The 227,578-nt window shown below is 50.0% G+C and overlaps 9 protein-coding genes and 1 pseudogene across 23 annotated transcripts; 6 read left to right on the plus strand and 4 right to left on the minus strand.

Annotated features, from left to right (window-relative positions):
- Positions 1 to 5,003: 5,003 nt before the first annotated feature.
- Positions 5,004 to 13,848, plus strand: SNU13 (small nuclear ribonucleoprotein 13). Its single transcript, XM_027540651.1, has 3 exons — positions 5,004 to 5,125; positions 11,603 to 11,723; positions 12,627 to 13,848. The coding sequence occupies exons 1-3, from the start codon at positions 5,123 to 5,125 to the stop codon at positions 12,887 to 12,889; spliced, it is 387 nt and encodes a 128-aa protein (XP_027396452.1). The 5' UTR covers positions 5,004 to 5,122; the 3' UTR covers positions 12,890 to 13,848.
- A 4,318-nt stretch (positions 13,849 to 18,166) lies between these two features.
- XRCC6 (X-ray repair cross complementing 6) lies at positions 18,167 to 41,430 on the minus strand. Of its 9 annotated transcripts, XM_027540656.1 has the most exons (14): positions 41,108 to 41,307; positions 40,615 to 40,704; positions 37,972 to 38,084; positions 33,096 to 33,234; positions 32,564 to 32,818; positions 31,722 to 31,902; positions 29,627 to 29,813; positions 25,938 to 26,106; positions 24,485 to 24,646; positions 22,416 to 22,545; positions 21,171 to 21,271; positions 19,327 to 19,440; positions 18,867 to 18,923; positions 18,642 to 18,760 (listed from the first exon to the last, which is right to left on the minus strand). In XM_027540656.1, coding segments are annotated over exons 1-13 (1,695 nt in total). In that variant the 5' UTR covers positions 41,109 to 41,307; the 3' UTR covers positions 18,642 to 18,760; positions 18,867 to 18,870. The 9 variants fall into 9 exon arrangements, with proteins under 9 accessions (XP_027396454.1, XP_027396455.1, XP_027396459.1 ...); XM_027540653.1 differs by lacking the exons at positions 18,642 to 18,760; positions 18,867 to 18,923; positions 41,108 to 41,307 and adding exons at positions 18,167 to 18,635; positions 41,333 to 41,430; XM_027540654.1 differs by lacking the exons at positions 18,642 to 18,760; positions 18,867 to 18,923 and adding an exon at positions 18,167 to 18,635 and having other exon boundaries at positions 41,295 to 41,362.
- A 160-nt stretch (positions 41,431 to 41,590) lies between these two features.
- On the plus strand, positions 41,591 to 63,277 carry DESI1 (desumoylating isopeptidase 1). The gene is made up of 6 exons (XM_027540662.1): positions 41,591 to 41,934; positions 54,813 to 54,834; positions 56,001 to 56,070; positions 58,311 to 58,420; positions 59,071 to 59,193; positions 60,713 to 63,277. The coding sequence occupies exons 1-6, from the start codon at positions 41,847 to 41,849 to the stop codon at positions 60,804 to 60,806; spliced, it is 507 nt and encodes a 168-aa protein (XP_027396463.1). The 5' UTR covers positions 41,591 to 41,846; the 3' UTR covers positions 60,807 to 63,277.
- A 19,779-nt stretch (positions 63,278 to 83,056) lies between these two features.
- PMM1 (phosphomannomutase 1) lies at positions 83,057 to 93,449 on the plus strand. Of its 2 annotated transcripts, none has more exons than XR_003510980.1 (8): positions 83,057 to 83,558; positions 86,071 to 86,188; positions 87,689 to 87,765; positions 87,895 to 87,986; positions 88,181 to 88,280; positions 91,699 to 92,308; positions 92,420 to 92,535; positions 92,906 to 93,449. XR_003510980.1 is itself a non-coding variant. In XM_027540663.1 (8 exons), exons 1-8 carry the CDS (start codon positions 83,472 to 83,474, stop codon positions 93,026 to 93,028), a joined length of 789 nt encoding a protein of 262 aa, XP_027396464.1. In that variant the 5' UTR covers positions 83,062 to 83,471; the 3' UTR covers positions 93,029 to 93,449. The 2 variants fall into 2 exon arrangements, 1 of the variants encoding a protein (XP_027396464.1); XM_027540663.1 differs by having other exon boundaries at positions 83,062 to 83,558; positions 91,699 to 91,774.
- Positions 93,450 to 93,670: 221 nt separating this feature from the next.
- CSDC2 (cold shock domain containing C2) lies at positions 93,671 to 107,759 on the minus strand. 2 transcript variants are annotated; one of them, XM_027540664.1, is made up of 4 exons: positions 107,445 to 107,759; positions 97,327 to 97,625; positions 96,316 to 96,438; positions 93,671 to 95,558 (listed from the first exon to the last, which is right to left on the minus strand). In XM_027540664.1, the coding sequence occupies exons 2-4, from the start codon at positions 97,500 to 97,502 to the stop codon at positions 95,396 to 95,398; spliced, it is 462 nt and encodes a 153-aa protein (XP_027396465.1). In that variant the 5' UTR covers positions 97,503 to 97,625; positions 107,445 to 107,759; the 3' UTR covers positions 93,671 to 95,395. The 2 variants fall into 2 exon arrangements, with proteins under 2 accessions (XP_027396465.1, XP_027396466.1); XM_027540665.1 differs by lacking the exon at positions 107,445 to 107,759 and adding an exon at positions 101,726 to 101,812.
- Positions 107,760 to 118,521: 10,762 nt separating this feature from the next.
- Positions 118,522 to 131,086, plus strand: POLR3H (RNA polymerase III subunit H). 5 transcript variants are annotated; one of them, XM_027540667.1, is made up of 6 exons: positions 118,533 to 118,986; positions 121,686 to 121,782; positions 126,644 to 126,730; positions 127,117 to 127,180; positions 128,494 to 128,695; positions 129,374 to 129,577. In XM_027540667.1, exons 1-6 carry the CDS (start codon positions 118,876 to 118,878, stop codon positions 129,545 to 129,547), a joined length of 735 nt encoding a protein of 244 aa, XP_027396468.1. In that variant the 5' UTR covers positions 118,533 to 118,875; the 3' UTR covers positions 129,548 to 129,577. The 5 variants fall into 5 exon arrangements, with proteins under 5 accessions (XP_027396470.1, XP_027396472.1, XP_027396468.1 ...); XM_027540670.1 differs by lacking the exon at positions 129,374 to 129,577 and adding an exon at positions 129,584 to 131,086 and having other exon boundaries at positions 118,538 to 118,986; XM_027540669.1 differs by lacking the exon at positions 126,644 to 126,730 and having other exon boundaries at positions 118,522 to 118,986.
- On the minus strand, positions 130,941 to 180,032 carry ACO2 (aconitase 2). The gene is made up of 18 exons (XM_027540666.1): positions 179,937 to 180,032; positions 154,542 to 154,678; positions 148,513 to 148,771; positions 145,290 to 145,382; positions 141,708 to 141,866; positions 141,327 to 141,477; positions 139,921 to 140,025; positions 138,919 to 139,010; positions 137,850 to 137,955; positions 136,556 to 136,713; positions 136,350 to 136,423; positions 135,629 to 135,740; positions 134,448 to 134,570; positions 134,095 to 134,250; positions 133,079 to 133,270; positions 132,572 to 132,704; positions 131,949 to 132,070; positions 130,941 to 131,469 (listed from the first exon to the last, which is right to left on the minus strand). The coding sequence occupies exons 1-18, from the start codon at positions 179,970 to 179,972 to the stop codon at positions 131,335 to 131,337; spliced, it is 2,343 nt and encodes a 780-aa protein (XP_027396467.1). The 5' UTR covers positions 179,973 to 180,032; the 3' UTR covers positions 130,941 to 131,334.
- On the minus strand, positions 158,665 to 158,781 carry LOC113893863 (annotated as a pseudogene).
- A 398-nt stretch (positions 180,033 to 180,430) lies between the features above and the next one.
- Positions 180,431 to 189,515, plus strand: PHF5A (PHD finger protein 5A). Its single transcript, XM_027540673.1, has 4 exons — positions 180,431 to 180,562; positions 180,994 to 181,017; positions 181,508 to 181,674; positions 188,856 to 189,515. Exons 1-4 carry the CDS (start codon positions 180,511 to 180,513, stop codon positions 188,943 to 188,945), a joined length of 333 nt encoding a protein of 110 aa, XP_027396474.1. The 5' UTR covers positions 180,431 to 180,510; the 3' UTR covers positions 188,946 to 189,515.
- An 8,365-nt stretch (positions 189,516 to 197,880) lies between these two features.
- TOB2 (transducer of ERBB2, 2) lies at positions 197,881 to 208,197 on the plus strand. Its single transcript, XM_027540674.1, has 2 exons — positions 197,881 to 198,603; positions 204,307 to 208,197. The coding sequence occupies exon 2, from the start codon at positions 204,403 to 204,405 to the stop codon at positions 205,438 to 205,440; it is 1,038 nt and encodes a 345-aa protein (XP_027396475.1). The 5' UTR covers positions 197,881 to 198,603; positions 204,307 to 204,402; the 3' UTR covers positions 205,441 to 208,197.
- The last annotated feature ends 19,381 nt before the right edge of the window (positions 208,198 to 227,578 follow it).

Below are 227,578 nucleotides of genomic sequence, written 5' to 3' on the forward strand. Positions count from 1 at the left end.
CCGCAGTCCAGGGCCTTACTCTCTGCCATGTCCTCCATCCCAAAGTTTATTGGCAGTTGCCTTCCAGATGCCTGAATTTCCCAAGCATTATCCCCTCTGCTCTCTCTCTGGTTCGCCCACCCTGGAGCCTGGGTCTGTCTACTAGCCTCTCTGCTTAATGTCTGGTTTTCTGTTCCTGGTGTGCAGGCCTCTTGTGGGAAGCCCCAGGATTTCCACGTGGGCATTCCCACTCGTTGGTTGGAAGGAACCGGTAGGAACTCTCTGGAACAAAACGGCAAGCTCTGGGCTGAAGGGAGGTTTGGGAGAGGGGTCATGGAGGTGGGGTGGCATCTCATGCTGACAATATGCTCCAGTGGTGCCAGTTCTTCCTGGGGATGGACCAACAGCTGCTCCATCCTTTGGCACCTGTCCAGGGCAGGGGGCTGTGGCTTGCAAATCAGGTGAGTCTGATCATCACTACAACACCAGGGTACCTGCCATGCTTCCCAAGAACAGTCCCGAGGTAGCATACTGGTGCTTGGAAAGGAGGTGGTGCAAAAGATGTGATCAGAAGAGGTGTAGGCATCCCACAGTAAATGGTGACATGGGTGCTGACAAGAGAGCAGATATTGGGTCCACGATTCCTCGAGGCTCCTCCAGTATTCCCTGCTCTTTCTTCGGGCCCATTGTTGGGCATGAGCATCCAGGCCCCTGAACTTGCCAGGACTGAGAAAGAATTCAGGGGTCAGCCTGATACAAGTGTCATGTCTCATGGAGGGCACTGCCCACTTCTGCAGTGGCACCTGTAGGTAAGAACAGAGAAGTAAAAATCTTTGCATTTACATTATCTCATCTAATCCTCACAGATTAGGGTTGTAATCCTCATTATCCAGATGAGGATGCTGAGGTTCAGGAAATGGGGAGTCACTCCTCTTAAGGAAAATATTCATTCAAGAAAATATTAATTTACACTTCCCTGGTGGTACAGTGGATAGGAATCTGCCTGCCAATGCAGAGGATGGGGGTTCCATCCCTGGTCTGGGAAGATCCCACATGCCGCAGGAACAGCTAAGCTGTTACGCTACAACTGCTGAGCCTGTGCTGTAGAGCCCACGAGCTGAAACTGAGCCTGGGCGCCACAACTTCTGAAGCCCGTGTGCCTAGAGCCTATGCTCTGAAACAAAACAAGCCACCACGATGAGAAGCCCACACAACACAACTAGAGAGTAATCCCCACTCTTAAATCCTCACGCAGCAGCCAAGACCCAGCACAGCAAAGTTAATTAATTAAACTTAAAGAAAAGAAAATACTCAAGAAAGAAAGATAAAGAGTTTATTCCAGGCCATGCACTGTTCTAGGTGCTGGATGTACCAGCATGCACAAGACAGAAAGTCTTTGTTGGGAGCTGTCTTCCAGACTTGGAAGACACAATAACCAAGTATACAACATGATGTTAGGTATCAAAAAGTGCTCTAACGGGAACAAAGGCAGGAGTAGGGATGGGGTTAGCTCCTTTTGTCAGAGAATCCTCTCAGAGGAGGTGATGTTTGACTGAAGACCTGAATGAAGCAAGGGACAAACCAAGCGACGTCTGAAGAAAGAAACTTGTAGGTGAGGAGACATTCATGCAGAGGCCCTGAGGATGGAACAGGGTCGTTTGTATAAGAACAGCTAGGAGGCCGTGTAGTCAGAATGGAAGGAGTGAGTGAGGAAGACAGCACGAAGAGATGAGGTCAGAGAGAAATGCAGAACAGATTATTCCAAGCCTTGGAGTTGTGGTTAGGAGTTAGATTTTGTTCTGAGTTTGACTGGAAGTATATCCATGAGTTGTTGCAAAGTCTTGAGTGGCAAAGTGTTATGATCTGTTTTTAAAAGTTTGTTCTTGCTCATGAACATAATGTTAGGCCTAAACCAGGTGCAAAGGAATATTTACTGCGTGATGCCATATGGGCAAAACCAGTCTAATGCTTTTAGAAATCAGCGGAGTGCTGCAAGCTTCTGAGCTGCTGGTCGTGGTCTGTTTTCTTAATCTAATGCTGCACCTGGATGTGTTCCGTTTGCAAAAATTCATTGATCTACACACTTATAATCTGGGACTTCCCTGGTGGTCCGTGGTTAGGAATCCACCTTCCAATGCAGGGGACTCAGGTTTGATCCCTGGTTGGGGGAACTATGCCACAGGGCAACTAAGCCTGCTTGTCACAACTACTGAGCCTGGGGGGCTCTTGAGCCCGGGCATCACAACTAGAGAGAAAACCAAGCACCACAATGCAGAGCCTGCACACCACAATCAAAGATCCCGCATGCCACAACTAAGACACAGTGCAGCCCAAAATAAATAAATATACAATATATGGACGTATAAGTATACAAAATATACATATATATGTTAAATAGTTAAGATGATAAACTTTTAAAATAAATAAAAATTTAAAAAATAAAAATACACACTTATAATCTGTATATATGTATTATCCTTGGATGAAAAATTTTAAAAAGAGACAGAAAGAAGTTCATTCTCTTGGCTGCATGGAGCACTGAGCTCCATGGTTGGGTGAGAGAGGAGGCAGGAACCAGGCAGAAGATGGTACCTATAGTGCAGAAGAATGTGGTGAGGGTTTGAGAAATGATCAGATTTGAGATATGGTTTGCAAGTAAAGCCCATAGGACTTGCAGGTGGATTGAACACGTGGCATGAGGGAGAGAGAAGTCCAGGGTGACTTCTGGCTTTGAGGCAAGACAATGCTCTTCCTGAGTTCATCAGAGTTCAGTCTGAATCCATCTCCGGTACACAGGGCATAGAACAGGGTCCCTAACAAATGACACACAATCATGGTGTGGAGGGAAAGAAGTGGGTGGGACCCCCTCACCTTGATGAACTTCCTCATGCTGCGGTGGGTCCTGGTGACCTGATGCCAGTAGTGCCGGACCTGCCAGATCAGAAAGAGGCAGAGGACAAGCAGGTTGCCACAGCACCGAGGGTCCCTGCAGCTGCGATCCTCAGAGAGCAGGCCCCGCACTGGCTCCCACTCAGGACCCCGGAACGGCCCCACGACAGCACAGGCGCCCAGGAGGGGCAGCAACATGACACGGTTTAGGTCAGGCAGGTGGTGTTCTGGAGTTGGAGGGCAGGGCTGATATGGCTGACCTGGCCACTGCGGGGCGGGGTAGCCCCTGCCTCATAGAACTGCTGTCACTAAGGCCACCTCATAAAGGCTTTTGATGCTGTGGCCTTAGCTGCAGCTGCTGCACGTGACATCAGAGCTGGCTAACACGGCCACAGTATAGATGAGGACAACACTGGGGAACGGCCCAAAAGGAATTAAGAGGAAGAAGAACTTAAACACCTTGCCCTCTGGAGTGAAGAGACTATGTTCCCCCCATGTTGATGGAGGGATGAACTGAAGTCTGTTGGATTTCTTTCTTCCTATGGGATACTTTCATCCATTTGTCCTTCAGGTATCCAATATCAAACACTTAATGAACACCCTATTGAACATGTGTGTTCTTGTTTAACCACCCAGCATATCCTGATTTTTTGTTGGGGGATTACTTTCCCAACTCAGGATCAGTGTTGATAGGAATATAAATGCTATCCTGAAGACTTTCACCCAAAGGTTATGAACAAAATACTGAATAACAGAGCAGGCAGGGTCTTCAGCCAATCAGAATGGGCCAGGCCTTAACTCCTTCATTTCTGGGTTGTAAGTGGTCCCTGGGGCTTCCCAGATGGTGCAGTGGTAAAGAATCTGCCTATCAATGCAAGAGACCCAGGAGATGAGGGTTTGATCCCTGGGTCGGGAAGATCCCCTGGAGGAGGAAATGGCAACCCACTCCAGAATCCTTGCCTGGAAAATCACATGGACAGAGGAACCTGATGGACTACAGTCCAAGGAGTCACAAAGAATCAGACATAACTGAGCATGTACACACAAAAGTGGTCCCTGGGGTTACAGTAGAAGGGTGTCACCTATTTACCAACCATTTGGAAAGTATCTCTCTATTCTAAGAGCCCAGGACTTCCCTCGTAGTCCAGTGGTTAGGAATCTGCCTGCCCAGGCAAGCGACACTGATTCCACAATCCATGGTCTGGGAAGATTTCACACGTCATGGGGCAACTAAGCTCTTGCACTGCAACTACTGAAGCCCACATGCCCCAGAGGACATGTTCTGCAACAAGAGAAGTCACTGCAATGAGAAGCCTGCACACTGCAACTAGAGAAAACCCAAGTGCAGTAATGAAGACCCGGCACAGCCATAAATAAACAAATGAAGTTAAAAAACACACAAGAAAACCCCAATATACCACACAATGCATCTTGGCTAAATGCTCAGTTCAGTCGCTCAGTCGTGTCCGACTCTGCGACCCCATGTATCGCAGCATGCCAGGCTTCCCTGTCCATCACCAACTCCCGGAGTTCACTCAAACTCATGTGCATCGAGTCGGTGATGTGATCAGCCATCTCATCCTCTGTCGTCTCCTTCTCCTCCTGTCCCCAGTCCCTCCCAGCATCAGGGTCTTTTCCAGTGAGTCAACTCTTCGCATGAGGTGGCCAAAGTATTGGAGTTTCAGCCTCAGCATCAGTCCTTCCAATGAACACCCAGGACTGGTCTCCTTTAGGATGGACTGGTTTGATCACCTTGCTGTCCAAAGGACTCTCAAGAGCCTTCTCCAACACCACAGTTCAAAAGCACTGATTCCTCGGGGCTCAGCTTTCTTTATGGTCCAACTCTCACATCCATACATGACTACTGGAGAAACCATAGCTTTGACTAGACAGACCTTTGTTGGCAAAGTAATGTTTAAATTTAAATGTGCTACAAAATAAACTAGCAATGGAATGACACCACTAAAATTCTTTGTTTTGGTGCATTATATTTTGGGTATCGAACTCACTGTTCCTGCCAATAACTGGTAATAAAACAACACTAAAACTACGGCAAAGGCGGTCCCTCCCCCCAGAACTGAAGTCGTTCCGCGCTGTTGCCCTTTAAGGGGAGAGCCGCCCTCTTTAACGTCATTTCCGCTTCCGGCCGCGAGCGGCCATTTCCACTTCTTCCCTGCGACTTTTTTCGGCGGAAAGTTCTTTTCTAACGTCGCCTGTGCTTCTTGAGGAGGGACGGTATCACTGAACCGCAGCTATGGTGAGTGCGTGCGCCTGGTTGAAGAGCCAGGAAGTGGGAGACTCGGGGTTCTGTTCTCTCACTAGCTTGTCGGCTTAGAACATGCGCGGTGTCGCCGTCTCGGCGAGGGGTTCGAGCTCGGACGGCCGAGTAGCCCCAAGCACTGTCTTTTCTCCCGGTCCGAGGTTAGAACGCTAGAGATGGGTCCCGGATTCTGTGATGGAGCGTCTGTCAGCAGTTAGTGCTCCTGGCTGAATGCCTCCGGTGAGCGGAGAGGGCCTGAGAGAAAGGGACCGACCCACGTGGGACAGAGTAGAAAGTCGGATGAGAAAATTTGATTTTATTGGTTTTATATTTCTTTTGGAGGGGTCGCTAGAGAATGATGTGGAACCCTGGGTTTGGATCATCCTCCCCAGCTCCACTTTCCCATTGCTGGGGTTCAGGAGAAGGATATCTCCATGGGTCTACGCCTAGTGCCTGTCGCAAGTTACGTGTGCCAGGGATTAAAGGGGCCTTTCGCGTTTGGAGGTTTCCCTGGTGGCTCAGAGGTTAAAGCGTCTGCCTGCAATGCGGGAGACCCCGGTTCGATCCCTGGGTCGGGAAGATCCCCTGGAGAAGGAAATGGCAACCCACTCCAGTATTCTTGCCTGGAGAATCCCATGGAGGAAGGATCCTGGTAGGCTACAGTCCACGGGGTCGCAGAGAGTCGGACACGACTGAGCTACTTCACTTTCACTTGGCGTTTGGAGCCTGCGTTTGGAAGGAACCCCAGCCTGGAATGCAGGAAAGATTCCTCCTGCGAGGCGGTAACCTCGGAAATCAGAAGTCCTGGTAGCACCACGTGCGGGGCTCATCTAAAACTCTTGATGGTCTCTAACTTTTTAATCAGATCGTGTGCCTTGGTACCTAGTTTTGGTCGGCACTTAGTGAGGAGGGAAGAGTTTGCAAAAACATTTCGACTTTCATAATGAGGTTTAATCCTTTTAACGGTTCTTGGATCCCAAAGCATATCTTCCCTGCTGCCCCACCCCCATTTTGAGGTTGGTATGTTGCTGAGTCTAGAACTTGAACCTTCTAAACTGGTGTTCGTTTTTCGGAGTTCCTTGAGAAGTTTTGGAATCAGGTGGTCTCAGTTTAATAATGCATTTAATTGCCTTTGCGCCTGGTATGGAGAGAGTGAGCATGCACTATTTGTTGTCAAATCAAAACTTGCAGGTTTTTGCTGTCTGGTGTATGAGGAGAACAAAGACATCAAGCTACGGGTTAAAGTTGTCTAGCAGTAAGATTTCATTCATTCACTCATTTAATTAACCCTTGGAAAAATTAAAAGGTGGATAAATACACCCTAAGCAACTTTCAGTTGCTACTTATAAGGTCGGTGGTTTGGCTTTAAAATTGAGTGGAACTTTTGTTGTCGTTTTGACTTTTATTAAACCACTAAAGTGACTCCTCTTTCAGTTCAGTTCAGTCGCTTAGTCGTATCCAGCTCTTTGCTACCCCATGGACTTGCAACAGGCCAGGCTTTCCTGTCCATCACCAACTTCCAGAGCTTGCTCAAACTCTTATCCATCCAGTTGGTGATGCCATCCAACCATCTCATCCTCTGTCATCCCCTTCTCCTCCTGCCTTCAATCTTTCCCAGCACAGAGTCTTTTCCAATGAGTCAGTTCTTCTCATCAGGTGGCCAAGGTGTTGGAGCTTCAGCATCAGTCCTTCCAATGAATATTCAGGACTGATTTCCTTTAGGATTGACTGGTTGGATCTCCTTGCAGTCCAAGGGACTCTCAAGAGCCTTCTCCAACACCACAGTTCAAAAGCATTGATTCCTTGGGGCTCAGCTTTCTTTATGGTCCAACTCTCACACATGACTACTGGAGAAACCATAGCTTTGACTAGACAGACCTTTGTTGGCAAAGTAATGTCTCTGCTTTTTAATATGCTGTCTAGGTTGGTCATAGCTTTTCAGAATCTGCCTGCAATGCGGGAGACCTGGGTTGGGAAGATTCCCTGGAGAGGGAAAAGACTACCCACTCAAGTATTCTGGCCTAGAGAATTCCATGGACTGTACGGGATCACATAGAGTTGAACACAACTGAGTGACTTGCACTTCACTTTCTTCCAAGGAGCAAGCGTCTTTTAATTTGATGGCTGCAGTCACCATCTGCAGTGATTTTGGAGCATAAGAAAATAAATTCTGTCACTGTTTCCATTGTTTCCCCACTTGTTTGCCATGAAGTGTTGGGACTGGATGATCATAGTGGATCTCCTGAAGTCTCCCCCTTTTATGCCTTTGATGTTTATTAAGAGATGAGAATCCTAGTTCCCAGAGATGGGTGATTGGAAGCTACAGTAAAAATATCTGGCATTTTAAAAAGTATATTTATGAGGAGTGATAGGAATTAAAGTGTTCCTGGGAACTTAACTGTTTAAGAGGAGGTTCTGAATTGTGACATTATTGGTGAGCATTAGATTTTGATGAGTTAAAAACATAAGTTGTGATTTCTTAGTAGCCATCAAAAAAATAAAAATAACTCCAAACCACTAGAGTAGAAAATGGTGGCGGGTGGGGGCGGGAGACACTTGAAGGAAAGAAAGTACAAGTAAAATGAGGATGACATAATTACAAGAAGAAATAGATGTGCAGTTATGTAGCGTTTAATTGATTGTGAAGCCAAAACATCAGTGTGAATAACACTATGAATAAACTTGATCTAGTGGTGGTAGTGAAACCAGTGAATACTGCACCCATCAGTTATAGAAGATAAAGATTGATAATAATACAGACCATATTCTCTCAACTAAAATGCAAATGACTTAGAAACAAAGTGTAAAGAAAATATAAAGAACTCATGGGTCAAATTGAAAATAACAAGGGAAATTTGAAAACAGAACTGAACAATAATGGAAATACCAAATATCAGAATATGTAGGGTACAACTAAAGTATTGGAACCTAAGATGGGGGGGCACTAAAAAGCTAGGAAAAGATCAAAAGGACAAAGTAATGTGAAAGAAAAAGCAGAAATTACTGAAATAGAAAATATATCTTGTTGTAAGGTGGACAGAATCAGAAGAATATTTGAAAAGTCTCCTCTGATGAGATTAATCTAGAAAATATGAGCAATGTGATATTTATAAATATAGGAACTTAGAGGAACAAATACCTGAAAACAATAGAATCAAAATGAATTAAAGTAGAAGTAGGAGGGCTGAATAATAGTAAAGAAACAAAGTTAATATTGTATGTTAATTATAATTCAGTAAGAAAAACTAAAGTTTTGTTTTTCTTTTTTTAACTAAAGTTTTTTAACATGGAAAAACTTTAAGTGTTAGTTGCTGAGTCCTGTCTGACTCTTTGCAACTCCATGGACTGTGGTCCACCAGCCTCCTCTGTCCATGGAAGTCTCCAGGCAAGAAAACTAGAAAACCATCCCATTCTCCACGCAATCTTGCTGACCCAGGGATTGAACCCTGGCCTCCTGCTTTGTGGCATCTGAGCCACTACACCTACTTTAAACAATAGCTTTATTGAGATAATTTCATACCATAAAGTTCTTCTCTTTAAAGTGTGTAAGTCAGTGGTGATCATTTTGTATAGAAATATCAAATAATGGTGTTGTGCACCTGGAACTAACATAATATCATAGGTCAGTTATGCATCAATTTTAAAAACAAGTGTGTAGTAGAAAAAAAATAAGTGTATAATTCAGTGGGTGTTCTATTTACAACCTTGTGCAACCAACACTAGAAAAACTTATAAAGGAGAAAAGTCTTGACTCATCCATCTCGTACAAAAAATATGATGGAATTCAGTGCCAATTCATTTATAAAAGAAGTTCTTAAAATATTAAGGAATAGTGTGAATTTTCTTAAGCTGAAATATCTGAGTAAATCTAAAAGATACTAAGGCTTTTGGAGAAATTATAAAGCTTTATTTAAAAGCACTAAAAAGTTAAGTAAATATGTATGCTTAACTGATTTGACAGATTCTGTATCTTAAAGGTGTTTTATCCTAATTGGGATTACTTTAAATCTACAAATCAATGCTGTCCCAGCAGGCTTTTTCTTTTTCTTTTCTATTTTTCTTGGTAGAATTTGAAAAAGCTGATTCTAGAATATATGTGCTTGCTCAGTCGCTGTTAGTTGCTTGGCCATGTCGGACTCTTTGTTACCCCATGAAGTATATAGCCCACCAGGCTCCTCTGTCCATGGGATTTTCCAGGCAAGAATACTAGAGTGGCTTGCCATTTCCTCCTCCAGGGGATCTTCCTGACCCAGGGATTGAACCCACATCTCTTGAGTCTCCTGCATTGCAGGCGGATTCTTCACCACTGAGCCACCTGGCTGTATGAAGAAGAGCAAATAATTAGAGATCTTTCCCACTTCGTGAAACATCTTGAACTTCCCCTAATTTCTCATCACCCTGGGACCATGACAGACTGACCCAGTGCGTTGTGTTGGTGTGTGGGACCAGGCTTCCGGGTACGAGCTGGTTCTCGAAGTCACTTCCAGTTCCTCTGCAGTGGGGGCGGGAGCGGGGGGGTGCTTCTAAGCTCTTGGGGGATCAGGCAGGAGACGATCAAGGTGAACTCAATATGGTGAGTATATCCACTGGGCCATTGCCCATGGGTCACCACCTGGAACCGCGGTGCCACCTGCCGTAAGCTGCGTGCCACGGTCCAGCTTCCAAACCCAGGGTTAGACCGCATCACTGCGGGCAAACTGCTTGGTGCTCAGGAATGGTAATGTGGGCTGCACCCAGGTTATGTATATAATAAAATACATATTTGTAAAAAGAATCACAGGGAAAGCAAGTGAGAAATTTATAAAAAAAGTTAAAGTCAAGAGGTGAAAATAGGGTAGGAGAAATGGAATAGGCGAGGCACCACCGAATTTGTTTTCTGTGTGTTGTTTTGCAATGGATCCAATGGGGTTGCATTTTATCTATAGGTATTACAGCATGCATCTGTAAAATGAGAAATTTCAACAACTTCAATGCCACTACAATACCCCCAAATTTAATAATTCGTTAATATCAAATATATAGTATTGTTCTCCCCTGGTTGCCGCTGCTGCTAAGTCGCTTCAGTCATGTCCAACTCTGAGCGACCCCATGGACTGCAGCCTACAAGGCTCCTCGGTCCATGGGATTTTCCAGGCAAGAGTACTGGAGTGGGTTGCCATTGCCTTTTCTGCCTAGTTGCCGCAGGCCTCCAAAATAAAGCAACCTTTCCTTTCCTCCCAGCACTTGTCTCTGGAGAATTGGCTTTCGAGCAGCCAGACCTGGGTTCCGGACCTGGATTTGGTAGCAGTATTAGAATCAAAGGCTGGGACTTCTCCAGTGGTCCGGGCTAAGACTCTGCGCTTCTACTGCAGGGGGCGCAGGTTCCGTCCCTGGTCGGGAAACTAGGATCTCCGCAAGCACTGTGGGCAAAAAAAGTGGGATGGAAGGCTTGATCAGCTTTTCTCCTAGCTTTCCTCTTTTCCCCCCAAGACTGCTTGATCATTGATGGTTTGTTCTTTAAGAGAGGCAGTGTGCCTAGTCGTTCAGTCGTGTCCGACTCTTTGCGACCCGATGAACTGTAGCCTGCCAGGCTCCCTAGTCTAGGGATTCTCCAGGCAAGAATACTGGAGTGGGTTGCTGTGCCCTCCTTGAGGGGATCTTCCCAGCCCAGGGATCGAACCCAGGTCTCCAGCATTGCAGGTGGATTCTTTACCTTTGAGCCACCAGGGAAGCCCAGAGAGGCAATGGTCACATGGTATTTTTTTTGTGTGATGTTGGTAGCTATTAAAATCAATACCTGGATCCATTAATTTGTTTGGATTAATTAACTAATTAGTATGGCTTGCAGGATGGTGCTGTTTAATTGTATCATTCTTTAGGTGGAATACAGAAGATGTTTACCTGCTGCTTGCTTACCTATCAGTCTACATAGGAAAGGCTCTACAGTTTACTAGTTTTCAAAACAATGACTTTGGAACCACATAAATGTTTTATATATTTTTAAGAATTTTTAAGCAAACTAAATACAAAGGAACCTTAATTGTATATCAGATTGATAGCCACAAGGTAACATATAGTTTGAATAACTTTTGAATATAGTACTCTGACTGGATGGTTTTAGTTGGATGTATTGTAAGATTAAAAGGAAATTTTGACCTTGGTGGGTTTATAGTTGATGGAGGTAGTATTGGTATAGCAACTCTGAAACCATTTTATGTGAATTGCAGGGTAGAATAAATGAGAAAATACTTGGATGTTTTGGAAACCAGGATTCTTACTGAAAACTGAAGATTAAAATATAAAGGAAATAGAACTTTGTGCTGGGTTTCTATAAATTATACTTGTTTAGATTTAGTAAATTAAATGTGTATGTTTGGGGGAGGGAAGTAGGGAAGCTCCCTATTGTCCCTCTCAGTTTTTGGTTGGAGTACTTTGTGACTCGTCTGGAACAACTTCCGGTTCAGTTTGACTCATGCTTTGATATACCCCCAACAGACTGAGGCTGACGTCAATCCGAAGGCCTACCCTCTTGCAGATGCTCACCTCACCAAGAAACTATTGGATCTCGTTCAGCAGTCATGTAACTACAAGCAGCTTCGAAAAGGAGCCAATGAGGGTAAGGCAACCAGAGGATGGTCCAAGAAGAGTGTTACCAGCACGGTCCCCGTCTGGGGTCTGGACTAGATTTCCAAGGTGGAAAGAGGGCTGGATGCTTTTGACTAGGCCCACCATGGAGACTTGAGAGCAGCAGCGTGTGTGGCCTGTGGGCTAGCACTGGGTCACAGAGATAAGCAGTCAGGAATAAGCATTTGAGGGGGTTTCACTGGTAGCTCAGTGGTAAAGAACCCACTCACCAATGCAGGAGATACAATTAGAACCCAGATCTGGGAAGATCCCACACGCAGCTGAGCATCTAAGCCTGTGTGCCACGACTACTGAGGCTGTGCTGCACAAGAGAAGGCACTGCAGTGAGAAGCCCGCACACCGCCACTGAGAGAGTAGCCCTGCTCACAACACCTAGAGAAAAGCCCAAGCAGCAGGGAAGACCCGGAACAGCCAGAAACAAAAATATAAACTAAATAAAATGATAAGATTTGAACAATGCTGTGGGATGTTGAACTTGCTTGGTGAGTTAACGTGTAGTGTGAACTTTCCAAAGTATTGATGATGGCAGATTGGGATGGAAACTCCTGATCCTTGGTCACAGGGCTGGAGAAGTGCTACATTGCACTGCTTCCTGCTGGTGAAGCTTGGGGAGTGTGGTAGCAGAGGACAGGAAAAGAAGGGCTCTTTTTAGGATTTAGAGTGCGTTTTGACAGAACTGATGGGTTTGATGTAGAGTTTGAGGAAGGCATTGGGGATTTGATGCTTGGCTCCCTATCTCTTCCAGGAATATCCTAGTCCTGGACATTTTTGCCCATTTTTCTTGCACCTGTTTCTTTTCCTTGGAAATTGCTTTGTTGTGGCTTCCCTGCCCCAGCCCCCATCACCTGTTGACTTCATGTCCTTCTCTCCACAGCCACCAAAACCCTCAACAGAGGCATCTCTGAGTTCATTGTGATGGCCGCAGATGCGGAGCCCTTGGAGATCATCCTGCACCTCCCGCTGCTGTGTGAGGACAAGAACGTGCCCTATGTGTTCGTGCGCTCCAAGCAGGCTCTGGGGCGAGCCTGCGGGGTCTCCAGGCCTGTCATCGCCTGCTCCGTCACCATCAAAGAGGGCTCACAACTGAAGCAGCAGATCCAGTCCATCCAGCAGTCCATTGAAAGGCTCTTAGTCTAAACTGGTGGCCTCAGCCACACTCCCAGCTGACTCCTCTCCACCCCCCCGCCCCCGCAGAGTTATGTATCATATTGTCTGTTAGCATGTAGTGTTTCCAGCTACCTTCTATTGTTATAAAATATTTTAATGCTCAATCTGATTTTTGCATTTTTGTACTGTTGTCTTGTTTTATAGGTTGTCAGCCCCTCCCCTAATCTCCCCTTCCTCTCTGCCATCTTATCCTCCCTTTTAGAAAAATGAACTAACGCCAAGAACAGGTGGAACAGGCTGGATGACACCACTTAAAGGCAGGGAAGAGCCGAGAGAGTAGAGAATTGGTTCCAGCTTTCAGGGGCCTGCTTCCTACTGTGCAGGGCATGATGGCATAACTGTCTGCTTGTACCCCTCATTCCCATGTACAGGATCGTTGCACGTGTGTCTGAATCATCGAGGGGTTTCCTTTGCTCTGCAGGGCATAATGTATCATTTGGGGAGGAAGCATGTGTTCTGTGAGGTTGTTGGGTGTATGCCCGAAGTGTCGGTTGCTGATGTACCCCTGCTATTTGCTTTTGGTAATGTTGTATTCCCCCCCAACTCCCACCTTTGCCCCCTGAGGGTGGCGGGGCAGCAGCATACCAAAGAGACGTGCTGCCAAATTCCAGAGGCGCCTGGGTGAATGAGACATGGGCCAGTTGACCTAGGTCTTGAAGGCATGGTAGGAGGTTCTGGAATGGAGGATTCTGGGGCCATCATGGAGGACTGACTGGAAGCTGCAGCAGAGATGATGGAATCCAAGGAAGCATCCTCGCTTTGCTGAATGGCAATTTCTTCAGTGGACCCTTGTACCAGCTCTGAGAGCCGTTACCCGGGCCTGTCTCCTTCTATGATGTGGGTCAGATGTGTATTCTCTGTCCCACCAGAAGGACAGTGCTAATGTGTCATTCTTGTGAGCATCCTAATAAAGCATACATACATTCATATCCCAGTTTAAAGAAAGTGTGATTCTTGGTAGGTGTCCAGCTGATACTTGATTGAAGCATTAGAGTGGTTAATAGTTTCTTGTAGTTTCTCCGTTTTCACCAGGAAGCTGTGCAAAAGCCGTCACTTCCAAATGATTTCTGGTGGTTCAGAATATTCAGACTTAATCATTGAGGTGTTGCTGCCACTCTGGAAGAGGATTTCTCAACTTCAGCACTGTTGATATCTTTGCTTGGATAATCTTTTCCTATAGGAGCCTGCCCTGTATGCTGTAGAAAGTTTAGCAGCAAACCTGGCCTTTACCCACTAGAATGTAACCACTCCAGCAGTGGGTTCCTAGGGAGGCTAAAGCTACCCTGTCCTGCTAAAGCCTGTTCTGTTCCTACTGGGCTAGTAATCTCCTTTGGCTCACTCCAGCATATGTATCTTCATGTATCATACTGTAAAAGACTGAAATTGGGGGTGAAGGGAGATCAAGTAATCCAACCTCTGGAATTTCCTGGCGATCCAGTGGTTAAGACTCTACCTGCCAATGCAGGGGATGCAAGTTCGATCTCTGATCCACTAGGGGTCCCACATTCCACGAGGCAGGTGGCGGTGGTGGTGGTTTAGTCACTGTCATGTCCGACTCTGCAACCCTGTGGACTGTAGCCTGCCAGGCTCCTCTGTCCATGGGATTCTCCAGGCAAGAGTACTGGAGTGGGTTGCCATTTCCTTCACCATGAGGCAAGGGGGAGGACTAAACCCTTGCACAACTACTGAGCCTGTGTGTTCTAAAGCCTGTGCCGGGCAACAAGAGAAGCCAGCACAATGAGAAGCCTGTGCACCATAATTAGAGAGTAGGCCCCCAGCGTGGCCACTAGAGAAAGCCCTTAAGCAGCAACAAAGACCCAGCGCAGCCAAAAAATAAAAAATAGCAATATGACCATGTCAGAATTGCTCTAGTGATGAAGAATGCTGAAGTGCTGGCAGGGCCTACAGATGATAAGGTCCCAGCTGCATGAGTGTCCAGAGTAAACCTCAGGCAGGACTGGCTTTTATGTGTGATACAGTTACAATGAAGATTACACATTCAGGGATAGTTTGGGGTCAAACTGGAAAGGCTGGATAGTTGTCATAGCTCCCGGTCCATTATAATAGGTGTGTTTCCCTCTTAAATGGACTTGAGGCTGGAATTTGTTTGAAGGCAACGGAGAGGAAGTGGATGACTAGGCTCTCCCAGATTTCATGGTCCTGCTTTACCCTTTTAATAAGACGTTAAAAGAGATGTCCCCTCTGCATTCGGCCTGGAGGCATATACACATGTGCACAGACGCGTGCAATTCTCTCCAGCAGCCCCGCCCCCACCTGCCTCTGACTGCCACTCGGGCAGAGGCACCTCCCTGTTCCTCCCATCCCGCACGCTCTCGGCGCCAGGTTTGCGGTGTGCACGCACAGGCCATTTCTGCTCAGTGGCTGTGTGCGTGCCATCACCGCCTGCTGGACTGAAGCGTGTTTGCAGTCTAAGAAATTGGGTAAGTTAGTGCTTTTTGAGCACTTTCTGTATTCACATGTTTTCTTATTTTCATTATTCCACGTTATTCTTCTTCTTAGTATGCAGGTCAGGAAGCAACAGTTAGAACTGGACATGGAACAACAGACTGGTTCCAAATAGGAAAAGGAGGACGTCAAGGCTGTATATTGTCACCCTGCTTATTTAACTTCTATGCAGACTATATCATGAGAAGCGCTGGGCTGGAAGACACACAAGCTGGAATCAAGATTGCCGGGAGAAACATCAATAACCTCAGATATGCAGATGACACCACCCTTATGGCAGAAAGTGAAGAGGAACTAAAAAGCCTCTTGATGAAAGTGAAAGAGGAGAGTGAAAAAGTTGGCTTGAAGCTCAACATTCAGAAAATTAAGATCATGGCATCTGGTCCCATCACTTCATGGGAAATAGATGGGGAAACAGTGGAAACAGTGTCAGTCTTTTATTTTTGGGGGCTCCAAAATCACTGCAGATGGTGACTGCAGCCATGAAATTAAAAGACGCTTACTCCTTGGAAGGAAAGTTATGACCAACCTAGATAGCATATTCAAAAGCAGAGACATTACTTTGCCAACAAAGGTCCATCTAGTCAAGGCTATGGTTTTTCCTGTGGTCATGTATGGATGTGAGAGTTGGACTGTGAAGAAGGCTGAGCGCCGCAGAATTGATGCTTTTGAACTGTGGTGTTGGAGAAGACTCTTGAGAGTCCCTTGGACTGCAAGGAGATCCATGCAGTCCATTCTGAAGATCAGCCCTGGGATTTCTTTGGAAGGAATGATGCTAAAGCTCAAACTCTGGTACTTTGGCCATCTTATGCGAAGAGTTGACTCATTGGAAAAGACTCTGATGCTGGGAGGGATTGGGGGCAGGAGGAGAAGGGGACGACAGAGGATGAGATGGCTGGATGGCATCACTGACTCAATGGACGTGAGTCTGAGTGAACTCCAGGAGTTGGTGATGGACAGGGAGGCCTGGCGTGCTGTGATTCATGGGGTCGCAAAGAGTCGGACACGACCGAGTGACTGAACTCAACTGAGGCTTGAAAATGCCAAGTAAATTGCCTACAGTCATTTGTATGTGTGTGATGGAGCCAAGATGTAAATCTACTAAATCTGACTTGTGAGCTTACAAGAGCCCAACCAAATTATGTTTGGACATAACGGTTTTTCTCCCAGGAGCTCCACAGCAGAGAAGGCAAGCATCATTAATCTACAGAGAAACAGAGATCACACAATTGCTCTTTATCACAGACCTCAGTGGTTATTTTTCTAACATCATTCACATTACCCATGTTTTGTTTGACCCTTGAACCCTTCTCTCCATTTTGTAAACCAAACGGAGGAAAAGGACCCTACGGGCCTGCAGGTGTGCATAGAAAAGCCTAGGACTCATTAAATTTCCTTCTCACCAGCTTGAAAGCAAAGGCCCAGCAAGCGGTGGCACTCATTCTTACCCTCCTACTTGAGATGACCAGCCTGATTTTGATCTACCTCTGTGGTATTAGTAACCTTCTCTAGAACCCAGAGTTTTCCAAGAATGTGTCATTTAACAGGGGTGGTCTTATTTCCCAGCAACAAGAATGAACACTTATGTTAAATGATTTCACATTATCTTGCTGTATCCTCAAAGGAATCTAATTGGGTAATTATTTTCCCTCTCCCCGAGATAAGGAAAGAAATCCAAACAAGAATATAACATCTCCTTTCCAAACAAACACAAGCAAAAAAAAGTTGAGAAAATCCATAAAACTTAGAGCAAAGAATCCAAAACTGAAAACGTCTTCCAAGAGTAACCTGACCCTTCCTACACTCACCTCATGAGATGCTCATTCTAGTCTCAAAGACACAGGACCTACAAGCCATCCTCAGAGGATAAAAACCCTTTCAGGTGCTTTCCTTCCTTCTCTCAGGCTAATTGTTCAAAAGCAGTAACTGCACAGAGAACAAGGAAAGGGGCAGGGAGGATAAAGGTGGGAAGGTACGAGGGACACGGAGAGATCCCTCCCCTCCTTTTCCCCTTTTCCTGATCCAAGGACCCCTGCTTTTTCCATTCTTCCATCAAACCTCTCCTTATCTTCTTGAACTTCCTACAGCTCCCCTGAAAAATTACAGGAATAACTCATTTCACTTACACTGCAACCCAAATTCTCAGGGCAACAGAAAATGCGTATCTCTCCTTCACATACTTGAATGTCATCTTAAGAAAATACAACAAGAGTAGGGGAGTTGGTATGTACTCGTGAAGCAAGTGGTACAAGAATTAGACAAGTTACCTTGTTATTACTCCTGAAATCTGATCTTTAGATCTTAATATGACACATGTAAAGGAAAACAAGTGGGAAAACAGAGGATCAAAATATAACCAACGATGACTAGGATCACCATTGGAGAAGGCAATGGCACCCCACTCCAGTACTCTTGCCTGGAAAATCCCACGGGCGGAGGAGCCTGGTGGGCTGCAGTCCATGGGGTCGCTAAGAGTCAGACACGACTGAGCGATGTCACTTTCACTTTCATGCATTGGAGAAGGAAATGGCAACCCACCCCAGTGTTCTTGCCTGGAGAATCCCAGGGACGGGGGAGCCTGGTGGGCTGCCGTCTGTGGGGTCGCACAGAGTCGGACACGACTAAAGTGACTTAGCAGCAGCAGCAGGATCATCATCCCTAAAGCATGTTCATGTGTCCATAACTGTCACACTCTTCCCTACCCTCACTGATATTTCTTGTTTCCGTTGTGAGGAAACGCATTCCCAGTGGGAGAGAAAGTAAAGCTCACAGCCAATGGCATCTTTGGATGCAAAGGAGACATCTTTTTTCTTTTATTCTATAGAACAATATATAGTACAAAGATAGGCTCTTTATTCAGACAGTAGAGTAAGACACAGCAAAGTGAGAAGGCGGGCTGTCTCCATGGCAACAGAAAGTCTCATAAACAAAGTCCTTGACTTCTGTCACACGGACTCGTCCTGGATCAGGAGACAAAAGGTTTTGACTTGACAAAAACAAAACTGGGCAGCCTGGCTGCACTGTGGAAGGCTGGCTGGCTGTGTGCTCTCCGGTCAGGCCTTCTGGAAGTGCTCGGTGAGGACATCGAGCAGCTCCTGCTTCTTCAGCCCGCCCTTCAGCCCGTACATCCTGCAGGCTTCCTTCAGGGCAGGCACGGTGAGTTTGCCCAGTGTGCCCTTGCTGACGTGGGCCTTCAGCTCCTCTTCGGACAACTCCACCTTGGGCCTTTTGCTTCCATAACTTTCATCATCTGAGGACAGAGGTCAGGTGGGAGTGACTGGAAAGGCTACCAGTGGGATCCCAGCTATACAGCACAGGGGCCCTCACGTCATCAGGGCAGCAGTTAACCATCTTCCATAAAGCTGTGATGCCCACCTAGCACACGTTGGGGAAGACGGGTGTCTTGATAAGGCAGCTTCAGTTATACACAAAATTTAGAAAGTATCACATCTAGGAGGGAGTTAAAGGTCACGAGTCTTACCAGTTCACTCCAAACTCCTGATCATTCTGGGTGAGCAAGTCATTCCTTCCTTCCTTCCTTTATTCAAAAAGCAATTATACTTTCAAACTATACTACAAAGCTACAGTAATCAAATATAGTACTGGCCCTGAAACAGACACATAAATCAGTGAAGCAGATAGAGTCCAGAAATGAACCTGCATTACACGGGCAATAAATATGACAAAGGAAGCAAGAATAGGGGGAAAAGACAGCCTCTTCAATACGTGGTGCTGGGGAAACTGGTCAACTATGCACAAAAGAATCAATTATTTTCTTACACCATACTTTAAAAAAAACTCAAAATGGATTAAAGGCTTAAATGTAAGACCTGAAACCATAAAACTTCTAGGTGAAAACACAGGCAGTCTGCTCTGTAAGCTGTGCGGTGCGGCCAAAAAAAAAAAAGAAACCCACTGAACATCCATGCCCAGCTCCTTACCTTTTTTTCGCTTGGTTACTTTTCCCTCAGGATTATAATCTGGTGGGTAGACAAGTTCCTTAAACTCATCCACGAGGGAGCCCAGTCTTTTATCCATTACTTCAGTCTTGGGCACTAGAAAATAAAAACACAAGAAGGGTGGCCTGGTGAGTCACAAGCCCAGCCTCGGCCCAGTCAAAATCTACAGGGACCAGAGAAGAAAATACAGCATTGCTGAGACGGGGAGGTGTATGAAGGCTCCAGGAGGCAGCTCACCTGGCCACGAAAATGTTCACTGAAAGTCTAACATTTACCAAGTAGCTTCTAACAATTGCACTTAATGAGCACAACAGCCAGGCACTCTCTTAAATGCTTTAAACTTACTATTATTTTTATTTACTCCTCCTAACAATCTCTGGGGTAGGGAAACCTCTCTCCTCATTTTACAGAAGTGGAAATTCGAGAGGTTAAATTACTTTGCTGAGGTCAAACAGCAGAGAAGGGGCAGACTTGAGAACAGGGCTAGAGCCAAGGGATTCAACAAGAGTCCCTGCCTTCGGGGCTTACAGGCCAGGTGGGAGGAGGAGGAGGTGAAGACACAAATGCAGCAGAGTCCGGCAGTGCCGTGAAGGAAGAGGCCATACAGGCATGCGGGAACACGGCGGGACAGTGGTCAGAAGGACTCTGTGCGGACAGTCTGGCAAGCTGAGTCCAGTCTCAGCAGAAGGCACGGGAATGAGAGACAGCAGGTGACACAGCTTGCAGGTGGAGTATGAGGAGGGCAGGACCAGCAAGGAGGCTAGAAAGGCAGCATGGCGAGGTCACGGAAGCCTCAGATGCCTGCCCAGGAACTAGGCCTCAGGCTAAGAGTGTTGGGGAGACTTTGAAGGGCTATGAACGGGGGAGCGACATGTTCAGACTGACATTTTGGATCTCCCTGCAGGCCAGCTGTGCAGAGTATGAACTGAAGGAGGGTGAGAGAGAAGCCTGAAGCGGTGGGGGTTCAGGGGCATGCCAGGCCCAGCTGATAGTCACCACCATGACCCAGGTCCAATAACGCTTATGCTTGTAAGGCTGGCTCCTATTGTCTAATATGAAAGAGAACATTAATAACTGGGAAGCCAAGAAGACCAAACTAATGGTTCTGATCTTTTCAACCGCTATCTAGAGTCTTTATTAAATCCAACCTGTTTTCCACTGGGGATTTACTGACATCGCTAAATGTCATGCATCCTCCTATGAAATACATCAGAGAGTCACAATCCAGACAGGGGCCAGCAGGGAGCTCAGAGGCCAGGCAGATCTCCATGCTGGGTAACGAGGTACATTTTCCGAAGGCAGAGCATGCCATCTGATGCAGCAGCAGTGGGCACAGCGGTTCAGAGCAAGGGCTCTGGGCCAGCTCACAGGATTCCGAACCTAGATCCACCCACCACTACTACTTGGTGCCTGGGGCAAGTCACTCCCGTCTCTGCAAACCAAGGATAGTAACAGCACCCACCTCACGGTCATCAGGAATAAATGAGTCAACACACTGGACAACAGTGCCCGGCACACGGCAAGCACTCAATAAATGGTACAGACTGTTGTTTTTAACTTTTACCAACACGGAGTCATGGGTGGCCTACTTCAGAGATGGGTCTCAGAAGCCTGGCACTTTCTCCACCTTTTACTGCAGAACTGGCCAGATCTGTTCCCAGGCAATCTAAGCTGGTCTAGAAAATCTCTCAAGCAGAGATGCCCTAGACAACAAGGTCAAGTACTCACAGGCTGCCAGGAAATGCATGCATAGCACTGGAGCAGGAAGAATTAACATGAAAGCCTCCCATGAAAAGAACTTCTCAGCTCGGTTATGGCCTCCTTACATGTCAGGTCCACTGCTTGCTCAGGCTCCATCAAATCCAGCGCCAAGGCTTCCATGTTCCTGAAGTGCTGCTGCAAGACTGGGTTCTCAAAGCTGTCACTTCTGTTAAAACAGTACCATGAATAAATTTTTAAAGTTAAGATGTAAATATTTAAAAAACAAAAATAAAAACTCAGCTGAGACAGTGCAGGCCCAAGGTCAGCTGAGAAATACACCCAGGGTAAAACAGCTGGGAGTTTTCTCTCTTGAATCAACCTCTTTCTTCCCAATTTTCAATTTATTGTCTGATGCTAAAGATACAAAAGTGAACTTAAAAGCAAAACAATACCCACCTATCTGTCTGACAATGGCAGCTGTGGGCAGAGACAGAAATAGAGGAGGCAGGGCCAGGGGAGGCAGGTACAGAGAAAAGATGAAGGACGGATGATAGGCGCTGAGGAGATAATGAACTTGACAGTTTCTTTTACCACATTCAAAAGCAACATGAGAGTAAAAAGAGAAAGAACCTAGAGGCATACAGTCCTAGACTTGAACCCTGGCTCCCGTTCCTTTTAGCTGGGTGAATCTGGACAAGTTGCCTCACTCCTCTAAGCCTCAGTTTCATCTGTAAAATGAGCAGGTTCTTATGAAAATGCCATTGAATTATATAAATGAGACACTGTAGGAACTGTATCTAGAACAGTGCCTGGCACGTGGTAGAATCTTAACACTGCTTCCATTTGCCCAATAAAGGACTATACCAGGTTTCCTTTGAAGGAGGAAGGTCAGTTTGCCCAGAAGTAGCCCAGAGACAAAAGATGGAATGGAGGGTTCTGCGAGATGGTCTACGTGCGTGTGACGGGGAGTAACTTGAATGATATAATCATCCTTTTAACCTTGCAACAGTTGACACTGGGTTTACTTACTTTTACTCGTTGTGTGACAACAATCAAGAAGAAGGCCATCCAAGAACCTTCTCCTTACTGCTGCTTTGTTGAGCAAACTCAACTAACTAACCTGGCTTTCTCAGCACAACAGGTCATAAACACTCATAAGGTCACAACAGCTATAAACACTTCGCACAATTCCGGAGTTTCAATATAAGACCTTTCACTCTCTGCATAGCTTCTAAAGAGTTATAAACCATCAGTTAATGGAAAATTAGAAAATCATATTCTCTTGGTCTGTGTTTAAGTTGAAACTCCAGTTAGACCTTCAACTCAAGAGGCAGTTCCAGAAGAAAGCCTGTGAATAATGCATCACTCGCCTGTACTTGAAGCGGAGCTTCTGAACAATAGCCTTCATCTTGTCTACCTGCTCTGGGTTGGCCATGACTTTTTCAGTGAAGGGCACCTTCCGTTTGTCATCAGCATAGGGCAAGAAGACGAGCTGGAAGCCTGAGGAAGAAAGGTACGTCTTCGGAGACTTGATCTAATAAAAGGCTTCAGTCACCGAGTCGTCGTTTTTCTCTCAGCCCTGATTCACCCTTTTGTGTCCTGTGCTGCTGGGGCTGACTTCCCTGGTGGCTCAGACAGTAAAGCATCTGCCTACAATGCGGGAGACCTGGGTTCAATCCCTGGGTCAGGAAGATCTCCTGGAGAAGGAAATGGCAACCCACTCAGTCCTCTTGCCTGGAAAATCCCATGGACGGAGGAGCCTGGTGGGCTACAGCCTACGGGGACGCAGAGTCGGACATGACTGAGCGACTTCACTTTCTTTTTTTCCTGCTGGGGCTGACACCCTGCAAACCCCATTTCTTCTTTATCAGCTGATTCCTGTGAGCATCTACCTAGCAGACTCCCTTCGGCGTCTTCAAAAGGGAGGCCTGAAAGCAGGAGAGTTCCTTCTCAGGTACTTCCTGTTCTGGCCAGTGTCACCTGAGCCACCATCCTTCTCAGGTACTTCCTGTTCCGGTCCATGTCCCCTCCAAGCCAGCTTCCAGCCTCCAGCTTTTTCCCTACACCCAGAGCCAGGTGGAAAGTGCCCCTCCCTGGAGGGCTACACCCCACCATCAGCCTCTCCTCTGAGCTTCAACCTCTCCCCTTTGTTCCCCCGCCTTCAACACATACTAAACAGGAAGAGGTAAGGGTTATCAGGCTGATCCCTCTCCTATTACTGATGGGTTTCAAAAAGACTGAAAAATCCAGAGACTGAAACCCAGGTGAAGAGCCCTTGCTGGCAATGCCAAGAGGTCCAAGCAAAAGGAAGGAGCAAGCCTCTTAGCTCTCCCCAGCACTAATGTCTCCCTCTAGCGCCCACTATTGACAGTCTCCCTGACAGCCTGCTGGCAATGGAGAAATGGGGCTTGAAGAGCCTCACCCCCTCAGGAGCACAGAGCTGAGACTACAGCTTAAGAACTGACATAAAAGCTGTTCCTGAGCATTCTGATGACCAGGGTTAGAAATATTAACACGTTTAAAGACTTCCTTTATCATTTTTATTAGCATAGCTAATGAAGAACAATGACTACCATCGACAGTAGTAGGCTGCCTTGGGCTAGGCACTTATATGTTTATTAACTTATTTCAAATGTGAAGCAACCTTGAGAGAAAAGTATTCCAGAATTCTCATCTTTGCAGAGAAGGAACATAAACAGGAAGGTTCAATTATTTGCCCAAGTTGGCAAGCTAACAGGTGGCAGAGAAGGACCTCAAAAAGACACTTATGTGTCTTACTTCAGACACTTAAGTATAAGATAAAATTTGACTTCAAAACCCAATCTTTCCTCTATACCTCACTGCCTTGTTCACAGGAGATAAATCGACTATTAAACATTACCAGGGTATCAAACAATGGTTTTTAGTAAAGAATGTGATATCTGTGAGACCCCATGAACTTATGACAATAACCCATGAATAGTCCCTATGTAGTTAATTCTCAACCCTGGCCGCAGAGCTGCCTTGTACAGTTGTACATGCTGTGTACTGCACAACCACATATGATAGCCTTCTCCAGCTGCTCTTCAAATTCACCTATGCAACCTTATAAAAGGGCTTCCCAGTTGGCTCACTGGGTAAAGAACCCACCTGAAATGCAGGAGATATGGGTTAGATCCCCGGGGTCAGGAAGATCCCCTGGAGGAGGGCATGGCAACCCACTCCAGTGTTCTTGCCTGGAGAGTCCCACGGACAGGGGACCCTGTCGGGCTACGGTCCATAGGGTTGAAAAAGAATCAGACATTACTTCGTGACTAACAACAACAGCAACCTTATAAATACAAAATTTCCAGGCTCCGTTCCTAGAGACTCTGCTTTGGCCAGTCTGAGTTGGTATCCCATGAGTGATTCCAAAGCCTAAGCCGAGTTCAAAAGCCCTGAAATCACCTCTTCCACCTACCTGGGGGAGCCACCTGAATTTTCTGGTCATCCAGCTCCTCTTCCTGTGGCACCAAGGCCACAAAACAAGGCGGGCTGTTCCGGCGCGGTGTGTATCTGCACACTGCCATAACCTCCTTCTCCAGGCACTTGGTGAGCAGAGCACTGAACAGGGTTGAGCTCCCTGGAAAACAAACATCCCAGGGTTCTACATCCTAAAGGTGTCTCCTCCTTTCTTCCCTCTTAGCCCAAGTTATAAGCCTACAGTTTCTCTTCCATTTTCTTAAAAGGACTTTTGACACTTAAATAGGTCAGGGGTGATGGACCCAGAGCAGAGAGAAAAGTTGGGGGAGCAGAGGCACAAAAAGGAAAGGAGTAAGAGATTGGGAGCATCAAATATTCCACTTAGGAATGTGAATTACTGATGTCAGTTCACTTTCACTGTCATTAGGCTAATGATCAGAGAAGCCAATGGCACCCCACTCCAGGACTCTTGCCTGCAAAGTCCCATGGACGGAGGAGCCTGTAAGGCTGCAGTCCATGGCGTCGCTGAGGGTCGGACACGACTGAGCGACTTCACTTTCACTTTTCACTTTCATGCATTGGAGAAGGAAATGGCAACCCACTCCAGTGTTCTTGCCTGGAGAATCCCAGGGACGGGGGAGCCTGGGGGGCTGCTGTCTATGGGATCGCACAGAGTTGGACACGACTGAAGTGACTTATCAGCAGCAGCAGGCTAATGATATAAGCCTGAGTTGCTAATGAATACCAGTCAGGTCCAGATCCAGGGGGTTCATTAGTTATAGCACAGAGGAATATAGGTCTGGACAGATAAACCCAGTGGCCAAGTTCAGTTCAGTTCAATTCAATTGCTCAGTCATGTCCGACTCTGCAACCCTATGGACTGCAGCATGCCAGGCCTCCCTGTCCATCACCAACTCCCGGAGCCTACTCAAACTCATGTCCATTGTATCAGTGATGCCATCCAACCATCTCATCCTCTGTCGTCCCCTTCTCCTCCCACCTTCAATCTTTCCCAGCATCAGGGTCTTTTCCAATGAGTCCACTCTTCGCGTCAGGTGGTCCAAGTATTGGAGTTTCAGCTTCAGCATCAGCCCAGAGGTCAAGTTCATGCATTTCTAATTGCAACACTAAAGAAGATGCCAGGTTTGTGTTTTGTTTTTCCCAAACTCCCTATCCAATGCCTCCAAGAAAGAATTTCAAAGCAAGTAAGTTTTAAATATGCTAATTTCATATCCCCTCCTGGATATTCACAATATGTGTCAGTGTACTGTAGGTCCTAAAGAAATCTTTCTTTAGTCCCATGTTTCTAAAATTTATTTGAGCATGAAACACTTTCAAAACACCCAGTAACGCCTCCTATACAGTTTCCAGCGGCAGCCATTTGGGAAATGCTGCTCGGTAAACTGCCTTCTACGTCACTTCTTCGTTTACCCGTGGCCCGTGCCCCTTACCATTTATCAGGGACTCCTCGGGGTACACGAACAGGGAGTGCCTCAGGTAATGGTGCTTCTTCAGCATCATCAAGGGCTTGAAACCGATGAGAATGAAACCTGGTTCATCAAACCGCTTAAGCTCTTCCGTTTCCTCTTTCTCTAATACAATCTGGCGATGACTATAGGTCTATAGAAAGGGAACGACGAGAGCCATGTAAAGAGGCTATGCAGAGACGCAAATGGTCGCTACGTGACACTAGCAAGTGAAAACCGGCGTTCTTCTAAGGGGCAGGAAGCACCTTCCTCCTGCCAATAGGAACGGACACTTATTGACGGCTGACCAGGCTGCACTTTTACCACCCAGTTTATCATCTGTAACAACTTCCTCGGCGGTAAATGTTTGTTTGTTTGTTTGTTTTTTAATTTTATTTTATTTTTAAACTTTACAATATTGTATTAGTTTTGCCAAATATCAAAATGAATCCGCCACAGGTATACCCGCATTCCCCATCCTGAACCCTCCTCCCTCCTCCCTCCCCTACCCTCCCTCTGGGTCGTCCCAGTGCACCAGCCCCAAGCATCCAGTACCGTGCATCGAACCTGGACTGGTGACTCGTTTCATACATGATATTATACATGTTTCAATGCTATTCTCCCAAATCTCCCCACCCTCTCCCTCTCCCACAGAGTCCATAAGACTGATCTATACATCGGTGTCTCTTTTGCAGTCTCGTACACAGGGTTATTGTTACCATCTTTCTAAATTCCATATATATGCGTTAGTATACTGTATTGGTGTTTTTCTTTCTGGCTTACTTCACTCTGTATAATAGGTTCCAGTTTCATCCATCTCATTAGAACTGATTCAAATGTATTCTGTTTAATGGCTGAGTAATACTCCATTGTGTATATGTACCATAGCTTTCTTAACCATTCATCTGCTGATGGGCATCTAGGTTGCTTCCATGTCCTGGCTATTATAAACAGTGCTGCAATGAACATTGGGGTACACGTGTCTCTTTCCCTTCTGGTTTCCTCAGTGTGTATGCCCAGCAGTGGGATTGCTGGATCATAAGGCAGTTCTATTTCCAGTTTTTTAAGGAATCTCCACACTGTTCTCCATAGTGGCTGTACTAGTTTGCATTCCCACCAACAGTGTAAGAGAGTTCCCTTTTCTCCACACCCTCTCCAGCATTTATTGCTTGTAGACTTTTGGACCGCAGCCATTCTGACTGGCGTGAAATGGTACTTCAGGCGGTAAATGTTAAAAACTCTGCTTTACAGATGAGTGTACTGACGCTCAATAGTTACTAACTTGCTCCAGGTTATACAAGTGAACTGGGCCTCAAACCAAACCACATCTGGCGCTAAAGGCCTGGCTCTTTCAGCATTTATGCTTTCCCTCATGTCATAATGTGTACTGAACTCTCAGTCCACGGGGTCGCAAAGAGTTGGACACGACTTAGTGAACAACAACAAACTCTCAGCACCACCCGCTGACACAAAAAGGATGCTCAAACCTTACCTATTCATTGAGAGGATCTATGTCAGGTACTGTGAGAGGTCTCAGTTAATATGGGAGGCAGACACACACACAGACAGACACACACACATCTCTTTCAAACATCTGTTACTACCTGTTACACTTTCAAATGTCAACATTTGCATTTGGATCCTAAATATGTGATTTGTAACAGAAATTAGTAACAATCAAATTTGAGTTTTATTTAAAAAACAAAACAAAACAAAACAGAGCTCTTAAAAGATTTTTCTTGTAGGCACAATGAATCAAGAAAGAAACTCAGAAACCAGAAGAGGTACTGCCTATCAATAAACCAATATGGAAAGCTAAGCTACCTGCAAAATAGAAGGGGAAATTTGTCATTTTCTCCTTCTGGAAAGTAGGGCAAGACACTTTGGCCTGAAATTTGTGCTCTAAAAAACATCTCAAGGGTTGAATCAAAATAATATCTAATTTTAGTCACTTAGTTGATCCTCCTATGTCTTGAACTTATGCAAAAGTGCTCTCCCACATTTTGCATAATTAAAAAGAAAGGATGACTCATTCAACTTTAATTTTAGATATTAAACCTTTCTACAGGGAAGTATTATATTCAACATGCTGAGATAAACCATAATGGAAAAGAATATATATATATTAAAAAATATATATATATATATATATATATATATGAAAGTGAGAGTTGCTCAGTTGTGTCTGACTCTTTGGAACCCCATAGACTGTAGCCTGCCAGGCTCCTCTGTCCATGAAATTCTCCAGGCCAGAATACTGACGTGGGTAGCCTTTCCCTTCTCCAGGGGATCTTCCCAAGCCAGGGACTGAACCCAGGTCTCCCACATTGCAGGCGAATTCTCTACCGACTAAGCCACCAGGGAATCCCAAGAATACTGGAATGGGAATTTCCTGACCCAGGAATCAAACCCGGGTCTCCTGCATTACCAGTGGATTCTCTACCACCTGAGCTACCAGGGAAGCCCTATATATAACTGAATCACTTTGCCACATAGCAGAAATTAACAGAATATTAGGACTTTCCTGGTGGTCCAGTGGCTAGGACCCTACAGTCCCAATGCAGGGGGCCTGGGTTCCATCCCTGGTCAGCAAACTAGATCCCACGCGCCACAACTAATAATAGTTTGAATGCTGCAACTAAATAATAAAGATCCTCCGTGCCACAACCAGAAGATCCTTCATGCCACAAGGAAGATCAAAGATCTGCAACTAAGACCCAGCATAGCCGAATAAATTAAAATCCTTCTCCAGATTAAACAAAGGTGAGAGGATGAGACATAATGTTCTACATTCTTAGTCTGTCTTTCAGATTAAGAAAGGCATGCACGTATCATTTCAAAGCACAGAAGAAACTGTGGTTAGTTTGGCAAAAAAAACAACAACCCTCTCCCTAAAAAAATGAGTACGCTTCACATCTAACACACTTCACACTTTCCCTAACTCATCTCCCTTGTTGCTGCTTAGTCACTAAGTTGTGTTCAATTCTTGTGATCCCATGGACTACAGCCACCCGGCTCCTCTATTCATGGGATTTCCCAGGCAAGAATACTGGAATGGGTTGCCATTTCCTTCTCCAGGGGATCTTCCCAACCCAGGAATCAAACCTGGTCTTCTGCATTGGCGGGCGGGTTCTTTACCACTTGAGCCACTAGGGAAGCCCTATAGCACAGTGGTAAAGAATCTGCCTGCCAATGCAAGAGATGCAAGAGACTTGGGTTTGATCCCTGGGTCGGGACGATTCCCTGGAGTAGGAAATGGCAACCCACTCCAGTAATCCTGCCTGGGAAATCCCATAGGCAGAGGAGCCATGGTGGGCTACAGTTTATGGGTTGCAAAGAGTTGGACATGACTGAGTACACACAACGCGCCTACCTAGTCAACTATAAAACCCTTTCTGCCATGGTACTGAGCAAGGAATTAGACTGTTAAGACTCAGAGCAGCACGTGCTGAGTGATAGAGGGCTGAAGTTTTCACTGACCTCTCTTTCAAATAACTGGTTCTAACTTTCTAGCCCCTAAGGTATTACTGATCCAGATGCCATATTCCAAAGGGTAATGACAACAACTTGGCTGGAAAGATGCACACGTGAAAGTTATTTAACTGGTTAGACTGATCCTGTCTCCCTCCTCAACAGTTCAACAGGACAAAATTCAGTTAAGAAGGAAGACCTACCTGGGACCTCTTGGTGTCACTAGGCAAAAGCAAACTGCCTGTATTTACATTAAATGTCCGGGTCTTAGTTTTCACTGGTTCATTGGTTTCACGATAAAGCCTCACTGGGGGAGGTCTGTAAGCCTTCTGGACCATATTATAAATGCCAACAGTGAGCGTGACATCTTTGTTGAGTTTAAGCTTCAACCTGAAGGAGAGAAAAATTTTTTAATTTGGACTTAAAGATTATACTTTCCTATCTAAAATACCTTCATGGCTCCCAAGCCCTGATTTGTTTCATCCCGTCCAACAATTCAAGCTCTTTGAATACAAACATAAAGCATTTTAATAATACAATGGAGTTTGCTGTAATACTTCTCAGGGTCTGTATCACAAAAAATTAGTTTCAGAACATATTATTAACTCCTTAAAATAATGATAAGAATGTATTGTAATGATTTTTTAAATTGAGTCTAGCCATTTACTAAATCAATTTACAGCTATTTTCTCATTTAATCATCATCATAACCCTGTAAGTACTATGTTATCTGTGCTTTCTGCTTGTCTGGTATATCTTCCCTCTTCTTTTAACCATGAAACCCCAATTTTTCTTTGAGAAATCTCCCTTTCCCTATTGCTCTGGGAAAATGTCCAGCAAAGTACCGTGCCCTACCCTGACCAAAGGATGGGCACATCTGGTCCAGGCTCAAGCCATCAGACTTGTTCCTGAGAGTCTGGAGACAAAGAGCTCAGGACGGTGCCTGGCACATAATAATCATGCAGTAAAATAATTACGTTATTTTATTATAGCAAGGGTAAGTGTAATAATTTTCTAAGCCTTAGGCAATTAGTTCTCAAATAGCTCCAATTTATTATTATTCATATCAGTATCCTATAATGACTCTTTCACAAAATAGTAAGACTAGCTATCGTTTATAATTACGTTATTCCTTTTCATCATCACAGCAGTCCTTTAAGGAGGAACCATTTTTGCTCCCATTTTACTGAGGCTCAGAGAAGCTACATGATTTACCCCAGGCCACACAGCAAAGGGGCCAGGACTAGAATTCAAGTCAATCTGACTCCATAACCTACCTTCAACCACTGTTTCATCCTCCCTGCCACTTCCACCAATATGTTAGATTTCCAAACTGTAGTAGTAACAATATTCCACTGTTTCAGGAAGAGGGGGAGGTGACAGGGTGCTTATTTGAGGAAAAAGAGAAACTTCCCCCCTCTTTTCTTGGAGGAAAAGAGAGACCAACGACAAAACTATAACTATAGCAAAGAGCTGCATCTTGGTTTCCTTAAAAAACTTCATGGGTTTTCTAGTAGAATTGTAATTTTTTGAAAACAGCTCCAAATCTACCAATGGTCTCATTCTTCTCTACTGAGGAAAGCATGTGAAGAAGTCTGATGCTCTTCAGTAAGAAACACTGAAGAGGCTTTAGGATTCTAATCCTAACTTCTCTAAAAGAAGATAATCCAACGCTCTGGTTCCCATGGCTCAGATGGTAAAGAATACGCCTGCAGTGCAGGAGACCGAGGTTCAATCCCTGGGTCTGGAAGATCCCCTGAAGAAAGGAATGGCAACCCACTCCAGTATTCTTGCCTGGAGAGTTCCATGGACAGAGGAACCTGGTGGGCTCCAGTCCACGGGATCCCAGAGAGTCAGACATGAGGGAGCAAATAACACTTTCCCTTTTTCATTTTTAATAAGAAACTAGAATACCACCACAACAATGATAATAATTAACATGCATTGGGTTTTTGTTCTATACGAGGTACGATTGTTATCCCCAATCTACAGAGGAGAAGAAACTGACAATGTTCTACAGAGTGCACCCAGGGACATCGTTAGGCCACAGTTGTTTACCCCAAAGGAGAGGTGTGTTACTTCGGACAAACAGCATACCTGCTCTGTCTAGAGAAAGAAAAGCAAATAGCTTGTGTCATCCTGAAATAAAGCACATTTCTCTAAGAGGAACACAGTGAGGCAGTGGTATAACCCAGAGCTGGTACAACCCAAAGCTAAGTTGCCAAGAAGGTCAAAGCCATGCATGGGCTTATGATTAGTTAGGGGCCTTGAAGGTGCTGACCCAGGCTTAATACCCACCTGGAGAGCACACGCTTCCTGGTCTCCTTGGCGCGAACCTTCCTCAACAGGTCTTCGAGCTTGCTAGACTCCTCAAAGTGAATCCCTATGTCCTCATTCTCTGCTATGATAACATCTCTGTAGAACAAGGATGTGTCGAAGCCTCCACGTTTCTTTAGGTGCATCAAGTCAAGGAAGATACCTGGGGCGAGGACAGACAAAAATGAGGGGAAACAATTTCCAACAAGGGAGAATTTTTTTCAGTTAAGTTCAAATATGCTAAACAAATGCTTCCAAAGACTAGAGTGAGAATAAACACTTTCAGGACTGAGAGAAAGTAGTTAAGGGGATCAGCTGCTCTAACGACTTCAGAAAAGTTATTCAAAGAACCAGCATTTGTGGTGGCACTGCAGTCAAGAAAAGCTCGCTCTGGTAGAGTCCTTCAGACAGCTAATGGCCTGGCCATTTTTACTGGGAATGTTACATAATGGTCTCCCCTAGCTTCACTTTATTTTTTCATTTTCCTCTGAAGGGTGAAAAGCAAATATTTGACATCAGCTATAAAGAAGCAATAAAACATGACTTGGCAATTAAACAATGACCAAAAAAAAAAAAAACAATGGAAGGGACTTCCCCGGTGGTCCAATGGTTAAGACTTCACGCTTCCATCGCAGGGGGCATGAGTTCAATCTCTGGTTGGGAAACTAAGATTCCCACAAGCCACACGGTGTGATCAAATAAATTAATTAAAGACTGGGGGCCTCTCCTTTGGGGAAAGGGTGTACTATCCTTTGTTTGATGAATAAAACTGAGCTGTAATGGAGCTGTTAAAAAAAAAACAAAAACAGAATGAGAATACCAACCTGTGTCCCGGAGATCCCCAGCTTTGGTCCTGGCCCGGCTGGCTTTGGCACTGTCATCGCCGTGGGGGTCATCTTCATTGGTGAAAAGCATGATCCTCTTATGGCTCATCTTGAACTGGACGTCGCTGAAGAGGTTGGCACAGACCCACAGCACTTCACTTAAGGAGTAATCAGATCCATGGCCAATTTGGTCTTCGAAATATTTCTTCCCCTCCTGCCCCTTAAACTTGTCAAGCTCCTGCACTCGTTTAACACCTGATCAGAGACAGGGAGTTAAATGGGCAGAAAAGTCAGAACGGTGTCAGTGGCCACACTTACAAAACTAACAGAAGGGCCTACGGTCTCTTTCTCACCCAGAGCTGATTAACCCATGCAACAAAGGTCCACATCCCAGGAAGAACCCCCTTGTGCAGGAAAGCGTACTCCCAGTCAAGATGTCATTGCTTCCTCCTCCACAGCCCTCCTTGTGCATGGCATGTCCCTTGTCCCTTCTCATGTAAAAGGGAAAAGTTGATCACAGAATACTATTGACCTGGATTATCCAATTCCTGTAAGACGTAAATATTTTTGAAATTCACTGAATTTTTGTCCTTCTTGGTACCATAGAACACCACTGCCAAGAGATCTCGATTACTGCTTATGATCTTATTGGTGTATACGCTCCGGATACACTGAAAAAAAAAAAAAGCAAAATTTCAATTAATATTATTTACCACTAAACTTAAGCTCCACAAGCGCCTGACACATAGTAGAGCACTGAATATGTGTTTGCTGAGTTTATACATGGCTTTAGAGCAAGGCGTGACTCCTATCTTCAGGCAACTCACAAACCAGTGAGAATGCTGGCCATTGACATTATAATAACAAAAGCAGATTGCGATAAACACAGAAGTATAAGCAGTTCCTACCATAATCAATCAGAGAATTGAAACCAGGTATATACCCAGGAAGGAAACTCTAGGGAAATAGAAATAAATAAATAAAAGCCCAGCACTAGAATTAGAAACAGAGAAGGCGATGGCATCCCACTCCAGGACTCTTGCCTGGAAAATCCCATGGATGGAGGAGCCTGGTGGGCTGCGAAGAGTCGGGCATGACTGAGCGACTTCACTTTCACTTTTCACTTTCATGCATTGGAGAAGGAAATGGCAACCCACTCCAGTGTTCTTGCCTGGAGAATCCCAGGGACAGGGGAGCCTGGTGGGCTGCCGTCTCTGCGGTCACACAGAGTCGGACACGACTAAAGTGACTTAGCAGCAGCAGCAGAATCAGAAAACCAGAATTTGAGTCCCAATGATGTCATTTACTTAATTGGCTGAGTCTAGACAGGCCATTTTATCATTTCTCTAGTAGCCTGATACCAAGAAACAAAATATACATGTATAAAATTTAAGCAAATGTTAAGTATATGTGAACTGGGGGCTTCCCTGGTGATCCAGCGGTTAATGACTTAGCGATTAAACCACCACCAGCACCAGTGGTTAAGAACCACCTACCAATGCACAGGACCCAGGTACCACCCCTGGTCCAAGAAGATCCCACATGCTGTGGGCAAGTAGGCCTGTGCCCCACAACTACTGAAGCCCACGCACCTAGACCCCACGCTCTGTAACAGAAGAATGAGAAGCCCAAGAACCCCAACTAGAGAGTAGCCCCCAATCTCTGCAACTAGAGAAAAGCCTGCAGGCAATGAAGACACAGAGAGCCAAAAATAAATAAATTTTAAAAATGTTAAAAAAAAAAAGTATATGTGACCTAAAATAAATCTGTAACTACCAACAGCATTTTTTGAAATAAAATTTGCTTAATCATACATTTAAAGACATCAGTATTCCAGGAAAGTTCTAGCCATCCATTTAAACTAAAGCCAGCATCTGATAAATCAGTGTCTTATAAGTGCGTTAGTCCTTGTGGCCTATAATTCTAGGGACGCTGACAAAATTAAGTTTCTGATTCTGCAAACGTGAGGAATAAACCAACCCTGGGAACCCCCCTCCATATCCTGCTTGAGACTCTACCTGGTCTTCCTCCTTAGTAACTCTCTCCTGGAATGCAGAACTTATATATGGCATATCTAGTCATTGACAGTAATCTTCACTGCAAGTAGTCATTTTTTAAATTTAAATTTTTTATTTATTAAGTCTAAAGACAATTAAAATCTTTAAGGTAATCATTTCTATAAATATTTTAATCTATTCTTTGCGCACTCTACAAACATCTACAAAAATCTGGTGAGGGTTTCTTCATGTTCTAAAATAAACCACATACACAGCACATACAAACTAAAATAGAATGTAAGTAAATGTTTTTTCATTGCTCCTTATCAAATACATTATGTTCATCTGTGAATGTTTCACTTATTCACTGCATAATATGGCAGTTCTTTCTGGGTTCTCTAGGTATTCCCATTTCACTGAGCCCTGTGAAATTACACATAGCAATCTTTTTACATACACTGTAAGTGTATCATTTTGGGGCAGAGGGTATATAGCCTTCATCACATCTCCAAAGAGGCCCGTGAACCAAAAAATGTTAAAGCAGTGTTCCTCAAGGAGTGATCTCCAAACACTGGCATCACCTTGGAACTTCGATGGACAAGCATTTTCTTTTCTTTTTGGTCTCTGTATGTGGGATCTAGTTCCCCAACCAGGGATCAAACATGAGCCCCCTGCAGTGGAACCATGACCACTGCCCCACCAGGGAAGGCCCTGGAAATGCAAATTCTTGGGCTCTGCTCTAGACCCACAGAAGCAGAAATTCTGACTGCAGGGTGAGGTCCTATAATCTGTGTCAACAAGCCCTGCATGATGTAGGTTAAAGACTGAAAACCACTGCTTTAAAGTTCAAAATTGTTTTTATTCTTTTTTTTTAGATGCAAGATATTCTGACTTGTCAACTGAAAGAACTATTTGTATAGAAATTAGAACATGAGAAACCTCTCTTTGATTCCCAACTGCAAAAATATGAGAAACAAGATATATAATAAATCCTTAGAAATTCCTCTCTGTGAAGGGATAGTAACATGTTTAATTGAGGTGAAATTCACATAACAAAACTAACTATTTTAAAGTGAACAATTCAGTGTTCAATTAATACTCACAATGTTGTACAGCCACCACCTCTATCTGTAACAGTTACCAAAAATTTTCATCATCCCAAAAGCAAACCCCATACCCATTAAGAAGTTGCTCCCCATTCTTCCCTCCCCCTCCAGCCTGGGGTAACTAGCCACCTGCATTCTCTGTGGATTATCTATTCTGTATTTCATATAAATGCAAACATACAGTATGTGACATTTTGCCTGGCTTCTTTCACTTAATGTTTTCAAGGCTCAATCACCTTGTATCTTGTATCAGTACGTCATTCTTTTTTATGGCTTCAGTCCATTTGGCTTCCCCAGTGGCTCAGTGGTAAAGAATCTGATTGCCAATGAAAGAGACTCAGATTTTATCCTTGGGTCAGGAAGATTCCCCGGAGAAGGAAATGGCAACCCACTCCAGTATTCTTGCCTACAAAATTCCATGGACAGAGGAGCCTGATGGGCTGCAATCCATGGGGTCACAAAAGAGCCAGAACGACTTAGTGACTAAATAACAACCATCATATTCCACCTATATATAAACTCCAATACTTTAGCCATCTGATGTGAAGAACTGACTCACTGGAAAAGACCCTGATGCTGGGAAAGATTGAAGGTGGGAGGAGAAGGGGATGACAGAGGATGAGATGGCTGGATGGCATCACTGACTCGATGGACATGAGTTTGAGTAAGCTCTGGGAGTTGGTGATAGACAGGGAAGCCTGGCGTGCTGCAGTCCATGGGGTTGCAAAGAGTACGACATAACTGAGCAACTGAACTGCCTATATATAAACATTTTGTTTATCCATTCAAAAAGTTTTAGAATGAGATAGGGAGTGGTGACATGAATGACTAAATACCTTAAAATTGTATACTTCAAAATGGTTATGAAATTACTTCCTAATTTTGTTATGTAAATTACATCTCAATCTAAAAAATGAAAATATTTAATTCTGATAATTTGACACAGCAGGTACTATTATTATTTCCATTTTACAGATGAGAAAATATATAAGAGCTTTAGCAACTCTCTTAATATCATACAGTTGGTAAGTGGCAGAATCAGGATTTGAGAAGCTGTTTTTTATTTAATTGGGTAAATACTCAGGAGGGGAACTCCTAGGTCAAATAATAAGTCTATGTTTAAGCTTCTGAGGAGCTGCCAAACTGTTTTCCACAGCAGCTGATCCATTTCATATTCCTACCTGCAACGTATGAGGGTTCCAATTTCTCCACATCCTCGCCAACACTTCCTATTGTTCTTTTTTTTTTCAATTATACCAGTTCTAGTGGGTATGATACCTCATTTTGGTTTTGGTTTGCACTTCTCTAATGTCTAAAGATGTCGAGCATCTTTTCATGTGCTTTTGGACATTTGAACATCTTTAAAGAAATGTATATTCAAGTCTTGTGCTCATTTCTAAATTAGGTTGTCCGGGGCTTCCCTGGTGGTACAGTGGATAAGAATCCTCCTGCCAGGGACTTCCCTGGTGGTCCAGTAGTTAAGAATTTGCCTTGCAATACAAAGGACATGGGTTCCATCCCTGGTAGGGGAACTAAGACCCCACATGCCATGGAGCAACTAAGTTCATGTGCACAACTAGAGAGCTCGAGTGCCACAACTAAGACCAACGCAGCCTAATAAATAAATAAATATTAAACAAACAAACAAAAGAATCCTCCTATCAATGCAGGTAACGTGAGTCCAGCTCCTGGTGGAGGAAGATCCCACATCCCGAGGATCGCCTAAGCCAGTGTACCATAACTACTGAGCCTGCATGACCTAGAGCCCGTGTGCTGCAACGAGAAGCCACCGCAGTGAGAAGCCCTCGCAACATAGAGAGGAGCCCTGCCTCGCTGCAACTACAGAAAGCCCACGTGCAGCAATGAAGATCCAGCACGACCAAAATAAAATGAATAAATAAAAATTAGGCTGTTTGTCCTCTTGTTGTCATAATCTTCCACAATCACAAGTAATACTCAGATTTCACATAATTACTTACAAAAGGGCTTATCTCACAGCATAACTGTTGGAAGTTGTTTCCTTCCTTTACACAAACATCTCTAGAGAAAAAGGAGCCCACTTCTACTACCAGAGCTAACACAGAAGGTGGGAGCAATGTATTCCCAGGGTCAGAAGTTCAAACCCAAAATAAAATGGGCCTGCTCTCCAACTCTTGGTATTCTTTTTCAGCTGCAAGTATAGGTAGCCATCCTAGGAGGCTAACCACCATTTATCAATCCAAACAAACTTTTCTAAGAGTGCACATTTTTTAAAGGGGTGTTAATACTTTTTTGTTTGTTTAATTTAATGAAAAGGTAGTCTCACCTGGATGCTCATGTCAAAAGGAGTCAATTCATCTTCATCCTGAGATTCAAACATGGCCCTGGAAGCATCAACCAAGAAAATCAAACTATCTCTTCCTGAATATGAATAATCTCCTATGGGGGGAAAAATTTTGAAGGAAATATTTGTGGTTGTTTCACATTTATCATGTTTATTATTCATACTAAAACAAATAGAAAAAAGCCCATTAAGCAAAACTATAACCTGATGAATTATTATAAGATGAACATCCCTAGGGAATTCCTTTGTGGTCCAGTGGTTAGGACTCCATGCTTTCACTGCTGAAGACACGGGTTCAATCCCTGGCCAGAGAACTAAGATTTGGCAAGCCATGCTCACGCAATGCAACCAAAAAAAAAAAAAGGCAAACATTCTTAAAATCAACACCACATCACGAAATTGAATCTTGCCAGTCACCCCTGAAGCCCTCTCCAGGTCCCCTTCCAATTTTAACACCCATCTTCCTCCCAAGAGTAACCACCATCCTGACTTTGGTAGTCATTTTTCATTATTTTTCTTTATAGTTTAATCATCCAAGCCAACATTCCTACACACTGGTTTTGACTTAAAAGCAAAAAACAAAAAAAAACACCAGTTTTTAAAGCCTCTTAATCCATGGACAGCCCCTCTGTCTTTTGTCTCTTATAATTTATTTACCAAAGAACCTAGATATTATGTCATATAGTTTTCCACCTTCTGGATTTTGCTTGACTACATTCTTTTGATGTAGATTAACATAGTTCTGTCTTTTCCACAAAGGACCTATAGAGACTTCATCGGATTTGGGTTTATTTCTTTCTTTTTTTCTGGCATAATTACATTATAGGTGATGTTGAGTTTTTCATAAAAAGACATATATCTGGTTGTCTCCCTTTTGACTATGCTGTTTCCTAATGCAATAAATTCATTTTCCCATCTTTGCTAAAGCAATATAGCAATATGTGTCAAGAACCTTAAAGAAAAATTCTACCTTGAGCCAATGAATTTTACTTCTCAGGAATCTATATTAAGAAAATACGATACGGAAAAACCCTATGCAAAAATTTCCACAATGTTGTTTATTAAAGTAAGAAACTGAAAACTTAAATGTCCAAAGGAAGGTAAACTGAAAAAAATCACAACACATTTAAAATGAGTCATAGAGGGTATATTTGCAGTTACATGGAAAGATATATCTATAGTACAGTAAAGAAAAAAGGCACACAGTTATGTTTAAAATTCTTTTTGAAAAACATAAATTTTGAAAGTATAAATTAAAGGGAAAAAATATAAGCACTATAATTACAATTATACAAAAATCAGATACAAATAAAAACAGACTATATATACTTAGGAAATATATAGTCTGAAAGATAAAGGAAGTAAATATGCTAACTGCCAAAATGCTAGTAATGGCTGTGTAAGGGTGATAGATTATGTAGATTACAGATCTTTCATTTTTATATTTCTTTTATTTCTCACTTTTAATAAAAATACTTTACCATTTTCTACCAAGGACTTAAATTAACCAGTATGTAGAGTACATGATTTCCTAAAAGAAATCAACCCTGAATATTCATTGGAAAAACTGATGCTGAAGCTCCAATACTTTGGCCACCTGCTGCAAAAAGCCAACTCACTGGAAAAGATCCTGACACTGGGAAAGACTGAAGGCAAAAGGAGAAGCGGGCAGCAGAGGATGAGATGGTTAGATAGCATACTGCCCCAGTGGACATGAATCTGAGCAAACTCTGAGAGGCAATGAAGACCAGGGGAGCCTGGCATACTGTAGTCCACGGGGTCGCAAAGAGTTGGATGCAACTTATTAACTGAACAACAGACATGCAACCCTTGTTTCTTTTCCTTTGGCCTATGTGTTACTGTGTTGCCTGAACATATTCCCAAAACACCAGGCTAAGGTGTTCTTGCCTGGAGAATCCCAGGGACGGGGGAGCCTGGCGAGCTGCCATCTATGGGGTCGCATAGAGTCGGACACGACTGAAGCGACTTAGCAGCAGCAAGGTGAGGGAATGACTCTTGTATCTGTGTTGCTAACATTTACTCTTTGGTTGCTGCAGTTATTGTAGGGTGAAAACATTTTTGCACTGAGGTCCAAGAATGAGAAAAACTTCTTTCCTGGGTTAGGAAAGGTCTTACCTGAGCCACCTAAGGTGACCCTTAATACCAATGTTTCAGTGTAATTTATTGGAGCTCAATCTATCAGTGCCCAGCAAAAGTTTAAGACAAGGAATGTACCATCGACTAGAGCAGGACCCGAATAAAAGTGCCTAGGGCTTCCCTGGTGGCTCAGCTGGTAAAGAATCGGCCTGCAATCTGGGAGACCTGGGTTCGATCCCTGGGTTGGGAAGATCCCCTGAAGAAGGGAACGGCTGCTTGCTCCAGTATTCTGGCCTGGAGAATTCCATGGGCTGTATAGTCCATGGGGGTCGCAAAGAGTCAGACATGACTGAGCAACTTTCATTTTCACTTTCAGAGCAGCTCTGCAAAGTTCAAAGGGAGGAAAGTACTGGAGATTCTGTGGGGAAAGAAGGGTGGGCCAGGAGGCAACAAGGGTCATCCAGCAGAGATAGGCAGGGAAAGTCTTTCACACACACACAATGGTACGTGTTAATGAAAGTCACTTACCACCTGCTTCAAGGCCCTCTTCTTGTTCTTCTTCCTCATCACCCTCATTTTTGTAGTAAGACTCCCACCCTGACATGTTGTTACTGCTCACTAGGTGAAAGAAAGCGAAGATCAGTAACAAAGTAAATTTAAACCTAAAAGTTATCCACTCCTAGGCTCCTTTGAGATCTGTCCTAAAGGCTACAGGTTACTTGTTAGAAATGGGGATGCTGGATCCTGCTGCCTGGAGTGCTTGGTAATTGAGATGCAAAGGTAAACGGGCATGGGGACCATTCCTGAAGCAGCCTCTCCTGAGCTATATCCCTTAAGGACGATTCAGGGGGGGTGGCCCGGGATAACGCCTCTAATGGGTGTGCTTGGGTAGCCTGACGCAGTGGTCCAGTCCCGCCTCCGGCATCATCCGGACTGGAGATTCCCAGTCCAGGGTACTCCGTCTTTTAGCAGACCCACTTATCCTCATCCCGCCCCCAACTCCTCAGCCAGCTATGCCCACTGAGGTCTCAAACGAAGCTGCCCTCCAAGGCCAGGTGCCGCCTTCTCTCCGGAGGAAGAAACGAAGATCAGAGGCTGTCTCCTCCACTCCCTCGGGTCTGCACACTTCTGGCTGACACCGCCCCACGGCGAGGCTACGGGGGACTCGCACGACTGAATAGGCAAAGTAGAATGAAATCAGCCCTGACCAGAAAGCAACAAACGAGAACAGCCACTTCCCGCCTACCTTGACCTCGAGGAAGATATTATTTTGGGCGGAAGGCGGGGCGCCGAGCACGCGCAAGCTCCTGTTCTTGCACCCAATCAACGCCGCTTACGTCATCACGCACAGCGCGCCCCGTTCCTGTCTAGCAAACACGCGCACTCCCATAAGGCGCTATCCACACCGGACGCGAACTACCACCACGCCGTCTGCGAAGCCCCGCCCCCGCCCGCCAAACCCCGCCCGCCAAACCCCGCCCCTCGTCATCCGTAAGGACACTACGCACATGCGCGAAAGTGCGTCCCCGCCCCCGCGCTGTCTTTCGCACTGACCGTGCCGTCCCCGCTCTGTCACCTCACAGTTGCCGGTGGCGGGTGCTGGGGCGCGAGCAGCCCGGGGCGGCCTCTCCCCGCCCCTCAGGCCGGGCCGGGGCTCGGTCTCCTGTTCCGTCCACTCCCCTCCCCCGTCGGGTACGGGAAGGTCCAAGCCGCTGCCGGGTGCCTGAGGGACTTCGTGGCCGCCGCCGCCACGGGTCCCGATGGAGCCGCCGAATCTCTATCCGGTGAAGCTCTACGTGTACGACCTGTCCAAGGGCCTGGCCCGGCGGCTCAGCCCCATCATGTTGGGTGAGGGGGGCTGTGGGGAGCGGGCGGGAACCGGGCAAGAGGGCTCCGGGACGGCCGGCCGAGGGGGGCAGGCCTGGGTCACGACTCAAGGGAAGGCCCAGAGGATGGAGAAATGCCCGAGGAGAGAAGGTGTGCGTCTGAGGTGGGGGCCCCCTAAGCCCCCCTTTGCAGTCATCACGTTTGAATCCCGGGAGAGGGCGGGGAGGAGTCACGCCCTCCCCAAGCCCTTCAGAGCCCCTCCAGCTCGGAGGAGGGATAAGCCGGCGCTGAGTCCCGGTGGGTGTCCTGACTCGCTCGTGGAGCCCCCTTACACTCCTCCTTCCTCGGAGGGGAGACGAGGTTCCTTTCCGCGCAGTGCCCCGCGTGGTGAAAGGGACACTGCGGAGGAGAGCCTTCGCTCCGCGCCAAAGGGAAACTTCCTGCAGTCTCTGGGATAGGTGGGGAGAGAAGGCTAGAGCGTGTTGCACAGGTGCCCCGCCAGTCGCCCCCAGAGAGAATAAAGTCGGGGTCTCCCGGCTTCCGAACTCGAGAATTCACCGAGTTCGGCCTGACTTCGTCTCGACAGTTCCTAAGTTAATTGCTTTTACCCACATGGTGAGAAAGCAGTTGGAGGATTGGGTGCTGTTGGGTCAGTAATGATTAGTGAAGGAAGTATTTTCGGTTGTGCTCCATTAAACTACTTAACTACCAGGAGAGAAAACCAGTCCCAGTTTAACGGAGACCAATCCTCTTTTATAACCCAAATACCAAAATGTCTTGTGTAACCTAGGAATAGTCCGGTTTGTGGTTTCAGGTGCTGTTGGGCAGGAAAGGATTATGGGAATAGAAAACTGAACAGTTTGGGAGCATCCATGTGAATGGCTAGTTTTTCTTGATTTCTGTGGAGATGTTAGAGAATGTTTTAATTCGTGTCCATGAGACAAGAGGGGAGAAGTCAAGTAAGAAAGGCTACCTTTGAGTTTGTGTGTCCTTGAGTTTCTAACATGTTTTAGTAGAGTGAACTTAAATCACTTAACTCTGGGCCAATGAGTGATTCCTGTTTGGCTTTCCATCAGAAATCACCTAGGATCCTTGTTAAAAATACAGATACCTTCCTTTCCAGCATATATTGTTAAATGGGAATATAAAAAGTGAAACTGAAATAGTTCTTTCTATATGCAGTTGGGTGTTTGAAGCAAAGGATACTTGTTGTTTAGGCAAATAGTTATCTGGAGAAATACATAAGAAAATTGCTAACAGTGTTAGCTTATGAAAAGGGCAACCTGAGGCTGGGAGACAGGAATTAAAGGGATATTTTGCTGTAAACTTTTTTGTATCTTTTGAATTGTGCACTATACATATATTGCAAAATAAGTATTGTTTTTGGCCACGCTGATTTGCGGGATCTTAGTTCGGCAACTAGGGATTGAACCCCTCTTCCTTCGCAGTTCTAGCACAGAGCCCTAACCACTGGACTGCCAGGGAATTCCCACAAAGTTTTAAATATATGGATTCTAGAGCCTTATTACACAAGTACTAAATAAGAATCTTTTGGAGTTTTGGTCCAGAAACCTGTCTTTTTAATAAGCTCCTCAGATAATTCTTACATAGCCAATCCATGTTTAGAAGTTTGGGCCTAGTTCTCCAGTTGTTAAAATGAGTAAGGCAAATCTGAAAGCAAAACTTATAGAGTCACTGTTTGAGGAAGGTGACAGTCACTAGTATATTACATCAGTCAAGTTCTGACTAAACCTCTTGGAATGGAGCCATTTAGTTAGCTTGATCATAGTGAGGTGTCACTTTGATACTTCCTAGGCCCATCCATAAAAGCCTCCACCTTTACACTGGATATTTTTTGTTCTATTATCTAATAGTTATTGATTTTAGCTGAAAGGGGCCTTACGGCCATTGATTCATAATTCATTCAACATATTGAGTGCCTACTATATGCTAGTCAATGTCAAGGTTAAGTGAAGATGATGTGATGAATAAAGATGTTCTCTGCCATCATGGAGCTATTTAGTGGGGAAGACAGTAAAAAATAAATAAGCATATGAAATAATTACAAATTGTGAAAAGTATTAGGCTGTGCAGGAAGCCAACTAGGTGCTGAGACGAAAAATATGAAGAGAGACCAATTTTAAATAAGAGAATCAGGAGTAGTGGCTTTTAAGTTGGAAATTTAAGGATGAGGAAGAAGTAGTCATAAGGTGGGTGGTGAGGTAGTTACAGGGTTCCAGGCAGAAGGGGAATTAGCCTGCCAAGGCCCTTACGCAAAAAGAGCCTGACCTGGCACTGGAAGAAGACCTTTGTGGAGTTCAGTGGGTGAAGAACAAAGTGCCTTAACTGAAGGTGGAATACTGGGACTCCTTCCCATCCCATCTGAAAGCTTTTTTAATAGATGTGAAATCCTAGAAGACCTCAGCCAAATTGGAACTTCATCAGTTGGGCACCTTTGATTGCAGTGGTATTTCTGAGAACACTACCTTGCCTGCAAATTTAATTCTCTGTTCTCTATCTGCTTTTCTCATATTGCTTCTCTACCTTTTGTAAAAGTAATGAAAAAAGGGTTATCAGAGCTGATAATTGTTACTTTCTAGAGTTAAAAACATGGAAAATGGGCATTGCTTTACTGGTTCATCCCATCCAAACATCACTAACCTTAAAGTTGAGTGTGTCCCAATTCTGTGAGTAGCCATCCATTGATTTCCCATTCCTAAATATTAATGTATTTGAATGTTTAAAAAATCAGTTTTTTCCTGTTTTTTTTTTTATGAATTTAGAAGCATATTAATAGCTAGAACTTACTGACTGCTTGCCATGTGCCAGACCCTTCTGTTTCCTGAGCATTTTCATGTGTTACATTCTTCACCACAGTTTTGTGAGAAACGTCCTGTTATTACCTCCATTTTTAGTTGAGATTCCTGAGATAAAGGGCATTAAGAAATTTGTCCCCAGGTCACATCTGGTAAGTAGCAGAGCTGGGCTGTGAGCACGGGCAGTCTTGACTTCCAGAGCTCATGTTCTCAGTTATTTTGCTGTACCACCTTTCCTGTGTAACCTGTTCCTTTATAACTGATGTAAAGTAGGGACCTCATTCAAGTTTATAAAGGCATTTTTTGGCCAGATGTTTCAAATCTGGATGAGGAAAATAGCTGAGTTCAATGTGTGTGCCAATCATAATCACAGATTTATGACCATCCCTCCTGGCCTTCATTGTCCCGAACTAGTATGACCTCATCAGCAGTGCCCTCTCAGTCTTTTTTTTTAAGGTGGGGTGGCCTGGCTCTTTAATTTAGTTGTTGTACTCTTGTGACAGTTCCTCATTATGAGACCCCATCTAGTCTATTACATTCATAACTAGACCAGATAAAGCCCAGTGTAATTCCGTTCTTCCCTGAAACAGTGTGGACTCCACAGTTTTACCCTGTCCCCTTTTCAGTCTTCTAGAATTGCTTCTCATGAAACTGTTCCTGTTCCACTCAACATGAACATGATCCCAGAAATATCCTTAGCTTTCTAATCGAGCAGATGGCCTGATTGTACTTTTTTTTCACGGTCACTATTTGCCTAAGATAATTAGCTATTATGATTGTCCTTCAGTTTGTCCTTTTAATAATTTTGGCTGCTCTTTAAATTCCTTGACCTCTTTTTGTGCGAAAGTATGTAAAAATAAATGTGGAGGTTTATGTATTTATTTAATTGTGCTAAGGGATTCTTGTATTTGTTGATTGTTTTCTGATCTGAAGTTTTGTGTGCATATACATGTTCCAAGATCACATTTATTTTCTCTTTACAAGCCTGTCTCAAAGTTGTTCTCAGATTTAAAGACTTAGGCATATACAATATATATAAATATATATTCCCGGCAGAATGCAATCTAATGAATATTTGAGATTTTACACTGCTCAGTTTCTTGCTTAATTCTATAGTACAAATATTAAGAAAATAAAACTGTCCTTGAGTGTCCAAGACTCTGTCCTTGAGGAGTTTATTTAGTTAAAAATAATGTTGTACATATACCACATTAGATAACAGCCCAAAAGAGATTAGGATTAGATGCCAAAAAGAAGTGAGTGGTGAAACAATTATTTTAGGCCTTGAAAGACGGGACAGGCCATTGTGGGCTGGATGTGTCAGAAAGACTTCAGCAAGAACCCTGAGCTCCTGAAAGGCAGGGACGCTGTCTCCCCTGCGTGTTCCCTAGCGGCCATTCAGAGCTGGTGGTCAGTAAATATTGACTATATTTACCCAGAGACAAGCTCAGGCTTAAAGATTAGACAGAATGTATTTAAATCTGAGGGGATTTATTTAATGTTTTAATGCCATCTATTGTGCTTTGTTTTAGATATTTATTCTTCATTGTGTGTGTTGTTTTATATCCATCCAATGAGTTAATTTAGTAATAACTGCCATTTCTTAATGGCAAAATGAAAAAACGAATGTGACTTACTAGGCCTTTCATGATCCTTCTGCTTTTCTCTCCACCTTCACCTGTCCCCACATCCTGAACAGTCTCTACTTAAGACTTTCTCAACTGGGTTCTACTGGAGAACTAAGCCCTGGGGAAAATGATCTGAGTAACTGTTTCTCCCAGTAGATCCTCAAGGCATCATGGCTTAATTGTCTTAACAGAACCCCAGGGTCTGAGAAGATGGTTGTGCATCTTAACAGGACTGAACTGTTCATTTCTTTTTCACCTCCAGGCTTTTCAAAGGCTGTGCCCTCTGCTAGGGATAGTTTCTCTCCCCATCTCTTAGCCTGGATAACTTCTGCTTATCTTTGAGGTCTCAACTGAAGTGTTACTTCCTCCAGGAAGCCTTCCCTATCCCCCTGCCTCTCAAATCTTGGTCATGTGTCTCTATAAAGTAGGGATAACATCCTGTGATCTCCTCTAATAGTATTTATTCTCTTATAATTGCGTGTTTTCTCATCTGTGTCCACTCCCCCAGCCCCACCTGGACTAGAAGCTCCACTGGGGACAAGAATCCCTGATTGTGCATGAGTGCTAAGTCACTTTAGTTGTGTCCAACTCTTTGTGACCCTATGGACTGTAGCCCGCCAGGCTCTTCTGTCCATGGGATTTCCCAGGCAAGAATACTGGAGTGGGTTGCCATTTCCTTCTCCAGGGGATCTTCCCCACTTAGGGATCGAACCCTCTTGTCTCCTGCACTGGCAGGCAGATTCTTTATCACTAGCACCACATGGGAAGCCCTGGAATTCAGTAAATATCATACAAACTGAGTAAGTGAAGCAGGTTGCAGATCTACCTCAAAGCATTGCTACAAGGCCTGACTCATAACACCAAGCAGTGATTAAGAGGGAACCCACTCAGTACTGAAAGAAAAGAACTCACAAATTAGTTATTTTTATCCTGAGAAAGAATCCTGTACTAGCTCCTAGAGCTAAAGTATTAAGTAGTTTTAAATCTATCCTTTTTTGAGGATTAAAATACCTCTCAGTTTTTAACAGTGTTTTGCATTTTGATTTTGTGATGACCTTTCCCTGCCTTAAGGAGGGGCAAGCCCCCTGCTAATAAGCTTTTTTTTTTTTTTTTTTTTACAAAATAGGTCCAGAGGTCCACTTATGATACACAGATGTTTCTTTTTACCTTTTCCCACATAGATTCAACATTTACCTAGTGGTTCTAGAGAATAGTGAAACTCGCTCAATCATGTCCGGCTCTTTGCAACCCCATGGACTATACAGTCCATGGAATTCTCCTGGCCAGAATACTGGAGTAGGTTGCCATTTCCTTTTTCAGGGGAATCTTCCCAACCCAGGAATCGAACCCAGGTCTCCCGCATTGTAGGCACTTCATTCTTTACCAGCTGAGGCACCAGGGAAGCCCTCATAGCTCAGTCAGTAAAGAATGTACCTGCAATGCAGGAGACCAGGGTTCAATCCCTGGGTCGGGAAGATCCCCTGGAGAAGGAAATGGCAACCCACTCCAGTACTCTTGCCTGGAGAATCCTATGAACAGAGATGCCTGGCAGGCTACAGTCCACAGGGTCACAAGAGTCAGACACAACTTAGTGACTAAACCACCATCTAGAGAATAAGCTGATTTTTTTTTTTTTTTTTTAAGTTAACCCCTTCACATTGCTGGTAATCTGGAAAATCAGATTAAAACATTTCCAGTTAAGAGCTCTTTGTCCTTGTGGAGAGACACCTAGGAGGTGAGCTAGTGTGCTCAATTGCTCAGTCATGTCCAACTCGTGCATGGACTGTAGCCTGCCAGGCTCCTCTGTCCCGGGGATTCTCCAGGCAAGAGTACTGGAGTGGGTTGCCATTTCCTTCTCCAGGGGATCTTCCTGACCCAGGGGTTGAACCCAGGTCTCCTGCATTGCAGTCAGACTCTTTACCGACTGAGCTACTAGAGAAGCCCAAGGTGAGCCTGGGCTACTTTCAGTTTACACCCACGAGCTAGTGCCGCCTGCCCCTGGAGTCCCATCCCTGCCACCCACTTTTTGTTTATTAGTAGACATTTATTTAGCACCAGTAGTATACAAGGTGAGCATGTCCCATTGCCAACTTGTGTGTCTATACACACAATCTCCACTACCTTAATTGGCGAGGGAGGTAGATGGAGTATTTTCTCCTTGGCTTTTATATACTGACTTTACTCTTATAATCAGGACCTCAGTCTACATTCTTTGTTGTTAATGATGAAAAACAGGGCTAATATCCACAGCTTCTATTTGTTTTCATGTGCATACCTCACAGGCTTCCAAATCAATGCAGTGGGTGTGCCAGCAAGCTTAGAGACATGCTGCCATCTGACCCATGCACTCTGCAGCTTGCTGAGGAAGTCCTAGTGGGAAAACAGTCTGCTTTTCTGTAATGTGCTTATAGCCACTGAGCCTAATTCACATCCCCCAATGGCCTTGTGCCCTGATTCAGTCTCAAACCCTCACCACCTACTCACCTACTGTGTCTCAGTCTGAACAAAAAAATTTAAAAATCACTCCAGTCCCACTTTACAATGCTGGTCACCCCCAGAGGAAGCCATGACCCTGGTTCTTGTCCTCATGAGAGCGCCATGAGGACAAGCTAATGTTACATTTACAGGACAGCTAACGTTACATTTCTACCTGAGCTGCTCTAACAAGTACATGGTCATACCCCCCCTTTTTTTTTCTCTTTACACTGGACAAATCATGAGTTTTATTTACCGGTTTGAATGATTTTAATAAATATTTGTCCCACTCTACTATGTAAAGATGTGAAAATAAGGATAACTATGAAGCACTTTAAGAAAGGATGTGAATCCACTCAATCCATTTCAAGTTGTTTCTAGGTGTTTGGTAGATGGATTGATAAATGACAGAAGGATAAATAAGAGGACCTTTTTTTCTGTAGTTTCTATCACCATTCTATGGGTGGATGGGATCTTAAGCATACCTTGATGTGGTTGAATAAAGAGGAAGTATAATGTCCAGGTTGGGGCTTCTCCGATGCCTCAGTGCACAGAATCTGCCTACCCTGCAGGAGCCGCAGGAGATGTGAGTTCGATCCTTGGGTTGGAAAGATCCCCTGGAAGAGGGCATGGCTGTCGCACTCCAGTATTCTAGCCTGGAGAAGCCCATGGACAGAGGAGCCTGGCACGCTATAGTCCACAGGATTGGCACTCACGCATGCATAATGTCCAGCTTACAGATAAGTTCAATGATCAGTACAGAGAATATCAAGGAGAATGAAGTAGGACTTGTTTCCCACAACTTTGCATTGTTTTTCAGGTGTAAAAATAAGCGGCAGGAAGGTCTCTGAGGCCTCACTCCAAAAACCCATTATTTTAGTAGGACTGGGTTTGAACCAGTGCATCTGGACCTGCCACCTGTCTTCCTGGGTCATTGAGCGTGGGCATCTGAGAAGGCAGAAGCAGGGTGCAATATGCCAGGGTTGCAAAGTCATTTGAATAACAAGCCAGGGCAGCCAAGATTGAGGCTCATTAGCCTCATTAGCACCATATGTCAGCCACCACAGCTGTGCATGTAATATCTCTGATCCAGGTTCTTTGCTCAGCCCTAGAATCACAAAGATGCATAAGCAACGGCCCTTGTCCTTGAGACCATTATAGTCTAACGAGGGGAAAAGACCTATAAGTAGGTAGTTTTTATACCAAGATGCTGTGAGCAGCCATAAAACTTTCAAATGGTAAAGCCTAAAAGAAAAAAGAGGTATTCTTTTTGTGGGGCACATATGTGCCAGGCACTGTGCTGGGCCTCCTTCATGTGTCATCTCTTAATCTTGGAAATGTTATGAGCTGGACACTATTACTATGCCTTTCGTTCCCTAACAGAATCAAAAACCAAGGTTCCCACAGTACCAACCAATAGAACTTCCTGCAGTGATGGAAACAATCTAGATCTGCACTGTCCCATGGCTAACTGCTAGCCACACGTGGCTGTTGAGAGTGCTTGAAATGCGGTACTGAATTTGTTCCTTTGATTTTAAAAGCCACTTGTGGTCAGTGACTACCATGCTGAACAGCTCAGGCTTAGAAAAGTTCTCAACTTCTCCAAGTTGATCTACATGACCTGCTTCTCCATTACTTCTGCTCACCTCCTGCTTTTCTCCTCACTCACCCGCTCTAGCCACAGTGGCCTCCTGAAGGTCCCTCGGATACACCTAGCATGTCCTGCCTCTGCACGGCTCCCTCCCTTGCCTCCTTCAGGCCTTTGCTCAAATGCCACCTTCTCAAATAGGCCACCCTGGCCGTCGCTGAAATGCCCAGTCTCCCTTATCCTGCTCTTATTTTTATCACTCATTGTTGTTAACCTACTGTGGTTTATTATGCTTATTAGTATTATTTATTGACTGTCCTATCTCCACACCCTGTGAATGCATTGAAGGAGTTTTGGTTTTTTTTTGTCTCCTTTGCATTCTGACGTATCCTTAATGCCAAGTACATCACCTGAAGTTTAATAGTCACTTAATAAACATTGATTCACTGACTTTTAAAAGTTTGTGAATTTTAAAAATGTTAGCCATACCATTCAGCTTGCAGGATCCTAGTTCCCCAACGAGGGACCAAACCCAGGCCCTGGGCAGTGAAAGCGCAGAGTCCTAACCATCAGACCACCAGGGAATTCTCAGAACCTGTGTTCTTCTTTACTACACTGTACTTCCTGTCTTATAAGTATAGTGTTCTTCCCAAAGTAGATGAGAGCAGGATCACCCAGGAGAAAGCAGGATTCCTTATCTGTCCAGTTTCGTGCATCATTGCATGTCTCCAAGGAAATAAACATCAGATTGATGCCATTTAGACAATAAGCTGCTTTTTATGTGTCCGTCCAGAAGAGCACACCAGCTCGATTTAAAAGGCAATGTTAGTCTCTCCACTTTACCATTATGAAAGGAAGAGTGTGGTCTTTTAGAGTCGGCTGGAAGAGATGAAGAGTCCAACTCAGTGCCTGTCCTAAATGGGTTATCACTTCCTTTTGGCATCCGTTTCTGTTTCTGATCCATCTCTGTAGAATTTCAGCTCGGTTTGGATCAAGGCAGAGCCTGCCCCACAGTCCCCAAAACCCCGGGCCAGAATCCCTCTGTCCCATTTGTGACTTTGTGGTCAAAGCAGCCGGTCTCCTAGTGAAAAGCAGACTGGTCTCTAGAGGCAGAAGAACTCTGCTACATTTTATTTTCCTTTGTTATTTCATTTAGCCTCGCAGCACTAACAGCAAAGTGTAAAATGATTACATGTAATTCAGGATTTCAGACTAATCTGATGGATACTGAAATCTGTTCTTAGATCTTACCTATCAACCCTGAAGTGGAATTTCTTTGATCTTTTTAAAAAATTATATCCAGTATCTCCATTTATCAGAATTCTGTGTCCCACACACTGTGCTGCTTTACACCAATAATCATTACTGATTATAACAACTTTGTATTGATGAAACTGAAGCTCATGTTGAATAAACTTGCCCAAGATCCACCTCTAGCAAAGGGAAAAGCTCAGATCTGAACTTACGCCATATTCCTTTTTTTTTTTAATATGGACTATTTTTAAAGTCTTTAATTTGTTACAATATTATTTGCATTTTTAATGTTTTTTTTTTGGCCACGAAGTATGTGGGATTTTAGCTCCCTGACCAGGGATTGAACCTGTACCTCATGCATTGGAAGGCAGAGTCTTAACCACTGGACTGCAGGGAAGTCCTATGCCATATTCTTAACTGCTTTTAATGACACTGTGCTGCATCATCAATAGATTGTCATGGAGGAGCCATGGTTTCTTTTGTCTCTTCCAAAAAAAGAAAATTAAGCCAAGGTTATCTGTTTTAAGTTTGCTTGAAAGGGCAAGATAGTGCAGGTTAGGCAGAGGGAAAAGTGTAATCATATCAGCTCCCCTTCTGTACAGGGCCTAGTTTCATCCTTTAGAAAGTCACAGGGCAAACACCGAAGCATTGAAGGCAAAAGTAAGCACTCTTTGCTTCAGATCAGATCAGTCACTTTGTCGTGTCCGACTCTTTGTGACCCCATGAATCGCAGCACGCCAGGCCTTCCTGTCCATCACCAACTCCCAGAGTTCACTGAGACTCACGTCCATTGAGTCAGTGATGCCATCCAGCCATCTCATCCTCTGTCGTCCCCTTCTCCTCTTTGCTTAGCACTCAGTAAACAGTTACCCTGAAGTGATAACCAGAGGTGGGTGAGTGATGTTCGATCACGCTCTCGTGTCCTTCACTGTGCTTCCTCTTTATCCTCCTGCACTCCTGCATCTCCCATGGCTGACTGCGCAGACCTCCTCACTCTATTCTCAGCTCTCTTCCCTCCAGTACATCTTCTGTTCCTACAGTTCTCTCTTGGAAGACACAGTTATCATTTGAAAACCTGGGTCTGGTCGCGGCCCTGTGCTGCCTCGCACCCCCATGGCCTGCATTGTGGGGCGGCCTTCTGCGCAGGTTTGCTCTCTCCTCGCACCCTGGCCTGCCACTTGTCCTCTTCCCGCCATCACTGCACCCTTTGCTGTACCCTGCCTTAGTCTTTTTCATAGCTCTGTGTCTGCATATGCTGTTGCCTCTGGCAGAAATGTCCACTCCTCTCCCTGTTTGTTCACTGGTTACATTGCAGCTTTGAAGTAGTTCAGAGCTTTACCTTTATTACGTTTATTTCTATTATGGAGCCTATCAGCATTCACAATAAACTGTGGAAAATTTTGAAAGAGATGGGAATACCAGACCACCTGATCTGCCTCTTGAGAAATTTGTATGCACGTCAGGAAGCAACAGTTAGAACTGGACATGGAACAACAGACTGGTTCCAAATAGGAAAAGGAGTTCGTCAAGGCTGTATATTGTCACCCTGCTTATTTAACTTCTATGCAGACTATATCATGAGAAGCGCTGGGCTGGAAGACACACAAGCTGGAATCAGATTGTCGGGAGAAATATCAATAACCTCAGATATGCAGATGACACCACCCTTATGGCAGAAAGTGAAGAGGAACTCAAAAGCCTCTTGATGAAAGTGAAAGAGGAGAGTGAAAAAGTTGGCTTAAAGCTCAACATTCAGAAAACGAAGATCATGGCATCCGGTCCCACCACTTCATGGGAAATAGATGGGGAAACAGTGGAAACAGTATCAGACTTTATTTTTCTGGGCTCCAAAATCACTGCAGATGGTGACTGCAGCCATGAAATTAAAAGACGCTTACTCCTTGGAAGGAAAGTTATGACCAACCTAGATAGCCTATTCAAAAGCAGAGACATTACTTTGCCGACAAAGGTCCATCTAGTCAAGGCTAAGGTTTTTCCTGTGGTCATGTATGGATGTGAGAGTTGGACTTTGAAGAAAGCTGAGCGCTGAAGAATTGATGCTTTTGAACTGTGGTGTTGGAGAAGACTCTTGAGAGTCCCTTGGACTGCAAGGAGATCCAACCGGTCCATTCTGAAGGAGATGAGCCCTGGGATTTCTTTGGAAGGAATGATGCTAAAGCTGAAACTCCAGTATTTTGGCCACCTCATGCGAAGAGTTGACTCATTGGAAAAGACTCTGATGCTGGGAGGGATTGGGGGCAAGAGGAGAAGGGGACAACAGAGGATGAGATGGCTGGATGGCATCACTGACTCAATGGACGTGAGTCTCAGTGAACTCCGGGAGTTGGTGATGGACAGGGAGGCCTGGCGTGCTGCGATTCATGGGGTCGCAAAGAGTCGGACACGACTGAGCGACTGATCTGATCTGATCAGCATTCTGTGTTAGTTGTGTATGGCTCTTTTTCCATTTGACTTTGGACTCCTTAAAGGCAGGACTTGGATTTCGTACTTGCATTTCCGTATCTCTTATCACTTCTGGCATATAGAGGTATAGAGGTACAGAATACACGTGCATTGGCTGGTCAAATGGATGGCATCTTCAGAGTTCATTCTTGTTTTCTAGAGGATTTCACCTCACACATGCTCAATGAAGAAGTGGATAATAGCTTTTCTATACTCTTGTTTTACTTTGTCTCTGTAGATGAGACAGAAATTAAAAAGATAGAGTTGAATTGACCCTAAAGGAGAAAGAAAAGCAGACATAAAATTGGGTACATCAGGACTTCCCTGGGGTCCAGTGGCTAAGACTCCACACTCCCAATGCAGCGGCTCTGAGTTCTGTCCTTCGTCAGGGCACTAGATCCCACATGCTGCAACTAAGACTTGGCACACACACACACAAAAGGGTACATCAATACCAGTGTTTCTGCTTGAATTCTGCTTAAGGATTCTGATTATTTTTCAACTTATTTAACACGACATATCATGTCACAACCTAAGGACCTTATCAGAGGTCCCCCAAGAGGTTTATAAGGGGTTCCTCTGATCTGAATTTCCTCTGGCTGGGAGGCAAAAGTCCCAAGTTAGTCTAGTCCCAAGTGACTAAATCTCTCTCTTTTTTTTTTTTCCTCTCCACAGGGAAACAACTGGAAGGCATCTGGTAAGTTGGGTGGGGCTCATTACATTGGCTGGTTTATGAAACCAAACAGCATCATGCGTTTCAGGTTCCAGTCTGTGGCTTCCAGTTTGAAACTTAGCCCTCTAAGCCACAAACCTTCACATTCTAATGCAGTGGTTCCCAGCCAGAAGTTACCAGCGTGTTGAGACGTTTAGGGTGGATGGGTGGAGGCCAGGGTTGCTGCTGTAAACATCCTGCAGTGCACAGGATGCCCTCCACAATGAAGACTCATCCAGCTGAAGATATCGGTGGCGCAGATATTTCACCTGTCCTAAGGAAAGGCGGAATGATGTATGCCCACCCCGACCAAGGTTTCTAACTACAGAAGTCATGAGGACCCCACGTGGTCTTAAAACACAACTTCATTGGGCTCTCAGACTCATCCCTGTCAGACACAGGATGATGGCTGGGCTCTGTTCCGTTTCTGAGGAAACCATAGGTCAGACTTCTGACTGGATCCTAGAGCCTACTGACATTTTGGTTGACCAGATGACCATTGCTTTGTTCGACCGGAACCAAGAAGTAATATGAGCACCTTTACTTGAAGTAGGTCCACACTGAATACCATCTGGTCTTTCCGTCAACGTGGTCCAGGTTAACTACTCCTGTTAGTTTGAAAAGTCTGGGAACAATCTATGGCCATACTACCCTGAACACACCTGATCTCATATGAAAGGTCTGAAAACACATCTTGGTCTGCAGAGCTTTATTTCAGTATTGTTTAGTTAATGTTGGGGTGACTCTCAGGACTCCCCTTCGCTCACGTGATCCACAACAATGGTTCTCAACAAGGGACATTTCTGCCACCAGGAGAACGTTGGCGGTGTCTGCAGACATGTTTAGTTATCACCACAGAGGGCATGAGGGATGCTAGTGCCATCTAGTGGGAACAGACCAGGATCTGCTAAACCTAGAATGCGCAGGCCAGCCCCCACAGCAAAGGATTAGCCAGCCCCAAATGTCACTAGTGCCAGTGCCGAGAAACTCTGATCTATGATGTTTATCTTACCTTTGTTTGGTTAGGATTATAAAGCTGTTGACCTTTAAGTCATGTCCTGAGGCAGAAATTACTCTTACAGCAGGGTGGTGGTTGCTTTTCCTCAGACCACAAGCCATCTGGCTCATTCTCCCTCTTCTCTGCGTTGCAGGCACACCTCCATAGTCGTGCACAAGGATGAGTTCTTCTTCGGCAGTGGCGGTATCTCCAGCTGTCCGCCAGTGAGTGTCCGCCCCCACCCCGTCCACTGTCCCAGGTTCCCGGGAGTTCCCATAGTCCAGGAACCTTGCTGTCCTCTGTAGTTCTGGCATCCAGCCAGTGTAGGTAGCCCTGTGGCCTAGTTCTTCATGATGACCTCAAGACTCAGTTCAAGAATACCCTTCACAGGTCCGCCAGGCAGCTGCCCCCTGTCTGTTCCCATGGCATTCGTGGTTCCTCTGTCACATTGGGCATGTGATGGTGAAACGGGCTGTTGCTGAGTCTCCACAGGGAGCCCGGTGTGTGCTCCTTATAAGCTGAGACTGTCTCGCTCTTCTGTCACCATCACCAGCTCAGGGCCTCTTTCCTGGTGTGAACTCAGTCAATGTGAAGCTGATGAGGGCTCTGACAGAGAAAGTGAGGTGCCCAAAGTTACGTAGCCAGTTGCAGCACTAGTACTAAAACTCAGGTTTTTCTGACTCCAAATCCTATGTCCTTTCCCAGAAAATGTCTGTCTGAGCTATCTAAGTGTTGTCTCAGGAGGTACTCAAGCAAAGACCCAAAAAACATTCATTTTGATACTCATAAATGGGATGTCATGTTTTATTTCTCCCTTCTACTGGTCCCCCACCTCCTATAACCAAGTCCTTCACTAAGACCAATTCAGTTCCACCTTGTAAGTGTGTCTCAAAGCAGTCTGTCCCTCTTCATCTCTTCTCATTTCTCCGGAGTTTTCACCTTAATCCAGTCACCCTCATTTCTAGCCTGGACCATAGCAGTGCATCTGCTCTTCCTTCTCAGTCGGTTCTCTGTACAGATGGCAAAGCAGTCTTTTCAAAATCCAACTCTGATCATAGCATTCCCCTGTTTAAATCAGAACTCTCCCCACTGCTCTCAGAATAAAAACCAGAAAGCTCAGCATAGCCTCCAAGGCCCCATCCGATCTGGGCTTGCTCCCTCTCTCTAGATAGCCCTTTTGCCCGTTGTGCCCTTCCCCACCCTTACCCCCCCTTCTCATTCCTTGAACATCTTGGACATTTAAACCTGTCCTCTGACATCCGTCCCTGATCCTTCACTGGGTTAATTCTCTCCATCCTTAAGGTGAGCTCACTGTCACTTTCTTAGACAAGTCTTCTCTTTTGGACTGGGAAGGTCCCCTGTTTTATGTACTAATGGCATTCTGTACTTTTTCCAACAAGACCCTTATCACAGCTCATAATTATACATTGGTTTGCCTTTATTGCTAGACTTTAAGCTCCACATGGACAAGAATCTCATCTGTTTTGTCCACATACCTCCAGTGCCTTGCATGAGGCCTGGCGTGTAGTAGGTTCTCAATAACATATTTGAGAGTGAAGAGTAGTGGGTCAACAGTGACCTTTTGGTCTCTTGCATCTCTGACTACAGTAATCTGCTCAGCACACTTTCCCCTCGAATCTCGTCAGGCACACAGTGGGTGCACAAGAGCTGTCGCATGGATTTGCGATCTCTTCAAGGAGCGCTGCTCTGAAGTGCGCTCCCTGCCCCCCAGTCTATTCCCAGCCCTCTCCCCCCCACTGATCCTGTTGCTCTCCCCTCGGCTGGTTCCCCCAGGGCCTCAGTCTCCTTGCATCTGCTACGCCAGTCTGTTAACCCGAGGCTGAGGGGTTTTGGTAGGCCTTTCAGGGGCCAGTAGCTCCCTTGCCAGGGGAACCCTATCACCTTGTTAAATTAGCCTCACAGATCAAAAAGGAACTGAATCGTGGAAATATCTGCCAGCTTTTTCACGGTTCTTCACGTTTTCCCAGTGTCACAGGGGGATCAACTGTGTCATATGAAAAGCTGGCTGCATCCATGGTGAATACGGGCATGGAACGATGGCCGCCAGGTGTGAGCCGTTTCTGGCCGTCCTGCTCGGCCCTCGTGACTAGGCCTGCTGGGAACAAAGAGAGACTGCAGTGCAGGTTCTGGGTTTCTGTGTCTGTCCACTGAAGGAGTGGACAGTATCAGGAGGCCCACCTGCAGAAGACTGAGCTTCCCAGGGCCTCACCAGAAACTGGACACCCAACTTCTCAGCCATGTTGTCAGCCCACGGCCACGGACAGTCTCCAGGAGCCTCTAAACTGTTGTAGCCTTGACACAAAGAGGAAATAAGTCTTCCTCTGCCCCAGGTGTTCTGAAAGTTAGAAGTTGTTGGAGCAGAGCATTTGTGGTCTTCCGTAGCAGGGGAAAAAATTCAGCAGAGGGAGTGACTTACTGGCTTTCTTTGGATTGGCTCTTGTAGGGAAGGACTTTGCTTGGGCCCCCAGATTCTGTGGTTGATGTTGGGAGCACAGAAGTCACAGAAGAAATCTTTCTGGAGTACCTGTCCTCCCTGGGGGAGTCTCTGTTCCGGTGAGTGGAGAACAGGGGAGACGGTAGTCGTGTCTGTCTCCCCAACTAGATAATTGGCCCCCAGATGGCAGCCACCAGGTCATTTCCCCCAGAGCACTCAGCCCAAGGTCTGGCCCAGTATTTGCTGAACTACTTAGGATGGGAAAGGAGCTACCATACCACAAAAAGAGCTCAGCACTGCCTCCAAGGCCGCTGTTCCATCCAGCACACCTACTGCTGAAACTTTGAGGGAAGGAAGAGCTATTTATTCCTTCTGATTAAAAGCAGCTGCTGCTATTTCAGCACATGCTGCTCTCAACCAAGTATTTTGTCCTGAAAATCAGAATCAGGGTTTGTAGAGAGGTTGGGATGAAATACACTGGAGCAGGTTTTCTCTTACTGAAGCTTGAGTCAATTTCAACCGTTAAAGTTCTAACCCCGGAGCTCGGCTTTTGTGAATGCAAAGATTCTCCTGAAATGGAGGAGCCATATGTTTTTATTTCATTCTTCCCTTTAAATACCCAGAGTGGCAAACCAAGCTCTGCTTGGGAGTTTAGGAAAGGAATTCCCTGTCCTCAGATTCAGCTGTGGTCACCCTCCCATTGCCTGACCTCAGTTTCATGTACACGCTTACTGACTCATATCTGTGTCCCAAACCTCATAATGTACAGAAGTGAAGCCTACAACATCTTTGAGAACAACTGTAACACCTTCAGCAACGAAGTGGCACAATTCCTAACTGGGCGGAAGATCCCTTCTTACATCACTGACCTTCCCTCTGAAATTCTTTCCACGTAAGTGGCCTCCGTCTCTGCCTCTGCCTTTGAAATCCCCACTCACAGACAAGGTCTCTCCTCTGGCCCACATCCGCCTCCTTCCCCATCACTGCCCCCCCGCCCAATCCTGCCAGGCTCGGTAGGGTGTCATGATGGCAGCTTCTACCTTGGAAGGCCACCAATTCTTTCCGCCCTCGGAGGCTCACCTGTGTTACCTTCACCCTCCTACTCTACCCTGTACCAACTCTACCCTGGCCTGGAGGGCAACTGCAGAACTTAGAAACCCACTTGATGCCGGCCCCAGTGTTTGTACAGAATCCTGGCATCTGTCTTTCCCATTGCACATGAAGCTTGCCACTCCCCAGAAGTGCCCGGTTAAAAGGCAGTTTAGATGGACAAGCAGAGTAAGTCGGAGAATTAGTCAGGGGACTTGTTTTGAAACTGTCAGTCTTTCTTCCCTTGGACCTTGAGGTCTTTGACATCCTCAAAGACAACCTCCCAGTCAACCTCGTACCTCGTAGCACACAGACAGCCCTCAGTAGATGTTTTCTTCAAAAACACCCTGTAGCCCCCAACCCTGATGTGGTCCAAGCTTTGTGGGCCACCATCCAGGCAGTGTCCTTTCCGGGGACACGCACACTCAGTGCCCTCGTACCCCTTCCTCCCCTTGCGTTCAGGCAGCCTCTGCCCGCTGCAGGACCAGGCCCATTTCCTGACTCTGACTCGGTTACTCTAAACTGAGGACCTGTCCAGCAGAGACCCTGACAGGTTTAGCAGGCTCAGCAAGGTGAGCTATCCTTCACACCTGGGTCAGAACCCCTCAGGAAACAAGGCTGATGTCAGTGTCCAGCCGGCGAGGAGAGCCCCATGTCCCTGGCCCTGCCTTCCTACTCCTTAGTGGGCGTGTTAAACCCCACGGCAGGATCTAGGTTATGGGCCCTGAGTAGCTGGAGTGTTCTCGCTGTTATTATTTGGTGCATGGAGTTCCTGAACTTGTCTGAATTAGGCTTACTATTTCTTGGTTTCCTCTGTTTATGCTTTAGAATTTTTCACTTCCTTTGAATTCAGGGACGGTTTTCAAAAATGGCAGCAGCCACTGAAGAAAAAGAAAGCCAATAACTGAGATATTTTGCAGGCAACCCAATTTAATGTTGTAGTAATCTTGGAAAGTCTCTCTTTTTTTTTTATTTTTGGCTGTGCCACACAGCATGTGGGATCTTAGTTCCCCAACCAGGGATCAAACCCACATCTCCTGCATTGGAAACAGGGGGTCTTAACCACTGGACCACCTGGGAAGTCCTGGAAAGTGTCTTAAGATTACAGTATCTGCAGTCTTTTTTCCAGCTAAGCTACTCTGAGAGCACACTGGGCAGTGGCATCAACACCTTCTGGCAGCCTTCACCTGTCACTTTTCCTGAGTACTGCCAATACCCCCAGAAGACCCCAGTCCCCCCAAAGTCCAACTGTGTGCCATCCTCATTTCTGACTTTCTCATTTCACGAGCCCACCCGAGCACCCGTGTCTCTTCTCTCCGCAGGCCCTTCGGACAGGCCCTGAGGCCCTTCCTGGACTCCATTGCAATCCAGCCTCCCGGAGGGAGCCCGGTGGGCCGACCCAACGGCCAGAGCTAACCGGACTGCATGGGACCGCCCTGCCTCACCAGGGCTTTTCCTTTTTAAACAAAACAAACCCTACCAGATTTCTATTTTATAATTTTACATCAGAGCTAACAACCAGGGGACGGCTTTTTAAATTTCCCAGGGAAGGAAATCATCAGGCTGCATGTAGGACACAGCTGCTAAGACACAGAACAAAATGCCATCCCTTCTAATAGTATTACACTAATTTATTAAGGCTCTCTTGTCTGTGAGTTCACTTTTGACGCTGCTTCCTAAGCGTCCTCCCCACTGGAGAAAGGGAGGGGCTTTGTTTAAGCAAGAGGCACTGTTTGGGGGAGCCCCAGCCCAGAACCTCTTTCTAGAGAATGCCCATACTCCACCCAGGTTGCCACCTGCTGTGGGACCCAGGTGAGTTTCACATTATCCGTGACCTGGAAGTGGTTACTCGCCGCCATGAAATGAACCAAAGGATTGGTGCACATGGGGCCAGTTTCAGGGACATTCACCCAGCCTGAGTGAACTCTTTAGCCACAATCTCTCTCACCTTCCCTCCCCTCCCCCAGCAAGGCCAGGGGGCCCGGACTGGAGCAACCAAAAGCCTCAGAATGCGGGGAGAGTAACAGCAAGTGCCAGTCCAGAGGAAACAGGATAAAGCCATGCCTCCTTCCACCTAGACTGATGGCCTGTCCTCTGACATCGCTCTAGGAGAGCCTGCCTTGCTGTCTGCAGTCTGCTCTCCCTCCGTGTAGCTGACCTGTCACAGTTAATGAAGGTCTGGAGCGGCAGAGACCCAGGCCTTTTGTCTGCAAGTAATAATGTAGGTTATTGACAGTCATTGTACCCACCCCACCCAGACCAATGTGCAGTATTCAGCTGGGGACCAAGAGGAAATGATTCCCTGCTCTTGGAAGATGTCCCTGATGTAGAAAGCATAATAATGCAGAATCAAGGTGGCAAGAAAATGTAGTTATTTCTGATAGGGATTTTTATAGTATCCTAAATGTGTTTTGAAGGCACATGTTATTTCTGGTGTCCTTCTGACTTGAAGGAAGCAAGATGGAGGGCATGAGTGGGCATTTTCATAAAGGGCTGTTGGCCAGGAGCTTCTAGGCAGGGAACAATCTGGAAGTTTCTAACCTGGAGAGGCTTTCAGATTCTTTTGCTTCCTGTGAGCCCGCCCTTAAGTTGGGAGAGTGGATGTGAAGAACTCAGAGCTCCCTGGTGCCTGAGCCCCAGCCCTGACCTCCATGGGCCCCTCCTGCCGCGGCTCTTGCCAGTTCTCAGACTTGAATTACCTTCTCTCTCCTGGGGTCTGGCCCGCAGCAGCTGCCTTTCCTCTCCAAAGAGCTGCTGCTCACCTCTGGCCTCATCTCCCATCTCTGCCGTTGTCATGGCAGCGGGCATCGTCGGGTCTCAGCTGGAGGAAAGGTGCTCCTCTGCCTTAGTGTTTGCCTGTGACCTGAGCAGGGCACGTCCCGGATGATGAGCTGTGCTATCAAGTGACTTTTAAGATTGGGAGCTAAACCAGTGAGCACTTGAATCCTTCTCAAGACCCACTGATTGGCCAGTGTACATGGTAATCATCTGTCAGAGCAGAAACCAGCAGGGCTGCTATTCAATGTGGACCGACTGGCAGAACTGGGCTGTGGAGAGCGCATTTCAGGCTGGGCTCCTCCTGGGAGGGCAGCTTGCTGGTGGAGGCCACGGCTCTGCTGCATAGCCAGGTGCTCTCCTTGTTTAGCTCGCCTTGCCCAGCCCTCTCTCTCCCCCAGGCGCCTGCTCCAGACCCCTCTGCCCAGGGCGCTGTGCTCTGGCCAGAGCGTGGTGGGCCTCACAAGCTCCTCCTCTTCTCTGTCCTCCCCCACACCTGGGCTCAGTTGATTTCTTTCCTCCTAGTAGTCACCTCCAGACCCAGGGCTGTACCACGAGGTCAGCCTGAGCTGCTCCCCTGAGAGACTTTGAGTCCCTTGGTTCACGGAAAGTCGCCCTTCATGCGTAACAGCCGTTTGTGCCAAAGCCCGTGCCTTAGGGCTTGTCGGGGACGAGGAGGGAGCGATAAGCCTTCCCCTCAGCTCTGCAGGAAGGCAAACTTTCCCTCCCCCACCCCAGTCCCACCGTCACTCACTGGAAGCTCAGGCTAGGACCCCCAACCCCATCTTCACATTTCCCTGTATCCTAGGACCTCAGGAGCCTGCTCATTGTGACCAGCTAGCTCCCCCGGGGCACGCACAGGCAAGTGGAATGAGAGAGGAGGCGTGTGTGATTGTCTCACAGTGGGACGCCCCCATCAAGGTCCACGGGTCTAAAGGGGCAAGGGAGGAGGAGAGGGCATGAACTGTCACCCCCCTCCCAGAAATAAAGTTTGTAACTTGGAAATTCCTTTCCGCCCTTGAAGTCAAGTTAATAATTGTGTCTAGTATGGAGGTGTTTGCTGGTTTTCTTTGGTATTTTTTCTAATGCAATAAACTCACTTCTGCCTGCTGCATTTGTGTGCTGCTTGAGGGTCTGAGTCTGAAGCCAACGTGAAGCAACTCCAGGCTGCTGCTGCTTCTGTCTCCCTCTGAGCTTAGCTTTGCTGAGTCTGGACATGCTGCCCGCGCTTGGCTGTACACCTCGTGGATAAAAAGTGACAAGAGCAGGGAAGAATGTATGACTTTCACTACCGGACTATAAAGGTGGAGAAGGCCCATAGAGAATTCGACTAGCCTAAGGTCACCTCGTGGTTGAGGGTGGAGAAAGACTCAGAAGCCTGGTTTGCTGGGCCCAGTTTCTGAGACCTCAGAGGACATTCACCTCACAAGAAGTGTCTACTTCTGGTTTCAGTTTGGCTGTAGGCTGGGTTTGTGGCCCCGGGGATCTCTCCCAATCTTGTTACCATCACCTTACTGAACAAGTGTTGGGTTGGATGGACAGCTCTCTGAATGACCCCTGATATGACCAGACACATCAGCTTGGTGGTGGGTGTTTGCGGGTTCAGTCAGGTCACTTGGAGTGAGCACCTTCCCCTCACGATGGATGTGAGGTGAGCACTGGTCCCGTTTTACAGATGGGCGAGTGGGTGCAGAGGTGGCAAGTGGCTGAGCTCTTGAGTCCAGCCCATGTTCTCACCACCACCCAGCTGAGACATCATCACTGAGGCACTGCCTCTTTCCAATGTGCTGGCTTAAAAATTAAGCAAGAAGGGATAGGAGGTGAGAGGGAGGGGACATATGTATACCTATGGCTGATTGATGTTGATGTATGGCAGAGGCCAACACAATATTGTAAAGCAATTATCCTTCAATTAAAAACATTAAAGAGTTTCTGTCTTTCTAGAAGACACAGAGGGCAGGGGGCTTTAGCTGACATATTTGCTTCCCAAGAGCTGGCATTTTTAGGGTCAGAAGTCCTTACGGGGAGCCTAGCAAGGGAGTTACCTGATTGGTCTAGTTCTCAGGATTTGGCGCGCTCACTGCCCTGGGCCGGGTTCTATCCCTGGTCAGGGAACTAGATCCTACGCACCACAAAGAAGATCCTATGTGTGGCAACTAAGACGCTTAATTAACTCAAAATACAAACAGTAAACAAGTCTGAGAACTAAATGACAAAACGCAGATCTGAGAGAAGAGCATTTCAGGCAGAGAGAGCAGTAGCAAGTGAGAAAATGTCAGAGGGACTGAATGGGACTAGAGCAGTTGGAACTTGAGCAGAGGGGGTGGTGGGAGATGTTGAAGCTGGAGAGTGGGTTGGCCCAGTAGGTCAAAGAATGATGTGACTGGTTTGCACTGTTGAGAACAGACTGGGGGCAGGGGAGTTGGGGTGGACAGATGGCAAGAGGAGCAACAGAAAATCAGGGAGGAGGATAGTATAGCTGTCAGGCAAGAGGTGAGGGGAACTGTACCTCTCCCGTGTCCGGAGCTGTGAAGAAGTCCTGGAGATTGGTTTGGTCCCTGTCCCCCCGGGCGCTTAGAATGTCAAGAAAAATGGAACAGCCCCTGTGAAACACGCAAAGGCAAGAGCTACCAGGACTGAGGGCTGCTGTCAGCTACATGGCCCGCTTCTGTAAGCTTTTAATGTACTATTCCAGCTTCATTTGGATGTGCTTAGATTTCTTTGTTTTTTCCAAAAGGAAAAAAGTTGGGGTTATGTGAGCTTCCCTGGTGGCTGAGACGGTAAAGAATCTGCCTGCAATGCAGGAGTTGCAGGAGACACAGTTTCAATCCCTGGGTCAGGAAGATCCCCTGGAGAAGAGAATGGCAGCCCACTCCAGTATTCTTGCCTGGGAAATCCCATGGACAGAGGAACCTGGCGGGCTCCAGTCCATGGGGTCACAAAGAGTCGGACACGACTGAGCGACTAAGCACTTTCATATGAGTATAAAGATAATGTATATTTAGAAGATGTAAGCAACCCATGAAAGTATGAAGATGAAAAAAAAGTCATCTAAAATTCCATCATCCTAAGATACGTTAACGTTTTGTGAACATCCTTGCAAGATGTTTCTGTTGATTCAAAGGTACACGTTAGACGTGCTGTGTCATCCCTGGCTTTGTTCTCTACCCAACATGTAGCAAAGATCTGAAGCCCCTAGCAAAGTGGAAGGAGAATCATGGAGGAGGGGGTGGGGGTGCTGGACTGAGGAAATTCCAAGGAGAAGTCATTCCAGCAATTTTCCCCAAAGCCTGAGGGAGCTAGTAGGAAAGAGTAAGATGCTCAGACTTTCCTCGTGGTCCAGTGGCTAAGAAGCCTGCTCCCAATGCAGGGGGCCCAGGTTCCATCACTGGTCAGAGAACTAAATCCCACATGCCACAGCTAAAGATCCTGGGTGCCTCAACTAAGACCCAGAACAGCCAAATAAATAAATTTAAAAAAAAAGAATAAGATGCTCATCACAGATGTGTGCCAGGAGGTGGGGAGGGGCATGATGGTGCAGGAGGATTCCTGCAGGCATGTTGAACCATGAGACCCATGTCTCCTTATGCACACATGGGGACCCTGGCCTGAAAGGACACATCACTGAATGTGAGCTCTTGCCCATGAAGACTGGCTGTTTTGGTAAGGGGCAGAGTTTCCCAGACCGGTCCTGGTCTACAAGCTTGCCTGGGAGCCGAGTCCTCTACCTTTTCCCTGGTTAGATAAAACCCAGTAAGGTCAAGTTGCAGTGAGGGAGATGAACACCAGGTGGCGCTGTGGACTCACGCGGCCCAGTTCACCCTGGAATGTCTTGGGTACCACACTGGTGAAGTGAAGTGAAATGAAAGTCTCAGTAGTGTCCGACTCTTTGTGACCTCATGGACTGTCCACGGAATTCTCCAGGCCATAATACTGGAGTGGGTAGCCTTTCCCTTCTCCAGGGGATCTTCCCCAGCCCAGGAATCGAACTAGGGTCTCCCGCATTGCGGGCAGATTCTTTATCAACTGAGCTACCGCTGGTCCAGGAGATCAAACCAGTCAATCCTAAAGGAAATCAGTCCTGAATACTTATAGGAAGGATTGATGATGAAGCTGAAGCTCAAATACTTTGGCCACCTGATGCGAAGAACTGACTCACTGGAAAAGACCCTGATGCTAGAAAAGATTGAAGGTAGGAGGAGAAGGGGATGATAGAGGATGAGATGGTTGGATGGCATCACTGACTCAATGGACATGAGTTTGAGCAAGCTCCAGGAGTTGGTGAAGGACAGGGAAGCCTGGTGTGGTTCAGTTCATGGGGTCAAAAAGAGTTGGACATGACTGAGAGACAACTGAACTGAACTGACCACTGGTCACCTGAGCTTACCCTGCTCCCCACACATCTCAACTTCTCCATGACTCCCATAGAGTCCAAGCAGCAACAGCCAAGCTTTGTTCTCATGGATCAAGGTTCTTCCCAGATTTGTCCCCAGACCTACATCCCACTCCCACCACCCCCACTGGCATGTGCAGGTCCCTACCACTGCAGATCCCCTGGAGGAGGGCATGGCAGTTCACTCCAGTACTCTCGCTTGGAGAATCCCATGGACAGATGAGCGTGGTGGGCTACAGTCCTTGGGGTCACAAAGAGTCAGACATGACTGAAGTGTTAGCATGCACATCACTGCAGAGGGTTTCCAGCCTCCACCTCCAGCCTTGATTTACCACCTGTCCTCAGAGCAACCCTTGCTGCTGCTGCTGCTACTGCTGCTAAGTCGCTTCAGTCGTGTCCGACTCTGTGCAACCCCATAGACGGCAGCCCACCAGGCTCCCCCGTCCCTGGGATTCTCCAGGCAAGAACACTGGAGTGGGTTGCCATTTCCTTCTTACTCAGCGCTAAAGGCCCAACTCCCGCATTTCCTCTGCAGACCCTTCCTATATGCATGCTAAGTCGCTTCAGTCTGTGTCCAACTCTTTGCAACCCTAAGGACTGTAGCCCACCAGGCTCCTGTGTTTATGAGATTCTCTAGGCAAGAATACAGGAGTGGGTTGCCCGCCTCCAGGGTATCTTCCCAACCCAGGGATTGAACCTGCGTCTCCCGCAACTCCTGCATTGCAAGCTGATTCTTTACTGCTGAGTCTCTGGGAAGCCCAGAGCCTTCCTGAGCCCTTCCTAATTTGGGGCAGACCTCTTCCTCCCGAGCCTCCCCGCACACTCCCACCAGCTGGGGCTCTCAAAGGGCAAGGTCTGGCTCTGATTACCTGATGCCCAGCACAGGGCCTGGCACAAAGCCAGCTCTGAATGAATCTGTTAGGTAGTTAGAATAGGAAAAAGGAGTCCAGAACGGCAGTGGATAAAAGACAAGGGAAAAGCCCGCAAAAACAAAACAAAGGAAGGTCCGAGGATGCTGGTGAGGACCTCAGGTGGAACAAACAGCACTCCTGGCTGGCCCAGTTTACATAGGGCAGGTCCAGGGGGAGGAGAAAAAACGTATAAAAAGAGGAGCCGAAGGCCCAGGGGTCTTTCTCTCCTGTGCGTGTGCTTTCTCGCTCTTTCTCTTTCTCTATCTCTCTCTCTCTATCTCTCTCTCTCTTCTCTTCACGTCTTTGTGTCGGCATGCCCTCAAGCCTCGAGGATGTATTTTCCTTTATTTTCTAAATAAAACTGATCCATCCAAGAACTGTAACACAGATTGTCTGAGACCTGTGAGGCGCCGAGGGCTTTTATGTCCGTCGCTTCAAATCTTTGCTGTGACAAAACAGAACCGAGGAGATTAGACTCCCCTAACAAATCAACCCACCAGTTCAGTCTTGGTAGGGCTGACATTTCAGGGGAGGGCAGGTCATAAAAACCTGAATTTGGGTGTAGACCAACCTGGATTGAACCTCAGAGACCTACCTCAGAGGCCTTGATCAAGGCCTTCCCTTCTCTGGGGCTTTCTGCATCTGATACTTCTGGATCAGATAACCTCTAACGCCCCTCTCAGGGGGACTCCTCACCACCACCGATTCCCCGCCACAACCCCCAGCTTCATCCCGCAAGTGAAGTTTGAAAGTTGAGGAGTGACTTGCCCAGGATCTCCCAGTTCTAGGGCTGCATTCTGATCTGCAAAGACCACTAACTCCACGTTAGGGGGACTGCTGCCCCATCCCCCAGCCCCAGGTAGGGCAGAGTCATCCCTGTCCCCACTGGCTTTGGCTAAGGGAGCCCCAAAGGGGCCTCTGACAACCTAGCAACAGCCTCCACCCCCTCCATAAACACCACCTTTGAGCATGTGCTGTTCAGCTTAAGCTCAAGGGACTTATTTACTGTGAAAACAATGTAAGCGCTGCTGGCATTTTGAAAAACGGAGAAGAGCAGTCAACTTCCCACTGGCCCTAAACTGAGATGGAATTAAAAACAGCAACCAGCCCTGACCTCTTCTGACCTGAGCCTCTTTAAGCCCTTCTCCTTCCCTGCAACCCTCATCTTCCTAACAGCCCAGGGGGGCTGGCAGCGGCAGCCTCATTAATAAACGTGGACCAGGCTTGGAGTGGGAGGGGGCTGTCCAAGGTCACCTGGCTGAGGCGGGGCAGCCCTGTGAACTCTCAATCTGACTGTACACCTACTACACCCAGGTTGCCTGTCTACGGGGCCGGGACTGCCTACCTTCGGAAAGCCACATTCCAGGGAGGGAAAAAGAGGGTCAACACCTCCTATATTCATTAACTCAGCGGCTAGTGACCTTCTACCAACAGTCAGGGTCAGGGGAAAATGTGAGATTTTAGGGGAACAGAACTGGATGAGAATCCTGCTCTGCTGTGATGCTGGGAGATCCTCTTCTCTGGTGTCAGCACCCACCTCTGGAGATTGAGTATAATAAGGGTACTGACCTCAGAGGGTTCTTACAAAAGTAACTGAAACACACAAGGTAGGAGCTACACTGCCCGGAGCAAACACAGAAGTCACTGACCTCCAAACCTCAGCCACTGTCTGGCCCTGAGGAGCCAAGAGCCTTCCTTCTGAGCAGGATCCAGCCAGGCCGGGGTCTCAGGCCCCCACTTTCAGGCACCTGCTTTCAGGCCTGGCTTCCTCTGTTGCTCTGAAAACATCCTTCTGGCCAGACCTCTCGGTCCCAGTTGCCCAACCCTGCTCCTGGCTCTCACTGGGGCCTCCCCTGGGCCCCCGCTTGAGCACCAGTTGCCAGCGATGAGCCTCCCTCTTAAAGGAACACAATGATGGCCATAAGGGTTACCCCACCTGCTATTCCTGCATTTGTGCCTCAGGACAATTCACTAGCCCCTTCTTGAGTCTCAAATCCTGAAAGATGATGCACTGAAAGTGCTGCACTCAATATGCCAGCAAATTTGGAAAACACACCAGTGGCCACAGGACTGGAAAAGGTCAGTTTTCATTCCAATCCCAAAGAAGGGCAATGCCAAAGAATGCTCAAACTACCACACAATTGCACTCATCTCACACGCTAATAAAGTCATGCTCAAAATTCTCCAAGCCAGGCTTCAGCAATACATCTGATGTTCAAGATGTTCAACATCTGATACTTCCAGATGTTCAAGCTGGTTTTAGAAAAGGCAGAGGAACCAGAGATCAAATTGCCAACATCCGCTGGATCATCAAAAAAGCAAGAGAGTTCCAGAAAACCATCTATTTCTGCTTTACTGACTATGCCAAAGCCTTTGACTGTGTGCATAACAATAAACTGTGCAAAATTCTTCAAGAGATGAGAATACCAAACCACCTGACCTGCCTCTTGAGAAACCTGTATGCAGGTCAGGAAGCAACAGTTAGAACTGGACATGGAACAACAGACTGGTTCCAAATAGGAAAAGGAGTACGTCAAGGCTGTATATTGTCACCCTGCTTATTTAACTTCTATGCAGAGTACATCATGAGAAACACTGGGCTGGAAGAAGCACAAGCTGGAATCAAGATTGCCGGGAGAAATATCAATAACCTCAGATATGCAGATGACACCACCCTTATGTCGACAGTGAAGAGGGAACTAAAAAGCCTCTTGATGACAGTGAAAGAGGAGAGTGAAAAAGTTGGCTTAAAGCTCAACATTCAGAAAACGAAGATCACGGCATCCAGTCCCATCACGTCATGGCAAATAGTTGGGGAAACAGTGGAAATAATGGCTGACTTTATTTGTTTTGGCTCCAAAATCACTGTAGATGGTGATTGTAGCCATGAAATAAAAAGACGCTTACTCCTTGGGAGGAAAGTTATGACCAACCGCATTCAGTTCAATTCAGTCGCTCAGTAGTGTCCGACTCTTTCCAACCCCATGAATTGCAGCACGCCAGGCCTCCCTGTCCATCACCAACTCCCGGAGTTCACTCAAACTCACATCCATCGAGTCAGTGATGCCATCCAGCCATCTCATCCTCTGTCGTCCCCTTTTCCTCCTGCCCCCAATCCCTCCCAGCATCAGAGTCTTTTCCAATGAGTCAACTCTTCGCATGAGGTGGCCAAAGTATTGGAGTTTCAGCTTTAGCATCATTTCTCCCAAAGAACACCCAGGACTGATCTCCTTTAGGATGGACTTGTTGGATCTCCTTGAAGTCCAAGGGACTCTCAAGAGTCTGCTCCAACATCACAGTTCAAAAGGATCAATTCTTCGGCGCTCAGCTTTCTTCACAGTCCAACTCTCACATCCATACATGACCACAGGAAAAGCCATAGCCTTGACTAGATGGACCTTTGTTGGCAAAGTAATGTCTCTGCTTTTGAATATGCTATCTAGGTTGGTCATAACTTTCCTTCCAAGGAGTAAGAGTCTTTTAATTTCATGGATTCAATCACCATCTACAGTGATTTTGGAGCCCAGAAAAATAAAGTCTGACACTGTTTCCACTGTTTCTCCATCTATTTCCCATGAAGTGATGGGACCAGATGCCATGATCTTCGTTTTCTGAATGTTGAGCTTTAAGCCAACTTTTTCACTCTCCTCTTTCACTGTCATCAAGAGGCTCTTTAGTTCCCTCTTCACTGTCGACATAAGGGTGGTGTCATCTGCATATCTGAGGTTATTGATATTTCTCCCGGCAGTCTTGATTCCAGCTTGTGTTTCTTCCAGCCCAGCGTTTCTCATGATGTACTCTGCATAGAAGTTAAATAAGCAGGGTGACAATATACAGCCTTGACGTACTCCTTTTCCTATTTGGAACCAGTCTGTTGTTCCATGTCCAGTTCTAACTGTTGCTTCCTGACCTGCATACAGGTTTCTCAAGAGGCAGGTCAGGTGGTCTGGTATTCCCATCTTTTGAAGAATTTTGCACAGTTTATTGTGATCCACACAGTCAAAGGCTTTGGCATAGTCAATAAAGCAGAAATAGATGGTTTTCTGGAACTCTCTTGCTTTTTTGATGATCCAGCGGATGTTGGCAATTTGATCTCTGGTTCCTCTGCCTTTTCTAAAACCAGCTTGAACATCTGGAAGTTCATGTATTGCTGAAGCCTGGCTTGGAGAATTTTGAGCATGACTTTACTAGCGTGTGAGATGAGTGCAATTGTGCCGTAGTTTGAGCATTCTTTGGCATTGCCTTTCTTTGGGATTGGAATGAAAACTGACTTTTTCCAGTCCTGTGGCCACTGCTGAGTCTTCCAAATTTGCTGGAATATTGAATGCAGCACTTTCACAGCATCATCTTCCAGGATTTGAAATAGCTCAACTGGAAACCCATCCCCTCCACTAGCTTTTTTCATAGTGATGCTTTCTAAGGCCCACTTGACTTCACATTCCAGGATGTCTGGCTCTAGGTCAGTGATCACACCATCGTGATTATCTGGATCGTGAAGATCTTTTTTGTACAGTTCTTCTGTGTATTCTTGCCACCTCTTCTTAATATCTTCTGCTTGTTAGGTCCATACCATTTCTGTCCTTTATTAAGCCCATCTTTGCATGAAATGTTCCCTTAGTATCTCTGATTTTCTTGAAGAGATCTTTAGTCTTTCCCATTCTGTTGTTTTCCTCTATTTCTTTGCATTAATCGCTGAAGAAGGCTTTCTTATCTCTTCTTGCTATTCTTTGGAACTCTGCATTTAAATGGGTATATCTTTTCTTTTCTTTTCTCCTGTGCTTTTCACTTCTCTTCTTTTCAGAACTATTTGCAAGGCCTCCCCAGACAGCCATTTGCTTTTTTGCATCTCTTTTCCATGGGGATGGTCTTGCTCCCTGTCTCCTGTACAATGTCACGAACCTCCGTCCATAGTTCATCAGGCACTCTATCTATCAGATCTAGTTCCTTAAATCTATTTCTCACTTCCACTGTATAATCATAAGGGATTTGATTTAGGTCATACCTGAATGGTCTAGTGGTTTCCCCTACTTTCTTCAATTTAAGTCTGAATTTGGCAATAAGGAGTTCATGATCTGAGCCACAGTCAGCTCCTGGTCTTGCTTTTGCTGACTGTATAGAGCTTCTCCATCTTTGGCTGCAAAGAATATAATCAATCTGATTTCAGTGTTGACCATCTGCTGATGTCCATGTGTAGAGTCTTCTCTTGTGTTGTTGGAAGAGGGTGTTTGTTATGACCAGTGCATTTTCTTGGCAAAACTCTATTAGCCTTTGCCCTGCTTCATTCCATATTCCAAGGCCAAATTTGCCTGTTATTCCAGGTGTTTCTTGACTTCCTACTTTTGCATTCCAGTCCCCTATAATGAAAAGGACATCTTTTTGGGGTGTTAGTTCTAAAAGGTCTTGTAGGTCTTCATAGAACCGTTCAACTTCAGCTTCTTCAGCGTTACTGGTTGGGGCATAGACTTGGATTACTGTGATATTGAATGGTTTGCCTTGGAAACGAACAGAGATCATTCTGTCATTTTTGAGATTGCATCCAAGTACTGCATTTCGGACTCTTTTGTTGACCATGATGGCTATTCCATTTCTTCTAAGGGATTCCTGCCCACAGTAGTAGATATAATGGTCATCTGACTTAAAGTCACCCATTCCAGTCCATTTCAGTTCGCTGATTCCTAGAATGTCGACATTCACTCTTGCCATCTCCTGTTTAACCACTTCTAATTTGCCTTGATTCATGGACCTGACATTCCAGGTTCCTATGCAATATTGCTCTTTACAGCATCGGACCTTGCTTCTATCACCAGTCCCATCCACAACTGGGTATTGTTTTTGCTTTGGCTCCATCCCTTCATTATTTCTGGAGTTCTTTCTCCACTGATCTCCAATAGCATATGGGCACCTACCGACCTGGTGAGTTCCTCTTTCAGTATCCTTTCATTTTGCCTTTTCATACTGTTCATGGGGTTCTCAAGGCAAGAATACTGAAGTGGTTTGCCATTCCCTTCTCCAGTGGACCACATTCTGTCAGACGTCTCCACCATGACCCGCCCGTCTTGGGTGGCCCCACACTGCATAGCTTAGTTTCATTGAGTTAGACAAGGCTGTGGTCCATGGGATTAGTATGACTAGTTTTCTGTATAATGGTTTCAGGGTGTCTGCCCTCTGATGCCCTCTCGCAACACCTTCTGTCTTACTTGGGTTTCTCTTACCTTGGACGTGGGGTATCTATTCATGGCTGCTCCAGCAAAGCGCAGCCACTGCTCCTTACCTTGGATGAGGGGTATCTCCTCACAGCCGCCCCTCCTGACCGTGAACGTGGAGTAGCTCCTCTTGGCCCTCCTGCACCCGACCTAGACAGCATATTAAAAAGCAGAAACATTACTTTGCCAACAAAGGTCCATCTAGTCAAGGCTATGGTTTTTCCAGTAGTCATGTATGGATGTGAGAGTTGGACTGTGAAAAAAGCTGAACGCCGAAGAATTGATCCTTTTAAACTGTGATGTTGGAGAAGACTCTTGAGAGTCCCTTGGACTGCAAGGAGATCCAACAAGTCCATCCTAAAGGAGATCAGTCCTGGGTGTTCATTGGAAGGACTGATGCTGAAGCTGAAACTCCAATACTTTGGCCACCTCATGCGAAGAGTTGACTTATTGGAAAAGACCCTGATGCTGGGAGGGATTGGGGGCAGGAGGAAAAGGGGATGACAGAGGATGAGATGGCTGGATGGCATCACTGACTCGATGAACATGAGTTTGGGTAAACTCTGGGAGTTGGTGATGGACAGGGAGGCCTGGCGTGCTGCAATTCATGGGGTCGCAAAGAGTTGGACATGACTGAGCGAGTGAACTGAACTGAACTGAACTGAATCTGTGAAAAGGATTGCGGTGAGACTGTGAAAGGTACTTGTAAGGAAACTCGGGTTCACTACAGATCTAAAGTACTGGTAGATTTTTGTTTGTCTTTGGAAAGGTGTATCCAACCCCTGAAGGGAAAAACCTGGGCCTCACCCTACATCTTCCAGATCCCAGAGCTGGGGGGGTAGCGGGGTGGAGGTATCTGTATTTCACCAGCTCCCTGGGGCTTCCCCGAGGGCTCAAACAATAAAGTATCTGCTTGCAATGCAGGCAGGCAGCAAAAACAAGACTGGGAGCTGACTGTGGCTCAGATCATGAACTCCTTATTGCCAAATTCAGACTTAAATTGAAGAAAGTAGGGAAAACCACTAGACCACTCAGGTATGACCTAAATCAAGTCCCTTATGATTATACAGTGGAAGTGAGAAATAGACTTAAGGGACTAGATCTGATAGACAGAATGCCTGATGAGCTACGGACAGAAGTTCATGATATTGTACAGGAGACAGGGATCAAAACCATCCCCAAAAAAAAGAAATGCAAAAAAGCAAAATGGCTGTCTGGGGAGGCCTTACAAATAGTTGTGAAAAGAAGAGAAGCAAAAAGCAAAGGAGAAAAGGAAAGATATACCCATTTGAATGCAGAGTTCCAAAGAATAGCAAGGAGAGATAGGAAAGCCTTCCTCAGTGATCAATGCAAATAAATAGAGGAAAACAATAGAATGGGAAAGACAAGAGATCTCTTCAAGAAAATCAGAGATACCAAAGGAACATTTCATGCAAAGATGGGCTTAATAAAGGACAGAAATGGTATGGACCTAACAGAAGCAGAAGATATTAAGAAGAGGTGGCAAGAATACACAGAAGAACTGTACAAAAAAGATCTTCACGACCCAGATAACCACGACGGCGTGATCACTCACCGAGAGCCAGACATCCTGGAATGTGAAGTCAAGTGGGCCTTAGAAAGCATCACTACAAACAAAGCTAGTGGAGGTGATGGGATTCCAGTTGAGCTATTTCAAATCCTGGAAGATGATGCTGTGAAAGTGCTGCATTCAATATGCCAGCAAATTTGGAAAACTCAGCAGTGGCCACAGGACTGGAAAAAGTCAGTTTTCATTCCAATCCCAAAGAAAGGCAATGCCAAAGAATGCTCAAACTACGGCACAATTGCACTCATCTCACACGCTAGTAAAGTCATGCTCAAAATTCTCCAAGCCAGGCTTCAGCAATACATGAACTTCCAGATGTTCAAGCTGGTTTTAGAAAAGGCAGAGGAACCAGAGATCAAATTGCCAACATCCGCTGGATCATCAAAAAAGCAAGAGAGTTCCAGAAAACCATCTATTTCTGCTTTATTGACTATGCCAAAGCCTTTGTGTGGATCACAATAAACTGTGCAAAATTCTTCAAGAGATGGGAATACCAGACCACCTGACCTGCCTCTTGAGAAACCTGTATGCAGGTCAGGAAGCAACAGTTAGAACTGGACATGGAACAACAGACTGGTTCCAAATAGGAAAAGGAGTACGTCAAGGCTGTATATTGTCACCCTGCTTATTTAACTTCTATGCAGAGTACATCATGAGAAACGCTGGGCTGGAAGAAACACAAGCTGGAATCAAGACTGCCGGGAGAAATATCAATAACCTCAGATATGCAGATGACACCACCCTTATGTCGACAGTGAAGAGGAACTAAAGAGCCTCTTGATGACAGTGAAAGAGGAGAGTGAAAAAGTTGGCTTAAAACTCAACATTCAGAAAACGAAGATCATGGCATCCAGTCCCGTCACTTCATGGCAAATAGTTGGGGAAACAGTGGAAATACTGGCTGACTTTATTTGTTTTGGCTCCAAAATCACTGTAGATGGTGATTGTAGCCATGAAATAAAAAGACGCTTACTCCTTGGGAAGAAAGTTATGACCAACCTAGACAACATATTAAAAAGTAGAGATATTACTTTGTCAACAAAGGTCTGTCTAGTCAAGGCTATGGTTTTTCCAGTAGTCATGTATGGATGTGAGAGTTGGACTATAAAGAAAGCTGAGTGCTGAAGAATTGATGCTTTTGAACTGTAGTGTTGGAGAAGACTCTTGAGAGTCCCTTGGACTGCAAGGAGATCCAACAAGTCCATCCTAAAGGAGATCAGTCCTGGGTGTTCATTGGAACGACTGATGCTGAAGCTGAAATTCCAATACTTTGGCCACATGATGTGAAGAGCTGACTCATTGGAAAAGACCGTGATGCTGGGAAAGATTGAGGGCAGGAGGAGAAGGGGACGACAGAGGATGAGATGGTTGGATTGCATCACCGACTCGATGTACATGAGTTTGGGTAAACTCTGGGAATTGGTGATGGACAGGGAGGCCTGGCATGCTGCGGTTCATGTGGTCACAAAGAGTCGGACTTAATTGTCCGACTCTTAATTGAACTTAATTGGACTGAACTAAACTGAACTAAAGTGAGGGACTTAATTGAACTGAACTGCCATGCAGGAGACTAGGCTTCAATCTCTGGGTGAGCGATATCCCCTGGAGAAGGAAATGGCAATGCACTTCAGTTTTCTTGCCTGGAAAATCCCATGGACAGAGGAGCCTGGCCATGAGGGTCATAAAGAGTCAGACATGACTGAGCATGTGATGGATATTATAGGAATTCTTTTTTTTTTTTTGCTCAACTTTATAGTTTTGAATTCTACGTAGCTGATACATGAGGGCTAATTCATTTCTTTTAATTGTTATTTTGTATAGTATTGTAGGCATATATCACAATTTATGCATTTCTCACTCCCATATGTCTTCATTTTTTTAACTGAAATCATATAGTACGTTTTACTTTATAACATGTTTTTAATTTATTTTATTTGGCTGCACTGGGTCTTAGTTGCAACATGTGGGATCTAGTCCCTGACCAGGAATAGAACCCAGTCCCCCTCCATGGGAGCATAGAGTCTTAGCCACTGGATCACCAGGGAAGTCCCTATAGGAATTCTTAAGCAAAGGAACAGGTATTGACTGTGAGATATTAGAGATAGATCTAGGTAGTTCCAGCCCCACCAACTGCCTGTAAACTAGGTAGATCCTGGGAGGGGTCTTGGGCCCTGAGAACACCCAGAGTCCCAGAGGCCAGATCTAGAAGGAACAGGAAGTGCAGAAAAAAAGAGTTCAGTCTTCACTTCCTCCGAGAGGGTTCCATTTGCTATCTGCATCCAACAGAAAAGAAAAGCTTCCTGGGACTTCCCCAGTGGTGCCGCCGAGGGTAAGCATCCTTGCTTCCAGGGGTCTCTGGTCAGGGAACTAAGATCCCACATGTTCCGAGCATGCTTAGTCACCTCAGTCAGAGTTCTGGTTTTGTTCCCTGCAGTGTGGCTGGGACCCATAATAGTGTCTGGCCCAACGTGTTGTTTAATGACTAAAACAAACTCTGCTGCAGGGCCTGGGAAGAAAGATTTTTCCTTTTGCCTCTCTAGTTATGGCCCCTTTGTTGTCATGTCTGGCTCTTGAGCGACCCCCATGGACTGGGCCCGCCAGGCTCCTCTGTCCATAGGATTTCCCAGGCAAGAATACTGGACTAGGTAGCCATTTCCTTCTCCAGGGGATCTTCCCAACCCAGGGATCGAACCTGCATCTCCTGCATTGGCAGCCAGGTTCTTGACCACTGAGCCAGCTGGGAAGCCTTTGGAAGGGATATGTTAATCTCTTCTTTTCACAGGTGAGCAGGGTCAGATAATCTCCCTGTGAGCTAAACAAAGGCACTTTAGTGTAACAGGACTTCCCTTGTGGCTCAGCTGGTAAAGAATCCGCCTGCAATGAGGGAGACCTGGGTTCCATCCCTGGGTTGGGAAGATCCCCTGGAGAAGGGAAAGGCTACCCACTCCAGTATTCTTTTTTTTTTTTCCACTCCAGTATTCTTGACTGGAAAATCCCATGGATGGAGGAGCCTGGCAGACTGAGCCACTTCACTTTGCTTTACTTTAGTTTAACAGTCAGGTAGAGGGGCAGGGTCCTCTGCGATGGGCCATTATGTATGATTATAGTAACAGCGGTGAAAAGCAAGTCAAAAGAAACAGTTCCAACACAGAGTCAGATACGGTATTCTCTGCAACAGGATGGCAGGCAACACTCCCTGGCCACCATGGTCTCACAGTCCTAACAGGCCAGGATTACATCCTCATTTATGTAGATGAAGAAATGGAGGCCCAGCAAAGGAAGGTGACCTGTCCAAGACCCTAAATTATCAGACACCTCACTGCAGTTCTCCGGACTCCGCCTCCAGGGATCTGCCCAGGGTACCACAGCTACCAAGACAGGAAAACAAACAGGCCTATCAAAAGCATTTACTCATAGGTATGTGGATGTGTTTCAGTAAGAAAGAAAAAAGAATGAGTTTTTCTCTTTCCCTTTCCTGAGAACGAAGAAGATAAAGAGAACAGTGAGCAGGCCCGAGCATTCCTAGTGTTTTTTTTCACTTTGTGTGCTCAGTCACTTCAGTCATGTCCCACTCTTTGCAACCCCATGGACTATAGCCATGGACTCTATCCATGGGATTCTCCAGGCAAGAATACTGGAGTGGATTGCCATTTCTCCCTCCAGGGGAGTCTTCCCCACCCAGGGATCGGACCCAAGTCTCCAGCGTCTCCTGCATTGCAAGCAGATTCTTTACTGTTTGAGCCATCAGGGAAGTCCTTTTTTTTTTTCAGTCAGTTCAGTCACTCAGTAGTGTCCGACTCTTTTTTTTTAACTGCTCCTAACTCTGCATGTCTATAACTAAGCTTGCTTTTCTGCTTCCTAACTCGTCCAAGGTAAGGAGCATTGGCTGCGCTTTGCTGGAGCAGCCGTGAAGAGATACCCCATGCCCAAGGTAAGAGAAACCCAAGTAAGACGGTAGGTGTTGCAAGAGGGCATCAGAGGGCAGACACATTGAAACCATACTCACAGAAAACTAGTCAATCCAATCACACTACAACCACAGCCTTGTCTAACTCAATGAAACTAAGCCATGCCTGTGGGGCAACCCAAGATGGGCGGGTCATGGTGGAGAGATCTGACAGAATGTGGTCCACTGGAGAAGGGAATGGCAAACCACTTCAGTATTCTTGCCTTGAGAACCCCATGAACAGTATGAAAAGGCAAAATGATAGGATACTGAAAGAGAAACTCCCCAGGTCAGTAGGTGCCCAATATGGTACTGGAGATCAGTGGAGAAATAATTCCAGAAAGAATGAACGGATGGAGCCAAAGCAAAAACAATACCCAGATGTGGATGTGACTGGTGATAGAAGCAAGGTCCGATGCTGTAAAGAGCAATATTGCATAGGAACCTGGAATGTCAGGTCCATGAATCAAGGTAAATTGGAAGTGGTCAAACAAGAGAGGGCAAGAGTGAATGTCGACATTCTAGGAATCAGCGAACTGAAATGGACTGGAATGGGTGAATTTAACTCAGATGACCATTATATCTACTACTGCGGGCAGGAATCCCTCAGAAGAAATGGAGTGGCCATCATGGTCAACAAAAGAGTCCGAAATGCAGTACTTGGATGCAATCTCAAGAACGACAGAATGATCTCTGTTCGTTTCCAAGGCAAACCATTCAATATCACAGTAATCCAAATCTATGCCCCAACCAGTAATGCTGAAGAAGCTGAAGTTGAACGGTTCTATGAAGACCTACAAGACCTTTTAGAACTAACACCCCCAAAAGATGTCCTTTTCATTATAGGGGACTGGAATGCAAAAGTAGGAAGTCAAGAAACACCTGGAGTAACAGGCAAATTTGGCCTTGGAATACGGAATGAAGCAGGGCAAAGGCTAATAGAGTTTTGCCAAGAAAATGCACTGGTCATAACAAACACCCTCTTCCAACAACACAAGAGAAGACTCAATACATGGACATGACCAGATGGTCAACACCAAAATCAGACTGATGATGTTCTTTGCAGCCAAAGATGGAGAAGCTCTATACAGTCAGCAAAAACAAGACCAGGAGCTGACTGTGGCTCAGACCATGAACTCCTTATTGCCAAATTCAGACTTAAATTGAAGAAAGTAGGGAAAACCACTAGACCACTCAGGTATGACCTAAATCAAGTCCCTTATGATTATACAGTGGAAGTGAGAAATAGATTTAAGGGACTAGATCTGATAGATAGAGTGCCTGATGAATTATGGAATGAGGTTCGTGACATTGTACAGGAGACAGGGATCAAGACCATTCCCATGGAAAAGAAATGCAAAAAAGCAAAATGGCTGTCTGGGGAGGCCTTACAAATAGCTGTGAAAAGAAAAGAAGTGAAAAGCAAAGGAGAAAAGGAAAGATATAAACATTTGAATGCAGAGTTCCAAAGAATAGCAAGAAGAGATAAGAAAGCCTTCTTCAGCGATTAATGCAAAGAAATAGAGGAAAACAACAGAATGGGAAAGACTAGGGATTTCTTCAAGAAAATCAGAGATACCAAGGGAACATTTCATGCAAAGATGGGCTCAATAAAGGACAGAAATGGTATGGACCTAACAGAAGCAGAAGATATTAAGAAGAGGTGGCAAGAATACACAGAAGAACTGTACAAAAAAGATCTTCACGACCCAGATAACCACGATGGTGTGATCACTCACCTACAGCCAGACATCCTGGAATGTGAAGTCAAGTGGGCCTTAGAAAGCATCACTACAAACAAAGCTAGTGGAGGTGATGGAATTCCAGTTGAGCCATTCCAAATCTTGAAAGACGATGCTGTGAAAGTGCTGCATTCAATATGCCAGCAAATTTGGAAAACTCAGCAGTGGCCACAGGACTGGAAAAAGTCAGTTTTCATTCCAGTCCCAAAGAAAGGCAATGCCAAAGAATGCTCAAATTACCGCACAATTGCATTCATCTCACACACTAGTAAAGTCATGCTCAAAATTCTCCAAGCCAGGCTTCAGCAATATGTGAACCGTGAACTTCCTGATGTTCAAGCTGGTTTTAGAAAAGGCAGAGGAACCAGAGATCAAATTGCCAACATCTGCTGGATCATGGAAAAAGCAAGAGAGTTCCAGAAAAACATCTATTTCTGCTTTATTGACTATGCCAAAGCCTTTGACTGTGTGCATCACAATAAACTGTGCAAAATTCTTCAAGAGATGGGAATACCAAACCACCTGTTCTGCCTCTTGAGAAATTTGTATGCAGGTCAGGAAGCAACAGTTAGAACTGGACATGGAACAACAGACTGGTTCCAAATAGGAAAAGGAGTTCGTCAAGGCTGTACACTGTCACCCTGTTTATTTAACTTCTATGCAGAGTACATCATGAGAAACGCTGGACTGGAAGAAACACAAGCTGGAATCAAGATTGCCGGGAGAAATATCAATAACCTCAGATATGCAGATGACACCACCCTTATGGCAGAAAGTGAAGAGGAACTAAAAAGCCTCTTGATGAAAGTGAGGGTGGAGAGTGAAAAAGTTGGCTTAAAGCTCAACATTCAGAAAACGATCATGGCATCCGGTCCCACCACTTCATGGGAAATAGATGGGGAAACAGTGGAAACAGTGTCAGACTTTATTTTTCTGGGCTCCAAAATCACTGCAGATGGTGACTGCAGCCATGAAATTAAAAGACCCTTACTCCTTGGAAGGAAAGTTATGACCAAACTAGATAGCATATTCAAAAGCAGAGACATTACTTTGCCAACAAAGGTTCGTCTAGTCAAGGCTATGGTTTTTCCTGTGGTCATGTATGGATGTGAGAGTTGGACTGTGAAGAAGGCTGAGCGCCGAAGAATTGATGCTTTTGAACTGTGGTGTTGGAGAAGACTCTTGAGAGTCCCTTGGACTGCAAGGAGATCCAACCAGTCCATTCTGAAGGAGATCAGCCCTGGGATTTCTTTGGAAGGAATGATGCTAAAGCTGAAACTCCAGTACTTTGGCACCTTGTGCGAAGAGTTGACTCATTGGAAAAGACTCTGATGCTGGGAGGGATTGGGGGCAAGAGGAGAAGGGGACGGCAGAGGATGAGATGGCTGGATGGCATCACTGACTCGATGGACGTGAATCTCAGTGAACTCCAGGAGTTGGTGATGGACAGGGAGGCCTGGCGTGCTGTGATTCATGGGGTCGCAAAGAGTCGGACACGACTGAGCGACTGATCTAATCTGATCTAATGGGGGGTGGACGGGATTCCCTAGTGGCTTCGACGGTAAAAGCATCTGTTTGCAATGCAGAAGACCCAGGTTCGATCCCTGGGTCGGGAAGATCCCCTGGAGAAGGAAATGGCAACCCACTCCAGTATTCTTGCCTAGAAAATTCCATGGTTGGAGGAACCTCGTAGGCCACAGTCCATCGGGTAGCAAAGAGTCGGACACAACTGAGCGATTTCATTTCACTTCACTTCATGAGGTGGGCAGAATGACAGCTAGAGAAGTAAGGGTCAGGGAAGGCCATTCAGCAAAGTACAGAACCTTGAGCAAAGGCCATCAGATTTCTTAAAGGTGGAGATCTGTAGGTCAAAGGCTTTAGGAGGGAGCGGGTGAGCCCTAGAGGTACTGATCGCCCGGGGGTGAGTGGCGGACTGGGCGGAGCGGGGCAGGACAGGGGTAGTGCTAGAGGGAGGGAGCGGGTCGCTGAGCCCCGCCTCGCCCGCGGACTCTGCACTGCGGGCTAGAGGCCCCGCCCCCGTCCCGCCCCTACTTGCCACCGGAACCATCCCGCCAAGGGCCAACGCTGGCCCCGCCCCTTCCTTCCGGGTTCCATCCCTCACTTCCGGGCCGAGCCCAGGCCCGCCTCCGGTTTGGCTTGGTAAAATCCGAGGGAAGCCTGCCGTGTTGCATTTCTTGGGGTCCGCAAAGAGTCGGACACGACAGAGCGACTGAACTAACTGAACTGACGGAACCTGCGAGCCTTTGCCCCTCCCGATGCCAGGGCCCTTCTCCGCCTGGTGCCATCAGAATCCTCGTCCCACGTCAGCGCAGGCCCTGTGTCGGCCGCATCCGGGCCACGCCCCTTCACCGAGGCCACGCTCCGGCCACGCCCCTTCCCAGTTTGGCGCTCTGCGACCTGCCTGCTGGCCCCGCCCCTTAGGCCCCGCCCCGTCAGTCCTCTATCCCAAGCGGCTCCGGCGGCCCTAGCCATCGTCTCAGCTGGGCGCCGGGAGCTGCAACCATGGCCGTCACCGCTGAGGGCGCCCGCAGGAAGGAGCGCGTCCTCTGCCTGTTTGACGTGGACGGGACCCTCACGCCGGCTCGCCAGGTAGGACCCCGCTCGTTCAGAAGCTCCCGTTGGGGGTGTCACGCGAACACCCAGAAGCCTAATGAGTGACTTGCAGCTGCGTGATCCCAGATCCCCCGGGACCGTGCGTGGGCTGCCGCAATACCTGGCCCCTGACACCCCGGGGCCGCACGCTGGGAATCATACGTCCCGATTCCCCACGTCACAGCCCCCCCGAGCATCGGCGCCCACTTTCTGTGCCTGGGTGCGAGGGGAATGGGTCGGATTCTGGAGGGAAGAAGCTGCGAGCAGGGGCCTAATTCCCTCCCCCGCCAGGCCTGCCTCGGGTCGCCACCCACCCCACCCCCGCCCCCGTCTCCCCAGCCTTGGTTCCCACCCCCAGTTCAGCCCTAGGTGACACCAGTAGCCCGGAGCTGTCGTCTGAACCTTGCGTTTCCATACAGGGCAGCACACCCAAGCGTTGAGAGTCCCTATCGGTGGGGCGCGAGGGCCATCGGTGGGCGTCTCGGAGCCATCCCTTTGCAAAATCGGGCTGGCCTGCATTTAGTTTCTCAAGCCCCTTCCCTACTTCCTCTCCCACCTCCATTCTCTTCCAGGGAGGGAGGGCTTCTGTACCATTCAGGCTGAGTTTGGGGGCTTCTTCCTCCTGGAGGTGAGGGGTGGGAGGCTGGTCTGGTCTCCGTGGGGATGTTGTGGTACAGGGTGGGTGGGAGTGCGGTTTTCTTTCTAAAAGCATCTCAATGGGTTGATGCTCCAACCTCTGCTCCACACCTAGTTTTTCTCCCATTCGATCTAACTCAGGATGAACCCCCCCCTCCACCACCACTGCTCCCGGCAGCTGGGTGCGTGGATAAGCAGGCCTCTTTCTTGCTCTCTGGTCTGGGTCCCCCAGGACCTACTGAGGAATCTCCTAGAGCAGGAGCCACTAGGTCTGGGTGGCAAGGCAGGGATAGGAACCCTGGTCTTAGCATCCCAACCCCTGAATGAATGAGGGCCCTGGGGGCACAGGAAGCAATCTGGCCACCTTGCCTTCCCACTGCTCCCAGGGCCTAAACAAGACTAGAGTGTCAGTGCTGTCTGTCCATCCACCTAAGATCTGTGCATAGTACATTTTAAGTTAATTTTCAATTGTACGCATATTCACAAACACATTCTCTTGTAAAGAATGAAAGCGTAACAGAGAAGGGTAAAAGTCCCTTTTGACTAGTCAGGATTGCGGCCCAGCCCCATCCCAAAGTTGTGAGTTTGTGTGTGTGTGTTTTTAGCAACTGGTATCATACTGTGTGTGCCCTTCTGCAACTTGCTTTTAAAAAAAATAGTCGATATCATAATTTTTTGTTAATAATTAATTTGGCTGCACCGGGTCTTAGTTGCGGCACATGGAATCTTCGATCTTCACTGCAGCATACGGAATCTGGTTCCCTGAACCCAGGATCAAACCCGGGCCCCCTGTACTGGGAGCTCGGTGTCTAACCCCTGGACCACCAGGGAAGTTCCTGCAACTTGCTTTTAACCATTCACAGCGTGTTTTGGTGCTCTCTCATATTGGAAACACAGTCCTGCCTTACTCTGTGCAAGCACAGTATAGAATTTCAGAGCAGCTGTGTGCCATTCTCCAATGGATTAGCTTATTTGCAGTTTTTCACTGTTATAAACCATCCCGGTGAACATATACACCTGGGCGATTCTGGGTGACAAGTCCTGGCGTGTAAAGTTTTGCTAGATCTTGCCAGATTGCCCTCCAAGTGGCTATACCAATTTACGCTCTGACCAGCAACATCTGAGTGCGTTTCTCCTCTGTCCACCCTAGACGGTGTCAGCTTGGAGTAACAAGGACTGAAACCCATTAGTTTACGTTTCCTTGGGGGGACGTCTTTTCAAGTGATTAGTCACTGGTTGTTTTTGTTTTGTTTTGCTTGTTTATTTAGTGTCACTGTGCTGGGTCTTCGTTGCTGTGAGTGAGGGCTTTCTCTAGTTGCAGAGAGCAGGGGCCACTCTGCTTGCAGGTGCTTGGGCTTCTCATCGCGGGGCCTTCTCTTGCTGTGGAGCACAGGCTCCTGGGCTTCAGTAGTTGCACTGGCCCTAGAGCACAGGCTCAGTAGTTGAGGCTCACGGGCTTAGTTGCTCCATGGCATGTAGGATATTCCTGGATCAAGGGATGAACCTGTCTCCTGAATCGGCAGGCAGATCCTCTGGCACTGAGCCACCAGGGAAGCCAGTTGCTAGTTGTTTTTCCAAGCACTGTCTCATTTAATCCTTAACAGTGACCCTCTCCAGGTTCTACTGTGATCCCCATTTTATAGATGGGACAACTGAGGCAAAGGCAAAGCCATTTGCTGAGGTCATCCTGCTGTTGAGGAATTTGAGCCAGAGTTTGAACCCAAGCGCTTCTAATTTGGAGATCTGGGTTCTGAACCCTGACTGGCCCCAGATCTGGGTGGAACATGGGTTCCCAGGACTCTGAGCCCTGAGTGAGGGCTGGGTGGAGGGCCCAGACATGCCAATGGAGCCTGTGCTTCCCTGCCCCCTGCAGAAAATCGACCCAGAGGTGGCTGCCTTCCTGCAGAAGTTGCGAAGTAGGGTGCAGATTGGTGTGGTGGGCGGCTCTGACTACTCGAAAATTGCCGAGCAGCTGGGAGAGGGGGATGAAGGTAAGAAGAGAGGCCAGAACCAATTCCACAGTTGGGTGGTGGGAGTGGAGGGTGTGGGGAGTTTGGGAGACGCCTGGAGCGATGTGCCTTCAAAGACCCAGTCCTGTTTCTGTGGGGCAGAGCAAGCAGAGTGAATAGGCGGGTGTTTGCTCCGGGGTTTAACAAACATTTGGTCAACACCTACCATGTGCCAGGCCTCCCTGGTGGCTCAGACGATAAAGAATGTGCCCGCAATGTGAGAGACCTGGGTTCAATCCCTGGGTCAGGAAGATTCCCTGGGGAAGGGAATGGTATTCTTGCCTGGAGAATTCCATGGACAGAGGAACCTGGCAGGCTACAGTCCATGGGGGTCACAAAAAGTCAGACACAACTGAGTGACTAACACCTCAACCCTTAGTATACGCCAGGCGCCGTGCTGACTTTGGAGAAACAGCAGGGAACCAAGCAGACAGAATCCAGCCCTTACATAGTCTCCTTTCTCAGTTCTCCCTGCTGAGTCTTGATTTCCTCATCTTTAAAATGGACCTAATCAATAACAGCTACCACAGGTTGAAAATGACCTTGTATTAACTTCCTTTCATTTAATCCTCACAACTGTCATGCTTTAGGTTGTGAATGATTATCTCTTTTAACAGAGGAGGGTTCTAAAGTCATCCTGGCAGTTCTGTGGATCTAGAGGCTTCCTTGACTTTTCCCCAGGGGTGAAAGTGTTAGTTGTTCAGTCGTGTCCGACTCTTTATGACCCCATGGATTGTAGCCCGCCTGACTCCTCTGTCCATGGAGTTCTTTAGGCGAACATACTGGAGTAGGTTGCCATTTCCTTCTTCAGGTCGTCTTCCTGAGCCAGGCATCGAACCTGGGTCTGCTGCATTACAGGTGAATTCTTTACCATCTGAGCCATCAGGAAAGCCCCCTTTCCCAACCCCTTGTCTATTTTATCTGCAAGTCCAAAAATGTCTCCGCGCGTCCAGGTCTCCTGTATCCATGTCTCCATCACCCCACCATCGTCCGGGTGCTCTCCCCCTACCTGACCCCGCAGCAGCCTCCTGGCTGTGCTCCAGCCGCTTCTTGGTGGCAGTGAGAGTCAAAAACTGTCCCTGTGCGGCCAGCCTCGGTGGCACAGTGATGGAAGTTGTAAAACAGAAAAGAAGTTCCTGTGCCGAGGGCCTGTGGGAGTGCAGGGCAGAAATGATGCCCTCTGCTGGGAAGCCCTGGGGGACTTCCAGAGGAGGGAACTGGAGCTTGGAGGAGAACCGAAGGGGGAGGGCATCCCAGGCAGAAGGAGCTGCAGGAGGGAAGGCCTAAGGCTGTGACGGGCTTGTGTGCATGTTTGGAAGAAAACCAAGTTGCGAAGGCGAGGAGGCTGGAAAAGCAGGTTGGGGATGGAACAAGGGTGCTTTGAATGCCAGACCAAGGAGTGTGGGTTTCACTTCTCTCCTTGGCTCTGGGTATCTCGTCTCACACTCTGTCTTTCCCTCTGGCCTCCACGTGGACCTGAAGTTATCGAGAAGTTTGATTATGTGTTTGCTGAGAACGGGACGGTGCAGTATAAGCATGGACGGCTGCTCTCCAAGCAGGTCAGTGCCCTGCCTCTCCCCCGGGTCTTGGGACACTTTTCCACAGTGGAACAGTCTCTGGGTGCCTTCTGTCCTGGGCGGGAGGGACGCTGTGCCCACCAGCCTCAGAGCCCTGTGTCCTTTGCCCAGACCATCCAGAACCACTTGGGGGAAGAGCTCCTGCAGGACTTGATCAACTTCTGCCTCCGCTACATGGCCCTGCTCAGGCTGCCCAAGAAGCGGTGAGATCCCGCCCCTCCTGGGCACCCTCCCCGGCGTGGGGGTGGTGGGCATGGAGTCTCACAGATGGGTTCTGACTTGTCCAGGGGTGGATGCGTGTCCCCCGTGAAGTCCCGGTGGGACTGGATTTGAATTCAGGGTCCCTCTTCTCTCTGGCCCCGCCTCCCTGCCCCTCCGCCCGTCCCCTCGCCCCCAGTGGGACCTTCATCGAGTTCCGGAACGGCATGCTGAACATCTCGCCCATCGGCCGGAGCTGCACCCTCGAGGAGCGAATCGAGTTCTCCGAGCTGGACAAGGTGCCGCCCACTGTCAGCCTTAGTCTCAGGGACCTCGGTCACTCGACCTCTCTGAGCCTTTATTTTCTCATCCGTGAAAGGGATCCGTGGTGGCAGGCTGTTCTGATTCAACCAGTACCCTTTCGGACACCTGCTCTGTGCCACGGTTGTCGGCACTTCTGTGTCTTCCCAGCACTGCTGGCTCGGTGACTGCCCTTGACGACCAGGACCACCAGCCGCCTGCTCACCTGAGCCAACACCTAGGGCATCTCTTCTACCTTCCCACCCCTATAGAGTCCAGCAGTAATTCCTGGGGTTTCAGCCCCCCCAGTTGGTCTCAAAAAAATTCCTTCACCCCTGTGTGTGCCTCTGCCCCCTGCCCACCTGTTCTCCAGCAGTGCCACTGAGAACCTTCTGAAGCACATCTGGCTGCCCTGCCTAACAGTCCTTCCATGGGCCCCCTGGCCAACCTCCCGTGGTCTCTGGGGGTCTGCCTGGCTCAGACACCTTCTCCCTGTGCGTCTGTCTTTGGAACACACCAAGATCCCTGTCACCTTTGGGTGTGCTGCCCCCGCTGACCTTGACTTGGATTTTGCTCATCACTCCCTGCCCTCAGCGCTCAGGGATGGAGGCCGTCCCCCAGGCCTTTTCATATCAGCCCATCTCTGACCTTCCCACTGGCTGCCCTTTTTAAACTCTATTTATTGGCTGCCTCGGGTCTTCCTTGCAACATGTGGGATCTAGTGCCCTGACCAGGGTGGCGCCCACGTCCCCTGCATTGCAAGGTGCATTCTCAGCCACTGGCCTGCCTGGGAGGTGCCCTGGCCTGCCCTTCTGCTCTCCCCTTTGCTGTTTCTGCCGCAGCCATGCCCTCCCTGCCAGTTCTAGAGACAGCAGACTATCTCCTGCTTCAGGGCTGTGTCTTCTCACTTCCATCACATCTGCTCAAGTGTCGCCTCTGTGTCACCTTCCAGTGTCACCTTCCCTAAGCATGACACTTAACCCAGCACCCTCTTGTACTTCCTCATCTTCAAAGTTTTCTTTCTTCCCAAGCAGCCTTCACCACCCACTAATCCAGTGCATCACCTATTTTTAAATCTTGATTATCTGTCTCATTCACTAAAGCTGTAAGCTCCTTAAGGGCTGGGATTTCTGTGGCTCTTGGCTGCTAGATCCATGGGCCCAGCATATGCCTGACAAAAGTGCTCGAGACATACTTTTTGAATGAAATAGATGATGTTATCCCCATTTTATGAATGAGAAAATTGAGGCTCAGAGAAAAGTGACTTGCCCAAGGTTATGTAGGGAATGAGTTGCAGCCCAAAGATTTGAACTTGGGCTTCTGCTTGCTTCCTTCTGATGTTTCCCAGAGGCTGTGTGGGACTTGGTGACAACTCCCAGCTTATCCAGCTCATCCCCATTCCCGCCCTGGGCCCTAAGGCCCACAGGCAATGCCTGCGAGCATGGAGACTTCCTTGTTAGAGTGTGTTATTGACCACTGGCCAAGAACCTCCTCCCACACACATATGGAGAGGTGGGCCTTTCTCAGGCCACCCAGGTTTCCCATCCCAGCTCCACCTCCCACTTGCCCAGCAACCTGGAAAAGGGGCTTCTCTGCTGTGTGCCTCGTTTTCTCACCTGTAAAGTGGTAATGATCACAGTTCCCATCTCATGAGGTGGAACACGCTGACTCTTCCCACAGCCCTCAGGGTCTTCTCTTATATTTTGGGTCTAGTTCTGCCCTATTCTGATACTGGAGAGGGACATGAACCTTCTGATCTGTGTGCACTTCACCAGCACAGATCTAATACTAATGTTTTACCTTCCTTCAGCCCCCTCAGACCCTGAGGACAGGGTCTAAGGACATTGAGGCCAGAAAGCATGTGAACCAGCCTGAGGACACCGTGCTGGTCTCTGCTCAGGCTGGACTTGGCATGTGGGGCTGTCTGGTGACCAGCCTGGTTCCCTGGAGATAGACAGTGCAGCTGCCCTGGACCGTTTATTCTGAGCCTGGGGCACCCTTAGCTCTAACACTGGACCCACAGAGTGGCCTCTGATAGAGGCTGGCCTCCCTGGGAAGCCAGGGCTTTCTGGGAAGGTTATATGCCTCATCTCTGTTCCCATGAGAGTATGTCAATGTTCATTCAATACACCTCTTATCTTTAAGCCCAGGAAATCGACTCAGAGTCATAGCCAGGAGGCACAGCGGCTGGGCCTGGGACCTAGGCAGCCTGCCTTTATCTCTCATGTGCTCCCTGGACCACATTTCCAGGCTCCAGACTGCTGGCCGCCACCTGCCTCTCTTCCATTTCTAGTCCTACCCATCACTGACTACAGTGGAGAACTGGGCGCCTTAACCCCCATGCTCTGAAATCCTCAGCGGCTCTTGGTCCCCTGGGATGTGTCCAAGCTCCCCAGCCTGGCTTCCAGGCCCTCTGTGTGCTGATCATCCTGCTGGTCTTTCAAGGTGGCCAGATGGGGGCTGCCACCTTGGTGCCTCGGCCACAGCGAGCCTGCCGTCCGCTCCCACAGCCGTGGCCCCCATCAGCTCAGCAGCTAAGATGCTCCCCTCCAGGCCCAGCATGGCTGTTCCCCTCTGTGGCTCCAGCAAGGCCAGGCTGGGGAATCCCTGGGCTGGTGAGTGAGTGTCCCCTTCTTGGTGTCTGTAGATACGCTGAGACTTCCAAGGTCCCGCCCAGAGGGGTAGGAGCCGGGAACATGTGGGAGGTGCTCAGTGAAGGCACGTTGCTGCGTGGTGGGTGCTGTGATTGTCCCCGCCTCCTGCTGACTTCTTTGCCCGCTGCCACTTCCCACATAGCCAAGTTGGTAGATTCTGCCTGCAGTGCGGGAGACCTAGGTTCGATTCATGGGTCAGGAAGATCCCCTGGAGAAGGGAATGGCAACCCACTCCAGTATTCTTGCCTGGAGGATCCCATGGACAGAGGAGCCTGGCAGGCTACAGCCCATGGGGTCGCAAAGAGTCGGACACGACTCAGCATCTAGACCACCAGTGCCACTTACTCACAGGTCTCTGCGTGCTCTTGGCTCTTCACACTCTGAGCCGTGGCTGGGCTGGGCAGAGCTGACAGGGCTGAGCCCCGCCCTGAGGTGGACACTGTGACTCAGGACTCAGACCGTCCCATCCCTTCAGCCTTCCTCCTCGAGTCTCTGCTCCAAGGCCTCCTTCAGGATACCTTGCCCGAATTCCGCTAGCACAGCTGGCACTGAATTTACTTTCAGGACTTCTGGCCCTGCCTCTGAGGCTGGGTGACCCTGAACAAGGCATCGGCCCTTTCTGAGCCTCAGCTTCCACATCTGTAAAGGGGGGGTCATGACCTCCACCTGGCAGGCTCAGTGAGCTCACAGGCACTGTCTGCCCAGCCCAGGGCCCGGCACACATGGCCCCCTAAACCTCAGTCTGCTCCCTCCCCTTCTGCAGAAGGAGAAGATCCGGGAGAAGTTCGTGGAAGCCCTGAAAACCGAGTTTGCCGGCAAAGGACTGCGATTCTCCCGTGGTACGTGCATCCCACGGAGGGCCTCACTGCCAAGGCCAGGCTGCACCCGAGCATCTTCAGAAACCCTTCCCAGTCCCCCAGGTGCATCAAGGGCAGGCTGAGCCAACACAGTCAGGGACCCCAGCCCCCAAAGCTTCCCCTAAACCCAGGCAACCCTCACCGCCACTTCCCCCTACAGTGGCCAGAGGGAGCCTTGTGGACAAACAGCCCCTGTCACACCCCTGCTTAGAGCCCTTCCGAGGCTCCCTCTGACTTTAATGAAACCCAGGCCCTGCACTCCCCTTCTCTGCCCTGAGGATCTTATGGCTCCCGGGCAGCTGCCACTCTGGCTGAGGTCTCAGCTCAGTGTCACCTTCTTGGAGAGCTGTCCCCAGACCACACCAGCTGGGGAGCTTCCCTACCCTTCCACCCCTGACCCCTGCCATTGACTTACATGAGCTGAGAGGTGGTCTGGTCGCTTCCCGGCCCTCCTCCCACCTGGATCGTAACCCCGTGAGGATCCTGAGCCTGTCGGTGCCCTGCGCCTGGTGTTCGGTAGGCACTTAGGCGTTGTTGAAATGAATGAACAAATGAAGGGCCTTGCCCAAGGCCCTGTGAGCCGCCCCTCTGCTCACCTCATCTGCCCGCCCCCCCAACACCCTGCAGGAGGCATGATCAGCTTTGACGTCTTCCCTGAGGGCTGGGACAAGCGCTACTGCCTGGACAGCCTGGACCAGGACTGCTTCGACACCATCCATTTCTTTGGGAATGAGACCAGCCCTGTAAGTGTGCCTCAGGCTCAGCCCAGGTCCCCCTAGCCCCCCAGATTAGGGCCAGGACACGGGATGATGGGACACACCTCCTGGGAAACTCCCAGAAAGCAGTCAGTGTTCAACAGCCCCATTATACAAATTGGAAGGCTGGGACCCAGAGCTGGGTGGACACTTGGCCCGTGTCACAGAGCAAGTCAGGGCCGATGTGGTGAAGGTGGGCCTCCTGGCGGTTCTGAGGGGGGCCAGAGGAGCAGCTGTATAGGATCCAGTGTGGGGAGGGGACCCCCAGGCCAGGGTGGGTTTTGGGCCCCAAACCTGGGAGCCTCCTCGAGGCACCACACGTGTACACATGCCTTCACTGCCCTTCCTCCATGTGTAGGGTGGGAACGACTTTGAGATCTACACCGACCCACGGACGGTCGGCCACAGCGTGGTGTCGCCGCAGGACACGGTGCAGCGATGCCGAGAGCTCTTCTTCCCAGAGACAGCCCACAAGGCGTGACCAGGGCCCACACCTGCCCCTCAGGACTTCCAGGGAGCTCTGCCCACGCCTGAGAGAGCCCCTGGCCCTGGCGCTGGGGGGTGCTGAGGCCCCTCCTCTGGCCCAGGACCCCTGCCTCATGTTACCTACTGAAGGCCCAGCTCTACGGGCCCAGGATCTGTGTGGACGGCCACCCACAGCCAGTCAGCTCCTGGTGGGCCTCGCGTCCGTCCTCCAGCCCAATCCGATGGCCCTGGCTGCAGCTGCTGCCCAGACTCTTGGCAGAACAGGTTTCTGTCTACTCGGGAAGCTTGTACGAATGTTGGTACGAGATAGAGCCCGCCCTGCCTGCCTGCCTGCCCTCCATGGGGTGCAGAGCAGTGGGGACCATGCACTTTCGTGAGAACTTTATCTCATGGATATTAAACCCTGTGGAGCGTGATATGGAGCCTGAGTGGCTGATTGGCCCCCGTCATAGACACTGTTCCGGCCCCCACTTTGTAGATGAGACTGACGCATGTGGCAGGGACTTGGCCCAGGTCACATAGCAGATGTGATACAGTCCAGGAGGGTGGGCCACTGAACCCCAAATGAGCTGTTTGGGGTGTCGTCCCCCAGCCCCCTCCCCCAGGACCCAGATAGACAGGCAGCTCTGGGCCAGGCTGAGTCACAGTTAAGGGTTTATTGCCAGTGTCAGGAAGGATGGGGGATCCAGGAGTCTGGTGGGGGTCTCAGGAGGTCTGACTGGATACTGTGGGGCCATGAGTGGGGCGGCCCAGGGTTGCTGTTAACACAGTCTGCCTCCTGGTTGGTGCCTAAAAGGGGGGAGCCTACTCCTGGTGGGGGTGCGGGTGTCTTGGGGGTTCCCAGGAGTTAACCTGCACCAGTAAACCTTCCTCCGAGGAAGCCAGGGAGCCTGTTCCTCAGGTGAAAGGCTTCAGGCCTTGCTTGAGTAGGCCCAGCTCAAACTGGGGCCATTCTGAGTTTTAGGGGGCTGGCCAGTGCATCCTAACAGCTCTGGTCTTCCAGCCTCCGGACAGGGGTGGGGTACACATAGCTACAGGGCCGGGATCCTCCTAGACAGTCACTGACCGCATATCGTGGGCATTTGGGCCCCTCTTTTACTCAGACTGGGTCTCCTGAGGGTGACCCCCTGGCAAGACCTCCTTTGAACCCCGTTTTTTCCCCCACCAGGTGATGTGTTCTCTGGAAGGGAGTGTCGGGGGTGGGGGGCCACTACCCAAGAGTGCACACAAACCCGTCCTGGTCAAAGGGGAGAGGGCTGCCACGCATTTAAGGGATGGACAAGATGGGGACCACACCTCGGCCACTGGCCTGTGGGGGGCCAGCGGGAGCCTCTACCGCATGGCTTTGGGAACAGGGTCCAGCAAGGGGCCTGCAGGGCTGGTGGTCTCCCAGGCTAAGGGCTTATTCTGGTGGGTGCCCCTGCCCGGCCCTGCCTGAGGGGTGTGTGTGTGTCCACTGCTGGGTCCTCGCAGCTGTGATGGGTGGGCACGGGCTGAGCATCAGTGGGGTTTGTGAGTCAGGGCAAAGGGGGTGGCTCCGTCCAGGCTTGGGGCGCTATGCCCCCACCCCACTGAAGACCCTTAGCTCCAAGGAGGGCGGAGGCGGAGAGGCTCAGCGCGGCCCAGGGTGGTGGACGTGGCCTCAGTTTGGGGTTCACAGCCATTGCCAGGCTGCGGAGGAAGGGCTGGCCTTGAGCTCCCCAAACTGCCTCCTGCCTCTCCAGTGTGCTGGGGGGAAAGGAGGAAGGAGCCGGGGCTGGGCCTTGGCAGTGGGGAAGAGGGGCTGTCTGCCTCCTGGTTTCACCCTCTTCCCCTGCAAGAGGCCAGGGGGTTCTCCCAAAGCACTCACTGGCCTGGCTTCTGGGGGAGAGAGATCCAGGTCCCAGGGGGAGACCCCAGCCCAGAGGGGAAGATGTGAGTGGCACAGGTAGAGTCGCCCCCAACAACCCCGCCGGCCAGGCCTGAGGCAGAGGCGAGGGGAGCAAGCTGGTAGGGCAGGGCCCACCAATGCCCTGACTCCCAGCCCCAGGCCTGACACGGGCCCGCAGAGGCTCAGTGGACCCTGGGACGGGTATTAGGAGGGCAAGGGGGTCCTGTGCATATGTGGCGGGGAGGGGCAGGAGGAGAACGCAGATAAGCAGAGAAGGCAGGTCTGGTGGCTTCCGCCTCGGTCCAGCTCACACGAGGGTCACGGGGTGGATGGAGGCCCACACTCATGTCCACAAGCACAGACACACATGTTCACACCGAGGCCGCCCGGGGGACTGGCGCAGCCGGCACGGTGGGGCGCAGGGCTGGCTGCGGCCCGTCTACCCTGTGTGGCTCCCTCCCTCCCTCGGCGGCTGGCACAGGGGCCCCCAGCCTAGGAGCCCACAACCTGGCCGGACCACGTCTCGTGGGGAGTGTGTGGGGCCAGCTGGGTGAGCACCACCTCCACGGCTTGGAACTTCTGGTTCTTGGGCGGGATCGGGCACACCTTGTAGGTCACCTCGTCGCCTTCCACGGGCACGTACTCCCCCTCGATGCTGGTGCGGGGAGAGGGGTGTCAGCCCGGGAGAGGCCTCGTCCCTGGACAGCCCCTGTGGTCTGGCCTGAGGGCAGCCTCACCCTGGGCCTCCCGAGGCTGCGGAGCCAGAGCCAGACTCGTAAAAGAGAAATCAAAACCTCCCCTCGCGATGCTATAAAGCAGGGGTCCCCAACCTCTGGGATCTGATGCCGGATGATCTGAGGCGAAGCTGATAATAATAGAAGCAAAGCCCACGGTAAACGCAGTGTGCTGGAATCATCCTGACATCATCCCTCTCCGGTCCATGGAAAAATTGTCTTCCACGAAACCGGTCCCTGGTGCCAGAAAGGTTGGGGACCACTGCTATAATGTTCAGAGTGTGAGAGGACTCGGGGAGGTCCCCAAGGCTCAGGGCTCAGGGACTCCACAGGCCACACCTGGCATGAGGGCTGGGGTCCAGACCAAGACCACCCCGCCTCTCCTAGCCCCCCTCTGGGCTGAAAGGCCCAGAGGCTGGCCCAGCCCTCTAAACTCCCATGGTGTGGGAATAGGATCCAGGACTCAGGTGGTGGCTCCCAGGGCTTCTGGGGTTCCCCCTTCTCCACCTGGCCCCAGCCCTCCTCCACCCCTGCCCCTGAAGGCCCTAGGAGCAAAAAAAGCTGCCAGGACCACAGACTTCAGCCAGTGAGGGCAGAGGCCTAGGGAGGCATTTTGGAGGCACTGCTGGGACCCTGTAGCAGGGCCCAGCCGAGAATGGGGAGCTGGGAGGGACTCACTCAGACACGTGCACGAAGATGTCTTCCGACCCGTTCTCAGGGGTGATGAAGCCGTGGCCCTGTGAGCGTGAGAACTGCTTACAGATGCCCTTGAACACCGGGCCAGCTGAGGCACGGGCTGTCCTAAAGATAGGGTAGGAGGCTTGGACATGTGACCTGAGCATGCCACCCCCTGCTTCCCTGGACCACCCCCTACCCCAGCCCTCCTGCGCCCTGCCTGCAGAGCCTGCCTAGAAAACCCTCCCTGGAGCAGAAACCACCTATCGTGCGACTAGTTCAGTCCTCTCATCACCCCACTGGACAATAAGGAGACAGGCCCAGAGAGGGAAAACTGACCCCTAGACTGTAGCCCACCGAGCTCCTCTGTCCCTGGAATTCTCCAAGCAAGAATACTGAGTGGGTAGCCATTCCCTTCTCCAGGGATCTTCCCGATCCAGGTCTCCCACACTGCAGGCAGATTCTTTACTGTTCAAGTCGCCAGGGAAGCCCAGGTGGCTGGCACAAATCTCCTCTTCAATTTGACTCCCCCCAGTGACCTAATTCTGAAGGCCCAGGGCTGGTCTCTATCCAGCCTGCCCACCTCTCTCCAGAGGTCAGCCACGTGCCACGGCTCTTGGCCAGGCAGTTTCATCCAGCAGGAGTACCCAGCTTCCCTCCTCTCCTGATACATCTTCCAAGGCCAGCTAGGACATCTTCCCTGAAGCCCGATGCTGGGTCCTCACCCCCAACCCTGCCAACTGTCGTGAACTGTGGACAAACTCCCCCTGAATTATAAGCAGTTTGTGGACTGAGGTGTTGCCTTTTTTATCACTGGATCCCCTGGGGAAGGAGCTCCATACAGCTTGGTAGACTGAATGAATGAATGCTCGTGGTTACTAGAAGGTCCTTACACAGCTCCCCTGCCCTCGGGTGAGGACAAAAGGGGATGGTGGAGGAAGAGGCCGGACAGCCCCACCTGGAGCCCTGTCTTGGGAAAGATCAGTGGAGCCTGGGCGAGGGGCAGGTACTCACGCTGAATACGTCCTGGTCCGTTTGGTGGGCAGGGGACTGGGCAGGTCCCGAGATGAGACACTGCCTCGCTCCCAGACCCTGCTGCCCTCCCGGTGGAAGGGGAAGGTGGGCCAGACAGGGGACTTGGGGGAGTGCAGCGGGGGCACGACCGCGGGCGGCGTAGGCTCCGAAGTCATGGCGGGGCCAGCGGGAGAGCCGGGCGGGCTCCCAGGCGCAGGGGCCGGAGAAGGGCTTGGGCGTCCTGACGGGCAGGGCCCGGCCTGGCCCTGCTCGGCGGCCTCACCAGCCACAGGCTCCGTCTGGAAGGGGGGAGAGAGAGGTACAGGTGAGTGTGGTCCAGGGTGGGCAGCTTCCGGACACCCGTCTGGAGGGCTGGGCCTGCCTGCTGCTCCCAACCGTGAGTTCAGGCCACTCACAGCCCCTCCCTGACACAGGGTCCTCACCAGAAAGACAAAAGGGTCTTAGAACCTTGCTGCAGCCTGAACTGTGTTCTCCTAAAATTCACCTATTGAAATCTGAAGCCCTCAATGTGATGGTATTTGGAGATGGGGGCGTTTGGGAGGTAACTGGGTTTAGATGAGGTAAGGAAAGGGACTTTCCTGGTGGTCTACTGGCTAAGACTCTTCGCTCCCAATGCAGGGGGCCCAAGTTTGATCCTCGGTCAGGGAAGTAGATCCCACGTGCAGCAATTAAGAGTTCGCATGCCACAACTAAAGATTCCCAAGTGCTGCAACTAAGACCCGGAGCAGCCAAATAAATAAAAAAGTATTTACATGAGGTCAGGAGGGTGGGGCCCTCGTTATGGGATTGGTGTCCTTAGAAGGAGATACCCTTCCCTCCTCATGCCTGCCCAAGAGCTTGCCTCCCCTCCTCTTGCCTTGTGAGGACACAGCCAGCAGGGGGCGTGCGTGCGTGCTAAGTCGCTTTATTACTTTTCCACTCTTGCGACCCCCCTGGACTGTAGCCCGCCAGGCTCCTCTGTCCATGGGATTCTCCAAGCAAGAATATTGAAGTGGGTTGTCAGTCATTTCCTTCTCCAGGGGATCTTCCTGACCCAGGGATCGAACCTGCATCTCTTGCATCTCCCGTGTTGGCAGGTGGGTTCTTTACTGCTGAGCCACCTGGGAAGCCCTAGCACAGGGTGGTCTACAAGTTAGGAAGAGAACATTCCCCGGAACCAGACCATGCTGCCACACGGAACTTGGACCGCTAGTCTCTAGAACCGGAATATCTCCATGGAGATATTCACTAAATATCTCCGTGGAGCCCCCCGTCTGTGGTGTTTTGTTAATGGTGGACCGAGCTGACTGAGACTAACCACAAAGTCCTTCTAGCTTGTAGTTCAATTCTTCAACTTGGAGGCCTAGGAGGCGGGATGCACAAAGTGGCCGATGACCTGGAACAGTTTGGCACAATTACCAGCAGTTTCCAATCTATAGACCTGGGTCTGAATCTCAGCTTTGTCACCTGTAACCTGGTGACCTCAAGCAAGCCACTCAACAGTTTCAACATAGTGGGTGGGAGTGTGGGCTCCAGACCCCAATGACCTGGGTTTGAATCCTTCTCTAACTATTGGCTGTGCAGCCTTGGTCAACACTCATAGCCTTTGACTTGGTTTCCTGTTCTGTAAAATGGGAAAAGCATTGGTTCTTATTTCATAGAGAGATCACTGAGAGGATTAGATGACATTCTACATACTTAGAAGTAGGACTGGGGTATGGTGAGCTCTTTGTAATGTTGGAGATTTTTCCTTAGCCCCAGTTTCTTCCTCTCTAAAAGGAAGTTGAGAATGCTTACCGTGCAAAGGGACTATGGCTTCAATGATTTAGTGTGTGTGTGAGTGATAGCATTTGACATCTTGTAGATACCCGATAAATTGCTATTATCAATGCTAATCCATAGAAGTTCCCCTGACAGCAGCTCAGTGCCTGGATAAACTTAAAAAAAAAATCATTCTTTTTATTTTGGGGGGGCTGCATCGGGTCTTAGTTGGGCACGCAGGATCTTTCGTTGAGCGGTCAGGGTTAGTTGCCCTGAGTGTGTGGGATTTTAGTTGCCAAATCAGGAATCAAACCTGCATCTCTTGCATTGGAAGGCTGATTCTTAACCACTCTACCACCAGGGAAGTCCTTCGTCCTGTATTTTTCTCTGCGAAGGAAGAGAATGTAGTTACCCCATCCATGCACCCATTCACCCTCTGGGTCCCCTGGGATGGAAAACTCTTGGCTCCAAGAGACGCTAGACTATTTGTTGAGCCTGGAGCGGGTGGCCTGCCACAGCGGGGCCAGCAGGACGCCTGGACCAGGAGAGCTCCAGTTTCGCTGCATGTTAGCTGTTGGCTTGGGTAGCACTTCTACCAGCCTCAGCTTCCTCTTGAGAGTCCCCTGGACTGCAAGATCAAACCAGCTAATCCTAAAGGAAATCAACCCTGAGTACTCTTGGGTAGGACTGATGCTGAAGCTGAAGCTCCAATACTTTGGCCACGTGATGCAAAGAGCCAACTCATTGGAAAAGATCCTGATGCTGGGAAAGATTGAGAGCAGGAGAAGGGGGCAGCAGAGGATGAGATGGTTGGGTGGCATCACCAACTCAATGGACATGAGTTTGAGCAAACTCTGGGAGATGGTGAAGGACTGGGAAGTCTGGTGTGCTGCAGTCCATGGGGTCGAAAAGAGCAGGACACGACTGAGTGACTGAACAACAGCTTCCTCACCTGTACAACGGAGCTGAGAAACCCTGCCTCACTCCCTCATGGGCTATGGTGAGGCTTGACTAAGCAGGGATATAAAGACTTGCCCACGGCCCATGACATACAGGAGTGAGGGTGACAGGCTCTCCACCTCCTCGCCCCCATTCCTTCACTCCCCCACCACCCTGGGGCCAGAGGTGAATCTCTGAGCTAAGTCTATTTCTGACCTCCATCTCTTCTCTGCCCCCTGCAAACCCATAGTTTCCAGGGAAGAGTTTAAGATGCCTTCGGACTCTAGAGCCCTGCATGGACTGGAATAGCTGAGGAGTCACCCCCACTCAACTCCCTGGCAGGTCTCCTGGCCACTGTTCAATGTCCTACAGCAGGTGGGACTTTTCTGGGTCAAGGTGATGAGCTGGCTCTGCCGTCCCTGGGGGTGGAGATTCAGTGTCCTTCCCCCTCAGCAGGCCCCCAACACATCCCATCCAGCCCGCAGAGATGCTGTGGGGGCATGGGGAGGCAGACAGAGGGTCAGAATTGCCCCTCAGGGTCCTTCATGCTGAGGTGCGGTTTTTCTCTCTGAGCCCACCTGAGGAGGCAGGCAGGGGCCAGGTTTAGCATTTTTATCCCCATTTAGTTAACTAATTGAATTAATTAAATCAACCCTGAATATTCATTGAAAGGACTGATGCTGAAGCGAAAGCTCCAATACTTTGGCCACCTGATGCAAAGAGCCATCTCATTGGAAAAGACCCTGATGCTGGAAAAGATTGAAGGCAGGAGAAGTAGGGGACGACAGAGGATGAGATGGTTGGATGGCATCACCAACTCGATGGACATGAGTTTGAGCAAGCTCCGGGAGAGGGTGACAGACAGGGGAGCCTGGCATCCTGTAGTCCGTGGGGTCGCAAAGAGTCTGACACGATTGAGCGACTGAACAACAACAAGCTAATCAATTAACTTTTAAAAGCCAAGTATTGAACCTGCCCCCTTGGCAGTGAAAGAGCAGAGTCCTAACCACAGGACCTCCAGGGAATTCCCTTGTCCCCATTTTAGCGTGAAGAAAACGGAGGCTTCAAGAAGAAAAGCGATCACACAAAACTTGCACATGAATGTCCACAGCAGCATTATTCATAAAAGCCCCAAAGTGGAAAGAACCCAAAGGCCCATCCCCAGATAAAGAGATGAACATGTGGTTTATGTCTTTATGTGGTTCACCACGAAACAGAACATGATTCAGCCATAAAAAGAAATGAAGTTTTGATAGAGCTATACGACAGCTGGACTTGAAACCTTGAACCTTGAAGTCATGCTGCTAGGTGGAAGAAGCCAGTCATAAAAGATGACATATTACCTGATTCCACGTATGTGAAATGTTCAGAAGTGGCAAACCCATGGAGATGGGAAGATTAGTGGTTCTAGGGGTTGGGAAGGGCGAAGGAAAATGAGGAATGACATCTAATGGGTACAGAGTTTCTTTTTGGGGGTGATGGAAATGTCCTCAAGTTGACTATCGTGATGTTGCACAGCTCTGTAAATACACTAAAAGCCACTGACTTGTCCATCATAAACAGATAAATTATATAGTGTGGGAACGATACCTCAATAACACCGTTAGGGAAAAGGAAGACAGGCAGCAAAGCTACCCAGGATGACAGCAGAAAAGCAGGAGATGCCCTGGGGTGCACTCCTGGGTGCCCCCTACCCTACCTGGGTGAGGGTGGCAGGTGGCAGGGAGAGAAACTCGGCCTCCCTTTCTCCAGGAAGCAAGGCAGTCCTGGGCGGCCCACTGCACAGTTTTCCCAGGCCTGGTACTGTGCTTGGCAGTGACAGCCTGTGCTGGGAGGTCGCCGGGGGTGGAGGGGAGGGAAGGAGGTAGGGGAGGGGCTGAGGCGGTCCACAGCTGTTGCCAGGGAGATGCAGCTGAGCTGGGCCCTGCTCCGGCCAGCCAGGCCTCCGGACCCAAGACTGAATGAGCCTGGCTCTCAGGTTCCATGCGACGTGGGCAGTGGGGAGGGGTAAGGGGCACTATCCAAGGTAGGGGTGGAGGGCAGCCTCCTCCTTCCCCTACCGCAGTGGGCCAGGCAGCAGAGGGGAAGGGGAAGGAGATGGAATAACAGCAGCGATAGACATGTATGCCTTCCCACTCCCCATCCATCACCCCACCCACCCTGGGAGAAGGTGGGGAGTTGGCCTTCGGGAAGGATTTGGGGCTGGCATCTCCCCTCTCTCCTTCCTCTGCTAGAAAATGAGGATTACGAGAGCACCTCCTCCAAGGGCATCAGTGAGGACGACACGGGATGGAGTGTGGGAGCACTGAGTAGGTGCTAGATGAGAGGGTGCTCCTCCCAGGCAGGGTGGCTAAGGTGGGCACGGGCTGCAGGGGGAGAGGGAGTGGGTGAAAGGAGAGACCCTGGAGCCAAACCCACTCTTTATTCTCACCTCTCCTGTTTCCCCAAGGACTCGCCCACCCACTAGGTCCCTGCCCTGCCCCTCATAGTTTCTCCTTTCATTTAGTCCCTGTGTCAGTACTGTAAGGCTCTTGCTATTATGACCCCATTTTGTAGACGAGAAAACTGAGGCTCAGGGAGGCTGTCACTCACTCGGGGCCACACAGCAATTAATGTCTGAACCAGAGCTTGAACCAGGGCAGTCTGACTCGAGCCCTGGAGTGGGGAGTCAGGAGTCCTGGGTTCAGTCCTTGTATTGCTACTGACTTGCTGTGTGACCTTGGACAGAGTCTTTGCCTCTCTGATCCATGCCAGAGCCCTGGACTTGAAGAAGCTGCACAGTGCAGGGTAGCCTGGGAAACTAGAGAGAGCCAAACAAGGGGATGCAGAGCAAGCCTCCAGCTCAGATTCTTTCTCCAGAATGTTGCTGCAGAAGGGGCGAGGGAAGACAGGGCTTTGATCGTCTGAATGCTATATACAGTCTTTACAAAAAAGTCCTTTTTAAGTCTTTATTGAACTTGTTACAATACTGCTTCTGTTTTATGTTTTGATTTTGTGGCCACCATTCATATGGGATTTTAGCTCACTGACCAGGAATAGAGCAGCACTCCCTGCAGTGAAAGGTGAAGTCGTAACCACTGGACTGCCAGGGAGTCTACAGAAATTATTTTCCATTTTTAAATCTCCCAGTTGCCGCAAAACGTTGAAATTACAATTGTGTCCATTTTACAAATGAGGAAGCTGAAGCTCAGAGAAGTGAAGTGACTTGCCCAAGGTCACACAGCAGGTAAGCAACAGAGGCCAGATTTGTCTGAAAGCAAATGGTGTCTTCCTCTGAGGATAAGTTCCCAGAAGAATTTTCCCTGAGAAAGCAAAGGGGAAATAACCGAGAGCAGAGAACTAGATGTGTTTGTAGAACATTTGGTTCAACTCAAACAGAGCTAGAGCCTGACCCCCAAGGGATTTGGTGTGCCTGCCTGGGGCCATCTCTGGCCTGGAATGATGCCCTTCAGAACTAGCAGCTGGAGGGCAAGAGGACAGCCTGAGTCCCAGATGACCCAGGATTGACTCCTGGCTCTAGAGTGTCCTAGCGGGGTGACCCTCCCTCAAAACAATATATTTATTTATTTAGATATTTGGCTGTACCAGATCTTAGTTGTGGTCTGTGGGATCTTTAATTGCAACATGTGGGATCCAGTTCCCTGATCAGGGGTCGAAGCCTTAGCACCCTGCATTGGGAGCTTGGTGTTTTAGCCACTGGACTATCAGGGAAGTCTCAACACTTCCTCTTTGAGACTCACTCTGGTGGTGGTTTACTAAGTCGTGTCCAACAGTCCATGGACTCTTGTGACTCCGTGGACTGTAACTTGCCAAGCTCCTCTGTCCATGGAATTCTCCAGGCAAGAATACTGGAGTGGGTTGCCATTTCCTTCTCCAGAGACTCAGTCTACCCATCTGTCAAATAGCGTGAATCATAGTCCCTGTCCAGGTTCCAAGAGGAGCCAAGGAGCTGTGTCAGTGGTGCCCCTGAGAGTATTTTGGTTCTGACCCTGCCAGCCAAGCTCCTCTTCATTTCCCTGCATGAAGATCAAGCCCCAGAAGTTCCGCAGACAAAAGGCCAGGGGAGGTAAAAATAAAACATCAGAGCTGTTCAGAGATAACCCTAGGCAAGGTCCTGATATAGCCTCATGGTGCTGTGAATGGTGATTCAGCCACATCAGCAGGTGACCATCAGCCTGGTGCTGGGGCTCCTCCAATTATCCACTCCCCCAAAAGAACTGGGCAGGAGATGGCTGTCAGAGTCTTCTGCTGACCCTGTGAATCCCTTTCCTTTTGGGCAGGTCAGGGAAATGAAGCTGGCTCAACCACCCGGTGCTGTGTGACCTAGGGCAAGCACCTGCCCTTCTCTGGGCCTCAATTTTCTCCTCGGCTACATGAATCATCATTGATCCAGATGACGCATGAGGGTCACTCCACCTCTCCTCTGAGGTTGTCAAAAACACATGCTTAACTGAGTGTGATTGCCAGGCACTGGGACAACAAACAGGAGAAGAGACAACCCTGCCTTGAGAGAGCCTGGGTCCGGTGGGGAACAGACAGACAAGCAGAACACAGGGTGGTTGGTCACGGCAAGATCATGGCCACCATCGATGGATTAGTAACCACGTGCCAAGAGGCGTGCAAGCGCTTTGCCCCCTTTCCTCATTTATTCCTCACAACAGCCCTACAAGGTAATTATCATTATAACCCCATTCTTCAGAGGAGTAAACTGAGGCCCAGAGAGGTGAAGAGTCTTGCTGGGGTCACACAGCCAGTTGGCGCACGCACTTTAGCACCCTAGGTGGGGGCAGGACAGAGGCCTCAGGCAGGAGGGAGGGAGGGAGGACCTGCCGGTCCCTGCAAACTCCCGCCGCCCCTGCAGAAGGAAGAACGGGGCTTGGGGTTCTATTCCTGGCTTTGTGCTGACTCAGACCGTGACCTTGGGTGAGTCACTTGCCAACTACGGCAAGCTTAAAAACAACTCCCTCCATAAAAGCATCCCAGCCCAAGCCCCCACTGAAAAGGAGCAGACAGTGGGAGGCGTGGGTCCGATGACTTAGGGGGAAAGACAGGGAACACAGGGTGATGGGGGAAGGGCTTTCTGGACTTTGAAGTCTTACCCAGGATGGGCCTGAGGAGGGCGAGGAGACAGCCTCAGGACCACCAGGCAGACGCCAACTCTTCCCCAGTGCCCCTGCCCTCTCCCAGCCTCTCAGACACTCCTTAAAATACATCAGTGCCAAAGCTGCTGGAGCAGCTGGAGGTGACCTAATTAAACCTGGTTCTTTCCCTCTCCCACAGCGTGTGTGTGTGTGTGTGTGTGTGTGCGTGTGCATATGTGTGTGTGCGTGTGTATGGGGTGGGGGGGCACTGCCCCAGCCAATACTCGAGCTTAATTGAGACCCTTTAACTCTCCTCCTTGTCATGTCCCCAGGTTGCCCTGGAGGGCTCCTATGATTAAGGCCTTTGGGCTTCGTGGGCATTAGTGAGGGTATGGATGCCAGGATGGGCACCACGAGACAGCCCTGCTCACATCCCAGCCCCGCCGGGCTGTATGACCCTGGGCAAGTTGCTTTCCCACTCTGAGCCCTCCTTGGAAAGAGGAATGGACTGGTCAAAGTCATACTTAAGAGTGGCTGAGCTTGAACTCAAATCAACGGGACCCATGGGATTTCCAGCATGCCAGGCCACTTATCCTGGTGCCCATCATTTCGCTGGCTTGGGGCAGGGGGAAGAGCCGCCCCATTGCTTCTTGCCTCCCATTGTAATGGTCTGCGTGGACAAAGGTCCGAATTGCCCCGAGCCCTCCTCTTCCCCCGAGTCTTCGGGTCCTGGCCGTGTTAGTTGTGACCAGTGTGATGAGCTCAGCCAGGCCCTGAGCGCCCTCTGCTGGTGCCACTCCGGGGGACTTGCCTCCAGGCCAGCCTGCGGGTTTCCTTCCCTCAACAGCCAGCAAAGTGGGACCCCCAAGTTCCTCCTAGGGCGGCTCCCTTCACGGCCAGCGGACTTCCGTGACCACTGCCCATCCCCTCTCGCCAGGCCTGGGAGAAAGCTCTGTGACCAAGATTGTCCTCTGGCCTCTCCCAGGCCCTTGTGAGCTGGTTCCTACTTACACCTGTCTTTTCTTTTTGGTTTTTTTTTGGAGGAGGGTCAGACAGACCCAGAGGGGTGGGGCAAATATGGGAAATAGATGTTTTTTGAAAAGACTTCAAGGAAATGCTGGGGGGAGGAGAGATCCAGAATTTGGAGGACTCAGAGGCTTCTGAGATAGTCATGTTTGCAGGACAGGCTCCCCATCCCCCAGGGGGCTGCAGACAGCCCCCTTCCCAGGGAGAGGCCTCCCCTGGAGCCCATCCAGGCAGGCATGCTGCCAGGCTCTCAGAAAGGTGGCCCACCCTCCACCCGGGTGCACTTCCTCCTCCCCTCCCCCAGCCCCAGCGGATGCAGCAGTTCACAGTCTGTATTTATTATTGTTCTCGCTCCCCGCGGCCCCCTCCCCTCTCCCTGAGAAGAGTCTGCAGGCTGGCAGATTGGCAGGAACCTGCTGTCTCCCTTGTGGGTGCCAGCATCACCCCTTATCTCCGCCTGGACTCCTTGTGCCAGGGTCAGGCCACTTGGGGACTTGGCACTACTACCCAAGGCTGCCTGAGTCCCTGAATGCCATGGCAGGGGACCCAGTGGACCCTGGCTGATCACCCCTGCCCTCCAGGGACTGCGCCTGGCAAGGGTGGAGGTCAGCGCGAGACCAGCCTGCCTGGGAGAGGAGTGGCCTTGGGAGAAGCGAAAGCTCCTGGTGGGGATGGCTCCCAGGCCACGGGGAAATAATAGCGTGGAGCCGCCTCTCCAAGCCAATTAGCCCAATTATCCCCAACACCTCACGGAAGAAACAGAGTCAGGATGAGACAGCTGCTCCAGGTCCAGCTGTCTGCCTGCCACCCCACCCCCGCCCCCGAAGGTCCCTCCCTGGCCCCAGCCCCAAATTCCAGGGGGAACGATCCATGTCGCTCCCTGCTGCACTCCGCTTTCAGTGTCTGGTAGGAACCCAATTATTTTCCAGTCATTCTCTCCCCCCTGGTTCCCAGACAGGAGGCTGCGGCTACGGCTTGGCAGGTGTCTGCTGTTCTCTGCCTCTTGAGCCAGACACAAGTCCCAGACACACACACACACAGACGCCCTTTCACAGGGAACCACGCAGCCTCAGCTTCCCTTGGGGGCCAGGCAGAGCGAGGGAGGGGGGCAGGATGGCCGGGTGGGCTCTTCCACACTCACACATGCCTGCCTCTCCTCTGTAAACTGGACTGGGCTGGGCCAGCCCAAGGGGAGGGGGCCCACCTTCCCAGAGCCTCCCCCTCTCACCATTGCACCTCCCTCTGCCCCCCATCGTTAAAGCCAGTTTCCAGGGCTGGAGCGCCCGACGTCCCAGGGTCCTAGCCCCTTACCTCTCCCTGGCGGCCGAGGTCCCACACAGCCTCCTGCAGCCGTTCAGACTCCGTCTCTCTCTGGCGTGCTTGGAGCTGATGAGCAGGGATGGGTCTGAGAGATGTGCTGTGTGTCTGACTCTGTGTGTGTGTGTGTGTGTGTGTGTGTGTGTGAGCATGCGGCACCTCAGGCCCCTCACTCACTCACACACGCCTTCCTCCTGACGTCAGGAAGAGCAGGAGGGAGGGACCGGGGTGGGAATTTGTACTCCCTGCTTAAAGGGACACCGGGCCCCTGAGTCAGACACGGGCAGTGTGAGAGAGTGAGCTGCGTCTCTCGGGGCCTCCGAAGCTTCTTTTTCTGGAAAGTGGCTTTTATTGCCAGGCCAGGGTATAATTTGCCCTGCCAGGTGGGAGTAGCTGCTGAGGAATGCAAGGGGGAAGAGCTTGGGGACAGCCTGCATTCCTGGCAGTTAGAGAGCAAGGAGGGTGGTGAGTGTGTGTGTGTGTGTGTGTGTGTGTGTCTGCCAGGAGGCCGTGGGGTGGAGGGTGAGTCTGGAAGAGTGGAGGCCGCATCAGGGCCCCAGGGACTTGCCATCCGCCCTCTCCCTTCTGTCCCCTCAGCAGAGTGGCCCCTGCCCTCCACTGCTGTCTCCCTCCCTTGGCTCTGGGCTCCTCCTCAGTGAACCCATGTGGGCAAGTCTAGTCGCAAGAACTCATGTCTTCCTCTGTCTAGCCCGTGGCAGACCCTGAGCTGTTTCTGCTGGGTTGAACTGAATTGAAGAGGCCCCTAAGGGAGTGAAAGGTGGCTACACACACAGACTCCACAGCCTGGGAAGCCCTGGGTGTGTCTCAGCCCTGGCGCTTCCAAGTTGGGTGACCTGGGCAAGCCTCTCACGACTCTGGAAAGCAGAGAAGGAGGCCCTTGCTGAGGGGGCTGTCGGAGGCTCCAGGGCAGCCAGTGTACAAGCCTGGCTGGAGACCCCCCCCAAAGACTGGCTCCTCGTCCCCCTACCCATCCCTTCTTCTCAGGAAAGAAGAAAGTCTGTCCTTCGTATATCTTTAGTATAGCTGACGCAGCCTGGCATTTTCAGAAGAAGTCTTATTAAAATAAAAAGGAGCAGAGAGTTTTAAGGGAGGCCAGAAAGATACAAATACCTAATAAAAATGGCTAGTAAGAGGCACTGAGGGCAACCCAATGAGTTGGGTGAGTGCACGAGTCAATGAACAAATGATGTGGTCAGAAGTGCAGGAAGAGATCTTCTCTGGCACAAGGGCAGTGAGTTTTTAAAAAATATTTTTTAAATATCTATTTATTTATTTAGTCGTGCTGGGTCTTAGTTTTGGCACGTGGGCTCTAGTTCCCTGACCAGGATTGATCCCCGGCCCCCCGCATGGGGAGCACAGAGTCCCAGCTACAGGACCACCGGGGAAGTCCCAAAGGTAGTACTTGAAGTAGAAAAGTCCGGAGTTGGTTCAGCCTTGAGTCTTGATGGCTGCACGGTGGATTATGGGCCAGCAGAGGGAAGTAGTCAGGGAGGACCTCTCTGGAGTGATGATGTTTAAGCTGAGCCCCTGGTGACAAGACGCAGCCAGTCTTGCCAGGGTCTAGAGAGAACCGTGGGAAGAGGGGGTGGTTTGTCCAAAGGCCCTCAGGTGGGTGTGAGTGCTGGCGTGCCAGAGCTCTGGGAAGAAGGCTGGTGTGGCTGGAGGGGGCGTGGGAGGGGAGAGGTAGGCTATGAGTCTGGAGGCCAAGAAGCAGGGCCTCAAAGGCCAGCTCTGAGGAGGCTGTGGTTTGGTCTGCTGTAGACCAGGGCCAAGGGCCTTACCCCTCCCTGCACATCCAGCCTCCCCTTCTCTGAGGCCCTCCCTGCCCCGCAGGCAGGCGGGCGAGCAAGTGCTGCGGCTGCCAGGCAGCCGGGAGCCGTGAATGAAGGAGGCTGGGCTGAGGTTTGAAGTAGTATTATGATTATTCTCCACGAAGACGGGAGGGCACAGCTGTTCATTCAGGAAATGAGCAGCCCAAGGCACCGCCCACCCACCCACCAGCAGCTGAGTAACAAAGAAATCAGCTGCTTAAAACCAGGGGCTCCGCCATGCAGGCTATTTCTGTGAAAACCCAAGAATTCAAAAGCTCACCCCCTAGAAATCCTTCCTCACTTTGGTGAGGCTGTAGAGGTGGGTCAGGAGAGAGAAGCCCCTTAGTCCTGTTGGTTCCAACTGAACTTTAAAATCCCCATTTCGTTACTGACCATCAGCCCACCCGTGGGGCCCCGTCCTGGCCTTCCAAGGCCTTGAATCCACAAAACCCTTTAAGGTACAGGCACTCCTCCTAAGTGTTGGTGCCACTTGACAGGTGCTGAAACTTTGGCACAGAGAGTTTAAGAAACTTACCCAGCACCACACGGCTGGTAACGGAGCTGGAATTAAAGCACGAGAATTCTGGCTTCGTTATTCTTGTTCTTTCTGCTGTATCACACTGCTCTGAAGTGTCTTCAGTTCCCTGGACACCCGTATCCTCTGCTGTGGGACTCATCTGCTGCCTGTACTAGCAATTTTATTTTTATTTATTTATTCATTTTAAATGTCACTGGTTTGTGCAGCCCTCCATAAGCATCCTATTTATTTATTTACTTTTCAGTTAATTCATTAACTCGGCCACACTGGATCTTTGTTGCAGCTCGTGGGCTCAGTAGTTGCCTTGTGTGAACTTAGTTGCCCTGAAGCACAGGGGATCTTGGTTCCCCCATCCGGGATTGAACCCTCATTTCCTGCATTGGAAAGTGGATTCTTTTTTTTTTTTAATTTTTGGCCTGGGTCTTTGTTGCTGCATGAGGAAGTTCTGCATGTCATGCCCTGCCACCAAAAAACAAAAAAAAACAAACACTGCATATTCAAGGAACTTAGGGTTTCTGATGTGGCTGGTGCAGAGAATAGCAGGGCAGAGGCCATGCTGTGTGGGGTCTGGGGGGGGTGCCTGACAAGAGGTCCGCTCCTCATCTGAAATGAGATGGTGTTGCTGGCAGCCTCACGGCTTGTCCAGGATAACGGTCAGGGCAGGCAAGATGTTGGGGGTGTGGGATACTCTCCTGGCCTTGCCTGGGGCTGGAGCCTGCCCTAAGGTGCATGGGTGAGCATCTCCTTGTGCTGTAGCTGCCTGGATCTCCTCAAGTCATTAGGAGGAGCTCTTTGTGATGAGAAGAGGGGGGTCCCTGACCCTCGGCCAGCCTCCCCTGCACCCTTCCCAGAGGATTGGGGAGGGTGACCTGGCCCTGGGATGGCTGTGAGGTGGGCCTCGATCAGCCATCTGCCCTCATGTCCTGAACACCTCCAGCCTTCCCAAACTGAGTGCTCCCTCCACGCTCACCATCCGAGCAAGGCCGTCCCTAACCGCCTTGGCCACAGGGGCAGTCGCCCCACCCTCACCATCAGATTTGCCTGTGAGCTTTCTCAGCAGCAGGGCCTGAGAGAGGACCTGCCTCTGTTTGTTTTCCTGTTTCCTGCAAGCCCTCCTTGCCGGAGCACAAGCCCCGCAGAGCAGGGCCTCCTGCACAGCAACCCTAACAAACATCTATTGACTTTTTCTACTTTGCTTTCTGGCTCAAACCAGGACAGAGAGTAACGTCCTGGGATGCTCTGTTTAGGTTCCTTCTAGGATCACCGTTCCCAGTGCTCCCCAGCTGTCCACGGCGGGGTCTGTGTCATTCTGGGCCTTTCCAGACAAAGTCAAGGGCATCATCCTGCTCCTCAGAGCCTCCATGCCTTGAGAACCTGGAGAAGGCCCTCCGAGAGCTCAGAATCAGGAAAATCCAGAAAATACCTGGTTAGTTTATATTTTATAATTGAAACGTTCCTAACCAATTAAAATTGGTTAGTTTCTATTTTGGGCTTCTCTTGTAGCTCGGAGAAGGCAATGGCAACCCACTCCAGTACTCTTGCCTGGAAAATCCCATGGACGGAGGAGCCTGGTAGGCTGCAGTCCATGGGGTTGCACAGAGTCAGACACGACTGAGGCGACTTAGCAGCAGTAGCAGCAGCTTGTAGCTCAGTTGGTAAAGAATCTGCCTGCAATACAGGAGACCCGTGTTCGATCCTTGGGTCAGGAAGATCCCCTGGAGAAGGGAATGGCTACCCACTCTAGTATTCTTCCCTGGAGAATCCCATAGACAGAGGAGCCTGGCAGGAGGTCCCAAGAGTTGGACACGACTTAGTGACTAAACCACCCACAGTTTCCACTTTATAATTGAGATGTTTTTCTCTTTGTTTTGACTGCTAGAAATCTTGGAGCCAAATTCTTCCTTTGTCAATAGCAAGTTCATTTACAGGGCCATGCGTAGCTCAGGGTTAATGCTTTCTTTTCCTGCTCTGATTTAATCATCCAATAAATATTTGTCCTGGGCTTATTGTGCACTTGACACTTTTCTAAGTGCTGTAGTGGGAAATCAACAGTGAACAAAACAGATACAAACCCCTGTCTTCGTGGCACTTACAGTCAGGAAGAAGGAGAGAGGCAGTAAAACAACCTAATAAATAACTATGTCACATGTCGGGAGACAGTAAATGCTTATAGAAAGCTATTACGCAAGGAGGTGAGGGAGGGAGTGGGGGTGGTGCTGGGTGCTTTGCAATTTAAAATGGGAGGGGTGGTGCCAGAGAAAGCATCATTGAGGTGACATTAAAGCGAGGACCTAGAGGAGGTGAGGAAGGAAGACATGAGGGTGCTGAGAGGGAGAATGTCCTAGGGAGAGGAGACAGTGTCAGGCAGAGGCCATGAGTGGGGAGGATGCCCAGGGTTTGAGAAACAGCCCTGGGTGCATGGGTGCACGCGGTCATAGGGATCACCGGTGCACCCTTCAGGGCTAAGAAGGCCATCCCAAGAACTGGCTCTTCCTCCAGTGAGATGGAGCATTGCCAGGTCAGGAAAGGAGGACTGAGAATTTCTGAGTGACATTTAATTTATTTTTTAAAATTAGTTGACTTATTTGGCTGTGCTGGGTCTTAGTTGCGACATGTGTGACCTTTAGTCGCAGCCTGCAAACTTAGGTGAAGCACGAGGGAATCTAATTCCCCAACCAGGGACTGAACCCCGGGCACCCTGTGTTGGAAGCATGGAATCTTCGCCACTGGACCACCAGGGAAGTCCCTGATGAAGTCCTTTTTGAAGATGGAAAGTCTAACAGGAGCAGGTTTGTGGGGGAAGAGATGACCATTTTGGCCCAGGTGAAATTTGAGTCTCCAAATGGGGATGTGAGCAGACAGGTGTATAGACTACTCAGAGGAGTCCTGAGGCCGCCCACGTCTAGAGGTGGGGAGAGGAGGTGGGAGGAGGACCCGGGTGTCGGGGAGGAGGGAGTGATAAATGCTGTCCTTGAGGACTGAGAATTGCCACGGGATTTGCCAGCGTGGATGCCATTGTTGACCTTGAGAAAGCAGCGTGGGTTGAGAGGTAGGGCCAAAACCCTGACCAGAGCAGGTTGAAGACAGACAAAAAGAGAGGATTTGGAAACAGAAAATGCAGATGACTTGGACACAATTGAGAAACTCAGGACAAGCCTGGTGATGGGAATTCCCCAGCAGTGAGGACTCCGGCTTCCCCATCTCCCAGCCAGAGATTTCAACAGGCTGCTCCTGAGATTCTGATTGGTGACCCTAAGGGGTCAAAGCCTGTGGACACTGTGCCCCATGATCCCACACATCACAGATTCTGAAGGGCATTTAAAACATTCTCCCTCCTACCCAGGCCCTCCCCCACATCCCTCAGGCATTCAGTTCCTTGCCCTGGAGACAGCCAGTGTGATCAGTGCACACATACCTGCATGAACACACAGACACACACACACAAACACACAGACACACACATACAAACACACAGAGACACACACACAGACAGACACAGACACACACAAACACACAGAGACACAAACACACACACAAACACACACATGGACACACACACGGAGATACACACACAGTCACAGAGACACACACAGAAACAGACCCCCCCACACACAAACACATAGATACACAAACACAGATACACAGACACACACAAACACACAGAGATACACACACACACAGACACACACATAGACACACAAACACAGATACACAGACACACAGAGATACACACACAGACACACACATAAACACACACAGACACACAAACACACACAGATACACAGACACACACAAAGATACACACACAGACAAACACACAGAGACACACAGAGACACACACACAAACACACAGAGACACACACACACAGACTCAGACACACACACACACAAACACACAGACACACATGCACAAACACAAACACACACACATACACAGACATACACAGAGGCACACACTAACACACACAGAGATACACACAGAGACACACAAACACAGACACACACAGAGACACACAAACACAAACAGACACACACACAGTATTATTTTTCTCCTTTTGACATGAATAGTAACATCCCATATAGACTGCTCTGTGCCTTGCATTTTTATATTAATAATATATTCTCAATATCATTCTCCATCCATACACAGAATACATTCTACCCTTTCATATGGCTTTGTATTATTTTCTCAGTGGTACACCATGTATCTTTTTCCATCCAGCCCTCCACTGATGGCCAGTCATCTGAGATGGATTCTATTATTATCTCCACTTTACAGGGAGGCCATGAGCCGCGAGAGCTTCACCGGCCGCCGCTGCTCAGCTAGTGCGCTGCGGCGTGGGAACTCCATGCCCTTAACCACCCGCCGGACTCTACTCCTGGGTTAGTTTCCAACTCGATTTCTCCCTCAGTCCTCTGTTCTTAGCAATTATTTTGGTATCCTTTTGTTCCTTCAAATAGCACGTATTTATAAGCCCTGCCCTTGTGCCAGGCACAGGGCTAGGCCGGGAGGATGGGGAGGGACACGACAGAAGAGTCCTGGGCCAGCAAGGAGCTGGCGGACCAAGTCTTTGTGCGTTTTTGTCAGCCACCTCAAAGCATCCATGGAACGATGCAGAGAATTAATAAGGAGGCCTGGTCCCTGTTTTCACTAATGAGGAAACCAATCGTGCCAACAAATCACTGTTACAACCCCGTAAGCTGAACACCAAAAAAGAAGCCTGGGAACCCAAAACAGCAAACTCCGTAGCCCTGGCCTCTTCGCCCCAACCTGGCTCTCCTCCATTTTCCCATCTCAGTGAAAGGCCTCAGGCCTGGACTCCTCCCACTTCCATCCCCAGGTCCTGCACCCTATCTGAGACCACCCCCTAAAGACCTCTGGACTCGGCCCAACTTCGCTCTCCATGGCTACCGACTTGCTCAGGCCTCCTCTTATAGGGGCCACCCAGTAATTTCCTCTCTGGTGTTCTTTTCTCCACCAGCCTCCTCCCACCCACTATTCCTCCAGCTCACATGTCCCAGTGTCATTTCCTGGTTCTAACCTTCCAAGGCTTCCCTCTGCTGCCCTTGGGCTAATGAGGTGGTGGCATAAGCCCAGTGGTTAGGAGGGCTCTGGAGTCTGAATTCCAGCTATGCCTCTTCTTAGCTGTGTGACCTTGAATGACCTGCTTAACTTCTCTTTGCCTTGTGCGCGAGTGCGTGCTAAGTTGCTTCAGTCATGTCCGACTCTTTGTGACCCTACGGACTGTAGCCTGCCAGGCTCCTCTGTCCATGGGATTATCCAGGCAAGAATTCTGGAGTGGGTTGCCATGCCCTCCTCCAAGGGATCTTCCGGACTCAGGAATCAAACCCAGTGTCTCTTCCATCTCCTGCATTGGCGGGTGGGTTCTTTACCACTAGCGCCACATGAGAAGCCCTTTGCCTTAGATGAGGCAAACTGAGATGAGATAAATGATAGTGAGATAAATTAGATAATGATGATGATGATAACCCCTACCTTATACAGCTGGCGTAAGAATTAAAAGTTAATGAACCTGGTGGTCCAGTGGTTAAGAAATCTCCTTGCAGTGCAGGGGATCTAGGTTCCATCCCTGGTCTGGGAACTGAGATTCCCACATGCAGTGGGGTCTGGCCAAAAAGTTAATGAATATAATAATAAGGACTTTGTGATCTGGACCCTACCTAGGGGTCTTCAGTCTTACCAGTTTTCATCTCCTCTATAAACCCACTGAAACACTTTTTGTTTTTCTCAAAGCCTCTGGCCCTGCCCTCCCTCTCCTTCTCCCAACCCCTCTGAGCTTAATCTGGGCCTAGAAACCAGTTCTTCTTCCCCACTGGATCTCTAACAGCTGTCACATAGTGTGTTGAATAAATGAATGAGAAAGTTATTACATTTGGGTTCTGATGGATGAGTAGGAGTTTTCAGGTAAAGAAGTGTTCAAGACTGGGCTATAAAAGGACTATCTCCATCCTTGGAGCTGGAAGCTCCCAGTGACTAGAGGACAGAAGGGAGGTTAGGCTGGAGAGGAAGGTTGGGCTTAGTCCAGAACTTTCTGTGTAGACAAAAGAAATCCATGAAGGGAAGGCTTTTGTGACAGTGGGTGGGTCACTTGCAAGAAAGACTGAGGCCAGGAGCTTGGATGTGTGGTGGCTAAGCTCTGGGGCAGCAATGAAAAGCCCTTCAGGGCAGTAAGTTGTGGGAATGAAATGAAGAAGGAAAACTTCGAGAGATTTGAGAGAAAGAATTAATATGATTTCCTAAACACTTTTACTGAAGACATCTTAGAAATGATGTTGGGCAATTGTGGGAATAAAGAGCTAAAGTCACATTTCCTCCCAACTTCAAGAAGCTCAAATCCTAGGAAAAGCAGACAGACCTATAAATAATATAGATGCAGAGAAGGCCAAATTTGGTCACTGCAGCCGGACTTACAGAGATATCCCTATATGTGTAAAATCAGCAAATCGAAGGACCATGCATTTCTGAGTGCCTCTGTCATGTACTCCAAGTCTCTTTTTGTTTGTTTAAAACATACTGCAGGGACTTCCTTGGTGGTCCAAGGGTGAAGAATTTGCCTTCCAGTGCAGGGGATGCAGGTTCAATCCCTGGTTGGAGAACTAAGATCCCAGAGACCTCAGAGCAGCTAAGCCTGCAGGTAGCAACTACTGACCCTTAGTGTTCCAGAGCCCACAGGCTACAACTGGAGAGTCTGTGCACCACAGTGAAAGATTCCCCATGACCCAACAGAGATCCTGAGTGCTACAACTAAGACCCAATGTAGCCAAATTAATAAATATTAAAAAAACCCACAAACAACACCCTGTAGTGTATTTCCATGACCCACCAACTTTTAGAGACTGTATAGTGTAGAGATTCCAGTGGGGCCCACTTCTGCCATTTAGCAACCCATGATCTTAAGTTACTAACTTCTCTTAGCCCAAGCCCACGTTAGCTACCATAGGAAGATGAATGAGATTGGAATGCCAGGAGAGAATAAAATGGGGCTGGAGGCCTGTGGGTAGTGTCAAGATCCTGCAAAGCCTTGTGAGCTACCAGAAAGGTTTTGGATTTTATTACTAGTTCAATGGGAAGCCATGATCTTCATCATTCAGAAAACTAAGATCATGGCATCCAGTCCCATCACTTCATGGCAAATAGATGGGGAAACAATGGAAACAGTGACAGAGTTTATTTTGGGGGGACTCCAAAATCACTGCAGATGGTGACTGCAGCCTTGAAATTAAAAGACGGTTCCTCCTTGAAAGAAAAGCTCTGGTAAACCTAGTCAGCATATTAAAGAGCAGAGACATTACTTTGCCAACCTAGGTCCATCTAGTCAAAGCTATGGTTTTTCCAGTAGTCATGTATGGATGTGAGAGTTGGACTATGAAGAAAGCTGAGAGCAGAAGAATTGATGCTTTTGCACTGTGGTGTTGGAGAAAACTCTTTTTTAAATTTATTTTTTAATTGATTTGGCTGCACTTTGTCTTAGTTGCTGCATATGGGATCTAGTTCCCTGACCAGGGATCGAACCTGGGCCCCCTGCATTATGAGTTCGGAGTCTTCACCACTGAACCACCAAGGAAATCCCATGGAGAAGACTCTTGAGAGTCCCTTGGACTGCAAGGAGATCCAAACAGTCATCTTGAAGGAAATCGGTCCTGAATAGCCATTGGAAGGACTGATGCTGAAGCTGAAACTCTAATACTTTGGCCACCTGATGCAAAGAACTGACTCATTGGAAAAGATCCTGATGCTGGGAAAGACTGAAGGCAGGAGGAAAAGGGGATGACAGAGGATGGGATGGTTGGATGGCATCACCGACTCAATGGACATGAGTTTGAGTAAGCTCCGGGAGTTGGTGATGGACAGGGAATCCTGGCATGCTGCAGTCCCTGGGGTCGCAAAGAGTCGGACACGACTGAGTGACTGAACTGAACTGAACTGAACTGAATGGGAAGCCTCTGGGCCTTCCCAGGTGGCGCTAGTGGTAAGTAAACCGCCTGCGGATGCAGGAAACATAAAAGATAGGGGTTCGATCTCTGGGTCAAGAAGATCCCCTGGAGGAGGACACAGCAACCCACTCCAGTATTCTTGCCTAGAGAATCCCATGGACAGAGGACCCTGGCGGGCTACAGTCTATAGGGTCGCAAAGAGTCGGACACGATTGAAATGACTTAGCACGCACGAGAAGCCACTGAGGGGTTGTTTTCTTTCTCTTTTTTTGGTCCCAATTTATTATTGCTTCTCAATTGAGATTTAATCTGCTTACAGTTAAATGCAAAGATCTTAAATGTTGAATTGGATGAGTTTTTACAATTACATACATCCGTGTAACCACCTGCTAAAAGGAGACACAGAACATTTCTATTGTCCGAAAAAGGTCCCGCTGCTCGGTTCCGGTTAATTCTCCCCGTTTCCAGAATCCGGTAGGGTCTAATTGTGTTTGCATTTGGAAAGGATCACTCGGGCAGTAGTGCTGAGGACTGTCTGAGACCAGCAAGGAGAGGACGTACAGGCTAGGCGAGAGCTGACTGGGTGGCACCGAGGTCGCCTAGCAACCTGAAAGCGTTGTCTGAGGGTTTTGACAGCTCCGCGCACACCGAAGGGGAGGCTCCGCCCCCGCCTCGCCCCGCCCCTCGCACGAGCCGGTAGGCAGCCCCGCCCCACGCCGGGGGCGGGCCGAAGCTTCTTATTGGTCAGCCCTCCGGAAGCCACTGGATTCGGAATCTCGCCCCAGGTCTCGCTGAAGCGGGCTGCGTCTGGGTGCGCGGTGTGTGGTGGCGGCGCGTGGTGAGGGGCTGCATGTGGCGGGCCGCACGCCGCTCCGGCTCAGCCAGGAGACCTCCCCGCCGCCGCTGAGCCTGTTTTCTTTCTCTGTCGGAGCGCGCCCCGCACGGGACACCCCGGGCCCTACGGCGCAGCCCGCCTTACCGGCCTGGGGACGGTTATCGCCTATTGGGACGCCACAGAGCCGGCTCGGGGATCCCCACCGCCGCAGGCCCCGGTGCGTGACTGATCCTCCGGCTCCCAGAGCCCCCTGCCCAGGCTGGGATGTTTGTCCTCGTGGAGATGGTGGACACCGTGCGGATCCCCCCGTGGCAGTTTGAGAGGAAGCTCAACGATTCCATCGCCGAAGAGTTGAACAAAAAGTTGGCCAACAAGGTACTGGGCCCCGCGGGGTGGCAGGCAGGCCTTGAGCACGGGAAGGGCCAGCACTGCGTACCCGCCCGCCGCCGGCCTGGCCGTGCCAAGTCTTGGCGTTTGGGCAAGGAGCTTAACGTCTCAGAACTCGGTTTCTTCACCTGTGCGTGGGATGAACTCATCCTTTACCCCACCAGGATGTTGGAGAGAATCAAAAATTGGGTTTGAAAAAGGCTCTTGTAATTGGGGAATATTTCCAGGGACGGCGGAGCCTGGTGGGCTGCCGTCTCTGGGGTCGCACAGAGTCGGACACGACTGAAGCGACTTAGCAGCAGCAGCGTCCCCACTTCCAAATTATTGATAATTTGCAATCTAAATCAAGTCATTTACCCTCTCTGGGCCTCGGTTTCCATTTGCAAAATGGAAATAATCATTGTTGTCCAACCATGCATTGTTGCTGTGAAGATGGGTGGTAGTTCAGCTGTCAGGAGGTTTAGCCATTCATTCCTTCAAAAGAAATGTTTGTGCACCGTTTACTTGCCAGGCCAGCACGCCTTAGTGCCAGTCAGAGGCCGTCCCTCTGTCTTTTCTGAAGCAGTTATTCTGTGCCACACCACTCCTTCCGTTTTAGCAGTCGCCACACTCTTTTCTTGCTTGTTTACTTGGTTACTGTTTTTCTTTTCCTCTACATGAGGGCAGTGACCTTTTTCTTCTCTGCAGGTAACCCCCATAGAGTCTGGGCACAGAGCAGATGTTCCATAATTGTTTGTTGAATGAATAAAACAGACACGCTTCTACTCTGTAGTGTGGTGGGGACAGCAGATATGAATAAGAGACTCTCACAGTTGAGTGTGTGTTGACCAACTGAGATAACTATTATGGGCTTCCCTGGTGGCTCAGAGGTTAAAGCGTCTACCCGCAATGCGGGAGACCCGGGTTGGATCCCTGGGTCGGGAAGATCCCCTGGAGAAGGAAATGGTAACTCACTCCAGTATTCTTGCCTGGAGAATCCCATGGAGGGAGGAGCCTGGTAGGCTACAGTCCGTGGAGTTGCAAAGAGTCGGACACGACTGAGCTACTTCACCTACTTACATTATGACAACAGGTGTTCTCACAAGCCTGTGGAATGAGGGAACTTTGCCTACAATGAGGGAGACAAGAGGCTTTGCTAGGAGGTGATACTTGAGCTGAGATCTGGTGATGAGGAAGAACTCATGTAGGGGATTCCGGGCAGAGTAGAGCTATGCAGGAAGCAGAAAGAGCATGTGCAAAGGCCCTGTGGCAGGAAGGAATATCAAACCTGTCATAGCTTGGAGGAGGTTGGTGTGGCCAGGGCAGAGGGAGAAAGGGGAGGGCAGGCTGGAGAGTGGTGGGAGCCAGCCCATACAGGGCCCGCAGGACCTCGCTGGAGTGATGGCCTTCATCTGTAGTAGGCTGAAAAAGAGCCAGCAGGAAGAAGACCGGCTGGCTAGAGACTGGAGGCAGGTCCCTGCCACAGAGGCTGAAGTCACAGAAGTTGGGTTGTACAGACCTGGGGCGTTGTTGGCGAGAACTCACAGAGTCCTTAGTGGATGGTGTCTGGTTACTTTGTAAGGTACAAGGAGAGGGGGCCTCTGAGGGGACAAAGAGAGAAGATATGAGAAGTCCAAGAAGGGAATGTAGTCCTTTTGTGGCCCAGGGCCTTCTCTGACATGTTCAGACAAGTATTTCCTTTTTTTTTTTGGTTGCTCCTTGAGTCTTGTGGGATCTTAGTCCCCCAACTAGGGGTTGAACCCAGGCCCTCAGCAGTGAAAGTGCAGCGTCCTCACCACTGGACTGCCAGGGAATTCCCAGACGAGTATTTCTGCATTTGAATTACTGAGTCATTTGAGAGGAGGCCTCGAGAAAGAGGTCCAAGGTGCAGTCAAGGGCGCCTGTCTCTTTGTGCTTCCCAAACCATCCAGACTCTGAGCCTCACTGCGTTGAGGTCTGGCCAGGACTCACTTCTCTGAGCTCCTTGCTAATCTGTAAACAGTCCTGCAAGGTCTCTGTTTGGGATGTGATGATGCTGGTGTCAGATAAGCAGACACCGAGCGGCTAGTCCTTTGGAGCATCGTGAGGTGGAAATGGGGTGTGGACGTCCTTGGCCTGTCTTGCCCAGTCTCAGGGCCTCCTGCGTGTCACTCTGCCAGCCTCAGTCCCTGTGGCCACGTCTGTGTGTCTGAGACTTTGTGAGCAGAACAGCGACTAGCTGTGGTTCTGACACTCTGAACTGTGAGCTCCAGGATAGACTTGGGACCTTGGAAAAGTGCAGTTTTAACTTGTGTTCCCCACCCCGGTCCTTGCTACTAATAGTAATGATCCTTTATTGGAGAGGGTTCCTTCTAGCAGGTGAGCTGGCTACTGAGCTAGGCGCTTCACATCTGTTCTCTTTGGATTTAACAGCCCCACAGCCTGGTATGTCCATTTTTGCAGATGGGGAAACCGAGGCTCAGAGAAGTGACCTTGCAGGCCACACAGGGAGTGGTGGGGCTGCTGTTGTGACTTGAATCTGTCTTGTCACCAAAGGCTTTGTTCTTTTTAGAGCTCATCTCCTACTGGAGTTCCTTACCTCAGGCGTTGCCTCAGTGCATTTAAAATGGGGATACCTGCCCCGTGGAGGGGGGAGGTGCGGATCTCGGGAGAGACTGCCCGGGCAGCTGGGCCTCGGAGTCACTGGGCATGTACATGGACGCACACAGGTCGTGTACAACGTGGGACTCTGCATCTGTCTGTTTGACATCACCAAGCTGGAGGACGCGTACGTGTTCCCAGGGGATGGTGCGTCACACACGAAAGGTGGGTGCCCTCTCCTCCTGGGCTTTTCGGGTTTCTTGGGGCTCAGTTTTCGTTGGGGGATCCTGGTCTGGGGTTGGGAGATCTGGGATCTAGTCCTGACCACTCTGCCAGAAATTTTCTGGGTGGTATGGGCAGAATCTTCCCATTTCTGGGCCTCGGTTTCCCGTCTATAAAAAAAGAGGCGGGGACTTCCCTGGTGGTCCAGGGCTTGAGACTTGGTGCTTCCGCTGCAGAGGGCACAGGTTCAGTCCCTGGTCGGGAACTGAGATCCCACGTGCAGTGCAACATGACCAATAAAAGGGGAGGTGGATGAGGTGATTCTCGAGGCCTGTCCAGCTCTGAGGCTGTGGCTCTGTCTGTGACGTGTCCCCTGTGGTCCTGTGTGTTGCTTGAGCCCCGCTCTGCCTGGCTGTCGGTGCGCTCAGGTAGGGGGAGTGGACAGTTAGTGGAGTCGGCATTGCTGAATCAAAGTGGGGAGAGTGAGGAAGGGCACAGGAGGCTGCTTGCGGGTGGGAGACCTCGAGGGACACCAGGGCATGATGGTTAAACTCGTGGCCTCTGAGTTCAAATACCAGCTCTGCTGCTTGTTTGCTCTGTGTCGTAAGTGGAATATGCAGCCTCTGTTTCCTCTTCAGTAAAAGGCAGTTAACAGTAGACTAAGTTACAGGACTGTCGAGGGTTACTGAGTTAATACACGCAAAGCTCTCAGGACAGGACCTTGGCTTATAGCGAGTCCTGATAGCTCATTGATTTGAATTGTTCCTCTGATTCTGTCGGTCAGCTCGGTGGTAGTCTTCTGGGCTGACTTGACCAGGGCTGGATGGTGTAGGGTGGTCTCATGTGTCTGGTGGTTAGCACACTGGTTGGGTTGGGGGGCCTCGGCTGGGCTGCTCATCTCTGCTCCACGTGGTCTCTTCTTTCAGGAGGCAGACAGACTGGGTACCAAAGCACCTCCGGGCTGAGCCTCTGCTCGGATCCCATTGGCCAGAGCAGGTCACATGGCCAAGGCCAGAGTCGAGGGCTGGAGAAGGACTCCCCCGATGGGAAGAGCTGCAGTCACTTTGCAAAGGGATGTGCAGCCCATGGGAGGAGGGCTCGGGGAGGAAGTGGGGCGTTGGTCCCTCTCCTGCCGGGACAAACCAAGTCAGGAGCAGAGGGCCAGGAGGCCATTGAGATGGTTTAGGGCCAGTGAGGGTGTAGACGTGCCACTCGCCATCAGCTGGGCGCTCGCCCGTCTGCCCCAGACCCTCTGAGTCAGAATCTCTGGGGAGGGCCCCGCAGTGATTCCCACTCATCCCTGACCCCCACTGGGGGCGTCAGCCTCGGCACAGGGATGTCCAAGCATTCCAGAACGTGCTGCGAGGCTGCCTGGTATGTGTGTCCAGGAATCCGGAGACAATTCATTCACGAGGATGCCGTGAAGCTCTGAGTTGTGTGTGGACTGGGACGGTCTCATGAGCAGAAAGGTCAGATGGTGATGTGGAGACGAGGACGCGCGGGCCCTGTTTACAGAGAAGGACGCCGTCTAGCTGAGCCAGTCTCTGCTGGGGAACAGGGGCCTTGCTGTCCAGAAGACAAGTGGTATGGGGGCCAGAACGTCAAGAGAGACTGGAGAGAAAAGCTAATAGGCAGAGATTCTGCCCGTTTGTTGGGTTGTTTCTGCTGTGGGGCGTCATTGCTGGTTTTCTGACTGACCCCCTGTGCCTGGGTCCCCGGTGTGCCCGGGAACAAGGTGCAGGGGTGGAGTCCACGTGGACCCGGGGTTGAATTCTGGCTCTGATCCCCCTGCAGGGGGACCCCGGGCAGGTGACTACCTGGCTCAGCCTCACTTTGCTCATCTGTAAACTGGGGTAACACGTGGCAGTCAAGCTCCTCGGGGCCCATGGAGCATCGTGCAGGGCGAGTTGTTGATCTGTGGTGGGGTAGTGGCCAGGCTTCGGGGCTGACCCTGGGCCCAGGCCCTCTTCCCCCACTGCCTCCCCAGGGCTGTGGCCGAGCGTGTGTTGAGGGGTGCTCAGCACTGGGCCTCCGCCTTTACTTAGAGGGTTATTCATTCGCCAGTTGCCTTCTACTTCTTCTAGTTTTACTTCTGCCTCGGCCAGGTTACTTTACCTATCTCTCTGAGACTCAGTTCTGGGAAAACAGTATGATACTCATAGTACCTGCCTCACATAATTACAAGGAGTCAAGGAGAAAAACCACAGGAAGCCTTTGGCCTGGCACCCGGCACATAGTAAGTGCTCGCGGGATGTCAGCCTTTTGATTTGTGACACTGGCCCCGCCCGACTGGCCAGCCTCATCCCGTGTCACCTAGGGTACTTTTACCTGGCACCAGCCCTGTGTGCCCCATGCCCTCCAAGCTGGGTAGACCCGCCCCCCAGGAAGTCCCTCCTGACCTGCCCACTGCCCCCGCCTCTGGCTGAGCTGGGGCCCCACTCATGGCCCCGGAGCAGCCTGTCTTGTGCCTGCCATTTGCTTTGTTCTTTTCCCTTTTACTTTTTCTTTAAGCTGTGATAGAACGTAACATTTTCCATGTTCAGCGTATAGTTCTGTGACAGTCGGTATGTGTACGTTGTTTGACTGTCACCACCATCCATCTCTAGCACTTTATTGTCTTCCAACACTGGATCTCTGTCTGCACTAAACACCAATTCCCCGCTCCCCTCTCCCTACCCACCCCCTATCCCTACCCCGCAACCACCGCTCTACTTTCTGTCTCTGTGAATTTGGCTCCTCCAGGCACCTTGAGTGCAGTCAAGGTATTTGTCCTTTGTAGACACTCACTGCGTCCTAAGGCAGCCCTGCTTATCCTCGGCCTACAACTAAGAACAGGTCTTCCTCTTCTTACTGGCTCTTCAGACCCATCCTTTTTGACTTTTTGGGTTTCCTACCTCAGGCTGAACATCCCTAGAACTTCAGGGGGGGCTCTTGGGAGGTGGCCCCCAACACAGCACTACCCACCTGGCCCTCCACCTGGGCTGTGGCCTCCTTTTGGTTTTTAAGTGAGGTATAATTCACATACCGTGAAATTCACCCTTTTAAGGCATACAATTCAGGAGCTTTCAGCATTGTATATTCACGGAGCTGTGTGACTGTCACCATTGTCTTAATTCTAGAATAATTTCGTCACCCACAAAAGAAATACCACGCCCATTAGCCATCACTCCCTGCCCTCCACCAGCCCCTGACAACCATGCATCAACTTTCTCTCTCTGAATTTGCCTCTTCTGGACATTTCCTGTGAATAAGATCCTACAGTGCTGGCCTTTGTGGTTGGCTTATTTCCTGCAGCATGATATCCTCAAGGTTCATCCGTGTGGCTCCCTGTGTTAGCCCTTTATTCCTTCCTGAGACTGAACAGTCTTCCATTGCATGGCTGTGTCACAGTGTGTTTATCCATCCATCTGTCCACGGACACCTGGGTTGCTCACCATGTGCTTTCGTTGTGGTCGTTCCAGACTTGAGCTCCCTGGGCGCAGGATCACGTGTTGTCCTGCCCCAGCGAGCCCTGTGCCCAAGCCCGGCCTGGCACAGCCCTGGCAGAGGCTCCGTGGGGACTTATTAAACTGAGCTGATGGAACTGGGTCACACGGGCAGAGGGATTTTTCCATTCTGTGCATTAGGGACATCGGCCCTCAGCTGCTCTCTCCGAGGTCAGCGTGCGGCTCTCCCGTCTCGACAAAGGCTCGGACAGCTGTGCTTGTCCCCTCACCGGGAGGGAGCCACACCAGCTGCCCCCTGTCCTCCCCCCACACTTTCCTGCATGGTGGAGTCGTGGGGAAGCAGCCTGCAGGGAGCTGCGGTGGGGAGCAGGTGGACCCCACTGTCCTTGGGGTGAGCCAGCAGACCAGGCAGCTGAGGGCGCCAAAAGCAGAAGCCTGTGTTTGGGGTTTGAACGGGGGAGGCAGATTCAACTCCATGGATCTGGGTGGTGGTTCAGAAAGGCTTGGAGTCTCCCGCTGGCAGAACAGCTATGTGGCTGTGGGCAGGTTACTTGACCTCCCGGAGCCGCTTGCTTCCAGTGGGGAACCATGACACTGACACGGGCGGATTCAGATGGGCCCTGGGCGGCTAGGCAGGGGCAGCCTCATGGTTATTATCTGGCCCTGGCGGAGTCAGGCCTTAGACACCATATGCCTTTAGGGCTCAGTGGGCACCCGCTTTGAGGCACTCTGCAAGGGGCAGCAGTGATCAAGGGATGGCTTCTGCCAGGCCGTGGAGTCAGCGTCTGTGATGTGGGCACAGACCCTACCTGATACTTTGCTTGGGCTCACGTGAATAGGGACCACCTAGGGCAGAACCGGAGAACCCACAGAGGCATTGTTGCTGGTTTATTGGCTCCACCCAACCTCCCCGCCCCCCCAAAATTTCAGGGCATTTTTAGCATCCTGTTCCAGGTCAGAGCTGCGCCTGGGGCAAACTTTGCCGGTCAGCGGGAGATGGGGAACTTGTTTCCAAACCTGGTTCTCTCTGCCAGTTGCTTCTGCCCTCGTTAGAGTTTCAAGGAGAGAGCCCAGAGGAAGGCTGAGGTTGATTTTGGCGTCACTGATGGCCAAGATGTGGGCTCAGGTGTGACTGACGGATTGGGAGCGGGCCTGTGTTTCAGGGCCAGTACTGCTGGCTTCTCGTGGGGGCCAAGCAGAGGCCTTGCAGGAGGTGGGGTTAGGGTCCCTCCGGCTCAGCTAACGGGTCTAGGCCCACGGGGAGGCCTGGCATGGACTGCTGGATGGGCTCTTGGTGTCACCATGGGGGTCAGCGTGCCAGTGAGTGAGGGTGGACACTGGCAAGCACAGGCCACCCCCAGCCGGAGTGGCCCTTGCTCACGGCCTGCTCATCACCGCCACGCCATCTCTGTTTCCAGTTCACTTTCGCTATGTGGTGTTCCATCCGTTCCTAGACGAGATTCTGATCGGAAAAATCAAAGGCTGCAGCCCGGAGGGAGTGCATGGTAACGTTGGCCCTGTGTCCTCACGCGAGACCTGGGAGCATGCCGGGGGCAGGCGCCGAGCCAGTGGCCTCTCCAGGTGGTCAGGGGAGCCGCCACCTAGATGAGCAGAACCTTCCTGAGGGGGTGCTCGGCTGTCCGTCCTGTAACATTGAGGACCCTGGCCAGCTCGGGGCCTTGGCCAGGAGGCTGAGACACCCTGAGGGAGGCACCGAAGCTGGCGGACGTGACCCGGGCTGCTGGCCCTGGTAGTGCGGGGTCCACCTTGGGTTTGGGTGGCTGCTCAGGCCGGGCAGAGGTGTGGGGCTCCGAGGTGGAGGAGGGGGCCCTGGGCAGCACAGACTCAGGGCTGGCCTGTCTACTCACGTTGTCACCTGCCTGTCTTCCAGTCTCCCTAGGGTTCTTCGATGACATTCTCATCCCTCCGGAGTCGCTGCAGCAGCCGGCCAAGTTGTATCCTCCCAGGGTGAGAGCTCGCGCCCCTCCACAGGAGGGTCCCCACTCCTCGGGGTGGCCCTGGGGCCTGTAACCTGATGCCAGCCTCTGTCCACCCCTTCTCTGGTTTGCTCCCAAAGCATGGACCTGCCAGTGCATCCCACACAGGCCGCGGGGCCTGCGCCTGCGTCGGGGCTGCCAGGCCTGGTTCCAGCTCGCCTCGCTCAGGTTGTCCCCTCAGGAAGCATCTCAGGCGCCTCCCTCTGAGGCCCCTGGCCGGCCCGCCGCCCCTCCTCAGTGCGCATCTGAGGGCCTGGCGCTGCAGGTCCTGGGCTGGTTGAGGAGTCTCTGCTGGCTGCCCCATTGTCCCCGTCCCGGCCCTCGCCTTGCTGCACTGGGGTGGCTGTTTCTGTGGATGCTCCCCTAGACTGCTCACCTGGAGAGACCCCATCTTGTCCTAGCTGTACCCAGAGTGCCCAGCAGGGGACCTGGCAGTGAGGAGAGGCAGGACCCACCTACGGGGCTGCCACTGGAGGGCAGTATGTCCCTTCAGTGTGGGATCTGCTGAGGGAGGGGCCCCGGTTTTGTGTGTGCAGGTGTGTGTGCATGCATGGTGTGTGTGTTTACATGTGTGTGCGTGTACGCATGCACAGGGCCTGGGGCAGGGTCTGTGTGTGACTCTGGAACTTGTCAGAAAACCTGCCACGTCCTGTTGGAAACCGGGAAGGTTCCTGGGCTGCCTGCCAGCAGAGAGCACTGTGAGACGTGCAGAGGCGTGCGGGATCGCACCGTATGGCCGGCACTCGGGCCGACCGTGGGGCCTGTGGAGGGCGCCCTCCACGCGTGCTGTTTCATTACCTCCCCACCGCAGCCCTGGAGGGCAGGCCTCCCTAGCGCCCCTGGTATACCGACGGGGGCCCTGAAGCACAGAGGTTGGGCCTGGCTCCCAGTGGGCGGTGAGCTGAGGTTTGAACTTGGCAGTCAGCCTCTGAGAGGGCACACAGGTGGAATCCAACCCCGGGCACTGAGGGGCCGTGATCATTCCTGGGTGGAGGTGCAGCTTGCGCTCTGCTCGACTCCTTCCGCTCTGATGTCCGTGTTCCCAGCCTGGGTCCTGGCACTCTGGTCACTCCATGGGCTCCAGGCCGGCCCGACCTCGCCTCTTGTATGTGGGGCTGAGCCCTCTCTTCCTGGGACTTCCCAGGTAAAACATGTCAGCCTGCAGTTGGCTCTTCCTGGGGGTGTGGGCACTATGGGAGGGACCCCCCCGCCCCCAAACCCAGGGCTTCCCCGCTGGCCTGGTTGTTGCCTTGACTGTGTGCCCCGCCCAGCGACGAGGCAGAGCAGGTGTGGGTGTGGGAGTACGAGACGGAGGAGGGCGCCCACGACCTGTACATGGACATCGGTGAGGAGGTCCGCTTCCGGGTGGTGGACGAGAGCTTCGTGGACACATCCCCCACGGGACCCAGCTCGGCCGAGGCCGCCTCTTCCAGTGAGGAGCTGCCCAAGAAGGAGGCTCCGTACACGCTCATGGTGAGCTGTCCTGATGGGACCCGGGGGCGGGAGGACCCAGCAGGTGGGGGTGCAGTCCCTGCCGTGGCGTCTTGGGTGGACCCTTCTTGGGGAGCCCAGTTGCTGCGTGCCAGGGCAGCAGTGGTCCTTGCGGCGGTGTCATAAAGCTGCCATGCTGTTGGGGAGGGCGGGCGAGTCAGGCCCCTGCCCATGAGAGGACAGCACCAGCTGGACAAGGCTGCTGATGAGCTGGCTGTATGAGGAAGAAACCGGGGGTTGGGGAGGTGGGGGGAGGGACAGGACCCTCAAGGCTGCTCCCACTGCAGACCCGAGTGGCCTGAGGGCCTGGGGAAGCTGAAACCCACCCGATCCACCTTGGGTCCCTTGTCTTTTGCCCTCACGAAGTCTGACACATGACCCAAGTGGGGTTTCAGGGCCTGCGGGTAGGGTTTTTTAGTGTAACGTGGGGCCCAGGTTGTTCACTTTCAGGGCAGCTGTCTTTGTCAGGAAGAGGGGTGGTGGTCCCCTCTGTGTGATTCGGAGGCTGGGGCTCAAGGTCACTAGGCTTTTCTGGCAGGACTAGACCACCAGCGGCTCAGGAGGGCAGGCCTAGGACTGGCACGCTGGTGCCCTTGTGGGCAGGCATACAGGTGAGGGGCTGGGGGCCGTGTCCTCGGTAAACCAGCACTTTCCTTACAGGCCTCAAAAAGGCTGGAGCGAGAGGGGAGTCCACCTCCCCTCTGGGGTGCTGGTGTGGCTCCCGGGTGTTCCCAGAGCCTCCTGGCTGGCTGTGCCCTACCCTCCCTGGAGCCTCACCTAGAAGAGAGGGCCTCCTTTGCTTCCTGTCCGAGTTGGCTCCAGGCTGAACGGTAGATGAAGCACGCCGGTTCCCTCTCCCCACCCTGGCAGGGATCCATCAGCGAGCCGGGCCTGGGCCTCCTCTCCTGGTGGACGAGCAGCTAGCCCTGCACTGTGACCACGGACCCTGCCCGGCCCTCGGGAAGGAGGCGCAGCTGGCCCTGAAGACCCCCACCGCTTGTGCAGACGGGGAGTGGCCTGCGCCCTGCCAGGCTGTCCCCTCCCCTGCCCCTCCCAGAGCTACGTGAGTGCCACGGTCCCCACGAACTTCTGCCCGTTGGTGACAGCAAAGACATTTAATAAATGAAGACAGCGTCACCCGGGAGCGCCGCCCTTGTCTCAGTGATCTACAGTCACCAAGTTGCCACGGCCGGGACAGCACACCCTTCCTGACCCCAGATCACGTCTAGAGATGACCCAGAGGTGGACTTGGGGGTGAGAGGTCCTGGCCGCCTCAGGCCAAGCTCTGGGCCAGCTGAGCCTGGTGACCCCACAAGCAACCCAGAGAGCAAGAGGCTGGCCCGGGGCAGCTGCCAGGCGCTCATCAGCCTGACCTTCAAGGGAAACGACCTTCCTTCCCACCGGCGTGTGGGGGGTGGGGGCCTGGTCTCAGCCAGGTGGCTCCTCGGCAAGTGGCGGCGGTGGGCTTCCCTGAGCCCGGGGGGAGGGCTGGCCGCCTGCTGTCGCTGTGTTCCCACCAGCAGTGCAGCAGGGAGCCTCGGGCTGGCTGTCGCTTCGCGACCTCGGCCGCACTGTGAGCACGCTGTGGGTCTGTCTGCTTATGATTTGAGATCCTGGAGGTGGGCCTCATCGTTTACTCAACAGAACGGCTTTGCCAGATTCCTCCTGCCCCTCCATTCATTTCTGCCAGAAACCTCTCTTGGGACCAGGACATGGTTTTATAGCCCCCACCGGACACCATGTTTCTGTCAGGCAAGTCTTGTCCTGATGAAGGGGTCGCCGTGGAGCCTGCCTCCCACCCCGGCCTTTCGGCTCACGTGGACACAGGGGTCTGGAGCTGTGGGTGGTGCCAGTGGATGGCGCTCCAGGGAGAGGAGCCGTGCCTGCTGCCACCCTGTGCCAGGGGGCTGGGGCAGGGCACACGGGGACTAGCTGTGACCTTGGATGTGGTGGCCAGTCTGTACGACAGACAGACACACACTGCGTGTCTGAAGGGCAACTCAAAGCCCAGGGGAAAGGAGAGGCTCCATATCAGGCCCAACCCCCTAGGCCCATCGGGGAAGCAACTGGAATGTGGGGATGGGGAGGGGAGGCTGCCCCGCAGGCAGTGGGGCTGAAAAACAAACGCAGTGGCGTGGCTCTCCGGGGTGTCCACTGAGCCTGGCTGTGAAGGACCCCCCTGCCCCTTGCTGGAGCTGATAGCAGCAGACACCACCACTCACACAGCAACAGTCACTGAACCTGAATTCTTATTTTCCTTGTAAGAGCAGAAGGATTTTTTTCAAATCCTTCAGCCACCAGTGAAATGAACAGGCAAGAGAGAAACTTTAGACGGGCGTCTATCATCAAAAATAAATAGTTGCATGAAGCTGCTCAAGATCTGAATCGGACTAAAAACAGGAAGGCGGGGGGTTGACACGCTGTTAAGAGCCTCCCCACCTCCGGCTCTGGGGCACTCCCTGGGCTGAGGGGAGGAGGGCAGGAGGCCCAGCCACCACATCTCCGAGTGGAGCCACGGCTGGATCAGATCAGGTCCGGTTCTGGTGACACGGAACTGCCCTTGTGACGCCGGAGCCGGGTCCGAGGAGCAGGCCGGCGGGCGGTGGCGGCTGAGCGGGCCCTCACTTCTGCAGCTCCTTCATCCTGTTGAGCGCGCTGCCGGCGCGGAACCACTCGATCTGGGTCTCGTTGAAGGTGTGGTTCAGGAGGATGGTCTCCTGGGTCCCGTTGGGGTGCTTGATGATGCATGTCAGCGGCTGTGAGGAAGGATGCGTGTGGGCAGGCGGGCCCTTGGGAACACGGCCCTCGGTTCCGCTAGAGGCTCAGGAGGGTGGGCCACCGCTCCGGGGCCTGGGGCCAGCAAGGTGAACCAGGTCCTAGGCCCAGTCTGGGCCTCGGCGGCTGGCCACGGGAAGACCCGGAGGCCCTGACTCCTGGGACCACAGGGCCCTGCAGGGTGTGGGCTGTGGCCGTGGAGTGCCAGGCCTGGGCCACTGACTGGATGGAATGGGGGCCTGAGCTGGCTTTATCTTCATCTCTGGGAAGGCATTTCCTTCCCTCTCAGGGGTTACCTGGAGAATTCAGGGGCCCTTCTAGCTAGAACAAAGGCTCACGGAAGGAGGTACAGGTGGGGCCAGGTGTAGGAGGGCAACCCTCCCCTCCCCTCCCCTCTCAGGACAGCTCTGGGAGAAACGCATGTGCTTGGCTGGCCCACCCTCCTTCCCTGCCCCCTGACCTTGCCGGGGGCAAAGTCCTTCAGGCCCTTGATGGTCAGCTTGTCCACAGGGTGAATCTTGTTGTAGTCAGCTGGGTCAGCAAAGGTGAGGGGCAGCAGGCCCTGCTTCTTCAGGTTGGTTTCTAGAAGGCAGAGGGCAGTAGTCCATAGTGGGCAGGTCCCGTCCCTCCCTTCTCTGTGAGGAACCTCACCAACCAAGCCCAGTTAGGGCTCTGGGAGGGTCACCCCGGGTCCTGCCACGTGAGGACAAACCTGGGTCCCTGACCGCGAGGGCCAGCTTGGTCGCTCTCCCAGTGACGTGGGACCCTAGGCGAGTGTGCTTGAGTGCCTGTGTTTCCCTGAGGCCTCTGACAATCAGAGACGGTCCTCCGACCACGTGGCCTGGATCTCAACTGCTCCAAGTGTGGAAGCGAGACCAGTATATGCCGGGGATGGGGAGCTGCGGTGTCAGAACCGACAAACCAGAAGGGGCAGAGGCTGGAGGCCGGGGAGCTGTGGGGTCTCTGTGGACACACCCTGGAGACCGGCCACGTGGCTCCAGCCCCACCAGGCTCTGCGGGCCGGGTGACCCTGGGCTGCCAGTGAGGGGAGGCGGGCGGGGCTGGGACCGGGCTCCTGCTCACCATGGATCCTGGCAAAGCTCTTGGTGATGATGGCCCGGCCCCCAAGGTGGCGAGGCTCCAGGGCTGCGTGCTCCCGGCTCGAGCCCTCACCATAGTTTTCATCTCCAATCACCACCCACCGGATGCCGTGTTTCTGTCAGGGGTGAGTAAGGAGTGAATTTATGAGGGAGAGGGTGGCACTGGCCCACCTCCTGCTCAGCCCTCAGGCCTCCTATGGCTCACAGGTCAAGAGGCCAGAGCCCCCCGCCTCACCTGCACCCCAAGGACAAGGGAAGTTAGAGCTGAATCCAGCCCCAGCCAGACCCTCAGAAGACAGGATGAGACAGGGCCTGGCTGTCCGCAGGGCCTGGGAAGGTGTGACCCACCCTTGTGTGACCCAGAGCTCAGGGCACATGGGGCCGCCTCGACACTGGGACCCCATTCCACTGCACAGCTGCAAGTGTGGACGCCCCGTTCCCCGAGCGGGAGTGCCGACCTGGCCACCAGCAAGCGCCAGCTCTGCCCCACCTTGTAGTAGCGGGCGGTGTCAGGGACAGGACCGAACTCCTGGGTGACGGCATTGCGCACGGAGTTGGCCTTGCCGTTTTCCACGTTGATGGCGCCAATGAGCAGGTTGTTGGAGATGTTGTCCAGGTGCCCACGGAACTTGAGCCAGGGACCAGCAGCCGAGATGTGGTCGGTGGTACACTTCCCTTTGACCTTGGGTGGGTGAGCAGAGAGAACAGAGGTCGGGGTGTGGGCTCTGAGTGGTGGACGGACAGGCCCTCTGGAGGTAGGCGGTGGGGACAGAAGAAGCAGGTCAGGCTCTGACACGGGTTGCAGTCTTGGCGTCACCACGCTCTGGCCAAGAGGGTTCAGGCAAGGCTGTCCCCCGCCCCTCAAGGGGCAGAGCCACGCACGGAGGACCCGTGTGATTGCTCACTCGCCCTTCAGCCCGAGGCCCCTAGGTAGGAGAGGCCCAGGTTGGGAAACCACCTGCAGATTCATGCCAGGGACAGACAAGCCCGAGGAGGTATCTGGGTTCTGCCTGGTGACTGATCAGTTTTGCCTACCATGTGGGCTTAACGGTGGCTATGTCACCGCCTGCAGACCCCGCAGTAAACAGTACAGTGCCTGTGTGGCATGGCTCCAAGGCCTCTGGCCGGTCAGCTCAGCTCCCAGGCACAGGCCCTACCCGATGCTCAACCACGGGACTAGGAATCGACGGGGCCAGAGCCTGTCCAGTCAAGCCCAGTGCACAGAGGCTTGCTGTGAGGGTCACGGTGCCCACCCTCCCTCCTAACGCTGCATTCACTGCCTACACCCGGAGGCCCGTGAGCAGCTGGCCTGGCACAGGGCAGCAGAATGGGGGACACAGATCCCCTCACTCCCCCACAGCCAAACCTCCCTTCCTGCCCCCGCCTGACTCCTGACCATGTCCTCCCCAGGGTCCGTGGGGGCTTGTGTGGTTTCCTGGGCCCTCCTGCCCATCAGGGAAGGGTGCCCTGGCAGCAGGGCTGTTCGCGCGTCCCCGAGCCGCTGACCTTGATGAGGATCTGCAGGTCCTCCAGGTCTCGGCCGTCCCACTTGTCGAAAGGCTCCAGGAGCTGCAGGCGCTGGCTGGTGGGACTCACGTCCACCTGCTGCCCACTGCTGTCCTTGGGGGGGTGCTGGTAGGTGTCCTGTCCGGGGTCGAACTCCTGTAGCAGGCGACAGGGCAGGCTGGGTGTCAAGCCCTCAGTCCCACGTGGACATGCTCCCGTGGCAGGCAAGCTCCCGGTGCGCCAAGCTCCCCGTCCCGGCGAGTGCCCCTCCTGGGCCGGAAGCATCTCAGTGGCCCTGAGCCCCAAGCCGCGGTGGGCCCGCAGGACGGGAGGCAGAGGCCGTGCCTGCTCACCGCTCGAGGAAGCTCATCTGCGTCTGGAGCCTCCAGCTTGAACTTCTTGCCGTCCTTGCCCGTCAGGAAGTCAGTCTCTGGGTTGAACTTGAGGGTGCCAGCAATGGCCAGGGCTGTGACAATCTGGAATGGAGGTGGCCAGTTTGTCATTCGCACCAAACTCCCTGCCCATCCCTTTACTTCAGCAGAAGTCTAAGGCGGAACTGAGGTGGAACCGGGAAATTCCAGATTCTCCCCTGGCAGGCAGGAGCTGCGGCAATGTCTCTGGGACCAGGGCCTGCAGAGGACTCACGCACCCACCTCTACTGCCCCCCGGGGCCTGGACTTCAGCGCCTCCTTGGGCAGGGCCAGTGCTGGACCCCGAGAGGCCCTGGCACAGAAATGCTCCCATGATGACGACATTCCTTCATGGGCATTGAAAACATGGAGGGGGCCATTTCTTCACTGAAGTATTTCTGGAATGCTCATTTAAAAAACCAAGTCATGGATTTCCCTAGTGGTTCACTAGTTAAGAATCCCCCTGCCAAAGGAGGTGACATGGGTTTGATCCCTGGTCCAAGAAGATTCCATGTGCCGTGGGGCAGCTAAGTCCATGTACCACAGTTACTGAGCCCTTGCACCCTGGAGCCCATGCTCTGCAGAAAAAGTCGCTGCGGTGAGAAACCCAACAAGCAACAAGAGTGACCCGTTTGCTGCAACTAGAGCAAAGCCTGCGTACCGCAACAAAGACCCAGCGCAGGAAAAACAAGTCACAGAAGACTGTGTGTGGACAAGCACTGAGTGCCCAGAGCATGCAGCTCTCGGACTGTTCCTCGTGACAGCACGGCCTCCCTCCTGGCTCGGGCAGTGCAGGTGCCTCCTGTGTTGTTCACGGGTCACCAACTGGACCCCGGGGCACTGAGGATCTGGCCCATGTGGCCGGGTGGAGGCAGGACTGCCTTCTGTCTCCGGTGGTGACTCTAACAAAACCTCACACTCCTGGGGCTGAGGGGAGCCAGGCAGGGCACACCCAGGGAGCTCGATGCCTGGGGTTGGCAAGGCCTGTGGCTCTTGGTTTCTGCTCTAACAACTCCTGGCCCTGTGATGCCAACCTTCCTTCAGCAGCCCTGCGGGGCCCCCACCCCCCTGACTGGCCAGGGCAGGGCCCCCAGAGGCCATCCTGGGTTAGGGCGGAGCCTCACCTCTGGGGACGTGACGAAGGCGTGGGTCTCAGGATTTGCGTCGTTGCGGCCTGTGAAGTTCCTGTTGTAGGAGGTGACGATGGTGTTCTTCTCCCCCTTCTTGATGTCCTTCCTGCCAGGTCAAAGGGGACACAGTTAGGGACATCTGGCCTTCTCAGCTGGCCTGACCTGCCGAGCTCATGGCAGAGGAGGGGGAAATGGAAAGACCTGGAAATGGTCACCTCCTCCTGGGACTCGACTCACACCCATGGAGCAGGAGGGAACCGCAGGCATCACTGAGGTTTGTTAGAAGCCACACGTTAAGACAAGAGGCCAGACCAAGGCCAGGGATCCCTGACCGGGGCTATGGCGTCCTTTCAGGAGGGTCCATCTAAGCCCCCCACCATGTGCGTTAGGATGAGGCCTCCCTGGCTTCTTCCCACTCCCCAGGCTTTGGGCAGGCAGCCACTCAGCACTGCGGGGGACTCTTCCTCTTTACCTCCAGCCCAACTTTCTAGTCCTGCCTGGAAAAGTCTTCTAATATCCTACAGCCCTGGAAGCTCCACCCCAAGGGCATCTCCCCTCAACATCCGGGGCTCTGTACCCCAGAACACAAGGGGCCATCCTACAAAACTGTGCTTCTTTGGCAGAAAACAACAAAATTCTGTAAAGCAATTATCCTTTGATTAAAAAAAAATTAATTTTAAAAAATACATTAAAAAAAAAACCCTGTGCTTCTCACCTGTCCCATTGGCCAATGCAGGGCCCGCAGGCATTGGCCAGGACGATGCCACCCACATCCCTCAGGATCTGTGCCTGCAGTGGGGACAGAGGACGGGGAGTGGTCAGGGGCAGGCTGGCGGGAACCCCAGGGCACCAGATCTGCCCTGCAGCCACGTTCCTCAGCAGAGGGGTGGGGGAGCTGGGGCGCAGCGCACGGGCACTCACATAGCCATCCCGCTCGATGGTGGCGCGGATCTGCTCCGAGCCTGGGGTGATGGTGAACTGGGATTTGCACTGGAGTCCGTGGGCCAGCGCCTGCTTGGCCACGGCTGCGGAGCGGCCCATGTCTTCATAGCTGGAGTTGGTACAGCTGCCAATCAGACCTGGTGCGTCATGGGTGGGGGATAGACCGTCAGGAGGAGAGTGACCAGAGCTCCGCCCGACTGCAAACGATCCAGATCCAGTCAAGGGTTCCCTGACCCTGCTCCCAACAGACAGAAGTTGGAAGCAACCTATCTCGCTGTCTATCCTCTCAACCCAGACACTTAAGAGAAACTGTGGCGACTGAGCACGACGCTGAACACCCTTGGCAGCGTATAACCCACTGTCTCAGAGTGAACAGAGTCTGTGTGTGGACACACACTGGACGGCCCCCACTACACTACGGACAGGGACCACTGCTGGGCAAGGACCTAGAGGCCCATTTTCTTTTATACTTTGTAGTGTTCTCTGGCTTTCTACTTGGTTTTATAATCAGGAAGAAAAGAATTCTTTTAAAGAAGTCTATCATAGTTATTCAAAAAGCCAATAAAGACTGGATGACATCACACTGTCTATAGAGAGAGATAGTCTGTCTTACCAGTTCAGTGATTTATTTTCTAATTATTAAGTTACCAAAAGACTTCTTTTTATTTACGTCAACTAGTAAGGCTGCACACACTGGGCAGCGCCTCATGCTAGGCGCCGTCGGAAGCTCTCGCCAGCCCTCAACACGTCCCCCCTCCCAGCAAGTTTAACCGTATCACCCCATTTCACAGCTGGGGAACCGAGGTACAGGGGGCGAAGCAGCAAGCCCACGGTCACCCAGCTATGAAGGGGCAGGGTCAGATTCACTCTCAGGCCACCGGGGTTCACGTGCTTCACGAAAAGATGACACCAGTGATACCGACATGCCAGTGTGTGTGTGTAAAGCACGTAAAGTCAAGTCAGGCATGGTGGTTCAAAGAGGAAATGTTCGTAAAACAAAATTTACACACATCAGTATGGGCATGTACAAAGAGCTGGTTCTGGCTGAGGGTGGAGATTGAGGGTGTTTTAAAATTCTTGTCAATAGTCTCTACACTGATACATATTTCTTTTATACCAAGAAAAAGTAATTTCTTTAAGAAGCTGTGGAGGGAAAAAAAACTATTTCAGAAAGTGCCTGAACCGTTCAGGAGGGCCCCACGGTAAGCACGGGCGATGGTCCACAGCCCTGGGCGGACCTGCTGGCTCTGGGATTGCGGGTGGGGGTACTCACCAACTCGGATGTCCAAGGGCCACCCCTCCTTCTCTGCCACACTGCCCACTTCTGCCACAGGGTGAGCCAGGTCAGGGGTAAAGGGCCCATTGATGTGCGGCTTCAGCTGAAGCAAAAGAGGTGGGGGCGGGAGTGGGGAGGAACTCAGCTTGGTGTGTGACACCTCTCTCCTTCGAGGTGGCCTGGCTTCTGCTCGCCCAATCATGGTGGGCCTGGGAGGCCAGCTCTCGTTCTACAGCTCACACCTCATCCCAGGAAGGGCCCGAACAGCGGGCACTGTCCATGCACCCGCTCCTGGAGCCCTCCAACCCCCAAGGTCATTATCTCCCGCCTGCAGATGGCAGAGCTGCCTGCCTTGCCCAAGGTCACGAGCTTGGAGACAGCAGAGGCATGGGATGAATCAAGGCTGCCGGCTCCCTCAGCCCGTTATCTCCAGTGAGTTGGTGCTTCTGGAATCTGGAGGCCAGACATTTTATACGTGATGCTACTTATCACCAACGTGAAGCACTGACTGAAGTGCCTGGCACCCAATTAGCCCTCAATAAATATCAGCAACAGTTGTTACATGAATTAGCTCATTCAGTTCCCATGACTGCCTCGGGTTTTACACATGATGAAGTGAGGCCCATAGTGACCTTAAGTAAGGTCACAAGCTTAAGTGGCAGAGTCAGAATTTGAACTTGTGCAGGTTGGCTTCAGGGCCCAAACCCTCGGCTGCTCTGTTCTGCTACTTTGGTTCCTCCAGCCCATCCTTCCTCTGGCCTTCCAAATGCTACCCTGATCTACAGGTCTCAGGGCACCAGGGTCGGGCTTGGAATCTTGGGCCCTGCCCTCTGAATTCTCACAACAAAGCAAGCTCAAGGGTAAAATCTTGGCTTCTCCGAGAGCTGAGGCAGGGGCAAACTGAATGTTTCTGAATGACCAGCTGGGGAACCAAAACTCAAGAGCCTTGCTGGGTGTGCAGCCAGGGACCTGCCCAAGCTCTCCCTGAGGCCCACCAGAAGTCTCCAGATGGCGCCTGAACAACCCCCACCCTCAGAAACTCCCTAGAACCAATGCCCTGCCTCACCTCACTGAGGTTAATTTCAATCAGTTGGTCATAATGGCAGCCAGAGTCAGGTACCAAGTGATCCTTGAATTCATCAGCAAGGTTGGCAATATCTGAAATCAACAAGGGAGGGAGACTGAAGCATGTAAGACAGAAATTGGTCACAAGACTCCATCCATCCATCCATCCATCCATCCCTCAGAACCAGTTACCCAGCATCTGCCACACACACCGGGCCCTGGGCACTGACTGGGCAAACAAAGGAACAAAACAACAGCAGAGGACACAGTCCCTGCCCTCGAGGAATTCACAGTCTAGTGAAGGCGCTCTCAGTGAGCCAGAAGTTACAACATAACACGAGAGAGGCACAGGAACGTGGGGACACTGAGGACGGGCACTGACTTGGGGTTCAGAGTCAGGGAGAGGAGAAGCACTGAATTTTAGAGGAGAAGTTACTTGATATCTAAAGGAAGAGTCTTCCAGGTAGGATTCTGTGTACAGAGAGCTTGGAAACAAAGTGACAAGCTCTCCCCAGGTCCCCCAGCCTCTGGCTCCACCAGTCGCCTCCCTTCAGAAGACCCAACAAGCTCTCCCCAGGCCCCATTTCCAACTCTGGGTTTCAAAGAAGCTAAGCTCAGGGAAGTTGTTGGGGGAGGCTGAGAAAGTGGTTCTTGCACCAAATGATTTTCCTCCTTCCCTGCTAGAGTAGGAATTACAAACAGAAGCAAATACATGTCATTTACAGAGCTTCCCATAGAGGGCGTCAGGGACCAGACCAAGAAGAACCGAATTCAGACGCCGTTTGCGGGGGAAACTAAATCCCAAGGATGCTCGTTCAGGGGAACTAAATCCCTGAGCCATGATGTTTCACGCTGAGAGGCCAGAGCCTCTGAGAAGCTGATGAGAGCTACAAAAGCCCACTCAGGAGCAGTCACACACATAAGCTCTCACAGACTTCCAGGGGCTTCTCAGAGCCCTGAAGTCAGTTCAGAGACGCGGGCATTAGAACCCCCACCGGCTCACCTGCCCGGCCTGTCTTGCTCAGGTATTTCTTCATCCTGTGGTTGTAAGGGAACACCGAAGTGGTGGCCCCGATTTCTGCACCCATGTTGCAGATGGTCGCCATGCCTGTAGAGAGAGAGCCCACAGGGCCGGCTGAGCAGCTGGGCAAGGCCCCCGCACCTGCTAGAGCTGCACACATATCTTTGCGCCAGGGAGCTGGCATCACTTCTTCCCTCGCTCTCACTGCCCTTGTGGTTCAGGATTAAAAGGAGGGCCAGGAAAGAGAGGCCATGGGGCCGGAGCCCAGTGTCCCGGCTGTCAGGGTGGCTGCTGGATACGGGGAGAAGAACACAAGATTCTAGCCCTACGAGCAGAGCTCCAATTCCGGGCCTGGCTGCCTGCTCAGCAGACTAGATGGCCACCATGTGATGAGAGCTGACCTGGCCAGACCGCCCAGCTGTTGCTGTGTCCATTTGCAGGTGAGGGAACCGACTCAGAGAGGTCCACGGTCATGCCATAAAGCAAATGCCAGCAAAGGCCTTCGGGACTGGGTCTGTCTGCCTGCTTGACGGGCAGGCCCACGTGCTTTCAGCCACACCACGGTGGAAATGTTTCTGGGCCTGGGGTTTTCCAGCTATAATACTGGAATGACGTCTACGGCCTGGACCACAGAGACGCCCACGGAACTGGGGAGGTTACAGACGTCCTGACTGCAACCAGCACTCCAGCCCCATGGTGTTGCTGGGACATGGGTCTGTGCTTGTTGCCAACTTCCTAACAGAACGTCCATCAGCAGTAAGGGCTACTTACAGGAGTGAGCCCTGCAGCACTGGAGGGATACAAGCGCCGGCTGAACTCCAGTTCTGTGGGGGTGCTGTGGAACTGAGGCAGGCAGGGAAGTCTGAACTGAACCATCTCTAAGGCTCATTCCAACTCTACTTGGATTTCTGAGGGCCCAGGCATTGAGGCCAGATCACCAGGAGTGATGAATAGGGAGGGGGCTGGCTCCCACCTGGTCTTAGAGACTAAGAGGTGATGGGCTCTAACCCAAAAGAAGAGAGTGAGGCTCTGACTCCAGGCAAGGGAGAGTGTGAGAATGGGGCTGCTCTGTGTCCCCGCCCACCACCTCCACCTTCTGTGGATTCTTCTGGATCAGTCAAGGCAGTCCATGGCCATGGCCACACTGGCTCAGCCCCTAACTCTGTGTGGCCACAGGGAAGGGACCCGCCATCCTCGAAGGGCCCCAGCGTCCCATTAAATGAAGGGCCTGGATTAGACAACCTCCCCTCTACCTCTAAGAGCCCATTGCAAGTTCCCAAACTGACTGGCCAGAGCCTCATGGGCAGGCCAGCCACTGCGTCTACAGCTCAGCCACAGGCCCATGGGCCCGCAAAGGCTGGGAGCACGCCCGCGGCCGCCGTCCTCACCGGTGCAGGAGATGGAGTCTACTCCAGGCCCGTGGTACTCCACGATGGCGCCTGTGCCACCTTTCACTGTGAGGATACCCGCCACCTTCAGGATCACATCTTTAGGTGAGGTCCAGCCAGAGAGGGAGCCTGTCAGCTTCACGCCAATCACCTGAGTAGGTGGGGCAAGAAAGCAGGCACAGGCCCTTGTGTCACACGCCACGTTCGAACCAGGAATCCACCTGCTGGAATTCTCACTCGGGCTTATTTCTCCCTGCCTCCTTCCCAGAGAGAGCTGAGCCTGACCTATGCTCTCAGCTCTTGGGGGTCCCACATCTCCTACTCGCCCCACCAACCACCCCTCTGCTGCCACCCCAACACAAGCCCCTCCCCACTTCTCACCTTGGGGCACTTCAACTCCCAGGGGATCCCAGCCATGACGTCCACGGCATCAGCACCCCCGACTCCAATGCAGATGCCTCCCAGGCCACCGCCATTAGGGGTGTGGGAATCAGTGCCAATCAGAAGAACCCCAGGGTATGCATAGTTTTCCAGAATGATCTGAAAAAGAATCCAAGGTCTTCTGTTTAAAAGCCCTTAGCAGAGAAAGGAGCTTAGCGCTCCAGTGGGGTCTGCAAGACTGCCCCCTGCCAACACTGGGCCACTGAGTTAGTCCTAGGCACGCCTCCTGCATGGGGCCTCTCCAGTGTAGCCTAGATGAGCCAGCAACCTGGGAGACTGGTAGCTTGGGCTCAGGAACAGCTCTGGAAGTTCCTGATTTTATGACTTGGACTAGTAACGGCCTCCCTGGACCTCAGTTTTCTCATCTGTTAGCACAGTATTAAGAATGGCTGCACCATCCCGACCCCAGGATGGTGGTGAGAACCAGATGACCTGGGATACAAGAGTGTGTCCTGAGACAAGCCCGGGGACAATGCTGACTGATCAAAGGTGCTTCCGATAACACTCTCTGCCTCACGTGGTGGATGTGTCGAGTGTGCTTATCTGGCTTCTCCAGAGAGCGGACAATCTTCCATGGCCTGGCTCCAGCACAGGGGAGGGAGGAGGTGGCAGTGAGCATTTCCCCCCAAGATACCTGATGCAGCCACAGGGGCAGCAATCCCAGAGCAGCCCCACCCACCACCTGAGGTGCTGGACACACTGAGGCTGCGGGGTTGCCCAAGGAGAGCTGCGGCCAAAGGGAACCATGTTTGGGCCTCAGTTCTGGCCCCACCACCCTGCTGTGGGCCCCAGGCAATGCACTTCTCTCCAAGCCTCTGCTTCCCATCTGTAGAGCAGCTGACAGTAGTGCAGTCCTCACTGGGTCACCGTGAGGATGTGATGGGAGCATGTCCCTCAAGCTGTAATCGGAGAAGGCGATGGCACCCCACTCCAGTACTCTTGCCTGGAAAATCCCATGGACAGAGGAGCCTGGTGGGCTGCAGTCCATGGGGTCGCAAAGAGTCGGAGACGACTCAGCGACTTCACTTTCACTTTTATGCATTGGAGAAGGAAATGGCAACCCACTCCAGTGTTCTTGCCTGGAGAATCCTAGGGATGGCGGAGCCTGGTGGGCTGCTGTCTATGGGGTCACACTGAGTTGGACACAGCTGAAGCGACTTAGCAGCAGCAGCAGCAAGCTGCAATAATGCCTGGGAGAGGCAGTCTTATTTTGCAGCCAAAAGCCTTCACCTGAGGTCCTGTGGCTCACCGTCATATGGACTTGTGTCTCAAAACACACATATTATGGATGTCGGGGACACTAAGTGAGATCAGAGCGGTGAAAGGCTCTTATGAATTGTCAAGACCAACTGAAAGGTGGGCAGGTTCCCTGGAATTTTACAGAAATCCCAGGGCCTCTGCCTCGGGCGAGGCATTTGCTCAGCAGACTGAGCAAGGTTTGAGGGGTCTCGCCTCTTGGGAATGCGGGAAGTTAGAAGACCTGGTTCCTTCCCCAGAAATGAGCCAGCTGGCTGGGAGAAGAGGCCAACAAGGAGGGAATCCCTAACAAAATCAACTGTTGCAGAGAACACTGTTTACCTGTTTCACTTCTCCAGTCCTCCTATCCTCAGCCAATACAAAGATTTAAAACTAGTTAGTTAATTTCCAAAACTCAAGGTTGTAAAAGCCTGCTCCATGAAGACCAGACACACAGAATTCATTATGACCACACAGTGTAGACTGTGAACATGGTCCACATCCAGAAAGGAGTGGTCGGCGCAGACCGGAGGACTGCAGAAAGCATCACAAAGAAGCTGGTTGTGACAGCGACCTCAGCGGTCAGCTGCATTCGGTTAGGCAGGTGGGGGTGTGGTGGGCAAGAAGTGTATTTTTAGGCTGGACTAACACTGAGAACATAAAACTGGAAATGCAGCATCTATCTGCAGGAGCCACACGCACTGAGGACCTATTCTGCACTGACCTGGCCGCGGGCCCAGAGCTGAGTGGAGTAAACAAGCCACAGGCCCGGTCCCCACAGGGCACGCGGCACACTCTGTGGTCGTAAAGCGAAGGGTCCCACAGGGTCACAGAGACCCCCAGTGCTGGGCACCGGAGGGCCAGGGCTGCACAGGGGGAACCAGGAAGCAGCACGGTGGAGGAGGGATCAGCCAGGGCATTCGAGGCAGAGGGAAAGGACTAAGGTTTGTTGTGGACATGGCGGATTGAAGCTGCCTAACATGGGGGAGGGGGGGAAGAAGAGGAAAGCTGTACAGAGATCGCACAGTCCCTAGGAACTTTCTTTTTAAAAACCTAGGCCCAAAAGCTCCCAAAAAGGCCTGGGCATCTGCACTCGGGGAATGCGGGACGCTTGGATTGGGGTCCCCTTGACAAAAAGCCAAGTTTGGGTCCACCAGACTCCCTTACCCTGCCGCTGAGAGAGGCCTTCTGGCCCCTGCAGACCAATGTGACCTGCCATTCGCGGGGAGCCCCTTCCTGGCAAGGGAGAGGGTTTGAAAGGGCAGAGCGGTGATCTGTGGGCTCTGGTTTCTGAGTGGGGCGGTGTGGGAGCCCAGGCAGGGTTGGGTTACAGCCTGACTCAGCGCATCTGGAAGTGAGGCCTAGGCTGGAGGTGGGGAGAAGGGTCACCTTGGGAAGGTACAAAGAGGCAGGTTTCACACACAGGATGGAGGGCAGATGAACACACACCAGCGCACACCCCGCACGCCATTCAGCAGTCCTGAACAGACACCTCTGATGAAAGCTAATCAACTATCTCTCCAGAAACACACACTCACACTCACACACACACACGATATTCTCCTATCAAGAGAATATTCACTCCTGGGGAGACCCAGAAGAGCTCCTGGCTGATGAGGCCACATGACCTGTGGTACCTCCCCCTCCAGAACTCCAGCAAGCGGCCACAGACTCTGAGGGGCACCCCCTGCACTGAGAGGGGATGAGCCCCTGGTGTGATAGGAGACCACAGAGCAGGCAGAGCACGGGCCCCAGGGCCAGGCTGCCCGGATGTTCGCAGGAGCCTGACTCCACAATCGGTGAGCCGGATGTCCCTGGGCAAGGAGATTAAATCTCCATTCCTCAGCTTCCTCATCTGTAAGGTGCGGACAATACAACCACCAGACTCACCGGGTCACGGCGAGCACTGCGTAAGTTACTATCTGCAGAGTGCCTTTCTCATCAAGTATTAGCAATCCACCCAAGGTACGACGCTTGTGGAGAAAAGCAAAACAAAAAACACTGCGATACGTACGAACGTTCAGAAGACGGTACAACACAAAACACGCCAATGTGAAAATGCTGGTCAGAAGGGACTGCTTTAAATTCCCACATGGACAGTGAGGATGTGTAACTTGACACAGAGAAAATTAATTTTAAAATGAAAGTGGAGTCTAAGGGTTGATGAAAACATCATCCAATTGCCCACTGAGGCCCCTACTCGTACAGACCCGGAGGTGCTGCCCAGGTCCAAAGGGCAGCGTGCTCCTCTGCCCACCCCCAAAGGCTGGCCAGGCCCTGCTTTACCTGGTGAATGATTCCAGAGCCAGGCCTCCAGAAGCCCACGCCGTACTTGGCACCTGCAGTGGCCAGGAAATTATACACTTCCTGGTTTATGTCCTATTGAGAGAAATCAATAACCAGGGCATTAGAAACAGTTTGCTCATGCCTCCCTCCCTCCACCTCCTCTCCCCTGTGACTGAAATGCTGGCACTGGAAAGGCAGGCCCTCTCCTGGAGGCCTTCTACAAATAATTCCCAAAGGGTTTGGATGCCGGCCCACAAGTCTCGGCCGGCAGGCCCAGGAGAAAGACCAGGAAACAGAGACGGAGCCCAGTTCTGTGACACATGGCCAGGGAGTAGGTCCAGAACAAATCCCTTCCCCGCCCTGGGTCTCCGCTTCCTTATTTGCAGAAGGGTCCTTCCGGCACTCAGGTCCCTGGTCAAGGCCAGCAGTGAGGGGGCAGCAAGACACCACAGGACTAAGTGGGACACAGTGGGGGGAGGGGAACTGCCAGAGGGAAGCAGTGGGACGGAGTGGACCACCCGGTCCCACCACGCCTCATGTTGGGTGTTGTTTCTCCTTTGGAGCCTCGGATGCCTTGTCTGTAATCCTGGCTAATGTTTACTGAATGCCCACTATGGAAATGGTACCACGCCAAAACAAACCCCATTTTACAGACGCAAAAACAGAAACTCAGAGGTCTTGCTCAAGACCCTACTTAAACAGACAAGTCAGAGTTTGAAACCAGGCCTGTCCAGCCAGAGCCCGTCACTACATTGTAATAGGAACAAAGCTACTGCCCTCACAGAAGCTACATCTCAGAACACCTAGACCACTGTCTAACGTGTGGTAGGTGCTCAACACTTGGTAATATGTTTCATGGGCCCCAAATGAAAGACTGTCAGATGGACCATGTTCTCAACTGTAGGTTTCAGCCAAACAGACAGCAGGACGGTAACCAGTACGCCTGTAATTCAAAGGCAACTTCCTCAGGGGGAAGGGAAGGCTACCCCAGCCGAAGGACATGAGGCCAACGTTTAACTGGACAACCAAGCATGTCCCTGGACAGGTGAGACCTCAGGGACAAAAGGGATGGGACCACAGGCAGAGGAGGGACTCACTGTGGGCTCCACTGGGCCCTCCAAGAAACACCCTCAAAGCATGCAGTCCCCTTCATTTAAACTCCAGACCAACTGGACTTTCCCAGTGGTCCAGCGTGGCTAGCACTCCACACTCCCGATGCAGGGGGCCTGGGTTCGACCCCTGGTCAGGGAATTAGATCCCACATACTGCATATAAGATCTGGTGCAGCCAAATAAATAAAGATTAGAAGTAATAACAATAAAAATAAACTGCAGACCAACCACACATCCTTCTGAGGGCACGTGTGGCTCCCCTAAGTGAAAGAGTGGCAGACAAAGAGCTTGGGTCCCCACAGCAGTCTCTTTCTGATTAATAATTAATCCGTTGGTCTCCTCATTTACAAATCAGTCACTGATATAACTGGTACCGAGGGCAGGAGCGGGTGGCTGTGGCTGCAGCTGCTCCTGTGTCCATGCGGGTGGCGGGGTGGGGGGCGGGGGAGACAGCCAGGTGGGCATGGAGCGTTCTGCTGTCTGCACCTGACTCAGCCTAGATGCCTCTCTGCTGGTCTCTGTGACCCTGGACACAGAGACCTGCCTCCCTGAGCTCCAACCAGAGGGGGCCTTTACAAACACATGGAAATCCGACCACTCTCCTGCCCGGAGGCCTCAAGGCCCTCCTACTCCTGCCCGGCCCACCTCAGAGCCCCAGGCCCACAGGCCCCCTTCCAGCTCCATAAAGGCATCAGGTTTCTTCCAGCCTCAAGGCCTTGAGGAACCCTGCTCTGTCTAGAATGTGCTTCCTCATCTGTTCTGGTCTCAGCTTACATGTTACATCCTCCCCGACCCACACACACTTTCCAGAGTCCCACACGCTTCCTTCAGAATACACGTACAGACTAGTAGTTACCAGTCTGCGTAACTGCTTAGCTGCTGTCTCTCTATTGGACTCTAAGATCCACGTTCATACTGAATCCCAGCACAGTGTCTGGCATAAAATTAACGTTCAATAAACATGGGTGAAGTAAAGCAGGAATTGGGTTCTGAGACCCCATGACTCTGTGAATCTCATCTCCAGAAGGTAGATTTTAATCCATAAAGTCAGGGGAGGGCCGACTTCCGAGGGGGATGGCCCTGCTGTGGGCAGTCATGCATCTCTCAGGCTGAAGAGGACCCAGTCCCCAGCACTGCAGGACCCCGTCATGTTACCAGGTGCCAAGACTGCTGCTAACATGGGAACCACGGGCCAGCCGGCTGGACTCTGCCAGCTGAGGGCAGTCGCTGTGAGCAGGTAGGCGGGGGGGCCTGAGGGGAAAGCCGCCCTGAGCCTCTCCCAAGGGCCTGAGAGGCTGGCTGAGCTGCCAACCCTGGGAGCCAAAGCACTTTCAACTGCGCGCCATGCTCTGCGCCCGTCAGGCGGCAGCCCTGCCAGCACTCAGCTCCTGCCGACGGCCCCCAAGAGCGGGGCCCACGTCCATGACTGGGTGGAGAGGGTGGAGGCCCAGAGCTGCGAGAGACCGCATGTTGCCAAGAGCGGGCACACACAAGGGTACCACAGCAGAGCCTGGAGGAAGGCGCGTGAATTAGGCTTCCTAAGGAAGAGAGGGTAATCCAAGGTGTTCAGTGTGGCAGCCAGCCCCTTCCACCTCATTAAGCAAAACTCACAGATGAAGAAAGCCCACAGCGGTTATCAGTCAGTGGGAGCTGGGAGAAGGGTCTGGCCCTAGCCTCACCCCCGTGCAGTTGTGGGACTGCACACAACTTGGACGCCTCAAGTTTACCAACAGTGACACTGTTCACCCACCTCCCTGCCAAGGTCCCCAGGGGCCTGGCAAGAACACGAGTGACGACTCTCCAGAGCAACTGGAGACAAGGATCAGAACCTGCTACCTGCACCATTCACCTCATACTCTGTTTTATTACAGAAAAAGGACCCGAAAAGAGTACCTTTAGTATGGTTAAGACTGGGGATGATTTTTGCTTTCTCTAGGTCTTCTCAGTATTTTCTAACATCTTCACAAAGAGCAAGTGGTGTTCTTAGAGGCAGAAGAGAAAAAGACTAAACCACAGTCCCTTAGAACTAGGGGGCGATGCCCTCGTTCAAGGGCGTTGCCTCTCGTCCCGCGTCACACCCACTGCCCACCTCCCCACCACCTCCAGCTCACCTTGGCCCGACGCAGGTCCTTCTCCCCGCCGAGCTGGGCCTCGATCAGATGGTCACAGTGGATGGTGGACGGCACGGCCACCTTGGGCAGGCCGCTGCTGATGAACTGCAGCATGGCCATCTGGGCCGTGGCATCCTGCATGGCCACGCGGTCAGGCCGCAGCCGCAGGTATGTCTTGCCCCGCTCGATCTCCTGGTTGGCCGGGTCATCCAGGTGTCCATACACGATCTTCTCTGAGAGGGTCAGAGGCCGGTTCAGCCTGGCGGGAGAAGGGGAGGCTTGCCTGGTTCCGGCTGCACGATCCTGTCTGCCCACAGCCAGGCCCTCTCAAGTACAAGGCAACCTCGACGGCAGCCAGGGAGGGCACACTGCGTCCAAGGTGGAGAACCGGTACCCCCAGCACACAGCACAGCGCCTGGCACTCACCGGGTCCAAAATCACTTGAGGAATGACACCACCACAAGAGGGGGAGGGTTTTCTGTTTCTCCCTAAAGGATATTTACTTTCCCACGCGTATTAAAGTTCTATTATCTGATGAGCCCTTTTTTTCATCTATGTCTCATCGTTTAATCCTTACTGTAGCCTCGTCATTTAGTAAAATGACCTAGAATTAACGGAGACTCAGAGGAGTGATGTTCAAAGCTCAGGTTCGCAGGAGTCTCACCCTGGATCCTCTACATCTCTTGGGCCACGGCCACCTCCCCCGTGCAGTCGGCCCACCGGGACAGAGAATCTGCCTGGCGACGCCCTCACCCCATCTCCCCGCCCTGCACCCACAACCCTCTACCTTAGGTGCTGGAGGCCTCATCACCCTATTATGCAAAAGCCTTCCCCATCAGCCTTGCTTGCTCTCACCCCACTAAGACGGGTGAGGCTGCCAGCTCTCAGAACGGAAACTGACGCCAGCCTCACGAGACCCTGTTCCTAGACCCTGTTTCCCTGTGGGGCCCACCCCTCCCTTCCCGTCAGGGCCCCTGGGGAGGTGCAGCTGCCTTCTCGTTACAGCCTCCACGCCACACACTGAGCTCCCTCTGTGGGGGCCACCTCTCACCACCCCTACCCCCTCTCAGCATAGTCCGTCTATGCCTCACACCCTGCCTTCCGCCACTCGCAAAGCTTAAGCCAAACCTGGTTCAGTTCAGTTGCTCAGTCGTGTCCGACTCTTTGTGACCCCATGAATCACAGCACGCCAGGCCTCCCTGTCCATCACCAACTACCGGAGTTCACTCAGACTCCTGTCCATCGAGTCAGTGATGCCATCCAGCCATCTCATCCTCTGTCGTCCCCTTCCCCTCCTGCCCCCAATCCCTCCCAGCATCAGAGTCTTTTCCAATGAGTCAACTCTTCGCATGAGGTGGCCAAAGTACTGGAGTTTCAGCCCCCCGATCGTTCCTTCCAAAGAAATCCCAGGGCTGATCTCCTTTAGAATGGACTGGTTGGATCTCCTTGCAGTCCACGGGACTCTCAAGAGCCTTCTCCAACACCACAGTTCAAAAGCATCAATTCTTCGGCGCTCAGCCTTCTTCACAGTCCAACTCTCACATCCATACATGACCACTGGAAAGCCAAACCCAAGGCCTCCTCAAAAGGGCAGAGTTCCACTCATACCCAACAAACCACACACACACACACACACACAATTGGACTCAGAGTCAGAGGCTCTGGGTTTAGACCTGACCCTATTACTAAACCCAATGTGTAACCAGATAAGCCAGGGAGCTCACCAGTCCATCTCTAAAGTCCAGGGCTGGTACTGGAAACAGATAACAGTGTTTATACAGCACACGTTTTTTAAACAGCCTCACTGACGTATAACTGGTATGGAACAGACTGCACATATTTAAAGCACACAACTGATCAATTCTGACATATGAATATACCCATGAGATCGTCACCACGTTGAGACAACGCACACATCCGCCACCCAAAAGTCTCCTCTTTTCCCTTTATAATCCCTCCCTCCTGCCCCCATCCCTCGGTAGCCACTCATCTGCTTTCTGTCATAGTTTTGTCCTGGCGCTTTTAGTGCTCAGGGCAGTGCTGGTCTATATACGTCTATACTTGGATGTACAGAAGTCACTTTATTCTCACCACACAGAGGAGCAAGCTGAGGCCCAGTGAGGTAAAGAACCTTGACCCTGGTCATGAGGTAGCGAGTGGACGAGCTGGAAGGCAAGGAGCCACTGTGGCCGTTCACTGTCTTCTCAATAACACCTGGAAACTCAGGGTCCAGCCCGGCCTGTAGCCAGTGCTCCATTCCTATCATCACTGCTACTGCTGTTACCAATTACGACTCTGCGGGGAAGCAAAGACAGGCCCTTCTGCTGGCCTGGGTTCCAGCCCCTCACCCCCAAGTTGACTTCACCCCTTGAGAGCAAGAGCTCCCTAGGCTGCTGGTTTTGTGGGCAACAGCAGAGCAACTGGCAATTCTGAAAGCCTCTCAGCTCTGCTGTCATGAGAACTTGAATAAAAATAGGCCTGGCCTGGAGTACAGCCTGCCCCCTTTAGTGGAGCGTCTCCCTGGCTGGTGAGCAGGCAGTGACTCACCGCGCGGAGCAGAGCCCCTCTTCCTGGGTCCCAGGGGCGATGAAAAATAGCACATGGGCTTTCAAACCAAAGACCTTGACAGCAAATGCCTGAAGCTGTATAAAAAAGCTAAGGACGAGTTCATCATCACATTTCTGTGGGGATTAAGTGAGGACGGCAAAATGGATCCTCAATGCCCATCTGTCACCCCGCTTCACTGAGGGACGGAGACTCGGTTCCCAGGAACAGAATCAGGCTCCTCTGTCACAGGGTGGAGGAGTTGCCCCCATGCAGGCCCCCTGGCCCTCCAAAACACCCTCACATCTATCCTAATCCTTCAGCATCTTCCTAGAATGGCTCCACTTCTGCCTTCTTTTTTCTATGGAAGGGTCTCTCAACTGTGCCACCACTGACAGTTTGGGCCAGATGATTCTTTATTGCGGGGGCTGTCTTCCATACTGCAGGGTATCTGACCATATTCTTGGCCTCTACCCACTAGGTAACAGTCAACCACCACCCCACCCTGTGCCGGGGTCCAGCCCCGGCTGATCCAGGGTATTCGAAGGGGAGACGGCTTTGGCGGCTACTTAAATATTCATCAAAGATATAAAGAATAATAGAATGAGGATAGCTCAGCAGGAAAATTCAGTGGAGAAAAGAGGCTGAGTAGCTTGGTTTACGCGGGAGACCAATAAAACTTCAACACAAGAAGCTTGCACCACTTACGTAGGCCGCAGGCGTCCTTCCGTTCTCCCGAAGGAGAGGAGACACTGAGGCCTCCCCAGTTGGATCTTAGAAGCCCAGGCAAAATCAGTAAGCTTGGTGGGTTCCGCGCTCCAGATTGAGACTCAGCCAGAGTGAGAGAGAGAGTGACATGGGGAGACCAGTATTTCAAGGAACTGATCCCAATTCTTTATTTTCCAGAGTCTGTTTTTATACACTGAGATGTTATACAAAAGTCACGTGGGGACAGCAGTCCTGACTTTTATTAAAGTCAGGTGCTTCATACAAATGTATACAGAGGTCTTAGGGGTGTTACATCATCTTCTGGCCAGGGGGGCCTGCTGACAATTTATGACCCTCTCCTTGTGACAGTGGGCAGTCAACCAGAACACTTTTTTCTCCAAGGGTGATTATTCTTAAAACAGACGTCACTCAAATAAAGTTACATTCCTATAGGGTGAGGGTGTAGTGGGTTTTAGTTAAGGAAAGAATTTACTTGGCCTAAGGTCTAAAGTGATTTATATCAAAGGTTAATACTTATTTCTTCTATATATTCATTAACGTGTGTAAGGGCAGGGGATATGAAGACTTAGCAGTAAACATTGGCTCAACAAATGAAAAACCCTTCACCAATACAATTTCTAATCAGCCCATTATACTTATACTAATAGTTTTCTAACTTCTCTAAAGAACCTGTTTTTAGAAGGTTTAAAGTGTCTCGTGCCTCTCAGGGTTGGGAGGCTGTGAGCAATCACATGTGGCCGGACAAGCCTGTCAGGGAGGCTAGAGAACCTTCAGAGGAGTTTGTAAGTTGAAACACTCCTGTCACGCCCAGGAATTATTATTAACTGGAGCTCTAAGTTAACTCCTTCTCCGAAAGAGGTGGTGGGGGACAGCCCCCCGTAAAGTCAGAGGTGTAGGTGAGAGCACAAAGTAGTAAAGTAGGCAGGCTCTGGTTATGGGGGTAGATGCTCGAGAATTTCCAGGGGGACTCCTGAGGCTCGATCCTGCCTTTGCGTATGTCGAGCCTCCTTCCTCATGACCTTTGCCACAGGCGGAGTACCTCACGCTGGCCCCCAACAACCCTGGATTAAGACAACCTACAATGTCTCCAGACATTGCTAAATTTCCCTGGGGGACAAAAATCAACCCCTCACCCCCACCCTCAGTGAGAACCACTTCTCTGTAACAACAATGAAAATGGAACATCCCTAGTCTGTACTAATCTGGAAAATGCCCAAAGTTATTGATTGGACTTTTCTGGTTGGTGCAGGGCTGGAATAAAAAGGCAGAGGAAAAATTTTAAGGGGAGAGTTAATTTTGCTGATAAAAATTAAAACCAAAAAAATTTAAACCAAAACCAAAAAAATTTAAAACCAAAATTTAAATCAAAGTTTTTTGATTAATTTTTTGAAGCAAAGACAAAATGGTAAAGACTCTTTTGTCAAGTTATGTGAAAGCAAGCTTCTGTGTTACTTCTCCCAAGCAGGGGGAGGTGTTTTTGCAGACTAAAGGAAAATCCATTCTTTTCCCACTGAGCTGTGATCTGAGAGCTCTAAGAATAAATAAAATAGTGTTTTCTGGGGAAAAAGTATTTGTACAAGGTCGCAGAGTGATGAGGACAGTGGTTTTAACCCTGGCTGCAACCAGGAAAGTGGCCAGCACTCCTCACAGTCTGGTGTCCACTCAGTCACCTGGGGCGCCTGTGAAAACTGCAGATTTTGATTCAGTGGGTCTGGGGCGGGGCCTGAGGTTCTCTGTGTCTAACAAGCCCCCAGGGCTGCTTGCTGATACCGACGCTGCTGATCCACGAGCCACATTTTGAGTAGTAAAGTTCATACCACCTGAATCAGATGAACACCCTTGATGGACAATAAGAGGTCCTTATTGTAATTAGGTGATGCTATGCTGGAGGCTGTTGGAGATAAAGACTAAGATAGTCCCTGACCCTTAAAACTGAGGTGAGGATACCAGTAAGGCAGAAGCAAAGTGGCAACGGGGAGCACATGTGGCGCAGTGGCCAGAGCACTGGGTGAGGTCCAGTCACCCCCTCACTGTGTGGCCCTGTCCACCTAAGCCCGCTTGTCAGCTCTAAGCGGGGCTTCTGCGTGTGCTCATATTGGTTCTCTCGCGCTGCCAGGGCCATGTCACCCGACAGGCAGGCGTGCAGCTCTGTCTGCAGTGGCTCAAGCTCCAGGAGCAGTGCTGCTTGATATGCAGGGCCAGCCTCCATCCCTCCTCTTGTGGGATCTCATCCACCCCTCTCCTGAGCCAGCATCCAGCCCAGAACCTGGCACTCGGAACAGCAGAGCAAGATGGCTGCCACTTCACCACATGGGCAAAGAGCGGTCCAGAAAAGAGGGATGCTCTAGTGCCCATCTGAGCTTCCCTCTGAGTCTCAAGGTTGAGCTCTCTCCCGGGCTGATGGACCAAAGAGGAAATATAGTAATTCTGAAGTTCCTGGACCTGGCAGATCCCAGAGGAATGGCCCATGGCCAGTTGTCTGTTCTGGAAAGAGGAGCTGGGACGTTCAAGCCACAGCACCAAAGAAGGCCTGAGATCTCTAGGGCCCACATCTCCAGGCTTCTCCTTGGCAGAGAGGGCAGAAGGCCCACCAGTGATCTGAAACACCCTTCCGCAGCAGGGACCATTATGCCTTCAACGCCTAGATCCTGCCACCATCCTCCTCCGCCAAGCACCTCCTACACTGTCTGAGGGGCAGGAAACACCAGAAACACCAACCCCTCTAACGGTCTCCACAGCTCACCCTGCAGCCTTACCGTTTGCGGACAATGTTAATGTTCTTCTCGAGCAGGTCATAGCGGATGTACTCATTGGGTTCAAAGTGGCTCATGGCCACCTTGGCCCGTTGGCACAGGACTGAGGCCACATGGTACTGCCGCGCACCCAGGGCTTTCTGCAAGAAAGACAACAGCGACTGTCAGCAGAGTATTTAGGGTGCTGCACCCCAAGGGACGGTGCAGAATGGTGAAAAAAAGCATGGAATTATAGTGTCAAGAGCTGTTCGGTGACTGCAGCCTCAGTTTCCTCGCATGAGCACAGGAATGATATAGCAGCCACCAGGAACACAGCCTGTGGTAGGAGAAAGTGCAAGGGATTTACAGTCACAGTGGCTATTTATAGTCACAAAGTCGAGTTCTAGCCACCTGAGAAAACCCTCCATCATCTGAGGGCCAGAAGAGATGGGCCATGAGGGCACAAGCAGCTGTAGTGATCACACAGCTTCCACTGGGAAGGCAGACGAGAATGTGTGTGGAGACTCTCATTGAGCTCTAAAGCACCACCCAAATTGTACCTGCTGTCCTACCTGCTCTGTAGGTCCCTTGAGGGACTTTATTTGTCTTACTTATCTCTATCTGGACTACCTGGCACATTAGAGATTGAAAAACAGCTGAAGTGATGGAAAAATTAGTGAGGAAAACCTGCACATGAGCTTCGGATGTCTCCTCCTCCCTTGAAAGGGTGGTGGCTAACCCTGGGACGCGCAGCAGACTTACAGCTGGCCAGAATGTGGCACAATGATGCTACGGGGCCTCTGAGACCTGGCCATAAAAAGGATAACTTCCACCTGGCTCTCTTTGATTGCTCTAGGGCAAGACACCACTGCAATGAAAACATTTAGGCAGTCCTGAGAGAGGCCCACCTAGAGAGGAACTAGACCACCTGCCAAAACCCAGCATGACCTTGCTAGGCAGGTAAGCACACCATACGTAAGCAGGTGAAGCGCTGCAGCCAAAGCACAAGCAGCAGATAACCAGGGGCTTGGCCAGCAATCTGGACTGCAATTTATTGAGTGAGTCAGAGCCAGAATAACCCGGCCAAGACGCTCCCAAATTCCCGGCCCACAGGAACTAGGAGTGAGAAATGTTTACTGTTGTTTTAATCCTCCAAATTTGGGAGAAACAACTTATTAATGCAGCAGCAGATGAATGACTGTTGAGTTCTCAGGTCTGTTAGTTCATTTTAAACCGGATGACACACTTCACAGGGTGCACTGTGACCAAGGGAATAAATGAACCCAATGAAGTGACGGAGGGAAGGAAGAGCAGGGCTCCGGGTCTAGCAGCTCACACCTTGGGCAAGGAAAAGGCAAGGCTCAGGCCACCGCCCCGGGTGCCCTTCTGTAAGTCACCCTCTGTAAGAAACCCTGCTGACCTCAGCATCTGAACCACTACGACTGCGTAGCGGCCACTCCCTGTTCAGGTCACCCAGTGAGGAGAGCAGACCCCATTAGGAAACAGCACCTCCCCCCACCCAGCACAGCAGGAGGGACCTCCCAATGCGGACTTCAGGTCCACTTGCCCTCCAGCTCAAAATCCACCAGGGACTCTACTCCCTGCCCTTCTTCTATTGGGTGAAGAACCCGCCAATCAAAGGGCTTTTTTTGGGCAGCGGGGAGGGGGTGGTGGTGGTGTGGGCAGTACATCATGTGGGATCTTGGTCCCCTGACCATGGAGCAAACCATGTCCCCTGCAGGGGAAGCATGGAGTCCTGACCACTGGACAGCCAGAGAAGTCCCAAAGGACTTTCAGCAGTCTGTGCCAAGGAGGAATGTGGGACCCCACAGGGGCAGGTAATAATGCCAATTGGAAAAAAAGGACAAAACAGTATGTTCATGTAGAATATAACTTTGGGATTAAAAAAAAGGAGTATTAGTGAGATGAGCCCTGTGCTAAGCACTCCACGCACATCATGTCCGTTGAGTCCTCACGGCCACCCGGTGAAGTGGCGCCGATAACGAGCCTGTTTCCAGTGAGGCGACTGAGGCCCTTGGGGAGTGACCGAGGCCACAGAGCAGCCACGAGGACCCAATCCAGCCTGACTGACCCACTTTTCGCTAATGCCCCAGGCCCTCCCCCGAAGATCTGCCCCTAAAATGGGGATCAACTCTACACTGTTAATAACAACTGAATCACCTACATGCTCCGTCCTTAATCATGATATGCTCTGCTTACCAACCACGTGCAAACGTCTGCTCCCAACTGCCAGCTGCCCAAGAGGACCTTCTGCTCTGAGGGACACGTCCTAGATCCTCACGGTCAAACATGGTAGCCGCCAACCACACGTGACTGAGGTGCGCCCAGTGTGGCTGGGGAGCGGAATTTTTTATCAACTTTAATTGCCACTCAGGTTTATATATTAATAAGGATGGAAAAAGTTTTTAGGAAGCCTGTTTATTAAGTCATTTCTTCTAAAAAGATATCTGCTGCTAAGTCGCTTCAGTCGTGTCTGACTCTGTGTGACACCATAGATGGCAGCCCACCAGGCTCCCCTGTCCCTGGGATTCTCCAGGCAAGAACACTGGAGCGGGTTGCCATTTCCTTCTCCAATGCATGAAAGTGAAAAGTGAAAGTGAAGTCGCTCAGTTGTGTCCGACCCTCAGTGACCCCATGCACTGCAGCCGACCAGGCTCCTCCGTCCATGGGATTTTCCAGGCAAGAGTACTGGAGTGGGGTGCCACTGCCTTCTCCGAAAAAGATATCTATGTATTTTAAAATCTGGACCCTTTCCAACACCAGGAATTCATCATCCCACACAACCACCAATCCATTGTTGAAAATTTTCAAAATATTCTCCCAAAATATTCAGCCAAACTCGTTTCCTTGCACAATCTACTTTTTCAGTTGGGGGTCTGCCCTCTCAGACCATATGAAATAAACCCAACCTCTCTTCCTCAGGACATTGCTTCCCAGGCCTCAGATCCAAGAGAATCTCCTGAGATTGTTAAAAATATATAATCTTGGGAATATCTTAGCAGTTAGGACTTTGGGGTTTTCACTGTGTGGGCCCCAGTTCAATTCCTAGTTGGGGGACTGAGATCCCCCAAGCCGTACGACATGGCCAACGACAACATAAACCCAAAGCTCAACCCAGATCAGCAACTCAGCTGAGGGTGGGGTCCTCCTCAGCTATGTAAAGACGGGATCTATCATATTGTCTGAATCTCCTCCTTGCTAGGCCAAAGGTAGCCCTGAGTGCTTCAACTCTTCCTTTACATGGTTCTGCAACAGCCTGACCATGCCCTGTGCTGAGGGCAAAAGGACAGTCACCTCCTTTGTTACGATGGTGACAGCCAACCTCACTGCTGACACACACGTCACTTCCTACCTCCTAACACCTCAGTGGACATCCTCCTAACTGACCACTCAAGCCACACTGTACTACTGACTTCGTTTTCTGTGCAGAGCTCTACCTTGATCTTTTTTTTTTTCCCCTTGAGGTTAATCTGTGCCCTTATTTGGCCGTACAATTTAACTACAGTAGCCTGCAAACTTTTTTGATCTAAAAGTACATTTTATATCACTGTCCAACAAATACACAAACATATATAATACATATATGTATATAACAGTGAAACAAAAGTTTTGACAAAACGTCTATCCTAAGTCATTTTAAGGTTTTTCCTTTTTAACCAAGGATGAACCGTATAACACATCAAGGCCCCAGTTCATCTGAGGGTCCACTTTAATGAAGTGAACAGTGTTGTACATTCTGTGCATCTGGACAAAAATATGAGACGTCCACCCGCCATTACACTGTCACACTAAGTACTTATATCCACCACTATGTTGTCATACCAAGTATTTTCACTGCTCATAAAACCTTTGTACTGTGCATTCATCTCCCTTCTGCCCCCACATTCCTAGCAACCACTGACCTTTTAATTGCCTCCAGTTTTGCCTTTTGCAGAATACCATACAGTTGGAATCTATTTTTCTTCTTTTCCTTGAAAAGGGAGGTTCAAAGTCTTTAACCTCTCAGGGCCCACCCATGCATGGACCGGACAGGCTCTAGGTGGCAACCAATCACTGGAGCTTTCTAAGCGATACTGAGCCTTGTCCCACAGGTCCTGTCAGCAGCCACATGGAGGTACAGGGGGACACGTGTTGGGTGTTTGTTTACAGGGAGGTCACAAGCTTTGTGCCCCTTGTCACAATAACCCAGATTCCTGTTTGGTGTGTTATAAATATATCTTAACCTTGACTTAATTTCAGCACCGGTTTCTGTCCACCTCCAGCACCTTGTGGTCTACAGGAGTTCGGGTCAGTCACCCCAGGTCTGATAGGCAGGCCTTCCCAGTGGACGTCAGCCACACCCAGTAGGCACAACTCTCAGGCTGTTCATTCAATCTCAGTGCAGTTGTGACCCATTCCAGGTCAGGCTCCCCAGGGTGGATGTTTGGTCAGGCCAACCTATTTAGTGACACTCCCCAGGTCTTCAACCCACAATAATAACCACCACCTGACTGAAATGTCACTAAGCCATCACTTATGTTTCGTGGTTAGGGACAGCCTGACTGACCTGTCAATTGTCCTACCGAAATCAACACTTACACTCACTGTTTTACTAATCTACTGACTGCAACAAAAAAGTAAAAGGATGTTATTAGCTTGGCTGTAAGATTGTAAGCAATTCACTCTGTTCCTCCAGGCCTTAGCTTTTCAAAGGGTGAAACCTCAGCCGTGCTCCCTGCTTCAGAGCTGAGCTGAGAGGTTTGAAGTGTATGAAGTGTCACGTGTAACTCTGAAGAGGCTGACCTCAAGGGCAAAGACACCATGTATCATTCATTCACAGACCACGTATCTCTCACATGTAAAATGAACACCAGGCTATGGGTGATCTTGGAATAAAAATAAGAACAGGGACATTCCTGGCAGTCCAGTGGCTAAGACTCCTAGCTCCCAATGAAGGAGACCTGGGTTTGATCCCTGGTCAGGGAACAAGATCTCCCTTGCAAGGATGATCAAAGATCCCACGTGCAGCAGCAAAGACTCAACACAGCCAAGTAAATAAAAAAATAAATATCAAAATAAATGAAAAAAAAAAAAAAAAAAGTCATTACTTATTTGGTACCTGCTCTATGCCACGAGGCATTTTCTGTCTCTGATTTTGTGCAAGATGATTGTTATTCCTGTCTTACAGATGTGGAAACTGAAGGTCAAAGAGGTTAAGTCACAAGTCCAACACGTGATAAGCAGTGAATCCAGGAGGCAAGCACCGGCCTGTTTAAGATGAGCCAATTCCCCTGGATTCTGCTGCCCTCTTGCCCCACAGAACCTATCCTTTCCCATTTGAAGGCAGCCTGGTGTGATGGTTCAGATAGAAGACCTATAGTCAGACCGCCCAATCCAGCACCACCAACCTGCTGTGACTCTGGATAAGTTACTCAGCCTCACCAAGCTTTAGCTTCCCCGTAAAGAAAATGGGAGATAAATGTTGGCATTAACATTAAATGAAACAATCTAAGCGCTTGGCACAGAGTGTGTTCATAGAATATGTGCTCATTATATTCTTTTCCTTCCTGGAGGAGACAGACACAAAATTAGATAAGGTTGTGCTCCTTTTCTGGATTCTGGTGGAAGAGGTATGCCTCTTATTTTGCTTACTGCAAACAGCTTTTGGTTGATCAGCATTTTTCAGAAGCCTTAGCTCATGTGGACCTTTGACATTCCTGACCCTCTTCTGTCTGTCTTAGTACTCCAGCTGTCTTAGTATTTCTCCTTAGTTATTTGCCCTCCTTCCAACTCTGGCCAAGACATTCTGAAAATCTAAGCTGAGGTCTATAGGTACATGTCTCTCCTTCAGACAACTTGCAATTTGTTAGAATTTGCCTTGGAAAGTCTCCCATCCTTCTGAAATCCCTTCTACTTATGGGGTCCTGGCAGTGAGACCTCATCGATTTGGTCTCTGAGAACTCAGAATTTGCTCTCCTCCAGGGCACTAAACACACTGAACCTCCTTACCCAGTACAAAGCCTAAAGGGCTCTGCCACTGGGCCTTTGCACATGTTGTTTCTTCTGCTCAGAAAGCTCTGTCCATCCCTTCCCAATCTGCCCTTCATGTAGGTAATTCCCATTCATCCTTCAAGTTCCAAACTAACTTCATTTTCTTAGGGAAACTTCTTGAACGCTCAGTTCAAGCAGAGCCTCCTCTCATACATGCCCATTTACTACTTTCTAACATTCATTTGTGAGACGCTATCTGTCTCCACTACTCTGTAAGATCCACTAAGGGACAGACTGTCTCTGTGTCTTCATAATAAAATTCCCCATATGACTGAACACCAGGTCTGAAACACAGGAGGTGTTACATAAACATTGGTTAATTAAACCAAAGGACTTCTTTTTTTTTTTTAACTTTACCAACCAGTTCTTCCTTATTGAACAAGGTTGAATACAGAGCAAGTTTGGTTACCTTGTAACAGCAAACAGTTAAGACAAATTAATAATTTACCAGTCTCAGATGCTTTTGGTTAGATTGTAAACAGGCTGAACATTTGTGAAAGACAATTAGGCACTACCTATTAAAATGTGAAATGTTTCTATTTTATGACTAACTTTTCTTCTTCTTCCAGGAAGCTATCTCATAAAAATACTCATTTAAAAGAGCACAGAGACTGGCAGGAACATTCTCTACATCACTGTTTCTAAAAGAACAACCTAATTGTACAAAAATAGGGCACTGACTGAATAAATTCTGTCTACCCATGAAGGAGAGCCATTCTACAGCTGTTTAAAAAGAACAAGGTGATGGTGGTGGTCTTACAACATTGTGGATGTAGTTAATGCCACTGGACACTTGAAAATGTCAAATTTTATATATATTTTACCATAATTTTAAAAAGGAAGGAAGTAGATCTACCTTTATTGGCAGGAAAAAAAATTCCATGACATGAGGTGAAAATAACTGGCAAAATAGTACTATGGTATGGGCCCATTTCTGTATAATAATAGTAATTAACAAATGTAAATATGCTCAGAAAAAAAAAAAAAAAAAACTGGTAAGATCTGCTTAGACTGTTCACAGCAATTATCTGTAGAGATTAGAATTATGGGCACTTTTATGTTCTAGGCTAAGTATTTCCAAATGCTACACATGTGAGCTCCTTTTGTAATCAGGGGGAAAAATGGACAAGACAAATCAATGCAGAAAAAGCATGTTTACTGTAGTAGAGCATACACAGCAAGATCAGTGAGGTGCATCTGGACAACAATCAAAAGCATGCTAGTTTTTTAAAACGTGCAAACCCTTTGTTTCAGCAAGTTAACTTACAGGAATTTATCATTACTAAGGAAAAGGGGGGAAAAAACGTACCTTCACGCTACAGGGACCTGGTCACCACCACCTTAACCAGAGGCCAAAGAGCGTCAGCAACAGCAAGACCGCCTCACGCATGTGCCTTCCGCTCAGACGGCACCACCTGGGAAGAGTCCCTGCCAACAAATATTCAACTGAACCGAAGACTACACCCAGAGTGTGGACAGTCTACAAGAAACTGGCCTGGTCTCCTCCCGAAGTCAATGTCATAGAGGAAAACGGGGTGCGTGTGTGGGGGTGGGCAGGAGTTGAGAGGGACTGTTCTAGGTTAAGAGAGACTACAAAAGCCACGTCAATACAGTGCAATTTTTTTTTTATTATTATTAGATTTTGATGTGGAAAGAGAAAGAAACCAAAGACACTTTTGGGAGAAGTAAAGAAAGCAAATAAGGCAAAATGTTGGTAACTTTTGACTCTGGACGGTAGGTATATGGGTATTCTTTGTACTATTTTCTATATTTCCTTATGTGTAAAAAGTCATGACAAAAAAAAATCTTTTAAATAAGGCATCAAGAACAGTTAAATCCATGTGCTAGATATAACGGCCTAAATTTCCTTCTTGGTTTTTCTGTATTTTCCAAGTTTTCCACAAAAGACTCATTTTATAATACTTCTTATAATTAGAAAGAATGTAGCCAGCATTAGTTTTTAATTAAATCAGAACCAAAGAAATACTCTTATAGACTGCTTGCAAGCAAACTATTGATAATTCAATCTTTTCATAAAGTAGTTTGTCAGTAAGATGCCCATGGGCTCATCTATACGTTTGACCCAATAATTCTGTAGCTGAGACTCAATCCTCAAGAAATAATTCTAAATATATAAAGGCAATGAACATTATAAAAAACTGTTTGGGTTAAGATGGAAAATTATTTTCTCCTATAATTCCCCAAATTTGTATCAAGGTGATACTGTTTTCAGACAGTGTAGAAAAAAACCAAAGTTCCCTAGTACCATTATACTTCTGTCCCTGAACCTCAATTCTGAAACCCAACATTTGGGGAAGGTACCAAGCTCAGAGTGCCCACCCCGTGGGTCACTTCCCTGTGTGTGGTCTGGTGGACAGTGCGATCCCCCAGGTGACAGGAGGCGGTGGGGACCAAGAAGGAACACTCGAGGGGTGGGAATCCAGAGATCTGGCCTCAGAGTGGGGTCACAATGTCCCCTTGGATAAAAAGCCCAGACTTTCTGTGCCTTCTTTTTTCCATTTCTATAAAATGGGAGAAGTAGATTATTCTGGATGCCTCAAAATCACCTGGGAGATTTCACAGACATGGTGCCGAGACCCTACGGGCTCCCAGACCGCTCAATCAGAGTCATCGGAGGCGGAACCTAAGCACCAGTAAGACAGCTGGGTCTTGGAACCACTGGACTAGATGCTCTCTAGAGTGCGTTCTCTATAGCTCAGAGAGTCTATAAATACTCTTCCCCAGCAAGCGGGCTCTCAGCTAAACCCAGTAATTCCCCAAAGGCCTAGGGGAAAGCATAGCAACGTCACAACAGATTTATCTGCATCAAGGAAGAAGACCCCCAGGGTTCAGGTCTTTCTGGAGCAGCCACAGCCTTCGCCCTTCGTTCACAGACATGCCATTGTGCACACATCAAATGCAACCCAGTATAGTGTCACAGAAAGCAAGCCAGATTCAGAACACGTCACTGATGACTAGTTCCCTGCCTGGTCAAACTATTTTAAAATAATTATTAAATAGGGAGAATAATCCTGTCATTTAACAATGAACATGTTCCTAGATGCCAAAAACTGTCTCTGAGTGGTTTCCAAACTTCAAGGCCCGCGAACAAAATTCTTTGTGGTAAACACACCAGGCTGTTGCTAGGAGGCAACTGGCAGCCTGTCGCTTGGGGTGGGGTGGGGTAGGGTCATTATCTCTGCACACCTGTACGCTGTTTGCTACAAACTCCTGAAGAGAACTTAGTTGTACCACACTGGACTCTAGAACACCACAATGCTCTCCCTCCAGACCAGAGGTTGGTGGGATACGACAGACATGGAAACAGTGTGGTGGTGTCAGAGTAGCTGTTGTACGCGTGAGGTACACGGGTCAGTGAAGTTAGGAAAATATGGACGGTGAAGTGAAAAGGATGCTGAGCCCTCCTCGGGGTCAAACAAGATCATGTTCGGTTTTAAATAAAAAACACTGGCTACAGATGCAAAAGCCAAACAGAGAGAATGAATGATTTGCTCCACATCAAATGCCATTCGTGGAGAGTCGTCAGGGAAGGAAGAAGTCATTCAAAGTCCGCTGTAGTATCCTAGCAACATCCAAATACTGGCCACAAGATGTTCTGGGCTAAAAGGACCCTTGCAGAGAGGACTTTCCAGTTCTGACTAAAAACACGCAGGCACACACAAAATACACTTTATGGTGTGATCCAGCAGCAGGTACTTGACAGCGCGTGTAACTCAAAAGTTTCACACCTGCCATGTGCAATGTATACTGATAATTTTTATTCTCTAATTATCTTCAATGTGGTAAAGTACACATGCACACGTAAGATTTACCACTGTAACTGTTAAATGTGCAACTCAGTGTGCAACCATCACCACGGTCTCGTTCCAGAACTTCTCCACCACCCAAAGCGAGCGGCTGCTCCTCTTTCCACCCTCCCTGTCCCAGCAGCTGGCAGTTACTGATCTGCTGTTTCTACGGATTTGTCTATTGCACATATTTCATACAAACAAAATCATACAATAGGTGGCCTTCTGGGTCAGGCTTTTTCCATTTAGCTTTCTGTATTATTTTTTTGAAAGTAACTTGCACCCCATTAATTTCATGATCCAGTAACAGGTCAATATAGGCAGTTTGAAAACACTTCCTTAATGCAGCCTTTTTGGCACCAGAGACAGGTTCGTGGAAGACAATTTTTCCACAGGATAGTTTAGGGATGACTCAAATGCATTACATTTATTGTGAACTTTATTTCTATTATTATTACATCAGTTCCACCTCAGATCATCAGGCATTAGATCTCTGAGGTTGGGGACCCCTTTCAATTAAAAATATCAAGTTATGCCGATGGATGTCAACGAGACTTACTACGGTCATCATTTTGCAATACACACATACCTATAATCATGTTGTATACATGAAACTATCAGAAACTATTAGAAAGTTGTATGCAAATGGTAACTCAAATTTTTAAAACGTTACTTACAAACATCAAAGCCAAACAACGAGGAGCTGCCACCACAGGCGTTTGCATCCCCAGGCTCTCTGCAGCATTGTACCTCCTGCACCAGTGGCCCCCACCTCAACCCACCCACTTGGTGCCTGTCCACACACAAACATCCACCAGGAAAATGGGATAAATGAAGACGACGGAGCAAGTTGTTTATTTTTTCAGTCAAATTTATTACACTTAAACACGTCCCTTGTTGACCCTTCCCGTATCTTTGATGTTAAAAAGGTCCTTTAAAGAAATAATGGCGACAGTAGAGGGTGATTTGATGGGCTTTTTGGTTTGGTTTGCTGTTGTTTTGGTGTCCTTACTTTAAAAAATTTAAAACCTGTAACCTTAGGTTGATCCCTTCAATTCCATGTATACACTTTGGTGCCCCCTATCATGCAACTTTCCCAGAACAAAACTGTCTTTGGGGGACACCGGAGAAGTAAGATACAAGGAGGAGGAAAAAGCTAGGTTTTAATATTACCCCTATTATCTCAGCAGCAGCCAGAAATTTGAGAAATGATAAACAGGGTTGACGCTGGTGAAAAACATCTATCTTCACTGTCATTCTCCCTGTCTCCCCTCCCTCCTACCACCAAAGCTTACCATCTGTTTACCCATTCTGCCCATCTGTCAAACCAGTTAGAGTGATTATGGGTGCCAGGCACTGTTCCAGGCACTGAGGATACAACAATGAATAAAATGTTTCAGTACTCCCTGCCCTCTTGGGACTGACATTCCGGGAGGTTAAGGGAGGAGGGGAGACAGTCAAGTAGAGACAGAGACACAAGTAAAATCTCAGTCATATATTAATAAGTATCATAAGAGAGAAGGAAGCAGAAGCAATGGGAGAGTGAACCAGGGAAGTGGGGAGAGGTGCAATTCAAAGGAGGATAGTTAGGAAGGGCTTCAGTGAGAAGGTGACATTCCAACGATAGGATCTGCTCACAAACTGGCCAAGAAAGCATGACAGCAAAGTCAATAATACCACTGAGGTTTTGGGCCTGAATAACTGGAAAAATGGAGCTGTTATACACTGAAATCGGGAAGGTAACAGGAAGAGCTGGCTTGGGGTGAGCCTGGGAGTCTGCCTGTCTGACCCCCAAGTGGAGAGGTCAAGTAGGCAGCTGGATTCTCATTTTGGGTCCCTTCCCTCTAGAACTAGGCCAATAAATGGTCCATGTGGAAGCAGATTATCAGAACCCAAGGTGACCCCAGATCACCAAGTATCTTTTATTCACTTGATAGATGAAGAGTGTCCCAGGTCACACATACCTAGTTTATAGCAGTTTGGGGATTTCCCTGGCAGTCCAGTAGTTAAGACTTCAACTTCTAATGTAGGAGGTGCAAGTCTGATCCCTGATTGGGGAATTAAGATCCTACGTACTGCATGGCACAGCAAAACAAACAAACAAAAACATCCAGCAGTTTGGAGCAGAACTCAAGTCACTTAATTCACAAGTTATTACTTTTTCTACCATACTACCTCCCTAATTAAAACTGAAGTAGTACTAATTCATTAAACACGTATATACAGCCTCAGACTTTGGGCTGGGCTTCCCTGGTGGCTCAAACAGTAAAGAAGACGCCTGCAATGCAGGAGACCTGCGTTTGATCCCTGGGTTGGGAAGATCCCCTGAAGAAGGGCATGGCAACCCACTCCAATATTCTTGCCTGGAGAATCCCCATGGACAGAGGAGCCCAGTGGGCTACAGTCCATGGCGTTGCAAAGAGTCAGACACGACTGAAGCGACTAAGCACAAGCACAAGACTTTGCTATGGTGCTTGGATTAATAAGATAAACAAGATAAGACATAGTCCCTCCCACTGGCGAGCTTACAGTTTGGTGGAGAAGACAGATACCAAGTCAGATACCACTCATGAGACCATGGAAGCAATGATCCAAGCACTGTGAAAGAAAGGTGATGCAGCTACAACACTCTAACAGCATAAAGCTGGAGAACCCAATCTAGGTGGGGGAAAGGCTTTTTCCAAGACAGTGATCTTTCATCTGAGAACTGAAACATGACTAGGAGCTAGTCAAGCAAACAAAGTGTGGTTTAGGAGAAGGAATTCGGGGAACCTGGCAGGCAGAGAGAACAGCAGGTGCAAATTCCCCTTGGCAGGGAAGCACTTGGTGGTTGAAAAAAGAGAAAGCCAGCTTGGCTGGAGCAAAGTGAGCAAAGGGCAGTGGAAATGTCAGAAAATAGAGCTAAGAGGTAAAGTGGAGCCAGGTACTGTAAAGGACCTTGGAGATCTATGAGAAAAGCCCCCAGCAACCCTGAACTAAAGCTTGTCTGTGTCTTGGTGGAATACCTGGTGAAACATCTCGGAACACCAGAGGACAGAAGGCTTCTAAAGGAGCTGTGAAGTCTTCTCCCACCTGACTCCTTACCTCCCTGGGAGGCAGTCATGAGACAGTTTCTCCTCGCCTCCCAGATTCTGATGAGGTATAGAGCTTTCTGCCCTGGACTCTTTGGACTAGAACTGCAGAATACAGAGCCGTTCAGTGGTGCCAGGGCCGCCACGACTGTCGGTTCAGTGCTCAGTTCCTTGCGTTCCAGTGCGGCCCTTTTCAGTGTATGCGACTAGAGCCCAGGGACCTGGCACCTTCAGCTTGTTCTTCTCCTCATTCTGTATCTTAAGTAATGAACTGTCTGAATATGAAAGGGGTTCACTGCACCTTTACTGATCAAGCAGCCAGGCCTTGATCTCTTCTTATAAGTATGTGTGGACTTTACAGTACAACATGTTAAACGTTTAACTTGATCCTAAAAGTAACGGGAAGCCACTGAAGCAGGATTATATCTGCCTTAAAAAAATAAAAAGTCATTGTGGCTGCCATGTAGATAATGCACTCAAGGGGGGCCAAAGCAGAACAGGTTGACAGTGGCTTATCATGTAACCTACCTACCTCCCATGAGCACATTTGTATTTTCACACTTGAGCATCTATCCTGTGCCAGTCAGTAGGACACAGATACCAAGAAGAGTAAGACAGTCCCTACACTTATGTAGCCTGGCCACAATCAGCATGTCAGTGCACCCACTGTGACCTGCAGGAAGGAGGAAACACACACAGGGGCAGGAGTATAGCAGAGGGAACAGTGAACTCTCCCCGGGCAAGCCTGCACTGAGCAGGGCCGTGGAGGATAAACAAGGGTTTGCAAGGCACTCGGAGGACAGTCAGTATGTACGATGATACAGAATCGTCAAGCGAAGCGAGGAGGAGCTAGAAACCACTCAGAATGGCGAGAGGCAAAAGACAAGCAGGAGGTGGCAGAAGGTCAGGCCAGACACCCAGCAGGGCCGAGGAGGCTCAATTAAGACCTGCGGCTTACTTACCCCGTGAAAAGAACTTAGATACAGCTCAAAGGCCCAGCTCCTCCATTTACTAGCTGTGCACTGTCAAGCCAAGGGTTCACCTTCGAACCCAGTTTTCTTTTTTGAAGTTTTTATTGGGGTAGCAGTCACGTACAGATGTGAGAGTTAGACCATGAAGAACTGATGCTTTCGAATTGTGGTGCTGGATAAGACTCTTAGGAGAGTCCCTTGGACAAGAGATCAAGCTAGTCAATCCTAAAGGAAATCAACCTTGAATATTCATTGGAAGGTCGACTGCAGAAGCTGAAGCTCCAATACTTGGCCACCTGATGTGATGAGCTGACTCACTGGAAAAGACCCTGACGCTGGGAGAGACGGAAGGCTATTTATTAAATAGCTTTTACTAGAGTTTTTCCTCCCATTTAAAAAAGTAGGACATGTTTCTTGGAAAAAATTTAGAAAATCTTATAACTCCTTGAAGATCATCCAGAAATACCTACCACCACCACCCCTCGACCAGACTCCCTGGCCTGATGCCAGGTACCCTGTGGAATTCAATACTCGGTGATTCCCAGAAGGGCACTAAACACCAGTCCACGCTGAATCCACATCTCCTCACAGCCCCTAGCACCAGGGTACCCACTGAACCCAAACTGAACAGGTGTCAGAGCTGAAATGTCTAAGCAAAGACAATGGCAACAATAATAATTACCAGTAGCAGCAGTAAGGGTTATGTGCATGAACAGCCCTAATGTATATGGGCCCCACTTAACAGACGAGGAACTTGAGGGCTGGAGGAGGACAGTAACTCACCCAAGGTCTTGCAGATACGCCAACATTCAAAGGCAGCCTGGCTCTAAGCCTAAACACTGAAACCTCCAAGTGCCAAGTGAACCCTGGCAACTTTAAGTACTGAGTTGGACACAAATGAATTAAAGAAATCAAATAACATCAAAATCCCTGGAGGGTGAAATTATGGACAGTTTTTTGTATTTAGGTAATCTGAACCTTTAACACCGTACATAAATTTTAGAATCAGAAGAAAGTCTAAAGAAATATAAATTATAAATACATTATTATTAAACATTTTTGATTACAAAACTTCAGAAACTTTACAAGGAAATCTATCAAAACGTTAACAGTAGTTATCTCTGGGTGGGGTGGGTTATCTCTGGGTATTATGAATAATTATAGGTAATTTTTACGGTATTCTTTATACTTCTGTATTTTCCAAGCTTCCTAAATAGGTATCTTTATAAATAAGGGGGAAAAAAGGTAAGAAATTAATTCTACCTTAAAAATAGCTATTACTGAGTCTTATTGTGGCTGGAGGATAAGTAGTCTAGATCAGTAGTATCATTTAAAGAAGGAAGATGACTTGGGCATATTAAAAACTTATTGGGGTTTTGTCTTTGTTTTCTCAATCCAAAAGTAAAACATAATGCTTGGTTCAACCTGGCCCCATGGTCATTCCAGTGATCATCCACTGGCCATCCACTCAGATGTCACAACAATTAGGAAATGGGAAAATTTTTTCCCCATACTTGGAGTCCAAGTCCCAGGCCATGTGAAATTCTCATGAGTAAGTACCAGGCCCTTATCTAGAACAGATACTTCTACTAAGCCCTCAGCCTCCATTTTCTCAGGAACTAGGAAGTCGAGGGCAGCCTCAAGGCAGAAAACCTCTTCAGCAACCTCTACAGAGCCTGGATTCAACATGATTATTCTAGGGAGCTCATATGCTTACAGAAAGCCTATTCCACTACTAGACAGCTGTTAACAACCAATGCTTCCCACGCTGAACTGAAACCCACCTCCTTCCTATCAGGCAACGGAAACCGGGGCTCAAATCCCAGCTCTGTCCCCGACAAGTGGCGTAAGGCTGCGTGGTTTTGTTGAACCCCTCTAACGCTGCAGGGGTTATTGAAGGAGAGCACCCATGTGAAAGCAGCCAGCCCAGTCACCGACACACTTCCTAGCCCTGTCCTTTGGAACCAGATCAAATGAGCTTAGTCACTCCTCCACGCTTCAGCCCTTCAAATCACTGAAAACCATGACTGTGTCTTCTCCATTCTAAGCACTCTAGTGTTTCCTTGCTACAAAACTCCATCCACTTGGGTGGGAGTCTCCCCTCAGGGTGACCATAAAGCCCTCAGATCTGTTTTGGAGTAAACAGCAACAGCTGACCCACTGCTCCAGGGCAGTGTCTCTTCTAACCCTTGCTGGACAGAGCTCAGCCTCCCTAAATGCCCTGAAGATGCAGAGGTTCAGTGACAGCAAGTGGCCTGCCCAAGGTCACATGGCTGGGAACCTGCTGAGCCGTGCCCTTCTCACCATGCTTACAGAGTGTCTCCCAACCTCTGCTCAGGCCCGGCAGCCAGGTGGGCTCAGTCCTCCATGGGGGCTCAGTGTCTCTGGTGGAATCTGGCTTCTTGGTCTGACCGTGCCCTCTCCTCTGCTGGCTGGGATATGAATCTCCAGGGCTCCCAGGGGCGAGGGAGGCTCTCCTGATCTTGTGCTTAACTGACACAGAACAAACTCTGAAGGAAGGACTATAACCAAAGTGGACCCGCCAGGGAATCAGGTAAGAAATAAAATGAAACAAAACCAACAGAACTGTGAGGCAGGACCACAAAGGTTATCTTAGGTCACCTTCCCAACAACTGGGCCAAGTAGGAGTGTCAGGTCATTGTGTCTTCTGTTTTAAAGAGAAAACAGACTCCGACAGGTGAGAAAGTAAACTGCACTAAAATGTAAGCTCTACAAGGGCAGAAGACTTGTCTCATTTGGTCACCACGACAGACTCAGAGTTTAGGACATAGAGTCCAGGACACCAGTGCTGGATGATGAGATGGATGAAGGCAGAACCATGATTTGAACACAGGCTCCTCATCTTGCTTTCCAATTCAAGTTGTGAGTGTCTCTGGCAGAGGCTGTGTTGAGCCTCCGTGCCTGTTCACAGAGCCAAAGCATGGGGCAGGCTGGCTGGGCCAGTCTGACCTCCGTCCACACTCTGAAGCACGCCACACACCAGCGCTGCCTCAGAGAACCATGTGTCAGAGGGCGCTACAGCTCAGAGCAAGCGGAGGAGAAGGTGGCTGAGCTGTCCAAACTGGCCGGGATCCTGGAGCAGCCTGGTCTCTGAAGGCAGCTGCTTCACCAAGAGACAGGGAAGTCGCCGGCCCCATTCTGGCCTGTCAAGTCTCACTGCAGCAACACTGCAGCCCGTGTCTAGCCACAGGGAAGGCATCCGCTCTAGAGCTGGAGGGGCCTGGCCCAGAACCTCAGCTCCCCCAGCTCTGGGACCTCAGACCAGAGTCTTCACTTCTCTGAGCCTCTGTTTCCTTTTCTGTAGAACTGGTGTAAAACAGTAGAGATTTTGTGAGGATTAGAAACAATGTGTGTGCTAAGTCGCTTCCCTCACGTCTGTCTCTTTGCAACCCTACGGACTGTAGCCCACCAGGCTCCGCTGTCCATGGGATTCTCCAGGAAAGAATACTGGAGTGGGTTGCCGTGCCCTCCTCCAGGGGATCTTCCTGACCCAGGAATTGAACCCACGTCTCTCATATCTCCTGCACTGACAGGCGGAGGCTTTACCACTAGCACCACCTGGTAAGCCCAGAAACAATGTATTGTTTGTAAACATAGAGGGGAAAAAAAAAGTGTGGAATGAAAATACAAAATTCCTATCAGTGGTTGCCTCTGTGAACAGGAACTGGGAGAAGGAAAGAGAGTTTTAAACGTAGTCTTCTTTAAGGAAAAAATATATGGAAAACACAGAGCTCGGCAGCTGGGTTCCTGGCAGGCATTCAATAAATGTAAGCTGCTGTTCATCATTTCTCCTGGGAGGAGATGCTGCCTCTCACATACCTCCTACCTACATGTTGAGAAAGAACCATGAGCTGCTGTTTCCGACCATGCCCTCTGCCCGCTCCCAGCTGTCAAAGCAGGTCCCTCCCAGCCCCAGAGCAGGTCCCAAGCACCAGGACAGCACATCTCAGAATTGAAAAGGTCTCATCTATCCACTCATTCTGCCCCTGAATGCCTGGGAGACCCTTTCTGGCAGTGGGGAACACACTACCGCGTGAGGCCACCCATTTCACCAGCAAGATGACCTCAAGGTCTCAGGAAGGGAAAGACTCCTGGTTCCTCTGACCATAACCCTCAATGGCTTTTAGCCTCACAGCTCTTAGCAACCAGCTCTTCCTGGCAGGGAAGCCTCAGGTGAGGCTCTGTCTAGGTGAGCAATGCAGGAATGCACGTCAGTCAGCACCTTCCTTAAGAAGCGTGATCTCTCCACATCTCTGCTTCCTCAAGAAGGGTGATCTCTCCACATCTCTCCTGCTTCTAAAAACTGTCTCCCACTCCTGGCAGAAGAATGTCTGGCAACCCTCCTAAGACTCCCAAGCTATAACAACTCCCTCCTGTCCCTAGGCAATCAGTGAGCTTGGTTGCTATGCAACAGGCAGGCACAAAAGTGATGCAGTCCTTTTCAGAGGCTTGGGAAGGGGGCAGGGAGCCATTCTATCCAAGACACAGCCTCTAAATGGGGTCCAAGGCAGTAGGGGTTCCTTTAAGAAGTCAGTTGATAGACTCACTCATCTGCCTAATTCTCCTTTGCTGGTGTCTGAAGCAGACTCCAGGCACACCATGAACTGCATATAAATTCTGAGCCCTGGTCTGGCCCCCACCGCCCATCCTGAGGCAATAGCTTCCTCCGAAAGCTCGACAGGCAGCCTGTGAGGCTGACCCACAGCTCTGGGCCCTCCCTCTCAAGCTCTGCTGGTATTTGGGGCAGAAGGCAACCATGGCCTCAAACATCTCCACATCCCAACAGGACATGGAGCCAACCGAACTGTGTCCCCTCCATCTAGCCTACTCTCCAGAGATCCAGTTTCTACTTGCTATACTCAGGGGAGTCCTCTAGGAAAACAGTTTGACCAAAGGGTAAAAACCCTGAGTTCTGCAGTCAAACAAGCCTGCAGTCAAAATCTGAGGCAGCTGCATACTAGTCGTGACCTTGGGCAGGCCATTTAACCAACTGGGGTCTGTTTAACTGTTTCACTTCTCCAGCCCTCCTTTCCTTGGCCACATACAAAGATTTAAAACTAGTTAATTTCTGAAACTCTGCAAGGCTAACGACACCTACATCTTAGGTTGTTGTGAAGGTCAAGTGAGGCAGCGCTTGTCCAACAAGACCTAGTTCAGTGACGAGTACAGCAGGGCTGACAGCTCAGTATGGGTATCTTCTGAACGCCAAGGGTGCGGTGGGGCAGACCGAGCATGCCATCACTCATGCAAGTAGGGCGGGCGGCCTGGACTTAGCTCCACCCAGCACACCCCCTCCCCTCCTCGCTTCAGCGCAATGTATTACAGTTACCAAGATGTGGTTTCTTCCTCACCAGCACAGAAGCTCTTTCACAGGCCGGGCCTTTTAAATAAGTTCTGTAGTTCTCTCAGTGAGCAGTGACAACAGTAACAGCAATGTCTAGCTGAAGGTGAAGTGCCCAGCAACAGAGCACTGAAGTGTAGGCTGAAGGAGCTCCTGAGGCCTCTCTGGTCCCCCCACAACCGGCCACAGAATTAAAGCTCCCACTGAGAAACTGTCTCAAGTACTGCAGGGTGAAAGCAGAAATGCTCCTAACTGGGCCTAAATTCCCCAAGGAACCTCGTATTTATTGATGGAAATACTGCAAATGTTATTCTAGAGCTTGCCTTCTCAATGCTGGCCTTCAACTTAGAAAATTAAAAAACAGGAAGCCATGGGTTCATTTGCTCCTCTTCTCCCAACTCTCTTAGAGCCGTACCCAAAAGGTATTCCTGCACTAGCACTACACACCCAGTATCCACGGCCATTACAGAAGGAACAAGCAGCTTCACTAGAGCCACTCTTTTTTATTTTTCAGGCGGTACCACACAGCGTGCAGGATCTTAGTTCCCGGACCAGGGATGGAACACGGGCCCAGAGCAGTGAAAGCACAGAGTCTTGACCACTGGACCGCCAAGGAAGTCCCAAGACTCTCTTTAAACATATGAGTTGAAGATAAACGCTGGGCAATGGAGGCTGTAGACCATCTGGAGGGGTGGAGACACAGACTAACTCTCACCAAGTGCCCATATATCCTGTGTCAGATTTCCCCCACTTTATACACACAGTCCCACCTAATACTCACAATCGTCCAGAGACAGAAGGTACAGTGTCCATTTTATAGATGAAGAAACTGAGGCTCCAGAACTTAGCTCTTTTTCCCAGGGCCACACAGCAACGTTGCTGCCTTTTCCTTTGACCCAAGCTTTGCACAATGAATCCAAGAAAAAATCATTCTCCCTGCCTTTTCGGATCCACTAAATAAAGAAGAGCTTCCACAGGTTCATTCTAGAATAGTTTAAGAAAAAAAAAAAAATCTGTCCTTTGTCTCAATATTAGAAAAGGTCTATTTTTAAAATAACATTAGAAACTATTCACACATTTTTATAGTCCATAGAGTTTAAAGAACCTTCCAAATGTTACCAGGTCTTCAGCACCATTCTAAAAATGGACTATAGTCTACCTGACTCCTCTGTCCACAGAATTCTCCAGGCAGGAATACAGGAGTGGGTTGCCATTTCCTTCTCCCGGGGATCATCCTGACCCAAGGATCGAACCTGGGTCTCTTGCATTGCAGGTGGATTCTTTACCATTTGAACCACCAGGGAAGACCATGTGTTTAAAGAGCTTTCCAAACATTACTAGGTCTTCAGGAGCCTTCTCAACTGGAAGGTAGCTATGAACTGTCCCATTCTGCAGATGTGTAACCAGAGCGCTAGAGGGCTGAGGCCTCGCTTGAAGCCACGTGGTGAGAAGGGCTTAGAGGAGCCTCCTGAGATTCCTGGTATCCCATGTGCTGCCTTTTCTCGTTTTATTTTTGTTTAAAAAATTGTTTTCTCTTGGTTTTATTGATATAATTGACATAGCTGTGTAGGTTTTAAGGTGTACAGCATAATGATTTTACTTACACGATGAAATAATTACCACATTAAGTTTAGTGAACATCCATCAACCTCATTTAGACACAAAATCAAATAAGTGGAAAAATATCTTTTTTCTTTGTGATGAGAACTCTTAGAATTTACTCTCTTGGCAACTTTCATATGTAACATACAGTAGTATTAATTATATTTACCAGGTACATTACATCCCTAGTACTTAGTCCTAACTATAAAACTTTGCACCTTTTGACAAATTTCATCCAATTCCCCCCTGCCCCCCTCACCCAATGCAGCTGCCCTGCAGTCCTTCCCCTTCTACATGCTGAGGGGCGCAGAGCCCACCACTGCCTTCCAAACTACATGCTGGGAAAACAAGGGGTGTCAAAGAACACCAGGGCTGATGAAGACACATACAGCCTGAATGATCCCTCTCAATTACAAATCAAATCCTATCACTTCACCATTTAAAATCTTCCAGTGGATTTTCATTACACTTGGAGTAAAACCCAATTTCCTTACCAGATCCAACAGGACCCTGGCTCCTGCCACTTGCTCAGCCCTCCCTCGCATCACCTCAGCCACACTGGCCTTATTTCTTATCCTCAGACCCATCTCAGGTGCTTTGCACATACTGCTCCTTCCCCTCCTACTTTGGGCCCTTCCCCAAATCCTGAAGGGTTGTCTTATCATTTAAGTACCAGTTCAAATGCTACCTCTTCTGAGAAGCCTTCCCCAACCACTCCAGTCAAAAGCTATGCCACATCCTCACCTCTACTCTCTCGACCACACTATCCTTATCTTCGTTGTCTTACTTCACAGCTAAATTTTCTTGTCCACTTGTTTGTCTCCCCAGAACTACAATACAAGCTCCACTATTCCTGTTGATTATTACTCTCTCAGTGTCTAGAAGAGAGATAGGGACATAGTTAAGCGTTCAATAAACGTTTTAGGAACAGGCTGTTCAAAAGGCAATGGTGTACTCCCCTCATCCTCATACTCACTCTGCCCAAATTTCAGATTGGAAGTTTACTCATCTGTTCATTCATTCACTTAATTCAAACCAACAACTAACTACTGGTCACCTGAGAAGGTACCACAGTGAATAGGGAACCAGAATGATCTATTTCCCAATTCAAAGCAAGATTTTTTTTTTAATGTGGCACTTTACAGAGGCACTTTTAACATTTGCAAATGTGTCTGATTTCTTTGTAGTTAACAGACTCTTCAGATTTATATGCAAGAAGTTACATAACTTCCGCAAGGTCACATGGTAAGAACTCAGCATCCCGGTATCTCAAGGCAAAACCAAAGACCTAAAATGTATCTGGAAGTGTCCAACCCCTTTTATTTTCTATCCATGGTCATTTACATGAAAGTTAATTTTATTTTATTTTTTAATATTTATTTATTTGGGTGTGCCGAATCTTAGTTGCAGTGTGGGATCTAGTTCCCAGACCAGGTATTGAACTCAGGGTCCCTGCATTGGGAGCATGGAGTCCCAGCCATTGGACCACCAAGGAAGTCCCTGAAAGTTCATTTTAAAAACTGGAGAGTAGATACGGTTTTTCAAAAACTTCACCTCCATTTTCTTCACTTTATTTCTATCTTCCTACCTGGTAGCAGGTATCAAATGACACAACACTTTGTGGAGCACTGTTCTCTGGTTATGGACCATTAATGGTGCCCTGGGTGACAGGCTGAGTGTTGATGGCAAAGGGAAGCAGTGGTATGGTGCAGGTGCTGGGACCTCAGGCTTGTGAGTCAGAAAGTACCAGATTCAAACCACATCCACTAACAACTAGTGATAAGGCCCTAGACAAGTTTATTTTAATTTAATGAACAAACACTTATATAGCTCTTTTAGATGGAAGCAGGGTTCTAAGTGGGCTTCCCTGGTGGCTCAGAGGTTAAAGTGTCCGCCTGGAATGCAGGAGACCTGGGTTTGATCCCTGGGTTGGGAAGATCCCCTGGAGAAGTAAATGACAACCCACTCCAGTACTATTGCCTGGAGAATCCCATGGAGGGAGGAGCCTGGTGGGCTACAGTCCATGGGGTCGCAAAGAGTCAGACACGACTGAGCGACTTCAGGACACGACGACAAGGGTTCTAAGTACTTTGCAACTACGATTACTAGATAAGTCAGATATACTATTATCCCTATCTTACAGGTGAGGAAACAGGCACAGAGAGGTGAAGTAACTTGCCCAAAGCCACAGCTAGTGCATATCAGAGTCAGCATTAAAGTAAGACATTGGATGCCAGAATCTATGCTCTCAGCCATTACACTGTGTTTCTGCTCTACTCCTATTTCTTCATCTATAAGACAGGGCTAATAAATCTGCAATATCTCACAGGGTCATGCGAGGCTACTGGCACACAGTTAAGTTCAATGTTAGCTGCTCTTAGTGGTAGTAGTAATTGCCATCACCTTTGGTCCAGTCAAGGTTCAATCAAGGTCTGCCCAAAATACTTCAGCTGAGAAAGATCTCCAAGATCCTCTGCAGCAGAATACGTTAGAATAAGTGGAAGTTCCATGAGAACAGAATTATCTGCTCTTTCTGCTTCTCGTTGTATCCAGAGGAAGCAGAGGGTACTCAGTTAATATGTGGTAAATAAACTGAGTGCATGGACAGGGTTCTGTCACACAACAACTAAGGTAGTACCATCACTTCTCAAATGTAGCTGAACATAAAAGAGGTAAATTTACAAAGTTTTTAGACAACAGTGGAAGCTGGCCATTACTTAAGACAGCCTGGCTATTAGCAGACAGTGTGGTATAATGCTGCTCATTCATCTTAGCTAAATGCAGTCTCAAGGTCTTGGAGTGTCTGTCTATAAAAGAGGAAGCTGGACGACATGATGATCATAAACAAATACATTCTTGCTCATTGCTTTGTAACAATTATTATAACAATATGAATGGAAGCTGATCACCAAGTACTCGATAAATGTTTTTCAATGAACACAATTTCCAAATGACAGATGAAGAAATTGGGATTCCGTTTCCAAGTTCAAGGTCACTTGGATGGGTTAGCATATGGGTTAACTTGGAAGAGTCCAGCTCTCTTCCTATGCATGTCTAATGCTCATGCTTTCCATGATTCTTTTTCGGTTAAAAAATACTGTGATATCAGTTGTCTCTTCCAAGCTCAATAAATCTAATAATTTACCTTATCAAATAACCTTGTATAACTTCACTAGATCATGTGACAGTAGGATCAAGAAGAAACAACTATTCCACATTGCTAACCTGGAGAATCAAAGCATCTAAAGAGAGAATTAATTAGGCCAAATCCCCTGTTTCTGCCAGAACTGAGACCCCATAAGTATAAATAAGATAAATGATGACTTCACTTTAAATGGTTTAAATTTAAGCAATATGACTTAATAAATAACTTCTGGTAACACAAAACTTTTTGAGGGTACAGTACCTTACCTTCTTCAAACCTGTAAGTATAGTTGGCTACTTGATCCAAAGTAGATGCACAGGTTAAATGTAAAAAGTTGCATAAATGTCCACAAATGCTTGCTTCCTTTATTTTTATTAAAATACACGCTTGACATTGAACCTTTGTGTGTAACACCACCTTCCTAGGATTGTCAAGTTAAGACTGAAAAAGCCATCTGGCAGTCACAGTCAATTTTCTAGATGGTTCATAACAGGATTGTCAAGGTCAAACTGTTGATTCTTTTACCTTCCCATCTAGTAATTGAAAAGCAACGAAAGTGGGCTCAATATACTTCGTTCTGGTACTCTCACAAATACAAACATCAGCTCCAGGATCACACTCTGGTTCAAAAAGTTCTGAGGGCAGGGTGACACGAACAGCGGGGTAGTAGGGCAGATGCTGAGGCCACAGCACTTGGGTAACACTCAAGAGAGAGCAGGAACTTTTACCTAGCAGTTTCATCACCTATCAAATGAGAATAATCATCCTACCAAATGATCATATAAATTAAGTGATATGACGAGGAATGGTCTTGCAATCTGTGCAAAGGTGAGAGACTACTGTTATCATTACTAATTACTACAGCTGGGGACGGAAGGTCCCCTAGAACTCTTGGCTGTTATGTTCTGCAGGATTCCCTCAAGATCGAATATAGTTTTTTTCCTCCAGACTTCGGGTTTGACAACGACTGATGCACTTGGCTAGCGAGTCTCCGCCGCTGAGAGATGAGAAGTGAGGCCTTCGGGTTCTGGGCCTAGCGAGCTCAACAACCACCGCGCCCCCCCAGTCACCTTGTCCTCACCTTGAGGAACAGAAAACGAAACTCTATGGGGTAGAAAGTGAGGTCCACGAAAACGAGAAAGAGGTGACTCCACTCTTCACCTAGATGCTGCTTCTAAGACCCAAGCTTCCAGCTGGGCGGGGACAGAGCAGAGAGAGCTGACAGAGCCAGGGACGCCTTGACCTCGGGCGCCGGAGGAGCGAGCGTGGGTGCTGGGCCCGCGACAGGGACAGGTACACGAAAAGCCGGCCGGAGGTCGGGCCTGCCTCGTCTTGCCTCGCCCACAGCCGCAAGCACAGGAGGAGGCACCCCGCCCCCGCGAACCCAGGGGGCCCTCAGTTCGCTCACCTGCAGCCGGGACACCAGTAGGCTGTAAGGCGCCATTTTGTGCACTGACAAAGATGAGGTCGCTTGAAAGTGACGTACCACTCAGAGTATTTAAAGCCTTCGGGATGTGGGCGTGGCCTGAAGAGAAACGCGACCTCGTGAAGGCTGGGCCTCCGTCGAGGCGCCTACTCCTGCGAGCGCCTTGGGCGGAGTTCCCGTGTGAGGACTCGAAAGGGGAGAGGAAAAAACTATATAAAAACACTTAAGGAAGTAAATACGGGGCACAGAGATGTCTTATCGAAGTGCACACTTCAACTTTGCACTTTGAAATTTGCTTCTTCCATTCAAGTCCTGGAAAGGTTGTGATTTTTTTTTTTTTTAATAACTTTTATGCACCTGCCAGGACCCGGCCCCCCGTTAGGACGGAAACTTGGCTTTGGAATTTGATCTCGCGAGAACCAGCGGGTTTTGGTGCAAAGAGTATAAATACTGATGGATGTCTAGAGAACCAATCACGGCGACCAAGAGGCGGGAGCAACGGAGGTTAAAGGTCGGACGGAAGTTCTGTAAGCTTCCGGTGGATTGAGAGGGCGCTATGGCTAAACATCACCCGGACTTGATCTTTTGCCGCAAGCAGGCTGGTGTTGGTGAGGCAGCCTTCTGCACCCGGCTCTCTGGGTGGGAATGGTATTAGGACCTGAGAGGCCCGGGGTTCCCGTCACTTGCTTAGGGTCTTGCCCGGGAGGCGCCACGTTCCCCGCCTCTAGGTTGAAAGTGTAGGAGCGCGCGGGTTTGCGGTCTCTTGATGAAAGGAGGGCGGGGGCTCGCGTGCTGGGAGCTGGAGGCAGGCTGCCGGAATGGGGTTGGGAGAAATTCTCAGTTTGCGCAGGACCTGTGAGGGGCTTCAGGAGGCTGTGGATTTGGTTCGGATTGAAGTTTAAGGGGATAAGATGGATAGATCCCCTCAGGGCTCACTGCAGTCCCTGCTCCTGTCCCCACCGCAAGCTCGAGGATGTTTGTCCCCTCTTCATCAAAACTTTAATCCTAATTGTGCTCTTTACCATCTTTTATTTTCCAGCCATTGGAAGACTGTGTGAAAAGTGTAAGTGGAACACGCCTCCCCAAATAGCCCACCTGGCCCACTCAGTTTCTGTAGAACAAGCAAACGGGCATTTTCAGCGGTGGCACTAAGAGGACTTTGAGTAGACGTGACCCAAAGAATGTCAACACAATGCCAGGCTACAACTAAAGGCCACCACCCTCACTCCAGCTTGCACGTTTTAGACACTAGGTTTTGAGAGAATCTTTAGCTTTGGACCGGAAGTAGCATGACCACATCCCACATGGTCTGCCAATTAATTTATATAGACGTGTCTACCAGGTGCTTCTCTAAGCTCTTTACCTAGTAGTTGATTAACTTTTCCTATGTGTTGTAGAGATTGAGATGGACACGAGGTAAGTCGGTTTTGTGATGCCAAAGTAGAGGGTCCTCAAGTCACTGTTAGGAGACTGGTGTAGTCCCCATAGCAGGAGGAGGGCAAAGGCCTCGAGGTACTTGCACGTGGTGTAACTCCATCCTCTTCTCCTCATAGGTGATGGCAAGTGTGTGATCTGTGACTCCTATGTGCGTCCTTGCACCCTGGTGCGCATATGCGACGAGTGTAACTATGGCTCTTACCAGGGCCGCTGTGTGATCTGTGGAGGCCCTGGAGTTTCAGATGCCTATTATTGTAAGGAATGCACCATCCAGGAGAAAGATGTGAGTACATATAGGAAGCTTTTCATCTGATTTTTCCTTGTGTTTAGTAACACTTTGCCATCCACAGCAAACTGTATGGTCCGTAGATGAGTATGTTCATTTAGTCATCTAGGTTATAATTTCTTCAACCTCTGTGAGCCAAACTGGGTGTAGCCCAACAAAAGGCAGTTATTTTGCATCAAGGAAAAAAGTGCAAGAGAAGCAAATTTTGGTCAACACTGGCAATTTGGAAAGCCCTCTATTCCTTTGATGTCTCTCTCATTTTTATTCATAAACAATATCCTTTTTTTTTTTTTTTAACTGTGCCACATAGCTTACAGGATCTTGAACCCTGGCCACGGCAGTGAAAACCCAGAATCCTAACCATTAGGCCATCAGGAAACTCCCAATATTCTGCATTTTTAAGTCCTAGCACAGTGCATGGTATACAATAGTCATTCAGTAATTCTCTCTATTATTATTAAGGACTGTTCAGGTGGATGTGTTGACTTCTGAATTTGGGACTATTCAAGTTGATTTCAGCTCTGAGTAGCTAGAGAATACTTTTGCTTTGATTTTTCAGAATTGCTTGGGATTCTGCTTGTGACATTTTTGCCCCTTAACATTGTATGCTGGCAATGGCAGTTATTCAACTCCTTAAGCCAGTTGCCAGGATACAATAGAGAACTATAGATCTGTACCAAAAACAGGTTTCTTGGAGGAGAGGAGGACAACCCATGAATCACCTTTTATTCTTTTTATGACAATAAAACAAAGTGTGATACAGTAACAATAGGCTAATATGAGGTATCTGGTTACCTAATCTAGGATGAGACATAAGGCAAAAAAGAAATAAAAAATTCTCTGGCCATGCTGGGCAGCTTTGGGGATCTTAGTTCCCCAACCAGGGGTGGAACCCAGGCCCCCTGCAGTGGAAATCCAGAATCCTAACCACTGAACTGCCAGTGAATTCCCAAAAGATAAATAATTTCTTATATTTCCTTTTACAAATAGTAGATAATTAAATATATATATAGGGCTTCCCAGTTTGCTCAGATGGTAAAGAATCTGCCTGCAATGTGAGAAACTCAAGTTCATCACAGGTTCAATCCCTGGGTCAGGAAGATCCCCCTTCTATATAGATCCTATCTCCCTTATTTTTCAATAGCTTTGTTAATTAGGGGTTATTATTATCCCCATTTTACAGCCCCTCTCCCAGCTAATAAGTGTCAAGTCCAAGCTTTCTGACTAAACCTCGTGGTGTCCTTTGATAAATCTGTGATGTGCCTGTGTTGAAGAGAGATGATTCAGCTACCTCAGAATCTTTGCAGTTAGATTTTGTCTACCTCTAATAAGTGGGACATATTAGAGCAGATAAACCTATTTCTTACACCAGGAAAGTCTTCTGTTATTTAGGGAAATGAGAACAGTCATAGATAAAGTACCAGAAACAATTTCAGTTGGTGATTTGAACATTCTCTCTCTTTTGGGGGGCTGCTCTAGGTCTTGTGGTGTGCAGGGTTAGTTGCTCCAAGGTATGTGGGGTCTTGGTTCCCTGACCAAGGATCAAACCCATGTCCCCTGCATTGCAAGGTAGATTTTTAAACACTGGGCTACCAGGGATGTCCCCGATTTGAACATTGTCTTACCCTAAACTCTGATTTGCATTTATCTTTGACTGTCGAATCATGCCCTGCTCATGTCCCCCTTTTTCTCTAGCTCTTGTATGCTGCTGCTGTTTAGTTCACTAAGTTGTGTCTAACTCTTCTGCAACCCTGTAGACTGTAGCCCCGCCACCAGGCTCCTCTGCCCATAGGATTTCCCAGGCAAGAATACTGGGGTGGTTGCCATTTCCTCCTCCAGAGGATCTCCCTGAGCCACCTGGGAAGCCCCGGCTCTTGGTGTCGTCCCGGCATATATTGTAAGTCTGGTGCACGTTTCTGTGCTACTCCTGTGAATCACCTGTAGGAGCTCCCGCTAGAGAGTGTCTGGTACACAGTAGGTGTCGGATGATTACAGTCTACACCATGGTGAGGCAATATCAGTGAACAAAAGTACAAGCAAGTCTTAAACTAGCTAAAACGAGCCAAAGATCTATTAAGGACAACATTTTCTTGAATTTTCCATGACTGTAGCTAGAGTTCTTATCTGATACGCTTACAACCAGAGTACTTAATAAAGGTTAATGACTGTCTGATTCGTCTGCATGTGGCGGGTGACCTGATCTCTCCGGATCCTTGTGCCTCATTCTAGATGTCACCACTTCCCTTACTTCACATTATACAGGAATGTTCTGAGGATATTTGAGATGGCATCTAGCTCGCATTAACTCAGCAATAGTTTCCAAGGAACACAAAACAGTCCAGTGACATGATCCAGCCTCTCAGCCTTACAGATCATGATGTAGATTAAGTGCCCAAGACTTTCCTACACACAAATCTTCCTACAGCCAAAGCAACCCCTCTTATTGTTCTCTTCCAGCAACTTCCATAATTTATGAGGGAATTAGCCCAGTAAGCTAGGTTAGGTGTTCTCCATAGTTTTTTCAAAGCCTTGAGAATACTCAGGGGTCAGGGACAATATCTGTGGGCACTTCTGCCAAAGTACCAGTTTGTAGTTTCTTATAATGTGGCATCTTATTGATCTCCCTTCACCCTTGACTCCTTTTACTTAACCATTTTCTTCAACTCTCCCAACCAGATAACAAGAAAAATAGCAACTAGTATTTTTGGAGCTCTTGCTGCATGCCAGGTACTGTGCTGGTCTTTCTTGTCTAAAAGTTGTGTATGATACAGATGAGGAAATGAATGGCTTAAAGGTAGGTTTGGCCCAAGGTCACATGATGAATAAATGGCAAATACGGGATTAGAACCCAGGTCTCTGTAATTCTTTCTCAGCCTTTTTTTTTGGTGGTGGTTTTTCATTATCGCCCCTCCACTAAAGGAGAAAGGTTAAAATCCAAATTAAATTTTCTTGGGAAGTCTTGGCGGTCCAGTGGTTAAGACTTACGCTTCCACTGTAGGGGACACAGATTTGATCCCTGGTTGAGGAACTAAGATCTCGAATGCCGAAAAACTATTTACATTTTCTCCACAACAAGAGGAATGAAAGTTGGATAAGATTTTGTTGGGTAAGGGTGAGCTTCAGATCACAAACCACTGTAATGTCAAAGGTGTTTTCACCCTTATTGAAGATGCATCAACTAACTCAAAGCACTTACCCTAAACACTCATCGTATTTCTCTTCTCAAGGTGGTTAAGGATGCACCTCTCTGTCTCATGCTACGTCTACCATTCTCTTCCTGTTTAAATAGCAGAGCAGTTAGATATATAGGAAAGATACTTGATAATTTTCAAAGGTAATTCACAAGTTTACCCTTCTCTGCAGCTTCCTAAACCTTGTGAAAGTTTTGAGGTTTGCCTCCAGGAACCTCTGTTACAAAAAACACCAGAGTAGGAGTTAGAAAGCCCAAGTTCAGGTCTTGGCTTTGCTAAGATACTGTGTGTGGCTTTGAGGAAGTCTCACCCTGACCCCCAGCCCCTGACCCCCAGCCCACAAAGGGTAGTAGCAGTCCCTTCTACCTCCTGGATACATTTACTGAGAGCTTAAAGTTTCAAATAGAAAATGTGATGCCCTTGTTAAGGTCTCAAACCAGTGTACAGTCTGGTTTTTACCTTGTAGGTATTCATTAAATAGTTGCTGGAAGAATCAGTGTTTTGTCTACTAGTTTCTGTTAATCAAGCAGGTCTTGCCTGCTGTTGGTAATTCTTTGCTACCGAATATAAGAAATGGACATGTGGACCCATTTTCTGTAATCCTGTTTTTCTGATCTCAAAATTTGTAAATTGCCTTTTCCTGCATTTTGGTTCTGTACACATTTCCCCATGGTATGTTATATTTTGGTATATGATCAGTGTTGGTTTTTTAAGTATTACTTTATAAAGTCCTGGATTCTCACCAGGTCCAGGGTAATTTTTGTAGCTTGCTTTTGCACCATAGAAATGGACTTGACGTTCAGCCCTCCTCAGGGAGGAAATCCATAGGCATTGACTTCTCTTTGGTGGTTGGTAATGGAGCCCACCTTAGGCTTCTCCTGGGGATGTTTTAGGGGCTTCCCTAAAGTGGTAAAGAACCTGCCTGCCTATGCAGGAGACATAAGAGACTCAGTTCAATCCATGGGTCAGAAAGATCCCCTGGAGGAGGGCCCAGCAACCCACTCCAGTATTCTTGCCTGGAGAATCCCATGGAGAGAGGAGCCTGGCAGGTTACAGTCCATGGGGTCACATAGAGTTGGACACAACTGAACTGACTTAGCATGCACACACGGGGATGTTTTAACAGACATACTTAGTATAATGGAAAGAAGCACTTGGCAGTCTAGTGTCTACTTTTTTGGGTGTGAAATTATAGAAGTTAAGTGGCCATGCAACATGTACATTCAACTCAAAAGCTGTAGCTGCCTAAAATAAAAGCTCCCTATGCTCAGAATGGGGAAATCTGTTACCCTCCGGGAGGACTGAAAAAGGCTGAAATTTGTCTTTAATACACTCCCTAGCGCAGCTCACAGATACTCTCTGTACCATCCTTGAGGTTTTCTTAAACATCTCCGTTTTCATGGTCTCCATTCACAGGCACGTTCACAAAAGCCAGCCAGTGCACACATCCTCACCTCTTCAGTACTGTTAGAATTTGGGAACAGCCACTAGACCCACAGGATATGTAGAAAATAAAAACAGGAGTTTAGGCAAGAAAATAGGAAATTTATAAATGCCATAAAAACCAAAGAGCTAATAATCTAAAACATTAGTTTTCCGGTGGTTTTTTCAACTTTTTAACACATGGAGTCCTATCTTCAAAAAGTGTCTTATACAAAAGCCATGGGTGTGTTAGGTTGGACCATTATGAAATTGCTGCTATTTGTTTTTGGCAATTTCTTACAATTTATTAAAGACTGGCTATATGCCAGGTGTTGTTCTAGGTACATTTATTGATTCTTAACTCTGTAAGGTAGGTTCTACCATTGTAGTAATTTAATAATATGACTAAAAAGAGATATAAAGAGGGTAATAACTTCTCAGAATTCAGGTGGCCCGTCTCCAGAGCCTACAGTCTTAATATGAGTGAGAACAGAGCTGCACAGAGCAGGGATGAGTCCTACAGTCACCTGGCACCTCTCAGGACTCTCGAGGGCTCTACAAACACAGTTTGTAAACATTGACCTGATCCAGTCATCTTATTTTATAGTTGGGTATGAATCCAGACAGAAGTGGCTTGCCCAGTCATGCAAGTCAGTGAGGCGTAGTAAAGCTGAACAGGCTGTCATCATACCACAAAATTTCACAGCATCCCTAAAGGGCTTCGAGCACTGTCGTGTCTAGTAGCAGGCTATCTTGGGTCAGGAGAGGCAGTTCTTCTGACGTGTGTACCAAGATTCCCAGTACAGATTACGTGGCTTACTTGAGTTCACCTAGCACCTAGCATTGGTGGGGCTGTGGTGCCACAGCCTGGCTCCCTCAGCACACTGAGCTTCACAGACGGTAGTTCTCAATATAATACGTTGTACTGGATTGATCAAAAAGTTCCTTCAGGTTTTTCCATTACTTTTTTGTGTTTTTTTTTTTAGTTTATTTTTGGCTGCTCTGGGTCTTCACTGCTGTGCACAGGCTTTCTCTCGTTGCAGCAAGTGGGGCCTACTTTTTGTTGTGGTGCATGGGCTTTTCATTGCGGTGGCTTCTCTCGTTGTAGAGCACAGGCTCTAGGTGCATGGGATCAGTAGTTGTGATACAGGGGCTTAGTTCCCACCCAGCATGTGGGTTCTTCCCGGATCAGGGATCAAACCAGTGTCCACTGCATTGCAAGGCGGGCTCTTAACCACTGGAAGAGCCACATAACCATGTGGCTTTTAACCACAAGGTGGGCACTTCCCTACCAGGGAAGCCCCTCAGTAACATCTTTCAGAAAAACCTGAAGGAACTTTTTGGCCAACCTATACATGTTTTCTAGAAAATAATGAAATGTTAGTGTTGGCTTTGTGTCTTTTCAGAGATTTTTTTAGTGTTGGTATCAGTCCCCCAAAAAAGAAAACAGCTGAATTAGAAATAAGTTGTCTGAGGACTGGACTCATTCATTCATTCATTCCATAGCCCAGCATCAAGCAACTACCTTTGACATGAACGTTTAATAAAATCATCAGATCGAGGAAGGCTTCTTCCAGTAGTAATTCCCCCAGTTTTCTTCTCATCATCCCAAATCAACTGATGGAACCATCATCCCTGCAAAACATAGTTTCCCAGGGGCTTCACTGAAACCACTCAAGCTCACAGAATGGCCAGGGGAGCCTGACATTACAAATCAGAGTATGGACTGTCAACAGCGATCTCTAGCACAGGAGCACTCTTCTCCCAAGACCATGTGTCAAATTAAGTGAATTAATAAGGACACATCAAACTCAGTATTCTCTTATGATACTTAAAATATAAGGTACTGTTTCCTAAAGTCTTCAGTTTTTTTCTCTTGGTATTATCTCCTTTCTTGGGATAGTGAAAGAAAGCTAAAGAGCTTGATCTGTAGATGATTATTACCATTTCCTACCTCTCACTTGGAGAAAATCCTTTGAACACCTTAAAGAGTTTTGTTTATTTTTTGGGGCCACACATCATGTGGGATCTTAATTCCCCAACCAGGGATCAAACCCATGCTCGATTCATTGGAAGCACAGTCTTAACCATTGGACTATCAGGGAAGTTCACCTTAAAGAGTTTCCGATTTTGCCTCCACTATATCATATTAGCAACAGAAGTGGGCTAAGAATCCAGCATTCTAAGTGCAGGCTACTGGATAGATGGCAAATTCTAAGTGCTTAGTAAATACCTGATGGATCAAATAGGATAACTGAACTGGTAAGATGAATGGCTAAACCATTAATCCAAAAGTTATTTTTTCTTAGTGTGAAAGTCACTCAGTCACATCTGACTCTTTGTGGCCCCATGGACTATACAGTCTCTGGAATTCTCCAGGCCAAAATATTGGAGTTGGAGCCTTGCCCTTTTCCAGAGGATCTTCCCAACCCAGGGATCAAACCCAGGCCTCCCGCATTGCAGGCAGATTCTTTACCAGCTGAGCCACAAGGGAAGCCCAAATTTTTATCTTAGATTCCTTTCAATTAAAGCTCAGAGACTTTTAACAACTTTTCTGTTTTCCAGAGAGATGGTTGCCCAAAGATTGTCAATTTGGGAAGCTCTAAGACAGATCTCTTCTATGAACGTAAAAAATATGGCTTCAAGAAGAGGTGATTGGTGGGCTGCCTCTTCCTCCCTCCATCAGACTGCTGCAGCTGCCAAAAGAAATGCCTACTACTGCCAGCAGAAAGGAGGCGGAGCACAGAGCATCACCTGAATTTGCCTGTTAGTACAGGCACCTTACCGGTTTCCTCTCACCTGGACCTGGTAGGAATGGAAGAAAGATTCTTCGCAGAGCACTCTGGCAGACTATATCAGAAAAATTGATAGATTAGTTCATGGTATTCCTTAAATTCTAGAAGCAAGGATGTGTTATCCACATCAAGAATTTCTTCATACCAAAACTTTCTAAAGCAGAAATAATATGTCATTTCCGTCTTCTATTTGAAGACCCGACTGTGAAGCTACCTGCAGTGAAAAGCATGTTCTTAGGGAATCTCTGATGGCAGTTGTCCTTGATGAAGTATCTGCGGTGGGGGGGGGCCAGCAGAGCAATAAATGTGGGCGTTTCATCCTGTAACCTTTACCAGGTGGTGCTGGTTCATGTTATTTTTCTTCTAAAAAATTGTAAACCCTTTCTCTTGTGTTATATTAATAAAGTAGGTGTTTATTTTCTGGTCATCAGCCCCTTCCCAATTTAATTTTAACTCGAGGACTTTTAGTCACCTAGAAATTTGTGATTCAAAATAGAGGTATTGGGATTAACTTAAGCACCTTGTTCTCTTATTACTATTGTAATTCAAAACCAGTCGTGCCTTTTATGATAAGTAAACCAAAGTTATTTTTAGAAACATTGCTTTTTCCTTCCTGCCCAACTTGAGTTTTGAACTGAAGAGGTGGCTTCCAATAACGGAGAAGGGAGTGAGACAAAATGTATTCAAATCAATGAGTTAGGAAAACTGAACTTGGTTGACTTTTTTTCATAAAGTACATATATATATTCACATTAAAGATACAAGGGAGGGACCACCCTGGTGGTCCAGTGTTTAAGCCTCTGCACTTCCAGTGCAGGGGGTGTGGGTTCAATTCCTAGTCAGGGAAATAAGATTCCACATGCCATGAGGTGCGGCCAAAAAAAATAATAGGATGTGAAGGGATGTGTGATTTAAGTAAAATCAACTTTAGATGTATCCTACCCTAACTTAACCATCTGTACTTTTTGTCTGCTAGAGGCAATAAGCAAGTTATCCAGAAGAGACATATTCATAACTGGAGACTTCCAGTCAAGTAAGCCTTTAAGACCATGAATTTGAAAGAGCTTCTGAGTCTTGGCAGGATCCAGGGATCTGGCCCAAGGTCACATTGCAACTTAGTGGCAGAGCTAAAGGAAGAGATGGGTCTTCTGACCTCTTGTCGGAGTTTTGTCTTGTTGAATGTATACTTGCTTATTTGTGATGTATTGAATGTCCAAAACAGAATTCAGATAATCTCTGCCTTCAAGGAATTTAGTGATTGAGCTTAACAGAAACAGCTCAGTGCAACTCAGGGGCTGCACAAAGCAAGGGCCTAGCGAGAGGCACCTCAGGAAGGCTAGAGGAAGATCATAGCCATAGGACTGCCATGAGGGCTCCTTTCAGTTCCTCAAACTGCTGCTTTCCCTCCTGCCTCTGTGCTTTTTACCTGTAAAGCTCTGTTCTGCTTCTGCTCAACTAACTCCTACTCACCTTCAGACCTTAGCTAAGTATTTCCTTAAAGATGCCTCATTCAACCCCCAAAGTCCCTCTTGTCATACTCCCACATAGCACCATGAGCATTTTGTTTTTCGCATTTGGTGATATTGACTATCATCTATAAGGCTGTGTTCCATGATGGCAGGAAATAAGTCTGTTGTGCCCAGCGTGTAGCAGGTACTCAGTGTTGAATGAATAACTAAAGTAATAGAAACCAGGTAATAAACTGGGCTTTGAAGGCCACATTGCAACCTCCCAGCAGAGGGGATGGGGTCTGCTGATAACGGACATTTTTGTGGGGGAAACAGTTTGGACAGGGTGATGTGTTTGGGGAGCTCTGAGCAGTTTTAAAGCATCAGGTAAGGGTTATGGTACATCAGAAGTTGTTCAGTCGCTCAGTCGTGTCCGACTGCAACCCCATGAATTGCAGCACGCCAGACCTCCCTGTCCATCACCAACTCCCGGAGTTCACTCAAACTCACGTCCATTGAGTCAGTGATGCCATCCAGCCATCTCATCCTCTGTCGTCCCCATCTCCTCCTGCCCCCAATCCCTCCCAGCATCAGAGTCTTCCAATGAGTCAACTCTTCGCATGAGGTGGCCAGAGTACTGGAGTTTCAGCTTTAGCATCATTCCTTCCAAAGAACACCCAGGGCTGATCTCCTTTAGAATGGACTGGTTGGATCTCCTTGCAGTCCATGGGACTCTCAAGAGTCCTCCAACACCACAGTTCAAAAGCATCAATTCGGTGCTCAGCTTTCTTCACAGTCCAACTCTCACATCCATACATGACCACCGGAAAAACCATAGCCTTGACTTAGATGGACCTTTGTTGGCAAAGTAATCAAAAGTTGTAGAGACCAGATAATCCATGTTATAACTAGAATCTGTCACTGATTCTAACTAAGTTTAGTTAGTAACTAGTTTTAATGTGTAATACTAAGTCATAATGTTTTGTTTTACTAAACAATTTCTGAAATTTGTTCATTGGGACTTCACTGGCAATCCAGCAGTAAAAACTCCAATGCAGGGGACTCTGGTTTGATCCCTGGTCAGAGAAAAAGATCTCACTTGCCTTGAGGTATGTCCCCCCTCCCCACAAAAATTTATTAACCACCTTGGTCCATGTAACATCTTGGATCTACAAGTGTTTGAAAAGCTACTGCTTAGTTTTAGCAAAACAACACCTTACTGTGTTCTATGAGCTTCAGTGTGTATGCCTCTAAAAGGTCTTGCAAGGGAGCTTAAAACTTAATGCCCGGTGAGATTTCCATACTGATCAGTGACAGGCAAGTTCAATCTCAGCCCAGTGAATTCTGCTGAACGCTGTTCCTCTGTCACCTAATTTCACAATCCCATTCTCCATTTGTTTGCTGTCTGAGGCCAAGAGAAGGATATGAGTAAGTTAAGAACTCTGTTGGCTTAAGACACTGTGTTTCCAATGCAAAGGGCCTGGGTTCGATCCCTGGTCAGAAAACTAGGGCCCAAATGCCCATGAAAATTGAAAGTCCTTCCTACTGCAACTAAGCGCTGGAACAGCCAAAAAAAAAAATTTTTTTTTTTTTTAAAGACCATATTAGATAAACGATGTTCAAATTCAAGTCCTTAATTATTGTCTACCTTGGACCTTAGGATAAGTCTTTTTCAGTTTTAAAAATTGGAATAATGACAGTATTCTCTGTTGAGAAAATATTGCTTACAAACTGAATTTTAACCTCTAACTGTATACAGTTCTTTGGAAAGTGAATAATAATCTCAGCCAACTGTGTGGCCACAAAAAAACAGAATGGTCTTAAAAATTACTGTTTTTCTTATTTGTTGAAGTAACCACTACTTACACAAGTCTAGTTAAAATAACTAAATTTATTATAGTTCAATCTAAGAAAGCCATTTCATTTCCCAGGTTTATGATTACTGTTAAGTATTCAGTGTTTTGATACATTCATTTCTAGGATCTAAAAAGGATGAGTGTCTTGCTTCTAGCTTCTCAAATATGCTCTGTACACATATGGTAATTTAATCTCCTTTAAACATCACACTTATTACATTGCTCTTGCTCAAAAAAAAAAAGTAATGAGAAATGCGTTGGCTTTATTATCCGTCCTGTATTTGAATTCTGATCTGCTACTGATCTTTAGTACTGGGAACATTTTTTTCTTATCTATTACATAAGGACATTAATGCCTCCCACTTTGGTTTGCAAGGATTAAATCTGACCTGGTAAATGCCTGACCCTTACTGGGAAGGCTTTACTTTTTTCAATGGTAGTTCTTGCAAAGGGCCTCTGCTGCTAAGTCACTTCAGTTGTGTCCGATTCTGTGCGACCCCATAGACGGCAGCCCACAAGGCTCCCCCATCCCTGGGATTCTCCAGGCAAGAACACTGGAGTGGGTTGCCATTTCCTTCTCCAATGCATGAAAGTGAAAAGTGAAAGTGAAGTCACTCAGTCGTGTCCGACTCTTAGCGACCCCATGGACTGCAGCCTACCAGGCTCCTCCGTCCATGGGATTTTCCACAAGAGTACTGGAGTGGGGTGCCATTGCCTCTACTTCACAGATAAACATTTAAGTCCTAGCACTGAAGGTCTTCCATATGGTTCCCTTTCTTCCCTACCCCTCAGGTTTTCCTCTATTCATGAAGGGAATTCCTCACACATACCCCATCTTTTTGGCTATTTCCTTTGTTTGAAATACCATTGTCACATTATCCAGCCAACTCTGTACCTTTTCTTTCTAAGCTCCCAACATGAATGCTGCCAGATGCACCATACCCTACAACAATCTCTCACTTGGACTGTTTTCACGCCTCATACATATGTATAAGAGAAACCCAAATTTCATGAAATATTTACTGTGTGTACAATATTTTCCAGTTTATTCTGTTCTAAAAAAAAAAAAAAAAAACATCTAGAAAAAGTACTCACAAATACAGGAGTCTGGGTGAGTAACATAAGTGATTAAAAGGGAGGGATGAGAGACTTTCTTTGTGGTCCAGTGGTTAATCAGCCTTCCAGTTCAGGGGACACAGGTTTGATCCCTGGTCAGAGAACTAAGAGCCCACATGCCTCGCGCCACAAGTACTGAGCCCTCACTTAGCCTGTGTGCCGCAACGAAAGATCCTGTGTGCTCCAACTAAGAACCAACACAGCCAAATTTTTTTTTTTTTAAAGGAGAGAGATGGGACTTCCCTGGTGGTCCAATGGTTAAGACTCCACCCTTCCATTGCTGGGGGCACAGTTCAATCCCCGCTTGGGGATCACCCTGCATGCCTCATAGTGCAGGAAAAAAAAAAACAAAAAAACGGGAGGGATGTAAGAAGAGCAGCCCAAACTTGATGGTTTCTGGTGTGTGGCACTGGGCCTCAGTGTCTGGGGGACAATAGGGAGTCTAGGAAACTTGGAACCAGAGAGCACAGGCCCTGTCTACAGGGAACAGTTGCTATTCAACTGAAACAATTGCCAGTTTGAATGCCCAGTGTTACCATATCTTTTGAATTTAGAACAAGTGACAAGACATTTTTGTACAACCTCTCAACTTTTAAGTGTTGTCTGTTAACTCATTTTAAAAATTGTAGGGGCTTCCCTGGTGGTCCAGTGGTTAAGAATCCACTTTGCAATGCATGGGAAACTGGTTCGATCCCTGGTCTGGGAAGACCCCACATGCCATGGAACAGCTAAGCCCATGTGTCACAACCACTAAGCCTGGGCTCTAGAGCAGGGGAGCCACAACTACTGAAGCCTAAGCACCTTGGAGCCCATGTCCTGCAACGTGAGAAGCCGCTGCAATGAGGAGTCGGAGTGCCCCCACTCAGCACAAATTGAGAAAGCCAGAGCACAGCCGGAGCACAGCCACGAAGACCCAGCGCAGCCAACAACAAAAATTTTTTTTAATGTGTCAGTATATGCCAAGGCAATAGAGCCACCAGATGTGGACCTTGGCCTGCAATTAGCAGCTTCTAAATGAAGAAAACTAACTTCCCAGGGAATCAAACTCAACTAAATCTCAAAGAGATTGTATGTCACTACATTTTGACCTGTAGTTCTTTAGAGTTTGAACCAAGGACATAAATGCGAAAGATTCTTTGCCTTGGAATTTTCCTGCCTTAAAAAAAAAAAAAGATTCCAGTTTCCATCTTTTGCCAGTTATTTAGTTCCTTATCAACTATATCCCCAAATGGCCTGCTTGCCATCACCAAGGCTAAAGTGATACTTCCTTTGGACACTCTAGTTTTAGTGTCTTAGCCAAAAACAGGTTTGTTCACTTACCTCCTTTACTAGAGGTAAATGAGGTCAATAAACAGCATATCATTTGCCCTCAGCATCCATCCAATCACTCTTCTCCAAAGTTAATTTCTGTGTGGCTGTCTTTGTTCCTGCGCAGTTGGAGCAGTGGGTCTGGAGAATCAAATTTTCTATTTTCTTGGATAACTTAAAAGAAACTACAAAATTTCTCACCCGGACATGTGTGTGTGAGAATGACTCACCCCAGAGAGTTAATTGGGGCTAATTATGACCAGCCTGACTTGTCACAACAAAACATCTGGCGTAACTTGCTTACTCTCAGACAGGGGAGCTGCCTCCACCCTCTGAGCACATGCTTACTACTGAAGCTCACCATCTTGAAAACAAAGTGTATGTCTCAACCTGTGATTATTCAAAATAGGAGGGGACTCTGGAATGCTTGAGTAGGAACTCAGCACACAATTAAGCCCTGACAAGAGGAAATCACACGTTGAGGAGAGCAAAAAACATCCACCTTACCACATGATAAATGGAGACTTCAGCAGTTAAGAATGATGATTACCTTTTTTCCTTTTTTTTCCTATTTATATGCTAACCCTTTACCCAGTGCTCCCACTTGCCAGGGAGGCTGAGTTTCTCAGTTTTGTTTCAGTGATATTGGTCCAGGCTGGTGTGTTTTCAGCATTCAGGAGAGATTGGAATAAATGCTGGAACGCGCAGAAATTCAACACCTCCCTTCCAGGGATTCACTCCTCCTTCAACCTGCTTCACATTTCCTGAATGGTAAGAAATGTGTACCCTTTATCTGCTTACATGGACTCCATCCCTCCTTCTTGTGATACCCTAGAAGAATTCGTTTCAGCTCACTCCCCCCTTTCTCTTTCTGTCTTGTATGGTTTCCTATTGCAGAATACACACCGAACTGAGCACAGCACATACACAATGCAATTTGGCCAGGACTGTGACCTTTAAGAACAACTACTTGAGACAGGCTTTACATACAGTATAAGATTTAATCCCTACACGATCTCCGTTTTAAGGACGAGAAAACGTTTTGATAATGTAAAGAGATTTACTGCCATTAAATCAAGATAAAACGGCTGGTGGCAGAACTGGGATTCAAACCCACTTATTTTCACAGCGGCCTCCAATAAATGACTACAAATACCAGCATCCCTTGCAATGCCCCAATACGCAACCGCACTCCCCGCCACCGCCCCCCCACCCCACCCCCTCCGCAAAGGGCTGGGCTCCTAGGCTTTTCGCCCCCACTTCCCCGTCCTAGAGGTTGGATCGAATACCCAATCAGGGGCTGCCGCTCCCTGTTCCCCACCAATGGAAAGGCTGTTGCTAACGTACCGGGTATATTTTTAGCTCTCCAGGGCTCCGGAACCCTGAGTCGGCCAAGTCTGGCTGCCCGGTTGGAACTCGCGAGGGGAGGGGAGAAGAGAGGGAGGCGGGGCGGAACGGGGGCGGGGGTGTAGGGGAGAGGAAGGGAGGGGAAGGAGGTGGAGGAATAAGAAGGGGAGGGGGGGAGTAGGCTAGGCGGAGGGGGTGTGTATGTGACGCTCTGGCACTGGCTGACGCACAAGCAAGTAGTCCCTGGAGGAGCCCCAGAGGCTGAGGTGCTCTGAGTGTGGGGGATGGGGGGTTCTACGGCTCAGGCTCTCTCCCGCTTTCGGTCCCCTTGGAGTTTGCCCTCCAGTCCAGCGTTTCTCTACAGAGAAGAGCATTTAAAGCCGCTCCTTACCGTTGCTCTCTGCCCTTGCCAAAAATAGTGATCAAGGAAAAACTGCAAACCATTCGTAGCTGGAAACTTTCGGATCTCGCCACCCCACGTGGGTTTGGCGGCTGCCGTTGGGCTGGAACTGTCTGGAATGAGAATTAAGGTCGGGGGTAGGGAGGGAATTGGGGAATGGGCGATTAAAGAAGGGATAGGAAGACTTAAGGTACAAGCTCCCAGCGGCCCCGGGCTTCACCAAGGGCAGTCCCGTCCGCCTGTGACCTCCCTGGAGACTCAGGCCTCCCTACACACACAATGCCTAACACAGTCACAAAGTAGCCGAGTGGCCAGTAGCCCGGTCAGGGGAGCCGAGCGCGCAGGTCTGGCGTGTGCGGGTCCCCGGGTTTGGCGAACCTGGGTCCGCCGCCCTAGGTCCGCACGCCGACTGACTGTCGGGTGCGCGAGCCCGGTGCCTCTGGCCCTAGCAGGCGCCACCCCCGCCGGCGGGGTCTGTTACTAGAAGAAATGTGGCTCGGGGTGCGGGGTGGGGGGTCGCCGAATGGGGAGAACCTTACGGGGGCGTCCGCAAAGGGGCCGAGCCCTGCCCCGAGCGGGCGGGGGACACGCTCGCGCGCCTGCGCGGGGCTGGGGCTGGCGCTGCCCCAGACGCGAGGTTAACGGGCGCCAGAGGCGGCAAGGGGGCAGGTTCATGTGTCGCTCGGTTCCTTTTCCTGGCCGGCCGGCCGGCCTCTGGTCATCCCTTTCTTACACCCGCGCTGCCTGAGCCCGGGTTTTCCCCTCGACGTTACGGGTCCCCCTGACGAGGCACGAGGGGCTCGGAAGACTTGGGCCAAGAGCCGAATTTGATAAAAAGGTCTGAAACCTTTCCAGAGCTCGAGTCGTCCCCTCAGCTCCCCTACCCGAGAAGAGACCCGTAACTGGGGCGGTGCGAGCGCCACGGGGAAGGTCAGTCAAAGAGGCCCAGAGCCGAAAGGACTCGCTGAGGTGGCCGCGGGGACGGTTCGGCCGAGCAAAACCGAACCGTGCAGGTGCAGGGCCGAAAAAAAACAGCGGGGAAAAGTCTCCCTTTTCTCGCGACACACCCATTCAGCCAACACACCAAGTGAGCACACGCGCAGTCCCAGGCCAGACTCCCCTGCCCTCCCGAACTTGCTGTCTAACCTAGGGAAACATCTTTACACAATAAGCACGATTTGAGTGGTTTTGCGGGGGGCGGGGGGTGGGGGTTGCACGAAGAAAAAAAAAAAACTACGATGCGGAGTCGTGATGGGGAGGGGAGACAGCCCACGTGACACAGGCCGACCAGAGGCAGCCTCGCTGACATCTGAGAGAGGAGGGGGCTGAGTGATGAGGCGGGCCGGCCGACCACCAGAGGGTAGGACAAGGGCGAGGGCCCGGCCGCCGCTGGGTTCCACGCCGAGTGCCTGGCCGCTAGCCCGGAGGGGTTAAAGCCGCCAGCCGGCCGGGAAGTAGTCCCGGCCCGGCGCCGGGCCCCGCCCCTGCAGGGCGGAGGGACGCATCACGCAGGGGTGGGGAAGCCGGATCCGTGCGCAGGGTTGCTAAGGGTGAAACTTTTCATTGACTTTGCTCACTTCGGGCCGGGGCGCGGGAAGGTGCGAGTCGTCGTCCTGCGGCGAGAAGCGAGCGGCTCGGGCGACGCGCGGCCAGAAGGGCAAGACCGTCCTCCGGCCACAGCCCGGACCGTCCTCCGCTCCGCGACGCGAGCCACCCTCCTGGTCCTCCCATCCCCGCGCCGTCACCGCCGCCGGCTGGCCCGCCAGCCCTGCGTCCACCACCACCACCACCACCCGCCCCCCCGCGCGCCGCCCTGCTGCTGAGCCCGACCTCCAAAAAAGCGGAAAGAATTACTGAGAGTCATAGCCCATAAGCCCCTCTCACTCGTTTCCCCCAACCCTCCACGAAGCAAAGGACACATCGGCCCAGGGCCCGGCGGTGCCCAGGAAAAGGAGAACGACCTCCGCTCGGCTCGCAGGAGACACCGTGAAGGAAGAAGCCGCCCCGCGGCCGGCACGCAGCCCCGCCGCGGCGGAGACCCGAGTGAGTGAGTGGGGCCGTGCGGGCTGAGGGGGGTGGGGTGGCCCCCGCAAGGACCCAAACAGGCAGGAGACGCTTTCCCCCACCCCCGCTCCACTCCGGCTCTTCGGTCTGTTGGACGCTCCACGTTGCTGTCGCACCCCCTTACACCTGGCCAGCATTTCCCCCCCCTTTCCACCTCCCCACTGGAGCCCACGTTTTGCCCGTGCTCCTCTTTCCCTCGCGTTCGCTCTGATCCTGGGGTATCCCACAGTCTCTCTCTCCCAGTTTCAAGTGTGACCACCTCCTGGGTGGGGTGCGTTTCCTCCCTCCGTTCTTAATATCCTAGAGAGTCGCTAGATTTTCCTTGTTTCCGCCCCCCCCCCCCCCCAAACATAACTCTCAACACCATTAAATAAATCAAGAGGAAGGAAGAGGATCCAGGCCTTCTTGCTTTGCACCTCCTTTGCCCGTGTCCGGGAAAGAGGGGGGTGGTGGTAATAATTAATAGGGTTTATTTTGAGCCCTGTGGAGCCTGAGGGATGGAGAATGGACACCCCCACACACACCCCCTTTTGGACCCGTCAGTGATGACGGTCCTCTGGTCTCCAAGCCAGAATTCACCATTTTGGCTTGAGCTCTTCATCCTCGTCAGTGTTTGAAGGGAAAACTAGGCGGAAAAAAAGTACCCTTCCAGCTGTATCAGTGGATACTGGTTGACCCTGGTGAGGTGCCTCAGAGGAAGAGCCCTACTCCTAAGCTCCTTCCTGTCCAGAGGATGGACTGTGCCCTTGACCAGAAACGGAGGGGGAGGAGGGAGCAGAGAGACGAGCGACAGCTGGCAGCCCTTTCTCACCCCCTAGAAGAGCCAGAACGCCACACATCAGGCGACAACTTAGCGGCTAGCCGAGGGGGTTCCCGGATGTCTGCTCAGTATCTTAACCTTTTTTCCCCCTCCTTCCTACCCACCCTACCCTGGGGAAGGGTCCCTCATCTTTGATTTAACAGCAGAAAAACACCCCTGTTGCTTTCTTGGGTGCCTGCCCCCATCCCCCTCTTAAGCGGAGGGGGGAAAGAAGCTTGTGTGGGAGAAGGATTAGGGAGCTTTGCCTAGGATCTGGTAAGTCTGGTCCAGAGTGCAGGTCTTTCAGTGGGAGGAGACTCACCAACAATTTTAAGTATTAAAAGATGTTGTTCAGGTGTCAGATGTACCGTTTTTCCTTCCCTGCCCGGGAACTCTTTTCCCATTACCTAGCCGGCTCCGGTTACTCGGACTTGGATTAGTAGAGGAGTGAGGCTTGGGCCCTGCTGGCGTCGGGCCTTTTGATTGTCGGCCCAGCGCCTCCCCGCAGCTCAAAACTGGGAATTTCTTTGGCCGAGAGGACGGGAGAACTGGTTGAATTCCTGCCTGTCCGTTCCTGGCTGTGAGGGTGTTGCAGTGGAGCCCGCTGAGCTTTAAGGGAAAAAGGCTCTTTTCTCTTCGAACCCACCGGCCCTGTAGCAACTCCAAAAGGAAACCACCCAGCCCAAAGAATACAGATTAAAGTGGCAGGGATTTGAGGCGGGGGAGGAATGTGACCCTATCTATCCCAGCCTACCACCTTCACCCAGAAAAAAAAAAAAACAAGAAAAACTCATTAGAAGCTGATCCTTAATTCAGCAGTCATGCGAGGCAGTGAAGAGACAGAAGGAGGAAAAGTTTAGTTTCTTGAGAAGTCGAGACTTGGATATGGTGGGGTGATACAATACGAAGAGTAGGCTTTAAGATAGAATTTATATAAAATGTATTAGGCCGTGGGCGGGGAAGGAGGGGGTGGGCGCCAGCCCGCCACAGCGCGCATGTGCAGCGGAAACTTTTCCTGGATTCTCTCACCCTCCGTCGGGCATGCGTAGTTCCCTGGCTGAGTCTTCGCAAAGTACGCAGGGAAATGTAGTGTGCAGAGAAAGTAGGTCATTTGCTCCAACCTGAGCATGAGGTTTCTGAAGACTACAATTCCCAGAGTGAAGAGCCTGCCCTTCTTACGTTGGGGCGCAGTCAGGTCTTCCTGGATTCAGAGAAACCTGGACTGCATAGGACGAGCCCTCTTAGTTGGAAGGAGCCTTGCAAGCCGGCTTGGGCTTGCACGGTCCATGTTTGAGGGACATGGTGTGAGACACTGGGCGGGGTATTGCGGTCGGTCGCCGCAAGTCCTGGAAGCCTTTCAACCACACCCGCCCATCTGGGCCACCGCCTTCCGGACCAGTGGGGTGGGGCCACCCCCTGTCCCGCGAGAGCCAGGCCCCCACTGCCCAGCACCCGGTTAATGACATCGACTGGTCTTGTCAAAAGTGTGATCGCCGAGTCCTCCTTCCACACTCACTTGAATCCAGTAGGACGATTTGGATGTTAAGGCTTGTGGTGTCTGAATTTACACGTACTCAGAGTTTAGGGGCCCGGTGGGTTCCCTCCACCATACCTCTTTTTCACCTTTAAAACATATAACTTTTTCTTCTGAAAACTGTCCACGTTTTTGTCACTTCTCTGGCGTCTCCATTATCATATTGTTGACTTGGCAGCCACCTTTCAGCTTCGTTCTTCGCCCGCTTTTTGACATTCTCTTGAGCACTTACTCTTAAAACATAAATCCAGGATTAAGTTTATTGCTGGAAGTCAAGCAAGTGAAAGAGGATAAAATTCTAAATAAAATCTGACAGGGAATTCCCTGGTGGTCTGGTGGCTAGGACTCTGCACTCCCAATACAGGAGGCATGGGTTCGATCCCTGGCCAGGGAACTAAATCCCACATGACAGGACTAAGACCTGATGCTGCCAAATAAATAAAAATAAATATTAAAAAAATAAAAGCAAACAATTTTAATCTCATATTTCAACTTTTTTTTAATGACAAAAGGTCAGTTTTGCTATTGTTAAGCACTTAGTCTTTTTTTTCTTTTTGTGACTTTTCTGGCCTTTTGCACCTGAGTCAGAGTTGTAGAAAGTCTTTGAGTCCTCTCCTGTGGTTTAACTTAAATCTATTTGTTCCTTTTATTGAAAGGTCCTTATTTTTAAGCTTTCTAATTTTACCACATTGTATGAATGTATGAATATTTAGTATGTAATTGTTAGAATTTGTACAATAGCCTTAAAAAAATGAACAAACTGATCTGAGCGGTCACTCCTATCTTTAGTTAAAGAGAGCAGTAGTGCTTTAATCCTCTGTTCCATAAGCTTCTTGAAGTCAAAATTAGAGCCTGAGCTGATAAAGCAGAAAAGCTCATTCTGGTTGTCCGGCATTTTTCTAAGGTTCCACCCCACAGCCATCTGGCCTGGCCTGTTCTCCAATTAAAGAAGTGAAGGTGGCATTACATACTTCCTTATTTGTGCAGCAGCATCACAGAGGTATAAATTGGTGTGCAGCGTTAGTTGCTTATGCTGCAGAAAATGGCTAGCTAGGCAGGGCTGATGACAGTGATTCTATTGTATTTTGAGGTGGGAGGCTTATTTCCCAATGACTTTGGCCTGCATTTAAAACACTCCCATTCTGAGGCTGAACTGTTCAGAGGAGGTGACTTGGAAGGCAGTTGGGCAGCAGAGTTGGAGAAGGCATAGATGGGTGTAGGGGCCCTTTTGGACCGTGTGGCATACCAAGAGGCCATATGGTGCCTTGGGAGGAGTGTCATATGTCATGTTCAAGGTCTCCTTTTCAAAAAGACTTTGAAGACACTGTCTTTAAATCCAGGCCTGTTCTTGGGAATCAGTGCCAACTTTCTTCACAACTCTAGTTTCCTATGTGTTGGACACTCCCAGTGGGCCACTGTGGCCCTTACAGACCTCCATTCTTGGGGGAGTGGGGGGCATAGTCCTGGTGGCTAGCTTGCATCTGGTGGTGAAATCAGTCCTCATAAACAGAAGGCTGCTTATCTTTACCATTCTTTTCTTTAAACCTAGAAGGACCCTGGAACTAATCTTTGGTGACTATGAATAGGCATTGAAGACATATGGAGATTAAGTCTATATTAGAGGCCAGAAGAGGGGAAGACAAGGGTCTCCTGAGTCCTGAGCCTCCCTGTGGAGGGCTCTGGAGAGGCCGCGCTCGTAGCATTGGTTTTACTGCTGCCCGTGGCCTCTCAGACCTGAGATGAGGGTAGCACTGGACTTGGCCAGCGTCATCAGACCTCCATAGCGACCCAGTGCGTTTCCCTGATACTCACCTCGGAGAGCTTTGCCTGAGAGTTCATTCCTGAGAGTGCCCCCAGGGAACCATAGGCCCAGACCCTACAATTGCAGTGTAGTGAGCTGGGGCAAGTGTTCAGAAAGTTTGAGATCCTCAAGCCTAGAGTGAGCACCTGGATACTCTGTGCTGGACCCCAAAGGGATTTTAGTCAAAAATCCAGCTCCAGGGACAGAAGATGCCTGTCCTGGGTCATGAATGAGTCTTGTTTCTGGGCTGAGCTCAGCAGCACAGTTGCACCCAGGGGTCTGGCGGGGGACATGTTCTGACTCTGTCGGCCTCAAAGATGTCCCTTTTCAGTTCAGGTCTCCCACGGTAGGAGCCTGGATCTGCCCTTGTGGAGAAAGCGAGCCGATTAGGATCACTGCTCTTAGGACCTCACAGATCGTCTTCCTGAGAAATGAGGCTGGCCCAGACCTCAGGAATAAACCTTTCTGACCTCTGTGGATCTGGCTGTGAGAGAATCCCAAAATAACAAGCTGAGTGTTTATGTTGGGCTGCCTCCTCTCCAGGGATCTCCAAACACTTGATAAATCTGGTCCAGTGCCAAGGACAGGTGGTCAGACAGTCCCTGGGAGGCTGAGTGATGATGGGTCCCCAGCTGGAGGCTGGAGGGTGATGGAAAATTTCTTCTCTCTGCCCCCCCATCACAGCCAGAAACTGCAGAGATTTCCCTGAGGCCACACCAGTACTGCTCCTGAGGCTCTGTTCGCCTAAAAGGCTCACTCTCCTCTCCTTTCCTCTGCTTCTCTGCGGCAGCCCCTAGTCAGCAATTCCCTTGTTGGTCTGTGTGTCTGACTGTGATAGGTCTTGGCTTTTTTGGGGGGAATTGTGCTCCAGTCTCTGTTCTTGGAGGTTTATCTGGATGGAAATGCACACCTTGGTTACATGTTCTGCAAAAAAAAAAAAAAAACAGTTCTGCAAACGCTAAGTGAACCAGAGCACATACACACCCAGGGAGCCCAGGATAGCAAATGGGATGTGACTGGATATCAGCCTCCCATGAAATGCTGGTGGTGCTACTTCCTGTTCAGGGGCCCGTATCACTTTTCATTTAAGGGGGAGAAACGAAGAGTCTAAACTCCTGTCGTGACCTGTGACAGTTTGGGAGTATGATTTCCTTGAGACATCGCAGGAACCAGTTAGTAAGAACCATCCCCTCTCCTTCTGATTTAGGAGCGCAGTTTTTTGTTTTTTGTTTTTTTTATTTCACTCACAATGACCTGAATTCTCAAAATAGTGGAAACCACAGCACCCCCGTTTCTTTAGAATTGCTTAAAATATTTATCAAGTGCCTCCTGAAATATCGTGTCACTGATAAAAGGAAGGCTGAGAAGAAAGTGGCCTACCCACAGCCTCATGTGCGAGCCTACCACTAGTGGGGCAGAAAGGGGACCCTGGGCCTCCGTGTTCCAGAGCTGGTGCTTCTCTGTCTTTTCGGTGTCATCCGCCCCCCACCCCCCACCCCCCGGCTTTCTGCATGTCTACTTACGAAGCCTTTCTTTTTCATTTCTCAGAGTTGTCTGGAGCCCAGGGCTGCCCGCCGTACATTTCCTACCTCTCCCCTCGACTTGTGCACGCACCTGCGCTGATTCTCTGCCTAGGAGACGACCATGCAGCTGGAGATCAAAGTAGCCCTGAACTTCATCATCTCCTACCTGTACAACAAGCTGCCCCGGCGCCGGGCAGACCTGTTTGGCGAGGAGCTCGAGCGACTCTTGAAAAAGAAATATGAAGGCCACTGGTACCCCGACAAGCCGCTGAAGGGCTCTGGCTTCCGCTGTGTCCACATTGGGGAGATAGTGGACCCCGTGGTGGAGCTGGCCGCCAAGCGGAGTGGCCTGGCGGTGGAGGACGTGCGGGCCAACGTGCCCGAGGAGCTGAGCGTCTGGATCGACCCTTTCGAGGTGTCCTACCAGATTGGTGAGAAGGGGGCTGTGAAAGTGCTGTACGTGGATGACAGCGAGGGCTGTGTTGCCCCTGAGCTGGACAAGGAGATCAAGAGCAGCTTCAACCCCGACGCCCAGGTCTTCGTGCCCATCGGCAGCCAGGACAGCTCCCTGTCCAACTCCCCGTCCCCGTCCTTTGGCCAGTCACCCAGCCCCACCTTCATCCCCCGCTCGGCCCAGCCCATCACTTTTACCACCGCCTCCTTTGCGGCCACCAAGTTTGGCTCCACCAAGATGAAGAAGGGGGGTGGGGCCGCAGGTGGGGGTGGGGTGGCCAGCGGGGGTGCAGGCGGCCCGCAGCCCCCACAGCAGCAGCCTCGCCTGGCCCGCTCTCCCACCAACAACCTGCTGAAGCAGAAGAGCCTCTCTCTGTCCCTGCATTCACTGAACTTCATCACCGCCAACCCAGCCCCTCAGTCCCAGCTCTCACCCAACGCCAAGGAGTTCGTGTACAATGGCGGTGGCTCACCCAGCCTCTTCTTTGACGGGGCCGATGGCCCGGGCAGTGGCTCTCCGGCCTCCTTTGGGGGCAGCGGTGCTGGCACCTGCAACAGCAGCAGCTTCGACGTGGCCCAGGTGTTTGGTGGTGGTGCCAACAGCCTCTTTCTGGAGAAGACACCCTTCGTGGAAGGCCTCAGCTACAACCTGAACACCATGCAGTATCCCAGCCAGCCGTTCCAGCCCGTCGTGCTGGCCAACTGACCGCCTACCTGCCCGCGGGGCCAGGAGCACCCAAGACCACAGGAAAGAGAAAGGAAAGGAAAGGCCAAAAAAAGAGAGGAAAAGCAAGATAACACAACAAGATTTCCAGTCTTCTCACTCTAACTTCTAGAAACAAGATCCAGCCCAGGCATGGAGTAGGAGGGGGCTTCCGAAGCAGCGAATCGGGTTTAACTCGGCTCCCCCTGCTGTTTTCCTGCCTGCCTCTAGATTTATTTGGTTGGTTTGGGTTTTATATTTCTTTTTTTTTTTCTTTTTTACATGTAGTTTTCTATATAACATCTTTAATTAGTGGCTTCCTGTGCTAAGAATGGTCCAGATGTGAATTGCTGCTCCCTGCTCCCTCCCTCCCTCCCTCCCTCCTTCACACGCCTGGTTTAAAGCTGGTGTGTCCAAGCTCACAGGGAAGGAAGAACTACAGCTGGGGCCCGGCCCTCCTCAGAACAGAGAGAGACTGCCCCGTGTCACTGCCTCCATCACTCAGCTATCCTCTGACTCAAAGCCATCCAACCTCAGCAGGCCTTCTCGGGCCCTGCCACCCAAATAGGTCTGACTCCAGCCCCCGCCCCCACCCCCTCTCCGGCCTGGGCCTTAGGGAGCTGCCAGCTGGCCGCCTGACACCCTCCGCGCTTGAGCTGATGTCTGACTCCAGGGAGGTTAGCAGTCTGTCTGGTGTCCCTTTCATGTCTGCCCTGTGGCCCCACGCCACCATTCCCACCTGGCCCAGACAGTCACTGAGGCCCTGGAACCCCAGCCATTGGCACAGGCTGCCTCTCCTATAGCCCCCTCTTTCCTGGGCCTGCGCTGGTGGGCAGGGAGGTGGGGTGAGTGTCAGTGGGCTGCGTGCGTGGTTTGCTGTCCTATTGTATGGGATTCCAAGCCATGGGAAACTTGGTCTCTAGATGTGACTCTGGGTTGCAGCAAGTGCTTATTTATGTGTGAGGTTGGGGAAAGGGCTGAGGCGGGGCTGTCGGTCCTTCTGTGGTTCGCATGGAGGGTGAGTCTGGCTGAGCCTGACACCCCCAGGGGAAAGCAGTGCAGAAACCACTGGTTTCCCAGCCGCGGAGGGATCTGCACTTTTGTTTGTTTTTGACCAAAAAAAAAAGGTTAGCAGTGAGGGGCTAAGGAGACATCCAGCCTCTGATACCTAAGAGGAGAAGTCCCTGGACTTGGACCCTCCTATTGTGTGACCTCAGCCCAGGGTGGGAACTGCTACCGTGAGTACCTGGGGAGGAGGGGATGGGAGTTTGGGGTCAGCACCTGAGGTGGGCAGTCCTAAGCCTTGAATTGAGACTTTGATCTTTGGGCTGTCATTGTTTTAGTACATTTCTTCCTCTGCCTGCTGGGGAACCTCTTGGTACCTCCTGCCCTCCCCTCACTGCCCGACCCAGTCCCCCTGGGCCCTGATGCTCTGAGGACGTGATGGGCTGGACAGGCGCGTAGCCCCGACCCCACTCCAACCTCTGCTGGAGAGAAGTTGTTTTTTTCGACCCTACCCCAACGGGCTAGCTTTCCACACCATGACGCTTTGGCGAGTGGGTATGGGCACCAGGGGCCCCATCCCCAGAAAGTCCCAAAGCCCTTGGCACGCCCCAGTGACCCCAAGTGGGCAACTGCTGCGGCAGTGGGTCCCGCCCAGACAGACACTGCCAGCCTCCTCTCCCTGCAGTGGGCACCAGCTCTACCTCCCTGAGCAGGGCAACGCCCTGGCTCCTCAGCCCAGCACCATCTGTCCCCCCTAGCCTTCTCAGGGGCCAGCCCGATCTGGGCCACCCTCTCCCTAGCCCTCAGCTCCTGCACAGGTGACAGGCCCAGGCTGTTCTCTGGGAAAGGTTGGACGCTGCCTTACGCCCCCTCCCAGCCCTTCCCCCACGCCCACGCACACAGGCACCCGCCACACCCGGTCGGCTCATTCTCACCAAGTACAGGGAGGGGGAGACCAACCCCTTAGTGTCTTTTGAAATAAGAAGAAAAAAATGTGCGTTCAGGAGCATGACTCCTGGGCTGGGCTCTTGGGCCCACTTCAGTGTGTCTGTCTCAAATCTAGGCATTTTTGCTTCAATTTTATTTTTTTTAAGAAAAACCGAAATCTGCACTAATTTACCTGGTTTCGTAGGAAGACTTTTTTTTTTTTTTTTTTACATTTTTTGGTGTCCGTTTGTATTGAATAATTTGCTACATTTGTAAAATGTAAGAGGTATATATAATATATGTATATTTCTAACGTAAAAAAACGTAATTTTTTTCTTTTCAAGATTTTTTCTTAAAAAGAGGAGAGAAAGATATTTTTTCAGGAAAAACAAACTTTAAAATAAAAAAAGAGGAGAATAAAATCTATTTCTCCCCTTTCCCCATCCTCTCTCTGTCTACCCCTCTTTCCCAGGAACAAATCAAAAGGTGGATTGTCTTGTAAAGAATGTAAACTTTTTAGTCCAGAATGATGTCTTTTTCTCAATGCAGTGAGCTGTAGATTCTCTAGTGTGACCCCTAGGGATGGGAAGGGGGGCATTGAGGCAACACGCAGAGGAGCTTGGGGGAGCAGGGTAATGAACTTGTTTTCTTTAGTGAAGGAGGAATACAATCAAGCATTTTGTATTCAGAATGTTGTGCAATATTTTGGAATGGAACATTGGTGTGTTTAGAGATTTAGTTTAAAAACAAAAAAGATTGATCAAATCTGTACAGTTTATATTGTTCCAGATTTTTTTAAGTTTGTATTAAAAGCATGATATATAATAACCTGCTGGCTCCCTGCTTGTTTTGTTTCCGGGGCCCCTTTTGGAAGAGGGAGAGTTGGGAGTGAATGCCTGTCAACTTCGAGAAATGATTGGCCATCCTCTCCTGAGCCTTGGAGGGTCACAGTGTTGCGGGCCCCTTTTTATCACCTAGCCCATCAGCACAGGACACTTTGGGGTGCCCATGCCCATGGGGCCTTTTCCACGTTGGAAAGCGGTTCCATGAGGTAGGGAACTGCCCCGCTTCCTCTGCTGATAGTGGTGAGAACAGGACACACCTGTTTGGGGAGCAGCAACCCAGGGAGGGCTCAGCCTCCAGCCTGCTCTCCACCTCAGGCTGCTAGACCTCAGGAGTGGGCAAGGATGAGAAGAACCTGCCTAGGTCAGGTTCCATCCCGGAAACCTGGTGCTTCCCGAGGTGCTTCAGGGGTGAAACGGCCTACCTGAGCTTGGGCCTGGGAGCAGCCGGCCCCCTGCCTTGCCATCTGCTGATTTTCTTAGGAACTCAGCCATCTCCTCTACCCTCCGCCATCTCCTCTACCTTGGGACCTGGCACCTTCTCCCCAGCGGAGCTGCACACCAGCCCCGCAAGGCCCACGGGATGAAGAGGGTGGCTGTGTTTGTTGAATCTTGTTTTACCCTCACAACAACCTGATAACAGGTATGATCTCCACGGTACAACTGAGAAATGGCCTCCGTGTTAGACTACCTGCTAAAATAAAACTGATAAATGGGGAAGTCGGTTTTTTGACCCCTGTGTGGCTTTTTTATAAAACTATAGTAACTGTCACGGAAGAGTGACATGGGGTGGGCACGGGAGGTCTGATCTTGCCCCCTCCATCCAGGCTGGGGCAGGGGACAAGCGGCTCTTCGGGGGCATCAGCAGGATGGGGGTTTCCTCAGGCCCCTAACTGCCCGCCCCTCCCCAAACGACACCACCAATCCCTGCCCACCCAAGTGTGTGAACTGGACCTAGAAGCTCTCAAGCCAAGCACCCCACATCTGCACGAGGTCCCAGGAGCCCTTGATGTCCAGCCCCTCCATAGGCCGCTTCCCCCAACAGAGCCTGTTGAGGAGCGAGGCCCCAGTCCAGGGTGCCAGGCCTGGCAGAGGTCTCCCTTTCCCCGGCCTGGCAGGGAGAAGCCCAGCCTGTCTCCGTGTCTCTGGGCTCAGGCAGCCCACTGCCTGTGGGCCCCAGGGCCCCTCACATGTTCACCCCTATTTATGTTAATATAAATAAAACACCTAGCACAGACCCTGCTGGAGCTGGGCCCCAGCTACTCAGTCCCACTTCCTGTGCACGTGCCAGGGAGATGACAGGCCTGGGGGAGGCACCTGGAGGCCCAGTTCAGGTGCCAAGATCGCCTCCCCAGCCAGCCCCTCCAGCTGAAAGAACAAACGCCAGGGCTCCTGGTGGCTCAGTGGTAAAGAATCCACTTGCCAGTTCAGGAGACACCAGTTTGATCCCTGATCTGGGAAGATCCCACATGCCACGGAGCAACTAAGCCCATGTGCCACAACTACCGAGCCTGTGCTTCAGAGCCTGGGAGCTGCAACTACCGAGCCCATGGGCTGCAACTGCTGAAGCTCAGGAGCCTAGAACGCGTGCTCCACACGAGAAGCCACTGCAAGGAGAAGCCCACGTGCTGCAGCTAGAGAGTAGACCAAAGACTCCAGATTTGAACACACCTCCAAATTCTCCACAGCTCAGGCACGACATGATTGGTTCATATGTCCATGTGTCCATTTAATCATCAACGGCTAGCTCTGAAGTGGGGCAGTGGGAGACCTGGGGGTCAGGGGAGAAAGAACGTTCGGGTAGACCCAGAATTCCTTGGGGAAAGGGCTCATTTATTCACAAACGCTCAGTGAGCACCCACTGCCCCGGGTACAGGGGGACAGCAGTGACAGGATAGGTATGCACAGGGGGCCTGGGAGCCCAGGGATCGGGAGGTGAAGAAGAGCCAGGAAGGGGCAGGGCAAGGCCATGGCCCCTCCCCAGGGAATGTGTCAAGAGGGCACTCAGCAGGGAGGCGTCTGGACTCTGCTCCAGTCCCAACCCTGCCACTCCCGAGCTGGGTGACCTCAAGTAACCACTCCACCTACTCCGGTGCCTCAGTTCCCTCACCTCTAAAATGGGGATAATAATTACACCTACTTGTGAAAATTAACTACAATAGTGAGTGGGAAATGCTGAGCATGGTGGCTGGCCCAGAGTAAATGACAAGTATCATTTCATCATCAAGGCGATAATCATCCATCCTCAAACACCACCAGCCAACGAGTCCAGGAGGCTTCCTTGATTCAGCACACAGGCAGAAACCCAACTGTGCTGACAGCAAGACCAGGCTGGGGCGGAAAAAAGAGACTCCATTCTCAGGGCAGATGCTAGGCTGGCCCCCTGCCTGCCCTCCGCAGGGGTGGGAAGCTGCTGTCGCCCAGCAAGGCAGTGTCCTGGGAAGGATGCCGGTCACTCCCGATGTGAGCCCCGAAACCGCCTGGGAGTTTCTCCCTGGAGAGCAGGTGGGCGGGGAGGGGTGAGTCATGGCGGCGGGAGAACCCGGCTCCATTCGCCACCGCCTGCCTGAATCAGTGCCAGTCCCGAGGCCAAGGGAATGCCGCTGTCTGGGCCCCTCACTGCCACCGCCCCCCAGTGAGTCACGGGGTGGAGGGCCACACGCCTGTCCTCTGCCCTCCCTTCCCTGGATCTGGCCACTCTGGCCAAGTTCTGAGTGGGCAGGGCCTAAGGGCAGGCTGGGACCCGCCCGGGCGACAGGAACCTGCTGATTTGCTGGGTTTTAATTTGGGGAATTTCAACTGCCAGCAAAAGAAATGGCTCCTCTTAGCTGCCGACTCTGTGTAACCTCAGATATCTGTCTCTCCCCTTGACTTCTGTCCCATTTGTACAAGAGGCAGTGAGTCTCGGCCCCTGTCCAGCTAGGCCACTGGGGCTGGACCCTGGGCCAGCACCCCTTCCTGCCCCACTGGGTCCCGAGCCCTGGTGAGGGCCCTGGACCATGGGCTGTGGCACCTTCCCCAGAGAGGGGAGCAAAGAGCGATGGGCTGAGAGCCCCACAGGCATGAGGACTCGCTCAGAATCCTACTGGGCTGTGGCAGGGCTGGGTGAGTCCAGGGAGGAGAAGACGCCTGGCCCAGCCACCTGGACTTCTGGCTTCTGAGGCTGGCTCTGCCCTCACCTGCAGTAGGAAATCACCCAACATCCAAGCATTAACATTCTATGCTATACGGAGCCCCCATTAGTGCTGGACACGGTTCCAGGCATGCAGCATGCAGGTAGTTCCCCAACCAGGGATGGGACTCATACTTTCTGCATTGGGAACGTGGAGTTGTAACCACTGGACCACTGGGGAAGTCCCCCAGGTGTCTTCATGAAGCTATTTTCTATGAACCACAAAAAAACAAGTGATGGATATATCAGATGGTGAGGATGCTCCACTAAGACAATCAAAACTGGGGATGGCAGCCAGTGACCAAGTAACCCCTTGAGATTGGGTGGTCGGGGGAAGGCAAACCATCCCAAGGAGGGAGCTTTCAACCTGCGACCTGAATTACAAGAGTGTTAGCAGAGAGAACAGCACACATCCACGGGTGAGGCAGGAACAAGCATGGTGTGCCCAGGGAATGAAAAGACCAGCCATAAACAAGGGACTGGAGAAGGAAATGGCAACCCACTCTGGTATTCTTGCCTGGAAAATCCCATGGACAGAGTCCATGGGGTCGCAAAAGAGTCAGACACAACTTAGTGACTAAACAACAAGAGACGGGCAAGCAGCACAAGATGAGGCTGAAGAGGTTCTCAGGGCAACATCACGGGGCCCCCAGCCCGGATGGCGAGCTGGGATCTAATCTCCAATGAGAGTGCTGTCACTCACCCCCAGGTTGCCCCAGCTGCTCAAGCTGGGAGCAGAGAGAAAGAGTTCTCTCACAGCTTCAATCAACAAACCTTCCCAGAGCCCCTTCTCAGTGGCAGGTCCTGACCCGGGCTCTGGGCATGGGCCTGCTGGAGGACAGGGGGACTGCTGGTGGAATGAAGGCACTTCCCTGGTGGCCCAGTGATTAAGACTCCGCGCTTCCATTGCAGGCTCAGCTCCAGGGCAGAAGGATGCTCAGGGAGCCATACGTGCCCCAGTGAAGGTAAAAGTGTCTGACTCTTTGCGATCCCATGGACTGTAGCCCACCAGACTCCTCCATCCATGGAATTTTCCAGATAAGAGTACTGGAGTGGGTTGCCATTTCCTTCTCCAGGGGAACTTCCCAACCCAGGAATCAAACCCATGTCTCCCACATTACAGGCAGACACTTTACTGTCTGAGCCACCAGGGAAGCCTAAGTGCCCCAGAGGAGGCTCCTATCCAGCCTAAAGGCTTTTCAGACGGTCGATAGAGGGTCATGGGGGAGTAGCTACAGCCCAGCACACATGCCAAGTACAATAGCAACTAGACTCAGCACTGAGGGGCTCCCTGCAGCGGGTAGAGAGGCAGGAAAAGGAACAAGACTCGAAAGCAGAGACGCAAGGGAGTAAAGCTGTGGGCACAGTAAGTGCAGATGACGTCCTTCACAAAGCGACAGAGATATCCAGAGGGTGGAAAAGTAAAACTAAAATTATAAGACATCTAAACGAAAACAGACGGAGAAGCCAATGGCACTCCACTCCAGTACTCCTGCCTGGAAAATCCCATGGGCGGAGGAACCTGGAAGGCTGCAGTCCATGGGATCGCTGAGGGTCAGACACGACTGAGTGACTTCACTTTCACTTTTCACTTACATGCGTTGGAGAAGGAAATGGCAACCCACTCCAATGTTCTTGCCTGGAGAATCTCAGGGACGGGGGAGCCTGGTGGGCTGCTGTCTATGGGGTCACACAGAGTTGGACACAACTGAAGCGACTTAGCAGCAGCAGCAGCAAACGAAAACAGAAGAGAAACTTTCTTGGCTGTCCAGTGGTTGAGAATCCGCCTTCCTATGCAGGGGACTCAGGTTCCATCCCTGGTTGGGGAACTAAGATCCATATGCTGCAGGACAACTAAGCCCATGCACCACAAGTACTGAGCCCACTGGCCCTAAAGCCCGTGGCCCGAACAAGAGAAGCCTGCTCACTGCCACGAGAAGCCCTTGCGCCGCAACTAGAGAAAGCCTGCGTGCCACAACAAAGACCCCATGCAATAAAAATTTTTAGGAAAGAGAAGAGAAAATCTTTGTGATCTTAAGTTATACAGAGATTTCTTAGGACTCCAAAAGAATGATCCATAAAAGACTGATAAGCTGGACTTTATCAAAATTAAAAACTTCCCTTAGATACTATTAAGAGAATAAAAAGACAAGCTAGACTGGAAGAAGACATTTGCAAAACAGTCTTTGTAAGGGTTTTCATAGAGAATCCATGAGGAACTTTCAAAAGTCAACTATACTATGTCAGAGTATATACAAGTATCAAAGCATTATGTTGCAGGCCTGAAACTAATACAATGTTACAAGTCAGTTATCAGGGCAGTTTCCCACTGCCTTGTGGTTAAGAATCCGCCTGCCAATGCCAGGAAACATAGGTTCGAGGAATTAGTAACAATTATTCACTGCTGGTGGAAATGGAAAATGGCACAACCACTTTGGAAAATAATTTAGAAGCTTCTTTAAAAGTTAAGCATTAAAAAAATAATAATAAATAAAAAATAAAAGTTAAGCATTTATCTACAACCTGATCCACCCCCCATTCCATTCTATTCACCAAGAAGAAAAGGAAATAAATGTCCATACAAAGACTTGTATACAAATGTTCATAGCAGCTTTATGTGTTCGCCCTAAACTGTAAGCAACCCAAATGTCCTTCAGGAGGTGAATGGCTGAACAAACCCTGGTAATCCACACTATGGAAAACTACTCAGGAATTAAAAAAAAAAAAAGTACTGATACATGAATGAAGCTCAAAATATTAATGCTGAGTGAAAAGAGCAAAAAAAAAAAAAAATACTGTTTGAATCTGCTTATGGAAAATTCTAGAAAATGTAAATTAATCAGGTGGCAAAAGAAAGCAGGTGAGTAGTTGTTTGGGGACAGGAGGAGGAGGGGAAGGGGCAGGAGGGAGGGATTAAAGAGGGGAACATAGGAATTTTCGGGGGTGACTGAAAATCTCATGTTTGACATATTATAGACTATGAAACCATCATCACTGTTTATCAATTATTCCTCAATAAAGCTGTGAGACAAGTCATAGTCCCTGCCCACACTGGGCTCCTGTTCCAGTGGGCAAGATAAATAGTAAACCTGATAAACAAATGAGAAAAATACCCTCAGGGAAACAAAACCACATGGGAGAACTTGGCAGAGGGGGCAGCAGCGTGCCGTGGGGAGGGAGCCTCTGTGTTCCTCCCCTCTCTGTGCCCCCACTCCCCAAGGCAGCCCCCTGCCTGCCCCACTCTCCGTGAACTCTCAACTCTCAGCCACTATGGGGCTTTGCCCAAACCCCCACCTGTCTCTGCAGCTCAGCTTTCTTAGCCCTGGGCCGCGAGGGGCGGGGAGACAAGGTCGTGGCCTCTCCCATCTTGGTTCTCTGCCCAAGGGGGCCTCTCACCTGGACCTGGCTGGATTTGGGGACAGGGACAGGCAGAGCAAAACTGCCAGGGGCAGGAAAACATGCTTCTCAGGAACCCAGCTGGCTTCGTGGGAAAGGATACTAGGGAGCCTGTCTCTCTGGACTGGGGTCGTTTTCTGGGGAGAGGGCATGGTTTGGAGCAGCGGGCACCCCTCCTCAGCAGGGCTCGCAGAGAGCCAGGAGGGGCTGAGGCGTGCCAGGCCCCGGGAACAGGGAAGGCTGGCCTGAGGCCCAGAGGGGTGGAGCGGGAGGTCATCGGCCAGGGGCGAGGGGCCCACTTGGCCCTCTCTCTGGACACAATGTCCTGGACTGCTCCACAGCTTGGCTGGCGGACAGGGAACAGTGGCTGGCAGAGGGTTCTGGCAGCCAGCCCAATGTGGCGGGGAGCAGCCTGGCCCGAGCAAAGGCTGGTTCTTACAACCTGTCCTGCCACCTTGGGCAAAGAATGGACCAGCTTTTCCAGGAGGCAGGTAGGGGGCCTGGCGCCCTGTGGGGACCTCAGCAATCCCTCCCTACCCTGGGCCTTAGTGGCTCCATGTCACCTGCAGCCGCTGTCACTCGAGGTAAGTTCGCCAAGAATATAGAACCCTGAAAACCAAGGTCCTGTCCCTCACTGCTGTGGCCTGAGGCAGTTCACAACCTCCCTGAGACACAGAACTCCACTTGGAAAATGGCATCGACTTCCTTGGGCTTTAGTACTTGAAAGCATTTAGGATAGTTACCCTCACAGAGGAAGCCCTTGATGGAATAGTTTGCTATAATTGGGTAATGCTGGAGACGCAGGAGACAAGGGTTCGATCCCTGGGTGGGGAATATCCCCTCGTGGGTGGGGGGGATGGCAACCCACTCCAGTATTCTTGCTTGAAAAATCCCATGGACAGAGGAGTCTGATGGGCTATGGTCAATGGGGTCACAACGAGTCAGACACGGCTGAGTGAGTGGGTACACATGTGTGCACACACACACACATGCAGGTGTGCACGGACAGCATTTAGGATAGTCACCCTCACAGAGGGAACCATTGATGGAACAGTTTGCTATAGTCACCACATTATAACATTTACATCAATATATTGAGGGCCTCCTGGGCGCCGGGATAGCAGGCTTTATCACCCTCCTTTTACAGGTGAGGAAACTGAGATGTAGAACAAAGGGACAACTGATATCAAGGAGCAGTGGCCCCCTCAAGGGAACCCAGCCTCCCGCAACAGGGAGGAGCCTGATGGGTGGACCCTGGGGATTCCCTCTGCAGAGCAGAATGAGGGAGGGGGCACTCAGCAGCAGAACCCAGAGACCACGCTTGCTTCCCTTAGGTCTCTCTTGGTGGAGAGCAGACTAGACTGTGAGCCAAGGTGCTCAGCAAGGTTTGGGGGCAGGTCAGGGGAGAGATGTTTTTGCTCATTCAGCAAATATGGATGGAGGAAAAGACAGTCTGGTGCTGTCGCATGCAGCCTCCGGAGCTGGACTGCCAGACTTTGCACTCAGACACTGTCACCTGTGAGATGCGTGTGGCCTAGTGACTCCTGCTTTTCCCACTGAAAGTGCCTTTGCGCCTGGGCAGACCAGGACTTTTGATCACCTGCCTGGAGGAGTTACTCTACCTCTTGCGGTCAACTGTAAAAGGGCACCAGTTCTCATCTCAAGGTGCTGTTTGAAGGTAAAATGAACATACAGCCCTGGGCTCACACTCCAAGCCCGATAAAGGGGAGCAGGGCTCGAGGCATTTCATCTCATCCTGGCAGAGGCTAAGCAAGAGGGAAGGGAAGTGTGATTATCCCCATGTTGCAGATGAAAGAGACTGAGGCTCCCATTGTGTCTAAGCACCACAAAGGTCTGGGCAGATATCTCTCTCATCCCAAAGCCTGCTTGTAGAAGATGCTCAAAACATGTTGGGTGGGCTATTTCAGAGAGTGCAAACAAGGGTGGCACTGCAGGGAACCCCCGGGTGCTCCCAGGGGTCTTGTGGGAGGGCAATTGGGCAGGGTCTGCTGTGCGTCAGCAGTGGCCTCTGCAGGATCAGCCCCCACCCACCCGCAGCTGCCAGCCAGGCCACAGGGCAGACCCGGACCACGTGCTCCCTGGGCAAAAGCCAAGGTCCACTGGGAGCTGACTGGCCAGGCGGGGGCACCGCCTACCAGCCCAGCGCCAGGCCCAGGCCCTGCACTGTGACAGGTCCTGGGAGGGGTGAGTGGAGGAGACGGACAGTTCATAGTTACCTTGTTAAGTACCCAGCAGGTGCTGACATGCAGGGTTCTTCTCTAGGACATGAGAAGGAGGACCCGTGAGCAGCCCCATTTCCTAGGTGGGGACACTGAGACTCAGAGGCAATTTACCCAAGGTCACTCAGAGGGTGGGCGGAGGGATCAGTCACCACTGGACCTCACTGCCTGACTTTAGAATTCAAGATACTGGTGGCCCACGCGCAGTGCGCAGTGCGGAAGATTCCTCAGCAGGGGACCTCCAGAGCCCCCAGGGTCAAGGCCAGGGAGGGAACTTTTGTTCAGAGGAGGAAGCCGCGGGCCCCACCCGGAGCTGGGGCTCTCACCGCAATCTAGGCTCCCCCGGGGGCCCCAAGATCCGGGCGAGAGCATCCCCCCGTGCACCGCCCCGCTCGCTGTGCTCTGCTGGACAGCTGCCTCAGTTTCCCCTCTGGCGCTAAGTAGAAGGGGAAAGTGCTGGGAGAGGAAAACTAACGCTGAGAGACAGGGCCCAGACCGATCCTTTGCTAGATCCCCAACCCCAGCAGAGTGCGAGAGGGCGGGCGCGGGGCGCGGGCGGGGTTACGTAACTTGCGGCGCGGGGCGGGGCGAGCGCCAGTGCAGGGAGGGGCAAGCGCCAGGGCGGGGCGAACGTCAGTGCAAGCGGGGAAGGGGAGGGGAGCCGCTGGGGGAAGAGCAGTTCCCGGGAAGAGCCCGGCTGTTCTGTCTTCTCGACACCAGGGCAGCCCCCTCCGCGCCCCTCCACCCCTTCACCTCCCGCAACCCCGTCCTCGGCCCCTGAGAGCTAGGGTACCAGGGGGGCCTGACACTGGGGAGACCAAGGCCTAAAGCAGAATCGGCGAAGTCGCCGAGGCCGGGGCTGGGCGTGCGGAGGGGCCGAGGCCGCTCCCCGGGGCGTGGGGGAGCCCTGTACTCAGAGCCCCTCACTGGCTCCCCAGTGCCCGGCCTTGGCGCCGCGCAGCCTCCTCTCCAGAGCCTGACCCGGCCTGGTCACTCCTCCCGCTTGGGCCTGGCTTGGAAGCTCGGCAGCGCCTCGGCTCCGCCTCGAGGCCCAGAGGTTCCCCCGCACCCCGCACCCCCCCACCCACCCCGTCCCTAAGGTCACCCGGGACCCGAGGGAGCTCCTGGCCCTCTGGAGCGCCTCTGCCTCCCCCGCTCGCCGGCGGCGGTTCCTGCCTCCCTGCTCGCACTTACTTCATCCACCCGGCCTCGCTGTTATTTATAACCGCGTCTGTCTCCCCAGCACCGAGGGAGGGCGGCTGCAAGCCCGGCGCTGAGGCCTGCACACGCGGCTGGTGCAGCAAATGCGGGCCTCTGGGCCCCCCTTTGGCGCGTAGACCGAGGAAGCCCTGCGCCTAAGCCTGGCAACTACCATCCGAGGTCATCCCCAGCCCCAGGTCCCTCCTGCACGGCACTGGCTCTCCCTCCCTGGTGGTCATGGCATGCCAGGAAGTTCCAAAAGTAGGATCCTTGGGGCCACTGGAAGGCTTCTTGCAATGCGGGTTCCGCTGCAGGTCCCTTTGCGTGGGCCTCCCGGGAATGACGCCTGGGATTCTGCATTTGAAGCACGGTTCCCTAGGAGAATTCTGAGCTTTCTTTGATTTGGGAACGGTCTGTCCTGTGGTTGCTTTTGGGGAAGGGAGAAAGCAGACAGCAGGAGGGTGGCAGGTTGGAACTACCTACCCCTTCTTTGGTTTGATGGAGCAGGATGGAAAGGAGAGGTTCAGTTCAGTTCAGTCGCTCAGTCCTGTCGGACTCTTGGAGACCCCATGAACCGCGGCTTGCCAGGCCTCCCTCTCCATCACCAACTCCCTGAGTCCACCCAAACCCATGTCCATTGAGTCGGTGATGCCATCCAACCATCTCATCCTCTGTCGTCCCCTTCTCCTTCTGCCCTCAATCTTTTCCAGCATCAAGGTCTTTTCCAGTGAGTCAGTTCTTTGCATGAGGTGGCTAAAGTATTGGAGTTTCAGCTTTAACACAAGTCCTTCCAATGAACACCCAGGACTAATCTCCTTCAGGATGGACTGGTTGAATCTCCTTACTGTTCAAGGGACTCTCAAGAGTCTTCTCTAACGCCACAGTTTAAAAGCATCAATTATTTGGCGCTCAGCTTTCTTTATAGTCCAACTCTCACATCCATACATGACCACAGGAAAAACCATAGCCTTGATTAGATGGACCTTTGTTGACAAAGTAATGTTTCTGCTTTTCAATATGCTATCTAGGTTGGTCGTAACTTTCCTTCCAAGGAGTAAGCATCTTTTAATTTCATGGCTGCAATCACCATCTGCAGTGATTTTGGAGCCCCCCAAAATAAAGTCTGACACTGTTTCCACTGTTTCCCCATCTATTTCCCATGAAGTGATGGGACCAGATGCCATGATCTTAGTTTTCTGAATGTTGAGTTTTAAGCCAACTTTGTCACTCTCCTCTTTCACTTTCATCAAGGGCTCTTTAGTTCTTCTTCACTTTCTGCCACGAGGGTGGTGTCATCTGCATATCTGAGGTTATTGATATTTCTCCTGGCAATCTTGATTCCAGCTTGTGCTTCCTCCAGCCCAGCGTTTCTCATGATGTACTCTGCATGTAAGTTAAATAAGCAGGGTGACAATATACAGCCTTGATGTACTCCTTTTCCTATTTGGAACCAGTCTGTTGTTCCATGTCCAGTTCTAACTGTTGCTTCCTGACCTGCATATAGGTTTCTCAAGAGGCAGGTCAGGTGGTCTGATATTCCCATCTCTTTCAGAATTTTCCACAGTTTATTGTGATCCACACAGTCAAAGGCTTTGGCATAGTCAATAAAGCAAAAATAGATGTTTTTCTGGAACTCTCTTGCTTTTTCGATGATCCATTGGAGAGGTTAGGGCAGAGCAATTAAGGGCCTGGGGGGAGGGTAGACGGGGGGACTTGGCCAGAGAATGAATTGTGGCCTTCATGCAACATTCCCAACCCCATCAGAAAAGCCAACTAAGGGATACAACAGATCCCACCATTCTCCTGCAAAATGGGCCTTGCCCACACCTTATAAGGCTCAATCTAATTCATTCATCCAAGCCCTGGGTTTGGAGTAGTGCTTGGCCTTAAGACTTGCCAGTCCAGGAAGAGAGGCAGGCAGCAAACAGCAGATCCGATGGAGCAATGATGGCTCACAGCGGAATTGTGAAGCATGAATAGGAGTTCCCCATGAAGATTCGATACAGGAGGGGCATTCCAGCAGCGGGAACATCTTGTTCAACTGCTCAGAGGCCTGAAATAGCAATCTCTGAAGGAATCTATGAGCAGTTCAGCAGGTCTGAGTGTCAGGAACATGGTGAGGGATGAGGCTGGATGTTCAGGGAGACTCTTGGCCAGGCCGAGAGGACAGACGTGGTCCTGAGTAGGGGCTTGGAGCCCATGGAGGAGGGATGGGAGAGAGGCCGAACAGGACACCCTGACAGCAGCGGTGGCAGGGCTTCCCTCCCGCCTCTTCCCTGTATCCCCATGGCAGCCATCCATGCAGCCCCCACCCGGCTCCAGAAGCTCAAACAGGGGACTGCCAGGAGAGACGGGACCCCATCCGCACCAGGCGTGATGTGCTGTGAGGCCTGGAGTAGGTGATTTTGTGCTGCGTTTCAGTTTCCTCATCTGGAAAACGGGGGCAGCACTGAGCCCTGCCAGTCCCTCCTCCAGATCAGACCGTGTTTGTTCTGAACAGGGTTGAGCGTGGTCCTGGTCCTGGGCGTTTGCTTACTTGGTGCCTCCCCCTGCCCTCGTCCAAGTGAGCCTTCTCCCCAAATGCTTCCCCACCCCGTGCCCACTAGACTTCAAGAGTCACTACTTAAGGGCCAGCCCTGCTAGCTTCCAGTTCTGGAGCTGCCAAATCCCTCAAAGGAAGGGGCCTCAGGCAAGTCACAAGTTCCCTGGGCCTCAGTTTTCTCAAATGCAAAATGAAATACTCCTGAGTGTTGGGGGAGGAGGGGCCCCGGACAGCCCCTCTGGACGGTGACAACCTAGGCTGGCTCTCCCCAAACGCAAACAGCGCCCAGGTGCAGAAAGGGCAGATGAGGACCCCTCCGCCCTGCTGTGTCCCCACCTCCAGCCCTGCCAGGGACATCCTGTGCCCCGGTGATGTCACCAGGGCCTGGGAGCTGTGGCCGGCTGTGGCTGACAGCACTCAGGGTTTATTTTTAAACTCTCAGGGCTTAGTCAGCTCCTGCCCCCTCCGACCCCACCCCACCTCACCCTGCCTACCCTGTCTCCCACAGCCCTGCTGAGTCCCCAGCCCTTCCTTGAAAGTTCTCTCCACATATGTTCTGCTGTCTGACCGCATCCACCAGGCTTCTGAGGGCCACAGGGAGCCAGGCCATTGGCCAAATATCTCTGACCACCAAATCCAGACTTGCCAGAGTAAACAGATGGGCCCCTGGAGGTGGATCACAGCCCGCTGTGCCTCCTGGAGCCCAGAGAGGGTAAGGGGCTTGCCAGGGTCCCACTGCTAAGGCTGGAGGGTCATCAGGCTCTATAGACACCTGAAATCCTTGACTGGGCCTTAGGGTTGTCACTGAGGATTGATTTGGATTCATTTTTAAAAACAGCTTGTTGCCTGTGGACCTCGAGGCTTTCTGAATGCTGCTCAGACAAGCTGCAGAAATAAACTGGGTGCTGGGGCAGCTCCCAGAGGCACCACAGCCCTCACCCACACCCTGGGCAGGGTGCGTGTCCGTCACAGTTGTCACATACTTACCCTCTCAAGTGACTTTACACTGAGGACCTCTCAGCACCCTGAGCTTGGAAACATATGCTGATGAAACACCTCTTTTATATCAGTTTCATATGCTGGCCTTCTGGAGAAGACTGTGGCTGAAAACGAGACTCTACTTGAAAAGTCCATTTGAAAATGGCAGCCTTGATTCCTCACACTGTTCATGGGGTTCTCCAGGCAAGAATACTGAAGTGGTTTGCCATTCCCTTCACCAGTGGTGATGGACAGGGAAGCCTGGCATGCTGCAGTCCATGGGGTCGCAGAGTTGGACACAACTGAGTGACTGAACTGTACTGACGCCTTACAGCTGCCCTGGAAGGCTGGGCAAGGGCTGATGTCCTCTTTGGGGCTTGTCAAAGTCATACAGAAGACAGAGGAAGGTGGGATGCAAACCCCTGCTCGATGGGCAGACTCCCCAGAACTCCTCATCCCAGACGCCTTGCTCCCATTTGCTGAGCCACCCATTCTCCCCACCCCACTGTCTCAGGCTTACATATCCACTCCCTCCCTAGAGAGAGCCTAGAAGTCCAGGCCCTCAGAGGCAGACAGCTTTCCCTTCCTTCCAAGGCTCTTTGGATGCCCCTAGACCGTGTCCGCCAGTAGCAGCTGGAGGGCAGGCTGGGCGGGGCCAGGGCAGCTGGTGCCTCTCAGCACCGCCTGGCACGGGAGGCCGTGCTAGGTTTGCTGAGAGGACGAATCTGGAGGCTGGACCAGAGGTCACTGCCCAGGGACGTGTCTGCAGCGCCGCCTGGTGGTGGCAAAGGCACTCCTGCTACACTGTCCCTGGTGAGGTCATCCTTTCCCTTTAGGTTCAGCGAACGAACTTAGTGAGGTGGTACTATGATGTGGGGATGGCACCACCAACCCAATGGGCATGAGTCTGAGCAAACGCCAGGAGACAGTGAAGGACAGGGAAGCCTGGCGTGCTGCGGTCCGTGGGGTCACAAAGAGTCGGACACAACTTAGCAACGGAACAACTATGTACCAAGCACCAGGCAGGCCAGGCACAGAGAATGGGGTTTGGCTGAGAAGATCTCGGGGACAGCACTCCACGCAGACAGAATGGCAAGTGCAAAGGCTCTGAGAAGGGAAGGGCTTGGCCGTGACCCAGGAGAAGCAAAAGGGTCCAGAAGGGTGGAGAGGGCGGGGAAGTGCATGGGGTAGGTGGCCAGGTCTCAAAGGGCCTTTTAGGCTATGTTGACAAGTTTGAGTTTGTTTCTGAGCGTGCTGGGAACCACGGGATATGACGCAGTTGTAGGCAGCTGTGAGGAGGACAGGCTGCAGGGTAAAAACAGGCAAGCCGGAGGAGGCTACTGGAACCCAGGCAGGACATACGATGGCTCATTCACCATGGGGTGTGTTTGGGGGCAGGGAGACGTGGCTGGATTCTAGAACTGACAAGAACTGTGGACAGATTGGATGGGGCTGTAAGATAAAGCAGGTGATCTAGGATGACCCCAGGGCTCTGTTATGAGCACCCGAGGGACGGTGGGGTCCTTTCTTTTGAAGGGAAGACTGAGGAGGAGCAGGTGTAGGGAGACCAGGAGCCTTTGGGCAGGTCAAGGCAGAGCTGGAGAGGGAGTGGGAGGAGGCACTGAGTCTGCAGCTCGGGGCAGAGGGTGAGGCCGAAGACACCAGAGGAAGTTGCTGGGGTATGGATGGCACTCCAGGCGTGCAGCTGGCCACCTGCTGACCCTGGGGCTTCTGATATTTAGAGTTCAGAGGGACAGGAGGAACAGCCAGGGAGGAAGGAGAACCTGGAGCTGGTGGGGAGAGGGTTTCAAGGAGGCCGGAGTGGGCAGCTGGGCCGAACGCTGCTCAGAAGTCAAGAAAGATGAGCTTGAGACTGACCCAGGTTGATGTGGCTACACCAAGGGAATCTCCAGGGTGACCCTGCGAAGGTGGCTTCAGTGGACGGTGGAAGTCTTAGGGGGCCTGTGGAAGTTCACTATACAGGGAGCAGATGGATGGTGGTAGCTGGGGAGCCGTGAGAACTCAGTTATTTAATTTTTAGGATGGAAGATCTTATAGTATGTTTTGGGCTGACAGAATGATATTGTGGAGAGGGACTGATGACCAGGAGAGAGAGAATCTCAGGGGCATTTCCCAGGTGCATGGGGACAGGATGGGTACCCTCGGGGAGGGATTGGGTTACTGGAGGCAGGGAGGCTGAGAGAGAGGGCCCTGGAGTTGGGCTGTCTGTGTCCAAATCTTGGCTCTACCACTGACAGGAAGTGGAATTAGAACAAGTCGTTTCTGCTCTCTGAACCTCGGCTTCCTCACCTGTAAAATACAGGTGGTGATGAGAGTAATAGCTGGCACCTACAGCGGCTTGCTTCCCTGGTGGCTCAGCTGGTAAAGAATCTGCCTGCAATGTGAGACTCCTGGGTTGCGAAGATGTCCTGGAGAAGGGAAAGGCTACCCACTCCAGTATTCTGGCCTGGAGAATTCCATGGACTGTATCGTCCATGGGGTCACAAAGAGCTGGACATGACTGAGCGACTTTCACTTCACTTTTCATGGCTGCTTGCTCCGTGCCAGGCACTGTTCTAAGCATTTCACAAGTTTTAACTCATAGTATCTTCACCTCAGGGTAAGGGAGGGACTGGGCCTAGCTGGGGGGGACCTGCCAAAGAAGGTGTGGTGTGGGACCATGCAGGAGCAGCTACTGGTTCTCAGTAGTGCTGGTGAAGCCTTCCTGGTGGAAGTTCGCTGACTGGAGCCTGGAGGGATGGAGAGGAGTTCGTGAGGCAGAGAAAAGAGGAAGGGTAAGGCTTGGCTTGCCAAACACCCCATGCAAAGCCCTGGGGTGTTCTCCAGTCTGGATATCAGTACTGAGATCCACAAGTCTGGTGTTTTGGGCAGATGGGGAAACTGAGGCCCCAAGCAAGGAGGAGCCTAGCAAGTCTGGTGGGTTTGGCACTGGCTCCCAGCTCAAAACTCTGATCCCAGCTTTGGGCACCACCACTTGCTCTAGCCACACCCCAGAGGCCTGGGAAGGCTCTCGGGTGGGCTCCTAGGGCGATCTGAGCCTGGTCTAGCAGTTCTTCAGAGACCTGCTCCAGCCTTCAACAGACCTGGGTCAGACCCCAGGAAAACAGTCACGCTCTTCAGCCCCGAGCAACACAGCCCTGCTGACCTCCAGCCCATTCTGTTTCCCACAGCCCCCAAGCCCCCACCCCACTGGGACTTGGACTCAGCCTGGAGTATAGGCGGGAGTGGCTGCCCCCTCCCCAGCCTGGGGGCCCCTGCAGCCTGGGAGCTGAAGGAGGCTGAGCCTGGTGCACCGCACAGCAGCCCTTGCCCCTCTGGGCTCAGGCGTCAGCCAGCTTGGCTGGGAGGCTTTGCCGAAGCAAGATGCTGAGGAGGGCGCAGGGAGGGCTGGCTGGGGGGCTGTGGGCACCCACCTTCAAACCTGTCTTCCATTTCCTCTGCTGCTCAGCCCCATCTCTGGCTGGCAGCTTTCCTAGATTAGGTGCTGACATCAGGAGCTGCCAACTGGGCTGCTGTGGTGCAGCCGCTGGGAGGTGTGTGGAGCTGTCTGGTCACTGGGTATAATCAAGGAAGGGGGCATGTGTCCAGCTTTGGGGGATTTGTCCTCCAGGGAGGTGGGCGGGAGGGAGCCCTGTGTCAGGTACTGGAACATTATCTATGCGGCACGTCCTTGCTGTACAGAGAGGGAAATAGCTCAGGGGGTGGGGCCTGGGAACCCTGGCTGGATCCCACATCATCCGGTAGACACCCCCTCACCCCCACCCTGCCCGCTGTGCCATGGCTGACAGCCACCAGGCCCCAAAGCCTCATGTCCCAGTCGGTCAGTACCCTCTGCAGCATTGCCACAGTGGCAGCTGCCACGTGGGGAGCACCCGCTCTGTGAGAGCTGCCTGTGAGGCTGGGGCCCATTCTATAGATAAAAAACCAGAAGCCCAGACAGGGGAAGTGACTTGCCCAAGGTCACACCCCAAATTGGTGATGGAGGCGGACTTGAACCTGGGACTAACTCCGAGCCTGTGTTCTTGCATGCCACATGCTCACCAGGCCATAGCCCCTGTGCTTCCTGAGACTGCAAGAATCTCCACTCTGGGCGAGAGCATTTGCACCCAGAGCAGAAAACACAGTGATCACAACAGATCTTCTCCAGAGACCTCAAGGGCACAAATCTCAGGGAACGGCCTCATAGGCCCAGCTGGGTCACATGTTCATTCCTTGACCAATCAGCTGTGCCCAGGGCTGCATATGTACTAAGTTGCTAAGTTGTGTCTGACTCTTTGCAACCCTATGGGCTGTAGCCACCAGGCTCCTCTGTCCATGGGATTCTCCAGGCAAGAATACTGGAGTGGGTTGCCATGCTGTCCTCCAGGGAATCTTCTCCACCCGGAGATATGACCCGTGTCTCTTAGGTCTCCGGCACTGGCAGGTGGATTCTTTACCACTAGCGCCACCTGGGTCAGCTAACCATGTGGGCAGCCCCTGGAGGCCACAAGGTGGCTCAGGGGTGGGGCAGGCCTGCACAGTGATCTGTCTGCCTAAAGATGTGACCCCTGGGCCAAAGGATCTGTTTGAGTTCATCTGCCTCCCTGGGCCTCTTGGCATCTTATTCCCAACCTCAGTGACAGGAGGCTGGGGTGTCAGGCTTTCACGCACCCTGGGCCCTCTTGTAACTGCTTTCCTGTGTCCACCCCTTCGGCCAGCTGGTTGGGTCACATGTATCCGGGGAACTGAGGTGTGTGGATGGGGTCAGAAGCTGCCCATGGACTTGGCTCTGTGACCAACTTGTGTGGCAGCCTTGGGGGCAGGTCACATCCCTTTATCCTCTGGTCTCAGCTTAAATGCCACCTACAAAGAGATCTTCCCTGCCCCTCTAATATAAACGGTCTCTCCCAGACTCCCCAGTCTCCTCAGCTGCACCGCTTACTGCATCCGTCATTCTTTTCTGTGTAATGTTTGTCTTTCCAAGCGGATTGTGGAGGCAGGGCTGACACAAAATAGACATTTAATAAATATTTGCTGAATGACGTCTCTCTAAACTTGGGTTTCCACATCTGTGCGGGGTTTTGAGGGGGTGACAACATTCCCACAGTGAAGTTTAAATAAGATAGCGCCTCAAAGCACCCAGCCCAGGCTCACAGTCCTGGGAGCAGGGAGGAGGGGAAGGCTGAGCTGAAAGGCTCTGTAAGTCGTCAGGAATGGGAAGACCCGAGGGTGCAGCTGGTGGACAGATGGGAGTAAGTGACACTGCCCTAAGCCCAAGGCCAAGGACAGTCTAGGAATGCTTTTCTGAGCTTCAGTGTTTCTTGTAAAATGGCCATTTAAAAAAAGTCCACCTTGCCGGCCCATCTCCAAACTCCAAACATAGGTTTCTTCCTCTTAGAAATGAAAAGATTACCGGTCCCTTAAACCACAGGAGCACGAACGGCGTGCAGCATGGGAAGCAGGGGAGAACGGCCATGGCCGCACACAGGCACCAGCTCCAGGCACGCACACGTGGACGGAGCAGACGCAGCATCAAGAGTGGGCAGAGATGTGGGAAGGGGGGTGGAATTGGTAGTGAGCACGGCCAAGGGTGGACACCCTGTTCTGCTCTCACCCCAGGAGCCTGGGCCTGTCCTGAGCAGGGGACCTGGGGACGCCAATGCTGAGTGGCTCAGCCCGACAGCTCCGGTGCCCAGCAGACAGCTGCACCCTGTGTTTAACCTTGTCTTTTAACTGTGACGGTCTCACAGTGTAGACAGAAAATGTGGCAAAAGTAAACAAGGAAAACCTCGAGAATCCCACTCCGAGCACTGTTGAGGATTCTGTCTGGGGACACTTC

Source organism: Bos indicus x Bos taurus, chromosome 5 (assembly GCF_003369695.1).
Source record: "Bos indicus x Bos taurus breed Angus x Brahman F1 hybrid chromosome 5, Bos_hybrid_MaternalHap_v2.0, whole genome shotgun sequence".
Lineage (NCBI taxonomy): Eukaryota > Metazoa > Chordata > Mammalia > Artiodactyla > Bovidae > Bos > Bos indicus x Bos taurus.

Bases quoted from the DNA above. Each gene is read 5' to 3' on its own strand.
- PHF5A (XM_027540673.1), top strand. From the start codon at position 180,511: ATGGCTAAACATCACCCGGACTTGATCTTTTGCCGCAAGCAGGCTGGT. The intron at 180,563-180,993 runs GTGAGGCAGCCT...TTTATTTTCCAG, and splicing joins CCGCAAGCAGGCTGGTGTTG to CCATTGGAAGACTGTGTGAA. The intron at 181,018-181,507 runs GTAAGTGGAACA...TTCTCCTCATAG, and splicing joins TGGAAGACTGTGTGAAAAGT to GTGATGGCAAGTGTGTGATC.
- PMM1 (XM_027540663.1), top strand. From the start codon at position 83,472: ATGGCCGTCACCGCTGAGGGCGCCCGCAGGAAGGAGCGCGTCCTCTGC. The intron at 86,189-87,688 runs GTAAGAAGAGAG...GTGGACCTGAAG, and splicing joins GCTGGGAGAGGGGGATGAAG to TTATCGAGAAGTTTGATTAT. The intron at 92,536-92,905 runs GTAAGTGTGCCT...CTCCATGTGTAG, and splicing joins TTGGGAATGAGACCAGCCCT to GGTGGGAACGACTTTGAGAT.
- CSDC2 (XM_027540664.1), bottom strand. From the start codon at position 97,502: ATGACTTCGGAGCCTACGCCGCCCGCGGTCGTGCCCCCGCTGCACTCC. The intron at 96,439-97,326 runs GTGAGTACCTGC...CCCTATCTTTAG, and splicing joins CGGACCAGGACGTATTCAGC to GACAGCCCGTGCCTCAGCTG. The intron at 95,559-96,315 runs GTGAGTCCCTCC...TCCCCGCACCAG, and splicing joins ATCTTCGTGCACGTGTCTGA to CATCGAGGGGGAGTACGTGC.
- POLR3H (XM_027540667.1), top strand. From the start codon at position 118,876: ATGTTTGTCCTCGTGGAGATGGTGGACACCGTGCGGATCCCCCCGTGG. The intron at 126,731-127,116 runs GTAACGTTGGCC...CCTGTCTTCCAG, and splicing joins CAGCCCGGAGGGAGTGCATG to TCTCCCTAGGGTTCTTCGAT. The intron at 128,696-129,373 runs GTGAGCTGTCCT...CTTTCCTTACAG, and splicing joins AGGCTCCGTACACGCTCATG to GCCTCAAAAAGGCTGGAGCG.
- TOB2 (XM_027540674.1), top strand. From the start codon at position 204,403: ATGCAGCTGGAGATCAAAGTAGCCCTGAACTTCATCATCTCCTACCTG.
- DESI1 (XM_027540662.1), top strand. From the start codon at position 41,847: ATGGAGCCGCCGAATCTCTATCCGGTGAAGCTCTACGTGTACGACCTG. The intron at 58,421-59,070 runs GTGAGTGGAGAA...CATAATGTACAG, and splicing joins CTGGGGGAGTCTCTGTTCCG to AAGTGAAGCCTACAACATCT. The intron at 59,194-60,712 runs GTAAGTGGCCTC...TTCTCTCCGCAG, and splicing joins CCCTCTGAAATTCTTTCCAC to GCCCTTCGGACAGGCCCTGA.
- SNU13 (XM_027540651.1), top strand. The intron at 11,724-12,626 runs GTAAGGCAACCA...TTCTCTCCACAG, and splicing joins TCGAAAAGGAGCCAATGAGG to CCACCAAAACCCTCAACAGA.
- ACO2 (XM_027540666.1), bottom strand. From the start codon at position 179,972: ATGGCGCCTTACAGCCTACTGGTGTCCCGGCTGCAG. The intron at 154,679-179,936 runs GTGAGCGAACTG...TCTTTCTTGCAG, and splicing joins TACTGGTGTCCCGGCTGCAG to AAAGCCCTGGGTGCGCGGCA. The intron at 132,705-133,078 runs GTGGGGCAGAGC...CACCCCTGACAG, and splicing joins ACACCGCCCGCTACTACAAG to AAACACGGCATCCGGTGGGT.
- XRCC6 (XM_027540652.1), bottom strand. The intron at 38,085-40,614 runs GTAAGTGACTTT...TTCCCCCCATAG, and splicing joins AGAGGGCCTTGAAGCAGGTG to GAGATTATTCATATTCAGGA. The intron at 31,903-32,563 runs GTTGGTATTCTC...TCCTCGCCCCAG, and splicing joins TGGGGATCTCCGGGACACAG to GTATCTTCCTTGACTTGATG.